Below are 288,358 nucleotides of genomic sequence, written 5' to 3'. Positions count from 1 at the left end.
TCCACTGGTGCTCTTACTAGGATATTCCTTGCTACCTATGAGGTCAGAGTCCAGGGTCAGTCCATTTATAGTCTTTAGGTAGTAGCTTAGTCCCTGGAAGCTCTGGTTGCTTGGCATTGTTGTTCATATGGGGTCTCGAGCCCCTTCAAGCTCTTCCAGTTCTTTCTCTGATTCCTTCAACGGGGGTCCTATTCTCAATTCAGTGGTTTGCTGCTGGCATTCGCCTCTGTGTTTGCTGTATTCTGGCTCTGTCTCTCAGGACAGATCTACATTCTTGGCTCCTGTCGGCCTGCACTTCTTTGCTTCATCCATCTTGTCTAATTGGATGGCTGTATATGTATGGGCCACATGTGGGGCAGGCTCTGAATGGATGTTCCTTCTGTCTCTGTTTTAATCTTTGCCTCTCTATTCCCTGTCAAGGGTATTCTTGTTCCCCCTTTAAAGAAGGAGTGAACATTCACATTTTGATCATCCGTCTTGAGTTTCATTTGTTCTAGGCATCTAGGGTAATTCAAGCATTTGGGCTAATAGCCACTTATCAATGAGTGCATACCATGTGTGTTTTTCTGTGATTGGGGTACCTCACTCAGGATGATATTTTCCAGTTCCAACCATTTGCCTACGAATTTCATAAAGGCATTGTTTTTGATAGCTGAGTAATATTCCATTGTGTAGATGTACCACGTTTTCTGTATCCATTCCTCTGTTGAAGGGCATCTGGGTTCTTTCCAGCTTCTGGCTATTATAAATAAGGCTGCTATGAACATAATGGAGCACGTGTCTTTTTTATATGTTGGGGCATCTTGTGGGTATATGCCCAAGAGAGGTATAGCTGGATCCTCAGGTAGTTCAATGTCCAATTTTCTGAGGAACCTCCAGACTGATTTCCAGAATGGTTGTACCAGTCTGCAACCCCACCAACAATGGAGGAGTGTTCCTCTTTCTCCACATCCTCGCCAGCATTTGCTGTCATCTGAGTTTTTGATCTTAGCCATTCTCACTGGTGTGAGGTGAAATCTCAGGGTTGTTTTGATTTTCATTTCCCTTATGACTAAAGATGTTGAACATTTCTTTAGGTGTTTCTCAGCCATTCGGCATTCCTCAGCTGTGAATTCTTTGTTTAGCTCTGAACCCCATTTTTAATAGGGTTATTTGTCTCCCTGCGGTCTAACTTCTTGAGTTCTTTGAATATTTTGGATATAAGGCCTCTATTTGTTGTAGGATTGGTAAAGATCTTTTCCCAATCTGTTGGTTGCCGTTTTGTCCTAACCACAGTGTCCTTTGCCTTACAGAAGCTTTGCAGTTTTATGAGATCCCATTTGTCGATTCTTGATCTTAGAGCATAAGCCATTGGTGTTTTGTTCAGGAAATTTTTTCCAGTACCCATGTGTTCGAGATGCTGCCCTAGTTGAGTGTCTCTGGTTTGATGTGGAGGTCCTTAATCCACTTGGACTTAAGCTTTGTACAGGGTGATAAGCATGGATCGATCTGCATTCTTCTACATGTTGACCTCCAGTTGAACCAGCACCATTTGCTGAAAATGCTATCTTTTTTCCATTTGATGGTTTTTGGCTCCTTTGTCAAAAATCAGGTGCCCATAGGTGTGTGGGTTCATTTCTGGGTCTTCAATTCTGTTCCATTGGTCTATCTGTCTCTGTCTGTACCAATACCATGCAGTTTTTATCGCTATTGCTCTGTAGTACTGCTTGAGTTCAGGGATAGTGATTCCCCCTGAAGTCCTTTTATTGTTGAGGATAGTTTTAGCTATCCTGCGTTTTTTGTTATTCCAGATGAATTTGCAAATTGTTCTGTCTAACTCTTTGAAGAATTGGATTGGTATTTTGATGGGGATTGCATTGAATCTGTAGATTGCTTTTGTTAAAATGGCCATTTTTACTATATTAATCCTGCCAATCCATGAGCATGGGAGATCTTTCCATCTTCTGAGGTCTTCTTCAATTTCTTTCTTCAGTGTCTTGAAGTTCTTATTGTACAGATCTTTTACTTGCTTGGTTAAAGTCACACCAAGGTACTTCATATTATTTGGGTCTATTATGAAGGGTGTCGTTTCCCTAATTTCTTTCTCGGTTTGTTTTTCTTTTGTGTAGAGGAAGGCTACTGATTCATTTGAGTTAATTTTATACCCAGCCACTTTGCTGAAGGTGTTTATCAGCTTTAGTAGTTCTCTGGTGGAACTTTTGGGATCACTTAAATATAATATCATATCATCTGCAAATAGTGATATTTTGACTTCTTCTTTTCCAATCTGTATCCCCTTGATCTCCTTTTGTTGTCTGATTGCTCTGGCTAGAACTTCAAGAACTATAGTTCTTGAATAAGTAGGGAGAGAGTGGGCAGCCTTGTGTAGTCCCTGATTTTAGTAGGATTGCTTCAAGTTTCTCTCCATTTAGTTTAATGTTACCAACTGGTTTGCTGTATATGGATTTTACTATGGTTAGGTATGGGCCTTGAATTCCTATTCTTTCCAGGACTTTTATCATGAAGGGGTGTTGAATTTTAGCAAATGCTTTCTCAGCATCTAATGAAATGATCATGTGGTTCTGTTCTTTCAGTTTGTTTATATAATGGATCATGTTGATGGTTTTCCGTATATTAAACCATCCCTGCATGCCTGGGATGAAGCCTACTTGATCATGGTGGATGATTGTTTTGATGTGCTCTTGGATTCGGTATTCCAGAATTTTATTGAGTATTTTTGCGTTGATATTCATAAGGGAAATTGGTCTGAAGTTCTCTTTCTTTGTTGGGTCTTTGTGTGGTTTAGTTATAAGAGTAATTGTGGCTTCATAGAAGGAATTCGGTAGTGCTCCATCTGTTTCAATTTTGTGGAATAGTTTGGATAATATTGCTATGAGGTCTTCTATGAAGGTCTGATAGAATTCTGCACTAAACCCGTCTGGACCTGGGCTCTTTTTGGTTGGGAGACCTTTAATGACTCCTTCTATTTCCTTAGGAGTTATGGCGTTGTTTAAGTGGTTTATCTGTTCCTGATTTAACTTCGGTACCTGGTATCTGTCTAGGAAATTGTCCATTTCCTGCAGATTTTCAAGTTTTGTTGAATATAGGCTTTTATAGTAAGATCTGATGATTTTTTGAATTTCCTCTGAATCTGTACTTATGTCTCCCTTTTCATTTCTGATTTTGTTAATTTGGACACACTCTCTGTGTCCTCTCGTTAGTCTGGCTAAGGGTTTATCTATCTTGTTGATTTTCTCAAAGAACCAACTTTTGGTTCTGTTGATTCTTTCTATGGTCCTTTTTGTTTCTACTTGGCTGATTTCAGCTCTGAGTTTGATGATTTCCTCCCTTCTCCTCCTCCTGGGTGTATTCGCTTCTTTTTCTTCTAGAGTTTTTAGGTGTGCTGTTAAGCTGCTGACATATGCTCTCTCCTGTTTCTTTCTGCAGGCACTCAGAGCTATGAGTTTTCCTCTTAGCACAGCTTTCATTGTGTCCCATAAGTTTGGATATGTTGTGCCTTCATTTTCATTAAATTCTAAGAAGTCTTTAATTTCTTTCTTTATTTCTTCCTTGACCAGGTTATCGTTGAGTAGAGTATTGTTCAACTTCCACGTATATGTGCACGTTCTTCCTTTATTGTTATTGAAGACCAGCTTTAGGCCGTGGTGGTCTGATAGCATGCACGGGATTATTTCTATCTTTCTGTACCTGTTGAGGCCCGTTTTTTGACCAATTATATGGTCAATTTTGGAGAAAGTACCATGAGGAGCTGAGAAGAAGGTATATCCTTTTGCTTTAGGATAGAATGTTCTATAAATATCTGTTAAGTCCATTTGGCTCATGACTTCTCTTAGTCTGTCTACATCTCTGTTTAATTTCTGTTTCCATGATCTGTCCATTGATGAGAGTGGGGTGCTGAAATCTCCTACTATTATTGTGTGAGGTGCAATGTGTGTTTTGAGCTTTAGTAAGGTTTCTTTTACGTATGTAGGTGCCCTTGTATTTGGGGCATAGATATTTATGATTGAGAGTTCATCTTGGTGGATTTTTCCTTTGATGAATATGAAGTGTCCTTCCTTATCTTTTTTGATGACTTTTAGTTGAAAATTGATTTTATTTGATATTAGAATGGCTACTCCAGCTTGCTTCTTCCGACCATTTGCTTGGAAAGTTGATTTCCAGCCTTTCAGTCTGAGGTAGTGTCTGTCTTTGTCTGAGAGGTGTGTTTCCTGTACGCAGCAGAATGCAGGGTCCTCATTGCGTATCCAGTTTGTTTATCTATGTCTTTTTATTGGGGAGATGAGACCATTGATGTTGAGAGATATTAAGGAATAGTGATTATTGTTTCCCTTTATATTCATATTTGGATGTGAGATTATGTTTGTGTGCTTTTCTTCTCTTTGTTTTGTTGCCAAGACGATTAGTTTCTTGCTTCTTCTAGGGTATAGCTTGCCTCCTTATGTTGGGCTTTACCATTTATTATCCTTTGTAGTGCTGGATTTGTAGAAAGATATTGTGTAAATTTGGTTTTGTCATGGAATATCTTGGTTTCTCCATCTATGTTAATTGAGAGTTTTCCTGTATACAGTAACCTGGGCTGGCATTTGTGTTCTCTTAGGGTATATATGACATCTGTCCAGGATCTTCTGGCTTTCATAGTCTCTGGCAAAAAGTCTGGTGTGATTCTGATAGGTCTGCCTTCATATGTTACTTTACCTTTTTCCCTTACTGCTTTTAATATTCTTAAAATTTGTTTTGTGCATTTGGTGTTTTGACTATTATGTGACGGGAGGAATTTCCTTTCTGGTTCAATCTATTTGGAGTTCTGTAGGCTTCTTGTATGCTTATGGGTATCTCTTTCTTTAGATTAGGGAAGTTTTCTTCTATGATTTTGTTGAAGATATTTACTGGTCCTTTGAGCTGGGAGTCTTCACTCTCTTCTATACCTATTATCCTTAGGTTTGATCTTCTCATTGAGTCCTGGATTTCCTGTATGTTTTGGACCAGTAGCTTTTTCTGCTTTACATTATCTTTGACAGTTGAGTCGATGATTTCTATGGAATCTTCTGCTCCTGAGATTCTCTCTTCTATCTCTTGTATTCTGTTGGTGATGCTTGTATCCATGGCTCCTTGTCTCTTCCTTTGGTTTTCTATATCCTGGTTTGTTTCCATGTGTTCTTTCTTGATTGCTTCTATTTCCATTTTTAATTCCTTCAGTTATTTGATTGTGTTTTCCTGGAATTCTTTCAGGGATTTTGCTGATTCCTCTGTATAGGCTTCTACTTGTTTATTAATGTTTTCCTGTGTTTCTCTAAGGGAGTTCTTCATGTCGTTCTTGAAGTCCTCCAGCATCATTATCAAATATGATTTTGAAACTAGATCTTGCTTTTCTGCTGTGTTTGGATATTCTGTGTTTGCTTTGGTGGGAGAATTGGGCTCCAATGATGCCATGTAGTCTTGGTTTCTGTTGCTTGGGTTCCTGTGCTTGCCTCTTGCCATCAGATTATCTCTAGTGTTACTTTGTTCTGCTATTTCTGACAGTGGCTAGACTGTCGTATAAGCCTGTGTATCAGGAGTGCTTAGACCTGTTTTCCTGTTTTCTTTCAGCCAGTGATGGGGACAGAGTGTTCTGCTTTTGGGCATGTAGTTTTTCCTATCTACAGGTCTTCAGCTGTTCCTGTGGGCCTGTGTCTTGAGTTCACCAGGCAGGTTGCTTGCAGCAGAAAAGTTGGTCTTACCTGTGGTCCCGAGGCTCAAGTTTGCTTGTGGGGTGTTACTTATGAGCTTACTCCCACAAGCTTTGTGCCTCCTTAGCATCTTTTACAGGCAGAACAAATTATAGAACAAAGGTGTTGTGGTTGGTTGGATATTTACGTTTTTCTTTGATACACTGCAAAGAACCTTTTCATGTCAAAGGCACTAGAACATGGGCTTAAGGTTTTCTCTGTGTGTATCAACTCCATGGTCTTTCATTTTAAACTAGTATTATTTGGTTCTACACTAGTCTGTGGGCTATCTAGACTGGTTCTTGGACACCCAAACAGTGTCAGGTATGGGTTGATCCATCTCATCTCACTTTGTAGAGAGCTACTTGCAATCTTGGTGATAGCCTGGATTGTTTGAGGATTTTCATGGACACTTTTGGCCAACAACTCAATTGGATGAAAATCAGTCTTAACACTGGAAATTTCATTTAATGACAAGAGATGGCCAGTTCTGTTTCTGTTTCCCACATTATTTGGAGACTTCATTAGAATCACCTTCATATATTTTAGGAAGTTTCTACTCCACTAGATTTCAATAGTACCCCTTAAATGACCTATCTCATCCCCTCATTCCCTTCTTCAATCCATCTGGACTCCCCCTTCTACCTGATACTACTTTCCTCATACTTTCCCAGTAAATTCTATTCTTGAGGCTCCTTTCTCTCTGATGACTCTATCTTCAATCAAGTTGACACAAAATCAGCCAATACACAGTATCTTAATCTTGCAATACTAGACTACAGAAAGGGAAATTAATTTCTGCTTTTCAAGGTCTTCTGGTCTATGATATTTATGAGAGTAAGAGCTGATTTTTCAAAAAGAATAGGTGACTCCTAATTATATTCTGCTATACACATAGATTGGCACCTTATTCAGCCATTATCAGAGAGGCTTTCACCTGCAGCAGATGGGAACAAATACAGAAACCCACATTCATACATTATGCAGAGAGGAAGAGAGAGACCTTGGAGTACACAGCTATAAACAGGGCATCTTCATCTAATGACACCCTTCAGAGCTCAGGGAAGCCCACAGAAGAGGAGAAAAGCAGGAAGTTAGAGGGTACAGGGGATACCAGGAGAACAAGGCCCTCTAAAGCAACTGAGCAAATCTTGTACAAATTCAGAGACCGAAGCAACGATCACGAAGTCTACATGGATCTGTACCAGGTTCTCTGTATTTATGTTACAGCTTTCAGTTAGTACTTTTAGGAGACTCCTGAATATGTGGACAAGTTTGTCTTTGATTCTTGTGCCTTCTTTTGGGGGTCTTTTATTTTTCTATTGGCTTGTCTTGTCCAACTTTGATATTATGGTTTTTATTTTATCTCATATTTTATTTTGTTATGTAAAAAATAAATTTATCTGCTTTCTTACAAGTTTTCATACTATAATTGTCTATATTACCTCATGAATGCTGCACCACTAGGCTAGCTATTTTAGCTGATATAGTTAGGGAGTGGCACTAGGAAGAGGTGTGGCCTTGTAGTAGGTGTGGCCTTGTTGGAGGAAGTATGTCACTAGGGGGTGGACTTTTAGGTTTCAAAACCTCAAGCCAGGGCCAGGAGTTGTGGTAAATTTTTAAAAAATGATAACCTTTAATCCTGCATTAGTGCCAGCACCCATGGGGCCATATGGTACTGCAGGGTAGCTTTATCTCAGCGACTCCATGCTGCCCCCAAGTACTCTCTGACCCGTCGGTCTGTGGTCCCTGTCATGTTGGTCCCTAGAGTCAGTTCTGGCACTGGAGGGCCATATGAAACTGACCATAATTTATCTCTGGTTAGTATCTCTCCCGATGGCTCTCTGCTAGCCACAAACTGTCTGGTTCCAGCTACCTGGTAAAATCAGAGCACTAGAAGTCCAGCAGCTTGACAGCACACCTAAAAACTCTAGAACAAAAGGAAGCAAACACACCCAGGAGGAGGAGAAGGGAGGAAATCATCAAACTCAGAGCTGAAATCACCCAAGTAGAAACAAAAAGGACCATAGAAAGAATCAACAGAACCAAAAGTTGGTTCTTTGAGAAAATCAACAAGATAGATAAACCCTTAGCCAGACTAATGAGAGGACACAGAGAGTGTGTCCAAATTAACAAAATCAGAAATGAAAAGGGAGACATAAGTACAGATTCAGAGGAAATTCAAAAAATCATCAGATCTTACTATAAAAGCCTATATTCAACAAAATTGAAAATCTGCAGGAAATGGACAATTTCCTAGACAGATACCAGGTACCGAAGTTAAATCAGGAACAGAAAAACCACATAAACAACCCCATAACTCCTAAGGAAATAGAAGGAGTCATTAAAGGTCTCCCAACCAAAAAGAGCCCAGGTCCAGACGGGTTTAGTACAGAATTCTATCAGACCTTCATAGAAGACCTCATAGCAATATTATCCAAACTATTCCACAAAATTGAAACAGATGGAGCACTACCGAATTCCTTCTATGAAGCCACAATTACTCTTATAACTAAACCACACAAAGACCCAACAAAGACAGAGAACTTCAGACCAATTTCCCTTATGAATATCGACGCAAAAATACTCAATAAAATTCTGGAATACCGAATCCAAGAGCACATCAAAACAATCATCCACCATGATCAAGTAGGCTTCATCCCAGGCATGCAGGGATGGTTTAATATACGGAAAACCATCAACATGATCCATTATATAAACAAACTGAAAGAACAAAACCACATGATCAATTCATTAGATGCTGAGAAAGCATTTGCTAAAATTCAACACCCCTTCATAATAAAAGTCCTGGAAAGAATAGGAATTCAAGGCCCATACCTAAACATAGTAAAATCCATATACAGCAAACCAGTTGGTAACATTAAACTAAATGGAGAGAAACTTGAAGCAATCCTACTAAAATCAGGGACTACACAAGGCTGCCCACTCTCTCCCTACTTATTCAAGAACTATAGTTCTTGAAGTTCTAGCCAGAGCAATCAGACAACAAAAGGAGATCAAGGGGATACAGATTGGAAAAGAAGAAGTCAAAATATCACTATTTGCAGATGATATGATATTATATTTAAGTGATCCCAAAAGTTCCACCAGAAAACTACTAAAGCTGATAAACACCTTCAGCAAAGTGGCTGGGTATAAAATTAACTCAAATGAATCAGTAGCCCTCCTCTACACAAAAGAAAAACAAGCCAAGAAAGAAATTAGGGAAACGACACCCTTCATAATAGACCCAAAAAATATGAAGTACCTCGGTGTGACTTTAACCAAGCAAGTAAAAGATCTGTACAATAAGAACTTCAAGACACTGAAGAAAGAAATTGAAGAAGACCTCAGAAGATGGAAAGATCTCCCATGCTCATGGATTGGCAGGATTAATATAGTAAAAATGGCCATTTTACCAAAAGCGATCTACAGATTCAATGCAATCCCCATCAAAATACCAATCCAATTCTTCAAAGAGTTAGACAGAACAATTTGCAAATTCATCTGGAATAACAAAAAACGCAGGATAGCTAAAACTATCCTCAACAATAAAACACTTCAGGGGGAATCACTATCTCTGAACTCAAGCAGTATTACAGAGCAATAGTGATAAAAACTGCATGGTATTGGTACAGACAGAGACAGATAGACCAATGGAACAGAATTGAAGACCCAGAAATGAACCCACACACCTATGGGCACCTGATTTTTGACAAAGGAGCCAAAAACCATCAAATGGAAAAAAGAGCATTTTCAGCAAATGGTGCTGGTTCAACCTGAGGTCAACATATAGAAGAATGCAGATCGATCCATGCTTATCACCCTGTACAAAGCTTAAGTCCAAGTGGATCAAGGACCTCCACATCAAACCAGAGACACTCAACTAGGGCAGCATCTCGAACACATGGGCACTGGAAAAAATTTCCTGAACAAAACACCAATGGCTTATGCTCTAAGATCAAGAGTCGACAAATGGGATCTCATAAAACTGCAAAGCTTCTGTAAGGCAAAGGACACTGTGGTTAGGACAAAACGGCAACCAACAGATTGGGAAAAGATCTTTACCAATCCTACAACAGATAGAGGCCTTATATCCAAAACATTCAAAGAACTCAAGAAGTTAGACCGCAGGGAAACAAATAACCCTATTAAAAATGGGGTTCAGAGCTAAACAAAGAATTCACAGCTGAGGAATGCCGAATGGCTGAGAAACACCTAAAGAAATGTTCAACATCTTTAGTCATAAGGGAAATGAAAATCAAAACAACCCTGAGATTTCACCTCACACCAGTGAGAATGGCTAAGATCAAAAACTCAGGTGACAGCAAATGCTGGCAAGGATGTGGAGAAAGAGGAACACTCCTCCATTGTTGGTGGGATTGCAGACTGGTACAAGCATTCTGGAAATCAGTCTGGAGGTTCCTCAGAAAATTGGACATTGAACTACCTGAGGATCCAGCTATACCTCTCTTGGGCATATACCCACAAGATGCCCCAACATATAAAAAAGACACGTGCTCCACTATGTTCATAGCAGCCTTATTTATAATAGCCAGAAGCTGGAAAGAACCCAGATGCCCTTCAACAGAGGAATGGATACAGAAAATGTGGTACATCTACACAATGGAATATTACTCAGCTATCAAAAACAATGCCTTTATGAAATTCATAGTCAAATGGTTGGAACTGGAAAATATCATCCTGAGTGAGGTAACCCAATCACAGAAAAACACACATGGTATGCACTCATTGATAAGTGGCTATTAGCCCAAATGCTTGAATTACTCTAGATGCATAGAACACATGAAACTAAAGACAGATGATCAAAATGTGAATGCTTCACTCCTTCTTTAAAAGGGGGAACAAGAATACCCTTGGCAGGGAATAGAGAGGCAAAGATTAAAACAGAGACAGAAGGAACATCCATTCAGAGCCTGCCCCACATGTGGCCCATACATATACAGTCACCCAATTAGTCAAGATGGATGAAGCAAAGAAGTGCAGGCAGACAGGAGCCGGATGTAGATCTCTCCTGAGAGGCACAGCCAGAATACAGCAAATACAGAGGCGTATGCCAGCAGCAAACCACTGAACTGAGAATAGGACCCCCGTTGAAGGAATCAGAGAAAGGACTGAAAGAGCTTGAAGGGGCTCGAGACCCCTTATGAACAACAATGCAAAGCAACTAGAGTTTCCAGGGACTAAGCCACTACCTAAAGACTATACATGGACTGACCCTGGACTCTGACCTCATAGGTAGCAAGGAATATCCTAGTAAGATCACCAGTGGAAGGGGAAGCCCTGGGTCCTGCTAAGACTGGACCCCAGTGAACGTGATTGTTGGGGGGAGAGCGGCAATGGGGGGAGGGAGGAGAGGGGAACACCCATAAAGAAGGGGAGGGGGAGGGATTAGGGGGATGTTGGCCTGGAAACCGGGAAAGGGAATAACATTCGAAATGTAAATAAGAAATATTCAAGTTAATAAAAAAAATAAAAAAAAGTAAAAAAAAAAGAAATACCCAATTTAATAAAGATGGAGGAAAAGAAAAAAATGAAAGTGCAATTTACAAAAGAAGAGAAAGAAAAGACCCCTGTTGTTTGATTGTGTCCTCCAAATAGAAGCACACAGTGGAAACCTAATCCTGGGATGGTGGTGGCGTTGCTAAAGAGAGGCTGCTAGCCCTGAGATTGCTGCTACTTTTCAGGGAACAGAATAAAATGGATATCTCTCTCTCTCTCTCTCTCTCTCTCTCTCTCTCTCTCTCTCTCTCTCTTTCTCTCTCTCTCTCTTTCTCTCTCTCTCTTTCTCTCTCTCTCTTTCTCTCTCTCCCTCCCTCCCTCCTTTCCTCCCTTCCTCCCTCCCTCCCCCTCTCCCTCTCTCCCTGTCTTCCTTCTTCCCCCTTCCTCCTTTTCTCCCTCCCTCTTCCTCTCTCTCTCCCTCTCTCTCTCCCTCCCCCTCCCTTCTTCCCCTTCCTCCTTTTCTCCCTCCCTCTCTCCTCTTGAATTCACTTCCTCTTTTCTCACTTTGCCCTTCTACCAAGACTTGAACCATGTAAGAAAGACTCTCGCCATGCATGATCCCTCAAACTGTTGGATGGCTTAGCCTCTAAAAACAATGAACTAAAGAATTTCTGTTCTTTTAAATTTTCCAGTCCCAGGTACTCTATTAAAGCAGCATAAATTGAGCTAAGACAAAGTAGTAATATCACGGTGCTAATATATTCATTTGAAGGAAAATTCATACAGATGCAATAAGAAACTAGAATAGTTATTAATTGGGAAGTTTTACAGCTAAAATCTATCAGCTGTAAAAATGAGCATCAGAGTTACATCTAAAATGAAAATTTAAATCCACTTAAAATTTAGAAATCAATAAACAGTATTTTACTTAATGTTACAAAGTAACTACCAGGGAGAATTAAGCATAGCATGAGTAAGGCTAGAAGCTGGGGTTGGGGGAGAAAAGAAACAATGCTGTTCATATCAAAGCTATTCTCTACCATATTCAACTGCTATCCTGATGGATAATAACTTCTTAATCTGAGAGAACAGTATTCTTAGAAGAAAGCCTAAGAAATCAAGGCAAAGCAACCTCTTCTCCACACACATTACTTTAAAAAAAATGTATCAATAAGTGTTTTCATCAGTTTGTCTAAGACAGGGTCTCACTATGTAGGCCATGCTGGCCTTAAACTGACATAAACCAACATGCCTCTACCTCCCAATGCCACGATGTTTACCACAGACGATTAGTCTGACACAGTTTTAAGCAATAGAAAGTCTTTGTTAGCCCAACAGCAACTTTGCTGGGTGTTCAGGATCCCATTGTAGCTGGAACCTTTCTCAGGGTGAGCTTGTAAACAACAAATCACATAGCCTGGGTTGACCCTCTTCAGTTAGCAAGAAGCAAAACTACAAAAGCCAAAAACCAAACGCAGTACACTTAGAGATTTTCCCAGAACCTTGGACTTTGATGGATTAGGTCTTTGGTTAATTTGGTTTTGTTTTTTGGTTGTTTGGTTGTTTGTTTGTTTGTTCGGTTGGTTGGTTGGTTGGTTGGTTGGTTGGTTGGTTGGTTGGTTGGTTGGTTTGGGAGCAGATTATGTTACCTACCTGCTCAATTTTATGGCCTGGATAATACTTCCATCCAGGAGTCAGCTGTGCTAAGGTATGGGGGCCTATTATACCAACTTCTGGAATTACAGAACTGTGTCAGCATGTCAGGGCTCTGCTCATAATTTTGCACTAAAGCTCATAATATATGAACTGTATTTCATAGAATCTCTTGCCTGAGCTGAATTTTGATGTCAGTCCCTGTCCTGTTTCTGAGGGTAGGCATTGCAGGGGGTGGGTCTGGTACTGCTATGTATTCAAATGCTAAATACTGTACCCAAGACCTGGCTACCTAATGGTGAGTGTATTCTCAGGCACACCAGCTTTTCTTGTATTAACCTTGCCCCTAAATTAACCTTGATTAGCTTAATAAAGAAGTCTACAGCCTGGACTGAGCAAGGATTCCTGGGCTTGGGGTCTCAGCCAGGGGACCAGAGAAGAGCAAGGAGGAAGAAGAAGGAAGTTGCCATAGGATAGCTAGATTGTAAGCACATGGCCAAGGGAGTTGGCGTGGTGGAGTAGGAGTGGCCCAGGGAGAACATGACAAGTGATATCTCAGGGATAAGTAGACAAAATAGCATAGTGGATTTATATCTGCCCAGCTCTTGTGCTTTTAAGTTTACTATAAATCTAAAGGTCTCTATGTCTTTTATTCAGGAACTAAATGGTCTGAAGTGGGGTAGAAATCCCAAATAGATATTTAACAATGAGGAGCAATGAAGAGGTATAACAACCCCCAAAATAATAATAAGCACAGCAAAGCATGATCTTCAGAAGCAAAAGAGGACGTTTATTATTTCACAGTCCAAAATTGGTCATCAATACTAATTGGACATCTGGTGGTAGCATTCTGGTGGATGTCACTTCTGAAGCACAAATAAGAGAGGCAGGCAGTCTGACACAGTGGGGTTCCTATTAATGGTTTACTATGTAGAGAGTGATCTCTTTAAGCTCAATAAGACCAATGTTAACGATTGCTTCTTAAAGCAGTACTCCTAAAACCTAATTACTTCCCACTAAACCCACCTCTTACAGGTGCCATCACTTTGTATATCACCACACCGGGACCAAGATTCCAAGAAGAGATCTTTGTCCAAAGCACCACTGTCAGGTGTCTTCACTGCTCCTGTCTCCTCTGGAGAACCTGCAGAGAGCATGCTCAAGATGTCTACTGTGTTCCTAGCTCTTGAGGTCAGCAGGCTCCATTCTACATGAGGGGATGCTTACCACTTCCTCTCCTTAGTCCCTTTTCCCTAGTTTACTTCAGGATCTGGACTTTTACCTTGTTTTATCTAATGGCCTTCTATAGTCTGCTTCTAACTTTCACCTTCTGTAAACCGCCTCTAAACTTTCCACTTTGTTAGAAAGAGAGAGTGGTGGAAGAGGCAGAGGATGGGGAGGGAGAAACCCTGCATAAGCTAAATATGGCTTCCTGCAGGTTTTAGCTGGGTCAGGAACTTATTTGTAGAGAGATTATACATATAATCTTATGCCAATACAGGATGACTTTTCTGCTTCTAAAAACCCATCCACTTACATCTACCAATAATAATAATAGCAGTAATAATAATAATAATAATAATAATAATAATAATAATAATATCACAGTTGGAAAATAAAGTCTAGAGAGAGGAAACAGAAATTAGTACTGTATGACCTGAGTATGGCATCCAGAAACTGAAAATATCAGTAAAGAGAGAGGTGGGAGGCAGGGAATTCTGAAGAAAGAATTCACCACGTTTCCTAAAATTTCAAAAGTGTTATAAAATAGGCCAACGTTCTCTTAAAAAGTTCAAGTCTACCCATATGTCGTTATTCAGTTTAAAAGTTGATAATTTCTTCATTCACTTCCAAGAACTTATCTCTAGCCAAAGGCTAAGACTTGCAGCTTAAGTCAAAGGGTAATTCTAAGCATCTAAAGGTTCTTTAATATTTTTTTCAAATTGTAAGCTTGGCATTTATTTCTATTAGAACAACTCTCATGAAGACATATTTCTAATTATCAATAAATATACTTATTTCTATGAAAAATAGTCACATTAACATTCAACCCAACATTCCTGTTTAGTGTCATGTGATTTTACACTTACGATAAGAACCAACTTATTTTTTAATTAAAAAAAAAAGAGATCTGAACTTTATCTCGAAGATTGTTTTTTATACAGGTGTTCCCTGATGGTTGCAATGGATCAGAAGACACAAAATATGTTGTCCTGTGCCCAGAGTTGTTGATTCCCAGTATAACCATTCTCAGTCACTTTCTTCCCGTGTATCTACTTTTCTCACACACATGCTGTAGACAGTAATAATAATAAGTACCCATCTCATCAGTCCTCTTGCTTTGATGGCAAACGTTCTCCAGTGAGAAAACTACAGTAGTTTGGAACCTCTAAACAACCTACAGATCCTTACCCCCTTATTACGAAAGTGCTAGCATTTCCTGAAGTAATTTTAAATGTCCTCTTTTGGAAAGATAAACTCTATTTTTACCTAAGAACAGTAATTAATAACAATACTTCATTTTTCACCTAACTCTGCATTACTTAATCTATTTTATGAACCACACTTCCCCTGTCTCTGAAAAATCAATTTTCCTCTCAAGGATGGAGGACTTTGTCATCCCACCAGCACAAACAGGTTCTATTTCAGTGATGGAAACACCACAGTTTTATTTACAGTCTTTAAACAGGTGTTTAATTCTCCAATGTAATGAATTTGGAGGAGGGAACTCCTATGTGGATGTATATCTAGTTTGCCCTTTGTTTTTACATTTATTCTTTGCTGCTTGTGTTAATTTATCAGCTATCTAATATATTTTATAATATTCTTATTATGGTTTATTTTGTTTCAACATGGTCATAGAGGGGCTCCAATAGTAAAGTGCCAGAGAGTGAGTGTTTATTACATCTAAATTCATTTCTCACCATTCGGGGGTATGGGGGCGGAGGGGACTCAAGATCAAAGTACCAGGGGAATAATGTAGTTAGGTATTCCTCACCTCCTCATGAGTCACAGAGGGTGGCTTCTTGCTGTCCTCTTACCTGATATTGGGGGCTGAGTGGTCTCTCAAGCCTTTCATATGACAGTGCAAATTATTTCTTAAGGGCTTTGTCCTTAAGACCTAGATACCTCCCAACATTGTCACTGTGAGGGCTGGAGGTTAAACAACTGAATTTGGAGAGACCATAAATTTTCAGACCACAGTGAAGTATTTAAGTTCTACTTTACAATTTTAATACAGTAACAAAATGAAAGATATGGCAGAATATTTACATACAAAGATGCAGTGGAAATGGCACAGACACCAAACTGTATTCTTCGAAATGGTTAACATGAAACACTTTTTGGTATGGGCTTTGCTACCATTATATAGATGATAGATAGATAGATAGATAGATAGATAGATAGATAGATAGATGCATACATACATACATACATACATACATACAGATAGGTATGTAGATGCATAGAGATAGAAAGATAATAGATGGATAGAAGAGAGATAGATAATAAGTAGATAGATGGATAGAAAGATAGATGATAGATGAATGAGAGATATAGATGATAAATAGAAAAAAATAAATAATAGATATATAGATGATAGGTAGGTGATGATAGATGACAGGTAGGTGATGGACTATAGATAGGTAGATGATAGATACATGATAGATATAGATGAAAACTGGAAAATAGATAAATAATAGGTATATAGATGATAGAAAGATAGATGATAGATAGATGACAGATAAATAAATAGATGATAGATAGATAGATAGATAGATAGATAGATAGATAGATAGATAGATAGATAGATAGATTCTACATCCATACCCAAAGGCATAGAGAGATCATGAGTGAGTGAAAATCTCAATCTGAGGTCACCGAGTTCTTCCTTTAACAGTTTGTCACTAAGTACTATGAAACCTAGAAAGGAACTACTGATGTCCCTGAAAGTCACAATGTCCCTGTTGTCGAATGCGACTTAATTTGAGCAAAACTACAACCCCAAATCTCTCATCCACTTCACTCTGGATTAAAACTAAAAACATCCACACTACAAATATAAAATTCATCTTTTAGGCTCTCCTTAGCAGAGGCATGAGGTCCTTTCTCTTACACGTGACGTTTGAGCAACGGTCTCCATTGTGAAGCTGAGCGCTACTCTGCTTCACTCTGTTGCCAACATCGTATTGCTTTGCTTTGCTGTCCTGTCCAGCTCGCAGGCTTCACGAGAGACGAGAGACGAAACCGATGCAGATGCTGCAGACGGATGTGTCATTATAGCTTTGTGCCACCAGAAGGAGCTCTTAACCACACTACAGGGAATGATTAGCCCTGCTGGCAGAGTGGGGAAAGGATATATTGCCTACAGATGGAGAGTTTAAACCACATTAAAACTTAATAAAGAATTGCAGAGTGGCTGAGGGAGTTCTAGCACTAAAAAATCTTCCAAAGACAAAACACAACACGAATGCCTAAGGCATTCAGTGAGGGCCGTGTTTTTGTTTTGTTTTGTTTTGTTTTTGTTTTGTTTTGTTTTAAGAGAAAAAGTACACAAGAAATACTGATTGAATCAGTGAAGCTAAACAAGCCACGGGATTTTAAATAGAATGAATTTACACGGAGTTTCTCAACCCTTCCATCTGCCAAAAACTTCTTCCAGAGGCATAGTCTTTCCTGTGTGAGCACCAGAGTCTCCTCTGATCAAGTTCTGATGCCTCGAACTCTTACGACTTGCACTTCACATTAAAAACTTTAATTTTCTCCTAAGATTCTCAACGCTGGTAATTAATGCTCCATTTCTACCCCATTGTAATGTCTTATTATCAGCGAGATTGAGCTTAAAGTGGCATAACCCTTTAATATACATCATTGTCTACTAGGAAGGCTACGTGGTGAGGATTAAAATGATAATAGTTCCCAACTATGGGCAGGAGGCCTGGTGTATGGAGTGCAGTTTAAAGTCAACAGAATATTGCACTGAGGACCCTGCCAGCACCATGGGCACGTATGATAGGATGATACGAATAACAAAATAACAGCCAGAACTATAAAAATAATAGTAAACTCCACCTTCGGCTGTTTCCACTGCCACAACTAAGCAGCACACACTCAGAACAACAGAACCCTATTTTCACCGAATATCAGAGCTACAGTCTGAGATCTAGCTTCAGCAGGCTATTTCTTCTGAGAGCTGACCTTGGATTCTAAATGGCTGCCGTCTTCCTGCGTCTTTCCTTTGCTGTGTTCTTATCTTAGCCCCATCTTAGAAGAACACAGGTTGTATGGGTTTAGGGTGTAACTAAATGACCTCATCCTATCAATCAATTCCCTATAGGGAATACGGTCACATTTTGGGATGCTGTGAGTTGCAGCTTCAAATTACGCATTATCAGGGGACACAATTCAGTCCCTTACACTCCCCTCTGTCCCAGCGCTATTCTGCAGTGCCAAAAAATGTCTAGGAGGCAGCTGGTAGAGTCTGGGAAGTAGAGTATCACAGTCTGGCTGCTCACCAAATAGGGAAGAAGTTTAAGTAAAGACGGAAGAAAAAAAAAGCAAGTGACTATAAATACTAAAATTAAGAACAAAATGAGAGACGTTTTCCGATAATGAAAGAGACTAAAAGTAAAATAAATTTAAGAAGCGAAATAAAAGTAAGTATACTTAAAAAAAAAACAACCAATATGCTAACGAGTCGAATACTGTCAAATGTAGAGGAAGGAAAAGGGACACAAGGGAAACTTAAAAACAGAAAGAAATATTGGAAAAGCAAAAATATTGCACAATAATGGAAAATGTATACGCAAAGTCAGATGATTGCCTGAAGAATAACTATTTAAATGTAAGAGGTAAAAATACTGTTGAAAGTGTAGAAAGGGGAAGAGATCCCAACGAAAAACAAAATGACGGTTTATTTCTGGTTCCTGAAAGCTGAAAACTACCAGCTATGTGCCCAGAACTTGGGGAGAGGGAGTTGACCCTGGGAATGTCTTTCCCATTGTCTGAGCTGTTGTGTCTATGTGGGACAAATCGGCCAGAGCTGCCTTCACCTTGGTATGTGCATAGCGACATCTTCTGGTCACGCTTTTCATTGCAGTCTGTGGGCAGAGTAGGCTCTGTCACTCTTCCCAGACTCCTGGGAGAGCTGGTGTTTCCTGGGGTGCTTTGTGGTTGTGAGGAGCAGCTACAGCGCCGAGATCTGTACTTTGAAAACCTCGGGGGTGCTAATCATCCTGCTAGATGGACGCTGCCCCGAAAGGTCCGGAGTTGTCATACGGTAGCGGGCAATGCGCGTGGCTGCAGCAATTAAGTGTCACATCTGCTGATCTCAAACTCTGAACTGGTGTTGGGGACACAGAGGTCCCTGTACTCACAGAAAAACGTTAAGGAAAATCAGAAATACTAAACAAACAGGAGCCTTTTCTCAATAGTGGAGATAAAATACCCGATTTCCTGTCCAGAAATCTGGGTATGGATTTTATTAATGTCCTGGTGGCTTTTTTTTTTTTAACTACCTGTGGCAATAGACGCAAACCTCATCCAAATTCCCCAAAATGATCATCCCAGTCTCTTCCCTCCAGAGGTCATTGCTCGTCTTTAGAGTGATGTCACAAGTACTTTATGACCACCGACCTCTATGGTATGGATCAGAGACTGCACTAAATTCTAGGGGTTTTAGCTGTAGTACCCACGCTCATGGTCACGTGTACTTTGCAAAGGAGTTTCTATGTAGTCACACCTTAAGCTTTATTGTGCACTTGGAATTGGACTGATTGTTGCCTGAAAAGCCTTTCCTCAAATCATACTGTTTTAACTATGCTGATAATGAACTTCCGGCATTAGACTCCCAGGAGGTTGATCCAGTCTGACGAAGTCACTGCACCCCATGTTTTTATTCCTATCTCTTCCTGGGGCTCGCTTCCCTGCCTGTATACATGCCGGGACCCCCTCAAGCTGCCACACTGCACCTCTGCGGGTGAGAAGAGCAGGGCCAACCTGACCTTCCTAACTGGAGCCAGCCTTTGCCACCTACACCATTTACCTTCGTAGTGCCTACCCTCCCCCTCCACAACTCCCTGGCTGGGCCTTCCCTCTCAGTAGGGGCTCCAGCTGACCACACTGGGGCTACTCATCCCTAGCATGTTCCCTGATGTCAGTCCTCTGGAGTAGCTCGTCTTTTAGCAGGAGTCGCTGTAAAGATGGTGTTCATCATGGAATGAGGTAACTCATCCTACAGCAATGTCATTCTCTCAGGGCTGATTGTTTGCCTCCGGCTCCCTTACCTGCCCGTGAAAGTTGTCTAAAGAAGCGGAATACGCACGCAGCTTTCACCCTGCCTACCTTCCCAGAGTGCTCTCTGCCCTCCCAGGTGCCTGCAGTTCTGCTTCCGCCTCTGTTTGGTTTTGAGAGACCAAATCTTTTGGGTTCAGACTCCATCTTAGGGAACCTGAGCTAAGGTTGGACTCAAGCTAACTAACAGACTGGGCTAACCCCAAACAAAGCCCAACAAATCTGCACACCCCCATTTTTCAAGCCCACCCCTGACGCTTCACTTCCTAACAACCACCGATCAGGAGGAAAGTAGAAGTTAAGTTTACGGTTTGATTCCCAGCACCAGCCAATTATGTTAAAGGCTATAATGGCCCCACAATCAGATGTGTACCAGGGTAGATACTCATTTCTTGCCTCTATAAATGTTTGCCTAAAACCAGGCTCAAGGCTTCATCTTCTTGCTGTGTCAGAACTGGTGGGGAGCCCAAACTCGAGCTTGAATAAAGAAACCCTAACGTGACTGCATCAGAATCAGCTCCTTGGTCATCTTTAGGGTCCATGAATGTTTTGTCACAACAGTCTCTACTTCGTTCATGATCCTCTCACTTTAGACATGATTTCAAGGGCTCTTCCCCCTTTTCAATGTGGAATACAGCATTCTCCTTTTTTGTCTTTCCGCCTCACAGAGGAAGCCTTGAGACCACCATCTTTTTAAAAGGAATACAATTTATTCAGGAAACAATACATTTTACAATTATAACATCCATTTTTTAAAAAAAGCAGGTTTCCTAGTGTTTCCAAAAACTCTTGGCGTGTAACTCTTCCAAATATATCCTGTAGGAACATCCAGCGGAAAACATGAGGGAAAATTCCAGCCTCAGAAAGCATAGAGCACCTTGTGGATTCACATGTGTACTGCCCACTTAAGGAGTTACTTTGCATTGAAAATATGTATTCAAAATATATATTGATGCATAGTATATATGTGAATTCACTAGCACTCATTGATAAGTGGCTATAAGCCCAAATGCTTGAATTACCCTAGATGCCTAGAACAAATGAAACTCAAGACGGATGATCAAAATGTGAATGCTTCGCTCCTTCTTTAAAAGGGGAACAAGAATACCCTTGGCAGGGAAGAGAGAGGCAAAGATTAAAACAGGGACTGAAGGAACACCCATTCAGAGCCTGCCCCACAGGTGGCCCATACATATACAGCCACCCAATTAGACAAGATGGATGAAGCAAAGAAGTGCAGACCGACAGGAGCCGGATGTAGATCTCTCCTGAGAGACACAGCCAGAATACAGCAAATACAGAGGCGAATACCAGCAGCAAACCACTGAACTGAGAATAGGACCCCTGTTGAAGGAATCAGAGAAAGAACTGGAAGAGCTTGAAGGGGCTCGAGACCCCATATGTACAACAATGCCAAGCAACCAGAGCTTCCAGGGACTAAGCCACTACCTAAAGACTATACATGGACTGACCCTGGACTCTGACATCATAGGTAGCAATGAATATCCTAGTAAGAGCACCAGTGGAAGGGGAAGCCCTGGGTCCTGCTAAGACTGAACCCTCAGTGAACTAGATTGTTGGGGGGAGGGTGGCAATGTGGGGAGGATGGGGAGGGGAACACCGATAAGGAAGGGGAGGGGGGAGTAGGATGTTTGCCCGGAAACCGGGAAAGGGAATAACACTTGAAATGTATATAAGAAATACTCAAGTTAATAAAAAAAAAAAAAAGAAAAGAAAAAAAAAGAAAAGAAAGCATAGTGTCTTGGTTAGGGTTTTATTGGTATGAAAAGACATCACGATCAAGGCAACTCTTATATAAGAAAACATTTAACTGAGGCTGGCTTACATTTTAGAGGTTCAGGCCATTATCTTCATGGCAGGAAGCATGGCAGCATGCAGGCAGACACGGTGCTGGAGGAGCCAGGAATTCTACCTGTTGATGAGAAGGCAGCAAGGAGCAGACTCTTCTGTACTGGGAGGAGCTTGAGCATAGGACCTCAAAGCCCACCTCCACGGTGATGCACCTCCAACAACTCGGCCACACCTCCTAATAGCAGCACTTCCCATGGGACAAGCCACCACGCGTAGTCATGGAACAGCCATGCTGTAACTGTCCCAATATTATGCATAGCTGTTAACTGCGTAGTATACTTGTTATAAATTAAACTTTGTCTTAGGTATAGTTGTAAAGGACAAGCTACATTTATAGTGTTCAGTACTGTCCATGGTATTTTCCCAGTGTCCGTGGAGCACCTTGGAATGCATGCTTGGAGTTGGCAAAGAACTCAGCAAGTACTCAGCACAAAGGAGATTTATCGCCCCAGGGACAATCAGGGAGGAGCTGTGTCAGATCAGAGGAAGACAGACAGTGGTGATTTTGCAGGAGTAGGTTTTTATAGGAGGAAAAAAAGGAGAGCTCTGTGCTGGTATCAGGTAAGTCCTAAATGGACAGGCTAATCAGTATAGCCAAATAATGAATTTTGATTGAATAATTTTTGGTGCTTTGATAGCAGAACCTTAGAGTGGCCGAATAAGAGGATAGGCATTGGTGGTTAGCCTTAGAAATGTCATCTATCAGATAGGGAGAGAGGGAAGAGAGATGGACAAGACCTGAAGTCACCATACTTGCCTTGCTTGTGGCTGTTAGAGAACCCTTCATAATACACAGACCCTCAGAAGGTACAGCCCAGCGGAGGGGACTTAGCTCAGCTCCTTCCTCGCCGTTTCTGCTTCTTAGCCGCAGTGAGGTCAATAGCTTCGTTCTATTACCGACCCCCATTGCAATGCACTGTGCTGCCAAAAGCCTGGAGCTCTGAGGAGCAAGAGAGCATGGACAGAAGTTTCTGACACTTCTCAAACACACACAGTTTCTGCTCAGTAAAGTTGCTTACTTTTGATATTTTTTTTCACAGCAATGGAAACAACACATATCTGTCAGTTGATGTGAAAAAAGAAACCATTTTCCTGGTACGGCACTCTCAGTTTCATTCCCACAGTGGTAAGCTTGAACAAGAAGGATACAAAGTCATTTATTTCCTTTTCATGAGGAAAAAAAAATCTCTTTACAAAGTAAGAGTATCAAAACTGATGGTGACATTTGCCACCAAACAGTTTTACTCCATTCCAGTTTTAGCAAGCACCACAGAAGTACCATATAAGCTATGGACAGGACGTGTATTCCAGATGACCATGACTCTCTGAAACCTAGAAGCCCACCCAGATGAACTAGGAACTCAGCAGGATTGAAGTAACTACATGCCCATATTCTGCCTCAGCCACTGAGTGACTATTAAAATCCGTCTTAGAAGCAAAACGAAGTCAATTACACAATTACATCATTCTCAATGGCTCAAGCTTAGCACTACATAAATGTAAAATTAAGAAGCTAACAAAAAGGAGAGGGAAAAGGAAGAAAAGAGAAAAGAACATAAAAATGCCTACTGGCGATGGCTCATGCCTTTAATCACAGTACTTGGGAGGCAGAGGCAGGTGGATCTCTAAGTTCAAGGCCAGCCTGATCTACATAGTGAGTTCTACACAGAGAAATCTTGTTTCAACAAAACAAACAAACAACCTGAGAAACCACCATCCTTGAGGAAAATAGACAGCTTGGTTTTCGAGGCTCTGTGAGTTACAGTTCTCTGCAGCTATCCTACGGAAAGACAAAAAAAGGGGGGGGGGGCGTTTGAGACCTGGGAAATACAATACATCCATTCAATGGTTTCTGCTGTATGCCTGTTCTATACTCAGTCTATATACCTTAGGTTCAGTAATAACAATATCCCCGGGGTTGGGGATTTAGCTCAGTGGTAGAGTGTTTGCCTAGCAAGCGCAAGGCCCTGGGTTCAGTCCTCAGCTCCGAAAAAAAGAAAAGAAAAAAAAATATCCCCCACTGCTGCAAGCCTTCAGATGGATAAGCAGATCCCAAACCTATCACAAGCCCAGTTGTCGTTCTCTCTATGCCTCTCTCTCTCCCCCCCCCCCTCTCTTTCCGCTAGCTGCCTCTCTCCTTCCTCTCCCCTGCTTCCACTCAGGTAGCTCCAAGGTGTCTGTAGCTAGTACCACTTGTGTGTTGCAATTAGATTTGCTGTCTTCTTTCACCAGATTTACACGTCATCCAGCCAATGCTTGTTGTCTTGTTCAGTGCCATCACCACCTCAAGAGGCCAAAATGGGACATTCTGTGTCTCATCCCTGTCATGTCCTTGCTGCTATGAAGTGTCTTGTGTGTGTATGTGTGTTTATATATGTGTATACACACATGCATATATGTATACACAGATATATGTATATAGATATTTAAAAATTATATATAATCACTTATACACATGACTTCAAATTTAACACTGTCCAAATTTATGTTAATTTAGAAATGACAGAGTAGGGAAGTCCCACACCTGCGGATCCCGGCCCGCAGCAGCTCTCTGCTCCCAAACCCCGTGGGAGAGAGACCTCACCGCCTGGTCAGGTGGGCACTCCTGAGGCTGCAGAGCGGAGGAGACAACCAACACTGCCCACCCCTGCCCACATCCCTGGACCCAAGAGGAAACTGTATAAGGCCTCTGGGTTCCCGTAGGGGAGGGCCCAGGAGCAGCAGGACCCCTGCGCCAGAGACACCGCCGGAACCTGAAGGAAACAGACCGGATAAACAGTTCTCTGCAACCAAATCCCGTGGGAGGGAGAGCTAAACCTTCAGAGAGGCAGACACGCCTGGGAAAACAGAAGAGACTGGACTCTGTGCACATCCAGACGCCAGAGGAAAACACCAAATGCCATCTGGAACCCTGGTGCACGGAGACTCCCGGAAAGAGCAGCGCAGATCTTCCCGGTTACTGCCGCCACGGAGAGGACTTAGGCAGTACCCCACGAGCAACCTTAAGCCTCCGGACAACAGTTAGGACCAACTTTTCTGCTGCAAGTGACCTGCCTAGTGAACTCCAGACACATGCCCACAGGAACAGCTGAAGACCTGTAGATAGGAAAAACTACATGCCCGAAAGCAGAACACTCTGTCCCCATAACTGGCTGAAAGAAAACAGGAAAACAGGTCTACAGCACTTCTGACACATAGGCTTATAGGACAGTCTAGCCACTGTCAGAAATAGCAGAACAAAGTAACACTAGAGATAATCTGATGGCGAGAGGCAAGCCCAGGAACCCAAGCAACAGAAACCAAGACTACATGGCATCATCGGAGCCCAATTCTCCCACCAAAATAAACATGGAATATCCAAACACACCAGAAAAGCAAGATCTAGTTTCAAAATCATATTTGATCATGATGCTGGAGGACTTCAAGAAAGACATGAAGAACTCCCTTAGAGAACAAGTAGAAGCCAACAGAGAGGAATCACAAAAATCCCTGAAAGAATTCCAGGAAAACATAAATAAACAAGTAGAAGCCCATAGAGAGGAGTCACAAAAATCCCTGAAAGAATTCCAGGAAAACACAATCAAACAGTTGAAGGAATTAAAAATGGAAATAGAAGCAATCAAGAAAGAACACATGGAAACAACCCTGGATATAGAAAACCAAAAGAAGAGACAAGGAGCTGTAGATACAAGCTTCACCAACAGAATACAAGAGATGGAAGAGAGAATCTCAGGAGCAGAAGATTCCATAGAAATCATTGACTCAACTGTCAAAGATAATGTAAAGCAGAAAAAGCTACTGGTCCAAAACATACAAGAAATCCAGGACTCAATGAGAAGATCAAACCTAAGGACAATAGGTATAGAAGAGAGTGAAGACTCCCAGCTCAAAGGACCAGTAAATATCTTCAACAAAATCATAGAAGAAAACTTCCTTAACCTAAAAAAAGAGATACCCATAGGCATACAAGAAGCCTACAGAACTCCAAATAGATTGGACCAGAAAAGAAACACCTCCCGTCACATAATAGTCAAAACACCAAACGCACAAAATAAAGAAAGAATATTAAAAGCAGTAAGGCAAAAAGGTCAAGTAACATATAAAGGCAGACCTGTCAGAATCACACCAGACTTTTCGCCAGAAACTATGAAGGCCAGAAGATCCTGGACAGATGTCATACAGACCCTAAGAGAACACAAATGCCAGCCCAGGTTACTGTATCCTGCAAAACTCTCAATTAACATAGATGGAGAAACCAAGATATTCCATGACAAAACCAAATTTACACAATATCTTTCTAAAAATCCAGCACTACAAAGGATAATAAAGGGTAAAGCCCAACATAAGGAGGCAAGCTATACCCTAGAAGAAGCAAGAAACTAATCGTCTTGGCAACAAAACAAAGAGAAGAAAAGCACACAAACATAACCTCACATCCAAATATGAATATAACAGGAGGCAATAATCACTATTCCTTAATATCTCTCAACATCAATGGCCTCAACTCCCCAATAAAAAGACATAGATTAACAAACTGGATACACAACGAGGACCCTGCATTCTGCTGCCTACAGGAAACACACCTCAGAGACAAAACAGACACTACCTCAGAGTGAAAGGCTGGAAAACAACTTTCCAAGCAAATGGTCAGAAGAATCAAGCTGGAGTAGCCATTCTAATATCAAATAAAATCAATTTTCAATTAAAAGTCATCAAAAAAGATAAGGAAGGACACTTCATATTCATCAAAGGAAAAATCCACCAAGATGAACTCTCAATCCTAAATATCTATGCCCCAAATACAGGGGCACCTACATACGTAAAAGAAACCTTACTAAAGCTCAAAACACACATTGCACCTCACACAATAATAGTGGGAGATTTCAATACTCCACTCTCATCAATGGACAGATCATGGAAACAGAAATCAAACAGAGACGTAGACAGACTAAGAGAAGTCATGAGCCAAACGGACTTAACAGATATTTATAGAACATTCTATCCTAAAGCAAAAGGATATACCTTTTTCTCAGCTCCTCATGGTACTTTCTCCAAAATTGACCATATAATTGGTCAAAAAACGGGCCTCAACAGGTACAGAAAGATAGAAATAATCCCATGGGTGCTATCAGACCACCACGGACTAAAACTGGTCTTCAATAACAATAAGGGAAGAATGCCCACATCTACGTGGAAATTGAACAATGCTCTACTCAATGATAACCTAGTCAAAGAAGAAATAAAGAAAGAAATTAAAAACTTTTTAGAATTTAATGAAACTGAAGGTACAACATACCCAAACTTATGGGACACAATGAAAGCTGTGCTAAGAGGAAAACTCATAGTGCTGTGTGCCTGCAGAAAGAAACAGGAAAGAGCATATGTCAGCAGCTTGACAGCACACCTAAAAGCTCTAGAACAAAAAGAAGCAAATACACCCAGGAGGAGTAGAAGGCAGGAAATAATCGAACTCAGAGCTGAAATCAACCAAGTAGAAACAAAAAGGACCATAGAAAGAATCAACAGAACCAAAAGTTGGTTCTTTGAGAAAATCAACAAGATACATGAACCCTTAGCCAGACTAATGAGAGGACACAGAGAGTGTGTCCAAATTAACAAAATCAGAAATGAAAAGGGAGACATAACTACAGATTCAGAGGAAATTCAAAAAATCATCAGATCTTACTATAAAAGCCTATAGTCAACAAAACTTGAAAATCTACAGGAAATGGACAATTTCCTAGACAAATACCAGGTACCGAAGTTAAATCAGGAACAGATAAACCAGTTAAACAACCCCATAACTCCTAAGGAAATAGAAGCAGTCATTAAAGGTCTCCCAACCAAAAAGAGCCCAGGTCCAGACAGGTTTAGTGCAGAATTCTATCAAACCTTCATAGAAGACCTCATACCAATATTATCCAAACTATTCCACAAAATTGAAACAGATGAAGCCCTAGAGAATTCCTTCTATGAAGCCACAATTACTCTTATACCTAAACCACACAAAGACCCAACAAAGAAAGAGAACTTCAGACCAATTTCCCTTATGAATATCGACGCAAAAATACTCAATAAAATTCTGGCAAACCGAATCCGAGAGCACATCAAAACAATCATCCACCATGATCAAGTAGGCTTCATCCCAGGCATGCAGGGATGGTTTAATATACGGAAAACCATCAACGTGATCCATTATATAAACAAACTGAAAGAACAAAACCATATGGTCATTGCATTAGATGCTGAGAAAGCATTTGACAAAATTCAACACCCCTTCATGATAAAAGTCCAGGAAAGAATAGGAATTCAAGGCCAATACCTAAACATAGTAAAAGCCATATACAGCAAACCAGTTGCTAACATTAAACTAAATGGAGAGAAACTTGAAGCAATCCCACTAAAATCAGGGACTACACAAGGCTGCCCACTCTCTCCCTACTTATTCAATATAGTTCTTGAAGTTCTAGCCAGAGCAATCAGACAACAAAAGGAGGTCAAGGGGATACAGATCAGAAAAGAAGAAGTCAAAATATCACTATTTGCAGATGATATGATAGTATATTTAAGTGATTCCAAAAGTTCCACCAGAGAACTACTAACGCTGATAAACAACTTCAGCAAAGTGGCTGGGTATAAAATTAACTCAAATAAATCAGTAGCCTTCCTCTACACAAAAGAGAAACAAGCCGAGAAAGAAATTAGGGAAACGACACCCTTCATAATAGACCCAAATAATATAAAGTACCTCGGTGTGACTTTAACCAAGCAAGTAAAAGATCTGTACAATAAGAACTTCAAGACACTGAAGAAAGAAATTGAAGAAGACCTCAGAAGATGGAAAGATCTCCCATGCTCATGGATTGGCAGGATTAATATAGTAAAAATGGCCATTTTACCAAAAGCAATCTACAGATTCAATGCAATCCCCATCAAAATACCAATCCAATTCTTCAAAGAGTTAGACAGAACAATTTGCAAATTCATCTGGAATAACAAAAAACCCAGGAGAGCTAAAACTATCCTCAACAATAAAAGGACTTCAGGGGGAATCACTATCCCTGAACTCAAGCAGTATTACAGAGCAATAGTGATAAAAACTGCATGGTATTGGTACAGAGACAGACAGATAGACCAATGGAATAGGATTGAAGACCCAGAAATGAACCCACATACCTATGGTCACTTGATTTTTGAGAAAGGAGCCAAAACCATCCAATGGAAAAAAGATAGCATTTTCAGCAAATGGTGCTGGTTCAACTGGAGGTCAACATGTAGAAGAATGCAGATTGATCCACTTATCACCCTGTACAAAGCTTAAGTCCAAGTGGATCAAGGACCTCCACATCAAACCAGACACACTCAAACTAATAGAAGAAAAACTAGGGAAGCATCTGGAACACATGGGCACTGGAAAAAATTTCCTGAACAAAACACCAATGGCTTATGCTCTAAGATCAAGAATCGACAAATGGGATCTCATAAAACTGCAAAGCTTCTGTAAGGCAAAGGACACTGTGGTTAGGACAAAACGGCAACCAACAGATTGGGAAAAGATCTTTACCAATCCTACAACAGATAGAGGCCTTATATCCAAAATATACAAAGAACTCAAGAAGTTAGACCGCAGGGAGACAAATAACCCTATTAAAAAATGGGGCTCAGAGCTAAACAAAGAATTCACAGCTGAGGAATGCCGAATGGCTGAGAAACACCTAAAGAAATGTTCAACATCTTTAGTCATAAGGGAAATGCAAATCAAAACAACCCTGAGATTTCACCTCACACCAGTGAGAATGGCTAAGATCAAAAACTCAGGTGACAGCAGATGCTGGCGAGGATGTGGAGAAAGGGGAACACTCCTCCATTGTTGGTGGGATTGCAGACTGGTACAACCATTCTGGAAATCAGTCTGGAGGTTCCTCAGAAAATTGGACATTGAACTGCCTGAGGATCCAGCTATACCTCTCTTGGGCATATACCCAAAAGATGCCCCAACATATAAAAAAGACACGTGCTCCACTATGTTCATCGCAGCCTTATTTATAATAGCCAGAAGCTGGAAAGAACCCAGATGCCCTTCAACAGAGGAATGGATACAGAAAATGTGGTACATCTACACAATGGAATATTACTCAGCTATCAAAAACAACGAGTTTATGAAATTCGCAGGCAAATGGTTGGTTGGAACTGGAAAATATCATCCTAAGTGAGCTAACCCAATCACAGAAAGACATACATGGTATGCACTCACTGATAAGTGGCTATTAGCCCAAATGCTTGAATTACCCTAGATGCCTAGAACAAATGAAACTCAAGACAGATGATCAAAATGTGAATGCTTTACTCCTTCTCTAAAAGTGGAACAAGAATACCCTTGGCAGGGAAGAGAGAGGCAAAGATTAAAACAGAGACTGAAGGAACTCCCATTCAGAGCCTGCCCCACATGTGGCCCATACATATACAGCCACCCAATTAGACAAGATGGATGAAGCAAAGAAGTGCAGACCGACAGGAGCCGGATGTAGATTGCTCCTGAGAGACACAGCCAGAATGCAGCAAATACAGAGGGGAATGCCAGCAGCAAACCACTGAACTGAGAATAGGACCCCCGTTGAAGGAATCAGAGAAAGAACTGGAAGAGCTTGAAGGGGCTCAAGACCCCATATGTACAACAATGCCAAGCAACCAGAGCTTCCAGGGACTAAGCCACTACCTAAAGACTATACATGGACTGACCCTGGACTCTGACCTCATAGGTAGCAATGAATATCCTAGTAAGAGCACCAGTGGAATGGGAAGCCCTGCGTCCTGCTAAGACTGAACCCCCAGTGAACTAGACTGGTGGGGGGAGGGCGGCAATGGGGGGAGGGTTGGGAGGGGAACACCCATAGAGAAGGGGAGGGGGTAGGGGGATGTTTGCCCGGAAACCAAAGAATTATTTTTAAGTATTAAATAATTTTAAAAAAATTTAAATAAAAAATTTAAATTGTCAATAAATAAAACAAAGAATTTAATAAAAGATTTTAAAAATGTCAAAAAAAAAAGAAATGACAGAGTACCTGCCCAGAGAACCAATGCCATTAAAAAATTTCTTTGTAGAATTTATTTATTACAATTTTTGAGAGAAGGGGACATACCCTGACATACAGGCGAGGTTCCAGTTTTGGTAGAGGAACACGTAAGAGCTGAGGCATAAGCCTCCACTAGGACATCTTCAGCAAGGCACCATACCCAGGCCAAGGCTGATAAGTTTGGATAATTCTAATGAACTAGGGTTCAAGGGCTATCCTTTGTTGCCTGGTAGCTGTCCTTGATTGACTCTGGGCATGTTGAATACTGCTGTGACATATGTGAGTTAGATAAGAAGGCCAATGGGGCCTGGCTGCGGCTCAGCCTGTTTATATACTAGTAGCAGGCTCACATATAATGGTAGGCTCCGAGCAAGCAGCCCTCCACCCAAAGAATTAATCAGCTAGGGGAAAGGGGCAGTCTCTCCCCAAATTTCTAAAGCCCGTGAGAGATGTCAAAACATTTAGGACCCAGAAAATGTAAAATTCATAACACATATAATATCCTCTCCCATGATCACCATGCACCAAAAATCAGAGCTGCCTCCTTCATACCACTGGCTGCCATAATCTGCATTAAACTAGTGAGAATTCTCCCCCCTCCCTCCACAGGCCAGCATTTCACATTTCTTTAATCTCCCTAGGTTTCCTCTGCTGGAAATACCTTTTCCTTCCTTCCTAGCTGAAGAAATTCAGATACTTTTAAAAGCCTAAGTAGAAGTACTTTTCAAATAGAAATCATAATTTGTCTGGGCCTCCATCACCCTTTGCTCGTCTGTATTGTACCGCCTGTGTCGGCTGTATTTGTGTGGGTGTACGTGCTATTTTCTCTATAAACTCTTTAATGACGGCAGCCATTTTATCATCCCATCCTTCCAACGTCTAGCAGGGATCTAGCATAGTTTGCTGTGCAGAAGTATAGTTTGTACAGCATGAGGCAGAAGTGACTCATACAGACTGAAAGTTGCCAGCTTGACTCCTGTGCCCAGCCATCAGCCAGCTTGGCTAGCAAACAGTCCCACTGGGTTAATAGAATGAGGGATAAACACTCTTCAAAAGCATAATAGCATTACCCAAGAAAGACGCATGTCAGAAACCACCAGCATCACCGACATTCCTGGCCTAACATCCAGTTTAATTCGAGACTATGGTAAGACTATGGTAATTCGAGACTATGAATCCTGTTATTTCAGTCTGTAGTCTCTGCCTCAGAGAAACCAAACCAAACGCCCCTTTGGCCTCCTCAGTTACTAACGTATAAGTAGTAGGTATCTTACAAGACCAATGAATGGGTGTTCAAGCCAGGGGCCAAGGGCTAGCTGCATCCCTAGGTTCAAGTTATTACCATCAAACCATCAAACCATCTCTGTGGCAGGCCAGGGGGACAGTAACTGAAAACGGTAACAGCCCTTTGTGCTCAGTTACAAGTCCCTGAGTGTGGAGGGAGGAAATGGCCCAACTGACCAATACTTAAATGCTATACCTCAGAACATCATCAAGGAATGTGGTCGTTTATTCTAGAAATGTATGAGATATTTTCCATGCTTGGTAGACAAGAGAGAACTAATAATATAAAAGAAATCCAGTTCTTTCCATAGGATGTGTCTACATGATGGTTGTCAGTTTAAGAGGTGTTGCCTGTCACCATGGCTGTGAAATGCAGTGGTCTGGAGCCGTCAGTTGGAAACTTAGATGGCTAAAATTTTCTAGTTATTTGAATTGTATAAAAACTACAGTAAGAAAATATTTTTCCTAAGCTTAAGAGCTTATCTATACTTTTTTTCTTTTATTTGGATATTTTTTTATTTACATTTCAAATGTTATTCCCTTTCCCAGTTTCCAGGACATAAGCCCCCTATCCCATCCTGTTCCCATTTTTTTATAAGGATGTTCTGATCCCCGTCCACCCTCGCCTTCCTATGCCCCCCAACCAACATTCCCCTACACTGGGGGTCCAACCTTGGCAGGACAAAGAGTTGCTCCTTCCATTGGTGCACAACAAGGCCATCCTTTGCTACATATGTAGCTGGAGCCATGAGTCAAGCCACGTATATAGTCTTTGGGTAGTGGTTTAGTCCCTGGGAGCTCTGGTTAGTGGGCATTGTTGTTCTTATGGGGTTGCAAACCCCATCAGCTCTTTCAATCCTTTCTCTACTTCCTCCATCAGAGATCCTGTTCTCAGTTCAATGGTTTGCTGCTAGCTTTTGCGTCTGTATTTGACATTTTCTGGCTGTGTCTCTCAGGAGCGATCTATATCCAGTTCCTGTCAGCCTGCACTTCTTTTTTTTTTTTTTTTTTTTTTTGGTTCTTTTTTTCGGAGCTGGGGACCGAACCCAGGGCCTTGCGCTTCCTAGGTAAGCGCTCTACCACTGAGCTAAATCCCCAGCCCCCAGCCTGCACTTCTTAGCTTCATCAATCTTATCTAGTTTTGGTGACCGTATGTGTGTGTGTGTGTGTGTGTGTGTGTGTATGTACATATATATATATATATATATATATATATATATATATATATATATATATATGCCACATGTGGGGCAGGTTCTGAATGGCCGGTCCTTCAGTCTCTGCTCCAAACTTTGGGTCCATATGCCCTTCTATAATATTTTTGTTTCCCTTTTAAGAAGGAGTGAAGTGGAGTTGGGGATTTAGCTCAGTGGTAGAGCGCTTGCCTAGCAAGAACAAGGCCCTGGGTTCGGTCCCCAGCTCCGAAAAGAAAAGAAAAAAAAAAAAAAAAAAGGAGTGAAGCATCCCCACTTTGGTCATCCTTCTTCTTGAGCCTCATGTGGTCTGTGGATTATATCTTGGTAATTCGAGCTTTTAGGCTAATATCCACTTATCAATGAGTTCATACCATGTGTGTTTGTATGTGCATGTATGTGTCTGTACAAATGTGCATATGTGTGTGTGTTCAGAGTTTGCTACCTCTGAATTTTAATTCTAAATTTAATTCTAATTTAATTTTAATTCTAAAGAAGAATTTCCTACTGACTATTGCGTGTGTTGGTTCCTACTATGGCTAACCATTGAACAAGTTCTTTTTTCAGATAAATCATTCTTCTTTGTTCTATTCCTCTTTTTATGCAAAATAGTTGGCTATTATAAAACTCTTATATACGGACTAAGGAGACAGCTCAGGGGTTAAGAGTACTGACTGCTCATCCTGAGTTCTCAGATTCAGTGCCCAAAACCCACATGGAGTCTCACAACCATCTGTAACTCCAGTTACAGGGGATCCAATGCCCTCTTCTGGCTTCCACAGGAAGCATGTTCAGTTCCCAGCAGCCACATGGTAAACAGGCAGAACATTCAAATGCATAAAATTTTAACAAAATAAAACAAAACAAAACAAAAAAAACCCCTGATATGTGTTCACTGTATAAAAGTCCGGAAATAATGAATAAGCCATAATTCTAACAGAAGTTACACCTTGTCTGCTTTCTTTCTATTTTGTTTTAAATAGCCTAAGAAGAGAATAGGCCAGGATAATGCTCAAAATTATTTTACATCTCTCATCCTAATTAAAACCCTCAGCCAAGTGTTCAATCTTTTCTTAGAAACAGTTTCATTACCTCTTTCATGCCAGCCTATTGTTGGTTCCTATGGCTCAAGTACCAATTGCACACATTTAAAGTATTAAAGTGGGCTGGAGAGATGGCTCAGTGGTTAAGAGCACTGACTGTTCTTCCAGAGGTCCTGAGTTCAAATCCCAGCAACTACATGGTAATTCACAACCATCTGTCCTGAGATCTGATGCCCTCTTCTAGTGTGTCTGAAGAAAGCTACAGTGTACTTATATATAATAAATAAATTTTTTTAAAAAGTTATTAAAGTATTATACTTCTGGACTGGGGATATGGCTCAGCGGTTAAGTGCTTGTTGTGCAAACATGAAGACTGGAGTTTGATCTCCAGAGACCACTGAGATTTGGGGTGTGCATGGTGGCTTTAACAGTAATTTCAGCCTCAGAAAGCAAAGTGAGCAGCCTACAGAGACTAGCCACATTTGTGAGCACTGGTGTCAGCTGAGAAACTCAGCCTCGTTAGATACAGCTGAAGATGATTTCCAACATTAACTTCAGTTCTCCACATGCACAAACACCTACATGTGCAGGCCCATGCTCATGCAAGCATGTACACACATACACACACCACACACAGACAAAAGAAAATCAAAACAGAGAGAGAGAGAGAGAGAGAGAGAGAGAGAGAGAGAGAGAGAGAGAGAGAGAGAGAGAGAGAGGAGAAACCTCTGTCTAGGGTCTTGCTGGGCAGGGTGCCAACAGAGCTGTTTTCCTTTCTGCAGTCTCCCTGGCACTCTTCTTGAGTCAATACTGGAATTCGGCTATGGTAATTTCTTAAAGAATAGTTGCAGTTTGAAACTGTATCAGGAGAGTTTCCTTCCTCCTTATATTAAATTAAAACTTCTTGGTTTTCTCTTCCAGTCTAAAGAAGATGTTTACATCTCTTGGCTCTCTCCTTCCTTCTCTACCATTGGAGCACATCACAACACTACCATCTCAGGGTTTTCTCTGCACAATCCTGCACCACTCTGACCATTGCCAGGAGAGGACTCAACGGATGAGCTCGTGGAGACGTGTGTGGTTTGAATACGAAGTGCTCCCCACCAGCTCTTGAACACTTATTCCTCAGCTTGTGCTGTTTGAGATGTTCTAATAACTTTAAGAGGTAAAGTGATTATTCTGCATTCCACCTCTTCCCTCCCTCCTACCTCCTCCTCCTCTTCCTCCTCCTCCCCCTCTCTCCCTCCCTCCCACCCTCCTCCTCCTCCTCCTTCTTCTTCTTCCTCTCTCTCTCTCTCTCTCTCTCTCTCTCTCTCTCTCTCTCTCTCTCTCTCCTCTCTCCATCTCTCAGCTGTGCATTTTCCTTCTTGTCTGCTGCACATCAAATCACGTGTGCCACATGTTCCTGTGGCCGTGATGTTCTTCCTGACCACAGACAAAGGATATGGTGCCAAATAATCATGGACAAAAATGTTCTGAAACTGTTGAGTAAAAGTAATCCTTTCCTCTTTAAGTTGTTCTCAGAAGTATTTAGTTCTCAGCTACAAAAAAAAGTAACTGACTCAGAAATATCTCAGGATGATTTTCATATATTAAATTCCTCAATTTAAACACATCTAAATTTTACCTGTCCATGTAAAGCAAATATTCACGGGATACGACAGTTCAGGCACTGACATTTGAGCAGCTATTATTCTTCCTTCTACAATTACTGGCAGAAGACTGAGACAGCTTAACTATTCTTAAAAGCAATTCAAAACGTCATATACTATATTGGATAGTCTCCATTGGCACTTACTTATTCATGAACCAGTGATAATTAGATTTATAGGTCCATTTCTGCCCTGAAAATGAATTAGGCCTTTGTTCTAAATTATAGGCCCTGGATGTATCCAAAAACTGGTAGTATGTAATTTATCTTCATGTTGTACCTACTATTGGCCAGTTGCTTTTAAATAAATACATGGAATGTGTATCTTCATTTATCAAAAACGTCTAGTTTAATTGCAATGAAAGTGTCCAAAACATTAGGTAAAGTATTGTCACTCATCCATACAACAAGAAGAAAAGTTGTTTCAAGATAACTCTGAATTAATCTCAAAACCTGTGTAAAGATCAAGGAAAAAAAATAGTGGTGTGGCATTTTTTTGCCTTGCTTATCTAAATGTGGTCAAGCACATAATAAATCATTTCTTTTTTTTTTCTCTTTTTTTTCTCTTTTTTTTTTACATTTTATTTATTTTTTTTTATTAACTTGAGTATTTCTTATATACATTTCGAGTGTTATTCCCTTTCCCAGTATCCGGGCAAACAAACCCCTCCCCCCTCCCCTTCCTTATGGGTGTTCCCCTCCCAACTCTCCCCCCATTGCCGCCCTCCCCCCACCAGTCTAGTTCACTGGGGGTTCAGTCTTAGCAGGACCCAGGGCTTCCCCTTCCCCTGGTGCTCTTACTAGGATATTCATTGCTACCTATGAGGTCAGAGTCCAGGGTCAGTCCATGTATAGTCTTTAGGTAGTGGCTTAGTCCCTGGAAGCTCTGGTTGGTTGGCATTGTTGTTCATTTGGGGTCTCAAGCCCCTTCTAGCTCTTCCAGTCCTTTCTCTGATTCCTTCAACGGGGGTCCCGTTCTCAGTTCAGTGGTTTGCTGCTGGCATTCGCCTCTGTATTTGCTGTATTCTGGCTGTGTCTCTCAGGAGAGATCTACATCCGGCGGCCTGCACTTCTTTGCTTCATCCATCTTGTCTAATTGGGTGGCTGTATATGTATGGGCCACATGTGGGGCAGGCTCTGAATGGGTGTTCCTTCAGTCTCTGTTTTAATCTTTGCCTCTCTCTTCCCTGCCAAGGGTATTCTTGTTCCCCTTTTAAAGAAGGAGTGAAGCATTCACATTTTGATCATCCGTCTTGAGTTTCATTTGTTCTAGGCATCTAGGGTAATTCAAGCATTTGGGCTAATAGCCACTTATCAATGAGTGCATACCATGTATGTCTTTCTGCGATTGGGTTAGCTCACTCAGGATGATATTTTCCAGTTCCAACCATTTGCCTACGAATTTCATAAAGTCATTGTTTTTGATAGCTGAGTAATATTCCATTGTGTAGATGTACCACATTTTCTGTATCCATTCCTCTGTTGAAGGGCATCTGGGTTTTTTCCAGCTTCTGGCTATTATAAATAAGGCTGCTATGAACATAGTGGAGCACGTGTCTTTTTTATATGTTGGGGCATCTTTTGGGTATATGCCCAAGAGAGGTATAGCTGGATCCTCAGGCAGTTCAATGTCCAATTTTCTGAGGATCCTCCAGACTGATTTCCAGAATGGTTGTACCAGTATGCAATCCCACCAACAATGGAGGAGTGTTCCTCTTTCTCCACATCCTCGCCAGCATCTGTTGTCCCCTGAGTTTTTGATCTTAGCCATTCTCACTGGTGTGAGGTGAAATCTCAGGGTTGTTTTGATTTGCATTTCCCTTATGACTAAAGATGTTGAACATTTCTTTAGGTGTTTCTCAGCCATTCGGCATTCCTCAGCTGTGAATTCTTTGTTTAGCTCTGAACCCCATTTTTTAATAGGGTTATTTGTCTCCCTGCGGTCTAACTTCTTGAGTTCTTTGTATATTTTGGATATAAGGCCTCTATCTGTTGTAGGATTGGTAAAGATCTTTTCCCAATCTGTTGGTTGCCGTTTTGTCCTAACCACAGTGTCCTTTGCCTTACAGAAGCTTTGCAGTTTTATGAGATCCCATTTGTCGATCAAGAATAAATCATTTCAAGTATATTGTTCATCAACTAACATCCCATAGTGTAACAATCACTGCCATCATCCATCGCTAGACAGCCATTCACCTAATGAATTGGAAACTCCATGCCCACTAAACAGTTACTTAGTCCCCATCGCTCCTTCCTCTGGTGTTCGTAGTTTGCAGTTCGACTTCCGACCTTATCCTTTCAATTGTTTTACAAAGTGTAAGCAGAATCGTACACTGTATGTATGTCTGTATACTTCTTCTCACTCTGTATAACGCCCATCGTACTTTGAAAGGTACGATGGGATTCCATGTAATGGGGTTGCGATGCATGAATTATAATCACGATTATCATCACAGTTGTTACCATATAGCTCTAGTATAATTAATAGTATCCAAGAAACTAATAATCTCCTGGAGGTGACATGAAAGGAAAGACAACAAAAGATACATAAATTGGACTTTGTGGAAATTAGAAATCTTCTGCGTCAAAAAGGCAACAGAATAAAAAGGAATCCCACAGAGTGCAAGAGAATGCCTTGTATGGAAAAGGGTACCAAGAATGACCAGACAGAGGGAGGAAGGCAGCACTGATGGAATAAAGCACAAAAGGTGGACAATTCAATGAGTCAGAGTACATACAGACTGGAAAGACATACCACATGTGGTATGTGTGTTTGGGGCCAGCTGTGGTTCTGTGTCCTCTATTTTCTCCTTCAGGGTTCCCAGGTCCCGCCGCACACCAGCCTCGAAGGATGAAGTCTGGAATAGTCTGCAGGTAGGGAGTGAGTGCTGGCGACTCAGACGACCTTCAGTGAAACAGCTCTCTTAGATGATCTTAGCTTGTGTGAATGTTTTTATTCAGGATGAGCTTAAACACATAAACTCTATTCCGAGTGTACCAGGGCTGTATATGGACCTTGGACAGTAGGAAGGTGTTTGCGGGGTAAATGAAAATCATTGTCTAGAGTTAAGAGTACTGTGAATGCTTCATTTGTATGGAGAAGCATTCCAGGAATCCCAGGTCCTTGCTGGGCTGGGGGAAAGAGGAAGTTGAACTTGTAGGTCTGCCAAGGACTAACGCGCCCTCCCAGGTGCAAGGTGTGGATTGTTGGGCTCTCCAAACAAAGTCAGAGAAGGGGAAGTCCTAGTGGTAATGGGAGTCCTTCATTTTGCACTGAGCTAAGAGGAGCTATCCAGTCACAGTAGACTGTGACCTTAACTAGTAGGGTTTCCCCCACCACTATACATTCACGCACATATACATATAAGTCACCATATGGAGTTAAGTGGGCTTATGGGTCAAGCTTGAAAAATAAGTTTATAGAGTACTCTGAAACTTGAACAAAATAAATAAAGTAAATAAAAGTAATAGACTAGTGAAATTGGAGGTCTATTTCAAGTCACATTCACTAATGAGATAGGTATGGAGTAGTTACAAAATTGCTTGGAAGCAAAGGTAAAGTATTTCTATCCTTAAATGTCTCCTCTTAGAATAAGATAAACAAGGAGATAAGCAAATAATTACGTTATTTTATGTTCCAAACTTAGGATGACAATAGGAAACTTGACTATTGGAGATTGAGAATCTACTTTGGTCAATTTAGGGTGTGACTATAAAAAAAAAATGGTGGGTTGGTGAATTTTGGCTTGAACTGAGAATGACAAATTATAGGAAAGAGGAATCACTTAATCCACAACAACTTTGCAAAGTCCTGAGCATATAAATGACTTCAGAGCATTTGGTAAAGCTCACACCTCCAGCAAAGCTTCCCCTTCAGCCTTGTGAACCTCGTGAGAGATGCAGGAATAAGGAATATCCGGAAGCCACAGAGCCATACGATCAATCCGAAATACTATACTCTTCTTCTCTCAACTCCTCACATTCCCATCGATTTATCTCCACCATCGTTAGAGCCCAAGCCCCTGGGGTCATCATCCACACTGGGATCCCATCCTCATAGCTTCTTTCCCTTTCAAATCTCTAGTCCTATGTTCCTCATAGTTCTGAGTTCTCAGCCCCCAAGCATGTGAAGAATAAGAGACAGCTGTCTTCCTGGCTTCACTTTACTGCACTTAAGCCACTGTTCTTGCTTCCCCCACCCAACCAGACACCCAAATACCTTAAAAGGTGATGGCATCGGGCAAACTGCACAAGAACTGTAATCACTTACTGACAGCTTAAGAATTCCAACTGGTATAGAGAAAGGAAGGCATTGGCTCTGCCTCACTGAACTTCTCTTTTCTTTATCTGGTCTCCATTCTTCATGGTATCTGTACCCCTGTAGCTGATCTGTAAGACCTCCCCCTCCAACCCTCGGTCAATGGTACTTACTTCGAGACACCCCCCAAGTGAGACACTGAGAGGCATATGGATACAAAAGCAAGAGGTTTATTTTCCAGCCTGTCGAAAATTGACCCTCAAGGCGAGTGACAAGAATGGGTGATCCTGAATGGATATTACAAGCAGTTTTTATACTTTTTAGGGGCACAGGTTACATCAGCAAGGTTACAGTTCAAACTTACTGGCTAAGCATATTGATCTATTATATTAAATCTATTGGCTAGCAAGCATGGGCAGACCATGGCACACATTTGAACTCTATCTGGGACTTCCCAGAGGGTCAGGTGACTATCAACCAGTACATTCTGAGAACTGTGGGTGGAGAATGGAACTTGGCCTAGCCTTGACCTGAGGGGAGTGGGTGTAAGGCTGATAAAAGACCCTAGGGTCCTTCAGTCCATCCATCATCCTATCCTATGAGTTCTCTGATGTCTAAGTCAAATGAGAGTGCACCTACCTGCCCAGGGGCACTGGACAGGTGTTAAGCACTGTTAAAACATATGAAAACCTGTTAAAAAATCACTATTCATGGTTGTAAGTTTTTTAAACCTTTTAAAAAGGTTATGAGTTGTGGATGATGACCCTTAAACTTTCAGCTTGAAATAGGATTTCATATATTTTGGCACCAAACTCTGTGTAGCCAAGGGTGACTGCCCTGGCTGGGTTTTATGTCAACTTGACACAACTAGGGTCATCTAAGAGTAGGAAACTTCAGTTGAGAGAATGCTTCCATAATATCAGACCATAGGCAAACCTGTAAGGTATTTTTATATTAGTAATTAATGTGGGGGGGGGGTCCAGATCTTTAAGGGTTGTGCCATTTCCGGGCTGGTGATCCAGGGTGCTATAAAACCTAAGCTTGCAAGCCATGATGAGCAAGCCAGTAAGCAGCATCCTTCCATGGCCTCTGTATCAGCTCCTATCTTGAAATCCCTGCCCTGATTGCTTTTGACGATGAACTTTTATATTGAAATGTGAGTAAAATAAAGCCTCTCCTTTTCTGTTTGCTTTTGGTCACAGTGTTTCATCACAACAAAAGAAGCTTAAAAACTTCATTCTGGCCTCCCACACCTGAGTGCACTATCTGATTTATACAGTGTAGGGCACTGGGCACAGAGCTTAAAGTAAGCTAGTCAAGGATGCTTGACCACTGAGTTACATCCCAAGCCCTGGTGCTTTAGGTTCTCACAGAAATCACTCCTTTAGATGTGTATTGTCTTATAAACAAGCAAATATGGCTTCCCTCTCAGCCAGCACCACCAAGACCAGGACCCTAATGCTCTTCTGGTCTCTCCTGAAGGTGAGAGATTTCCTTTATGACCCCACTGATGAGTGCTGTACAAAGTTCTCACTGTTCCTGAAAGTGCTCCTCTCTACAGCAGTGTTGAAGTTTGCAGCAGGAAAATGTACAGTTCCAATAGCAACACCAGTAATTATTACCAATGATGGGGTATGAATAAATCCTGCAGAGACTGGTGGCAATGTTTTCAGTAGCATGTCTCAGCTTCCCATCCCATCAAAGGAGAGCTTCCACACCACAGGGTAAACCATGGAGGGCCAAGTGTGGAGTTGGTGACTTTTCTGTGAGGTAATAGAACTTGATTCACTGGGGCTGGCAGCACCTGTGAGCTGTGTGAAACTCTCTGAACTCTTTAAACTCTTTCTGGACAAGACAGGAAGGAAAAGACAATAAAGGAAAAAAAATCACAGAGAGAGAGAGAGAGAGAGAGAGAGAGAGAGAGAGAGAGAGAGAAAGAGAATAAAGCAAGATAAGCACCAACTACTTCAAACACACACAGACAGACATATCGGTGGATATAGCAAAACTCAATTAACTTCATTTTTTCCCTTAGCCCCTTTTATACCACCTAAAACAAATTTTCTTTCTTTTTTTTATTGGATATTTTTAATTTACATTTCAAATGTTACTCCCTTTCCCAGTTTCCTGTCCTTAAGCCCCCTATCCAATCCTCCTCCACTTCTTCTATAAGGGTGTTCCTCCTCCCCATCTACCCACCCTTCCTGCCTCCCTGCCCTGACATTCCCCTACACTGGGGGGGGGGGTCCAGCCATGGCAGGACAAGGCCTTCTCCTCCTATTGGTGCCCAACAAGGCCATCCTCTGCTACACATGCATCTGGAGCCATGGGTCTCTCCATGTGTAGTCTTTGGGTAGTGGTTTACTCCCTGGGAGCTCTGGTTGGTTGGTATTGTTGTTCTTATGGTGTTGCAAGCCCCTTCAGCTTTTTCAATCCCTTCTCTAACTCCTCCAACAGGGACCCCATTCTCAGTTCAATGATTTGCTGCTAGCATCGACCTCTGTATTGGACATGCTCTGGATGTGTGTCTCAAGAGAGATCTATATCCATTCCCATTCAGCATGCATTTTTTAGCTTCATCATTCTTATCTAGTTTTGGTGGCTGTACATATATGGGCCACAGGTGGGGCAGGTTCTGAATGGCCGTTCCTTCAATCGCTGCTTTCAAACTTTGCCTCCATATGCCCTCCTATGGATATTTCCCCCCTTTTAAGAAGGAGTGGAAGCATCCGCATTTTGTCATCCTTCTTCTTGAGCTTCCTGTGGTCTGTGGATTGCATCTCAGGTAGTTCCAGTTTGTGGACCAATACCCACTTATCAGTGAGTGCATGCCATGTGTGTTTTTCTGTGATTGGGTTACCTCACACAGGATGATATTTTCTAGTTCAATCCATTTGCCTATGAATTTCATGAATCATTGTTTTTCATACCTGAGTAATACTCCATTCTGCAGGTGTACCACATTTTTTTTAATCCATTCCTCTGTTGAAGGGCATCTGGGTTCCTTCCAGCTTCTGGCTATTATAAATAAGGCTGCTATGAACATAGTGGAACATGTGTCTTTGTTATATGTTGGAGCATCTTTTGGGTATATACCCAGGAGAGGTATTGCTGGGTCCTCAGGTAATGGAATGTCAAATTTTCTGAGGAACTTCCAGACTGATTTCCAGAATGGTTGTACCAATTTGCAATCCCACCAACAATGGAGGAGTGTTCCTCTTTCTCCACATCCTGGCCAGCATCTGCTGTCACCTGAGTTTTTTATCTTAGCCATTCTGACTAATATGTGATGTGGAATCTCAGGATTGTTTTGATTTGCATTTCCTTGATGACTAAGGATGGTGAACATTTCTTTAGGTGCTTTTTGGCCATTCAATAATCTTCAGCTGAGAATGTTTTGTTTAGCTCTGTACGCTTTTTTTTTTTTTTTTGAGTTTAACTACACATGTCTTTAATTAACAGAATATACCAAAGTAAAAATATACAATAAACAACAGGGACCAAAGGGTTCTCAGCAGTAACCTCATGGAAAGTAGAATTGGGCAAATTCAGGGAAAACAAATTTGATAGCAGTATAGATGGGAATGTCAAATCTTTAGAGGCCATGATACAAGAACTAGTCCTGGAATACAATATTGTGTCTACATGGATCTTCAAAGCTGTAGCATTTGAGGGAGCTTGAGCTGCTGCTGGCTCCATGAAGTTAGCAGAGTACTAGAGCTTTGTCTAGGGCTGAGACTTATCTCTGGAGCTGAGTCTGATGTGTCTTCAACTGCTACAGAGTGAACTGGGTCCATGGCTTTTGTTTGTGCCCTATTTTTTAATAGGGTTATTTGTCTCCCTGCGGTCTAACTTCTTGAGTTCATTGTATATTTTGGATATTAGACCTCTATCAGTTGTAGGATTGGTAAAGATATTTTACCAATCTGTTGGTTGCCGTTTTGTCCTAACAACAGTGTCCTTTGCCTTACAGAAGCTTTGCAGTTTTATGAGATCCCATTTGTCGATTCTTGATCTTAGAGCATAAGCCATTGGTGTCTTGTTCAGGAATTTTCCCCAGTGCCCATGTGTTGGAGACTCTTCCGCACTTTTTCTTCTATTAGTTTGAGTGTATCTGGTTTGATGTGGAGGTCCTTGATCCACTTGGACTTAAGCTTTGTACAGCGTGATAAGAATGGATAAATTTGCATTCTTCTATATGCTGACCTCCAATTGAACCAGCACCATTTGTTGAAAATGCTATCTTTCTTCCATTGGATGGTTTTAGCTCCTTTGTCAAAGATCAAGTGACCATAGGTGTGTGGGTTCATTTCTGGGCCTTCAATTCTGTACCACTGATCTATCTGCCTGTCTATGTACCAATACCATACCGTTTTTATGACTATTGCTCTGGAATACTGCTTGAAGTCAGGGATGGTGATTCCCCTGGAAGTCCTTTTATTGTTGAGGATAGTTTTCGCTATCATGGGTTTTTTTTTTATTCCAAATGAATTTACAAATTGCTCTTTTGATCTCTATAAAGAATTGAGTAGGAATTTTGATGGGAATTGCATTGAATCTGTAGATGGCTTTTGGCAAAATGGCCATCTTTAATGTATTAATCCTGCCAATCCATTAGCATGGGAGATCTTTCCATCTTCGGAGATCTTCCTCAATTTCTTCAGAGACTTGAAGTTCTTGTCATATAGATCTTTCACTTGCTGGTTAAAGTCACACCAAGATATTTTATATTATTTGGGACTATTGTGAAGGGTGTCGTTTCCCTAATTTCTTTCTCAGCTTGTTTATCCTTTGAGCTACAGATTTATTTGAGTTAATTTTATACCCCGACACTTTGCTGAAGTTGTTTATCAGGTTAAGTAGTTCTCTGGTGGAACTTTTGGGGTCACTTAAGTAGACTATCACATCATCTGCAAATAGTGATATTTTGATTTCTTCCCTTCCAATTTGTATCCCTTTGACCTCCGTTAGCTGTCTGATTGCTCTGGCTAGGACTTTGAGTACTATATTGAATAAGTAGGGAGAGAGTGGGCAGCATTGTCTAGTTCCTGATTTAGTGGGATTGCTTCAAGTTTCTCTCCATTCAGTTTGATGTTAGCTACTGGTTTCCTGTATATGGCTTTTACTATATTTAGATATGGGCCTTGAATTCCTGATCTTTCCAGGACTTTTATCATGAAGATGTGTTGAATTTTGTCAAATGCTTTCTCAGCATCTAATGAAATGATCATGTGGTTCTTATCTTTGAGTTTATTTACATAGTGGATTACATTGATGGATATTCCTATATTAAACCATACCTGAATCCCTGGGATGAAGCCTCCTTGATCATGATGGATGATTGTTTTGATGTACTCTTGGATTCGGTTTGCAAGAATTTTATTGAGTATTTTTGCACCAATATTCACAAGAGAAATTGGTCTGAAGTTCTCTTTCTTTGTTGAGTCTTTGAGTGGTTTCAATATAAGAGTAATTGTGGCTTTATAGAAGGAATTTGATAGTGCTCCACCTGTTTCTATTATGTGGAATAGGTTGGACAGTATTGGCATGAGGTCTTCTATGAAGGTCTGATAGCATTCTGCATTAAACCCATCTGATCCTGGGCTCTTTTTGGTTGGGAGACTTTTAATAACTACTTCTATTTCTTTAGGAGTTATGGGGTTGTTTAGATGGTTTATTTGTTCCTGATTTAACATTGGTACCTGGTATCTGTCTAGAAAGTTGCCTGTTTCCTCCAGATTTTCCAGTTTTGTTGAATATAGGCTTTTGTACTAGGATCTGATGATTTTTTTAAAATTTCTTCAGATTCTGTTGTTATGTCTCCCTTTTCATTTCTGATTTTATTAATTTGGATACACTCTCTGGTTTGTCTGGCTAAGGGTTTAATCTATCTTGTTGATTTTCTCAAAGAACCAGCTCCTGGTTTTGTTGATTATTTGTATAGTCCTTTTCATTTCTACTTGGTTTGTCTGGCTAAGGGTTTAATCTATCTTGTTGATTTTCTCAAAGAACCAGCTCCTGGTTTTGTTGATTATTTGTATAGACCTTTTCATTTCTACTTGGTTGATTTCAGCCCTGGGTTTGATTATTTCCTGGCTTCTACTCCTCTTGGGTTTATTTATTTCTTTTTGTTCTAGAGCTTTAAGGTGTGCTGTCAAGCTGCTGACTTATGCTCTCCCCTGTTTCTTTTTGGAGGCATTCAGAGTTTTCCTTTTATCACCACTTTCATTGTGTCCCATAAGTTTGGAAGTGTTGTATCTTCATTTTCATTAAATTCTAAGAAGTCTTTAATTTCTTTCTTTATTTCTTCCTTGACCAAGTTGTCATTGAGTAGAGCATTGTTCAACTTCCATGTATATGTGGACTTTCTGTCATTATTGTTGTTATTGAAGACCAGTCTTAGTGCGTGGTGATCTGATAGGATGCATGGGATTATTTCTATCTTCCTGTATCTGTTCAGGCCTGTTTTGTGACTAATTATATGGTCAATTCTGGAGAAGGTACCATGAGGTCCTGAGAAGAAGGTCGATCCTTTTCACTTAGGATGGAATGTTCTAAAAGTATCTGTTAAATCCATTTCGTTCATAACTTCTGTTAGTTTCTCTATGTCTCTGTTTAATTTCTGTTTCCATGATCTGTCCATTGATAAGAGTGGGGTGTTGAAATCTCCTACTATTATCATGTGAGGTACAATGTGTGCTTTGAGCTTTAGTAAGGTTTCTTTTATGAATGTAGTTGCCCTTGCATTTGGAGCATAGACATTTAGGATTGAGAGTTCGTATTGGTGGATTTTTCCTTTGATGAATATGAAATGTCCTTTCTTATCTTTTTAATGACTTTTGGTTGAAAGTCAATTTTATTTGATATTAGAATGGCAACTCCAGCTTGTTTCTTCAGACCGTTTGCTTGGAAAGTTGTTTTCCAGCCTTTTACTCTGAGGTAGTGTCTGTCTTTGTCTCTGAGGTGTGTTTCCTGCATGCAGCAAAATGTTGGGTCCTCTTTTAGTATCCAGTCTGTTAGTCTATTTCTTTCTATTGGGGAATTGAGTTCGTTGATGCTGAGAGATATTAAGGAATAGTGATTGTTGCTTCCTGTTATTTTCCTTGTTAGAGGTGGAATTATGTTTGTCTCTCTTTTTGTTCCATTGCAAGGAAATTATATTCTTGCCTTCTGTACAGTGTAGTTTCTCTCCTTGTGTTGCAGTTTTCCATCTGTTATACGTGTTAGGACTGGAGTTTTAGAAAGATATTGTGTAAATTTGGTTTTGTCATGGAATATCTTCTATTCTTATTATCCTTAGGTTTGATCTTCTCATTGTATCCTGGATTTCCCGTATGTTTTGGGCTAGGAGCTTTTTGTCTTTTACATTATCTTTAATAGTTGTGTCGATGTTTTCTATGGTATCTTCTCCCCCTGAGAGTCTCTCTTCTATCTCTTGCATTCTGTTGATGATGCTTGTATCTACAGCTCCTTGTCTCTTCCTTAGGTTTTCTTTATCCAGGGCTGTCTCCCTTTGTGCTTTTTTTATTGTTTCCATTTTCATTTTTTTTTTTTTGGTTCTTTTTTCCGGAGCTGGGGACCGAACCCAGGGCCTTGCGCTTCCTAGGTAAGCGCTCTACCACTGAGCTAAATCCCCAGCCCTCCATTTTCATTTTTAATTCCTTCACCTGTTTGGCTGTGTTTTCCTGTAATTCTTTCAGGGATTTTTGTGTTTCCTCTCTAAGGGTTACCTGTTTACTTGTGTTTCCCTGCATTTTTTAAAGGGAGTTCTTTATGTCTTCATAAAGTCCTCCATCATTATCAAAAAATGTGATTTAAATCTAAATCTTGCTTTTCTAGTGTATTTGGATATCCAATATTTTCTTTGGAGGGAGAACTGGGCTCTGATGATGCAAAGTAGAGGATTAATTGCTAGAGCCTTTTCCCTTTTGTCCCTATGCCTCTTGCTTGTCAGGCTAGGGGGAAATTTGGCGCAATAAACATTTATTGAACCAAGAGAAGTGAATAGTGCTTGCAGAAGGAAAAGCTTTTACATAGCCAAATATGCATAAGCATATATAATCATACACAGATTCATAAATGCACATGTATACATTTCTACTCTATCAGTTGGGCCGATCTTACATACATTATCACAATTATATTCTTACACACACACATGCATACATTCTCACAATTACATACTTACGCAGACATCCATTCTTACTTATGCATATGGAGCAAAAGACCAAGCATCAGTGCAGAAAGAACTCACTCATTCTGGATGAATGGTAAGCTCCAATCTTTGTTACATAGAGAAAGAAATAACTTCGACCCTTTTAATGCTAAGTGAATTAAACCCAAATTTGTAAAAGAAAAGGCTTTTTCCTTTTGATAAGACTAAGCCTGCCTTGCTATTAAGAAATGACCTGCTCTGTCCCATGGTAAGGATAAACCTGCCTGCTCCTTCTGCTCTCTCCAGCTTCTTTTTTCCTCTTTTCCTCTGCATTCTGCACATTGCTCTCTTACGTTACCTATAGTCTCTAAATTATTCCTCTCTGCATTTCTTCTAAGTCAAGATCTTTTTAGCTCAGTTCTCCTTAGCTCAAACCTGACTCTTCCGCTCAGTCCCTTCTCCAGCTCAGTCCTTCTCACCTCTGTCCCCTCCAGCTCAGTCCTTCTGTCTATCTTCTCTTTGTCCTCAACACTTAAACATCTTTCAGAATACATGATCATGTGTTACAAAGTTTTTCACAAGTTCATATGAAAGATCAAAGCATAAATTGAAATAGAAGTTTACAATACATAATGTTTACATGCATATCCATCAGGAGTAATTATCTGGCTAACTATCCATCACCTGTCTCAGCTCCACAGGTTCACTTAAGGTTTAAAACCATAACTAAGTTAGAACTGAAGTTTTATATAGATAATCCCAGTCAATATCTTATCCTCTGTCCTTGCACCTGTAACAAATTGTTTGTTCTCTTTTTATGACCTTTGATAATTGTTTTACAACCTCTTGGAATGTGCTCTGAGTAGGAGAAAGTCTAGTTACTATCTAAGTGCAATAAACTGGTGACACCTGAGAGACTGGCAGAATTCTCACTGCAGTTTTAATCATCAGAGAAAGACTTAATAGTGGTCCCACTATAAAAGAGCTTAATAATCACGTTATAATTTTAGGAATTCTTATAGGATCATACTAAGAATTAAGAAGTCATCTATTCGTCTATATAGCATCACTATAAGAGAGTACATTTTTGTAGATTTGCATAGATCTGCCCCAAAGGGGTGTGCTATTACTTAATGATTGTTACATATATTTTATAATAACAGGAAAAACCTTTTAATAGCAGGAATCTTTCCTAAAATGAATCCCTTCCAGCCTTGCTAAATAAGGGTGAATCAGTCGCAGATTATATAATAATCCAAGGCTGGCCATCTCAGGATGATCCCCTTCTAGTTATTAGCTTGTCCTGTTATAGCTTCCGACAAGACTGGAAAAAAAATGCCCAACAAATGCTCCCAAGAAACAAGCTGGAGTATCCATTCTAATATGGAATAAAGTTGACTTTCAACCAAAAGTTATCAAAAAGGGCACATCATATTCATCAAAGGAAAAATCCACCAAGATGAACTCTCAACTCTGAATGCTCGAAATGCAAGGGCATCTGCATTCATAAAAGAAACCTTTCTAAAGCTCAAAGCATATTGCACCTCACACAATAATAGTGGGAGACTTCAACACGCCACTCTCATCAATGGACAGATCATGGAACAGAAACTGAACAGAAACACAGTGAAACCAACAGAAACACATATGCATAGGACATTTCACCCTAAAACAAAAGAATATACCTTCTTCTCAGCATCTTAAATTGACCATATAATCAATCACAAAACAGGTCTTAACAGATACAAGAAGATTAAAATAATCCCATGCATGCTATGAGATTGCCATGGACTACTGCTGGTGTTCAATACAACAAAAATGACAGAAAGCCCACACACCCATAGAAGCTGAACAATGCTCTACTCAATAATAACTTGATCAAAAAAGAAACAAAGAAAGAAATTAAAGACATTTTAGAATTTAATGAAAATGAAGGTACAACATACCCAAACTTATGGAACACAATGAAAGCAGTGCTGAGAGGAAAACTGATACCTCTGAGTGCTTCCAAAAGGAAACTTGACATGTATGGGTATGTTGTACCTTCATTTTCATTAAATTCTAAAATGTCTTTAATGTATGATAGCACACTTGAAAGCACTAGCTAGAACAACAAAAAAAGCAAATACACCCAAGAGGAGTAAACTACAGGAAATAAGCAAACTCAGGGCTGAAAACAACAAAGTAGAAAGAAAAAGAACTGTACAAAGAATCAACAAAACTAGGAGCTGGTTCTTTGAAAAAAGTCAATAAGATACATAGTCCCTTACCTAGACTACCCAGAGGACACAGAGACAGTCTCCAAATTAACAAAATTAGAAATGAAAAGGGAGACATAACAGAAACTGAGGAAATTTAAAAAATCATCAGATCATACTACAAAAGTCTATACTCAACAAAACTGGAAAATCTGGAGGAAATGGACAGTTTTCTAGAAACATACCAGTAGCAAAGTTAAATCAGGATCAGATAAACCATCTAAACAACCCCTAAAGAAATAGAAGCAGTCATTAAAAGTCTCCCAACCAAAAAAAGCCCAGGACCAGATGGGTTTAGTGCAGAATTCTATCAGACCTTCAAAGAAGACCTCATACCAATACTGTCCAAACTATCCCACAAAATAGAAACAGAGGGAACACTACCCAATTCCTTCTATAAAGCCACAATTACACTTATACCTAAACAACACAAAGACCCAACAAAGAAAGAGAACTTCAGACCAATTTCCCTTATGAATATTGATGTGAAAATACTGAATACAATTCTTACAAACCAAATCCAAGAACACATCAAAACAATCATCCATCATGATCAAGTAGGCTTCATCCCAGGGATGCAGGGATGGCTCAATATATGGAAATTCATCAAGAGAATCCACTATATAAACAAACTCAAAGAAAAAAAGCACATGATCATCTCATTAAATGCTGAGAAATCATTTGACAAAATTCAACACATCTTCATGATAAAAGTCTTGGAAAGATCAGGAATTTAAGGCCCATACCTAAACATAGTAAAACCAATATACAGCAAACCAGTAGCTAACATCAAACTAAATGGAGAGAAACTTGAAAAACTCCCACGAAAATCAGGGACTAGACAAGACTGCCCACTCTCTCACTACCCATTCAATATAGTCCTTGAAGTCCTAGCCAGAGCAATTAGACAACAAAAGAGGTCAAAGAAATACAAATTGGAAAGGAAGAAGTGAAAATATCACTATTTTCAGATGATATGATAGTATACTTAAGTGACTCCAAAAGTTCTACCTGAGAACTACTAAACCTGATAAACAACTTCAGCAAAGTGGCTGAATATAAAATTAACTCAAACAAATCAGTAGCCTTCCTCTACTCAAAGAATAAAGAGGCTGTGAAAGAAATTAGGGAAATGATGCCCTTTACAATAGTCACAAACAGTATAAAATAACTTGGTGTGACTCTAACCAAGCAAGTGAAAGATCTGTATGACAAGAACTTCAAGTTTCTGAAGAAATAAATTGAAGAGGATCTCAGAAGGTGGAAAGATCTCCAATTCTTGTGGATTGGCAGGATTAATATAGTAAAAATGGCCATCTTGCCAAAAGCAATCTACAGATTCAGTGCAATCCCCATCAAAATTCCTACTCAATTCTTCATAGAGTTGGAAAGAGCAATTTGCAAATTCATTTGGAATAACAAAAAACCCAGGATAGTGGAAACTCTTCTCAAAAATAAAAGAACTTCTGGGGGAATCACTATCCCTAACCTCCAGCTATATTACAAAGCAATAGTTATAAAAACTGTATGGTATTGGTACAGAGACAGGAGGTAGATCAATAAAATAAAATTCAAGACTCAGAAATAAACCCTCAGACCTATGGTCACTTATCTTTGACGAAGATATAACCATCCAATGGAAAAAAAATGAGTCATTTAAACAAATGATGGTGGTTCAACTGGAGGTCAGCATATAGAAGAATGCACATCAATCCATTCTTCTATCCTTGTACAAAGCTCAAGTCAAAGTGGATCAAGGACCTCCACATAAAACCCAATACACTGAAACTAATAGAAGAGAAATTGGGGAAGATCCTTGAACGCATAGGCACAGGGGAATATTTCCTGAACAGAATACCAATAACTTATGCTCTGACATCAAGAAGCAAGAAATGGGACCTCATAAAATTGCAAAGCTTCTGTAAAGCAAAGGACACTGTCATTAGGACAAAACAGCAACCAACAGATTGAGGAAAGATCATTACCAATCCTACATCTGATAGAGGGCTAATATCCAATATATACAAAGAACTCAAGAAGAATCCAGAGAACCAAACAACTCTATTAAAAATGGAGTACAAAGCTAAACAAAGAATTCCCAACTGAGGAATATCAAATGGCGGAGAAGCATCTAAAGAAATGTTCAACATCCTTAGTCATCAGGAAAATACATATCAAAACAACCTGAGATTCTACCTCACAACAATCAGGATGGCTAAGAAAAATAACTCAGGTGGCAACAGATGCTGACCAGGATGTGGAGAAAGAGGAACACTCCTCCATTGTTGGTAGGATTGCAAACTGGTACAACCACTCTGGAAATCAGTCTGGCAGTTCCTCAGAAATTTGGACATAGTACTACCTGAGGACCCAGCTATACCAATCATCATATATCCAAAAGACACTCCAACATATAACAAAGATACATGTTCCACTTTGTTCATAGCAGCCTTATTTATAATAGCCAGAACCTGGAAAGAACCCAGATGTCCTTCAACAGCACAATGGATACAGAAAATGTGGTACATTTACACAATAGAGTACTATTCAGCTATTCAAAACAATGACTTCATGAAATTCTTAAGTAAATAGATGGAACTCGAAATATCATCCTGAGTGAGGTGACCCATTCACACACACAAACACACACACACACACACACACACACACACACACACACACAAAACCACACACATGGTATGCACTCACTGATAACTGAATATTAGCCCAAAAGCTTGGAATACCCAAGATACAATCCATAGACTACATTAAGCTCTAGAAGTTGGAAGACCAAAGAGTGAATGCTTCGGTCCTTCTTAGAAGGGAGAACAAAATATTCTCAAGAGGAAATACAGAGAAAAAGTGTGGATCGAAGACTGGGGTAAAAGTCATCCAGAGATGACCTCACCCAGGAATCTATCCCATATACTGTCACCAAACCAAGATGATATTTTGGACACCAAGAAGTGCATGCTGACAGGAGCCTGATATAGCTGTCTCCTGAGAGGCTTTGCCAGAGCCCGAGAAATACAGAGTCAGATGCTCTCAACCAACAATTGTACTAAAAATGGAGTCCCCAATGGAGGAGTTAGGAAAAGGACTGAAGAACCTGAAGGGGTTTTCAACCTTATTGGAAGAACAACAATATCAACCAACCAGACCTCCCAGATCTCCCAGAGACTAGACCGCCAACCAAAGAGTACATATGGAGGGACCCATGGTTCCAGTCACATATGTAGCAGAGTATGGCCTTATCCAGCATCACTGAGAGGAGAGGCCCTTGGTCTTGTGAAGGCTCAATGTTCCCGTGTAGGGGAATGCAAGGATTGGGGGAAGGGAGAAAGTCAGTGGATGGGTGGGTGGGGGAACACTCTCATAGGTGCAGAGAGACATGAGGAGGGATAGGGGGATTCCATAGGGGAAATCTGGAAAGGGGATAGCATATGAAATGTAAGTAAAGAAAATATCCATTTTTTAAAAAAAGGACAGTCAGTTTTCTCCTGGCTGCAGAACTCTCAGCTCCTTCTGCCTGCCTGGATGCCACCATGTTCCCACCATGATGATGATGGACTGAACCTCCTAACCTGTAAGCCAGCCTCAAGTAGTCCTTTACAAGAGCTGCCTTGGTCATGAGCCTCTTCACAGCAATGGAAACCATACCTAAGACAGCTGGTATTTGTTGTTGCTATATGCTGGAAATCAGTATTTATGATACAGTCAATTAAACAAAAATATCAATTAAACAAGGATAGCTGACTCTTGTCCCTTCTTGTTCATTCTTTTCATATGAAGAGGGAATGCTTTTGAGAGTAGAGTACCACACAGTGGGCCACACACTAGAGAGCTGCTACATTGTTAGAGGTAGAAGGATTCCCTGTAACAAATGAACTTTGCGAAATTTAACAAAGAAACAAAAGACTAGAGGATGCAGGTCTGATAATTCTTTCCAAATGTTTGGAAAGTTAAATTTTCTGGATTCAGATGTACTTTCAGAGTTTAAAATGATCATAAAAGCAGTTGGCTTGAAGCATCTGAGCTGTGAGCCCTCAGTCATATTTTAAATTACACTTTGTGATGAAGTTAATTGACGTTTTCAGTGACTACTTAAATTTTGCAAAAAAAAAAAAAAAAAAACCTGGAAATTGAATTGTAGGATCTGACCATTATGTGTATAAGCTGATATTTTACACCAAGTAGCTTCTATCATGATGGGAATTGACAACACCCTTAGCCTCAGCTAAGTTATACACTGCTTTATATATGTCTTACTTCAGCTTCTAAGACATAAATTCTTGGGCTGGAGAGATGGCTCAGCAGTTAAGAGCAGTGACTGCTCTTCCAAAGGTCCTAAGTTCAATTCCCTGCAACCCCATGGTGGCTCACAACTATTTGTAATGAAATCTGATGCCCTCTTCTGAAGTGTCTGAAGACAGCAACCATGTACTGTATACGGTATACAGAAGATAAATAAATAATTTTTTATTTAAAAAAGACATAAATCCTTATGAAATCATTTTGTAAGTATAGTATTTTTGAGTAGCATTGTTGCAGAGATCTGAAGCATGGAACAAAACTCAAAGAAATACTGAAGAAACAAAGAAAATCTGAAGCTAATGTCATTCCCTTAATGAAAATGGAACCCCAGGAAAGTGTTGACAATGGTCGAGGTGCATAAGAAGCCAGGAAAGCTCCACTTCTCTTGCTAGCTCTTTGGGTAGTTGGCTCTGCATGCACCTCATCAGCTGCAGCACTCAGGAGAGTGAGAGGGAGAACAAACCACCCCTTCAGCAGCATAGTAGAGCTGGCCTTGGTGGTGTGAGCACAGACGAGCTATCAGGCTGATCAACTCAGTCTCCACCCAGGACAAGATCCAGGGCTCTTGCTGGGGACAGCACACCATGACATAGATGGAGCCTGGGACCCTGAGAAGCAGGAGACACATCCCTCCAGGATTCTGTCCTCAGAAATAAAGAACCAACCACAGCAGGCCTAGATGGAGACGTCTCAGAAGCCCATGAGCAACTCTTTGTAAAAAAGTTGTTCCCATTTCTCCTAACCTTAGCCATGGACAAGAGCTGTATAGATTTCATTTGTGTGACTGCTTTTCAGTTGGCCTTGGTATACATAATTATTCTATTATATCTGACTCTCCTATTCCCTTTTCCTTCTGCTCTGGTAAATTCTATAAAACTAGATATTCCTTGATTTAATGATTCTTAAACAATCAAAAATTGAGGCATAGGGGCACAGGACAGGACAATCCTAATGACCCAGGTGCATGCCATGTGCTCTCATCTTGGAAACAATGCAGTAACTGCACAATGGTAGTTCCAGATGAATGTTTTACTTGCAAAGAAAGTTTGAAGAGATTATGTTTAGAAATAAATTAAGAAAATGAAGCAGAACCAATATTGGAACCCTGAGAAAGGAAAAAGCTATTGAAGTTATGAAATGAGTTTGACACATTTGAGAGTGGTTCCTAGATAAGAAAATATAGAATACATAAAATTATGTATTAGTAAACCTAAGGCAAACCACTGGGACTCTTAGGACAGTCATTGTGTGCAATGTGCAGAAGCAGAAAGCTAGCAGAACTGCTGAGTTAAGGGTTAACTTGACTTTCTGGCCACTGCCTGGCAGCTTTGCACATGTCATTTATCATTAGAGCTTCACAGGAAAATGCAAGTAGCTGACCTCAGAGCTCTGAGCTCCGAAGTATAATAAGTCAAAAGTTAAACTTTAAATAATGATAAGTTTCCAGTTGTTATTTTGGCCACAGGCCTGGGAGGAGAGGGAAGCTTGAAACTTTGGGGAACAATTGTAATTCTTAATTCTTTGTGAGATGTGGTCATTCTTTTGAATTTGATCTAGTAATGATTATACGTTGTCTTTTTTTCTACCTGCTTTTGGAGTAACAGTAAAAGACTGGGGCAAGTTAAAGACAAGGAGAAAGTGTGAGGAGAGAAGTGTAGACTGTGCATATGTGAGTTAAAGGAGAGTGTGTGGGGGTGTATGTGTAAGATGTGTGTGAGGTATGTGTGTATGTGTGTGTGTGTGTGTGTGTGTGTGTGTGTTTCTTACACACCTTTCCAGATATCCATGCTTCTGATTGAAAACCCAGATCAACCCTGGCATGCTCTGAGTTAGCCAACCCCAATATCTACCCCGATCATGAACTGCTATAGCGTGTGAAGGGGCTGGTCCTGAGAGTCCAAAGTTGTAGGATCTCCATGACACAAGGCAACGACAGGATATCCCAGGGGCGTCCGAGTGAGGATCCAGTATTGATATGATAGCCAACGGCTACACTTCTTTGCTTGCAAGTGTTCATTGCAGCAGATTGTTGGTTTGTCCTCCATGTGGGCTGTTTGAGGCTTAGGCCAGGTCAGCTTTTCCAAAGCAGAGTGCAGAGAAGTGCTAAGGTCAAAGTACACAGAACATGCTCGGGAATCTTGAACAGCCACCGCTTGATTCTGGAAGAGCATGACAAAGTGCAGAGATGACAACATTACTTGGTACTAGAAAGCCAGCTTTTTATTTCCAATCGGTGGGCACATAGATGCTTTTTTCTTTGCTTTTCTTATTATTTGAAAGAGAAGTCACTTGAGGAGAAACTCCCAAGCCCAGATGTCAGATGCTCCAGCAGCCACTTGGGTTGGTGGGTGGCTCAGTAGGTAAAGCTCTTTGCTTACAAGTCTGACAGCCGGTTCCATCCCTGGAACCCACAACGTAGAAGGAGAGAACTGCCCATACTCAATCTGTACCATAAAATAAATCTAGAAAATAATGTTTTAAAGTCTGTTAGCTTACTGTGAAGGCCTGTAAGAGTTTAATGGATAACTTAATCATTAATGCTAAAATGATTTCCATTTAGGAGAAGAGGAGGAGGATTAGTGAGACCTCACTGGACATTTAAGCCAGGTTTTACCATTGAGACTCCTTATCACTCTGGAGAACTACTTTTCCAGTATCCATTCTCTGCAAAATACTATTTTTTAAAATAAATTCTTTTTCATTTAATTTTTATTTTAAATATTTAAAAATAGGTTTTGATCATATTTTCTCCTTCTCAACTCTTCCCAGGTCTATCTATTCCTACTTCTCTACCCACCTAGCTCATGTTCTCTGTCTGTCTCTGTCTCTGTCTCTGTCTCTGTCTCTCTCTCTCTCCCCAAAAATAAAAACAGCAAAAACAATAAAAGAATAAAAATTATAACAGGCACACACACAAAGAAAGAAAACGAAAATGAATGAGGCAAAACCCACCAAGCAAACATAAAACACAGTAAGGGGTGTACAAGGCAAGCAAAGGGTTTTATGTAGGCCACTAACCCTGGCCACAGGGCCTGTCCTGGAGTGTGGTTGATATAACTAATGACACTCCAGTTAAGAAAATTGTTTTCCCTTTCCCAGAAGGCACTGTTTGCAAATAGCTTCTTGGTTAGTGCCCACTTTTCCTTTTCAGTGCTGAGATTTTGTCTGGCTTGAACCTGTGCAGGTCTTGTGTGTGCTGTCACCGTGTCTGTGAGCTCACATGTCTACCAGTCCCATGGTGTCGAGGCAACACTGTTTCCTTGGGCAGAAATGGAAGAGCCACAGGAACAGGAGTCAAGGAGGAGCAGTGGCAGTGGAGAAGAAGAGACAGTGATGGCAGCAGAAATAATGACAACAACAGAAGACATCGTAATGGCTGTTATTAAGGCTAAGGGTCCTAAGCCAAGAAGCTGAAAATCAAAACAAAACCAAACAAAACAAAAACTTCTGCCATGAGCTGTAGAATCCAGGCCCTAGGTCTGGAAGTTCTGCTAAGCATTATCAATTTCTTGAGACTGCGCGAAGAGCCTTGGCCCTTGTAGAGCGAAGGATCCTAGACCTGAGGACTATATAAGAGCTATGACACATTGCTGGGATAAGGGTCTTCCCCCTCGAGGCCTCCTGCTTGAGAGTCAGGACAGGTACCACCTGTGGTTGCCCCTGCCTGTCTGCTGCTTCTTGCTACCAAAGATGAGTGCTGGATGTGCTTCCCCCAACCACACCCCACCCCCTCCTCTCCCACTTAGAATGTCCTCCCATGTGGAATAACAGGATCATCACAGAATTACTAATGAGCCTCGGGCTGTAGTTCAGACTGGCTTTGAATTCACTGTTGTAACCTCAGAGGGCTCCAAAATAATAATAATCCTAACACAGCCTCTCAAGATCTGGAATTGTAGATCGTGGGAAATTCTTATATCATATGCCATACTACAGAGTTGGAATGTTTTCTGCAAACATAGGATATCCTCCAAGCAGTGGTTCCTAATAGGTGGAAAATATACATCCTGACCGAGATCTACATCAATGTTAGAAGCAGCTTTATTCATAATACCTAAGAACAACAGACTAGGCCTGGAGCCATCAACGGTTGAAAAGAGAAACTTGGTTTAGCTGCTCTTGTGATGGCTAAGGAGACCCCACTTTGTACCAGGTACCCTTTTAGAAGATGTTGGCCTCTAAACTAAATTCCTGAATGATGAGAGCTGGCAACCTGTCCCCTCTCCGAAATAGATTCACTGTTGTGAAGTGATTACCTGCTTGTTCTGGCTTCTGTATACTCGCTTATCACTGTATGCAGGGGGAGTGGTGCACTTCCTCAAGTAGCTGCAAGTTCTGCAAAATCAAAGTAAGAGCTGTCTTCACCTTTAAAAGCCCTATCCCCACCTGCTTCTGCGGGACATGTTTTACTTGGCTTAGAGACTGCAGCCCTGCTAGCAGTTTTAATAAATTTGTCCAATTATAATCTGTATTGAGTCTGGTAGTCTTTTCCCAGTAGTCTTAAAATCTATCACACTCCGAGTGTCATTTCTAGAATAAACACACTTGTGTCCCATATACCAATTGTGTGAAAATCTGGAAAAAATATACCTATAGTGACTGAAAGCCGATGGGGATGGTTTCTGAAGAGAGGAGTGACAAGGATTCTTTGTTGTAAGGCACAAAGGAATATGTTTTGTATCACAATTATGGTAGTTATAAGAATGCACACATCTGTCAAAACCCATCCAATTCTCTCCAAAGAGAACCAGAGTCCAGTTCCCAGCAACCACATGGCAACTCACAACTTTCTATAACTCCTATCCCAGGGGATCCACTGCTCTCTTCTGGTATTGTGGGTACCAGACACACCCAGAATGCACAGACATATGTGCAGACAAAGCCCCCAAGCACAAATACAATTTAAAAATGGATTTGCAAATGCAAAGTTATTCTAAACAGCTACTATGAGAAGCTCAAGAAAAAGGAAATGCTAAGATTGATATCACAAACTAGTGACTGTGCTGTGACTTCAATGTTTCTTTTGGGTTCACCATTTCCAAGATGTTTAAGATTGTGGAGAAGGCTTAGACTCTTACCCAAAGGTTATTGAAACTTCCCTCAAATGCACAGACAAAGATCTGACATGACACCCCCACCCTCAGATTCCCCACATGCACAGACAAAAGTAGAACATGACTCCTCACCCCCACCCCCAGATCCCACACATACACAGACAAAGGTAGAACACCCTCCCCTAGGGGGCACCAGAGTGATTTACTACAAGGAATATATTCTGATTATCATCAAGTTCTTTTTAACCTCAGAACTGCACTGCGAACAGTAAGAAAATAGACTGTGGGTCAGGCTGTCAGGGATCAAATAACATCACCGCCACTCACTAAGTGAGTCAAACTGTGCCTGTTATTAAATTCACAAAGCCCGAGTGGGTGTCTTCTAATGACTGGAAATAACGGGACGCTCTCACAAAGTGACCTAAAGGATGTGCCAACAAGCCAGGCTGCTGCCGCAGAGCAGCACGTGACAGATGTTTGGTTGGTCAGCGAGACTGTGGGCTTAAATGAGTTTACGTAGTACCTGGCTGCTGGCAGACCAGGCACCAAGAACTTTCCCATGAAGTCAGTTTCCCTTACCCCTCAGTGTATTCGTTTCCTATGACAAAATGCCCAAGAAAAGGAAGTGGGGGATTTATTTTGTAGCATGGATCATCACGCCGTGAAAGGCATGGCTATGGGGGCTGGAAGCAGCCGGCCTCACTGTTTCTTCACTGGGAAGTAGAGAGAGGAATCCGGGTGCTTAGTTTCTTTCTCCTATTCAGTGTAAGCCCCCAGCCCGCAGGACAGTGCCACCCACATTAGGGTCTACTCATATCAATCACTCTGATCTAGAAACGTCTTACAGACATGTTCAGAAAGTTGTTCCCGCAGTGATTCTAAATGTCATCTATTTGACAACCAAGGTTAACCAGACACTCAGGTATTGTGGGGTAAAACAGAACCCAGGTGCATCCTATACACTTGTTCTTGTCCTGCCTGAGAAATGCCAAGGTTAAGAAGCCATGGCCTACAGAGAGGCTGCTGTCAAACTGACCCTGTAACCTTAGGGAAGAAGTACTGTGTGTGTTACTTGGGATGCTAGCCAACGTTCTCTGGAGGGTGAAAATTTCATCTTCACTATTCTAAAATACAAGGAGGGAGAGGAAGAATGCTGATGGGAGAGAAGGAGGGAGAGAAAGGAGGAGAGAGTGTGCCGGGCATTAGGGGTAGGGTTGGGACCAGAGAAAGAGCGAGGGTGGGAGTGGAAGAGCAGAAGGAAGACACAGACTTACCTGAAATATTAATGACTCTGCACAAACCATTGATGTTTAGTCATGGAGAACCAGGGAATGTTCTCCCACCAGGATCAAAGGAGAAAAAATGAATGAATGCAAACCATTGTTATCAGTGTTTGCCAAAAAGTAATTCCAGAGTAAATTCTGGTATCGCCGATGTTGGTAATTATGAAGCAGCTGCCAATACAAGCATAGATTTTTAAACCTTGGACCAACACTCGTTTATAGACTGTCTTACTCTGATGATGTTGTTGTAGCAGAATGCTGATGACTAGGTAAATAATAGCAGCCTCTGGGGCTCAAAGTGTACAGTACATCCCAGGTTTGGCTAATGACTGTTAGCATCACTAGCAGCATGGGCTAGCATCTACTAGGGGCTATATTGGGTGATTTGTCAGCATTAACTCATTTCTAGTTATAACCATTCTGTGATAGGGGCACTGTTACCCTATCTTATAAATAAGAAAACTGGACAGTATCATATATTTGATGAGGAAAGGATTTCAATTGGAACCAGTTGTACCTAGATCCAGAACCCAATCACTAGCCTGTATTATGACCCCCAACCCCAAAACAGCACAGAGATGAATTGAGTGGACAACACCCTTTCTTCTTCAGCCTCACAGAGTAAGAAATGCAATGTCCTTCTGCACTCTACCTTTGATCCTATCAGTGCACCTAGTGGACATTTTTATTCTTTATAGCCCTTGTTTACCATATAGAGATACCGGCTGTGAAAACTAGAACAGCTAGATCTGGTAACTCAAGTGGAAAATTTTAGTCCTTTCTTATGGTCTTAGGATAGACTCTCCTGTAGCTCACACTACCCTCAAACTTACCAAATAGCAAAGGCTGACCTTGAACGAACGCTGAGCTCGTCTTCCTTCTTCAAACAATAGGATTGCAGATGTGCAGATGCACACGGACCTGCCCAGCTAAGAGCTGCAGACCTATGAAGTGCCCAGGCAACTCTGATGCAAGTCTTGAGACCACATTATAAAGAATACTGCCTTGGAGCTAGGGCTAAAACTCTGTGGGCCAGTGTTTGCCTAGCGTCCACGAGGCCCTGGATTTGAACTGCAGCTCTGCACATGAAAATAAGACTCTCTTGCTGGGTCCCTGCTGCTTGCTGTTGAAATGGGCAAGTTCATGAAACCTGGGAAAGTGATGCTGGTCTTGGCTGAACACTACTCAGGACACAGAGCTGTTGTCATGAAGAACAGAGGTTATGGTGCCTCATACTGTAGTCCAGAGGCTGGAATTGACCACTATCCACCAAAAGTGACAGGAACATGAGCAGGAAGCAAATGGTCAAGAGATCCAAAATTGCCAAGGACCAGCCTCAGCATGGGGAGGAGTTCTGAGAGAACTGGGAGCTGCAAAAAGAATGACTTAAGGTCAATTCGTGGGTCTAAGCTGAGTTGATTTTCCAGACTGCTGTGCCTGGTGTGTGTGTGTGTGTGTGTGTGTGTGTGTGTGTGTGTGTGTGCGCACACACGCTTTTTCTTGCTTTCTGGATAGCTCATACCTTTTCTGACAAAGTCAGAAAAGCTGCTATAAAAAATTATTGGCTCTTATGACCCTGTCAGAAATCCTGCTAGGAAAAATTCTTGGGCTGGAGAGATGGCTCAGCAGTTGAGAGCACTGACTGTCCTTCCAGAGGTCCTGAGTTCATTTCTCAGCAACCACATGGTGGCTCACAACCATCTGTAATGGGATGTTGCCCTCTTTGGGTGTGTCTGAAGACAGCTACAGTGTACTCATATACATAAAACAGCTCTCCCTAGAGAAAATTCTAAAGAAGAACTGCCATTACTCTCTTGTTAGCTCCTCTCATGCAGACCAAAAGCACAGTTTTTCCTTTACATATCAATCCAGTTATTTATTCCAGGTTCCCTTTTAATTATCCTATGAATTAGAATCACATGATCCAAGCCCCTTAATTCTTAGGAGACAGCAAGCACACATTTTCTTTTAACATTGCAAAAGAGTTCAGATATCAGTCTCCCTATAGTAAGCAAGACACTAAACTAGTGGAGTGGGACCCCGCCCTGAGATTACCATTTCTACCATGCCTGAGCCTCATTTTGCTGTGTCCCAGGCTGACTTGGAACTCAGAAATCTGCCGGCCTCTTTATCTTTCTGACAAGCTGGCTCATTAATGCAGCTGCCTGTGTTCCTTTAGAAACCCCTCATATAATTCACATTGCATCCTTATTTGCAACATATTTGCATAGTTAAGAAATTACATAGTTTTGAACTCATGTATTTAGAACTGTTTCCCACAGCCTTAAGGGCTGTCCCGAGGGTCCCAGCATTTACCATTTTGCTGAGACATTAGCCACACCTTCACCTCCTGGACTCATGTTGTCTGATTGTCATGGAGTCACTAACATTAACAGGGAGGACATTCTTCAGAAGGAATGTGAAATATGTACATTAACACAAAAACAAGCTGTACACCCACAGCAGCCATTGATACTTGTGGAGGCTGACACCTGGTGCCTTGTCCCAGGGGCAGGAACCATGTCACTCTGTCCCCACCAAGGCCATCCTGGGCTCAGCAAAAGATCAAGTCCTTCGTGAAAGTGTATGACTGCAGTCACTCTTGGTATTCTGTCTAAGCTCCACCCCCACAGTTACCTGGCAACAGACAGCTGTGTCTGACACTATGTAAGGGGTTGCTTATCCCCTCCTAGATCTCTCCCCATCTCTCCTCCCCCTTCCCTCCATGTGCTCATGGCCTGCCTTTATTCCTTTCCTCTTCTACTCTTCTTCTCTCATTAAACCTTTCCACGTGGAACCATGTTGGCTTGCTGTGCTTTGTTCAGACGCAAGGCCAGATTTAAACCCCAACAGTCGCCTCATGCCTACAGATACTCTGAGATATCCCCTTGTGCAAAACTGTTGCCAACAAGGATGTTCTTCAGAGACCTAACTCTAAAAGCCTTGGTTTTAAGCGTATTTCGTTGTTGTTAATAATAATAATAATAGTCTATACACATGCAAGAATGAACTGAACATAGCAGAAAAATACTAGGATCCTAGCTCACAGGAGGCTAAGATAGGAGAATTATGAGTTCCAGGCCAGTTTTGGCTACAAGTCCCTATTAAGAATCAATAACAGGGGCTGGGGATTTAGCTCAGTGGTAGAGCGCTTACCTAGGAAGCGCAAGGCCCTGGGTTCGGTCCCCAGCTCCGAAAAAAAGAACCAAAAAAAAAAAAAAAAAGAATCAATAACAATAAAGCAAACCCCACTCAGTTTAGAACAACAACATCTTTTCCAAGCCTTGAAGAGAACAGCTCCTCTTCTCTTTAGTGTTGGCATCAACCCAAGAGAGCTCACATTATACTGCAAGTGCAAGTGTACTCACAGTATACTTCAAGCAACATTTTCAGTTGGCCTCCTACTGTGATATTAGTGATCCCACCAAACCTTCTGTTGGAATCTTAGCGTCCATTGCAGCCACATTAGGAGTGGTAGTCAGTTAGCATGAATGGATTATACAGGGATCGATCAGTTTGTACCAGTTGGTAACTGGTAAAAAGAATGGGTTTGGCACACTTCTCATTATATTGTCAGATGCTGGTGCTATGTCCTCGAATGTCTCAAGTCCCAGTCCTTGACAGAAAAAGATATCATGAACCAATGCATTTTGAAAAATATGTAAAGAGAAGAACCTGGCCAAGCTTGGAGAAACAACTGTAAGGGGTATGCTGTGTTCTGGTAGTCACAAGACTACACAAGCCAAGCTGAATTCTCAAGACCGTAGAGGGAGAAGCAGAGACACGAGCAGCTTAGAAAAATGGTCCTGAGCCAATAGTAACTCATGTGTGAGGAATCATCTGGAATCACATTCAATGTCTGGTAATCAACTAGAGAGAAGTAGGGAAAGCACATTGGATATAACCACCAAATTATTATTTTTCTGAATAACAGAATTCCCAGTACAGAAAAATATAATGGCCTTTGAAACCATGTAGTAGGATGAAGATAACACAAAACCCTAATTTTTCTTCTATTTTTAAAATTGGTGGTACTGTATAAAGTAAGTGATTTCATGATTTTTTCACAAATATATTGCCATCATTTGCTTAGGCAATTAAATCTTCATTAGAAATAGACTTTTAAGTGGACATATAACAAATATCCTACTGAATAGATCATCAATACTTAACCATTGGTCTTTTGTTAATACTAGATCACTGTTAATTTCTCACACATTGAAAATAAAATGATAATGAATACTTTATTTCATAAACCTTGATGATAAACATATGTTTTTAAGAATATATTTCTAGATATTTAACTTTGGTGGCATAATATTTTACATTGATTATCACCTTGACAAGATCTAAAGTCATCTAAGAGATAAATCTGTGAGAATTTCTGGGAGGTTGTTTCTAGACTGTATTAATTTAAGGTGGGAGGCTTTCACAATTTCCACAGTGGAGTCCAAGAACCTAAGTTGGATCTTCAGGTCTACATGGCAAGGGTTAAGTGAGGTCACTGAGGCTAAATGTCTGTATTCGGAAAGAGCACCATAGGACCTTTAAAACATAAACACATTTATTTAAATGTTATTTTATAGAAGTTTTGCCTGCACATAAATCTGTGCATACCTGGTACCCATGGAGGCCAGAAGAAGTATTAGATCCATGGAACTGGAGTTACAGAAAATCATGACCTGCTACACAGGTACTGGGAATCAAACTCAGGACTTCTACAAGAGCAGTAATTGCTCTTACCCACTGAATCATCTTTCCACCCCCTTACTGTTTCACTTATAGTTTCCTTCTTATTTTTAATCTAACTTGTGCTGGGCAATACTCTATTTAAAAATACTCTGGATTTGTAAAGTACAAAAGTGAAGATCGGAAGTGAAGTATGAATCTAGAACATGCACTGATGTTTACTCCTGTGGGGAGGACAAGCTGTATAGACGACAGACAATAGGTACCTCTGACGACCACGCAGAACTCAAGGAGAGAGCCATGCAAGACAGGTTTATAGCAGTGGTTCTCCACCTTCCTAATGCTGTGACCCTTTAACACAGCTCCTCACGCTGTGGTGACCCCAACCAGAAAGTAACTTACGTTTCTACTTCACATCTGTAAATTTGCTACTGCTATACAAATACCTGTGTTTTCTGAAGGTCTTAGGTGACCCCTGTAAGGCGTTGAGACCAACAGGTTGAAAACTGCTGGCTTATAGAATACCTAGTTTTATTTCCAGCAATTGCACATTTAAAATCAGGAATGGATGTCGGCAGTTGACAGGCTGTAGGGATCACTTGAGCTCATGAGTTTGAGGTTAGCCTGGGCAACACAGCAGAACATCTCCTCACAATCTCAAGAGAGAGACCAAGGAAAGGGGAGATGGTAGGGGCAATGAGAATTTCAGAACCAATGTTTGCTGCAAGTGCAAGTTTTTAAACTTACATTATTTTAAAAAAAAGAAATTAAAAAATAAAATCACATGCTGAAGTTAACTAAACTATACATCTCAATGAACTTCTATAGTTAAAAGAACTATTCTAAAGCTGTGACAATTCAGGTTAGATTCAATTCTTTTACTACGAAATATATCTTATATACTTATCCAGCAACAAAAATGGAAATCCACGTGGTAGTTTGAATAGATTTGGTCCCCATGGACTCACGTGTTTGAATGCTTGGAGGAGGTATGTCACTGTGGAGGGAGGTTTTGAAGTCTCCTATGCTCAAGTTCTGCCCAGTGTGGTACACAGTCTCCTTCTGCTGCCTGTGGGTCAAGATATAGGACTCTCAGCTCTGTCTCCAGCACCATGTTGGCCTGCGTGCTGCTATACTTTTTGCCATGATGATAATGGCCTAAACTTCTGAACCTGTAAGCCAGCCCCAGTGAAATGTTTTCCTTTATAAGAGTTCCCATGGTCATGTTGTCTCTTCACAGCAATAAAATCCTAAGACAATTCATGAGAGATTTAGAATTAGAAAATAGTTTTATAACTCCTGTCCGTTGCTGCATTCAATCCTTTCCCATCTCCTATTTAGCCCATTTTGTTCTCTCTTCTACAGGTCATACTATACCCACATATATTTAGGTTTTTATATACATATATTATTGGCAGAGTTTTGAGTTTGAGGGAGAATATATGGACTTTTTATTTGGGGGAGGGGGAAATGTGTGATCACACTTAGTATTATACATTCTGAGTCCATCCATTTTCCTGCACACTTTGTAATGGCATTTTTCTTTAGAGGTGAATAGCATTCATAGATGTTTTATTTTTCATTATCCTCCCTTCTCTTGACGGGCATCTAGGTTAATTCCAGATTTTTGCTTTAGTGAATACAGCTGCAGTAATCATGGAAGGCAAATATCTCTATGGTGGCTTATGGGTATACGCCAGGAGTGAAATAGTTGCAACATATTATATTTCTATGTTTATGTTTTTGAGAAATCTCCAAACTTATTTGTACAATTTCTGTATTAATTTGTACCCCCTACCAACTGCAAATAAGGGTTCCCTCATTAAGTTTTGAAATTAGGTTGTCAAAACTGATAATATGCATGGAGTTTGAAAAAAGACCTGGAATTTGGCCTATGGGTTGAAAATAATACATTACTAAGAACTCCAGATGTACTCTGCAACTGTGAAACTTCCCAGAATGAACAGGAACACAGCCTTTAATTTTAGCAAAGATAAGGAGTGAGTCCTCTCCAGAGCTTACCACAGGAATGCAACAGTAAACATCTGTGGTAGTAGGACCTCAACGTGTAGTTGTCTATCATTAAAAACAAGACTGTTAAACCTTTGCTTAGCCTTACTGAAAGTCCAATGGTGATAAGGAATCTTCAGTCCCTCAAAGAAGATACATTTAAAGGACACCTCTCAGTCAGACTCTACTCAATGCTCATATTTGGCTGTTAGTACTGACATTTCTCCTCATGTCTGACTTGATAGTTAGGTACTCATAACAAAATTTTCAACTGTACTGCTCAGTTTATTTCAGACAGTTAGCCAGCTTGCTGCTGTTGTGACAAAATACCCAAGAGAAGATCGAACTAAAGGAAGACAGAGCTCCTTTGTCTTAGGGTTTCAGTCCTGTTGCTTTGGGGCCTGTGCGAAGGCCCCCATCACTAGAGGAAGGGGCCAGAGTTTCAGTATCCCTTCAAAGGCATCCCACCGTTTAGGGCCAACCTTCTACTGGTTCCACCACCTCCCAATAGTGCCATCAACTGGAGACTAAACCTTTAGAGATATTTAATTTCTTAAACAACATTCACAAGTGTACCTATACAGACACCCTAATTCTCAAATAGATTTACCCAAATTAGTGAGATGTTTACCCTAGGACAGAATAAACAATTTAAGATTAGAAGAAGTTTCTGTCTTCAACGCCTGTTCAATTCCTCCCTTACAGAACTGGTTAAGTCACCAGAGGATCAGCATTATGAAATCCAGTGTGGGGGTGGGGATGGGGGCAGACAAAGGGACCTAGGAGCAGGGAGTAAGGTAGGAGAGAAGCAAGGAAACTATGGGAGCTTGGAAGCAATGGGGTGAAATGCTACAGACAGAAGCAATGGTCAATGTTGTTTTAGTATGCTGAATGTGAACAATGAATGTGGATATTTGGCAGGGAGGCATTTGTAGAGGAGGTGTGGTAATGGAAGTCCAAGCAAAACGAACTGAACAGATTGCAAAGAGAAAAAAAAATGGAGACAGCTTGTGCAGATAAATATGTCAAGGAGTCCTGTCAGGAACGAGATGCTGGAAGGAAGTACATGATAAGGGAAAGCTTATTTCAATCTTAAAAATATGTTACTCTTCCCTTGGAGCTCAGGGAACCTCGCTGAAGAGGGTACCGGAAGAATGTAAGGAACAGAGGGGTTGGAGGAGACCAGGAGAACAAGGCCTTCTTGTAAAAACATTAATCTGTTTTTCCTCCTGGCCCCTGGAATGGTGACCCAGGAATGGTGAGTCTAAAACTATTATTAAATGACTAGGCCATGAACTTTGGCTCATTTCCTGACTAGCTCATGACTTATTTAACCCATTCAAACTATTCTGTGTCGTTCACATGGCTAGTTTCCTCCCCTACAGTCCCAGCTTGCTTCTTCCTTCCAGTCTCCTGAGCCTCTCCCTCGAAAATCTCTTGAATCTCTCCCTGTATCTTTTTATTCTCTCATTATTTCCCAGAATTCTCTCTTCCCACCAGTGTCCCACCTCCTATTTCCTGCCTCAGTTCATTGACCATAAGGTTTTTTGTTGATAGGCATTGTTTATAAGAGATTCTGAATCAAGGCCCATATCAGCTCACAGAGACTGAAGCACCAAGCACATGGCCTTCATGGGTTTGCAATCAGTCCTTTGTAGATAATAGCTTGGTATTTTTATAGGCCTCTTGACTAGGAGAACAAGTGTGCTTTGACTCTTGTGCCTGCTCTTGGGACTCATTTCTTCCTGCTGTGTCTAACCTTGATATAATTTTTGCTTCATATTATTATATTTTATTTTGTCCCGTTTGGTTGTTATCTCTTGGCAGCTTGTTCTTTTCTAGTGAGAGACAGAAAGGGAGTGGATTGGGAGGGGAAGGGAGATGGAGAGGAACCCGGAGGAGTAGAGGGAGGGAAAACTTTAATCAGAATATATTGTATGAAAATATAATCTATTTTCAGTAAAATGAAAAAAATACATCACTATTCAGATGGGAAAGATTCGATAGTGAGAGAAGACAGACTTACTACAAGAATGACAGAAGAAAGCATAATTTTAGGTTCATGGCTGCTGGGAAGAAAAAGTTAGCCTTTGATAGGAATACACACACACACACACACACACACACACACACACACACACACAAACGACTCGAAGTGAGTCTTAACTATCGAGAGACCCCCAAAGTGAGACAGGAGAATGGAGGTCGAAGCAAAGGCAGGAGGTTTATTTTTCTGGTGAGTGACGAGAAGGCACCCCCGACTGGTTATTACAAGCAGTTTTTATTCTTTTTAGGGGCACAGGTTACATCAGCAAGGTTACAGTTCAAACTTATTGGTTAAGCATATTGACCTTTAAATGTATTGGCCGTAGCAAGCATGACACAAATTTGAACTCTACCTGGGACTTTTCAGAGGGTCCTGTGACTATCAGTCAGTACTTTCTGAATTTTTTTACTCAAGAATGTTCCTGTGGGTGGAGAATGGAACTTGGCCTAGCCTTGTCCCCAGGCAGGAGGGGGAAGCTGCAAGGAGGGTGTGGGACTGGAAAAGCCCTTAGGGTCCCCCATATATAAACAAAGACAGAACACAGGAGAAGAGAAACCAGTGAGTGTCAGGAAAGGGAGGGACTGCTAGTTCAAAGTCCTCTTAAATTCCCTTCCCTAACACATTATTATAGCAGAAATCTCTCTCTTTGGGGCTAATGAAATAAGACCTTTTGAAAAATATTTCTCCCTTCTCTTTGTTCAAGAAAAGCCTAAAGTAGGAAGGACCACTTATAATCGGAAATGCGCTGTTACCATAGGTGTGGGAACTGAATTGAACTTTGATTTGTGGAAAAGTGGAGTAAATACTCTGAAGGGACAGCGTAGAACTCAGGAAGAGCTCAGTGGCTCAAGAGAGTCGGGGGAGAAAGTTAATATAAACACAGTTAGGCAGCTGGGTAGGTTAACAGGCAATTATGAAGGTTAGAATTCTGTCTTCCCACACCCATTTCAAAAGAGTGGCTCTCAGGACCTTGAAAAGGATACTTCTGCGGGCTGGAGATACAAACACACCCCAAAGGGACAAAGGATTAACAAATGTAAGCAGTTCCAAGCGGGGGTAGGTAGGGAAGTAGGGTAGATAGGGAAGTGTATTCAAGGCCCGTGTGCCCCTGGGCGCTGTGCACTTGGGAGACCAGAGGCCAATGTCTGTCTGGGGCCTCGTCTATTGGAATTACATTTTAATTTTTGTTTTCTTGGGAAAGGGCTTCTCACCGAACCCAACGTTCACTAGACATGCTAGCCAGTAAGTCAGGGTCAGACTCCCCGGTGTGCTGGGGTTACGGGCTGGTTCTGCCGGGCTTGACTTTTTTATTTTTATTTTTCCTCACATGGGTGCCTGGATACACACTCACCAGGTGCATACTCAGATCTCTACCTACGTGTGGCGGACACTTCGCTAGCAGTTATCTCCCCAGCTCCATAAGTCATTTTCAGGAAGCCTATATAGGACAGTAGATTCGAACAACAGTGAGATCTCTTGGCAGCTTGGAACAGGTACTGATAGGGGCTTAGGGTCATCCAGAGGAACCATTAGAAATGATGCCAGAATAAGGAGAGGGTACAAGATGGAAGTCTACAGTTTTTGTAAGCTAAGATCGAGGCCTACTTAAGAGGACTCAGGACCTAGATAGAATTTGGCCAAGGAGAGACTGTCTCTCTCAACCTACCAGGACCACATCTTTCCTCAATGCTTAATGGAAAGAAAACTTATATTCTGGTCTATTTTTTCCTTATTTTATTCCAGCCAAATTAACATCTCTCCTCTGGCTTCATAGCATCTATTATACTCTTTCTCATACAGAAATTTTTCAAGTGGTACCGGAGGCATTCTCATAATCTTATTTCATTGTGCACATAGGCACACAGACACTTTCCCAAGGACCATTAAATCAGTTCAGCATCTGTGCAGCCCTGGGAGACAAGGGAGAGATTCACTGACACAGGGTACTGAGATCTCTTCAGTCACGACCTGACATTGATGAAAGACAGCTAAGAAGCACTGATACTTCTGCGGCCATTGTTTTGGTTTTTTTTTTTTTTTTAACCCTGCAGAACCTGATTCTTAAGTCAACGCTAGGAGTGTTTCAACACACACAACTTGGAGGCTTGTTATCTGAGAGCCCCTTAGAGGTAAGCAATATCCAGCTTATTCTCAGGGTATGGAGAAGTCATAACCCCTATGAAATGCAAGTCATAGTTGGTAGGTAGGAGAGACATAATCCAAAAGATATTAAGTATTGTTGAAGGTCAGAACCTTTCTTTGTTGCTAGTGGGAGTTAAATGGCTCAGATACTTTGAAAGCACAGTGGCAGTCTTTCAAAGTTCACGGTTGGGATTAAGACAGTCTAGCAACTCCACTCTTTGATTTCAGTTTCACTCAACAGAAATGAAAGCATGCACACACAAAAACGGGCACACGAATGCTTATAGCTGCATTATTCTTAATAGCCAAGAGGTGGAAACACTGATATGCCTGGCAACTGTTGAATATATTAATGGAAATGCGGTATGCAATACAATGGAATACACTTCAGTGATAAAAAGGAATAAAATGTTGACTTGTGCTGTACCTCAGACCAATCTTGGAAGCCTAGTGCTACACGAAAGAAATTAGACACCAAGACCAAATATTGTATGGTCCAGGCTAGGCAAATTCACAGAGACAGAGAGTTAAGTAGTGTTTCCTAGGGCAAAGGTTTGTGGAGATGCAGCTAGGAGTAGTGATTGCTAAAACGTAAAAGTCTCTTTTTGAGATGGTAAAAATATCCCAACACTGTGGTAATAGTTACAACCTGTGAATATTACTAAGAACCATTGACTGCTTACACCATACATGGGCGAAAACAAAACAAAACAAAACCATCAATTATTTATAAGACTGAAATTTGGCACTAAACATCGAAAACCTTGTTATTTCAAATCCCCGCCACCAACGTACTGGGGGGCTCCCCAGCAGGTCTGGGCTTTCACGTGTGAGGTGTCCTCGCCGCAGCAGCGCTGCAGAGGTTAGTCGGGGCAGTGTGGGACGCGGCTCCCGCGGCCTCAGGTCACGGCGCGCCCCTCCTCCGGGCCTGAGTCACGGCGTCGCCGGAGTCCCCACGCGAGGATGCTGCGGTGAGCGAGGTCCGGACGCCGCGGGCCCTGGGGCGCAGCGTGGGGCTCTCGGCCGCCCGCCCAGCGCCGCCGCTCGGGACTGCTCGGGACAGTCGGCGGCCTGCGCGCCCCGGGCCTCCATGGCGTTCACCCGGAAGAGGCAGCGCGAGCAGCAGCTGCAGCTCTACTCCAAGGAGAGGTGCGCGGGGCGGGAGGTCGGGCCGGGCGGCAGCCAGGGGCTCCTCTGGAGGCCGCAGAGCCGTGGGTGGGCCCGGCTGGCGGGGAACCTCCGGACGCGGAGGCAGGGCCGGGCCCGGGCCCGGGCCCGTCCGCCTGCCATCCCCAGCCAGCGTCTCCCCACCGACCCTCCGCGCCCCGCAGCCGGCCTGTGTGGGAGGCTGTTGGAGAAGCGCGCGCGGCCGGACGGTCGTGGTCAGCCGCGGCCCAGCGAGGACGAGGGTAGAGCTCCGGCCTCCTTTAGATCCTGTCCCCACACAGGAAAGCGCACTTCCGCCCGGTGTGTCCTTCCCAGGACGATTTTTTTTGTGACCCACGCACCTGCGGGTGATCCAGCTATGGTTCCAAAGAGAATGCGGGATACATTGGGGTTTTGTTTTTTGTTTTTTGGAGATATGGGGTTTGTTTGTGGGAGCTGGGATGGACGGTCACGTTGTTGCTTAGTGGATCCAGCAAAGTAGGTTATGCCAGGAAATGCAGGTGCAGCTTTTATTCTGGGTGGCTCTCCGGAGTCTTCACTTGTAGCTATTACTCGACCCGCCCTCTTTCCCCATCCGTGCACCTCTCTTTAATCTGTAGTGGGCTAGCAAGGTGGTCCGTTCTGAAATTACCATTTCCCTCCGGATTTTAAGTGGAATTTCTTTGTCTGGCTCTGACGACTTGTTGAGACTTGTTAGTGCTCTATATTACATCGATGAGCATTCACATTAACATTTGAAATGCTTTAAACGCTTGGCCTGTCCTGTTCTAGGACTTAGTCATTTGTAACAATGTTGTGACCCCAGTGATAAACAGCGAAATCGGGAAAGGGGTGTTTCGTCTTATATTCTGACTTATTTTAATCGTTTTCCACTGTTCTGTAATGTTGGGGGAACCCGCTGCCCTTGTTATTTCCAGCTGTTTTGTTTACATATTGGACTCAGTACTCCAAGGTAAGAGTTCTCCCAAGTCAAGCATTTATCAACTGCCAGCATCAACTGTTCCCTACAATCAGCAACAGCCATTGAATTCACACTTCCTGATCACCCCCAACTCTGCTTAATAGCTTTGCAATCTTAGGGTACTGTTCAAAGGTTTCTATTTGCATTAGTGGAAAGTTTCTGACTGAGATTTGAACTTAAACCAAGCAGATTTCTTTAGAGATCATAGAACTATTTCTAAAAAGAGGAACTTTTAAAAGTTAACTTTGGAAAACCGACCCAAATTTAACATTTCTTCTGCTCACGTGTTTCTTATCTATAATTTGCCGACATCGGCCACAAATGGGCAAGATGATAAAAGTGACTGGTTTCAGCTATCTCACAGCTCTGTTCTTTCTCGGAGCTTGAAGCCTCAGAGATAACCAGAGGCCTCTGCTTAGTGTACTCGCTGGCTCTTCTCATACTGAGTTAGGGATTTTAGATTTCTTCTACACCTACCAAACAATGACCCCAGAGAAAGAGAAACTGAAGTTAGCTTGTGTTTCTCTGATTGCTGATTCTGCTGCCGTTAGCATAAGTTAACATTTTCCACAGAAGTAGAAGCTCCTGGCTGGGAGATTCTGCCACAAGGATGACAGAAGAAAGAATGGAGAAAAGTCGATATGTTTTAGATGTTTAATGAGATGTATTGTGAGCAGCGCTGATATTGCATTTAAGAGGGCTGTAGAAAGAAACTCGGCTGGGATTCTTAGTTACAATACGAGACTCTCACTTAAATATTAATTTCAGATAATGTTTTAGCATATGTCCCATGTAGATTTGGGGACATACTTATACTAAAACCACAGTACAGTCTAAATATACTGTTTATCTAAAATTCAACCTCCATCTAGATCCTGTACTGTTATTTGCCAAATCACACAGCCTTGCACACAGACATAGGTTTCAAATAACCATACCCTGGCACTGTTTGCTGAAGTTTATGAAAAAAAAAAAAGCTTTAGTAATTTTCAGAACTAGAAAGCAAACAGTTCAATTAAACACTCTTGTACAACTATGTCAGGAGTCATATCAGCTTTTACTGGTTATTTCAAAAGGCCACGGTTAGATGCCAATGAAGGCAGATGAAAAAATTCAGGACACAGTTCCGGTTTATTCTCCGAGATAGCTGGGCCTGGCGGAAATGCTCAGTGGGTAAGCAAATGAGGATGTTCTGCAAACTGCCACCGAAGACATTTCCACTTATGAATATTTCTGTTTAAGTTTTGTTTTCACAACCATTCTCATCTTAGGTGAAGGAGATGTTTAGGTAGCTGACATACCAGGAGCTGAGAGAGAGAGACTGAGAGAGAGAGAGAGAGAGAGAGAGAGAGAGAGAGAGAGAGAGAGCGCTGTGTTCTGTTCCTATCCTGTACTAGAATGAACAGCTTTGCGGTTTGTGAGCTGCCGACTCAGGCTCAAGCCTTACCGATTCTTAACTTTCTGTTGTGTGCCTGTGTGTCACAGGCATTCCGGAGACTTCCACCTTGTTCCGAGTAGCCCGTGGGTGTGCAGTTCCTTGGTTCTGCTGATATCAAATTTCTTTTACTCAGCACATTTCGCTTATCAACTGAGTTTGCACTTATTTGCAATACGCTTTTAGAATACTGAGTGATGTGTTATTCTCCTGTGTAACCTTCCATTTCTAATGTGAAGCGTTCCAGTTCTTCATTCTCCTTTGTAGGTTATGCTAGGTATTAGAATCAGAGATAAACTGCAGAGTCAGCACTCGGGCAATCAGGAATGCTGTGGTCGCATAAATTTCTACTTTAAAGTAATTGGCTCATTTTTTTTTTCCCACATATAAATCGAGTAAGAAAATAAATGCTGCAAATAAAGGCTTTTTTGTTGTTTTTTGAGACAATGTTTTTTTGTTGTTGTTTTGTTTTTTTAAAGTTTTATTTATTTGATATATATGAGTACATTGTAGCTATCTTCAGACACACCAGAAGGGGGCATCCGATACCATTTCAGATGGTTGTGAGCCACCATGTGATTGCTGGGATTTGAACTCAGGACCTCTGGAAGAGCAGTCAGTGCTCTTAACCACTGAGCCATCTCTCCAGGCTGAACCTGAGGCTTTTTTGCTGTATGATTCACATTAACTATATCTTTTTTTTTCTTTTTTCTTTTTTTTTTCTTTCTTTCTTTTTTTTTTTTTTTTTTTTTTTTTTTTTCTGGAGCTGGGGACCGAACCCAGGGCCTTGCGCTTGCTAGACAAGCGCTCTACCACTGAGCTAAATCCCCAACCCCTTAACTATGTCTTTTAAGTGAAGTATAAATAGTAGTAGGCATTAAGGATTCAGTGCTCAATTATAGTTTCTTTCCCTCCATGTACCCTCCCGCCCTGCCCCTGCTCCATTCTTCCTTTCTTTCTTTTATGAGATAGGGTCCCGTGTAGTCCATGCCAGATGTGGATTATTGACCTCCTGCCAACACTTCCCAAGAGCTGTAATTACAAGCCTATATCATACCCGGTATTTTATTAACCAGGGTACAATATTTTTGTTTTGCTGTAGTTGATACACTGGGGATACTCAGGGTCTCCTAAGGGTAGATAAAGACTTTACCTCTGAGATAGACCTTGGCCTGGTTTCTTCTAAATACCACTGTGGCCTCAATTTTTATCACCACATTTTTAGAAGTTGTCCTCACATTTTAACTCAAAAGATTTTGAAAATTGGTGTTTTGTTTTGTTTCTTTTCCCCCCTACTGCTGGGGATTGAACACGGTGACTTTCAGATGGTAGGCAACTGTTCTAGCCAGCCCTGTGACTTACTATTAATTTGTATTTTATGAGGAACTTTGAATTGTTATGTTTTTCTCAAGTGAATCTTTTAGGAACATATAATAACTTCACTGTTTCTAGTAATGTTTTTGGTCTGATATTAATATCAATACTGGGGGTTTTAGGTGATTTTCATTATACGAAATTTTGCACTCTTAATAATTTCTGTAGCCTTGTTTTGTATATGTTTCTTGTGAATAATGTATTATTTAAATTTTAAAGTTAAAACCATTACATCTTATTCACTCATTTCGTGCATGCATTTTGTGCATGCATGTACATATGTACATATGTGTGTGTGCACGTGTGAGTGGAGGTCAGCCGTAGGAGTCAGTTTTCTGCTTCTACCGTGTGAGCCCAAGAGACCAAACTGAGGGTGTCAGGCGTAACAGCTAATACAGAGCTGTTTGCCAGCCCTTGTTGTTGGGCTTGTTAGCAGTTCATTTTGAGTCTTTGTCTTAAGCAACGTTCATTTGTTATGAGTATGACAGATTTATTTCTTCTCCAGTCTTTGACTGTATCCCCTTCCTCAGCCCCTTCTTCTTTGGATTAAGTGAAAGTTCTGATGTGTTCCTTGTATTTTCCTGCAGAGTATGGGGTTCTGCATTCTAATGTTACCTTTGTTTTGGTACTTCTCCTTGACATTTTAGTATGTTCTTTTATATCAGAAGCTCATCATTCTCCCTGCCTTCCTCTCAATCAATGCAGAGGCCCTGGAATAACTACCCTTGTTGTCCCATGCTAAATTATAGTCCACTGTTGATCGGTTAAATCTACACATTAGGACTGCCTGATGGATAATTACATAGTTTTATGTGCATACTTGCTGCAGTCTTTGATGGGCTTTCCTTCTTGCATGTCATGTCTCCCGTATGGACATTTTCTTTCTTAGTAATACCTGTAAACGTTCCTCTGAGCAGGGTCTGATGATAGGAAGCAGCCATGGTTCCTGCGTGTCTAAACATAGTCTCATTTTGCCCTTGCTTTGAGAACAGCCTTGCTGCTATATGTGTCATTTCTTGAGCATCTCTAAACAAAGGCAGATGGCCATTGGATAGCCCAGGACTTGCTGGAGGAGCAATATAGGTCATGATACCACTAGCAGAGAAATGGTTGGACACTGCTGTGTCCTGCTCTCTCTCAACAGAGCTACTCAACCTTGCCATTTAAGTTAGGGAGAAACTTGAACCCTGCAGAATGACCAGGAGGCTTTGCGTTGTCCTTACCCCCACTGGCCTGATGGGAGATAGGCTAAATCTGCAAGATCTGGCAGGGTTTGAGGTATCCCTGTCTATAGTTGGGGGAATCACGAGCGCATTCCCTGGTGTTGGGGGGAGGGGCTGGTAAGGTTCAAGCCTGTGGACAACCAGAACTGATGATCTTGTTTGTTTTTTGTTTTTTGGTTTTTTTTTTTTTGTTTTGTTTTGTTTTTTTCTTTTTTTCGGAGCTGGGGACCGAACCCAGGGCCTTGCACTTGCTAGGCAAGCGCTCTACCGCTGAGCTAAATCCCCAACCCCAGAACTGATGATCTTAAACACAAAGACGAAGCTGGATGCTGGGGAGCTTCGCAGAACGCCGCTTTCTCATCTGTAACAGACTAGCGCGGCTCCTATCGAACTGTTTACAAGTAAACTGACTTCTCTGGAAGCTTTGGAGGCCTCCTCTCCGTGGTGTTTGCTGCCTTTTATCCAGCCCTGGTGATTTCCTTAGACTCAGATTTATTTGGTCTGTTTTGTAAATAAGCTCATCTGTTAATATCTCCACTATGTTTCGGAGTCGAGTTTAAGTAATTGGGGAAATGTTTGACAAGGCCACATAGCTTAGCTGTGTGTACTGGTTAGTTGTGTCACCTGGATTGCATTGGAAAGCACATGTGAACACACCTCTGTCTCTGAGGCCATTTCCAGAGAAGGTTGACAGAGAACAAGACATGCCCAGAGTGTGAATATCCATTAGGGGTTGATCGAGGAAGGAAGGAAATGTGCTGAGACATTTGATGTTAACTGCTGGCCACGCCCCCCTGCCAGGATACACCTATGAAATTCTGAGCCACAAAAATAAAACTAACGCAGCTAGCACTAGCACCTAGGTCCTGGGCCCAAGTTCAGCCTTTGTCCCACTGTGACTTACTGATTCTGTTTTAAACACAAGACATGCGAACTGCCGGACAGTACTCACTGTTGTGGTCTCTGAAGTTTAAAACGCGTCTGGGGTGAAGGGAACCTAGTTTATATGGTGTTGGACTCAGTCTCCCTGTGCGTGATAGGCTGGCAGGATGAGCATTCCTGGAGCTCACAGACCAGGTCCACATCAGAATCCAGCGTTGATGTGATTTCAAGACGAATGTGAGCACCTGAGTGGGAGAAGCTACTGGTCCTGTCAGCCAGGCGCCCAGGCTGTCTGTTCTGTCTGCTTGTTCTTCCCAACCACTTCTTAAGTCTGTCAGGCCCCGAGGCTCCTGGGCGATGGCTCTGTGTGTGTACTGCAGATTGTATCCAGGGTCCTGAAGGTGCTGGGTAAGCACTCCACGGCATAGCTTTATCACCCAGCACACAGCTACAAGCCTGGGTGAGTTAGGAAGCTGAAAGGCTTTTGAGAGCATGGGCAATGTTTTAACCTTATTGGTTGTGGAGACTTGAGATTAGAAGCACCAGGCTTTGTGGGTAGTGTTAGTGGGCTCAGAGTTGGGCTAAGTAATGGAGCGGTAGATGTGCTGTGGAGGGGAAAGAAGGCAAAAGCCAGCCCAAGTAGTGAAATCGTTTTTCTAGGGACCCACAGCTTCAGAGGAAGAGGAACCAGAAATTTACATGGGCCAATGAGTACCTGAACTAGAAACACCCTTTAATCACTCAGATATTTCTATGCAAATTTGTAGCCTATGGATAATGTGACACTCATTAGAGACCCCTGGGGAGAGGGAGCCTCAGCTGAGAAACTGCCTCCCTCAAATGGTCCTGGGAGCTGTCTAGGGGGGCATGTTCTTGATTGCTAATTGATGGGGAGAGCGCCGAGCTCACTGCGGGCAATGGCACCCTGCACAGAAGGTTCTGGCTGTACCCGAAAGGTAGTTTACATGAACTTGGACACAGGCTAGGAAGCGCTATTTCCTTGGGAGCTATCTTGAGTTCCTGCCTTCTGGTTTCTTCAGATCAGTAGTTCTCAGCCTTCCTAATGCTGTTACCTTTTTTTTTTTTTTTTATTAATTTGAGTATTTCTTATATACATTTTGAGTGTTATTCCCTTTCCCGGTTTCCGGGCAAACATCCCCCTCCCCCCTCCCCTTTCTTATCGGTGTTCCCCTCCCCATCCTCCCCCCATTGCCGCCCTCCCCCCAACAACACTGTTCACTGGGGGTTCAGTCTTAGCAGGACCCAGGCTTCCCCTTCCACTGGTGCTCTTACTAGGATATTCATTGCTACCTATGAGGTCAGAGTCCAGGGTCAGTCCATGTATAGTCTTTAGGTAGTGGCTTAGTCCCTGGAAGCTCTGGTTGCTTGGCATTGTTCTTCATAAGGGGTCTCGAGCCCCTTCAAGCTCTTCCAGTTCTTTCTCTGATTCCTTCAACGGGGGTCCTATTCTCAGTTCAGTGGTTTGCTGCTGGCATTCGCCTCTGTGTTTGCTGTATTCTGGCTGTGTCTCTCAGGAGCAATCTACATCCGGCTCCTGTCGGCCTGCACTTCTTTGCTTCATCTTGTCCAATTGGGTGGCTGTATATGTATGGGCCACATGTGGGGCAGGCTCTGAATGGGTGTTCCTTCTGTGTCTGTTTTAATCTTTGCCTCTCTCTTCCCTGCCAAGGGTATTCTTGTTTCCCTTTTAAAGAAGGAGTGAAGCATTCACATTTTGATCATCCGTCTTGAGTTTCATTTGTTCTAGGCATCTAGGGTAATTCAAGCATTTGGGCTAATAGCCACTGATCAATGAGTGCATACCATGTGTGTTTTTCTGTGATTGGGTTACCTCACTCAGGATGATATTTTCCAGTTCCAACCATTTGCCTACGAATTTCATAAAGTCATTGTTTTTGATAGCTGAGTAATATTCCATTGTGTAGATGTACCACATTTTCTGTATCCATTCCTCTGTTGAAGGGCATCTGGGTTCTTTCCAATGCTGTTACACAGATCTTAAACCGTTACTTTATAGCTTCATTTTTTTCTTTTTTCTTTTTTTTTTTTTTTTTTTTTTTTTTTTGCTACTGCTATGAATCACAGTGTAAATATCTGTCTTCTGATGGCCTTAGGTGACCTTTGTGGAAAGGGCATTTGTGATCCATAGGTTGAGAACCACTTCTCTAAACGAGACGTGTAACCTGAAAGTGTAAATAGTCTTTTCCTCCTAAGTTGTGTTTATCATGGTGTTTATCACAGCAACAGAAAGCAGAGTAGAATGTGGGATACTGTGCGCTTAGGTGTCACTGATGCTTGCGGAGATGGGAATCGAAGTTAAAATCCAGGGCTGAAAAGCTGCAGACGTGTGGGAAAGTACCACCTTGCTAGGGGAGGCAGTGGGTCCTTAACATGGAGGAGAAGCAACATCCTGTGTCTGGAACCCAGCACTAGGCTGGGTGGGGCCGCATAGGGAGGACCTTTTGGAAAGTGAGCAGAGATAAAACACACTAGTATTCATTCATTGCAGGCCATGCCAGTGGGCCGGAAAAAGTGACAGATGTGTACCTGGGGTAGACCAGAAAACAGGAAGTGGCAATAGTGACAAGTGCTGAGAGGCTTAGTGGAGCTAATGACAGCTCCTCACTTCCCTTCTGACACTTTTAATTTATCCTGATGTAGAGAATTTGGGAAGTTTACTGAATTCTGAACATTAAAGAGTGAGTAGTGAAGCAGAGAGCAGTGAAAATCTTCAGAAAAAGCAGTGATCCATGGTAACACATTTGAGTCAAGAGATAGAGGCCTTACCTGAAACCCAGATTTTTAAGAAAACAGAATTGAAAGTTTCAAGTAAGAAAAAGCCCCCACAACCCCCTCCATCATACACACATACACACACACACACACACACACACACACACAGACATAGACACACAGACACACACACAGACATAGACACACACACACACAGACACACAGAGGCACGCACACACACACACGCGCATGCGTGCACACACACAAATCATACATTATTACTAGAAACTTCTAAAAAAACTTTTTCACTGAAGAACTATGGACATCATCAAAAATATAATTCAGAATTTCTAGTTCAAGTTCTCTTTCCTGAAGAGCTGCAGAGAGTAAGGCAAGCAGACATCATACAGAATGGCTATGTGATAGTGTCCCTCCAAGCTGTTTTCCAGATCTGAGTCCAGAAGTCATAACAGGCTTCCAAGAAAGTTGGAGCCTCCCCTGACTGGAGGCTTTGAAAATGCTGTAGGTTAAAAAAAAACAAGAAGTTGTGTTTGAAATTGAGGATGTATGTAGCTACTTAGCAGGACGGTGTGGACCTAAGACAGAGAAAGTGACTCTTCCTTTGTACCCTTCTCATAGCAGTGAGTCTCCTCTAAAGGAGAATTTCATTTAGTAAGGTACAGAGGAAGCAAGTGTCTGCTGAGATAAAAACCCGAGTACAGTTGGTTGTCTAGTGATGTAGGAACCTTGAGAGTCACTGCAAAAGCATGTGTGCACTAGCTGCTGGCAGTTCCAGACAGACAGATGGTTCACGGACCGTGGAAAAGGAAGGGGGAAGTTGTCACCCTTTACCCCTGTGAATTACCAGTGAAGTCCCACCCTGCTTCACTAACTCTGTTGGTGGAGTTCTGACTGGTAGGTAAAACTGTCAGTCATTTTCACTTGGGCAGGGGATGAAGCGTTTTTTTGTTTGTTTGTTTGTTTGTTTGTTTGTTTTTAATTTGTGTGCACAAAATTAAGATGAGGAGAATGGTGTTAGATAGTTAGATGGAATCTAATCCCACTGTTGAGAATCTGAAAGGAATACTGCAGAGTGTGCTCTCAGCATGCTAAGTACTTTGAACTGAAGAGTTGAGAAGGCTTCGGAAAGTCTGACCTCCTGCCTCCACGATCTTCTAAAGTGAGTCATGAATTCAGAACTCCCCTTCTGTGTCATAGAACTTACAGCCCTTCTCCTTTAACCAACCACAGAAACTAGAAAAGTCAATTTCTGTTCCTCTCTTGAAGGCCTTCACTTTGAGGGGTCCTGACCACACTCTGGAGGCCAAGAGGACTCTGAACAGAGCTGTTGTTGGGTCCCCTCCCCATGTAGCACCCTTCTGTCCTTCATGGTTCTGCACAGCTGTCTACTTAAGCCTAAGTCTCAGGGACTTAAGTGTAAAAAGAAGGCAGTTTCCCCTGGGTCTTTGGAAGGCTCTCCTGTCATGCAAAACTTTGATTAAATAAATTTGGTGAGCTTTTCCCTTGTGAGCCCACCTTTGTTATAGGAGAGTGGGTGTGGCTATTATGATGGACAAGGAGAGGTTTAGCTCTTCTGCCTCTAGTCCTCTCTTCAGACTTTGCTGTTTGGAGGTGGGTGGTTTTCCAGCACTGGTCACCAACTGTAATCTTGCTTCTTGTAATCCAAGAAGGGTTTTCCTGTTTTGTTTTTTAAATTTTAAACAGCCAGTTTGTTTAACCACCTCTCTAATAGGAGCAGAACAGCCTGGCTTAATCTGAGGGTAAGTTTGTGTATCAGGGTGTGTGTGGGTAACAAACCCTGGACAGTGTAGCTTTCCTGTGGCCTGGGCAGTGCCATCCAGGTGTCAAAGCTTTCCCCATTGAACCTGTGCTGGTTTACACCCAGAACCTAGGCACAGGCCTGATGGTCAGCACGATTGGGAAGAACTGAGTCGCTGAGCATGCAGGGCTATCCTCTGGCTGTCTGCAGTGCAGCAGTTGGTCAGGCGTTAAGCACATCAGTATGCTCTTAAGTTTCAGGTGGAGGCGTGAAGGTAGAACAAGGCGTTTAGTGTAATGACTCTCTAAAGTGGAAAATATCCAGGAAATGACAGTGCTCTATAAAGGTGGGTTACACAAGTCTTCTAAAGAAGTAGTTCATGGTTTGCTGTAACACTAGCATGTGAGCGCACAAAATTATGAAACTGCATGACAGTGACTTTAAGATTTTTCAAGCATGAGTTTTTTCTTAACTCCATAGAATATTGTTTAGAAGTTATTGTTGAAAGTTAATTGAAATATTTTTTTACATAGAAAATATTTAAAGCAGATTACCAGTAAACCCTTGAGTGAACTAAACAGCTTCTTAAGCTGTCAATGTTATGTATTAAGATTTGGCCAGAGCCCTTCTCTGTAGGCTTGCATTTCTTGTCAAACTTAGGTATTGATGAACCAAAGAAACTGCTATTAGTTGATGATAGATTTGGTGCTTAAAAAGTAGACATACGCGTATCTTAATTACCAGGTGAAGAACAGTTGTTGTGGAAGGGGCTCTGTGTTTGCTAGCGTATGATCATTCATGTATCTTGTTGAAGAACACTTGGTTTCTTTTCCCCTTTCTGTGGACACTGTGGGGACAGCAGGGAACAGAAGGAAGGAGTGCACAGCCGCCAGAATTAAGAGTGGGCGGTCAGTAGTGAGTAAGTTCCTGCCTGGACACATCAGAGGAATGCCCTCACACTCCTGAATCTGGTGACTACTGAATCCAGAAGGATGGAGAAACATTTCAGGCCACGCTCTGGCAAGTTTAGCTTATGACTAATTTATTAAAAATAAATGGAGACTAAATCGAATTTATGACTAATTCTTGTTCAGAAACCTTAAACCGATCAATAAAACTTAGATGGTAAAACTGGTTCCTGGACTCACTCATTTTAGTCTTGTGAGCCAGCCCTTTGGGTCAGGTTGCTTTGTGAGTGAACTCAGGACATTATTAGGATGTTATGACATTCGGCTGATTTGGTTGTCACTCTGTCACTTAGTCTTTGACCTTTCCTTCTGACCCCGAGTCATCTCTGGTCCTTGGGTTTGTAAGCCTATGCTTGTTTGAGCCCTGTGCCTTCGCATTAGGAGCCAGCTATCTGGGAGTGACTTCTGCACGGTGATGCCTGCCGCTTCCTGGTTTGGGGAAGTCCTGCTCTCCCATTAGTTTTCTGATGAGTGGGTTCATGTCAGGAAGTATCCACAATGATTCTCCCGTCTGCTTTCTGCCTCCCACAGATCGACTCACATCTCTTCCTGGCTTTTGATCTCCCTCTAGTTTGCTGTCTTCTTTGGGCTTTGTCATTTTAAAAAATCATATTCACATCTCTAAATATTATTCTGCGTAGGTCACATTTAATCTAGATATCTCCCTCCAGGACAGCAGAGCATCTAGATCCGTCTGAGGTCTGACCCTGCCTGAAAGCTTTCTTGGTGACTTGAGATGCTGTCAGTGTTCCTTGCACACACTCTGCAGCCAGGGACATGCTTCTTTTCATGCTTTGCCCTTATATTTATTTCTGTGGCAGTAATTATTACTTTTTTCATTGTGTATGCATGTACCCGGACCATGGTGCAAGTGTGGAGGTCAGGGGCAGGTCATCTGGCTTGAGCTGGAATTGCCTCCCCACTTTACATTTCTCTCCTGTCTACCTTTTAAACTTCAAAGCACTTAAAACTCAAGGAACTATTCAACTCAGCCCATTGGTTTTGTTTATTAAACATGAGCGGTGCCTAAAACATCAGGTTGGTTATAACCACCTTCACAGCCATCTCTCAGAGCTCAGTGTTTTGTGGGAGTCACAAGAACTGAAGTCAGTATGGGACAAGGTGTCAGGGTATGGCAGGGAGCCTTGGCTTGTGGTGTCAGGGGACACTGATGTGAAAATTTCATGGGGCGTGGGGAGAGAGTTCGGACTTCATAAACAATTTCACACAGTTGGGGACTTGTTTAAGGAGGGTGCTGTTACCGTGAGAAGGACTCCATCTGGGGCATGGGAGAGAGGAGTGTGGGCTTCGAGTGCTGGCTGGGGAGTTGGGAGCAGGCATTTTATGTGTGAAGCCTTCAGCACTTTATGTAAACCAGATGAGCACACGGCTCCCTTCCTCTTCCATGCTCAGGTTCTCCTTACTGCTGCTCAACTTGGAGGAGTACTACTTCGAGCAGCATACGGCTTTCCATGTCCAGCACCAGGGCAGCCCCGAGGAAAGGTGAGTGACCGGATAGCTCTGGGCACAAGTGGGCTCTGAGGTCTGACTTCTAAACACAGGGCCAGCTGCATGGGGCGGGCCCTCTTCTCTCCTCGTGGATAGGCAGTGACATCGGGGCAAACTTACAATGGTTCCGGCTCCCATGAAGCTGCTGATCAGGCCCCTGGTCTAGCACGGCTCCTGCATCTCCCTTATCACCACACGGTGCATCCTGCTCTCTGTCACTGGGTTGCAGTTAAGTAATGCTCATAAACCGTGGAGCAGTGAGAAATGTCACCCTCTTCAAATTGAAGTAAGAAATAGTATACAGTGTGAACTGGAGGAAAATCTGCTTTCTCCACAGCTTGCAATTGCTCCTGTAAAAACAGATCCAGTTGTTTTGTATCAGTTTTTGAAAGCTGTCAATCAAAGCATGTTTTTGTCTTTGAGTTTTTGTTTTCCTTGTACAAATTGTACTTCAGATTCACTAAATTGCTGATTAATATGCACTTATTCTCAGCTGGAAAATTCCAGCTAGTGAAGATAATGGAGTGATAGAATTTTTTTAAATCATACAATAGGCTCTGTTTTTTATTTCATTTTATTTTTTAAGATTCATTTATTTTATGTAGCTGACTTCAGACACACCAGAGGAGGGCATCAGATCCCATTGCAGATGGTTTTGAGCCACCATGTGGTAGCTGGGAATTGAACTCAGGACCTCTGGAAGAGCAGTCAGTGCTCTTAACTATTGAGCCATCTCTCCGGCCCTAGAATTTAAATCCCTGATGAAGCAATGGAACTGTAGGAGGGGCCAGCAGGCCACATAGAGCCTTTGGACAGAATACGACTGGGTGTTTTAGAGCGGTCACTGCCATTCGTGTGGCCCATGTGTGCTCACCCTGTGACTCCATAAGCTATAAAGATACCTCTCTCTGGCCCTTCATAAAGACTATACCATAGTTATAGTGTATGATAATCTTCAAGGGCTGCTATAACCATTTGGTGAGAGGTTAACTGAGAGCTTTGGTAATGGGCACACCAAGATTAATCTCACTTGTAGACACTGTGTTCCTCCTGAGGTTCTGTTGGATTCTGTTGGATTAGGGAACAGAATCTGATCTGTCTCATGGATGATGTAAAGAAGGATATGGCAGAGGAGTATCACACATGTAGTAAGCAACACTTATGGGCTGGGAGGTGAGGTTGCTGCTGCACTGGGAGGGCCCTTGTCTAGAACTTTTGAGAGAATATGTGTTCTATCCTGGTACTGCAAAAGGGACAACAAAAATGATGACATAAGGAAATTGATTTAGATTATTAGCAAATGTGAAGAGTAGGCAGAGGCAGGCAGACCTCTGTGAGTTTGAGGCCAGCCTGGTCTACAGAGTTAGTTCCAGAATAGACAGGGTTGTTACACAGAGAAACCCTGTCTCAAAAAACTGAAGGGAGGAAAAGGAGTAACAGCCCAGACAGAAAGCCATTGAATAACTGAAGAGAACTCTTAAAACTGTGATAGGGATTCGGAGGGGTAGCTCTCCACAGTTGGTGGCTGGGAGGGAAGGACTCCATTTTCTCTACTGTCTGGCCACCAAGTCTGGCCATTCTCCAGTGAGCATATGGGCAACAGAAATTGGACTTGTTTGGTTTTTTTTTTTTCTCCTTATTTTTGGGGAGAGGAGGTCATTGTACAGTGGGATGGGCAGACCTGGGAGGACTGGAAAACAATTGTGTTTGGGGTTCATGATGTGGTGTTACCAAAGAATCAATGTTAAATAATATGTTAAAGGAAAAAAAGAAAAAGAGAAAGAAGGAGTGCTTCCTTAAAGACTTACGTGGAAATGTCTCTGGTAACAGGTCTGCATGTAGACCAGCAGGGCTAAGGAGGGGTTCATACAAGAAGCAAAAATAACCACATATTGACAGATGCTAAAATAAAATGATTAGTGTATGGGCATTTTCTATTCTATTTGCTTATACTTAGAAATTTTATACTGTTGAAAAGTTTTACTGTTGGGTACGTTTGCATATTAAAAGTAGATGGACATAAGAACATGAAAAATGTAAATTTTCAAAACTCTTTGAGAAAGCAGAGTTGTTCCGATGGCCCTGTTCATCCATTCAGTGGAACACTGGGGATAACCAGGAAGCTTCAGCAAGCGTCCTTCCACAGGAGGAGAGACCGTTGCTGTGAAGCTGGGAGAACACCCTCAGACTAAGCGACTGTATTTCTTAGTGTGGCTTTTGTTGTTGTCATTGTTGTTTTTTGTTTTGTTTTTGACACTTTATGTACAGATAGAGACTTACAGATTTTTCTCCTCAGATTCCTCCGAATCCACAAGTCCTTGAATGCTCAGGTCCCTTATATAAAGTGGTCTAGTATTTGCATGTAACTTTCAAGCATCTTCCTGTTTACCTAACACATCTATGATTATGTACAGCACTAAACATGAAGCCTGCATAGCAGCACTTCCTCCCCACAGCAAATGCTGGTTTTGTGCTATCTAAAATTTAAAAAACAATCTGATTTGGGTGAATTTATGGAGATAGAAGCTTGGGTATTCAGGGCCATCTGCAGTTGCTTCAGTTAAAACAGGGTGACCCAAGAGCCCTGGATGGACAAAGTGAGAGAATTGACCCAAGGGCTAGAGAAGTATCCACAGGGCACTGAAATGATTGCAGAGGAAACAAGGGCTGGGAAGGTGGCTAAGTGGTTAAAACACTCTTCATGCACTCATGGGGGACTGAGTTCAGACCCACAGAACTATGTAACGTACTGGCTGGGAATGGCTGCCTGCCTGCAGTCCCAGCCTTGGAAGACATAAGAGGGCTTCCCTGGAGCACGCCACCCAATGAGACTCGCTGCCCAGTGAGGTTCGCTGCACAGTGAGGCTAGCCATGTTATGAGCTCTGGGTGCTGCTTGGAGATCCTGTCTCAAACAGCAATGTGCATGAGCAATGGGGGATGATTCCCACATCACCCACAGCCCTCCACATGCATGTGCACACACGTAAACATGAGCGCGCACACACATGCACATACATGTGAAAAATGGAGGAAAAAGAATGTGATCATAAGCATTGCACTTGTATAAAAGTGTACATTTAGGAATTATCTTTGTATAACTTTTTATAGATGCATTCAATATCCCTCACCTGTGTCTGACTCCATAGAAAGCTGTTGTCTTGGTTTAATCAATGATATGAATCAATTGCTAAAAGAAGGTTAAGGTAGTACATATTGGCCCAAATTAACAACAGCCTCTAAGACACTTGCATATTTTTTCCATAAAACATAGTAAAGCCATATGAATGTCTAGGAAACTAAGGAAGTGGTCAGCCCCACACCCGACTCTGATAGCATATCCACAGTCTTTACAATTACTTATCGCCATGATATAGACTTTCCCTGAATACCTCAGAAGCACTGTTTATGCTCTCTTGTATGTAAAATTCAAACAATTCTTCTGTGACAAAAAATGCTTTTAGTCAGTTACCTGTACTTGTTTAGTGTTGCCTTCTGGGTAGTTTTTCTAGGTTCAGAGAATGAAATCATCACAGATCTAGCATGTATTACTGCTTCTGAGCCTTTGTTTCTGTGGAGAGCAGTTGGAACAGTCAATAATGATGATGCTAGTAATTAATAATAATTACTGGGGCCGCGGGGTTGCAGTCAACCAGAGAAGCTGTAACTTCAGCCTGTGTGTGTCTCCATTCTCTTGAGAGTAGAGATAAAGGTAGCTTGTCACCATCCTGCTACACCCTTTCTCTCGTTGCCAAGCGTTTGTTAGCTGACACCTGAGCAGTCCACATTTTAGTCACAATAAATAACTTTGAGGCTGTATTGGTGTTCATCAGATAATCTGTCTCTTCTCTGGCTCCAGGAAAATCAGAGGCTCCTTAAAGATATGTTCAAAATCAGTGATTTTTGAACCAGATGCAATATCGCAGCCCATTCTTAAGGTAAAGGTGTTTGAAATGTGAGCAGAAACATTACTCTGTGTGTGTGTGTGTGTGTGTGTGTGTGTGTGTGTGTCTGTGTGTCTGTGTGTGTGTGTATGTGTCTGTGTGTGTGTGTATGTGTGTGTGGTGTGTGTGTGTGTGTGTGTCTGTGTGTGTGTGTGGTGAATGTGTGTGTGTGTATGTATGTGTGTGTGTATGTGAGTGTGTGTGTGTGTTTTCATCTTTATAATAATCTCTCTTAATTTTATCCAGATTCCTTTGAGAGACTGTTTAAAAATAGGAAAACATGGAGAAAATGGAGCCAATAAACACTTTGCAAAGTATGTCATTTTTTACTTTTAACTTTATTTCAACAACAAAAAATGTTACATGTCTCATGATTTTTATCTTCATTTCAGGGCAAAATCTTTGGGTATTTCACTCATTTTCAGTCAGGTAAGAAGCATTTAGTAAAAATACTAAGATGTTAGTATATATTTGCCCAAACTTGTGTGAAGATTTTTGTGAATGAATGTGTATAATTGTTTTGCATGATAAGATAAATCACTTATGTACAAATCACAACTAATGTTTAATTTAAATGCCTTGAGAATTTAATCCTTGATAAATAAACTTTTTAAAAAATAATATTTTCCCACAGGACCCTCTGTATTTACTAAGTATAAGAACTGCAGTTTGTCCTCAGGAGCTCAGGGGAGGAAGCTTGGAGTGAAAGCACAGCAGTTCCTTCTGTGGCCTCCCAGTGTTAAAGAGGTGGGAGGCCTGGGCCAGGCCGCCCAAGTGAGCTCAGGCTTATGTGTGACAGCCCAGCGTGCCTCAGAAGGGTGCTCTCCTCTCAGGAATGACCCGAGCTATTGTCTTTAGTTCATTGCAGATACATGCTGCATTCACTCAAGTCAGCATGGGCGTCTCATGGCAAATTAAAGTGTCTCTGTTAGCATGTCATCAGTAGATTGTAGATTGACAAAACTAAGTAAAGAAAAAGCAGAGGTCTTTCTTCGTTCCTTAGTCTGCAACTTCACATCCTTTACCAAAGGATGTGTTCCCTGGGTTGCATTCTGTGCGCTTCTGATGCGTCCAGAGAAACATCATTCTGTGATCACGTGAGTGCAGGAGACCTGTGGGGAACATGACTGCACTTGAGCACTTGGTCCAGAGGTTTGCACAGGACAGTGCCTGGAGCATTTTGGGGAGCAAAGCGGTAGGTATCAAGAGCGACCCCAGCTGTCAGAATCACGGAACCCTGTTAAACATGTGTTGACGTTCACCTTACAAAACCTGTTAGATTTTGGGTTAAGTAACTTTCTGTTAGTAGCTTCTGGAATTCCAATTTTATACCAAGAAGAAACTCACGAACTATCTTCAACTTCGTATTTAATGCCCCCGGTGCAAACAGGTCCGGCCATCTAGTGCTCTGTGGAGGGAGCGCTGTGAGTACCCCAGCTCCGAGTGCACAGTTCGTATTCATTACCTCTGGAGCAAATTGCAGCTCTTCATACATTGGAAGGAAAAGGCACTTTGTTTTTCTAGTTAAAAGTAACATTTCCTGAAGAGAACTATCCATCTTAATAAAGTTGTAATAGCTTGGTTTTTAGAAATAGAGCTCAAAATCCTCCCTCTTTTAATAGTTTTGGGAAGAAATCTCAGATCACACGAATTAAAAATCAGGGGTACCTAGATGCAAGCTACTCCCTCAAGGATTGTTTTAAGTATGATATGTCAAGACTTTTACCAGGTCTCAGAAATAGGTTTTAGTACAGAGTTGCACTGTCAGGTTTTTTGTTATAATTGCTGGTGGACTAACATGTTTGTGTGTGTATTAGGTGTGCTTGTTTAAATATTAGCTTTAAGCCACATGTTCAATAGGGGAGATAGATGGTAAGAAAAGAAATCTCTCCTCCAGTGTTAGTGATAAATGTTATGAAGGAAATGAAAACAGTACAGAAGTGGGGAACACTCCTGTGCTATTTTAGACAGAGTGGCTAGGAAAGAGTCACTGAGAAAGAACCACTTGACCAGTGCCAGCAAGGGGAGCCCCTGATGATCGTGAGACACAGGTGCTGATCAAAGTCAGAAGATCCAGAGCAGAGCAAGTACTACAGGAAGGCTGGAGTAGGGCCAGGGACTCTGAACCATCGGGAGGCTTTAGAGTCAGAGCAAATAAGCAAACCACTGGGAGCTAGAAGAAAGACTCTGACCTGATTTGTATGTGTTTGCAATCTTTCTGGTGAGGGTCCAGAGTGGAGCCAGGAGATCTGAGGGCATTCAGAAACCCGGGTGCTTCACTTGCATGAGGATGATGAGAGCTCGTCTGTCTGGATGTCCGTCTGGATATATTTTGCAGGAAAGCCTGGTAATGAGCTGATGACTTAGTTGCAGTGCATGAAAGAGGACACCCAGAGAGACTTCCAGCCAGCTGGATGAGGCCACCCTTCTGAAATAAAAGGGCCGGGGGGAGATAAAGAGGAACAGCTCCTTGGGGATTTGAGGAATGGGCTGCCTATAAGCCTTCCAGACTTGGAGCAGACGCTAGGGTGTTCTTGTCTAGGTTTCATGGGGCTGAAACTAGAAAGATAATGGAGACTTGGAGTTTCCAATGAACTTTTAAGCCCTGGGCCTGGGTAGAGCTTTCCAGGGCAGCCAAAAAGGCTTGAGAATTGACTGTGATGTTTGGTGACCTGCAGATCTTGAAGGAGTCGCTTCAGTAGTTTAGTGGGATATAAGGTGGTTAAGGGCTCAAAGAAATCACAAATAGCTCTGGCAAAGAGTCTTACTACACAAAGGTCAGACAAATGGCCAGAGGATGGTGTGATACCAACAGAATAGGTACCTGTGGCTTGTGTGAAGTGGAAGAGGTGTACCATGTATTGTTCTTGGAGCAGTTAGTGAGCTCTCACAGGAACGGAGCAGGCTCTGTATTCTGAACCCTGTTAGGACAACTGCCCTTGAGAAGCTGGGGCAGCTTCGAGGTGTTGCATTGTGAGAGAAAAGGCAGGAAATAACTGTCCAGGCCGTCGATGCACTCTGGAGATGGTGGTGTTGACTCTGTACTCTTTAAGATGCAGGTGGAGTGGTAGCCTCATGCAAATACCATGAGCCAAGTCTCCTTGAGGGAGGAGATCTCTTAATGTCCTTGAATGTGTTGTACATCCATGCCTTTGCTTTCCCCATTTGTTAGGAAACTGTCTCCTGGACTGACAAATTCTGGTCTTATGTGATTGGCTACTTGGTACAAATGATAGCATTTATAAGACATGTTGTATCCACTTGTTGATTCACTTTTTCATATAACATTTGTTATTTCAGAGTCAGTTCTTTAAAACAATACCAATAGGAATATGGGTGCCCTTGCAAATAGAGGTTGTATAACAATGTAAATATAGTGTCTTTATAGGAGTTCTTTTAGTGAGAAGTTTTGATTATTATTTCAGTGTTGACTTGCCTTTCTCAGGTATATTTCATTAAGGAGCACAACATCGTGGCACCGTATAAGATAGAACGGGTAGGTAAAGTTTCTCATGTATTATTGAAATTTATGCAACGAGTTTGATCAATAAGATTTTTATGATTCTGTTAACATCTTTAATCAAATATGGTAATACTGACCACTTCAGAGTTTATTCAGCCATTACAAAATTACCCCTGCAAGCAATATTTTTTGAAGCGTGTGAAACACAAACCACTCCTGCAGTTTTATAGACAAGAAAACGTGTAAGTGGCTCTCGCTCCCACTATCCCTCCGTACTTACGTGCGTCTCACCTGTGACTGTTCTCTTCTTGTGGCACTGTCTCCACACTTTGACACAACCCCCATGGGCAGTAGACTACTCTTTTTTTGAAGTCGAAAGCATTCCCGCCTATCCTTCCTCAGGCAGCTCCTCCGAGACCATCCGAAGTACAGAGCTGCATTTCCCTGCCAGCCACATAGCTATCAGTTCTTGGAAAGGTTCTCTGAGAACACAGATTATCAGGCTATTGCATTTATGGGTGTGTGTGTGTGTGTGTGTGTGTGTACACATGGGTATGTGCGTGCACACGTGTGCTTGTACATATCTATGTATACAAAGTGCATGGGGGAAATTGAGACCGAGTGTGTTATAAGGAATTTATCACAAGGAATTAGCACGTGAGATGAGGAGGAGCCATCCAGCCTCTGGAGAGCCGGCAGTGTAAGATCATTGTTTCTGAAGGGCAGGCAAGCTGGTGCCCCAGCATGGAGAGTCACAAAGGTGGAGATTTTAGTCTTTAGATCTCCTTCACAGACGAGACTCACTTACATAGAAGAGCTCAGTCTGTTCACCCAGCTTAGTGATTCATGTGTGGATTCCACACAGATACCCCCACAGACAAACACAAGCAATGAAATACGTTTGCATTTTTGTGACTGACATTGCATGTCAATGTGGCTGGGCCACAAAAAATTCGGAGATTGGCAGTTGCTGTGCAGATGCTCTTAACGCGTCAGGTTGACATGCTGCTGCTTTTGTCCTCATCAGGGAAAAATGGAGTATGTCTTCCAACTGGAAGTTTCTGGGAAGGTGGAAGATGTTGTGGAGACATTGCTACAGGTAGGCCAGCCTTCCACACTAGCACCCACAGAACACAGAGCAGACTGGGCTGGAAACCCTTGCTTTAGTTTTCACTTTTGGTTTTTGAGGCAGGAGAGCTCATCCCACGCTTGCACCGGGATTAAAGGCATGCTCGAGAAACCGGTTTTTTAAACCTCGTATCTCATATTACACAAATCGCCACTTTTCAGCACATGCTGCAGATTTACTTGAACATGTTGAATTTGAAAACTGTAGGAAAGGCTAGACATGTCAGAATCTTCACTGTTACTCAGTGACAAAGTATTCAGTATTTTCCCATTGCTTCTAAACAAATACTTGCGATTATCTTCAAGGAAAACTAATTGTGTATATTTGTAACATTGTAGCTGCACAGAGCATCCTGCCTTGATAAACTTGGTGACCAAATGGCCATGGTGAGTGTCCTGGACAATTGTTACATGTGGTTGGGTGTTAGCTTTGGTTTATGTCACTTAGACTTACATCCATATTTTTAAATGGTTTTCTCCTAGATAACAGCTATCTTGCAGTCACGTTTGGCTAGGACATCATTTGACAAAAACAGGTAAGATTTCGAGGTTTTGTTTTCTGATTAGAAATCAGTGAACAGGCAGGGCTGTGAGACAGCACTTGCCTCAAACAAGTGAGGCTTTGAGTGCTGATCCTAGCCACACAAATAGAACTGATGCCTTTATCATCTTCCTCCGACCTGCTCCTCTTAGGGAATGGCCCAGCCTATGAACGAGAGATCTCAGAGCGTCCTCTGCCCTTTATCTTCCTGACCTCTCCACGATAAAGCCCGTGCATCCCCATGGCCATCTCTCTAGCCCGTCTATTTGTCTTCTCCACTGTGATTGCCCCAGTGCACCATAGCAGCCCTTAGTCCATCTTCTCAGTGCTCAGCTTCCCCTCAGTTCCTCGTCACCCCTGAACCCAACGGCATGCTACATTTTGTCCTGTATGAAGAACACATTTATCACTTGACTGTCGGAACTAACAATGTCCAAGATGACCTGCTGGCACTGGTCTCAGCCCCTTGCATGGTAGTGCTTGGTCACTGCTCACAGCTCCAGGTGGATGTCTGCTCTTGTGAGTTTCTGGGCTTCGGCTGCTTACGAAGGGAGCAGATCCTGCTGGTCACGTCCTCTCGTTCCCTTGTTCCCTCATATTCTCTTTCCTCTGCCCCTTCATATTAGCCCCTTGGTTCTCGTGCTTAGAATGTGTACCTGCCTCTTGCTCCTGGCTAACTGGGCTTAGCTTAGCTGTCCGCTCTGCAGGAGAGTCTTTCTTTGGCTCTTCAAACTGCACTGAATACTGTCCCGTCATTCTCCACAGGACCAGGAAAGTACACTCATTGTTCTAATGGCTTTCCCATTGATTTTCTTGGCTTTATAAGCATGCAATACATTTTCTAAAAATAATGGTGCTTTTTTTATTATCATAGTCTCTTGTTTATTTCTTGCCTTATATTAATTAGATGTGGGCTACTTGCCTATATTTTTATGTCCTGTTCTTCTGTATTACTTTATCTTTACAATAACTATTGATTCCTGGTGGTACAAACTGTCTACAGCTCCATTTCTGGGGGATCTGACCTCCTAGAGTACCAGGTACATGTATAGTACACAGACACACATGTGGGCAAGACTCATGAACACAGCATGAAATAGATAAATCTTAAGGAGATTAAAAGTGGTTCTCTTTGAAAGTTTTCATTTCCTTGTCCAAGACCCAGAATGTCACACTGATGGATTTAGATGGGCATCTTTGCAGTATAAAATGAAATATTCTGTTTCTGTGCGCACTTTCTAAACAAGTGAAAGTAAACTTGCAAACAAAAGCTTTCATCATGCTTTTGAAGAAATGCCTCTTATCAAAGGAATAGAGCTATATTTCCCCTACTTTTAACATTGTCAAATTCTGACAACCTTGAGGGAAAGTCTAGTGAACGCAGACACCCTGTGATGTATGAGGCATGTGTTTGTGAGTGTATATCTGGCTTCCTTTGGGTCTTGCCGTGCTCTCTGGCACATTCATGTCACTGCTCTGCTGTGTGTGCATGCTTTGTTCAAGCACTTTTCTTGTCGTATCCCCTCGGTATGCAACAGGCAGCTCCTGTGAGGCACGTGGATGGCGTTAGCTGGTCCCAGTCATCGACTTCTACCAGTTCAGTGGGCAAAGGAGGTGGCTATGGTTCATGCAGATACTGTGTCCTGGCAGATAAGGAGCTTAGGGACCACAGGGGTGCGTGTGTGTGTGTGTGTGTGTGTGTGTGTGTGTGTGTGTGTGCGCGCGTATCCCTGTACATTCCTACATATTTCCTTGATAACCTTTCCTTTCCAAACATTTGTTACATGACATAGAAATGTAACAAATTCTTTTTTTTTAATGTTGGTCTTATACCCTGCCATTTCTAAATTCATGCATGAATGAATCCTAGATGTTTTTTTGTTTATTCATTTTTCTTGGTTTGGTTGGTTTTTTTTTTTTTTTCTATTGTTTCTTTTATCGTTTCTGGACAAGGACAGTTTCACAGACATTTGTGTTTATTTTCTGCTTGCTGTCTCACTGCACCATTTTGTTAATGGATGTGTTGGAAGCAGACATCCTTCCTTATTCTAGATCTTGTGGGGAAAAGGGTCTAATCCTAGTCACTGAGGAGCAGTGATGGCAGTAGGTTTTTGTAGGCACTCACTGTCACAGTGAGGAAGCTCATTTTGTTTGTTGGAACTTTTTTCAATAAAGGATGCAGAATTTTGTATATTTCCTGTACTTATGGAGATCATTTCTTTTCACTTATTCTGTTAATACTATAACTTTATTGAGTTTTTAGTTTTAAATGAACTATGTATTCATGTGAAAATACTCTTTAAGATGATGGTGTGTAAACCCTCTCTGTTGCTTGGTTGGCGTTTTGTCAGGTGTTTTTGCATGTATCTACTTGGGGACTTTGCTCTGTCCTTATTTAGCATTTGTTTTGGCGCAAGGTTCTATTGACCTCACAGGGTAGATTCGCATGTTTGCTGTGATCCTGTGTTTACAAGAAGAGACTTTTTCTTACAGTTTTTAAACATAATCTGTAGATAAAACTATATAAATACACTGCATTCTTAGAGGTTGTACTTAACGTTGTTTGTTTGTTTTTCCTGTCATTTCGAGAGAGGTTCCTGTTACACGGCTCAAACTGGCCTGAAGCCCACAATTCTTTTCCTTCCGTCTCCTCAGCATGTGGTGTCAGTCAGACCAACACACCAGCTTATGTTTGTTGTTGTTGCTGTTGTTGTTGTTGTTGTTGCTGTTTTAAATATGTATGGATGTTTTGCCTGCATGTGTGTCTTTCGACCATGTGCATTTCAGGTACCATGGAGCGCCCAGGAAAGAGTTTTGTTTTCCCTAAAACCGGAGCTACAAATGGATATGAGCTGCTGTGAGGGCGCTGGGAATGCAACCCAGGTCCTGTGCAAGAGCAGTCAGTGTCTTAGCTGCTCAGCCATCTCTCCAGCCTGCTCTTATGATTTAAATTAGATGTAGGACTATTTAATTTACACGTTGATTCTTATATCCGGTTTGGTAAGTTGTGTATTTCAATAATGTGTCTGACTTATGAGACATGTGTTTCTTAGATCCCTTTAACATTTGTAAAATTAAAAAAACACTATGTAGTTGGGGGGTGGGCTGCAGGTGCATGCCTGCCATGACACCCATGTGGAAGTCAGAGGACAAGTCTCACAAGTCAGTTCTCTCCTACCACCATGCAGGAGAGAAGTTAGACTATCTCACGGTAGAGCCATCTCATGGTATCGTGTCCTTTTAGTGCTAGCAGACTGCATTCGTGCCTATTTGTGCCTTCCTTATGGTGATACGTTTTGTTCCCACAGTGTTGCAAAGGGATTACAAATTTTATTGACCTCAAGTAACCTTTGCCTTAGTTTCCTAGTCTTCCATTTTATTTAAAGTTGATGTCTGTAACTAGGAGCAGGGCTGCGGGAGAGAGCATCAGACTTTCTCTTGTTACAGTAGCCCTTCATCTTAGAAGGTCCCCCCTAAAGAACTGCTTCTGGACTCGTTTCAGTCATCCATTTTGTAATTAACGCTGCCAGTTCTTCTTTTGCCCACAGGTGATTAGAAGTATTAGTTTTCACACAGCTGAGGATTTCGTAGTTATCTTTCTGTTACTGGTTTATTAATATTATTTGATCAGAAAATATGTTTTGCGTTTCACTCCTCTGGTGTTTGAATTTGTCTCATAGTCTAGTACATGGCTGCTCTTGGTGAATATTTCCTGGTTCCTGGTAGGAAGTGTATGCAGCAGTGGTTCCCTTTCAGCTGGCTGGGGGCCTTCCCAGGGTGTAGACATTATGGTGCTTGGTTGACTGGTTTGTCATTTGCTGGAGAGGTACACTAAAACTGACAGTGACGATTGTAGAGTTACTGGAGCCATCCAAGTCTGCAGACTAACCCCTGTGAAGCTGCCCTCCTCCTGCCTCTGACCTGTAGGCCTGCTTCTTCCCTCTTGCAGTCAAGGCCATTTAAATGTTTGAGCTCTCTGCTTCTGATTGGTTCTAAGGACTCATGAGGACTCCAGAGTTCTCTTCGAGTTTTCACACTTTCAGTTAGAGAAAAGTTTGTGCCAGCGTCGTGTCCTGAGATTTCTGTCTACTTCCCTCGGTGCCAGGATTGAACCAGGGCTCCTGCATAAGTGCCCTCTAGCACCAAGCCGAATCCTAGGCCCCTGTGATTTACTTTTAATCCGATTATTTAACTAAGTAATCACCCTACAATATGAATAATTTAGTTGTTTTCACACTACTTTTTTAACTCACAAATCAGAAATGGAGCTTTTTTTAAAAGCATTTTAGGAGTAGAAAAGGCATCATTGAGTGGTTTTTATATGGAGAAATGAAACTGACCTAAAAGCAACTGTAATTATGTGTTACAACCCTGATAAGGTAAATGTGCTAAGAGTAGTGTCTTTCTCTGTAGCCCAAGTGCTGGGGTAAGAGGTGCACAGCACCACTCTCAGCTCTAAAAGTAGGTCTTAACCGTGTGAAAGTAGGAAGTCGCATGAATGCAGGACAAGCCTCAGGGCTGATCATTTGGGAGAGACTTGTTTCTGTGACATGTAAGGTCTGCAATGAATAAAAAAGCCAGGCCTCCACTACGCCATTTGAAAGTGTGTCAACTTTATTTAAGCAGCCGCCTCATCTGTGTAGTGTTTAGACAGATAAGCAAGCAAACTCATACTGTGCTTAAGCCTCAACAGCAGGTCAGTTCCTAACTCTTCTTACTTGTGCTGCAAACCATCTTTGCAGGTTCCAAAGCGTTTCAGAAAAGCTGCACATGGAGTGCAAAGCAGAGATGGTGACGCCTCTGGTGACGAACCCTGGGCATGTGTGCATTACTGACACCAACCTGTATTTCCAGCCTCTCAACGGGTACCCGGTGCGTAGATCACGGGGCCATACAGTGCTTGCTTTGGTCTTCCAGCTAGATTTTCCAGGAAGCTGACATTATTACTGTGCCCTCACATCTTGGGGAAGGTCAAAGTCATTTGGCAACCCTGTGTAGAAGTGACTTCCTAGTGCCCTACGTAGTCAGAGTCTGGTGCACACTCCCCTGAATTTCAGCCATTCTGAAGGACCTTGTACCTAGTGGTGTGTAAAGAGTGTCCACCCCTCCTGATTATGGATGAGTCGAGGGAGACTTATCCTTCTGCTAGGAGCACAGGGAAGGACACCAAGGAAGTGCTGTGATGAATGGGAAATGGATCCTCGTGTGCAGTTGCCTGTGTATAAGCATGGGGGTGTGGGCTGCTTGTTTCTCACCATTGCAGACTGTGGCTCTCTGACTTCTCTGAGTGGTAGTGTAGGGTTCTCACAGCCAGTGTGGAGTCGTGTAAGATACCACAGTCAGGAGCTGTAGGACCCATCCCACCATCTAGGAAACCATCTTCTCTTTGAAAAGAATGCTAGACCTAAAACTCTGCCAGGAAGTGACCATAACCTAGGATCTACACCCACACTAGTAAAGACTTGCTGCTTATCCAGAGAAGGTCCTTTTCCGAGTGGGCCATGATAGCAGGACAAGTCCCATCCCTCTGGCCACACAGCTCTGCACCATTTGGCAGAGCACCTGTTCCCCAGGGGCCGTTTTCTGTGGAAGAAGAGAATGCTGTGGAAACTGTTGAGGGAGGTAGTCATTGACTCTAAATAGCTCAGACATGGTGTCATAACACTTCTGTCCACTAGGTGGTGGCACATACTGGGCAAAGTTTCCAGTGACACATGTGGCACATGGCTGGCTGGCCTGGTGTTCTGATACTGGCTAATACAGTTACTATTTTTGGTCAGAAACTTGCAGAAAATGTATGGCACCACAGCCTCAGGGGACATAGTGTACATGTGTGTATACCCAACCTGCTGACCAGGCTTCCCTAGCCTGGCTTCCCTGTTACCTGGGAGCAGGGATGTTGAAGCTTTGCCTTATCTAAGCATACAATAATTTCTAACTTTGATTCTTTCTTATAACTGTTTTCAAGTATCAAAGAATCAAAATGTTTTTTTCCTTTAAAAAAGAAAGTTTTAAAGTCTTGCCTTATGTTTTAATTTATCAGCTTTAACACTGTAATATTAAGGAAATGAAAAACATAATTCTTTAAAATAGAAGATGTTAGAACAAAGCAAACCATAGAGAACCTCGGGGCTGGAGCAGTGGCTCAGTAGTAAGAGCCTGTCCTGCCCAGTCGTCACAACGCTGGCACCCTCAGAATACATGGCGTCCCATGCATACCAGTAACCTCAGCGTAGAGCCAGGTGCAGACAGGTTAAGGGAGAGACCCTGCCCCAAAGGATAGGTGGAGAGAGAGAGACAGACAGAGACAGAGACAGAGACAGAGAGAGAGAGAGAGAGAGAGAGAGAGAGAGAGAGAAAGAGAGAGAGCGAGCGCTCAGAGGGCACTCGATGAACCCTTCTGGCCTTCACATATGAGTGAAGATACATGTAGTCCTGTATACGCAGGCGATTGCATATACTCCAAGGTACACAGACAATCAGACAGACAGACCGACAATGTTTTAAAAGAGTAAATTTTTTGAATAGCCATTTTTACTCATTGCTGAATGCTACAAACCATGCAGTAATCCTCGTGATACCTGAAAGATGAAAATAGCATTATCATCTGAGATTGCTGACGAGGGTCAGGAAGGTGTCCGAGCAGAATGCGAAGCCAGGTATGATTTGTCCAAGATCCCTCCTAGGTGTTTACTTGCAGCGCACCGGGAAGGCAAGGATTGTATGTCTTTCCCTCACTGCTGTAAGAAACAAACGAACAATTTTTAATTGAGCTACAATGGTGACACTATCTTTGTACTTTTTAAAGAAACCTGTGGTCCAGATAACGCTCCAAGATGTCCGGCGCATTTACAAAAGGAGGCACGGCCTCATGCCTTTGGTGAGTTCGGGCGCTGTACAGTTACCTGTGGGGGATTGTCTCGCCTGCAGTGTAGCAGCGAATTCACTTACAGGGCCCCGCACAGGCCTGGAAGCTCCAGTGTGCTGTATGTGAGCACGTGGAGGCTAGAAATTGATACAAGAATAACTTTTCTGGAAATAAGAGGTTTTGGGGCAGAAAATACTTTTGCTCAAAGAGCAAAAGACTAGAGGGTCCTTAAGCATCTCACTCCTGAAATTTCCGAACTTCTGGCCTTAGGCTAGAACCTAAGTCCAGGGTTCCTCCCACCTCATACCCACTACAGCCGGGTCTCAGAGTAAGACTGGGAAGACCCTCAAAGTCCTTTAGTACAGTGAGAGAGTACAGGCAGACAGTCACAGTGTTTAATGTAGTCTCTGAGCTCAATGAAAGAGAAATAGGGGACCTGAGAGATGGCTCAGCGGTTAAGAGCACTGAGTGCTCTTCCAGAGGTCCTGAGTTCAAATCCCAGCAATTACATGGTGCTTCACAACCATCTGTAATGAGATCTGATGCCCTCTTCTGGTGTGTCTGAAGACTGCTAGAGTGTACGTATATATGATAAATAAAAAAATCTTAAAAAAAAAAAGAGAAATAGGGAAGGCAAACATTAAAGCATTCAGCTGCTTCTACCCACCACTTCCCTCACTACACACACACACACACACACACACACACACACACACACACACATCACTTACATTTGTCTCACATATGCACCTTACAATCACCACTGATAGATGATTCCAAGGTGTTTGGAATTGACAGCAATATGAATTCATTTTCTCTTGCAGATTATAACTAGCTTGTTTTTGTACTTTTAAAGATTGATTGATTGATTGATTGATTGATTTTTATGTGAGTACACTGTCATTTCCTTCAGACACACCAGAAGAGGGCATCAGATCCCAGTACAGATGGTTGTAAGCCACCATATGGTTGCTGGGAATTGAACTCAGGACCTCTGGAAGAGCAGTGAGTGCTGTTAACCACTGAGCCATCTCTCCAGCCTGTTTTTGTATTTTTAATTTGTGAAATTCAAGTACCTATTTTCCGTTCATTTCTAATGTTGGTAGAAAGTGAAGGGAAAGAGATCCTATTAGAAATCTGGTGCTCGCTCGTATATAGAAGAACAGTCAGTAAGGCGACAGAATTCATTGGTTCCTCTCCTTGTTTCCACCACAGCTGCTGTACATACAAAGAAAGCAGCCCTGAATCCAGGATTAACTTCTAACTTCTCTGGGCTCTCCCTGCTGTCTTTTCCCATCTCACCTTGCCAGCATGATGAAGCCTACAAAGCTTGTAGTTGTCTTTTCTCGTGAGAGTTGGCCTTACTTTACAGACCTGAGGGCCCTGAGGTTATGATCTCCTGCATCAGCCTCCCAAGTGCTGGGAAAACATTCAGCTCATAGGTTTTTTTAAGTAACCATAATTGAATGGCCTATTTGACTTATTAATTTCTTATGTTTCATGGTTACTTAATATGTACAAGAAAGCTAAACATTTATATCCAAGGAAGAAACGAGGGTTGACTGGTAATCTAATTTTAAATTTCAGAATAGTAAATTAATAAAAGCAATAGTCAGTAACAGGATTTGGTACCAAAGAGAATTACATTGTTTGCGTAAGGTGGTATATCTTGTTTTCAAGAAGTTTTAAGACAACACATATGACTATAGGGATACATATCCTTGAATCAAATTATAGATGTAGACAAGGTTAAAAACTTAAGCGTATAAATGCTTACCTGACTTTTGAGATGATGTACACATGTGATTTCAGGATGAACGTGGTGCTATTGGTTTTATTCTTTTTTATTCCTTAGGGCTTGGAAGTGTTTTGCACAGAAGATGACCTGTGTTCTGACATATACCTAAAGTTCTATGAGCCTCAAGACAGAGATGACCTCTATTTTTATATTGCCACGTACCTAGGTTTGCTGGTTTCCTTATATCTGTTTATTGAAGGTAGTTAAGGACCTAAGAAGCCGGGACAGCACATAAGAGAAGAGACATCACTTCACCATAGTTAGATGTGTTTGTTCTGTGATACAGTATCTTAAAAACAAGAGAAATGTGAATTTATTTTGGTGAATTCATTTGTGTGTTTTTAAAGCTCTTGGTGACTATGTTTAAATACATCCCTGTTTTAATGACCTCCAGCTTGAGTGAGTTACAAAGAGACTACTCAAGCGTTTTCATGTCCAGTCACATGATGACTTAGTCGTGAATACCAACCCAGAGGGTGTTGAGGTGGGAGAGGATGTTTGTATGTAGGTGGATGCTGAGGTTGTTGCCAAAGCTGCTCCCTTCCTCCCTCCCCTGGCTTCCCAGCCACCACTCACTCTATGTGAGCTCACTTCTAAGTTTGTTCAAGCTTTCCCCAAAGGGCCCAAGAGCTAAAATAAATGTTTCATTTCTTAAAGCCTTTCTCTGGTAATTAACTAGAAACTTGGTAAAAAGTCAATATGAGTGCATAAAGAGCAGAACAGCAAATGAGCTGTTGTTTGATATATCCAGGAAAGAGCTTAGACTCAAAAAAGCAGTTTTCTAAACAAAATGGCAAGTCCACTCATTTGTGGGTAAGTTGAGTCATCCCCCAGTCTTTCTAAATCCAGAGTTCTCACTAAGAGGTCATTTTTCCAGGGACGTCGGCCTTCCTAGATGCTCTGGTTTGACACTTAGCCCTGCTGCAAAATTCCCCTTTTTCTTTGGAGTTTTTTTTTTTTTTTCTTGAGATCATAGAGAACATGAAGCTGATAAACTGACAGTGGCCCACTTCTTCAGAGTCTAAAAACAGTTAATGAAGCCATATGGTTCTGTTCTAGTTTCATAAACATGTGGGGGCAGTGTACACAGTGGCCATGGTCCTTAAGACTGTCAAAACCCAGCATGTCCGATGGAGCTTTGTTACTCTGTGAAATTGCCATCTGTTTCCACACACCACTTGTGTGTTCATTTCATAGTCTCAGTATGGGCTCAAGTTATGTAATATCTGGGAGGAGTGGCTTGGTAGCTCAGGATACTTAACTCCTTTTCCTGGATCTTTGTGAGAACAAATCAACAATTCAGAAGTTCGTGGAAGGGCCACACCCAGGAGGCTTGTTCTGACACGTTATGTCAAAGCTAGCCAGTGTCCTGCGAAGGGCAGTAACCGCCAAAGCCCCTCTCCCCTCAGAACACCACGTGGCAGAACACACTGCGGAGAGCTACATGCTGCAGTGGCAGCGAGGGCACCTGTCCAACTACCAGTACCTGCTCCACCTCAACAACCTGGCCGACCGCAGCTGCAATGACCTGTCCCAGTACCCTGTGTTTCCATGGGTAATAAGTGACTACTCCAGCCCAGAGCTAGGTGAGCACTGTTATGCAGGCTTCCAAAGGGAAGGATGCCGTCTGAGTCAGGGTTTCACTGCTGCACATGGTCACCATGACCAAGGCAGCTCTTAGAGGGACAACATTTGATTGGGGCTGGCTTATGGGTTTAGAGGTTCAGTCCATTATTATGAAGGCAGGAGCATGGCAGCATCCAGGCAGGCATGGTGCAGACAGAGCTGAGTTCTGTATCTTCATCTGAAGGCTGCTAGCAGAATACTGACTTCTAGGCAGCTAGGATGAGGGTTGTAAAGTCTACACCCACGGTGGCACACCTATTCCAACAGGGCCACAACTTCTAATAGTGCCACTCCCTGGGCCATATACAAATCACCTCAGATGTGATTCCTTCTATATCAGACCTCATTACAGGACAAATTTGGACTCTTTTCAGTTTTCTCACCAAAGATTACCAATTTCCACTTCAAAATATTGGACAAATGTTGTATAGTGTTTTTTGTGTATTTACCCATTCTCAAAGGTCATACATAGAAAATATGTACAAAATTTTAATTCAGTCTTCCTGCTATTATGTGTAAGTGTCAAGTTTTAAAATAAGTTTCTCACTGAAAATTTCAAGTTAGTTCATTATTTTAAATTTACATTGAGATTTTAAATACCAAAAAAGAAAAAAAAATCAGCATCTACTGTGGATCACAGGAGGAAATGGAAGACACCCACAGTCGTATTTGAGAGGTGACTATGCTCAGGCCTTGTGTTACTGTGATGAAACGCCTGAGAAAACCAAGTTATAAGATTGATTTCAGCCCACAGTTTCAAAGGGCTCCATGCACCATAGCAAAGGGCCATGGCAGCCAGGAAGCAGAGAAAGAGAGTAGGGCAGAGGCCTAGGAAAGATACAGCCTGAAGACATGTCCCCAGTGACCCTCTCCAAAGGTTCTGCCTCTGACTTCTCACTGCTTCGTTAATAATGGCATCTTATTATGAATGAACTAAAGGATCCGTCCATTCATTAGGAATACAACCTCCTCATCCCCATCTGATTGTCTCGGGAAATGCCAGTGAGGACACAGGCTCTCAGGCCACCCGAGCTGGCACTCAGACTATCACAAGTAACACTCATGTTTTTGTGACATTAACACTTCTTTCTTGGTCCCTTAAATAATGTTCCTAAATAATGTGTTAATATTGTTATTTTATATCATAGCATTTAAAAATTATGTATGACAAACAACAGCTCGCTTAACAATTTAGTGAGTTGAAGTTTGACATAGAAAGTGCTAACAAATTGTTTAAGAATATAAGATCATATTTCTTAGTTAATTTTCAAATATTTTGATTTTCAAATGTTACTGACAACACAAGATAATAGTCACTGCAATTCAGACATAGAACATAAACCTTAGTAGGAGAATATGGGTTTAAAATTTGTTTTTGAGTTTTATTTGGAATTGGGTTTCCTTTGTTTTTGATTAGAAAGTAATTTAAGATGACACTTGTTCCTTCCTCCCCCCCCTCTTTCTCTCTCTCTTTCTCTCTCTCTTTCTCTCTCTCTTTCTCTCTCTCCCCCTCCCTCCCTCTCCCTTCCTTCCTTCCTCCCTCCCTTCCTCCTTCCCTCCCTCCCTTCCTCCTTCCCTCCCTCCCTTCCTCCTTCCCTCCCTCCCTCCCTTCCTTCCTTCCTTCCTTCCTTCCTTCCTTGCATTTGGAAGTTGGTGTGGGTGGGAACATCTGCCGTGGAGAGCCTATGTGGTGACCTGAGGACAGCTCTGTGGGAGTCAGTCCACTTCTTCTTTGATGTGGGTCCTAGGGATTGAACTCCAGTTGTCAGGCTCCGTGGGAGATGTCTTTACCCACAGATCCATCTGGTCTGTTGCAAAAAATATCTATATTCCAGGTATCTCATACTACAGATGTTACTGTTAAGTAAATGTAATTTTGTTTCAGGATTTTTTTTCTTTGTTTTTTTTTTATTATTATTTTTTGTTTGCTTGTTTTTGCAGCTCTATAAATATATAGGTACTTACTATTTGTGGATTTATTTCAGTTTTTGGAACTACTTTGTAGAAGCAGGCGTGAACTTGGCTCATTTCAGGAGAGTAATGGTATACTGCTACTGTGTTTGTATTCACAGATTTGTCAAATCCTGCAACCTTCCGAGATCTTAGTAAGCCAGTGGGAGCCCTAAATCCAGAGAGGCTGGAGAGACTGCTGGTACTGTGTGGGCTCTTTGTTTCTAAGCAGCATTGCGGGGCATGGCCTGTGCTTGCTTAGTAAGGGAATCTCAGTCCCTAGGCTTAGGTGCGCTGTTGACACACGTCCTCACCCTTCTGTGACCACCTTTTCTGTGTGCTTTGCTTTAATTTGGGAAGTGGGAGAATGAGCTGCTTGAATTATTTTCATGCAGATATTGTTTGATAAATTGCAAAAGAGTTGCACAAGTGCAGCGCGTGTTTTTAAGCTTTACCCACCTTTAGCTTCCGGAAGTGACCAGCCCCCTCCCTGCTTCCCCTGAATCCTCAGATAAAAGACACACACACAGGGTTTCCTTTAACCTTGCCTTCTTAGCACAATTGCAGGGCACTGCTGTCTCAGTCTCTTCCACCTGCCTTAAACTTCAGTTGCTAAGCTCCCCTGACTACTCCCCTGTAGGACCGGCCTGTGTGGCTGCTCTGTTTTGAGGTCTCACATGGTTGCTCAGTTCTCCTCTCTCCAAAGCAAGGTGAACTATATCTCCTTCCTTGCGTCCCGCTCCTGCCTACAGGGATCCAGAAATTCTACCTGTCCCTTCTGCCCAGCAATTGGCCCACGACTTTCTTTACTGGCAGATCAAGAACCAATTGGGGAATAGGACCTTAGCATCAGAACCTCTCCCTATACACTAAATTATTTGTGTTTTGTTGGGTGTCAGCACCCATCAACACCCTGCCCCCAGAAAATGAGAGTCTGCAACAGGAGTGCTGCTAGCCATAGCTGTGCTTTCTCACTGGCCCTCTGCTGTTCCTAAGACAGGGATTGGGAAAGTAGTGTGTCCAGTTCTCTGCTAAGGGTTGACTCCTCAGGCCGTTACTGTCTCACAGTCAACACAGACCCATGGCTGTTTGTTCTTATTTGTAGACTCGATACCAGGAAATGCCTGAGCCGAAGTTCATGTATGGGAGCCACTACTCTTCCCCAGGCTATGTGCTCTTTTACCTCGTTAGGATCGGTAAGGCCGGCCTCAGTGGCATTTAAACCCTGAGCCATCTCTGAAGCCCTAGTGTACTGTTTCATGTAGATTTCCAGATAACTCTACAGTCTGACTTAACCCTGATTTGTTTCCCTCTAGCACCAGAATATATGCTGTGTCTACAAAATGGAAGATTTGATAATGCAGATAGGATGTTCAACAGGTTTGGAAACAACACTTCACCATTTTTAAAGCTTTCTGATTATACATGTATAGTGTGTTTGTTTTAAAATTCTAGATGTATACAAAAGTGGTAAGAAATATAAAACCTGAAAGGTCTGGATTCATATGCCTTTAACCCCCAAGAGACAGAGGCAAGGGTTGGGGATTTAGCTCAGTGGTAGAGCGTTTCCTAGGTTCGGTCCCCAGCTCCAGAAGAAAAAAAAAAAGAGAGAGACAGAGGCAGGCAGATCTTTGTGAGTTCTAGGCCAACCTGGTCATGCAGAGTTCTACTGAAAGATCCCACGCAGAGAGACCCTTACTCAAGTCTTGGGAAATCGCGGACCCCAGATACAGAGAGTCCATTTTGGATGTAATAAGCAAAGGCGAGGTTTATTACGGAGACCTATTACAGAGATCTCCGGGCGGACACGTTTCTCATGCAGGAGAAAGAGGTGTCGACCGGAGAGGCTGGGAGAAAGAGTATTTAAAGGCAGAGGCTGTGAGCCCAGGGGATGGGGGATGTCAAAGGGGAAGGCACCACAAGTTACAGGATTGTTTTATGGCTCCAGGAGATAAGGGGACACCAGAAGGTTTATGGCCCCCTGGTTCCTGGAACAGAGCTACTAAATCAGGAGAACGGTTGGGTCTTCAGGTCCTCATTATTTTTAAAAGTTTGTCAGAATTGATGAAGCATCTGTATTTGAAACACCTCTGGTTAGGCTTGGGCTGCGGGTTTCCTGGAGTGCTCTCTGTAGGACACAATGGCTGGAAGGCACAGTGGGGGCTTAAATAAACATCACAGGGGCAGAACAAAGAACAGTTACTCACGCAGGGTGATAAGCAAAGTAGTTCTCTTGCATTTTTAACAATCTGTCTTCCAGAGACAGGTCCTGTTGTTGAGTTTTGGGCTAATTTAAAACTCTATCTCTCACTATGACAGCCGGGACTACCTAGTAAGACCCTGTCTTAGAAACAAGTGATTTCTTTCAGGCTTTTTCATAATGCGTGTGTATAGGAAAATATATGTTTTTAATTATTCTAACTGTATTTCATGCATCTGAGTGTTTACCTGCATCTATAAATGTACACCATGTGTATGCTATGCCCATGGAGCCAGGAGATTTTTCTGGAGCTGGACTTAGAGACAGTTGTGATCTACCATGTGGTTGATAGGAATCCAATCTACATCTTCTAGAGGAGTAACTGGTCCTCATAGCCACTGGACCATCTCTAAAGTCCTAGGAACTGATTTTTGTTTGCCTTGTTTTGTTTCAAGACAAAGGTTCTCTGTGGTGTAGCCTTGACTGTTTTGGAACTCACTCCATAGACCAGGCTGGCCTCCAATCCTGAGATCTACCTGCTTCTGCCACCTGATTGCTGGGATGTGCCACCACACTAGGTTAAGGAACAAATTTTCAAATGTAGTTTTTCTCCTGTCCTGTGCAGGCTGAGCAGTTTTCCCCATACTATTTTGAAAGAATGCTTTTAAAAACGATTGTGTCGGGCTGGAGAGATGGCTCAGCGGTTAAGAGCGCCCGACTGCTCTTCCAGAGGTCATGAGTTCAATTCCCAGCAACCACATGGTGGCTCACAACCATCTGTAAAGAGATCTGATGCCCTCTTCTGGTGTATCTGAAGACAGCTACAGTGTACTTATATATAATAAATTTAAAAAAAAAAAAAAAAAAAAAAAAAACCAAAAAAACGATTGTGTCCTGTTTTAGAATATACCATAATTACTCAAACTATTATTCTCTATTGGGCAATCACACTTCTCTCCAAAGAGAGAAATTATTCTTTTTACTAATTATGCTATGGTGAAAGCATTAAAATTGGCTTACACATTTATATGATAAACATTTCCCTACCAGAATACAAAAAAGGAACAACACCCTTTGTGTCTGATCTTTTCTGGAGCCACAAAGCAGTTGCAATAGGATCCTAGGGTGTGCACCTAGGGCAGGAAGCGTGTGGTGCCGTGGGGTGTGGTTTACTCTCCTGTGGGCTAGTGAATTCCACCAACGCCCTGAGTCAAGGAGCCTCACATGGATGTTACAACCTGTGTCAGTGAGAAAGCTAGATCACCAGAGCCTGGAACAGTAGGGGTCAGTGGAAGGACGTAGAGCAGCCTGCTGCTGCTGTCTCCATAGCTCGGGTTAATCAGCACAGCACTCTTTTCATGTCTAGCATTGCAGAAACCTGGAAAAACTGTTTGGATGGTGCGACGGACTTCAAAGAGGTAAGTAGCCCAGGAAGCTGGTGAGCCACGGGGCTCTGGTTCCTGAATGCTTGAGAGCATCTGTTGTGTACCCCCACCTCCAACCTGCAGTTGATCCCAGAATTCTATGATGAAGACGCCAGCTTCTTGATCAATAGTCTGAAGTTGGATCTGGGGAAGAGACAAGGAGGGCAGATGGTTGACGACGTGGAGCTTCCTGCATGGGCCTCAAGTGAGTGTCTGTACTTGCCTTCCCAGGAGTGCAGTGGCAGTGTTATTTGTTGTATTGTGTCACTTGTGAGTTTGTGTATCCCAGCCAGAAGTGTGCGTAGTCTACATTGTAAGGAGATCTATTTATGTTGGCCAGATCTAAACATTGTAAAAATGGTTCCTGACACTTTTTTCGGGGAAAAAATTATATAAGATGAAATCTTAATTAGAAATACGTAAAAAGGAAAAAACATAAAAGCATCTCCTCCGAGAAGTTTTATGCACAAATGGATAGGTACAAGAAATGAAAGAAAATACAGTAGAGATGGCTTAAAGTTCTGATGAAATCTGCTCTGATAGGTCCCCAAGACTTTCTCCAGAAGAACAAGGACGCCTTGGAAAGCAGTTATGTGTCTGAGCACCTTCATGAGTGGATTGATCTGATATTTGGCTATAAGCAAAAAGGGAGTGAGGCCATAGGGGCCCATAACGGTATGTAATATTGGCTGGCATTTCACCTAGTGTCCTGTGAGGAGGCTGCAGAAGGGAGAGCAGGAGTTCAAGACCAGTCTGGGCTCTGTGTCCAGACTGCAAATCAAATAGAAATCTCTGATAGGACAGTGACGTCAGTGCCCGTGAAGGCCAGAGATGGCTTTCAGTTAAGCAGGAAGAAGATAGCAGCAGTCAGCCTCATCAGCCTCTGCTCGTCAGTAACAAATTACCTGAGCTGAAATCCAGAAGTGACTCAAGGGAAGCCCAGTCACTCCAGTACTGTGTCTAAGGCTTCCTTCCCTAAAGTGAAAGCAATGCTAACCAAGAAGATACAAGATAGCAGCCATAACAGAATACCACAAGTTAGCATTTACTCAGCTTGAACATTGGTCTGTTTTACAAATGAATAAGAGTTTCTATGCATACAGTTAAGTTGCGTTGCGTACATTCTGTGCAGAGTATATATGACTAAATGTACATATTTTCAATAGTATTTACCTCTCTCCTTCAGTGTTTCACCCCCTGACCTATGAAGGCGGTGTAGACCTGAACAGGTATGCACGTTTCACTACACAACAGTTCTGTTTGATTATTAATGCATGTATTGAGAGGTTAAATTATGAAATTATTTATATCTTGCTTTCAAGTTGCTAAAACACAGGGGATAGGGGCCGGTCAGCCAGCTCAGCTACTGACAGCACTTACCACTGTTTGAAAGGATCTGAGTTTGATTCCTAGCGCCCTGTTTGGAAGCTCAGAGCTCTCTGGAACTGCAGCTCTGAGGAACCTGGTGCTCCTTTCTAGCCTATTCAGGCACTGTACGTGTGTGGTATTACCTCACACACAAACACAAATAAATAAAAATAATCGGAATCAATCATTGGAGAAAGGACATATTATGGAAAGGTGTATGAACAAGTTTAGTCTGTGCTCGTAGTATCTTTGGGGGTTTTTGTCTCCAGCAGATCTGCAGTTTGAACGTGAACCTGGTGCTTTATGCCATCTTTTATATTTCTTCCTAAAGCATTGAGGATCCCGATGACAAAGTAGCCATGCTGACCCAAATTTTGGAATTTGGGCAGACACCAAAACAGCTGTTTGTGACACCACATCCTCGAAGGATCACCCCCAAGTTTAAAAGTTTGTCCCAAGCGTCCAGCTACAATGCTTCTATGACAGACTCCCCAGGTAAGTCTTGTAAGAGTGAATGTAGAGTGGCCCCTTTGTCTGTCTTTTGTGAGGAATGTGTTTCTGAAGAGTCTGAAACAGATGAAACATGAACTCCTGAGTTGCTCAAAGATGTTTGCCTCTGTAGGGGGCTTTGGGCTGTTCCAGTGGCAAAGCCCTGCCTTTGTCTTCCGTGCCAGGCCTTGGGCTCAGCCCCAAGCACCACAAAGCAAACAAGCATATTCGTTCCACTCCTGTTTCTGTTCTAGGTTGTTTGTTGGAAGAAATTAAGTCACATTTTCTGGCCATCCATTATGACTGTGATTTCCCTAGCTGCTTCCTTTTCTGTGGTTTTAAAGCTCCTGCTCCACGCTTAGCAATACTGTCCGACGTATACTCCCACACACGCATGCTTTTCTAGAGAAGACTTGCCAAACTTACATGAAGGTTGACTTCAGCTCAAACTGCTGTGCTTTTTAACCTGTTTACCTTTTCTTGATTTGCTTCCATTCTTCCATCCATCCTTCCTTCCTTCCTTTTAATAATTTTCTATTAACATGTGGCAAATGTATATAGAGTATCTCCTCCATCCCGGCCACAATGGCGTCTAAGATAAACTTTAAGAAAGGAAGAGTCATACGTCTCCATCCATATAACCACAGTTCTTATGCCATAGCCTCCCAGGAGGAGCCATGTGATGACGGCCGAGCCTCTCATCAGCAAAGGATTTCCCTTTCTTCCGGTTTTGTCTCATGACACCCAGGCATGCTGAGCCTGTCAGGCTTGCTGCTACAAGAGTAGCTAACCCTCCTCTCCAGCCTCTTACTGTGAGGGCTTGATAAGGGCAGCCTGAAGGACCTTGTGACTACATAAAGGGGAGAGTCAGGTTACTGTCTTCTTCCCTTGGTCACCAACCCTAAGCACCATCATGTGGCTACTTTAAGCAGGGCAAATCCTCTAGCTTCTCTTCATGAAGAAGTAAGAGTATTACTTCTTCTCCTGAGAAACAAGAAGCCTTATTTGAGTTCTTGGGGTTTTTTTTTTTTTTTCTCCTCAAAACCAAAATAAAGCATCAGTGTTCCTAGGCAACTGTTGCGTTTTCCAAAAGAAAGGGCTGAGACAGAAATGGCCACTCAGACTTTTATTCCCTGTGATGCCCAAGCAACTGGTCAAGTCAGGACTTTGCAAACACTAAGAAGCCTGGAGCTTTCAATGCAATGGTCTATGTATAATTTTATTCTTAGCTAATGTTGGGCTGTATGATTTGTACCTTTGAAAGCATATTTTGGTGGTGGCTTGTTTTCTTGTTCTTTAACACTGATAGAATCCTTCAGACCCTGTGATCTGAAACAGCTGACTTTCTGTACTTTACTGACTCACTCAGTATCAGTTTCATGTAGTTTCTCCAGGGGAGGAGTCATTTGAAGACCTGACTGAAGAGAGCAAAACTCTGGCCTGGAATAACATCACCAAGTTGCAGCTACATGAGCAGTACAAAATCCACAAAGAGTAAGAGTACCTCACATGCCTCTTTTCCAGCACTTCTCAACCTGTGGGTCACAACTCCTTTGGCCATTGCATATCAGAGATTTACATTACAGTTCATAATGGGACCAAAAGTACAGTTATAAAATAGCAATAAAATAATAAAAAATAAAATAATGTTATGGTGGGTGTCACCGCAACCTGATGAACTATATATTAAAGGGTCACAGCATTAGGAAAATTGAGAACCCCTAGTCTGTGTAAAAGCTGGGAGTTTGGCATGGGAATGAACTACAGAAGACAAGTCACGTGTGAAAATGACCATCCAATGTTTTCTTCACTGCTTTCTAGCCTACAAAATGTCTGTGGGGATTTGCCATGTGAAGTCAGTGTAGCAAAGGAAAATTAGTCTGGGCCACCATGCTCTCCCGTATATCTTCCTGTGACATGTTGCTCTAGGCTGAGATTAGGATGCAGGCAACCTGTAGTTTGTACCTATAAGCTGTACATACCACCCCTCAAAATTTAAAATGTGGGAAAGTGTGGAACAAGCATGTTTGTTATCAAGCTTTGAATTTACAGATAGTGTAGGAAAAAGCACACCTTAAACCATTATAATAATAATAAGGCCATGCAAGTGTCAGGGTGGGAATTTAGGTCCCTAGAAGCCATGTAAAAGCCAGGCAGGTAGGGTAGCCATCTATAATCTCAGAACTCAACAAACAGACGAAGGGTCCCTCGGTAAGCTGGCTAGCTGGAGACCCTGCCTCAGTAAAGTGAGTGGAGAGCCATCTGTCATCAACTGTGAGCCTCCACATGGACACACCCCCACACACAGATACATGCTAGCCTTTCTTCCCTTAACTGTGCCCCCCAAAGGCATCGAGGAAGTGATCATGCAGTCCAAGACAGTCCAGTGAAGGTGTGAATAAACCTCTAGTACTTATACACGTAACGATTAGTGATTGACCTTGGACGTTCTGTGAAAGGGGCTACTAGACCCACATACGTACACCATTGGCAGACCTTAGGGACAGAGTATTCTGAATGGAATGAGAATGGTGACATCTCATTGGGGATGGCCAGGTAAGGCGGGATTGTAGGAGAAGAAGTTTCCTCTTGCCAGAAACATGTTCAGCATGGTCTGCTGCAGCTTGGAGAGCAGAGAGGGAGAATGTGTTCTATCAGCAGGGTATTGTCCGAGCAGAGGTGGGCATTGCTGAGGATTGGCTTGGAGTGGCAGGGACATGCAGAGAACAGTTCAAGTGAAGAAGCTTCGCAGACAAAATGAAGGAAGCCTAGTGAGAGTGAAGCAGAACAGTGTCCTCACTCACAGCTAACGGTAATCAGTAAAACTTTGCTTCTCAACAGGGCGGTTACAGGGATAGCAGTGTCTTGCAATGGGTCTTCAGTCTTTACCACCTCACAAGGTATGTCTTCCTGCCTGAAAAGCACTTTAGCTGCAAGCACAGAGTCTGAGCTAAGCTTTGCTGGTATGAGCTGTGTTCACGGAAAATAGACTTTAGAAAAATTTTGTCATAGTTTGCCAAAAAAGGAAAAGCTTCCTGAAGCTGGCCTGGCCCGCTGGATGAAGTCACAGGGCAGGAACAAGGCCATGACCTTGCTCACTCCAGGCTATCTTACCATAAGGGGCTGTTGCGTGGCCTGCGGAACTTAGAAGGGTGTGAGTGGGAGTCAGGGCTGAGGCAGGCCTGGGCTGTTGTGCTGCATGTTCACCTGTGGAGTGCAGATTTGCTGCTAGTTTTACCTTGACATTCAGCATATAGCTTTAATTTTTTTTGTAGGATATGACATTGAATTCATATATTGATTATTTACCTTTGCCTTATTGATAAGACTTAAACTGTATCTTAAGGATACACTAGACTTTGGATATCCTGATCTAGAAAAGCACTACCAATATCCATCTCTTACAGCGCGTGTGTTCTCCTGGAGGTGTGTGTACATTGCTGGTTGAAGTGTGTCCCAGTAAGGGCACATCACTGTTCAGCTTTAGAGTCAGGACAGCCAGTTCTGACAGAGCTACTGACTGTTTTCCATGAGGCTCCTCGTCTCAGTCCCAGATTACCACAGGAAACTATTTTCCACATGTGGTGTTTAGAAATGATACTGAGAGCTAACCACATCCAGGTAGATGAATGCCCACTCCCACATTCTGTGATTGTGGTGCGTTATCTGGGCGTCACATTCTTTTCTCTTCCCACACCACCTAGGATCCTGTAAAGTAGAGCTTCGTACACAGTGTACAAAATGATTGTGTAGGGCGCCACACTGACTGAACACATCAGGGTACCGACAGTGCTGCTGGAAGGAGGAAGACGTCTGTGCTTTGAAGGGTTTCCAACTGCTGTGCTGATCAGGAAGCAGCCAGCAGACACTGTGGTGTCCTTTAACAAAGGCGCAAGTGAAGTAGTTCTCAACCTTTGGGTTGCAAAACCCTGGGATCAAATGATCTTTCCACAGGGGTCATACGTCGGATATCCTGCATATAAGATATTTATATTACGAGTCACAACAGTAGCAAAATGATAGGTATGAAGTAGCAAAGAAAATAATTTGGTGGTTGGGGGTCACCACAGCATGAGGAACTGTATTAAAGGGTCACAGCATTAGGACGGTTGAGAACTAGTGGTTAGCAGGGTTTCTCTGAGATGGTTTGAGCTTGTTAACCATGGGCTTTATGTTTCTGACCAACCATCAAGGCTTCAGATCTTCCCCCAGCTTGTTAAGAATTGTACCACTGGAATAGAATTGAAGACCCGGAAATGAACCCACACACCTATGGGCACTTGATTTTTGACAAAGGAGCCAAAACTATCCAATGGAAAAAAGATAGCATTTTCAGCAAATGGTGCTGGTTCAACTGGAGGTCAGCATGTAGAAGAATGCAGATTGATCCATGCTTATCAACCTGTACAAAGCTTAAGTCCAAGTGGATCAAGGACCTCCACATCAAACCAGATACACTCAAACTAATAGAAGAAAAAGTGGGGAAGCATCTCAAACACATGGGCACTGGAGAAAATTTCCTGAACAAAACACCAATAGCTTATGCTCTAAGATCAAGAATCGACAAATGGGATCCCATAAAACTGCAAAGCTTCTGTAAGGCAAAGGATACTGTTGTTAGGACAAAACAGCAACTAACAGATTGGGAAAAGATCTTGACCAATCCTACAACAGATAGAGGGCTTATATCCAAAATATGCAAAGAACTTAAGAAATTAGACCACAGGGAGACAAATAACCCTATTAAAAATGGGGTTCACTGATAAGAAAGGGGAGGGGGGAGGGGGATGTTTGCCTGGAAACCGGGAAAGGGAATAATACTCGAAATGTATATAAGAAATACTCAAGTTAATAAAAAAAATGGGGTTCAGAGCTAAACAAAGAATTCACAGCTGAGGAATGCCGAATGGCTGAGAAGCATCTAAAGAAATGTTCAACATCTTTAGTCATAAGGGAAATGAAAATCAAAACAACCCTGAGGTTCCACCTCACACCAGTGAGAATGGCTCAAAAACTCAGGTGACAGCAGATGCTGGAGAGGATGTGGAGAAAGAGGAACACTCCTCCATTATTGGTGGGATTGCAGATTGGTACAACCATTCTGGAAATCAGTCTGCAGGTTCCTCAGAAAACTGGACATTGAACTACCTGAGGACCCAGCTATACCTCTCTTGGGCATATACCCAAAAGATGCCCCAACATATAACAAAGACACGTGCTCCACTATGTTCATAGCAGCCTTATTTATAATAGCCAGAAGCTGGAAAGAACCCAGATGCCCTTCAACAGAGGAATGGATACAGAAAATGTGGTACATCTACACAATGGAATACTACTCAGCTATCAAAAACAATGACTTCATGAAATTCATAGGCAAATGGATGGAACTGGAAAATATCATTCTGAGTGAGGTAACCCAATCACTGAAAAACACACATGGTATGCACTCATTGATAAGTGGCTATTATCCCAAATGCTTGAATTACCCTAGATGCACAGAACACATGAAACTCAAGACGGATGACCAAAATGCGAATGCTTCACTCCTTTAAAAGGAGAACAAGAATACCCTTGGCAAGGAATAGGGATGCAAAGTTCAGAACATAGGCAGAAGGAACACCCATTCAGAGCCTGCCCCACATGTGGCCCATACATATACAACCACCAAACCAGATAAGATGGATGAAGCAAAGAAGTGCAGGCTGACAGGAGCCAGATGTAGATCTCTCCTGAGAGACACAGCCAGAACACAGCAAATACAGAGGTGAAGGCCAGCAGCAAACCACTGAACTGAGATCGGGACCCCTGTTGAAGGAATCAGAGAAAGGATTGGAAGAGCTTGAAGGGGCTTGAGACCCCATATGAACAACAATGCCAGAGCAACAAGCAACCAGAGCTTCCAGGGACTAAGCCACTACCCAAAGACTATACATGGACTGACCCTGGGCTCCGACCTCATAGGTAGCAATGAATAGCCTAGTAAGAGCACCAGTGGAAGGGGAAGCCCTTGGTCCTGCCAAGACTGAACCCCCAGTGAACGTGATTTTGGGGGGCGGGCGGTAGTGGGGGGAGGATGGGGAGGGGAACACCCATAGAGAAGGGGAAAGAGAGGGGTTGGGGGATGTTGGCCCGGAAACTGGGAAGAGGAATAACCATCGAAATGTAAATAAGAAATACTCAAGTTAATAAAGATGGGGGAAAAAAAAGAATTGCACCATTGCTTTTAGAATTTGCTAAGTAAAAGGCTGCATTTTTGTTACAGTCAAACAATTGTATTTTTGTTTCAACTTCTGAAGTTTTGACTTTCAGGATTTATATTACGAAATTATACACTTACTGATATTTGCCTCAAGGCTAACCTTTCTTCCCTCAGGTGCACAGTCTGCTTAGGTTTTGTGAACATGCATGGGACACGCCTTTAAGCTGGCAACTTCTAAGCCGGAGAACATCTTTGGTTTTGAGAAAAGTGTCTAGCTGCTTTTCGGTTCTGTAAAATGGTCACATTGTCCTCAGTAGACTTTGTGGGGAGCACTCAGACATGCCTAAGAGTCAAAAGCAAATTGGGAGGGTGTCCCAATAGTAACACCACCCCTCAAGAAAAGGTCACATGAGGCTCCAGGTTTTTATACATTTCCTTAAATTCAGTTGCAAAAATAAGGTTGAAATGTGAAGTTTTATTGTTGGAGAAGAAATTTATTTAAAGTTCATTCTGACAGTGTACCATGTTGGATATCTAGGAAGTACGTTATGCATGGCGGAATATGAGGCTTGGGTTTGTTTGAAGTACTGAAGGTTGTCCTGAGACTTTGCTCCATGGTAGGCAACTGCTCTGCTCATTTATAAAATAGGCATGTGTTGGGCTAAGCTCAGGATTTTCAGTGCCTGCCTTAGGCACTATTCCTTATACAACAAAACTTTTTTTTTACTCAGAAGAAAGGAAATAAAAATAAAGATAAAAGTGCTTCTCATCTATAAGTAGTTCAGAACAAGAATGTCACTGTATAATTAGGCCATTCAGTTTTTAAAAAATTACCTCTATTGCCAAAATTTTTGTTTGCTTAAAATAAAAATTGGGCCTGCAGAGATAGCTCAGTGGTTTAAAATACTTGCTACTCTTTATAGAACATAGGTTTGGTTCCTAGCACACACTTGCTAGTCCATAACCATCTAGAACTCCAGTTCTAGGGAAATCAACACTTTTTGGCCTTCACAGCAGCAGGTACACATGACACATGTAGTCTACACATGCATGCATGCAAAACCAAAACACACGCGCACACACACACACACACACACACACACACACACATACACACACGAGAGGCCCGTAAATCTTTCTTAAATTTGTTTTGATATCGAGATCTCTGGCTCCCTCCTCTGTAACTCTTGTGTGTGGGGCTTCAGTGTGTGTGAAGAAGGCCTTTGGAAGTGTCATGGTATACCATGTCTGTGCTGCGATTGTGGGTTTTCAGCTAATCGTGAAGTTATAGCTCATAGAGTCTTAATGTTGGCACAGTCTCAGACCATTCAGTCGGTGTATACTTAGTTCTCTATGAAACGACACTGATGTTACCCTCCAACAGTTAGTGAGCAAGGGCAGCTGTCCTCTGGCATCTTGGGAAGCCTTTCATTGTCTGTGTTCTAACTCTTAGATTCCACTTTGAAGATGTTTTCTAAGGAATCCAAAATGTTACAAAGAAGTATATCATTTTCAAATATGGTAAGTTCATCTATCAGTGTTATGGTAAAGTCCATTGGGGATTTGAGCATTTGCCGAGCGTGTGCAAAGCCCTGCCTGTGTCTTGGATGCAGAGGGAGGAATGGTAGGAGAGAGGGAAGGAAGGGAGGCAGGAAGGAGGGAGGGCTAGTTTCTGCTTGCTTCTTTCTAGTACTAGTATGATTTCATTTTAACCAAAAATCTTAAATACCCAGTAGAATTCTCCTTAATAAGTCTATCCTTTCTTTTAGCTATCAGAAAAGAAATATTTCTATACTACTTAGATAATTTAGTTGCTTCTGATTGATCAGTACTATAAAACAAGTTATTAAAGAATGTGCCTTATCTTTAATGTCAGTCCTCCAGGAGATTTTGAAATTTTGTTACGAATCTTGTATAATTCGCATAGCCACATGTCTGCCAAACAGAGAGGGGCATTTCATTCTTAAGAATTATCTTTCCACTGTGATGTATTCCAGATTAGCCACAATCCTCCAGTCCTATGGAAGCACAAGAGGCATCATGATGGGCCATGTTATTCCTGGCAAATTTAAGCATTTGGGAGAAAGCCCTCCATCTAGACTTAGCCAGCTCTGAGCCCTGGGTAGTTATGAGGAAAACCGTGGATAGAAAGACTCTGACATCAGTCTTACCATACCAATGAAGGACCTACTTTACTGCAAATGACTGATATCAAATCTTTTCTATTTCAGGCTTTATCGTCTTGTTTACTTTTGCCAGGAGACACCACTGTCATAAGTTCTTCTTGGGATAACAACGTGTATGTATCCACGCCTGCTTCTTTGAAATTAGTTCTGCATGCTTAGTGGCTGTCTTACGTGTGCATATGAGGGATACACACTGGAGATGAGAGGACAGTATTGCTGGATTCAAATACCATTATTTTACTGTAAGAATTTCTCCAGTAAAATCTATTTTTCTAACTATTAAACTCAGGTGAAATGTAGCTAAAACAATTAGGAAATAATCTAATTTCAAATTCAAAGTTTTATATTTTTCACTTAATACAAGATCAAGAAATTTGTAATTTCAGGAAGCCTCAGTAGTTTAGAATTTTAAAAAATCCAATATTTGTTTCTTAAATGCATGTTTGAGAATCTTAAAATTAAGCTTGGATATTATTTTAATAGTTGTTGTTATCTTTTAGCTATTTTTATTCCATAGCATTTGGAAGACGCCAAGACACACTGATGGGACATGACGATGCTGTCAGTAAGATCTGTTGGCATAATGACAGGCTGTACTCTGCATCTTGGGACTCTACTGTGAAGGTTTATATACACTTTTTAAATGAAAATGTTTGATCATAAAATATTGTGAGCCATTCAGCTTCCTGTCAATATATTCAATCACTTCACTTTTTCAGAAATTATATAAATTATATAAATAATATATAAATATATGTTATTAACTGCCTTTTCTTGAATATCTTTTTTATTTTTTTGACAGTCTTATAAATGCATAAAGTATATCTTGGTCATATCCAACACAAATCTCCTCTCCTTTTGACCCTGGACTCTCCCAGTGCCCCCCCCTCCCAACTTCACCTGCTCCTGCTCTTCCTTTAAACCCAGACTCTAGTTAGTGTTGCCTGCATGGAGAATGGATGTACAGCTTGAGTAACTCATCAGAGGCAACACCACTGAAGGAAAATGGCACCCCACCCAACAAGTTGCCAGTAGTTTCTTAGGTAGGGATAGATAGAGCCTCATGGGGCCCCTCCTATCATGACAGAATATTTTGGAAGTGTCATGTAGGTAACCACAGCTGTTGTGAGTTCATGAGAGCTATAGCCATGTTGGATCCAGAAGACAACATTTCGTAACACTCCTGCCCATCCCACAGACTGTTAGGAGCTTCTTGTACTTCAGGAAGCAGCTTCTCTGACCGAGGTTGAGGGCAGCACCTGTCTATGGGTCTGATACTAGGAAGGCACACTGGCCACTTGGCCCTTCAGCAATAGTAGGCTTCACCTAAGGCCTTGGCTTCCCCAGCTGTGGGCTTTTGACCAGGTTTATAGGGCAAGACATGAGCTCCTCCCTCTGGAATAGGCCTCAGATCCAGTTGGAAAGCCATTGTTGTACAAAGTAGGCACACTTTGACTGGCAGGTCAGTCTAGTAGCAAACAGGGTCCACTGCTGAATAAATCTGTTACCTCCAGTGACTGACACTGAAAGCTAGCCAGCAGGGAAGAAAATTTCTAGGTCATTTCCAACTTGATTTCTTACATCCTTCAATACAAGTGTATTGTGTCTTCAAATAGGGTTTCACTATGCATTTCTGTGCAGTGTGATGGCCTCGGTGTTGACAGGCTCGTTGTTCAGAATCAGAATCAGAGCTCTTCTTGCTTGATGACTGGAACTACGAGTTGATCAGTTAATCCTAACAGTGCAAGTTATGCTGAGGAATCGTTGAAAGATCAGTGTGTTTACATGTGAAGCAGGCATCCGTGTACTCGTTCACTGTTTCTGTGCTGCAGGATGCCACAAGCCTCTTCAGACTTTTAGGTGTTTTTCCCGTAAAAGCCACTCCATTGCTTCTTACCTTAGGTTTCCATTTGATTCTGTGTACAAGAAAAAAAAAAGAAAAAAAAAGAAAAAAAAAAAAACCTATTATGATCTTTGCAGCGTTTGTCAGAATTTTTTCTCTAATCTTATAGAGAGGTTTCCTTTACATAATTTTAGTTCTTTGGATGTTCAGGTTACTTATTTCTTAAAACATTACTAGACACTATGCACTTTCACATTCCCATCCCCTCGATTCACACAGTGCTTTGACTGCGCTGACTAACACATTCGGGGGTGGACGTGGACAGAGGCAGGGGTGTCCTAGTGAGGAAGAGGCCCCTGGGGAAAAGCTGGACCTGTCCCAGCATCTATTGAGAGGCAGGCCGGATGGGAGGTTTTTTCAAATGTGTTGAGAATTTTGTATTAAGGTTTAAAAATACCTTCTGCAATGTGCTCTGTCCTAGGTGTGGTCCGGCGTTCCTGCAGAAATGCCAGGCACAAAAAGACACCAGTTTGACTTACTGGCTGAGCTTGAGCATGATGTCAGTGTGAGTCCAACAGCAGAGCCTTAGGTCCAGAGGGTGGGTGGGGAGTAAGTACTTGAATTTGTGTATGGTTTTTCCCTCCTCCTTTTCTTGTACATATTAGGGAGTATAGGCAAGTTCTTTGGGTAACCCTGCTAAGTATTTGATTCTGCCCTCCTTTCCCCCTCTAATTTGTTCCTTTGTACATTTCCCTGAGAATTAACTTCTGTTCCCAATTAATTTCCAAAATGTCAGTTCTAAGGTGGGACCCAGTATCTTACTGCCTTCTGGCCTAGAAGGTGAAGGGACCATCAGTCTGTTCAGGAGATACCTATCCCAAAGCTGAGATCAGTGACAAGCTGTCTGGATGGCCAAGAATGCACAGCCTGTAGCAGAGCCAAGTAAAGCTTTTCCTGTGTTGTTGTTGCTGCTGTTGTTGTTTTCATTCTGCTGTGACGTAGGCTGTAGTGGGCAGCACTGCTTTTGTTCAGCGGCTGTGAACTGATGCTAGGTCTTCAGTCTCACCTGAGGTTAAAGATACTCAGTATTCAGTTCAAGATGGTGTTCAAATGGAGAGATCCTTCATTCCAAAGAGCCTTCAAACAACCACGGATCAGCCTGCTTCAAGCAGTTTGGCACCTCCATAGGATTTACTAGTCAGCTAACTTTTAAAAATGCTTTTAATTGAAACAGAATCACATCATTTTCTACCCTCCTTTCCCTCCCTTTAATCCCTCTGACCTAACCTCCCTTAGGTCTCTACCAGGACTTACCCACTTTCAAGTTAATATTGTTGTTATATACACATATGTATATGTGTATGTACAAAAATATATAAATGCAACCTGCCGAGTCTGTGTCTGTTGGCCGTGTGGAGATGTTTCAAGGCTGACTATGCATTGAACAACCGACAACCGACAACCTAGGAAAGGTTAATTCTCCCTCTCCCCGCAGTCATCAGTTGCCTGCAGTTTTGTCTATTGTGAGACCCTCTATCATTTTCCCCTTCCCACATTAACATGTCCATTGCTATGCCATGGTTCCAGCCTTGTTTAGCCATTTCCAAGAGAGACGATTTCACACACGACTGACTTCCTGGTACTTTTGGCTCTAACATTCTCTCTGTCCCCTCTTCCTTGATGTTCCTTGAGCCATAAATGCAGGAGCTATAATACAAATGTATCCACTGGGGCTGGGTTACTTTCAATTTGTTTTCTGTGATGGTCTCCATGTGCTGTTAAGAGAGGCTTCTTTAGTGAGGGGTGGTAATTATCCTTATCTGTGCGTATTAGGATAAGTTTAGCATGAAGTAACAATTACTACCAAAGTAGTAGTAGTGGATTCTTTTCTAAAGTCATGACCTCACTGGTCCCCTAGCTTAGGAATGTCCCAGGAATGCTCTCCCTCTTGTTAAGGGGACCTTAAGTCGGACAAGATAGCTGTTGGTTGCCACTGATATCTGAGTGTAACTTACTGTGTTCTCATGAATCTCTTAACATGCCAGCAATTGTCTCGATTCCTAGGTATTGCAGCTGGGTAGGACTATTCAATGGCTTCCCTCCCTTGGCAGCTTGTATAGTAATTCTGTAACTGTGGAAGCAAGACCACAGGAAAGAAGCTTTCAGATCAGATCCAGCTCAAGTCATTTGAATTCTGTGTCTCAGCTAAGGTGTGGTGTTTTCAGAAATAAGGGTCCACCGTCAACCCCTGAGAGGCAACCAAGAGCTCTATCAATAATCTGTATTGTTTGGAGAGTCACTTGGACTACTGTGACCACTCAAAGGGCAATCTCTTGTGCCTGGTACTGGAGTATTGGTTAGTCTATGATTCTTGTGGGGAGAACTGTCAGTCCAAGTGGCTTAATTTTGTGTGTGTGTGTGTGCGTGTGTGTGCGTGTGTGTGTGTGTGTGTGTGTGTGTGTGTACACTTTCATACTGTGTATACCATTGTGTATAATTTTATGTCAATATAAAGTAATATGATTCCTTGAGGCTTTATCAGACAACCCTGGTATTTGTCCCTCATCTCTCCTTTTTGACCTCCCCGAGCTGGATCCCCTTCTTCATTATTCTGTTTCCCATTCCTTCCACACACCTATAGGTCTTCTCTACTTCTCTGGTGCCTGTGTTACTCACTCACATGTGAAGATATGGAGCTAGGAACTGCAGATGAGAAAGAACACGCAGCATCTGTCTTTCTGGGTCTTGGTTTCCTCCCTCAATATAATCTTTTCTAGGTTCATTGGTTTACCTGCAAATTTCATTTTTCTTTACAGCCAAATAGAATTCCATTACATACACACCACATAAGTGCCACATTTTCTTTATCCAGTTATCTGTTGATGGACATTTAGGCTGTTTATGTTTCCTAGCCATTGTGAATAGGGCACTAATGGACATGGCTGAGCTATATCTGCTGCACAGATGCGAGAGTCCTTTGGGCCTACCTAAGAGCCTGGTCGTATAGTCCATTAAGCTTCAGTCTCTTCAGGATTCTCCACACTGATTTCCAGAGTGGCTGCACCAATCTGCGTTCCCACAACTGTGCATGAAGCTTCCTTTATCAGTTTGCTGTCTTAGCCATTCAGATCATGGCGAGATGAAAGCTCGAGGTTGTTTTAATTTTAATTTTCCTAAGCTAAGGATGATATATACTTTTTGAAGTACTTTTAGCCATTTTTATTTCTTCTTTCTCTGTTTAGATCCTTAGCCCATTGTTCAATTGAGTCATTTGTTTCCTTTACTCAGCTTTTTTAGTTCCTTTTATATTCTGAATGTTAATCAAAATATTAATCTCAATATTAATTTACCTCATTGACTGTTTCCTTGGCTATAAGGAAGCTTTTTAATTTTATGTAGTCCTTCTTTTCGACTGCTGGCCTTAATCCCTTGGCTAGTGGAGTCATGTTGAAAAAGTTCTGACGCCTGTATCTTCTAGGGTACTTGCCTATGTTTTCTAGAAGTTTTATTATTTCATATTTAAAATTGATATCTTTGATCCACTTGAATCTAATTTTTGTGCAAAAGATTAGATATCAGTGTAATTCATGGGTAGACATCCAGTTTTGCCAGCAATATTTATAGAAGATGCTGTCTTTCTGCAGGGTATGTTTTTTGACTTTTGTTAAATAATCAAATGGCAGTAGTTATGAATACAATATATTTGTGTCTTCTCTTTTATTCCTTTGGTCTGCATGTCTGTTTTTGTGTGAGTACCAAGCTTTAATACAAGTCTAGAACAAGAGTCTCTCTCTTACTCTTCTTTTTGTTCAGGATTGTTTTGGTTATCTGTGGTCTTTTCTGGTTCCTCTTGAATTTTAGGTTTTTATTTTGCTTTGTTTTCTTTTGTTTTTCTGTGAAGGATGTTGCGAATATTTTGATTGGGATTAAATTGATTAATTGCTTTGGTGAGATGGCCACTTTCAGAATACCGATCATGAACGTGGGATGTCTTTCCATTTTCTAATGTCTTTCTCAAATTTTCCTCAGAGATTTAAAGTTTTCATTGTAGACGTCTTTTACCTCCTTGGTTGAGTTTCTTCAAAGCTATTTTATTGTGTTTGATGCTACTGTAAGTAGAAGTACCTATGATCTCTCTCAGTGTTTGTTGATCCATAGAAAGGCTACTGATTTTTGTAAGTTGATTGTGTACCTTGCCACTTTGCTGACATTGTTTTCTCCAAGTTTTATGGTAGAAATTTTGAGATCTCTTATGTACAGTATCAAACCGTCTGCGAGTAGGGATGGTTTAACATCTTTTCCTGTTTGTGTCCTTTACATTTTCTTCTCTTATTGCTTCAGTTAGTACTTCTATATTGTATTGGAAAGGACTGTGGGGAGCGGATAGCCCTATCCTGTTCCCTATTAGGAGACTGCTTTAAATTTTTCTCCATTTAGAATAATGTTGGCTGTACACTGGTCATATACAATCTTTATTATGTTGATGTATGTTCCTCCAGTCCTACTATGCTAGGACTTTTATCCTGAAAGCGTGCTGGATTTTGACAAAGGATTTTTCTGCGGCCATTGAGATGTTTTTTCTCTTGGATATGTGCTTGTATTCAGTTTACCAGTATGCTATTGGGGATTTTTTATTTTATATTCAAAAGGGATATTGGTATGTAGTTTTGTTTTTTGTTGTGCCTGGTTTGGGAGTTTAGTAATATTGGTTTCACAGAAGAGAGTTTGGGAGAGATCCTTTTATTTTTATGAAGAATTTAGGAAGGATTGGTTGTGGTTCTTTGAAAATCCAGTAGGTCTGCTGTGAATAAAAGTCATCATTCTGCCTAAAAATGTCCAGTCTGTCTGAGCCTATAAATATAAACGTCCCTCATAGGACTGCTTTCAGTGTCCCACAGGTTATGTTTTCATTCTCACTTCTTCTCAAGAATATTTTTTATAATTTCTTCTTTGACCCATATATCTTTGAATCATGAGTTGCTAAATCTCCATGAGTTTATGCACTTATTAGAGTTTTGTTTGCTGTTGATTTTATTACATAGTGGTTGCATAGGATACATTGGATTAGTTCAAAGGTTTGCTTTGTGTGCCAGCATGCTGTCTGTGTTAGAGATGCTCCTATGTGCTGATGAGATAATGTACATTAACTGGCATTTTGGTAGAAGATTCTCTAAATTTGTTAGGACCATGTGAGGTAGGTAAGAAAACATTTCTCTGTTTTTGTCTTTGTCTTTGTCTTGTTTGTCCAGATGACTTATCTATTAGAGAAGGTGGGTGGGTTGTTTAATTATCTACTGTGATTGTGACTGTGCTAATCTCTCTTTAATTCCACCTATATGTTTGTAACTAAATTGGGTACACCAGAATGTGGTGTATATATGTCTAGTATTGTGATATTTTTCTGACTAATTGATGCCTTGATTAGAATGAAGTACCCTTCATAATTTTGTTGATTAGTTTGTTTGAAATATTTTTTCTTCTATTAGAAGGGCAAGCCTGTTTGCTTCTTTATTCCATTTGCTTGGAATACTTTTTCCATTCTTTCAAGGTGGTACCTATTGTTAAAGCTCAGATTTTTTTTTTTGTAGACAGCATATAATGGATTTCTTAAGTCCATTAATATTTAGAATTACTATTGAAAGATATGTGTAAACTACAGTCAGTTGGGTTTTGTTTTTCTGCCTTGTGCTCAGTTGCTTGGTTTTTATTAAATTAGGCTTCATTCTTTTCTTTCTAGAGTGACTTGGCTGAGCTTGGTCCTCTCCTCTCTTCAGGTATTCTGTTTAGTGGTTTTGTTTTATTTAGTTTAACTTGGATTTTTTTTTTTTTGAATTCCAAGCTGTTTAAACCATGGAAACTTTTTCTTTCTCCTTCAACTGTGGCAGACACTTTTGCTGAATACAAAACTTTGACAAAGTTGGCAGTTAGCCTTCTAGAAGGTAGGCTGCATTGTTCCAAGTTCTTCAAGCTTTCAGAGGTTCCATTGAAGAATTAGGAATTATTCTGATTTGCTTTCCTTTACTTGTGACATTTTCCTCTTGCAGTTTTATTTTCTCTGTACATTTAATGTTTTGACTGTGATACACTGTGAGGTGTTTCCTTTTTGAGTCCTGCCTAGTTGAGGTTCTGTGTGCTTCTTGTGCCCATATCTTCTTGTATGGGTGTCTTTCCTTAGTTTGAGGAAGTTTTCTTTTATGCTAAGCTCTTGGGATTCTCCTCCTTCATTTATGCCTATAATTTGAAGACTTGGTCTTTTGATGGTATTCCATATTTCCTGTAAATTCCTTTGAGTATATTTAAAAAATGTTTTCTTTCCTTATTTAATCTCTGTCTTCAAGTCTTGATATTCTGTCTTCTGCTTGGAGGATTTTCCCCTGAATTTTCTCATTTGGTTATTGAGTGTTTCAATTCATCTTGGCTTGTGATTTTCTTCACTGTTTCCATGCTTTTATTAAATTCAGTTTTGAAATCTTAAATTATCTTTATTGAAGTCTTGTATGTCTTTCAGGTGTTTGTTATGCTCATGGACTTAAATGAAGTATTTGTGTCTTCATTACATTTTTAAATGAATTACTTGGTAAAAATTTATGCTTGTTCTTTTAAATTGTATCTTAAGGTTCATCTAGGGAGTTGAGTAGAGAACACGCCTATAGGACTAGTGAGTGACGAGACATGCTGCTGTGGTCTTTCCCTGTTTAGTTCTGTGATTTGACCTGGGCATGTGCACTTCTTTGGTTGTTTGGTTGGTGTTATTGTGGCCTTCCTTAGATGGGGCCAATACAGGAGATGCGCCAGCTGAGCTGGGTCATGTGAAGCTGAATGAGCTCTTTAATTGGACCAAGAAAAGGCGGCTTCCCAACCTAGATGTAGGCCAGGAAAAGGGATTCACAGTTGAATTCATCGCTGCCAAGTCTACAGTTAGGATGGTGAGTTTGCAGACAGTAGGTTGGAGGGAAGTCCATTTTATTTAAAGATTCTGTGTGCATGTGCTTGTACGTGTGCATGTGCGTGGGCACCTGAGTGCAAGTATTCCTGGAAGACAATAGGGCATTAGATCTGCTGGTGACAGTGCTACAGCCTGTTGTGAACCACTTGATTTGGGCACTCATAACCTCGCTCTGGTTCTCCTACAAGAGCAGTGCATGTTATTAACCACTGAGCCATCTCTACAATCCTACAAACTTTTTTTTTTTTTAGACTATTTTAGACCATTTGAGAACAGCAGTAAATTCCCTGAATTATTTCACATACTTGGATTTTTCTCTGGCATCCTTAGAAGTTTACTTCATTTTAAAACAAGTGGCCATTTGATAAGATGCCACTAAAATATAATACAATCACGTTAGCTATACCAGCACATCGCACGGTAGTTTCATTTTGGACACACATAGTTAATGAGTATTCTGAATCAGTTCTTTATCACTGTTTCTTCTTAGGTCAATACGATCAATTTAAATGCTGTGAGTACACTGCTAGTTTCTGGCACCAAGGAAGGCCTGGTGAATATTTGGGACCTCACTACAGCCACTCTATTACACCAGATTTCATGCCACTCAGGGACAGTATGTGATGCTGCTTTTAGCCCAGGTAAGTGTTTTCCTTTTCAATACAAATGACAATTCATTTGAACTCTGAAATTAAAAGTTCAACAGAACAGCACTCCTTCTTGACATGAGAGGTTTCGCCTCTAGGCTGGTTCATGTCTGGATACATATACTCCGGCACTGGTAATTTATAAACTGGACCCTGCTTTTAATTCTTCACCAGGAGAAGGGTCAACTCATTATAGGGTCTAAGAAACAAAACAAACCATTTCAAGAATACAAGGAGGTCCAGGAAGAAGCAGGGAGTGGACTCGGAAATAAAGCCGCTTTGTGAATAGCTCCATGTTTTTCTGGCAGACAGTCGCCACGTCCTCAGCACAGGAGTAGACGGCTGCCTGAACGTGATTGATGTGCAGACGGGCATGCTCATTTCCTCCATGGCCTCAGAGGAGCCGCAGAGGTACAGCTACCTGGGGGAGGGCCATAACGTGATTTGTGATCTTTTCCTTTGGTCATGCTTGAGCAGGTCACACCCTTCCTTTATGATGGACTGTCTCCTGATCATGCTTGCAGGTGCTTTGTCTGGGATGGAAACTCTGTCTTATCTGGAAGTCGGACTGGTGAGCTGCTTGTCTGGGACCTCCTTGGAGCAAAAGTCAGTGAGCGGATACAGGGCCACACAGGTGAGTGGAGTGTGGCTGTCTTAATCTGCTGATGAGCCCTTTTCTTAGACAGACACAACCCTATGTGCTCTATGCATTAACATTTCCCTTGAACATCCTGATTGGCCAGTGGGTGTCTTTTAGTTTCCTTAAGGTTATATTTGTTTTAGCCTCTGAAAGAAGTCTTAACTTCCACAAAAAGAATTAAAAACTATGGCAAAGCTGAGTGACTGATTTTTAAAAATAATGTAGTCACCAAAAGACCATGCAAAAATAAAGTACCATGGTAACTAAGGTTCCCTGCCTACTGCTGTCAGGCTGCAACTCCTGCATCCCAGGCTTGAGGGGTTTGGCAGTGAATCCCGTATAGATCTTACTGAAAGCAGTGTGGCTAGAACTGCACATGCACAGTATCAGGTAAAGCTCTTCTGCTCCCTTTCCCTTCTCCTTTGCACACTCCTGGAGATCGAGTGTAGTGTGCTTACACTGCATGCTGTCCTGGTCATCTGGAGGACTGTTTCAACTGTAAGTTGTAACTGCCTACTGTAACTCTCTCTCCTTATACAGTTCTCATATGATTTATTTCTTCTTAAACCTGTATCTTAAAATTATGTAGCTATGTTGTCCCTTTCAAGTTTAGGTTTTTTTATAGCTACAATTTGAACCTTTCTATGGAAAAGGCATAAAATCACAAGGCTGGCTACAGGCTGCCCCTTCCCTTTCTGTAAATTTCTCCATGTTTCTTGTTGTAGCATTCGCCAAGGTGTGTGTTTCCATCAATCATTTTGCTTTTAGATTCATAGTGAAATGGTTCACTCCTTGTAAGTTCTTTGTAGAAGCAAGTGTTTTTAGATAGTTTATATAGGAATGAAAGGTTATTCCCTCTGTGTCAGGGCTCAGAAGTCAGCGTGGCACGCACTGTCTGCCTTTGGTTGCACTCCTCTCTAACTGAAATGTCTCTCAGGTGCCGTGACGTGCATATGGATGAATGAACAGTGTAGCAGCATCATCACCGGAGGGGAAGACAGACAAGTTATGTTCTGGAAACTGCAGTATTAAGTGCCTTTTCCTCTCTATCAAGTTCAATTCTATTTAATGTATTTTTAAACCAAACTTTTAACTGGTGAATGTGCAATGATAGTACTTAGAAGTTTGACCACATGAAGAATTTGTGGTTCCAACTTCCTAAATCATGGTGACTTCATTCAGAGCCATTTGTTGCCATCCATTAAGCAGATAAAACACAGCCGTGCTAGGGGAAAGGAAATTCTAAGACAGAGGAAGGACTGTCACACATGACAACACTTAGAAGAGTACGGGGTGGTTCAGGACAAGAAAGATACCCAGTTGGACTGAGGAACATTGGACAACACTGGCCAGCTCAGTCCCCAAGAGGCGAAGCAGCCTCTGACCTAAGCTGCCCAGGTCTGATGATAACACCGTTCTTCGTGTGTTTCATGGACTCGTTCCTTTCTGTGGTGCTGTGTGCCCAGCTTCTGAGAATCTGGGGGAGGAGTAGCTGTTCTTATAACAGGAAGTCTATTACTGTGTATAGCAATGGTTTATATTTCATTATGCTACGAAATGTTCATCTTTTCTACATTAAAAATATTTTTCTGTAATGAAAGCACTTTCTCCCTTGTCTTATTTAAATAATCACAAGTACTAATCCTTCTACAAAACCATACTTAATGACACAAATACAATTTCATTTCTTTTGGACCTACATTCAGAACAAGTCCATAGAGCAAGGTAGATAATCAAACTGGGAATTATAAATTTCCAACAAGGTAGCCTATATAGAGCCTGCAAAGATTTTTTTTTTTTCCGTTCAGTCTCTGAACAGCAGCTACAAATTTTCTGTGCTATTGGAAGCATGGTTACAGTGAAAAGGACAAATTCTTGAGCCAGACTAAAGTAGTAGAACCCCGAGTTAGTTTTAAGTGTCACTAATACATGTGGATGGTCTCTGGCTTTACTAGGGACCCAGCAGCCTTTCCAGGTTCCTTTGACGCCCGGTATGCAGGGAGAAGGTGGCCACAGGCTGGGCATCTAGGCCTCCCAGCAAGTGTGGTCCCATGACATCAAGTGTGCAGGGTGAAGAGGGCCACGGCCTGGCCAATAAAGACTCCCAGCTAGTGTACTGCCAGACAGTCTGAGCTCTAGGACTGTCTTAAGAGACCCTGGGTGTCAGGCAACCTCACAGTAAGGACTGATGCAATCACAGACAGACTGACATTTAATATTTTTATACATTTAATAGGATAATATCACATAAAATAATAAGATAGGCACAAACTAAGAAGGAAAGAGTCAGGATAAAGTGTCATTGCCATTTTTGTTTGCAGGATAGAGTCAGAAAATGGAACAAACTGAGATGACTAGGGAAACATTCTAAACCCACCCCAACCTAGCTAAAGTTACATAATGTTAGGACTCAAGTGCCAAATTAGATATTACCCACTTAATCTACGAGTGAAAAAGAGACTCCAAAATTTATCCTATTTAGTATAACAACTTTTACATGAAATATATAGCAATTTGTATCTCAGAAAGCAATACGGCAACTCTTAGGCGTTTCCTTTATGCAGTGACTAGAAAATCTTGGTACAGCTAGGCAGCTCTGCGACACCAGTAAGCTGCTCAGGGCTAGCATAGAACAGCTTGATAGAGAGCTAACCTCTCAGGTTTCAGAAGGCAGCAATAATTCTATTTTGGCTTTTATTCTAAATGCTTACTGTAGTTAAGGCGACAACTGAAGCACATTAAGTGAAGGTAGTTAGAATTTAGTGACAATCATTAGTCTCTTGCCACCTACACAGAACTGTATAATGCTTTTGTGGAATGGAAGTGTTGATTAACTGGAATTTTACACACTCACACACAAACTTAAAAAGTAGCGATCAAAGGCAATCATCCTACAGGTACTATGCTGATGTACTACAATCCACATATGCCACAGAACTGAAGCACGTGCCTAGCACTGTGCACTTCTCGGAGAAAGCAGACCAGTTCTCGGACACAGCTAAGCCTACACCAGTCATCCTAATCACAATGGCTTATAGAAAAACATCAGGTTCCCAGTAAAGAACCAAGTCTAGAAAGTCAGGGAATCTTTTGAGAGTTTCACATCTGTAAAACCAGGATAAGGCTACACCTATCTTAAAATCTGAAGACGCTCTCAGATAGAGTGAGGTTCCCAGCCATGGTGGAAGATAGACAGGTCTCCATGCAGCACAGTCTCCCTGGATCCGGGAAAGCTTCATGTGCGGTGAAATAGAGAAGTTGCCGAAGAGGAAGACTGGAAGCGTTCGGCGGTGATGCACTGTACAAGGTTTAAACTTCAGGAATGGTGTGATCCATCAGGCTTTTCATAATGCTGGGAGCCATCCTACAAGAGAGCCACTCATGTAACTGGCGTCTTATTTTCAAAAATACCATGTTCACCTAAGACAACCCCAGTTCCAGTTTAGCACCTGTTGTGCTGATGAATTTGATGAAGAAGGAAAGGTCTTTAAATGAGCACAGATCTAAGGAACTAATATCTGAGTTGTCACAAACTGTCCAGGAAGAATAGATATTTACGTCAGGGATAGACATGCGAGAAGGTGCGAGGCCTTTACACTAAGACTGGTTGTTTAACTGAAATGGACGACTGTGATGACTCAGAAGAAAAGGAGGGAGGATAAGGAACCTACCATAGTTAAAAAAGACTGTACAACAATCAACTCTTTTTCCTGCTCTGAGGGTAGCTAGCTTCATTCTACCCAAAACCCAAACATATAAACAAAAATCCATTACAAAGGTTACGTTTATGTATATTCCAAATCTCACTTTCATGTGCTATATCAGGGCTCTGGAAGAAGTGTGTCCAAGACAGCATGGCAACAGCTATGAAGGAACAAAGGATCTGAAAACTCTGGATAGAACCACCTTGCTGGCCTATGACTGTACCCTCTTCGGTTCCCAAGGACAGATAGTGAGCACCATGCAGCTCTCTACTTTCTAAAACACAGGAGAGAACAGCAACAGCCACTCTCAATACCTCGCAGGCAAGCCACCCATTAGGAACCACCGTGACCAGATTTCTAATCTAATATGCAGAAGACCTGCAAGCCGAAGGCAGTGTTTACATGTGTGTCAGGTGCTGGCAAGCATAAGTGGAAGAGCTCCCAATCTACTTACCGTTTAATAATATGTTCGAAGATAAAGGCAGGCATGATTGTGATGGTGACCACAGTCCCAGCTGTTGACAGTATATCTGCAATCTGAGCATCCTGATGAAACAATAGAATGAAGTTTCACTAAGGTGTTCTCTATTGTTAGGTAAAAAAGGCACTATATTTTGATGTTGTCCTGCTGATATCGCTGGAGTCCCAGTCCCGGTATGTCAGAATTTTGATTTTAATCTGACATATAATTTTCTTAAGCTAGTAGCAAAGTTAAGGTACGGAACAAAACTCTTTTTTCTTGCTTGAGAACTACCTGCGCCACAGTTAACTGTGTTCTAGAATTTATGGACTTAGTCAAAATCTACAAAAATACAAAGGATTACTAAGTACCAAGACTTACTCCTTTTCTGTATTTCTGGAATGAAAAAATTGGCCATGCATCCATTCAGAATGTCTGAATATTTCCCTGCCCATGTCTCAACAGAATTCTAGCTTAAGGAATGCCCGTAATCACAGTTTAGCCACCTTGGCATAGGAAAGGTAATTCAAATAACCCAAAGTTACTTCTGGATGGCCTAAGCTAGAGCCAGAGCCCCAGCTCCTGCACTTACCTCCCACCAAGTGTGACTGGGGGGTCATCACAAAAGCCCTGCCACCTAAATGATGTTTTCTACAAAAAAATGACACCGAAACCAGGATCCTTACCTTCAAGGTAAGGTGAGTTCCTTACCTTCAAGCCAATGACGTTCTGTCCGTTGATCTCACAGATGTGGTGATCAGTGAGAAGGCCGTTTCTGGCAGCAGAACTGTCTTTCACTATGGATGTGATTTTTCCACTTTTAAAGATAAAGCCAACATGTCCACTGCTGTCCTTATGCATGGTAACTGTCCGTTCAAAGGGTCTGAAGCATAAGGGCTGTGTTAGACGGAAACTTCCACTTCCTATTTCAATACACACGCATGCCTACAAACTCTGCCACATGGGGTATGTTGCTACAGTAAGCGCTAGGTGTTTCTAATAATCTATTATGGTTAACATGTCACACGGGTTGACTGACTCACTACTGAGATACCCTGTTAGTGTGAGGAGAGAGCATAGTGCTCCATGGAGTTATCACTGCGCTTTCCCTCCACAGCCCACATACCTTGCGTTAACAGTGAGCCAGATGCCCTTCCACTAAACCACTAAGTCCTTCCAGCACCTCTGGAACCAGCTGGTCTCAGACATTTAAGCCTTAAACTTCCCTGCACTTTCCACATCTCAGTTTTGACATTTTCACGGATTCGTTCCTTTCACTTACTTACTAGGTGTGCTATGCATAAAGTGTAAGTTGCAGGATGAGCTCTCCCCACCACGTGCGCCAGGACCCCACCTAGGTGGCCGGGATTACAGGCAAAACTTGGCTCTAATGTGAAAGACCCACCAGAGAAGCAGTGAGTGGGGGTTCATGAGGCCTGACTGGACGGGAAGGCACAAGCTACAGTTAAAAAGGCCTCGAGCTCTGCCTGCAGAAGCTGTCATGCCACTAATGCTCGCTGACTGACTTTCTGAACGTGCTCTGTTTACAGCAGGAAAGTCTGCAGCTCTACCTTCCTATTAGTCCAACTCCATTCAAAGTAACTTTTTAAATCATTTAAGAATATATCTAGCCAAAGATGTGAAAGCCCTTTCTGTAAGTGACAGATTCTCCCAATGCAAAAGATACTGAAAAAGGAAACCACAGAAGTTAATTGATGATGGCAAGTCCAAGCAACTGGATTGGCCGAATTATTATAAAAATACCTTTACTACAACACAATTAATTTGCAGATTTAATGCAATACCTATCAAAATTCTAATATTGGACTTTACAGGTTTAGAAAAAAAAGCAAACCAAGAATTCCCTTGGGCCCTTAGAAGAGTGCAGCGGGCCAAAGGGATGCTGAGGAGCGAGGACGCTGCTGGGGCTGCCATACTCAGGAGCAGAGCACCCACCGCTACAGCCTGAAGAACTCTTGGGGCTGGTGTAAACACAAGACCACCGCAACGGAGTGAGTGCACGAAAAGATTTGGCAACAAAAGCAAAATCATATAATGGGGAAAAAACAATTCAAGAAACAACACTGGCAAAACAGATTCTACCTGTGGATGAGTGAAATTAGATTCACTTTGTACTAAAATAAAATAAAAATGGACCAGAATCCTAAATCCTAAATGGCTCCAACTTCTAGAAGAAACCACAGGGACACCCTTCAAGCACTTGAGGTTGACAACAACTCTGCGTAGAGCAGCAACAGTAAAGGGATGAAGCCCAAGATTCAAGATGGGACCACATGGAAACAAAATATTTCTGTACACCAGAGGAAACAATCAGCACAGCAAAAGGCCACAGCATGGGCAGCCTTTACCAAACTTCAGACAAGCTGCTAACACCCAGAATTTATAAATAGTTGCAGAAATTACATACTAAGGAAATAAAGTCACCAATCAACAGACGGTCAAATGAACTAATAAAATATTTTTTCAAAATAACTTAAAAGGTCCAGTAACTATGTTAAAAAGTTCAGCGGGGAGGTGGCACATGCCTTTAATTCCACCCTTTAACCTCAGCCCTCGGGAGGCAGAGGCAGGCAGATCTCTAAAGTTCAGGGACAGAACAGTCTACAAAGTGAGTTCCAGAACAGCCAGGGCCACACAGAGAAACTGTCTCAACCTCTCAGCGCACAAAAACTGCTCAGTCATCAAGAAAATGCAAATTAAAACTACTTCAAGATACTACCCCTCCACTCATCAAAATGACTATTATCAAAAAACAAGGGTACAAATTAATATAGCCACTAATAAGTTTAGAAGCTTCTCAAAAAAAATAAAACACAAAAAAAAACAAAACAAAACATTAAATTAGCACATGGCCTTACTACTTCACCCCTAGGCACACACTACATGCAGAGAACCCCACAGCCTGCTGCTGACACACTTGTGCCCCTACACTTAGTCCTGCTTTATTCACTACAGCAATGAGCTGGAGTTAACCGAGATGCACTTTCCTCCCAGTCGGAACCTAGCCAATAGTGTATGCACATAAACAAAGGTGCACACGATACAACATGGAAAGCAATACGGTAAAGGTTAGGGCAAAGGAAAGGACTGAATGCAGCTGGTCCACACTGAGTTATAAAAGAAGTTAAAGTGATTTCTTTTCTTTCATGAATTTGCTTATAGTTGTGAGTAACTCAAAAAATACATTCTAGGGTGGAAATGTAAAATCCACCATGAAGCTCCCTCCACAGCTTCTGTTCCGGATAGCTGTACATCAGTACAGAGGTTCCCTGAGATTCCGGATAGATGAACATCTGTACAGAGGTTCCCTGAGGTTTATAATGTTTGAGTCTGGTGAATTCCAACATGTGATGTCTTTGTATTTGCAATGTTACTGCTTTTTTTTAAAAAAAAAGGCACAGGTGGGCCTGTGCATGTGAGTGCAGGTGCCTATGAAGAAAGGAACAGATATTACAGGCGGCTGTGACCCACCCTATTGGGTATGGGAACCAAACTGGCCAGACCTGGTCCAATTTTTATGAAATTCTGCTTTACACATTAAAACAATTTTATGGACTTTTCCATTTTTATTACATTTAGGAATTTAATAAACATTTTTTGATCAATGTCACTTTTACTCTCTCAGAGTGGTGATACTGGTCTTAATACTTGTGGGAGCTGGGAAGAAAAGAGGCAAATCATTTTTGTACAGTTTCCAGGTTAAAAGTAGACCACCGACCATGCAGAATGACTCATCCTCTTTTACTTAACTGCACAACCACCCCAGACCAGATTTGGTTTCAAAACTGAGTCCTTAGGAACTCTCTGACATTTAGTCCTCATGACAAGGGGCCCTGGCACTGGACGCTTAGGCAGTGTGCTACAGAGTGAGGCCACAGCCCTTCCTACATCAGTTACTCCTGATGCATATATAACCTTTCCAGAGAGAGAGACAGGAAAGCTTGCTTAGAGGACAGATTCCCAGACAGGGTGGTAAAATGTATATGCAAATGTAGACTTCTATGAAAAGAATCTAACTACGTAAGAAAAACACCTAACAGCAAGATGTAATAAATCAATATTTGCCTTAAAAAATAAAAAGTAGACAACTCTATTTAAATATGGGCTTGCACTTCAGTGTCACTGGTGGGGAGCAGCTCACCTATCACGAATGGTCATGGTAATCTTCTCTCCAAAGGCCTGCTTGAGCACCTTGTGTGCCTTATCGGAGCTCCAGCCGGCACAGTTTTCACCATTGATCTGGAGCACCTGGTCCCCAAATCGCAGCCCAACCAAGGAGGCTGGGGAATTAGCCTGGACTAGTTGAACAAATATACCCTAGAGAACAAGAAAATAATTTATCACTGCTACATGTAACTCCAGTTTCTGGGGACCTGGCATTATTTTCTGACCTGTAAGGATACCAGGCATGTATATGGTGCACAAATATGCCGGCCAACACTCAACACAAACAATTATAAAAACAATTAAATGATAGTTTGGGGTAACAATTCCGTATTTTTTTAGCTCAAAGGCCACTTTATTCATCTCTTAAAATAATCAATAAAACTGGGGATAAACAATAGCAACAACAAAGTACTTCTAACAATAAACTCCCAGGACACACACACTTATCTTGAACTTCTGTTGGTTCAATCAGACTTTGAACCGAGCACAAGCCTACAGTCTGTGGTGGACCAGACATGAGATCTGCCATGAAGCAGTAGCAACAGGCAGCATCCCACTGACTGACCTGTGCCAAGCAGTAAACTAGAACGGTGCTAAGGCACCTCTGCTGAACTATACCACACTTGAGCTTCAGTGAGGCCAGGGCTTTACGAGCACAATGACGGATCTGAAGCATGGACAGAGGGCTACACACAATCATGCCCTCAGCCTTTTGAGTGGAAAGGTAGTGTTCGTCTTTCCTGCCTACATCAGCCTCATTCAGTTGAATACTGTGATACGCTTATTTTCTATGTGGAAAGATGGACTCACTGAAGCTAAGGAACAGTTAGACTGCAACAGAATCCAGGAGGATAATGGTTCAAATTTTATGAACAGAAATAACAAACTTGCAGAACCACCTCATAAGTAATTATCACTTAGTTTAAAAATGTGCACCCAATTCTCACTGGTCCACTCTTCCTTTACTCTCACATATGCTGCCCTATGTGAAGCCCAGAATTCTATCACACGCATGCTTTCATATGATTATATAAACCCAGTGACAGCACTCGTCTCAGTAAAGAAATTCAGAAGAAAACTGTGGGATCTGCTTGCAAGTGCCAGCACGGCTTCTTTAAGCGGGTGTCCCACGTAAAAACTCTAGATACATAATATTCCCATTGTAGATGGGTGGTTATGACTAGCCAAACTGTTTTCATTTCAATGTTTGACATTAATATTCTGAGACCTATTTAGATAAATTCAAAAATATAAATACTTACATTATCTACTGACTTCAGTCTGAGCCCAATTTTTCCATCTTGATCCTTACACAAAATGACTTCCCGAATCCCTTGCTTAATCTCTGCTCTCCTAATCCCCGCATCGTTACCTGTCACAGGTGCTACCATGTAGTTCACACTGGATGGCCTTGCTACCAACTGCTAAGAAAATACAAAATTTGACAGTATTTAGAAACACAGCAACTAACTGAAACACATTCAGTTATAGTTCTTACAACTATCGCTCATTAATAACTTCCCTCAGGAGTTCTTACAAATATCGCTCATTAATAACTTTCCTCAGGTCGAGTCTGCTCCCACAATAATGACAGTGCTTTTATCTCCTCATTCTTTTGGTAATTTACTCCCCCATAACCTTGGGAAGATAAGACTCAGTGACTTGTCAGCTGGCACCCCTGCGTTCGGGGTCAGCATATACTTCGGAAGTGCCTCTGCCAGAGACCACATAAGTGACAACAGCTGTCTCAAACGTCTGCATTGCCCAACGAGGTCATGCGGCCTCAGCCTGGGTAAGTGTACTTAGATGAAGCTGGTGCGCCCCTGAGAGCAATGCATGAGTCATTTCTCAGAAGACACTCTGTGGCTGACAGCAGCACTGGGGATTGCCTTTATTTCAAACATATTTTCCTAGAACTTAAACGTCACACTAGACTTTTGCAACATTAATTTTCCAAGATTTTCTGTGGTGTAATCATAAAATTACCAATTTATAAATAAGTTCAATGTGAACAAGGCCTTAAGCCAGGAATGATATAAGGAGACAACATAAAAACATGTTAAACTACTCTTGACAAAATCTCCATCTGTACACAAACAGGATTAGGAAAACCAAGGCGCCAAGAGCAGGGCAGTGGACTGTGGCTGATCTTATATGGAAGGTACGTCAGCTTCAGAGGGACTGCAAAGCCACAGCTAAGATCTGCGGAACACAAACAACTAGGAGAAAACGCAAGCTCGATCTCCGACACGGATCTTAGCAGTGCCTTTTTTAATCTTCACACTAGAGGCATAAGCAGAAGTGCAGAAGCGGAGCTACAGCAAAACCAGAGTCTTCACAGCTGGAGTGGGGCAGGACGGTGCACACCCAGAGGTAGGTGGATCAGGTTTGAGGCCAGCCTCAAGACCTATCTCAAAACAAACAAAAAAGCTCTTCACAACCAGCCCTTCACAACCAAAGAAGCATTCACCAAACTGAGAGCCCACAGAATGGGAGAAGTGACTGGAAAATCATCATGCAGTAAGGGGCAAATATCCCAAGGAATAATTAACTCAAAACTCAACAGCGGAAAAAGCAAACTCAAGAATGGGCAAAATGCCTACATACAACCTTTTCCCAAAGATAACAAACGGGTGTGACAGATCATTTATCGTTAAAAAAGTCAAAGCCAGAACAATGACATCACCACCTCATGTGTCAGTGACATCACCACCTCATGTGTCAGTGACATCACCACCTCATGTGTCAGTGACATCACCACCTCATGTGTCAGTGACATCACCACCTCATGTGTCAGTGACATCACCACCTCATGTGTCAGTGACATCACCACCTCATGTGACAGTGACATCACCACCTCATGTGTCAGTGACATCACCACCTCATGTGACAGTGACATCACCACCTCATGTGTCAGTGACATCACCACCTCATGTGTCAGTGACATCACCACCTCATGTGACAGTGACATCACCACCTCATGTGTCAGTGACATCACCACCTCATGTGACAGTGACATCACCACCTCATGTGTCAGTGACCTCACCACCTCATGTGTCAGTGACATCACCACCTTATGTGACAGTGACATCACCACCTCATGTGTCAGTGACATCACCACCTCATGTGTCAGTGTGCTGGGAACAAGCAAAAGAACCTAACTAAGTCCCACCACTTCGTTTTCAGACTCCAGTTAATCCTAGGGAGAAACTACATTTAAGGTCCCAGCCCTAGGGGAGCTGGGGACTTTTCCTGAGCTGAGCAGCTTCTACTATAAGGAAACAGCTGAATGAGTCCAGCCATCTAAGGACAACACTCCATCTTGCTAGCAGCGTCAAACTATGTTCATGTTCCCAGACCCAGGAACTTCCTCCAATTGGTGAAAACTCCCTTGCTCAACCCCTTATGTGGAAATATAATTGGACAATAGTACAACCCACCCCACTACCCTTGCTTTATGGTTTCATCCTTTATGTCATAGAGCATCCTTTCAGGGTCATAGTTCAGCCCGTAAGTCTATTTGACGAGTAGTGGCTTGATTATAATAACTTTTGTCATCTGCATTAACCTGGTGTTTGTCACATTGGATCCATGTTGGATTCAAGCAGACCCCACAGCAAATATTACCTATCAAAAAGACAGAAGTGCTCGTAAACTCCTGTGTACTGTCAGACAGTGAACATATCTGGAATAACCATTATGAAATAGTAACAAGGAGCCTCATGTGAAAAACGCATGTGCCATACAGTCAGACAATCTCCCTTGCAGGTATATACCAAAAGGGAAATAAAATCCCTCCATGCCAATGACACCCGCCTTCCCGTGTTCACTGCAGCATTCATCACTGTGGTCAAAGCTGAGAAACACTAGTGTCTGTCAACAGAGGACTAAATAAAGAAAGTGTTGTCTGTAAATGCACAATGGCTTATTACTAAAGCCATAAAAACATTGGCATTGGAACAGTAAGATTGACCCTGGAAGACATTATACTAGAGGAAATATGTCAGAGACAAAAAGCTAGTACAGTGTGATCTTATGTAAACTCTCTCTATACAGTCTCAGCAGGAGGAAGCAGAAGGAAGGCCCTGTTGGGGGTAAGAGCTGGGCAGAGGAGGAGCTCGACAGGGCCAATAAATGAATGGAGGGAAAATGGGAAGGCAGACAAAGTATACAAACTCTCAATAATAAAAATAAGTCTGAAGGAACAGCACAGTAACCATGGCTGTTAATATTTTTACAACTGAAACTTGCTAGTGTTATAACCACATACTAAAAAAGTTGTAACTCTAGGAGGTGATAGTTAGATTGCTTCACTTGATTGTAGAAATATTTCACAATGTACACAAATTGATATGTAATATGCTGTATACTGGTGGAGACTGGTTCTAATGCTTTGATTCAATCAGGAATCTGCATGTCCAAGCACTAAAGGTCCTTGTCCTCAATTGGTTTTTAATCCATCAATAATGATGCCAGCAGCTAACAGATGGACAAAGGGAGACAGGGAAGAACCCTGAGAGTTGCTCAGGCTAGGATACACGGGAGAGAAGAGAGATCACCATGTATAGAAGGATGCGACACAGGAACTACAAGAAAGCAAGCCGAGGGCCGGAGAGATGGCTCAGCAGTTAAGAGCACTGACTGCTCTTCCAGAGGTCATGAGTTCAATTCCCAGCAACCACATGGTGGCTCACAACCATCTGTAATGAGATCTGGTGCCCTCTTCTGGCCTGCAGTCACATATGCAGGCAGAATGCTGAACATAAATAAATAAACCTTAAAAAAAAAAAAAAAAAAAAAAAAAGAAAGCTAGAATACATCCCATGGCACTTGTGTCCATATACATGCAAAATAAATTAAAATTTGAATCTTAAAAAAAAAAAAAAAAGAAAGCAAGCCGATGTGAGAATTCAGGTGAGTGGCCACTTCCCAGACTGGGCTTGGGTAGCAGGGGAAGGTTTGTAGTGCCCAGCCTTCGAGGGAGCCAAGGCATTTTAAAGTTAGCTGGCACGCATATGTGCATGTGTGTGTCTTCCATTAGCAAATCCAAAGAGTTCACTGTACAAATCATAACTAATACAAGGTTTCAATAAATACTGAAATTTCAATATATAAAAGCCAGGTTCTGTACTAAGCAGTAGCAAGAGGACAGAAGTGGATTTAGTCATGAAGCATGTAACTATAATTAGAGCAAAAGCTACATGTTACATTTAAACCTAAAATCTCAGTCTAACTACAAAAAAATGGTTTCTAATTACAAGAGGAGGAATGTTAAGATTGTGGACAAAATAATATGGCAGATATATACTTCAAATAACTAATCTGCCAGGAATGAAATACTGTCTGAAACAAGACTTGCTGTGAGGTCTGTTAAGAAATAACTGTACTAGTTAGTAGGGCTATGTCAGAATTACAAACCTCAGTGTAGTTACACAGCTAGAAAGGATAAAACTAACTTGGAAACATGTCAGGGGAAGGATAAAACGCAGAAGACAAAGGAGAGACAATGACCTAATCAACAGTGGATGACAATGGTCAGAGATGTAGAGTTTAATAATCATAGGAGAGTTCAGCCCCAAAGTTATAAATAGGTGAGTTCCCTACAAATGAGAGTTTATACCTGTATAAAGTACGTTTGATAGATTCAAGCTTATACTGTACATACCCCTTGGGTTGGCGCTCCAGAGACCACAGGCATGTTTTCACATATTTCAGCTTCACTTAAAGACAGTCCCATGTATTGAGAGAGTTCTGGATACAGTTTAGGATAGAGATCTAATATAAACAAAGACAAAGGCATTGGCAGAATATGCAAAATAACAACTTAGTATGGACTTACTGTGTCTTATTTTTCATGCATAAAATGGAAGGACATCTTCCCATCTCTGTCACAATTAGAATGAAAAAGTCCATAACCACTTTAATGCTGAAACAGTCTTAGCCTTCTAACCCAGTGAGTCATCCATTTGTGGCCATGAGGCACTTTGGAACCCACCATAGGCCACACTTGCAGGTGTTCAAGTCCCTCATTTAAGATGGCTCAAGCTAGCCGTGGTGGCAACATGGCTTTAAGCCCAGAGCGCCACTAGTGAGGCAGAAGTAGGAGGACTGCCACAAATCTGAGGCCCTCCATGGCTACATCACAACACCTTAAAGGCTGAAGGTGGTCTCGCCATCAGGAGACCTGTGCAGGTTATCCTGTCTGCTTGACCTCTGCGGGAGACTCACCATATACAATACCACCCAACACTGGCAGCTGCTGCATTTCTCTTAAGAAAAATAAGAAAAAACTGTGTATGATCACAGTACAAATATAGAATTTAGAGACAGAAATAAAAGACACAGAGGGATAACTACTCAAAAGTAAAAAATAATTTTCCAAATAACTGACCTTGCTTGACCTTCTGGGTTTGTAACATAGCCCTAATGCATTAGACGCTGAGGGATCATGGCAGGGACTCCAGTTCACAAGACCCAACATGTTTACTGTTTCAGCTGCTTAACTCTGGATGGGATGGCTCCTCTCACGTAAGAGGAGACACTGCCAGAGCTTGTGATTTACTCTGTCCTACCACTTTAAGAATGATAGGCATATTCCAATGAAATAAGACAAACAGAATTTTTAAACATTAACAATTGTTAACATTTTTTGAAGTGAGCTACTTCCAAAATCTTTTTCTATGATCTGTTTTGACTTCAGAATAGATTTATTACAAAGAATAAAGTTAAGAGAGGGCGACTGAGAAGATGAAAGGCCAGAAACTCTTAAGTTAATCCTTTACTTTGTATCTTAGTGTCTTACAGCGGCTGGGTCCTAGAGCCTTTGGATTCGGGATGGAAAGCAGACAAATTATAGTTTATGGAGTCTGAACAGCAACTCTTAGTTTTGAAAGAAAATTCCCAAAAGAACACAGTTGGAAACTCCCTGAGCTCCCTGGCAAAGTAAGGAAGAGGTAGCTCCGGATGTGTGAGAGAGCGGCAGTTGGGAAAACTGTGGTCCCATGGAGGAGTGTTTCTCACTAATGAATAGACTATGATAAGGATTACGAGGCAAACTAAGCATTTTATTATGCACCCAAACCCATCTTCATACTCATAGATCACTCTTGATTAAACAAGTTAGTCCTTTCATAAACCGAAACGTCCAGACAGAACGCTGGACTCAGTGTCAGGGAAGACTTACTTCCACCTGGAGGGAAGGCAGCAGAATCGACCACATTTAAAAAAAAGGCCTGGCTGGCAGGATTAGCAGAAGAGGCAGTTTGAGCCTGGAAAAGAAAAGAAAATTCTAGCAAATACCAAAAATGCCTACATCTTTCTTATATTATTTACATGTTAATTCTAGTACTTCCCAGAACAAACTAACAACTGAAGTTTTATTCAAAGTTTCACTTGAAACACTTCAGCAATCATTTCCCCCCCAAAGGAAACCTGTAAATTAAAATTCTTAGGAGTACTTCGAACCTGAAGGACACCATCTGCCACATCTTACGGTCAGTGCTTAACAGGGCGCCTGCAAACAAAGTAACCGCACGCTCTTTCTCTCTTGGTGTTTGAGTCAGGCCTCAAACTCATCTGTAGCTGAGTGTCACATTACCATCAACTCTTGCCGCCCTGGCCTCCCCCTCCCAAGTCCCGGGGTGAGAGGCATGTGCCCCTATGCTCAGTTTATTTAATGCTGGGGGTGGACTGAATCCAAGGCTGCATACAGACCAGACAAGCACAGGCTGCTAAGAGCCTGCAATTGAAAGAAGTTCTACAGTTATGTGGTGCTGAATGCAACAGCATAATGGCTACTGTAAAGTAATTTACAAAATATGAACTGCTGTGCTGAAAAGGGCAGACACCAAGAAGGAATGTTGTACTCTTCCGCAGCTTCTTCCCAGGGCATCTCAAGATCAAAAGCACACGCACAGAACACTACCCTGAGTGGCTGGACTTGGAATATCTTAAAATCTTACAGGAACAGAAGAGTCACCCCACTTCCTGCCCCTCCACCATTCCACCTCCTAGCAGCAAGCTCTCTGCTGTAACAGCAAACGTCCTGTGAGGGAAATCTGCTTCTCTCAGAAAGGTCAGCTGACATAAGCTGAAGCCTGGTTACTTTCTAGTCTCCCCTTGAGCTTTCCCTCCTGCTCTAAAAGCAGCAATCATCTCATTGTTCATTTTATCCTCAGAGAGGGGGCATATTTATTCTAGGACTCGTCATACCTAAAGACCTAAAAACCTAACAAAACAAAACAAAAACACAACGCTACACCTAAACGACCACTATGCAAAGGGCTGGCGTGCACATTCTACAGCTCAACTAACACACGTCTTCTGTAATTTAAACTGTACTAAGGAAATAAGCTATCTTTGAAGACTGTAAAACAAATTTAAAGAAACATTATCTGGGGCTGGAGAGATGACTTAATTAGGAGCACTGACTCTTCTTCCAGAGGACCCAGGTTCAATTCCTAGCACCCACAAGGCAGCTCACAACCGTCATAACTAATAATTAGATCCAGGAGACTACACAGACATACATGCCGGCAAACCACAATGCACACGGAAGGAAGGAAGGAAGGAAGGAAGGAAGGAAGGAAGGAAGGAAGGGAGGGAGGGAGGGAGGAAGGAAGGAAAGGAGGGAGGAAAGAAGGAAGGAAGGAAGGGAGGGAGGGAGGAAGGAAGGAAAGGAGGGAGGAAGGAAGGGAGGGAGGGAGGGAGGGAGGGAGGAAGGAAGGAAAGGAGGGAGGAAGGAAGGAAGGAAGGGAGGGAGGGAGGGAGGGAGGGAGGGAGGAAGGAAGGAAAGGAGGGAGGAAGGAAGGAAGGGAGGGAGGGAGGGAGGGAGGGAGGGAGGAAGGAAAGGAGGGAGGAAGGAAGGAAGGAAGGGAGGAAGGGAGGGAGGGAGGGAGGGAGGGAGGGAGGGAGGGAGGGAGGGAAGAAGGAAGGAAGGAAAGGAGGGAGGAAGGAAGGAAAGGAAGGAAAGGAGGGAGGAAGGAAGGAAAGGAGGGAGGAAGGAAGGGAGGGAGGGAGGGAGGGAGGGAGGGAGGAAGGAAGGAAAGGAGGGAGGAAGGAAGGAAGGGAGGGAGGGAGGGAGGGAGGGAGGAAGGAAAGGAGGGAGGAAGGAAGGAAGGAAGGGAGGGAGGGAGGGAGGGAGGGAGGGAGGGAGGGAAGAAGGAAGGAAGGAAAGGAGGGAGGAAGGAAGGAAAGGAAGGAAAGGAGGGAGGAAGGAAGGAAAGGAGGGAGGAAGGAAGGGAGGGAGGGAGGGAGGGAGGAAGGAAGGAAGGGGAAAGAAAAGAAATACTACTTGGAGGAGACTTGGCTCAGTGGTGAGGATGAAGACAGTGGAATGCTCTTGAGCAAACCCAAATTCAGTTCCCAGCACTGGAGCCTGACAGCTCACAACCACATGCAACTCCAATCCACTACAGCAGATCTAAAGCCCCCACTTAAGCCGACTTCCAAGATACTTGTATTCCACTACATGTATACACACACGTATACACACACACACACACACACACACACACACACCACATACTCTCTCTCTCTCACACACACATACACACACACGCTCTCACACACTCTCACTCACACACACAGACACACTCTCATGTACATACACACATTCTCTCACACACATACACACAAACACACACTTGTTTAGCTAAAGAAATTCTATCCCAGTGCTCATAGGTAGAGAAATGAAAATGATTTCTAGTTAATGTTTTAGTCTATAAGAGACCTAAACAGACTCAGGAATACATCAACAAAGGCATACTTCCTGTTTCATTTAACAAATGAAGACATTATGAAACACTTTTTAATTAAAAGCAAACATACCTGAATTACTTTGTCTACCTTCAAATCTTCAAGAGATGGATAGAGAGACATTTTTGCAGGTGTTTTCTAAACAAACAAACAACAAAAGCATATTTTTTAAAATGCCATAGAAATGTATCGCACAGTATGTATAGCCAGCAATGTGCATATAAACATTTAACAACTGTTTAATACAATAAACAAGCTCGGAAAAAACCCAAAAAACGAAACAACAGGACTATTTAAGGCATATCATAGTTAACAGACACTTAACAGTTGTTACCAAACTGTCTCTCTGTTCCCATAGATATTTAACTACATTCATTATGGACTTCAAACGTCAAGAAAAGCTCCCTTCATTTCACAAGTTGTGAAAATCAAAGAAGAAAGGGATGTGGCTTACCCTTAGCTAACACAGTGCCCCTCAGCTAAACCAGAGTCAGAAAATGACCTTTCACAAGATACTGTTGGGCAGGGACATTACCTTCTAACAACAAGAGCCAAGAGCAAACAGTATGCATGTAAAACAGCACTGGGAAGATAACAGTATATGAAAAAACTTAACGTACGCCATCTATTTTATAGCAATGGTTTTATCTGGAGGAACGGGATATAAGAAGGAAATTATTATCTTTCTTTTTAAAAAAAAAAACAATTATTTATTATATAAAAGTACATTGTAGCTGTCTTCAGACACACCAGGAGAGGGCATCAGATCTCATTACAGATGGTTGTGAGCCACCACGTGGTTGCTGGGATTTGAACTCAGGACCTGTTGAAAAGCAGTCAGTGCTCTTAACCGCTGAGCCATCTCTCCAGCCCAATTACTGCCTTTCATTGTTTGCATTTCTATATAGTTCAGTGTTTGTTAAGCTACCATAAATTGCGTTTTGCAAAAATTTAAAATAAAATTACCTGAAAAATTACTCAGACACGTATTTTAAATTTTGTTTAGCTATTCTGAGATAAATACCTGAGACTTTCGCTTAACCAAATAAACCAATGTATCCTAATTTCTAATAGGCTTGGCAAATTACTGAGCCAGTTCCATCAACCTCCTACTTCCAAATCTATTCTTTATTTCCTGTTCTCCAAAACCAGAGCTGAACCTTTTAAACACTGCCCTGCTGACAGGAGGAGAATGCTGAGCACTAGGCAAGGGAAGCCGGCAAGCCGAGGAGCCTGCCTCTCTGCCATGCTGGAGCTGGTACATCCCCCACCAGGCTCCTGCAGAACCTGCTTCTCCAGGAGTTTCCACCACAGGAAGAAGATTCAACAAGTTTAGCCCAGTTCTATTGAGCAGAAAAGCAGGAGAAAGCCATCAAGTTCTCTCTGTAGGAACATTTCACTCAGAAATCCTTTCATATGGATCTGTAGTAAATTCTAAAGTGGGACATGCTAAAGTAAAACCTCACTGGATGTTCGACCATGTCTACTAAGGAGCATCTCACAAGACCCAGAACAATTCTATCAGCAGCCAATTTGTCCCTTCTGTGCACGTTCTCAGTCGTAGTAGTGGTTACTTACTAAAACAAAACCCCAATAAAAGACATGAGAAGCCCTCTTTCGAGGTATTGCCCAGGGTTGTCTTAAGAGAGTCCAAAACACGCGCCCTCTAGCTACTGCCCTAGAGACGGGAGGTGAAGATGCCACCCACTTCACAAGCCTAGCTAAGCACTGAGGGATAGTGAGGCTGTGGGTACGGAAGTGTACCTACAACCACAACCTTACAAACCAGCCTGTACAGGCCCTCACCACATTCTAAGTGTCCATCCTCAGAAAGCACGGTTCCACCCCTCATCAAGGAAAACTTCTCTTTGCAACAGATAGAGACCAATATAGAAAACCAAATCAAGATAAATGGACAAAACACTCCACCAAATGCTCAGGGCACACGGCAGAAGATGGGGTAAAGAGGCTCTAAGTGTCAGAAACCAGGGGGTTGTTGAAGCTTTGCCCGTAAAAGCCTCACCTATACAACTGCCTACCAATATGACTGCCTACACACGAGCCCAGTAGGGACAACAGCATACATGACAATACAGACAGGGAACGGTCACAAGGCCTCAAGGCTACACAAAGAAATACAGACAATCAAAGAGGCTGGTGGGGAGGGGGAGATCTTCCCCAGGGAAAAACGTATTAATTGGTTATTCAATTTCAAATGGTCAGCCCTGGAAAGCAACCATACAAGTAGCATACAGACTGTGCAGATTATATTTAGAAATATAAATATATATGCATATAGGCAAATGACAAAAATAAAAAAAGATGCCATGAATTTGAAAGATGGCGTGGAGTGATATATTGGTGGGTTAGAGGGAGGAAGGGGACAGAAAAATGTTGTAATTACTTTATAATCTCAAAAATAAGAAGCAGGATGAGGTGGTGGTCCATGCCTTTAATACCAGCACTTGAGAAGCAAAGGAAAGCAGATCACGCCAGCCTGATCTACACAGCAAGTTTCAGGACTACATACATAGAAAGAACCTGTTTCGAACAAAAGTAAAAAAAAAAAAACAAAAATAACCTACCCTTTCTAGATTCTCCAGAGGACTCTTTCCTGCTCATTAACCAGTCACCATTTATTCAACCATGCTATAGGTATTAATTCTGTACATTAAACTTTATTAAAAGGCCACTAGAGTTCTATTTCTTGGATGGGCAGTAATTGACATTTTACTACCATTCACATACAGAAAAACATATCCTTTTAAGAATTTATTTTTCATATCAACATGAGCTGTACCATCATCCCACATCTAATACAGGAATACTATTATGCACTCAAATGGCACCGCCCTCCTCCCCCATGACATCCACTGCTGCTTCAGACAACTGTATGTAGACCTCTTGCCCCTGGGTTACCTACATTTTAACTAGGATTACTAATATCCTTTTGCTGGCTTCCTTTCTACCATATGTTTGTATGCTAAAGTTCATCCATGCTGTGGCCTCCACCAATCAGTAGTTCAACCTTTTAAAACTGCATACATTAGACTGCTTATACACCATTTTATGTTTATTCATTCTCATCTGTACTGTGGGGCCATAATGAATAATATTCTTGATAATCAAACATTCTTTTTTATTACTGGTAAATAATATATATGCTTTAGAAACTTTTGCATAACGATGACCTTTTATACTTTTAATATATAGCTAAGAACATAATTTCTAAATCAGTGCAGTAACCTACATTTAACTTTTTGTAAACGATCAAACTGTTTCTAAAAGGATCATACTATTTTTATACTCTCAGAATTCTAATTTCTCCATTTCCTTACTGCTACAGTCTGTGGTTCTGGTAACAGCCATGCTAGAAGTGAAATAGCATCTCAATGTGGTCAAAATTGCATTTTCCTAACCAATAATGCTTCAGGTGCTTGGCCACTGGCAGACCCTATTACACCTACATCTTCTATCTATGAAGAAACGCCTACTTAAAACCACCTCCTGGGGCTGGGGATTTAGCTCAGTGGTAGAGCGCTTGCCTAGGAAGCGCAAGGCCCTGGGTTCGGTCCCCAGCTCCGGAAAAAAAAGAACCAAAAAAAAACCACCTCCTGTTTATTTAACTGGATTGTTTTTAATGGTAACAGTTCTGCTTAAATTCTAGGCGTCAAATTCTACATTCATTCAGGTTTCAAAAAAAAAAAATCAATGGAACTGGCTAGTTTATAAATACAAATTTAATTCTCAAAGTTCTGCACACTAGAAAGTCCAAGAACAGATAGAAGTGTCATGTCCTGTGCCGCAGACAGCAACTTTTGATTGTGCCTTCACAAGGCAGAAGGGACAAGGCATTTCTGTGGTGTCTCTCCTGGAAGGATACTATCTCTAGTCCTAAACTAGAGCAGAGCCCTTCAGATCTCATTGCCCAAACTCACTTTAACCTTCATGCTGGCACAGCTTAAACAGTGAATTTTGAAGGAGGGTATATGTTCAAACATATCACAGACTCCTATCTGATAAGATTTTCAGATACTTTCCTTTCATTCTTTAGATAGCCTTTCATTTTGAGTGTTGTTTGTAGCACGAACGTTTTTGTTTGATAAAGTTAAATGTGTTTCCCCCGGTTAGTTGTACATTAAAGACAACATACAGAAACTAACTCATGGTCATTAAAACACTGCTTTGGGCTATGAATTTTACAGATTTAAATCGCTATTATATTTGGATCTTTTATCTAGTTTGAATTTATTTTAACACCGTTGAAACACTGATGTATTTAATTCTTTCTACCTACATATCAAGATGTTGTTCCTAGCACTGTTTTTTGAAAAGAATAGAATTCTACCTTGAAAAGAATGGCACTGGCAGCCTAGTTGAAAATCGGTTGATGGTTAAGTGTGTCATCACTCTTGGCCTCTAATACTCTGATTTCCTTTTTACCAGTCCTGCTGCTCATTACTGTACCTTTACATTAAGTTGAGTGTGAATTTTCCCACCCCACTCCTTTTAAAGATCCTTATGGTTATTCTACAAACATTTCAGTTTGGTGTGAATTTTACAATCTAGCTACCCTCCCTACTCCTGACCTGTTACTAAGTTTTAAGAATAGAATTGGTGGGGTTGGGGATTTAGCTCAGTGGTAGAGTGCTTGCCTAGAAAGCGCAAGGCCCTGGGTTCAGTCCCCAGCTCTGAAAAAAAGAAAAAAGAAAAAAAAAAAGAATAGAATTGGTACTTATAAGCATATTCTTAGATCTGGGGGCTAGAGAGATAGCTGAGTGGTTAAGAGCACTCACTGCTCCCGTAGAAGACCTACTAAGTTCAGTGCCCAGCACCAATGTTGGGCAGTTGACGACTGCCTATAATGGCTCCCTGAGTTTAAACACATTCTAGTTCATTTTTGTCTCTTATATTTTCTAGTTTCCCCTTCGATTTCTTCTTTTACCCTACAAGGGTGATCAAGAGTGTATTTTGCTTTCTACTTTTTTTTTTTTTTTTCCCGGAGCTGGGGACCGAACCCAGGGCCTTGCGCTTCCTAGGCAAGCGCTCTACCACTGAGCTAAATCCCCAACCCCCTTGCTTTCTACTTTTACTGTGGTCAAAATGATGCTTGATATTTCAGGGTTTTTTCATTGTTAAGTGAAATGAGCTGTACCCACAATGTCTTCTGTGAAATGGCTGGAATGCCCTGTTGATGGCTTTAGGGTCCATTTGGTCTACAGTGCTACTCAAGTCCTCCTCTGCTTGCTAATGCTCCATCATTTCCACATCCTCTCCACTGTCAGAGCTGAGAAGGAAATCCATACGCTATTATCAGTTTCTCCTCTGTCCTAATTGACTCTATGCATTTTAAAGGTCTGAGTTTATGCGTGCACATAACTGTTTATCTACCGAGTGGCTGCTTTTAGCATTACAACACCACACTTTTGTTTTGAGTGTCCTAAGCCAGTAGTTCTCAACCTTCCTAGTGCTGTGACCCTTTGATTCAGTTCCTCATGTTGTGGTGATCACCTCCCAAAACCATAAAATTATTTTTGTTGCTACTTCATAACTGTAATTTTGCTACCATTATGAATCATAAGATAAATATTTGTGTTTTTTCAATGGTCTTAGGTGACCCTTGTGAAAGGGCTGTTCAGCTCTCAAAAGGGTAACAGCCCACAGATTGAGGTCCTGTGCTTACCACAGGAAACATGCTCAACCCATCATAAAATAACAATACATTTAAACACTGGGAAGGTACTTTGCTGCAGTTTAAGTACTTCTGCCAAATTAATAGATTTAGAGGAAGAGGTCAGAAAGAAGGGCTACACATGGTTCATGCAGAGAGCAGAGAGAAGGTCAAGACTCAGAGCAGTGGTTCTCAACCTTTACGTTACAACCCCACCCATTGGGGATAGCATGACCCTTTCAGAGGGGTCCCACATCAGATATCCTGCAAATGAAATATTTACATTGTGATCTATAGACAAAAATGCCTCTAACTGTAAGTCCCACTTGCCCAAGGACAGATCACTTCCTGGAATTCGGGGGCTATTGCTCACGTAAGGTAACAAGCCACTTTTTTTTCACTTTTGTACACAAGGCTGGTTTGGTTGTCCCAACTGCACAGGATATGCTTGACCACACATGAGCAGCAGGAAGTATATGCCTGTCCCCACTGGATGACGGTGGGCAGTCCATAGCCTTGTGGATTTTGCCTTTATAAGGACCTGACCAATGTAACTTAGCCATTCTCTAGGAATCTCTGGTATAGACCTGGCCGGTGTCCATCATTCTGGCTACTATTTAATAAAGCTTGCTCAAATGTGGCTCAAAAATTGTGGAAGTCACCTTATTCTTCCCCAGTGGGATCAACAAGTTCTGTATCAGCACGTTGGCTACAAATCAAGTGCTTCAGTAATGTGACAGAGCTACTCAAATCTCAGTAAAGCACGACTTACTTCCAGTTTATTATCGAGCATACAGACATGCAGCACGCAGGAGAAAGGGACTCGGAGCAGAAGTGTCTAGCTGATCTCACAAGCAGCTATGAAAGGCTCTCCTACCCTGTGTTCTTCCCATTACAGCAAACAAGCACCTCTCCATCAGAACCAGATGCTCTCTTGCTTCGGGCCAATCACTGCCTCTAGGTAAACAATCAACTGAAGAGTTTTCTTCTCCCTGAACAAGCTTTCTCAACCTTTGCTAACACTACTCTTCCCTCAAACCTCTACACTTCCTTCTACTTCTCAGCTTGAGCCCAGGGTTAGCCCTTCTTTCTGGCCCCTTCCTTCCCTCTAAGAACTGGCTAAGTTCTCTGACTAGGATTTGAGTCTGCCATTCTCCCGCCTGCTGATCCCCCTTGCTGTTCTCACCTTGTTTCTTCTCTGCTTAAAATCCAGCCAGTTTTTTGTTTTGTTTTTTGGCCTAGATCAAATGAGATGTCCACAGATCTTATGCATAGCAATTGCTCTAGCAACTTTCCTTCGGAATAAAGTCACCTTTTAACTCCACAGTCTAGAAGAGAGCACAGGAAAGCTACTAACAGCCTTTCTTCCCTCAGCAATCCTAGTCTTCTTCACATCCACCTATGTACCCTCCCCAAGCAGCCCTAGCTTCCCAGCTCCTCATAAAATTCCTCCCATAGCTGACAATAGCAGGAATGCACACAGGCAGGAAACTCCTGGAGAAAACTGGGCCTTCAATGACCTCCTTTTGCGTGATCAAGACTGGCTCCAGCCTCTGCACTCCTTAGTTTTTTAGTTTTGCACAAATAACAGTGCTCCAAAACTCCAACAAAATCACTCAAGCTCAGTGTTTATCATTATAGAGGGATGGAATCATAGGCATTTATCTTCCATACTGGGAAAACAAAGAGATCCTTTCCAAGTTGAAGTGGATCATTTAATTTCTATTTCCACAGCAGTCAGTTATAAAACACCCTAAGCGACTTGGACTGCACCCTATCCACTGAGCTTGAATCTGGTGTTCAGATTAAGATACAAAACATTACCTTTGCCAAAGCTGTTGCCTGGCTTCCCACTGTCCCCAATCACAGAGCTGAGGAAAAGAAAGCTCCTGCACTAAGTCTCTGATCTGATTCCAAGTGTCAGAAGTATTTAGCTCTTTTTGCAGAACCATGATTACCCTTGACTGGAGCTCTTTACAGTGACCAATGTGAATTACGAGATTACATTAGTGAAGAGTTCTCATTTTAATCCTTTATGACTCCTATTAAACCACAGAATTCTGCTTCTAGGCCTTCCATTCAGGAGTGATGGCATGATACATCATCCAGTGTTCCTGAAATCAAACCAGCAGGGGAAGTCCTTGCCATCTGTGGAGGTCTGCCTGCAACCTTCCACTCTGTACTGGTTTTATTCCTTGGAAAGAACCAATCCTCTCCAGCCAGTCTCAGGGTTGGAGAGATGGCTCAGTAGTTAAGAGCACTGACTGCTCTTCCACAGGTCGTGAGTTCAATTCCCAGCAACCACATGGTGGCTCATAACCATCTGTAATGGGATCAGATGCCCTCTTCTGGTGTATCTGAGGACAGCAAAAGTGTACTTATAACATAAAATAAATAAATTAAAAAAAAAAAATCAGCCCTTCAGGCATGTGTAGCTCACCCCATACTGGTTGAAACCATTAATACTCTGTCATGTCTTATGAAGAACCCTGAATTCCTGGTTATCAGTAGGTTTTAGAAAATAACTCCCCAAAGAGTTTCTGTTAAAATTGTTTTCTCCCTAATTTTGGGTAATACTAGAGTGTCCTCAAACAAGAAGACAACAAAAGACTATAAGAAATGTTATCTGCAGACATGGTGCCTTCTAGAAAGGACAGTTACTCAGGTGGGATAAACTGAGAGTGACGCGTTATCACTGTCCACTGCTCTGCTGCTGGTCAAAGATCCTGTTATTCTGTAGACACAGTTGGGGAAAATCAGCATCCGATGAAGGAACTTCTAGATCATGAATTTTCTACCTGTCCCTCAATGCCCAGAGCAATGTATGTCACTTAGGCCTACACAATTCAAATGAGGGAAGTGAGATTTTGAAAGAACTAGGATTTAGCTGCTGCTGCGTCTAATAAGAAAGCTAGAACTCTGCTCTCTCAGCCACAGTTGCAGAAAAGAAAGCTAATGAGAAAGGTGGTGCATGTGAGACCCTCTGGTGAAGTCTAGGTTTAATGTGAATAACCTGATCATATACACTGAGAGGTTTCAGATGAAATCTTTCTCAACAAAATTCTTCAAACCTGAGAATCAGTGAGTAAACAACATATTTCTATTCATTGGAGAAACAAAATCCCTTAGTCAACAGGAAGAACTTTGTCCTGCAGTATTAAGAAAAGCCCCACCCTCCCTTGCTAAGAGGACAGTACAGTTTTAACAACTTTTATCTGTATTCCAAATTTGCTGTGCATCACTTGAAGAGGCAAACAGCAGATAAATAAGAGAGAGATGATTAGTGTGAAACTTTTCACTTTGGACAACTATACATAAATAATTTAAAAGCAAAAATAAGAAGGACTGTGTTGAACTCAAAACAGTAAGGAGCTTGGTTGTCCTGAGCGACAAAAGACATTCTTTGTAGTTCATATAATGTGTCAAAGAACATACCTGAATCAGTCCTAACAGACATCCGGTGACATGGAACACACACACACACACACACAGAGTGGCAGAGGACACACTTATTCAGGTCCTAAGAGAACGACTTGACTTTGGCTAATCTTCAGATTAAAAACTACCTCAGGCATTAAGAAAAAAAAAACTGTTCCCAGGAGGGGGGCAATGACTGGACTATATAAAAATAAAAGTAAAAAAGAAAAAAACACTTCCTTAGACTTATGGAGTCTGGGAGAGACTTGAGACCTGTCCTCTTAAACAAAAGCCAAGGGGATTCTGATGATCAGCCATTGAGAACTGCTCCCATATGTGTCACAGATTAATGAAAGGCATTATAGTGTCTACTGAAGAGAGCTAAAATGAGTTGCCCTTCATAACAGCTGTTAAGAAGAGCTGGAGTTGTTGTAAGAAGACAGGAGTCTTGAAGAGGAGAGAGCCTTCAGCTCGGAACACAAAAGGAGTTTCTGCTTATGCTCCATCAGGAGTGGGGTCCAGGAAGATTCAGACCATGTACACTAGCAGAGGGTAATGGAAAGATGACAAGGTTATTAATGTAGAGCTGTCCTGAGGCTGGGCATTGGGGGTCTAGGTCTGCTGGCAGCTCTGGGTGCTCGGCTCTTCAGATCACGTGCTGTTCAGTTCCCAGCACCCGTTCTTTGGGCAGTTGACAAAGGCGCCGAATCCAAACCTACAGGGATCTGCAGACTCTGACCTCTACACCCCCTACTCCCATTCACATGTATACACCCACACACAAACACAATGTTTTTTAAAAAGCTAGCAAAAAGGGGGAAAAACTGTCAATTTTTAATACAGTTGGTTCGAAGCCTTGTACAACTTTAAGAAAATAAAGTATAATGGGAGTAACTCAATTTAGATATCTGTTCCAATTATAACTCCACACACAAGAAGACGTTTCATGTCTTTAGTTGTTACAAACTTGCAAAGGGTGACAATCATACTTACAGCCAAAGCATCATCCAAACACAGGGGAGATGAAAAAAGTGTACGTTTTACACTTTCTCATACTTAAATTTTGAGCCATATGTTTACAAAACTAAAATTTTCAATAAGTGTTCCAACATTTGGCAATTAATAAATACAAAGAGAACTATTACTAAATGTGTATTTTAAAGTGTGTGGGTGTCTTACAGTCTCTTGATGTTTACTACCTAAGAGAAAGTGGCAAAAACGGGGGTAAAACTGGTGAGTCATGCTCATTTTAAAGAGCTGCTTAATTAAAAAGTGCATCAAAATGTTAATCGGCCCCTTCTTGTTCCTTATTTTTAAATCCTCTTCAATAGTTCCAGTACAGCTAAAATCTGATTCCAAAGTTAAGTAACTTCGGCTATAATGGAGCGATTGTTTACTGAACCTTTTAGTCATTCCACTTCCTTATTTCCTGGTGCAAATCATCTGGTTAGTAATACTTATGTACCACGTAAGACCTACAAGTTTAAGGAACTAAGTTATTAACAGGATGGAAAGGCACATTTTTAGCTTGTCCTCGTCCTTAGATCGGGAAAATGAGAGTACAAATCTATTTAACGCTATCACCTTGGCATTCAGAAAGCAAGACAACTGACCAGGGCAGCAGCTGTTTTCAAGGTTAACTTTCGTTCTTAACATTAGTTCTCAGTGTAAGGCGTGCGTGTTAAGAATTTCAAACCCTACACTTTCTAAGTAATTTACCTAATGGAAACAAAACAAGACAAAAAAGCTAAGTGTCTGAAGAAAGGACAAATAAAACAGACGATCCCCACTCACTCCATCCACTCCACCGCTCCCTAACTGCACTTCTGAAACTGGAAACTTTCCACGTCCGTGCGCCTCCCTCCGCCCGGTATTAGAAGGAAATCCTCAAAGGAGATCTGAGTCACCAGACCTCTGGGGACCGTTCCTTGTGCACACACCCCGCTGCAAGCCCTGGTCCTCCCCGCCCCCTCCAAGAGCAGCGGCTCGGCCGCTAACCGTTGTCACCTCCGGTCCGTCCGCGCCCAGCCGTCCTGACGCCGCCGAGGACGCGAGCGAGTGCGGGTGAGGACACGGCCAGACCTACCCGATCCCCGAGCAGAGCGCCCGATCAGCGTCCAAGACCTGCCGGGGTCCGGGACCCCCGCGGCTGCTCACCTGCCCCGAACACCGCGTTGTTCCTGCCGCTCGCTCCGGCTCCACACAACCGAACCTCAGGGCCCGCCCTGCGCGTCATCACCGCCCCCGCCTTCCGCCGCGCAGGCGCAGGCGCAGGCGCCGTCCCCATGACAACGCGGCGCAGCCCCAGCGACCTCCCGCCCAGTCTCCCTCTAGGAAATCCGCCCAAGACCCCACTCCAGCCCCGTTTCCCTGGCAGCCCCGCCGCCTTTTACTACCCTTTGTTCCCAGAGCTAATGCTCATTGGCTGCTGCCTGTTACTCTCGGTATTGAACACACAAAGAATAAATAGAAAGCCACATTCTAATCTTAAAAACGTAGACTATGCTTTTTCTGAGAATTGATGGTGCTGATACGAGAACTCAGATGTTTGGGGTCTACATTAATATGCGAAACTGACAAAATCTACAGCATTCCATTGCTGAGGCCATTACCTGACCGTTTCTTAGTAGCGGCGTATGACATCACTGGCGTGCAAGCAATCGTCTACCTAAATTACTCCCCATTACAATAACTCGATATCTCCGGTAACTAGTAAAACAATAAACATGGCAAGACAAGAAGAATGAAAACTTGATGCTCTGGGGAGCTTATGACAGAACTGGTGAAAAACTTGTAAAACGAGTTACAGAATTGAAAAGGAAGAAATACAGTTCTATTCACAGATGGCATGATTATCTATGTAAACAGAGACAAAATAAACACCAATAAGCAGCTACAACAAGGTTTCTGGGATACAAGGTTAATGTACATGAGTCAATTACTTCCCTATCTGCTCAAAACGAGCAATTGGAATTCAATATTAAAAATATATCGAGATAAAAATACTTTGCTACAAGCACAGTTGAATGTATATCTGTGCGGAGGAAAACTCCTGCTTAGAATTCCATACTGTGGAAATAGGCTGGAATGTTGCAAGTCCAGAGGAAGATCACCTTCTCTTGGGCTTAAATCCTGGCCCTCCAGAACAGTCACCCCCACCCCAACTCCCGTCCAAACTAACATCTTATCTTGTGACAATAGATAAAAGGTCTTTAGAATATATTGAGTTAGCAGGCAACAAGCTTTTACCAATCCAAAAGCTTAGACTGTCATCAGAAAACACTTTGTGTCTTACATACAGGTTCCCTGAACCTCACCCCCACACCCATGTACCTGCCTCTCTGATGTACACACCTCCATATTATAAACTTGCCTAGACTGACGACTTCCTCTGTGCTGTAAGACTACCAGAACTAAGTGAAACTGCTTCCACATGACAACATGGAATTTGGGGTAACCTAAATCTGTGTTCTCAAGCCGTGGTCTCTCAAAATGACTCCAAAATAAACTATCTCTTATCTCCTTTAAGACGAGAGCTTAAACAAAACAAAACCCCAAACTGTCAACCTGAAAGAAAAAGCCAGATCTTGAGACGCTGTCCTCTGACTTCACACTTGTGCTGTGTGACATAAGAACTGTGCACATACACACCGGTGCACACACGAACAGTAAGTATAAATAAAGTATAGCTTGATGGTGTTTTACTGTGGCTATGAGAACAAATTACCAAAGGCTAGGTGGTTGAAGCAACAAAAACTCCTCCCTCCCAATTGTGCAATCTGGGAATACCTGTTGTATCTTGGGTCTGGATAAAGACTGTGGATCTAACAAGGACCCACCCGTTGGTATCAGGAATTGCCTTTAGCAGTGACACTGTTTGGTCACCGTTGCCATGGCAATGGCCATACATCCCCAGAAGACCTTTCGGTTCAATTCGCACCTCCACCTAGGAACCTTTATGTCACATTCTAAATAAAAGGCAGATTCCCTGCGCCCTCCCCCTCTTCTCTCTTCTTTCTCTAGCCCCTTCCCTTGTCTCATTCCCCCATTAAAATCTCACCATGTGGAACCGTGTTGGTGTTGGTTTGGTGTGCTCTTTCCCCACGGGTGCAGTCGATATCTGATATTATTAATAACTGATATCTGATATTAATAACAACACCACCTCCTAATTTGCAGATAGCCATCTGAAGGACAGGAGAGAAAAACAAGGGGATGATGAGGAAAAAAGGTCGGAAGATGAAGGGAAGAGGGGAGAGTTCGTGAATCCTACTACAGAGTGGGCTTCCCTGTAGGAATTGGGAATTAGAGACACACTCTGTTCGTAGCAGTACTCAGTACAAAACTCCTTCGATGTTGTAGTAATTAAGACAGAGCAGATTGGACAGACAAATAGAAGCAGAGAAATAAAGTCAACAAGTACATGGAAGAGATCTCTGACAGAAAACCAAAGAGCGCCTGCTTCGAAAGCACACGGCTCTGAGTCTGACTCCCAGGATCATGAAAGAGAACATGAAGAAGCAGGAAACCTGACGGCAGTCGTCCTACTTGGCTATGGGTGACCAATGACTGTGGGAGGGGAAACAGGAAGAGGAAGAGAGAGAAAGGAGTGGACGGTGGGTATTTCCTCAATAAGTGGATGTCCTCAGGTAAAAATGAACGTAGTATATGGACGTTAGACTTTTATAATAATCACTTTCAGCCTGGCGGTGGCATACATGCCTTTAATCCCAGCACTCAGGAGGCAGAGGCAGGAGGATCTCTGTGAGTTCCAGAACAGCCTGGAACTTGGTCTACAGAGCAAGTTCCAGGATTCCCAGGGCTATAAAGAGAAAGCCTAGGGGGTTGGGGATTTGGCTCAGAGGTAGAGCGCTTGCCTAGCAACCGCAAGGCCCTGGGTTCGGTCCCCAGCTCCGAAAAAAAGAACCAAAAAAAAAAAAAAAAGAGAGAGAGAGAGAGAGAAAGCCTATCTTAAAAACCAAACCAAACCATATGAAACAAAACAAAAAAAATTTTTTGATAAATTTAAAATGCAAATCTGTAAAAGTTCTAGAAAATAATATAGGAGATCTGTGGAAAGTTTGGGGAAAGGCTTCTAGCTGTACATTCCACAGAAGAAACACTTGATAAGCTGACCTTCATTAAAAAGAAAAGTTTGCATGTCATGAAAGAGAGTTCACAGGAAACAGGGTACAGACCAAGAGGTAAAGCAACAAGAAAACACATCCGAGAAAAGATGTGCATTCCCAAGACACCAATAACACTTAAATTTCAACAATAAAAATGTCAAGTGTTAGTGCTAAGAGCCTTTAACCCCAGCACTCAGGAACAGAGGCAGGAGGATAGGTGAGTTCAAGGCCAACCTGGTTTACAAGCAAGATCCTGGACAGCCAAGGGTGGGTTACATGGAGAAAGAGAAACCCTGTCTGAAAATAAATAAAAACTGGGCGAAAGGTCTGAAAGAAGATACAGGAGGAGAGCAATTTGAAGAGAAGTTCAGAATCCTGTAAAACTAGGAGACAGCAAATTTAAAATGAGACCACAATATACATCCATCACAAAGCTAAAATCCAAAGCAGTAATAACACCGAATGCCAATTAGAATGGTGAGACACTCATGAGCCCAGCCACTGGACAGCAATCTAAACTTCCTTAGCAATTTAACTGTGATGTTGTCCTATGAATCATGCTTGAGAGCCATTAGCCATGCTTCTGGGCACTTAGCTGAAAAGTTATGTCCACAAAGCAACTGCCTGTGAATATTTTTATCAGAGTTGTTTATCATTACCAAATCCGGTCACAAGATGTTCTTCAAGAGGTAGAGAAACAAGTGCTCCATCAGCAAAGTGCTGCTTTGTAAGTACAAAGACCCGCGTCTTAGCCTCAGAACTCACATTAAAAAAAAAAAACAAAAAACAAAAAAACTAGGGTGGACAGTTGCCAGGCTGCATGCCTGGCTCACTGCTAAGGCCCCAGGAGTGCTGCCCGCAGGCTGCTCAGAGTAAGCAGATACGGTCCATAATGGAGATCCTCAGTTCCTGTTTTCCCCAAAGGGAAATAGCAGAGTCTGGGTCAATTGCTGTAGTTCCCAATCTCCTCTCTAGCCAGGCTTTGCTGGCATACTGCATGGAGTCCCTGTCCATGCTTTCCCTCGGGGAGTTCATGCAGCAGGCAGGAAGGGGAAGGCAGAGAGCCTTGTTGCGGGCTGGAAAAGAGAAGGCCTTCTCCAGGAGATTTAGTCATGGCTCCTTACTAGAAATGCAATCTTGATGGAGAGACAGATCTGATGGTGAACGTGAGTGCATACATCTTACTACGGAAGAACCAAGGATTAAATACCTTTTGCAGGAGAAATGCCGAGGAGGAATGCTCATTCTCTGAACACTCAGGGCCTATCTAGATACCTCATGAGCCTGGTTCTTAATGCTATGTGACTTTCCTCAGATAGAGGCCAATGTGGGGGACAAGATCAGGAAAGGGGGAAACCTGCCAGCAAGGGAGTCTCCCATTTTCCGCCAAACTCAGAGACTATTATGGTGGACTGCAAATTTACTTGGCGGAGTTTTCCCACGAACAGTACCTGAGGAAGGTATAATACCCATGGTTGGTCTTTGAAGGGCCTATGAATGGATGCAAATGTGCATATGCACCTATGTACACAGGTGCATGTGTGTACTCCTGTGTACATGTGCAAATGCATACACACACACACACACACACACACACACACACACACACACACACAGACCCCTAATGAGCTATAAAGCCACAAAAAGACATGAGAAAGATCACCATCACAGTAAGTAGCTTTAATGCCCCGCTAAGAATAGGAGGATAGGAAGACTATAAGTTGGAGACCAGACTTACCTACCTAGTAAGTTCTTATTTGAAAGGAAGCTATTTAAATGCATTTTAGAAACTAACCTACAATGACTACAATGTGTGATTTCAACAATATTTAATTCCAGAAACAGCAAAATTAAAGGCATTAAAAATACCAGGGATTACCAAGAGGTTGAGGAACATAGAGAAGTGGTTAAGTATGTGAATTACAGAGGTTGGTAGACATTTTATGTGATACCATAACAGTAGATACATGATATTAAGAATTTGTCAAAGAACATATGATAGAACATTATGTGTGTGCATGTATTTGCGTTATCTGTTTACTTATATGATATATATGTATGTTTATATAGGTATCTATGTGCTTTTTTATCCCCAGCTCCTATTACAAATCTTCCAAAACCCTCAGACTGTAGGTTTTTGGGTGACAAGGGTCTTTGTTAATCAAATGAAATGATCTATGGCTGGGCTGAGATGGAGGGCTCTAAAGAGTTTCAGATTAGAGGTAGTCACAAAGGCTAAGCACGTGGTTAGGGTTAAAGCTTTCAGCCAAAACCACTCACATCCAAAGAGGAGAGGTCAGAAGTCTGAGTTCGTGCCCATGACCAAACCATGAAATCTCAAATAAAACATCTCTGCGTGACGGCTCCTGGAGCCTTTGGTGGGTAGGAAGTGCTACATTCAGGCCAGTTCCACAAGGGTAAGGGCCTTTGCTAGTTCTCCAGACCTTAGCTTTTGGACTTTTTCATTTGTCCAGCTATATCCTCTATAATAAAATTACTCTCACAAGTACAGTTCTCAGGGTGACTTCAGTGAGTCATCCCAGCTAATCATTGAGCCTGGAGTGGGGGAAGGTGAGTACTTTCAAATGCCTGCCCTAGTTAGAGAGCAGTGTGAACGCATGGGAAACATAGGGCAATTTTGTTGAAGATCTTTGCCTAGTTGGGGGTCTGTTGTGAACTGGAAGCACGCTGAATCAAAATTGAATAGAATACTGGAACTCTCAGTGTCAGAGAATTGTTGACAGGATATATTGTATAACACATAGAGGGCTCTGATGAAAACTGTGGTTTTCATTTAATGTTATATCCATCTTGACTCATGATTTATACTAAATGTGTTACTGCAGAAACGTACATTTAGTATGAATGCTGTGTTCTGAGTAGAGGGAGTATGTGTGAACTCTCAGTACCATTAGGTCAACTTTCCTGTAAACACAAAAGACTGTTATTTGTTTGGTCCTTTGAAGCAGGCTTTTTCTGCATATCCCTCACTGTCCTGTAACTCACCCTATAGACCAGGCTAGCTTCAAAGAGATCAAACTGGCCTCAAACTCAGAGATCCACCTGTCTCTGCCTCCCGAGTGCTGGGATTAAAGGCATGTGCTCCTATACCCACCTCAAAGCACTGCTTTAAAGAGTAACAATAATACGGAACTAAAATAACTCTACAAAGCTCTGATAGACATTTGAAGAAGAAAACCTCAGGCACTACAAAATGACATTACAAGGGAATCGATATTAGCCTAGGAGTTCACTAATGCCTCCTTGGAGATGTAGCTTTTAGCTGGAAGGGGAGGGATTAACCAAGTGACTAATGGAAGAAAAGTGTCCTGGGCAAAGGGGAAAGAATGTGGAAAAGCTTTTCAGTTGATGAACAGAGCCTTGATGCACTCGGCAGCTGCTTAGAGCTCCAGGATAAAGGATGAATGGCTAAGATGAGGCTGGGCAGGAGGAAATGCTTCCTAAGCGCAGAGAGCAGGATCGGTTTGCATTGAGAGCATCATCAGGTCACATTGAAAGCGCTGCTCCCACTGCTGCGCGGGGGACAGATTACAGGCAAGGACAGGTCTAATTACGACTTCCATGTGGTCTGGCCTCCACAGGCTCATTGCTGATCCCCAATATGGTGGGACTAAGAAGTATATGGAACCTAAGAGATGGGGCCTAGTTAAAGGTGATGGATCGTCCGTTAGTGACATTCTCTTGGAAAGAAACTCATACCTGACTTGTGGAATTAGCTGACATAAAAAAACCAAACTATACAATCATGCTCTGGCTTCCTGTTTGTCCATGTGGCCTTCTTCTGAAGTTGGTGACTTCTTTATATTTAGGCTAAACTGTCATACAGTCAAGCAGATTCTCACCAGAGCCTAAACAGATGGGATCATCGATATCTTGGGCTTTAAGCCTCCAATGCTATGAGCTCAATAAAGTTCTAAATGCCCAGCTGTAGGTATTTTGACATAGCAACTGAAAGACGAACTCGTATAGAGACCTCTACAGCAGTATTTATGTTTCAATTACTGAGGGTAGAGATGTAGACAACTTGAAATTTAAATAACTTTAAGAAAAGGAGTTAGAAAGACTCCATGATTAGTCAGGTTTGGATTCATTATGGGGAGCTAACGAGATGATTGCCAGTGTTTTGACATAAGCATACTCTTGACAGTGACAGACTGAGGTGGAGCATACGGAAATGAACACAGAGAGGAGGCAAGACAGTTGGAAGTTTGCAGGACTGATTAGATCTGAAGACACGTGTGCATTAGCGGTTGTGCATTTACTAATGGCGTCTGAAAGATGTCTGGAATGATGGCTCAAAGGTTAAGAGCTTTACTATACATGACTCTCATGATTGAACAGTCTTTATGTAAACATAGTTAGATTAAAGTATTATTACTTTAGGTCGAAACATGATCATGGTAGAGCACCAATAAAGAACCATCAATGGAATGAATACTCCTTTGGTCAAGAGACTAGAGTCTTTGGCCTAGTCTCTGGCCTAGGCAGGGGCCACCACTTAGGAAGGTAGAACCCTTCCTTAGAAAGTAGGATTACCTTAAGCTACTCTAAAGAGACAGGCAAAATAATTCTCCTTTAATGGGCTAATATATTTTTAATTTCCACAGTTCCTGCCCCCAGCACTAACTCTTCCAGAGCATCATCAATGCTGCTTAAATCTACTGGCTTTTCTGAATTATTCAGAAAAATGTAGGTCTCCCTTTTCTTCCTTCTTTCCCTAGCACTGTTTCGAACTCACTCTTTCTCCAAAACACCGCTTCTCCATCATGGGTCTGCCTGTCCCACGTCTCTGACACCATGCCAGCTAAGAAGCATAGCAATTTCCTTCTCTCCTCTACTCTCCTCCTCTGAGTAGCTTTTGAGGTTTATAGCTTTCGTACCTAATGAACAAAAAAATGAAAAAGGAGGGAACTGACTGTCCCTGTGTATGGTGGAGGAGAAAGTTTATGACAGATATGTGGGAGAACATAGCCAGAGAGAGGCGGGGACATCCAGGAGAGTCCAGAAGAGACGTGATCCTGAACCAGGTGAGGAGAAGGGAGAGCGGAAGGAAGAGAGGGGAACCAGGTGCAACATCTACGAGTCCCAAAAGAGGAGGGGTAAGCACACTGGCTGGATTATGTAGGGGAGAGCAGCTGTGGGGGCAGAGAAGCCCAGCAGCCTCTTGTGCTGGAGAAGTTTCGGGTGGGGAATGCCAGCTAGCAGGGCCTTGTAACATGATGGACCTGAGGGATGTAAGAAGAAGCTAATGACCAGGTTTTCTCAGATGTACTAAGGAGGCAGGTTTCTGAAACTAACACCTACCCTGTGCTGTTTTCTTTTTAAATCCTAATAAAATGGTCTCAAGCTTCTGCTTGATTCCATTTTAAAATTCTTTTTATCTTTTTATGTATCCTTATCATTTCATGTTTTGCCTGCGTGCTTGTTTGCGCGAGGGTGTCAGATCTGATGGAACTGGAGTTACAAACAGTTGTGTTGTGAGCTGCTATGTGGGTGCTGGGAGTTCCAGGTTCTCTGGAAGAAGTGGTCAGTTCTCTTAACCACTGGGCCATCCCTGTAGTCTCCTAAAATTATTATTAATGGGACTAAGAGATGGCCCTGGTTTCCTTGGTATCATCTAGTGAACCCCACCCCCACCCCCAAAATCCAGTATCAACCTGTTTGGGCTACAGAGGGATTTTTCAGTAACTTGATGTAAAAATAAATCTGTAAGTGTGTATATACTCTAGCAATCATTCTGGTAGAGCATAACCAACCTGCATGACATAGCTGCTTGTAAAAGTCACCTTGGTATTTCCTGCTATGCCTACAGTACAGTGGTATTTATTCGAAGGGAGTAAAACTGCAAGTAATTATCAGAAAAAAAATCAATCTTCAGAATTTCCTCTGTTCGAGCTGCCTGGAGCTACTAAAATTAGCGTTGCTGCTCTTCAAAGGTTTCCTTTTACCAAAAATCGGAGAGGAGCTGATCCCTGATAGGTCACATGCTCTGTGAGTGATGTAACTTCCTCTTGCAAAAGTCTCAGGCACATGACAAAGCAGCTTCCCGAAAGTCCTTAGGTCGGCCTTTGTTCTAGAACAGCTCCCCCCACCCCAAAGCACTAGCAAGATTATAAGCGTTTTGTTAAACAATATATCACCTAAAACGCTCCCCTGCTGCCTTCCTCTGGAAATAAATCTCTGGCTGCTGTTCTTTTTTTAATCCTTTTATTTATTCTATGACTTCATACTTGTTTACAATATATTTTGATTATAAACCACTCCAACTCCTCTCAGATTCCTCGCACCCATCCCTCTGCTAACTTCATGTCGTCTTACTGATTTTTTTTTTTATAACCCAATGAGCCCAATTAGAGCTTCCTATAAGGATGTGGGTCCAGGGCCACCATCTGAGCAAGGGCAACATATGAGGGCCACATCCTTCAAGAACACTGACTCCCCTTCCCCTGCTAGTCATTAACTACCAATAGTTAGTAAAAAGGGGGTGGGGCCTCTCCCATTCATCCTGGAATTATGACTGACTAGATCTTGTACAGGTCTAACACAGGCAACTGCAGCTGAAGCACATCCTAGAGAATCTCATGGAGAAGAGACTATAGCTCCGAAAAGAACTACATCATACTGTCTTTTGTGTGGCACTCTAGATGTACAAGGGTGGCACCATATTTTAAAAAAGCGTTGAAGATTAGCAGTGCTGCTAGTGGTAGGGTGCTTACCTACCACGAAAGGCTGTGGGTTCAATAAACAAACAAACAAAGAGCACAGAGAACAGTGGGATAAATCATTGTGTGAAGCCTTGGTATTTATGAAGGTGAATCATTATTCCTTAATATCATTTAAAAGATGGATTTAGCAGAGCTGTGTAAGTTATAAAGTCCCCATTGCTAAACTGGATATTACAAGGCTATTTTTTTCAAGTTCTATCACAGCATGTTTTCATTGTGACACATTATCTATACTATAAAGTCACATGACCCTTATCTCTTAGAGATGGTCAAAACATTGTTAATTGATGGAAGGCATGTTAAACACAATTTGTAAAATATAAGCTAATTTGCACAACACTTGAGCCCCTGGACCCTTTAATCAAAACCCCTTAAAAAGTAATAATTGGCTTCTGTCGCCCCTTGTACCCGGACCCTTCCACCTCCTGCCAGGGACTGACTGAAAGGCCCTCAGGCATGTGAGGCAATCACTTTATCACTCAACTATACCTCTAGTCTGGCTTATGTTTTTCCAAGAAAGTAAAATAAAATTTACTTAGTTTTGAAATATCTTCCCTCTATTAAATATATTTTTAATATATTAAAAAAAGCTTAAGGCAATGTAAAAGTGACTTGTGACTTTCTCTAAAAAGAAAGTTTCAATCGTGGCATGGTGACTCAGTCACTAAGTGCGTTTCAAAAGTCTATCTTGTCTAGTTGGCTGTCATGAATGATATTTATAAGGAGAGGAAGTTTAAGATGTATTAGCCCATTGTAAACAAGAGTCCTCTAACAAGAAAATAAAAAGAAGCAATCAACAATATATAAGGATATATTATAGTGGTTTTGATACTGACATGTTAGTAAGAAGGATATAACACACCAGTGTTGAGGGCAATTTTTACAGGAATACTACCATATTGGGTGGCTACTTATACTCAGCTTAAATTTTAATAATCTCTGGACTAACTATTTAAGAACACTGAATAAAGTCATTAACAAACCTAAGGACACCTGTCCCTTGCCAGGTGTGTGCCATGGTGACATTGGTGCTATCATTTGTGGATCAGTGCCTTCCTAGGACATGGCTGAACTCCTTCAATGTGCTGACTGCTTTTGCTTCCCACTCTGGAACTTTCCCCGGGTGCCAAAGGCTTATTTCCAAGTTACTCAGAGCCGATGTTCCAGATGCTCAGACTCAGCCACACATTTATCTACCCGTCCAGGGGTGTACAGGATTTCTAATGCTATTCCTATAGGGAATCATATAGTCCTTTTATTTTTCCCAAGTGCAGATAACTGAACAGCTACACTAGTCCAACCATGAGATCTTAGCCTTCAGCTCTTGCTACAGCCTTTACACAGTTTTACATTTTAGCAGGCGTAGTCTTTTCCTCCCTGCGGTCTCTTGAGTATTAACCATCTATGAATCTAACTAGGAACTGCCTGAGAGCTGAACTGGCTTTGTTTTTTGTTATCTTTGCTCCTGGAGCAATGCCTAAGGAGTTGAAAAGGTTCCTGTGTGTAATAGCCACCCCTCCTCCCCCAGATCTATACTGTATCTTTCTACATTCTAACAGTTCAGACATTAAGGTTTCAGTGGCCACGGTGTCTGGAAAAAATATAAGTTGAGATGCTTCTGTTTCTCTTTGCCTGTTCAAGTTCAGTCATGTGCTATAGTTGCCCCAGAAGAAGACTGTCACTTCCCTTGCAACATTAGCAGTGACAACACTGAACTGATTATGTTTTTAACTTAAGTTGGGTTTCTTTGTTGCCAATAAAGATGGTTTGAAAATCATTATAGGATGAGGTAACTCAAGACCACAAATGGAAGCCAGAGAGCCCTGTGCTTCTGGCTTTCATATAAGGAGGTTGGTCCTCATTAACGATTTTGAACTCTTCTCTGATAATTGGCCTTGTGCACGTAATTGGTCCAATGCACAGAACAGCTATGTAAGAGTCCTAGAGAATCAACAAGTGGATCTTGGGAGCAAGAGCTGTGTGGGATCCCAGGTACTGGAAGAAAGAAGAGTTTGACCAGCATTTAAAGTCAGATCTCCATGAGCATCCTCAGTAAGCAATATGGATGGAACCCAAGCAGAGGTGTCACTGTGCTTTTTAGGAGAGAATACAAAGATGGGATCTCGACTATGTTTTGGGAAGGTAGATTGATCGGCTAATCTAGGTCACTGGCATAAAATTGAGATTGCATTCTGGATTTAGCATAAATAAACCTATTCTAAGCATGGGCCTGAAGTTATAGTCAAATGCTTGAAAAGCATGAAGAAATGAGCTAGTGAGGTGGAAACAGGAGAATGCCTGATGCTTGCCTATTGGCTAGCTTAGCCTAACTAGAAAACTCTAGGTCAACCAATGAAAAACCCCATCTCATAAGCAAGCAAAGAAACAAACAATAACAACAACAGAGTCACGAGGTGGCTGGTTCCTGAGAAAGAGTAACACCCAAGGCTGTCTTCTGGTCTGCACATACATGTGTGTGCAGATGGGCACATGCATACACGCACTCTGCACATACATACACAGAGCATTACTATTCTTTTTTTTTTTTTTTTTTTGGAGCTGGGGACCGAACCCAGGGCCTAGCGCTCTACCACTGAGCCAAATCCCCAACCCTCTGAGCATTACTATTCTTATTAAATCCCAAGTGGAATCCCGGGACCCATAATCCAGTCTACGTATCGAGGAGATACAAATATTTGTTTTGTTTTATTGTCTTTTTGTTTTTTGTTTTGCAAGTCGAACTGGAATTAGCTGTTCATAGCCTCACATATTATTTATCTGAGCATCTACTCAAAAGCTGGGTGTCACGCTCCTTCTACTCAAAACTATGCAGACACATTATGCCCTCCTTTATTGTGGGTTGTGGTTCCTTTGATTTCAATTATGGGCAAGAGTTATAAAAATGCTAACAGAAATTTCTAGACATAAATAAGTCACTGATTTTGAATTGTTCCTTTGGATATGAGATGAAATCTCAGACCGTCTGTTTTCTCCTGTTCTGCTCTATCTAAGACATGGTTTGCCCTTGAGCCAGTGTGTCAACACTGCGTATGCCACTTAACTACTAAGGTTTGTTGTTGCTGCTGTTGTTGTTGTTTTGTTTTGTTTTGGTTTGGTTTTTTTGCCATGTTGGTTCCCTGACTGTGAGATAAAGCAAAGCAGATGGCTCAGTCACCCTTCTACTGTAGCAACTAGATGTCACAATGCCTACAGCATTGACCTCACCTCTCATGTCATTCCAGCCTGGACAGCATGGCATTGGTGGGGGATTGATTCATGTGGTAGCTACTGCATATCCAGGGAGCCATGAGTAATCAGGAAACGGGACTGTTGTATAACTTATTATGTAACCAGCTCTGGCAAGACGCCACTTTTGTGTGATTCTCTAGAAAATGTCTCTATCAAGTGCTACTAAAAGGCGTGTGCTCAACCTGCCAAGGGCTCTGCTGGCAGCAGCATCCACAAATCGTTTTCTAATCTCCCAGCTCTTCATGACCCTCAACCCCTGACCCCCTGAACTCTGCCTCAGTGTTTGGCATAGGCAGCATTGTAGGGTAGGACCTCAGAAATAAATGAACTATCTTCCACAGTGGTTGAAGGAGGCGTGGAGGAGATGTGCTCGAATACAGCATTTGATATCCTTTGGTAGCCTTTCTTTCCTACTGGACTCCCAGCAGAAATCTGGGATGAGGTGCTCAGACTGCCTGCATCCTGGGAAAAGGCTCTGGGGGTCCTGGTAGATCCCCTGACAGGAAAAACAACAGCAGCAGCAGCAACAACAACAAAAGCAAAAGAACAAAACAAGACAATAAAACAAATAGCAGTAGGAAAGTTATGCTGCTGGTTATAAAGATGCCCTGCAGTGTGAAGCCAAGGCAGGCTAAGAGATGTGGAGAAACTAGAATCCTGGAAACGTGATTTAGAACTCTAGCTGCCTAGGACCCATCATCTAAGGTGAGGCGGGGTATGAAGCGATGCCCCACCTCCTCTTGTAAGTTCTACTGGCAAATAAGCCGGAGACAGAGCAGCCCCTGGGTCTGTGTGGTCAGGCCCAAGGCACATAACAGTCATACACACATGATCTACATTTCCTACAATCTCGCAGAGCTGCAGCAGCTTGGAAAGCAGGGCAGAGTCCAGGGGAGCCAGTCCCTGCCTGATCGCTGCACCTCTACAAGGGAAGTGCAGGCAGTGAACTGCAAAGGGGTGAAGAAATTGACTTCCATCACCACCCATTGTTGATCTTTAAGGAAATGTTTGCTTGTCTTGAGACCACAGGATCTGGGAGGACGCTTGATAATGGGCCAGATAACAGCTGGAACATCTCTGGTATGGTCTGAGGCTGACAAGTTGCCAGGGATTGTGTATACATGGACTTTGTACACTGTCTTTATCCAGATGGTAGAGATTATGTTTGATGTAAACTCCCAGGTACCTGATACAAGGCATTTTTATGACCAGAATGAGGGGTTTGATTTTTGCTACTGCTCTGAACGTACATTTGGGTCTTTGGCTGTAGTATTACACAGACCAGCGTATACAAGAGGTGACCACGGCCCTGGGCAACACGGAAAGCCAGAAAAGGGAGCAGAGCTCTATGAGCTATTCAGATGGGGGATGAGCACAGGCTAAATCACTCTCCAGCAGAAGTCAGGAGCGCAGATATGGGTAGAACTCATTCTAGCTGGGATAGATCACCAGCCAAAGAGGTACTGTTAGCATTGTGGAACCAACTGAACCCCTCCTCCTCCTGTGGTTCCAGAGCTTCCTTAAAGACATGGAAATGAAGTCTGGACCAGCAGAAAAATGAAAGCTATTTCTCCAGGCTTTTCTGGCACTACTTCAGTTGCATTACCTTGCCCTTTGAGCTAGGGGTGGGGCTGAGAGGCTACTCTAAGGGGACTCTGGAAGACCAAAGGCCTCATGTTCAATTGTCCTCCAAGGAATGAAGAGTGTTGGCCTTTATTGATACTGGGATTGACTGTACGTCAGTTCATGGGAGCCTTGCTCTGTTTCCTAGGCTGACTGCATACATAGATAGCTATGGTGGCCCCACGATCAACATCACCATGACTTCCTGGTCATACACAATATATGTGTCTCTAGTGGCTAAATATATGCTGGGAGAGGATATCTTCTGAGTGCTGGCAACCCTCCAAACGACAGCCAGTGAGTTTACAATGTAAGTCACAGCTGTGACAGTGGTATGAGGTCATCTATAGCACTATCCACAAATACTGTCGATTTCCTGAGCAGAGTTCAGGTACACAGGTATCAGTGACCTAGGGAGCATGAAGAGATTACTCAGACTATTAAGCGATTAGGAGGAGCTGATATAACAATACAGACAGCACAGTCCCTTAAACTCCCCTGTGTGGCCGCTGCAGAAGTCAATGGAATCTGGAGGATGATTGTGGGCTAAAGGGAACTGAAAGAGGAAACTCCACTCCTGTGTGCTGTGGTGCCACCATCATGGACTTGATGGATCAACGACTTGTCCTTGGGTTGATACTGAAAGGAGAATTATACAAATTTAAGGTTTAAAAATATAAAATTAAAAGAGTAAGCCCCAAAAGCCACAAACTCAGGGCCAAGCCCTGCCGCCAGGAATAGCAGGCCATAAAGATAAAGAAAAGGAATGCAAAAACCAGCTCAGGCTATGAGGACTGACCCATAAACCATCCAAAGACATCCCCCCAGCTTACTCAGAGTCATACTTTAACCAGATGTCCTCCAGACCCTGATAAGCCCCTACTTGTGCTTTCCAGCCATTGTGTCCTGCAGAGAGCACTCCAGGAAACCGGGAGGCCCAAGCCTAACCAGAGGTGTTTCAAATACAAATGCTTCATCAATTTTGACAAACTTTTAAAAATAATGAGGACCTGAAGACCCAGCCGTTCTCCTGATTTAGTAGCTCTGTTCCAGGAACCAGGGGGCCATAAAACCTTTTGGCATCCCCTTATCTCCTGGAGCCATAAAACAATCCTGTAACTTGTGGTGCATTCCCCTTTGACATCCCCCATCCCCTGGTGCTTACAGCCTCTGCCTTTAAATGCTCTTTCTCCCAGCCTCTCGGGCCGGCGGACACCTCTGTCTCCTGCGTGGGATATGTGTCGGCCCAGAGATCTCTGTAATAGGTCTCTGTAATAAACCTCGCCTTTGCTTATTACATCCAAAATGGTCTCTCTGTGTCTGGGGTCCGCGATTTCCCAAGACTTGAGTAAGGGTCTCTCTGCGTGGGATCTTTCAATACCACCATGTGGCAGATCTGGCAAAGCCTCTTCTCTCCATTGGCATGGTCCTGGAGAGCCAAGAAAATTTGCCTTCACCTGGGAGGGTGATTCATGGGCAGCTCTCAGGCTCCGCAGCTGCTGATTCCAAATCTGCCAGAGTCAGAAGTTGGCGTGGTATCGTCATTATAACTATCCAAAGTGATTGTCTGGGGATGTTTTCAGAATTCTAAGACCCAAGCTACCAAACCACAGCAAATGGTGATGCTAAGCAAATACCTCAAACAAAATGATGTTCAAGGTGGAAGACCTTGAACAGAGGATTCTGCTATATGTCTGTACTGATGACTGGGACATACAGGAAGCAAGGTCGTGGCAGAGATAAAAGCCCAATGGAAAATAGGTCTTCTGAAGGAAGGACTGTGGCATACCTTTCAGCAACGTTTTATGTGTATCCAGGCAACCCCCAAACAACAGTTGTTGGTATTAGGATCCAGCTTTCTCCTCAACCCAGAGGTGACATCATGCATAGGTGACAGGAACCAGGGCATCTGTTGTCATGGCAATGGCCATACAATCCCAGCGTCCATTTGGTTTAGATCCCATCTTTACCTGTGGGTGATTACACCATAGTTTAAATAAAAAGCAGACCCTTCCTGACCTTCGCACCTTCTTTTTCTCTCTTTCCCTCTTTTGCGTCCCCCTACCGTCCCACCCTACACCCCCAGTAAACCTCTCCTAGGTGGAACTACATTGGCTTAGTGTGGTCTGATTGGGTGCCAACATTGGTGCCAACACTCAGGAACCTCTAGAACCTCTAGTGTCAGCCGGCAGCTGCTGCGGCTGTTGCGGCCAGGGCCTGTGAGCTGCTGGCTACAGCACTGTGCCACCTCCGCTCTGCCACTCCGTTTCTTGCACAGCTGCTGTTCTGGGGCCGTGAGCCACAGCTGCCACCAACACCCCACTGAAGTGGCCACGTGGATGGATTTCTATCACCGCCACCGTGTTCAACCCCCAAATAACCCCCCCCCCCGCCCCTTGCTGGCTCTGTAGGACTCACGGACTTCCATCACCTGAGCTGCTGTCCACCATGGCTCACCATGAGGTGCTAGCTCCTGCCCTCTAGGTTACTTAGTCAGACAGGCCCACACCAACCATACAGTTTCACGTTTTCTACCAGACTGCTAAAATTCTCACATGAAGGTCAGCAGATAGGTAAGGTTTTTGTCAGTTGGTGGAGAGGACCCTAATTTCCTAAATAGGGCCTGGCCAGCCTTTATGGGCTAAGGGTTTGGCAGTTCACGGCCACAGTCCTTATGATCAGCCTCCTAGCTGACATACAAGATAAGACTTCATCCCTTGGCTGTCTACCCACTCGAAAGTGCCTCTCGCACGCTACCTCTGGGCTCTTGCGGCTATTCAGGAAATCCCAGGCCTGGGTAGAGATGTGTTCTGATGAGTCTGATCTCGCCGAATATAGCCTCTAGAGGGTCTAAGTGACGACTTAGACATCTGGCCTGGCTGAAATTTTGTTATTGAAATTATTCTCCGGACACCAGTATGAATAATTCAATACCCTCCCCCCCAAATGGGTGACTCGTTTTCTTTGAACATACCTCCAGGCTCCCCACTGTGATGTCTCCTGGAAAATTTCAAATCTCTGAAGTTAATGCCCGACATGAGGGCATCAAAACAAGTACAACTCTGCAATATGGTCTGGATTCATTACCCATTAGACCATGGCTCCAAATGTCCACTTAATGGGACACTAGATCGGACTGTCTTATGGGATCTTCATACATAGAGCCATCGGTCTGGCAAATGGAAAGAGGTTTCCTATGCCCAAGCGGTTACCTATCTTCGCTCCAATCCCTCCCTGTGTTCTTCTTGTTCCCGGACCCAACTTCTCTTAGCCATGAAACCTCCACTAGAGGACGTTACAACCCTTGATCCAGCTACCAAACGGCCTCCTCTCCGATGCAGACTGTTTCCACGCCTCCAAAAACCCAAACTGCCGCCTCAGTTTCTCCTTCTCACTAGGCTACCTCGGAGCCTCCTTGCTCGACCTCTCAAGACCTCTCCCCACCTGTGCCAGCTGCAGATCTCTCTAATCACCATGAACTGGCACCTACCTTCACCCATCCTATGATCCACTCTAAGGCCACAGCTAAACCCCCAAGTGCCTTTCCCCCAGGGACACCTGACACAGCATTGCCCTTCCTTTAGGGGAAGTTGTTGGGGTAGATGGCCTTGCCAGAGTGCATGGTCCCTTCTCAGTGAGTGAGCTTTCTCAACTGGACAGCAGACTGGGATCCTATACCTCTAACTCCTCTGCCTTTATTAAAGAGTTTCAGTACACTCCTCAGTCTTATAGCTTGACTTTCCACGACGTACACATGATCCTTACTAATAATTTACTTCCCGATGAACGTAGGCGAGTTTGGGAACAAGCGAGTTTGGGAACAAGCGAGACCACATGCAGTCAAAATTCATCAAACAGAAAATAACCAATCGGATCTGAGGCAGTACCTGACCAAAATCCTCAATGGAATTATAATTCCGCAGGTGGTATTTTAGCCAGAGATAGAATCATAACCTGCCTCCTGGCTAGTCTCCATAAGGCACCTTAAAATGAGTAAATTTTGAAAACCTCCAAGAGGTCGTTTAGGACAAACAAGAAAACCCATCTCAATTTTTGCACGGAGCCATATTGGATTTGGGCCTAGCCGTTTTTTGACTGCATGGCTCAAAGTGGCTAGGTGACTCTGGGCTGTTTGGCCACAGAGACTCACCCCTAAGATGACTGCCTTAAGTCTTAAGATTGTTGGACAAAGCCTCTCCCATGAATTTACGGCACAGGAAGATAACATTCAAGGGATGCCTCAGCTCGAGCAGATACCAGTTATTTCCTCAGTCAACACCCGGTGTCTCCACCACCTGACCTCATCGCCTGACTTCTTTGCCTCCAGCTATCACTGCCTATACCCTCATCTCCCCCTCCTTCATGTTTCACAAAGGTCACTCCCCCTACCTGAAAGCCTTAAAAACTGTAACGTTCATCCCAATAAACAAGACCTTGACAACAGAACTTTTGCTTGGTCCCCTTCTTCTCTTCACCCCCATTTTGGCCCACAGGTAGAAAGCCTCTTCGGGACCCTGAATAACTGGGTCCCCGCTGGCGGGGACAAATTTTTAGAACGCCTCCCAAAGGCTTTATCGTAATACACTAATCTGGACCCTGAAATCCCAGAATCTCTCTCTTTCCCACCTTTATCTCTGTAGCCCCTCCCTATAAACCTTTCTCCTGTGGAACTACATTGGCCTGGTGTGGTCTGTCCAGATGGGAGCCATGACTCTATCACAACAGTAGTGACAGGCAATAAAGCCTAGCTGGATCAAGGGCAAGAAGTATGCCTCAGCACATAGTGTGTCGGCTACTAAATGTCTGTAGAACCATAAACAATAAATGCAACTGGTATCTAATTAATATACCATATATACCATTAATATACCATATATATTAGTGGGTTATATAACGCATTCTGGAAAGAAGTCACTTTGGGGTGATTATGTATAAAATGCCCCTGGGAACAAGGGCGTATGATCCAGCCCTGTAGGTTGATGTCTATATGCAGGTGAGGGCTGCACAAGTTAAGCAAAGGCCTGTTTTTGGAGAATGAGAAAGTGGGGCAGGCATAAAGTTTTGGGGAAGAGAGAGGGAGAGAGAGAGAGAGACAGAGAGAGAGAGAGACAGAGAGAGAGAGAGAGAGACAGAGAGAGAGAGAGAGAGAGAGAGAGAGAGAGAGAGAGAGAGAGAGAAGGAGAAGAACCGAAATGAAGGCAGAGAAGGACGACTCAGATCCGTGTGGCCTCAAATGGCCATAGGTAGCTATGAATATTTCTTAGTGGACGGATTTCTGTAGGTCAGTTTATCTTATCTGGGTGGGTGCTTTATATCTTTATCAGTTTGTTGTGAGTTTATTGTGTGGACATATTGTGAATTGAGAATTTAACATATAAATCTGATTGCTAAATTACAGTTTGTTGAGTCATGATTTTAACAGGTTGCTGGGAGCTTATACTATAACTATCAGGGGGTAGTTACTGGGAATGTGGGCAGAGTCCACAACCGGAAGCCGTGATAGGGCCAGACACTGCTGGATCTCTAGTGTCCTGATTTTACTGGGTAGCTGGGACCAGAGAGTTCCTGGCTGGCAGAGAGACAGCCAGGAAAGGGCAGCTAGAGATGGGGGCCAAGAGACTGCCCTGGCTAGAGGTAAAATGGAATGGTGCCACACTGGAACTGGCCACTGCTGAGATGAGAATATCCTGAAGATGCCATGCGGCCCAGTGGTGCCAGCACTTGTGCAGGATAAAAGATTCTATTTTTTAATAATTACTGCAACATAGCCCTGCATAAATTATGTCAGATCTTCCAGCAGCTGGGCACATAACCTTTAATTAACTGGCTCCTTACCATCCTCCATCCTTGGTACTCAAGATGGGCTCATCGCCTACCATCACAGGAAGGTGCTAAGTAGTCGATAGACAGTTCAGGAGAGGGGAAAGGCATGCTTTCCATTACTCCAGTCGATTGTGGTTGTTCTATGCTATTATTAGCATCTTCCTTACACTCATTATGTGTAGTTTATAAAATAATTTAGGTTATAGGCCTGCATGGATAGAAAATGCATAGTCTATAAAGAGATTAGCGCTGCTCTAAATTTTAGAGCATTGCAGTGCTTTGGAATGTATCCTAGTCATAAGGGGGAACTTCTGTGCTCCTCAGTTCTTAGCTCTAGTCTCCATCTTCCTCCTGGCAGCTATCTCTTAGACCAAGGAGCAGATGGACAAGTTGCACTTGAGGAGGCCATACGGCCATCTGTCTTTGACTTTGCTGTCCAGCATCCTGAACTTCTTCCCCACGGCTCTGTTGTGTTGAGTTGGAGAGTCCCAAGCCTTTTCTCTGCTCTCTGTGTAGGAACTGCATTGTCTAGCAGCTTCTTGAGAAAGAGACTACAAAGAGACGTGCTTTGCCTTTATAAAGATTTGAGTCTAAACATTAAATAAAATGAAGCCATGGTAGGAGGCAGGGAGTGAAGCCGGCTAGAAAGCCAACTTTGGCTGAAAAATGGTGTTAAGATCTGAAAGGGGAACATTGTATTAGTTCTAGTTTCCTTGCTTTCTCATTGTAATTTCTTTATAAAACCTCATGGGTCTATCAAAATGTTTTCTACAAAAATACATACTGTAAACAACATGGCAGATGGCACACACAGGCTGAGAGATAGAACACAGTGCTCGGTATTCAAATAGGAGCAGCGAGCAAAAACAAGGCAGCTATTTAAAAGCATGCCTTAAAAAGAGGCAAGCCCCCAACCAGTCTTATTCTGAGATGGCTTTGAAGGCAGGGGCTTGTCTCTACTTTTCCAAGGTGTGTGTGTGTGTGTGTGTGTGTGTGTGTGTGTGTGTGTGTGTATTCTAGCAGACTAGCATTATAAAAATTAAAAGCTTGAGTGATGGGCTATCATCATTTTTTTTAATCAAGAGGGATTCTTTTCTTTTTCTGCTCCCCACTCCTTCTTTCTAAATTTTCTTTGTGTTCTGGAAGCTTCCTTATCTGTCATCACACCTTACTAACCACATAACCCTCAAGAGACTCCTAGGAGCTCTTGCAAACACTAACATTAAAGGAAGGCACCACTGCTAAGTCTCTCTTACGGGCTTGTGCATTGTTGAAGCTCATTCTGTAACTGTGGAGAAAGGTTGTCACTGATTACATGGGGGTGATGTGCTGGAGACATCCCATGTATAGGACTCAAACTGTGTTGATATTATTACATTGATTCATTTTCCCATTTATTAATTTTATGTGAGCCAATTCACATGACCTACACACATGGTGCTCTGGGATGGTTTCCATTTGCTATGAGGAGGAGTCTCTTTGAAGGGGATTGGTAGCTGGGAGAGGGGGATTTACCTTCTCTGAGGTGAGCCCTCTTATTGTTTGGCCAATATAAAGTTGCTAGCCATGAACCCATATATACACAAGCAACAAAACCAGACTCAGCAAGATATACTTATGTCTTTCTGCATACATATCTACGCGTACGCGTACGCATACGCGTACGCGTGCGCGTACGCGTGCGCGTACACACACACACACACACACACACACACACACACACACACACACACACGAATGTAAAGGAAAAAGAGACTATCTGTTTGGGGAGAGGCCTGGGAGGAATTGGAAGGAGAATTCTGTGGCTTTCTGTTCACTCTTGCATGTTTGTGTACATGTGTGCTCATGTGTAATCATGGGTACTTGTGAAGAGTGTGTGCATGTGTGTGAAGGCCAGAAAACAACTTTAGGTGTCAGTCCTCAGGTACTGCCTACTTTTTTCCCGAGGTTGTCACTGGCCTAGGCTGGCTGGCCAGTATGCTGTGGTTATTTGTGGGATCTGGGCTAGAACACGGGAAGTACTTTACCAACTGAGCTATTCTAGCCCCCTCCCATGAACTCATATATTACAGTGTGTGTCTGTGATGGGACGAGCCAAGTTTTCTAGATCTTTAAGTTGTTCCCCATTTAATAGATGTTATGGTATATTATATTCATACTTTTAATAACAGCACAAAACACAGAAAGCCAATTGTATTACAACCACCTATCTGGTCATCTTTCTTCCTTAATATCAGGTACCTGGGAACTCTGCTGGAAAACCAGTAATATTTTAGACCTTTTGCAGCTAGATATGACTGGTGAGATACAATCTGTTTTCAAACCTCAAGGAGGTTTTGGCCTTGTCTACCTTAGCTCCCTCTTGCTTTCTGGAGTGTGATAACTGGCAGAGCAGATGTTTTTGTAACCTGATATTTCACTTCTAGATTCCTTTTTGTATAATAACAACAAAGAAAATGTTGGGGTTGGGGATTTAGCTCAGTGGTAGAGTGCTTGCCTAGCAAGCACAAGGCCCTGGGTTCGGTCCCCAGCTCTGAAAAAAAGAAAAGGAAAAAAAAAAAGAAAGAAAATGTTGACCTTCTGCCTTAATTATGGTTTTATTGCTGTGAAAAGACACTATGACCAAGGCAACTCTTAGAAAGGAAAACATTTAATTGTGGCTGGCTTGTAGGTTCAAAGGTTTAGTCCATTATCACTCTGGAGGGAAGCATGGCAGCATCCAGGCAGACATGGTGTTGGAGAAGCAGAGAGTTTAATATATTGATCCATAGGTAACAAAAGGAGATTATGTCACTGGGTCTAGCTCTCTTCCACAATGACACACTTCCTTCAACAAGGCCACACCTCCTAATAGTACCATTCCCTATGTACCTATGGGAGCGAATTACATTCAAACTACCACAAGTTGCTTAAGGTGCTTTATCTCAGGCTTCTGTGAACATCTGAGTAAAATCCCAGCTAGATCAAACACACTTTACCTTCACTTTTCAAAAAGAAAAAGAGAGAGGAAGAATTAAAGAGCATTGGGGAAACTTTCCCCCTCATAAAATATGCTAATCCAAAATGTGTTGGGAGGATGGGTGATAAGCAAAGTATTCCAGGCAACAAAACGTCCTATGTGAGGGGATCTAGGAAGCTTCTAGAAACTAGAAAAAAGCAAAGAAACCAATTCTCCCCTACAATGTCTAAGAGAGACCAGATCTGGCAAAACCCTTGATGTAGTCCATTGACTCCATTTCAGAATTCAGATTTTCAGACCATAAACTAGTAAAGTGCAAATGGTGCCTTTCTCCGTCAACAGCGATGCTTTGGGCTCAGACCATCTCTTCCTCATGCTATGTTCAAGGACATTCCATCCAACTTTAGCTCACCAGAGTTCTTCACATAAGCCCTTGTTTCTTCACATTCTTAAGTGCAGAGGAATTTTACATTGGCATCTTTGAAAGACCTCATTCTACCTTGCTACATGATCGCAGTGCCTGCATCTACTGTACTGCTATCCATGACACTTCTCAGCTTTGGATGTGACCTGTGGACCACATGTTCTCCATAGCTGGCAGCCCCTGCTGCTCACTGAGAGCAGGAGTAGGAACAGTGAAACCAAGTCCTTCTGCTGGAGACACTCAGAAGCACACTGATGGCAGTGGTTGTGCAATGGTTTCTGTTGCAATGTCTCAGGGCAACCAAACTGAAGGGCATCATATTTAGCCCTAAGCACAGGCAGACGAATTCTAATTTGGATCATGTCTGTTTTAGAGGAACTACAACTAAAGTAGATAAAGAAGCAAAAAAAAAATTAGAGTATTTCGCAGGATTTGTCTACACATTCTCTTCTCAAAGAACTGAGGCAAATTAAGCAAGTTAATGACTATATAAAACAAAATGAATGTAAGAGTTTTAAAATAATACTTTTTAAATACTAGCAAAATCTGTGGTTGAATCTAATGACTGGCATATAATATGGAGAAAAAACCCTTAGCAATTATCTCATTATCTTTATATGGTTTCCAGGTGCTAAGGATGAGGAGATTCACAGCCTGTTCATCTTCTCTCAGGTTAAAGAATGATTTTAAAGGGCATAGGTTATGTCCGATGCTGCTAGAATGGCATAAATTAAATGCATCCGTTAATGATGTGAGTATATCAGAAAGCCAGGGGTGGTGACTCACACTTTAATTCCACCTTTCTGGAGATTGAAGCAGGAGGATTGCCAAGAGATCAATGTCAACACGAAGAACAAAGTCTATAGTATCAGGTAAGCCACGACTACACATCGAGAACCTGTTCGCCAAATCGGAATGAATGTGTGTCTAAACACCATATTAGTTTCTTGCCTGTTATGGTGAGAATGTACCATGCCCAAAGCAACTTAAAAAAAGGAATGGTTTTCTTTTGGCCTAAGGTTCCAGAAGGTAAGGAGCTTTCACGGCATTGAGGCTTATCAGCAGGCAAGGAGGCAAGTTGAAGGGAAGCTGAATGCTCACATCTTCAACTGCAAGCATGAAAGACAGAGAGAAGCCTAGAAGGAAGGCTATTTCACTCCCCAGTGACACAGTTCCCCCAGCAGGGCTCGACTTCCCACACTTCCCCACACAGCACCCTCAACTGCAGAATACATGTCCAGATGCCCAAGACTGTGGGACACGTTTTCCATTCAGACCACTATGACCCCTAGGAATAAGAATCTTATTTTAAAGATTTGTAGTGCCTACGTCACAGATAAAAAATGAGATATGAATAGGAGTTCCTCAATCCAACACAGGCAGGAAGAAGCGAAACGCAGCAGTGGTTACTGGGAAACAAACAAACAAAAAAGTCGGATGAGCAGGTGTGACAACCCAATAGGACACGAGAATAATATTTTCTTTCTTTCTTTTCTTTTTTTCTCTAGACAGAGTTTTTCCATGTAGCCTCAGCTGTCCTGGAACTAGCTCTGTAGACCAGGTTGGCCTTGAACTCACAGTGCTCTGCCTGCCTCTGCCTTCCTCGTACTGGGATTAGAGTATCTACCATCACCCAGCTGAAAAGAATGACATGTTAAAAGACAAACTCCACTGCAATGTTAAGAACAAACTGAAGCTCTTTGTCATTAAAAATTACGCTTTAAAAATTTTTACATCTAAGAAGAAAAAGAAGACATTTGAGGTAAACACAAATAAGCACAAATGTATAATAACACAAAACAAACAAATTCAGGTGTAGGCAAAAGCATTTGATTATTGATAGAAATCAATCTGGTGAGTCCACAATACCAAACGTACACCTTCAAAACAGATCCAAATATAAAGCAGTCAAAAGCTGAAAGATTTACAGAAGGAAAAATACACAAGTCTCTAAACATAGTGGAAAAGCACATTAACACTTAAATGTGAGTATCAGGGCAAGAATTCTAAAGGTGCAACAGCTTAAATACAAGCAATGTTTCCATCTCAACACAGGAGTGTAGATCTACACATCTGGTTCAGAGAAATAGATGACTTACTTTAAAATAACCACAAAACCATCCTCAAAATATAACTATGGCTCTCTCTCTCTCTCTCTCTCTCTCTATATATATATATATATATATATGTATATATATATATATATATATATATATATCTCAAAACTATTGAAAATCAAACTCAACCCAAGATCGTGCTTTCTGATGACCATGCAATAACTGGGAATTCAGAAAATGTATATAAACTCAAAACCAAATAAATCCCTTTGATTTGAAAATCTCTAATGGTTCTTTGAATGAAGATAATACATAAACAAAGCCTGACATAAACTGCCTCAAGGTATTATTTTTATATTATCCATATTATACATAAAAGCAAAACAGACCAAAAGAGGGACGTCTTCAGCATTTCGATAAGGGCGGACTTGATTTTTATCATCTACCTCTTGGATTAGATCAATCTTTTTATTTGTCTGCTTTGCTTTTATGAATTTCTATGTACACAAACTAGGAAAACAATTCAATAGTAATTTACTGAATAAGCCAGGATAAGAACTCACAGCTTTTTTAATATGACCCAGCTTAACAAGCAAAGTTGACTTTATTCAAATGTACTACTCAGGAATTAAACTACAGACCAGAACCTTGATGACAGAATGGTCTAAACTGACAGGTGAAGGATGGACATGGGGTTATTCTTTACAGTCCCGTGCTCCCCGAGCTGATACTTTAATTTTTCTTTTTCAATATGCTTACCCGACCCCCTATCCCTGACAGTATCTATGCTTCAAACTCCAAGAGAGTATTTGGAATGACATTCTCTTTTCTCTGCTGACAAGTAACAAGACTGATAAGTATCTGATAAATCCTCACATTGAGAAAAGGCTTACTGTGTATTACTCCTCCTCCACATGTTAGCCTGGATGTCACAACACACCCCAAAACTCTAAATAAAAAAGAATTGTCCAGAGTGTAGCTCAGTGATCAAGTATAGACTTAGCATAAATGGGACTGGATTCAGTTCCCAGCACACACACATACACACACACAGACCACACACACACACACACACACACACACACACACATACATACATACCACACTTTCACACAATATCTATACAGACAGACAGACAGATAGGTAGCACCAGAGGGACAATTGGGAAGTATATGAACAAAAGCTGAACTACGTAAGTACCACTCCCACTAGAGAGGTTATCAAACTTTTTGAAATTGTTTAGTGAGAATGATCTTGCTGAAACAATCGAGAGTGACAATTGGTGTCTACTTATTAGACTTTGAAGCAGTGTCTAGCTAGTTGCTGTATGGCCTGAGAAATTATTCTGAAAATATCCAATAAAGTAGAAGCATAAATTATTTTTTACCAGCGAGGAAAACCTACATTAATTATTTACTGAAAAAATTTAAATTGATGGGATCTTTATCAAAATTCTTTTCAAGTTTATAACTGTGCTATATGAGAGGAAGACCATATAGGGACATTTTATCATGGCCAGACAGTTATTACAAATTCTGTGGATAGGACTGGAGAGGTGGCTCAGTGGTTAAGAGCATTAGCTTCTCTTTCAGAGGTCTGGGGTTCAACTTGCAGTACCTACATGGTGGCTAACAACCATTTATAACTCCAGTCTCAGGGGACTTGACACCCTCTTCTGGCCATGGTGAGCACAGCAGCATGTGGTGCCCAGACAAAACATCTATGCATATAAAACAAAAACAAAGAAGGAATATTAAAAAAAAAAAAAAAGTGAACCAGTGAAACATTCAGAGACAGATAACTGGGTGTAGAAAACAATCAACTTTGACCTGTCGAGGGAATGTATGCAGGATGTGGAAAAAAATGCACAGTAGAAGGCTCTAGGCACATTGCAAGTGTGCACTGCTCCCAAGTGAATGAACGCACTGTACCCACCAGCAATCTTTAGCAGTTTTCATGGGTTCAGTTTTTCAAGCTAGCGCCCATGTCCAATCAATCGACACCACAAACCAAGCAGTGGCAAGCAATGAGATGCTGAAACACCTTCACAGAGTTGGAAAGCAGTGTTCGTAATAAGGATGGTATGTTAAATATGTATGCCGTTCAGGAAACAGGGTCAATAAATGCAGAAAAACTGTCAAGAGGCCTTAAAAGCATGCCTCAGTTCTGGTGGGTATTGTCAAGATCTGTGGTATTTAAGATATGAGATCTGCCCAGGCAGTTTCCGCCTCTGCTCAAGTATCCATTCTGTTTATCCTCCCAATTTAAAAATTTTAACCTATTCATCTGATCTTTATCCTCCCTTCCTGTGTTCATAGTTCTACAGGATCTTACAGTTCCATGTAAAAACACTAGAACTAGGTTTCTACAGTTTCTGGAAAATATATCTTTTGTTTAAGCTTAGTAGGCAGTGGCAATCATAGCTTAGTACCATGGGTTCAGAAAGTTCAAAGAGCAAGGACCATCAAGCTAATGAAACCAATGACTGTCCTTTTGCATACTGCTATGACGTCGCTACACACTAAACAATAAGGGACTGAGAGGGTGAATCTGATGTTTGGACCAAAACTAAAGACATTGAGAAATGATATCGTTGTGTCAATAGATTAAATATCAGACAAGCTATATCAGTTTAAAGTCTAAATTAAACAGTGTGATAACAGTCTATGAAAGACTAATATGCCATAATGAAGTCAGTGATGTTGAGTATACATAGTACTTGGAAATTTGAGGTCTTTCTGGGCTACATAGGGAGACTGTCTCAAAAGAAGAAGAGGAAGAGGAAGAGGAGGAGGAGAAGGAGGAGGGGGAGGGGAAGGAGGAGGAGGGGAAGGAGAAGGGGGAGGAGAGGGAGGAGAAGAAAGGAGGAGGAGGGGGAGTAGAGGGAGGAGGAGGAGGAGGGAGAGGAGGAGGAGGGGAAGGAGAAGGGGGAGGAGAGGGAGGAGAAAAAAGGAGGAGGAGGGGGAGTAGAGGGAGGAGGAGGAGGGGGAGGAGGAGGAGGAGGAGAAGCAGCAGCAGCAGCAGAAGAAGAAGAAGAAGAAGAAGAAGAAGAAGAAGAAGAAGAAGAAGAAGAAGAAGAAGAAGAAGAAGAAATAGAAGGAGGGAAATAATTATTGTTTAGAATTAATTATTAAACAAACCAAAAAATTGCCTGGAAACATTACATGTTAGGCAAACAACTCAGAACTTACCAATAGTGCTCCCTAGACAACAGGAAAAAGCCATTTGTGGGTGTTGTGGTTTGCCCTGAAGTTATCTGTATTTTGATGCTAATTCCACTGCCCCAAGGACAGCTGGCTAGTCAAGTACTCAGAAGTCAGATGACTTCACCAGAGCCACCTCCCCATTGAATTTGTAAAGTACAGAGGAGGGACAGGAACAGGATAGAAGGAAGCCTGTCATTGGAGGAGAAGGAAGGATGGGCAGAAGAGAAGTTTGAAGGAGGAAGAGGAAACTAGGAGAGAAAGGAGAGACAGGAGGGAGAGAGGCAGAGAAGCCATGGCAGGACAAGATGGCAGGTTATGTTAAGATTCTGCTCTGTGTATTTACAGGTTGCTATTAATGTTCTCAAGGGATGGATGGTACCGGGCTTTGTATGTTTAAGTGGGCAATTATATCTTATCAACTGGATCAAAGATTATTGTGTTGTGTGTTCTTTTATGTGAGGGTTTGAGTGTAGGAAAGTGCGAGGCCGGGATGTGTTTCCGCCAAGATATCTAGCAGATATTGTGGGACACCGAGGTGTAGACCCAGCGGGGTAAAAGACCAACATTACCGTTTTATTTTTATATTTTTACAACAACATGTGGGTGTTAGGCTTGTCTTTGAATGTCATTCTTGAATTAACTATATTACAGTAGGAACAGACAACATTTATCTTCTGTCACTCTGCCTTAATAATGGCCCAATTTAAGAGATGTCATGTTCTAGTTCACGACAAGTGCTGAGCCACAGAACATGGCTAGAGACACATGAAAAACCGTAAGTATAGAAATACATGGACAGTGTGCTTTGTTTTTCATGCTAAGACTTCTTACCAATTTGCCACGTTGTAAAGCTTCATTTGGGGATGGGGGTTGGGGGGGTAGATAAACCATGCCATCATCACTGTCCAGATCTCCTCCACTATGGTAATGTCTAGATACAAGCTGGCTGGGAAGTCAGAGTACAGATATCTAGATATCTGACTAGTTACATGAGCTTAAAGTGAGAACATGTGGAAGGAATTAGCCTGAAGAATGATTGCAGCTGGGCCTGCATTGTAATATTCTGAATTTCATTGCATTGTAAAAATAACTGACTTGCTTATTAGGAAAGGGATCCTTTATCTTCAAGCAAAAAATGAGTCAAAATAAGAGCTAATGAAATTCAAAAGAAATAGAACCTTAAAAGCCAATATTAGAAAGCAGAAATGCAGGAGATCTCTTAGTACCTTTACAAACTTCAGAGAGTGGGACTATGGGGGTGGGGTGGGGTTGGAGGAGGTAGTAGCCTGTGATGGTTCCAACTTGACCCTGAGTGGTTTATTCCAGGCATATTTGAGCACAGCACAAATTGGTGAACACTATTTTGGTGGTGACTGACTCAGTACGTCATGCACAGGAAAGTATGCACAAATCTCTCTGAGAAGCAGAGTGTTGAGTGCACAAATGTCCTCATACCCGGAGAACACTAAGGAACCAGGACTGTTAAACACGCAGAGGTCTGCCCTCAGTGGAGAAAATAAAATACCGGTTCTCCTTCTCAGAAGCCTGGCGGTGGATTCGTTAATGACCTGGTGACCTCTTTGCTATCTTTGGTAGCAGACCTCACTCACTATTTGCTAGCCTTCCGGGTATAGTGGGTATTGCATTCCTTCCCTTGAAGAAACAGCCGGGAGTGTTTACCATTCCAGTCTCACCTAGTGCAGGTCTGTGAACACAAAGACCTCCATGACCCCTGGGGTAAACAGATGGGACAGATTCCGTTGTGAAGAGATGGAGGGAGGGCCTGAGGGACTGACTGAGGGGACAGCTCATCTTTTTTTTTTCTTCATTTTTTCCCCCTAATGGACATTTTCTTTATCTACATTTCAAATGTTGTCCCCCTTCCAGGTTTCCCTTCCAGAAACCCCTATCCCATCTCCCCACCCATGCCTCCATGAGGGTACTCCCCCACCCACCCATCTACTCCCTCCTGCCTTTCTGCCCTGGCATCCCCCTACACTAAAGCATCGAGCATTCAACAGGACCAAGGGCCTCTCCTCCCATTGATGCCGGACAAGGCCATCCTCTGCTACAAATGCGGCTAGAGCCAAGGGTCGCTCCATGTGTACTCTGTGGTTGGTGGTTTAGTCCCTGGGAGCTCTGGGGTGTCTGATTGGTTGATATTGTTGATCTTTCTATGGGGTTGCAAGCCCCCTCAGCTACCCCAGTCCTTTCTCTAATCCTCCATTGGGTACCCTGCTCTCAGTCCAATGGTTGGCTGTGAGCATCTGCCTCTGTATTTGTCAGGCTCTGGCAGAGCCTCTCAGGAGACAGCTCTATCAGGTTCCTATCAGCATATAGCTCTTGGCATCCACAATAGTGTCTGGGTTGGATGGATCCCCAGGTGGGGCAGGCTCTGGATGGCCCTAAAACAACAGAAACGAAGCTCCTGACAGGGCTCCTGTCCTCTGCGGGATCATCTTCCGGCTCTTGCTCATTCTCTCCCCATCGCTTCTTCTCCACGCCCCCTTTACTGTCTTTCATTTATTGCTGGTTCTTTTTCCTTTTTTTTTCCCTTCCCACTCTTTTATTTATTCATCTATTATGGTTGCCAAATTAAATTTTAACTGCTATGGTTTTCTTCTACATTATTCATTTTTTCAATTTTCCTTTCTACAGCTGTTAGTGGGTGTAGTACTTGGCAGTAATTGTGTTTCTATGTCTGGCTTGCTTTGGCTGTAATGCGCTAATTTGTTTTCTCCTTTCTGAGTAACACTTGGGGCGGGACCTTCAAGAGAAGGCTGCCCAACAGCAAGTCACTGCAAATAAAACTGGAAATGTTATTCGCCCCAACAGTTGCCCAAATTGAAACTCAGGGACAAAAGAAATATGAAAGGCAAAGCAATATGGCTTATCTAAAGGTTCTCAGGTTTTCAATAATTGGAACCCAAATGTCTAAAATGTTTGAAATAGCAAGGAATTCGTAAGTCTGCCAGAAAAAAAAAAAAAAGAGGTATATGTCTTATTTAGAGTTTCCATTGCTGTGAAGAGACACCATGACCAAGGCAACTCTTTAAAAAAAAAAAAGACACATTTATTAGCTCACATAAATATTTTGAGAACAAATATATCTATTTTCCCTTTCTGATTCCTCACCATAATTTGTCATAGGTTTTAGTAACCTAAAATAAATATCTAAGAGAAAAATGAATTTTACAAACAGGACAAAGGTGAGCATTCAGATGTGACACAAACAGGGACTGTTTTTTTTTTTTTTTTAAGTTGAGCCACTGATTTGCAACTGTTACTAAAATCAACTTCACCCATAAAAAAACGAAATCTGTAATCTGATCATGATTTGTTTGGGTAACAGCTGAACTTTTCCACTAAAAACTTACTAAGCCTCAACTAAGGGACAAAATAAAACATTCAGACTTGAGCTTACACTTTAAAAATTCTACCAACATTAACAAAGAAACAACAATGTCATATTAATTTATATCAGTACCATGGTCCATTTTCCATTACACTTCTATTCTGGCTGCTGCCCGGCAGGGCTCCTAGTGGGAGTTAGCATACAGTCTGTTCTTGATGAAGACAACACTAGACAGATGCTGCCTGATGTCTGGGTAATGTTGAATGTGACAAAACCAGGAGACACATCGAGATAGTTCTCCTTTTCTTGAACTGTCAGGCCAACTATAAAGTGGTAGAGCCCATGGTACCATAGGATATCTGTCATGGTAATGTTATGTCCTCCAAGGTAGACTTTATCTTCAAGATAGGAATTAAGACCCTTGAGCAGAGCCTGGGTGTCGTGTTTACTGGAGTGACCACCTACCCAAGTGATCCTGAACTCTAACCACTGTTGAACTATTACCTTTTCTTCTGTTGTGCTCCCCCGAAAGTGCTCCTTTCTGACATGCTTGACTAGATGGGTCTCCATGGTACCCAATCCCATTAGACTTGGCCCATTGTTTGTTTGTAGGACTGGAATCTGTCCCTCATCCTGAGCACTGTGCTTACTCCCTGGCTTCAGTCCCAGACTCTTCTCTAGTAGCCTCAACTCCGAGACCACTGCCATCTTCTGGCCCCCAAGGAAACTCTTATAAAAGAAAATATTTTATTGGGGCTGGCTTACAGTTTCCGAGGTTCAGTTCATTATCATCATGGTGGGAAGCATGGCAGAATTCAGGTAGACGCAGTACTGGAGAAGTTGCTGACAGTTCTGCATCTAGAAGGAGTCTTCCACAGGCAACCAGGAGGCTCTCTTCTGCACTGGGCAGAGTTTGAGCACTAGGAGCCCTGGAAGCCCACCTACATGTGATACACTTCCTCCAGCAAGGCCCCATCTATTTCAAGAAGGCTACAACTCCACTTCCCATGGGCTAAGCATATTCAAACACAGTGTATCTAGGCAAGGACTTCCTGAAAAAAGAAAAGAAACAACAACAGCAGCAGCAGTACCAACAGCACAAGAAGTAATTCCAAGAGTTGACAGTTGGGTTTATTTGAAATTAAAAGGCTGCACAGCAAAGACACTATAACAGCCTATAAGATGAGCAATCTTTGCCAACTACGTATTAAACAGACAGGGGATTGGTATCTGAAATATATGAAGAAATGAGAATTGTAAACACCACCACCATCATGCACTCAATAAACAAGCTACTGAATGAAAGACAGTTTGGAAGAAACCGATATATATATTTCTGAAAATAACCAATATCTTTAACCAGCATGGAAACTCAAATTGAAACAGCTTTTTTAATTCCTCCTTACTCTAGTCACCGTGACTGTTGTCAAGGAAATAAATGACAAGAAACGCTGGTGAGGACCTAAAAAAAGATATTCCCTGACTAACTGCTAGGGGAAGGGAAAAGTAATACAGCCCCTATGGGAGCCCCTGTGGAGCTTCCTCAAAAAACTACACTTGCAACTACCACATGACAAAGTTACATAACTCATGGGAATGATATAGGAAGTACTTTGTTAGCACATCCCAGCAACACTTGCACATGTACGCTTAGTGCCACATTATGATTCTGTCCATAATAGCCAAGAAGAAGAACCAGTCTATGTAGTCACCAACTGACTAAAGAATAAAGAAAGTTAGTACATATGGTACAGTGAGATTTCACCAAGCTATAAAAAAAAGAACAAAATCATGGCACATGAAGAATGAAGCATTAACTGAAATGAAACAGAATCAGACTGATAACATATTTTCTCCTAAGTGCATACTCTCATGTATGCCCAAGTCTTTCAGGCATTAAGATATCAGATTCACCAGACAAGAGCTGCACAAGTTGACAAAGGTCAACAGTCATGGTAATCAGAAACTAAAACAATTAATAAGCACTAGGCAATCATTGTAGAAGATATTTGAAGGAGTTCAATGCATAGAAAAAAAAGTATACATAGAGATGTGAGAGCTTGGGAAAGAATGAATATCACAGAATAAACCAGTGAGACACAGGAAAGATCCTACATTTTAAATCACAAAGATGAATAAAGAGGAAGCTAAGGGAGAAGGCTGACATGACACTGAAAGAGAGAGAGAGAGAGAGAGAGAGAGAGACTGAAGATTATATTCAAGGAATATGGAGTCCAAAGTGAGCAAGAACAGCTCTGCTCCCATTTGATAGAGCAGATTTCAGTCAAAAATCATTCAGAAAAGGAATTCAATCAATATTAACACACTATCAAAGAGCTACGGTGATGAAATATCTTTACCAAACACTACTGCACCACTCGGACTCACAAAGCAAATGCTACTGGACACAAAGGGACAGAGAAGTACAGATACAATAACCATGGTTGACTTCAGTATCTCACTTGGATCAATAGATCACCCAGATTAAAAAAAAATTACTAAAGAAACTGAAGAATCATCTGGCACTATATGTCAATCAGACAATGTCAAAAATTCAAGGCATATGCTTCTCAACAATCCATTGAACTTTCTCCAAAATAGGTCACACTTATAGTAATAAATAATTTCTTAGCAAGTAAAAGAATCAAAATGACGGGGTTGGGGATTTAGCTCAGTGGTAGAGTGCTTGCCTAGGATGCACAAGGCCCTGGGTTCGGTCCCCAGCTCCGAAAAAAAAAAAAAAAAGAACCAAAAAAAAAAAAAAGAATCAAAATGACTTCTTGTATTTAACATATCATAGTGGAAAAAAATTAGAAAGCAGTAGCAAGTGAAACTGTAGGAACTACACAAATACATGGAGATTGCACCAATACACTTAAACATTTTGGGGTGTGTGTGTGTGTGTGTGTGTGTGTGTGTGTGTGTGTGTGTGTGTATGTTTGTGTGTGCATGCTGCTGTGAACATGTGGAGGTCAGAGTACAAACTTGGGGGAGTCAGTTCTCTCCTGCCAGGTGGGGCCCAGGGATCAAGCTATCTCTTCTCCAGTGTTTTTCTCACCAGTTACCTCACCATCTCCTTCCCAGTTCCTGATAATCTAGCCACATCATTTGTCACAGCCCTTGCTTCAGTATGTAATTGTACATCAAGACATTTTCCTTTCTAAGCAAATGCAGCCATGTATACTGTCTGAAGTTCTGAATACTGTGAAGACTTTTTCTTCACCAATGTCCTCCAGGGTTGTCTTAGAGTGGGACTGCGATGCTGCAACTGCCATCTTCTGCATGGTACCTGATAATGTTCAGAACTATTCACAAACTGGGTCCTAATCCCTTCCCCAGGCAATTGATCACACAGCACACCCATGAGGCTATAGTTACATGCTTAGAGTCAGAAAGCAAGAGTGGGAACGTATGAAACACAATTATGTCATCACAACCGGCTCAGACCTGATTTTATCATGCCTATTTGATGATGGGTTGCTACTGTACAAGCTACTTTACAGAGTGGCTGCTAGGCCTTAATGGGTCAGATAACACTGCTCATAATGAACAGTTCAGGTTTCATGATACTCAATGGCCCGTTGTTAACTGTTCAGTTCCTGCTAAGGCCCAACATCTAGCTTTCTTTCAAAGGGAGAATAGTTGTATGCAGATGACATTAGGGACTTCCTCTAAAGATCGAAGGGCCTCCACTGTAATTCATGGATAGGAGCCTGCCAAAGGCTCCAAATAGCATCCCTATCTGCCACTGCCACTTCAAGTACCATTGGGTAAGCTGGATCATATGGTCCAGATGGCAGAGCAACTGCACGAAAGCTTAAACTTGTTGAAAAGCCTTCTCTCATTCCAGACCATACTGAAAATGGGAAGGTTTCTCTGTTCTCCTTTTTTTTGTTCGTAGGCTTGAGCAACACACCCAAGTGGGGAATGTGTGGCCTCCAAAATAGGCCCGCTACACATTGTGAGTCCTTCGTGGTGGTGGGAGAAGCCACATGCACTCTCCTTATACTAGAAGTAATATTTCTTCATCTTTTACACCACTGGGCCCCCCAAATTTCAGCAAAGTAGAAGGCCCTTTGGGTTGTATTCAATTCCAGTCCTCTGATATGCATGTTTTACCAACTTGTCCAGAGTGGTTGCTATCTTATGCTCACTTGCCCCAGTTACAGTGATGTCATCAATGTCATGGTCCAGTGTGATGTCTTGTGGAACAGATAGGTGGTCAGAATCTTCATGAGCTAAATTATGACATAGGACTGGCGTGCTGAGAGACCTTTGAAGCACAACAGTAAAGTTATACTTCTGGCTTTGCCAGATGAAAGCAGACTCCTTTTGGTGGTCCTCATGGACAGGTATGAAGCAAAGAGCGTTTGCAAAATCAACAGCTGTTTACCATGTTGCAGGAGAACCCTTACTCTGCTCAAACTCAGACAGCATTCCTGGTACAGAAGCAGCAGTTAGAGTAATTATTTGACTAAGTTTGCAATGATCAGCTGCCATTGTCTGTGATTCATCTGTTTTCTCCATTGTCTATGATTCATCATCTGTTTTCTGCACAGGCTGAAGAGAAGAGGTAAAATGAGCTATTATGAGAACTACACTCTTCTAATTTTGAAGTCCTTGGTGGTGGCACTAAATTCCGTAATCCAATTACAGAATACAAAAGGGATGCAACACTGCTTTTTAATTCCATAGTTTCTTTGGTAGACACAGCTCTAATGGATTCCGGTTTTGCCTGTCCCACCTCACTCCACGGGTCAGAGAACTAAAATGAGGACTTTTGCCAACTTTTGCTTTCTGAAGCTGGGGAAATGAGGACAGCATGAGTTTGGAGGTCCACTGTACCCGCTGTGAGTTGGACTTAGGCTAAAACGCTGCCAATTACCAGCCTATACTTTGATTAAAGGACAGCAATGCTTTACGTATATCAATTTAGAACCCGCATCTAGAAGGTCACAGCAGATCTATTTCCTTTCCCCTGTGTGCAGTTGTCTTAGGAAGAGGCTATGAGTCCTTTCAGGAAAGGATGGAAGAAAGGTTGATATTGCACAAGGTTCTTCTTCAAGAGGGCATGACTTCATTGAAGGTTTCTACATGGGTAAACCAACCCAACTCTGGGATCTGACAGGCTGTGATCGCCTATTGCTATGGCTTGAGGGATTCTTTTTTAAAAATTGTTCGGTAGTTTTAAAAGCCCATATTATTATAGAATTCAAGCAAGAACCTAATAACTTAGCATTTATGGCACCCCTGGGAACACCATGATCGAGTAGCCAGAGCCAAAGCTGTGCAAGATTCAGGTCATTACAGTAGCCTATTATATACATTAGGGAAGCATCAGGTGTGTTACAGCCAAGCCTAAGGCACGTTTTTGTTAGAATTCTTTTTTTTTTTGTTTAATCATTCAAACGTTTAATCTCCCTTTACATATTATATTAACATTCATATTACAAGGCATTCCATTCACAAATATTACAGTTTGATAAAAACTTTAAACACACACACACACACACACACACACACCCCCAGAAGTCTACACCAGATTCAATCACTTTACTAAATCATTAAATAAAGTTATGAAAACATCATCATCCTCTTAAAGCAATAAGGTCTGAGGCACTCTGGGAAAGATGTCTTGAAGTATGTGTCAGTATACTGGAATAAAGTAATGAGACACCCAGAAATCAAGTATACTCTCATGACGACTTTATCATCTGATGTGTCTCCACTACAGACATTTGAATTTGAACAACCACTGAGGAGCCCAGGTTCCAGGCACCACAGTCATTTCTGATGAGACTCTCAACTATACAGAGGTGAGGTCCATTTGCATACAGGGTAGCAGCATGCATACTGAGTGCTTACAGCACTGCAATGCGTTCCTTTCTCACTGCTATCATTTACAAAATGGTAGCTCGCAGCCACCCACAACTGTGCTCCCACTGGGGACATTTGGAATTCTTTATCACAGCAATAGAAATGAAAATAAAACAGGTTCTACAGAAAGAGGAGATGGAAGAGAGTATGATGGAGAAGGCCAGTTTCATCCCCTTTCTTCACTACATAACTAATATTCTAATACGTGTGCAGACACCTGACACAAAGGTAAGTGGACCTTTTCTATGGAGGAACAGTACCAGGGGCCAGGAAGGGACTCAGGGAGCAGTGGAAGGCTGAATGCAAGTGGTGTGCATGGATGCACATGTATGAGAATGTGTTAATCAAATCTATTGTTTTGGATTCTAAACAAAGACATAGACCATCAACGAACTAACAATCCAACCAAGGAATGAGCCAATGGATTAAATAGACATTTCTGAAAAGAAATTCAAATGCTGCCTTGTCTGGCTTCAGTGGGAGAGGATGTGCTTAGTCCAATAATGACTTGAGGTTCCAGGGTGTGTTGGTACCAGGGGGAACCTCCCCTTTCTCCAAGGTGAAGGGAAGAGGGTGGAGGAGGAGCCATGGTGGGAGGCGGACTGGGAGGAGGTGGGTGCTGTGCCAGGATGTAAAGTGAATAAATAAATAAGTTAATGGGGGAAATTTTTCAAATGGCCAATAAATACAAGAAATGAAGTGCTCACCATCTAAGTCAAATATCAATCAATGGAGGTTGTGTCATACCCTTACCATAACGCATATCCTTAAGAAAATAAACAACATATGCTATTAGAACAAATGGAAAAATACACTGTTGTTGGGAATGTAAAATTGTCCAGTCATCATGAAACTCAGTGTGGGAGTTTCAGAACACCATCAAACCCATAGAACAGCAACAAAACCCTACAAACCGTACTATAATGTGGGCCAGCAGCTACATCACTCCTGGGTATCAGACAGAGTCTATGTGAGCACATAACAAACATCTGCACACCCATGGCTACTGTGGCACGAGTCACAAGTTATGCAGCCAGCCTAGCTACCCATTGACAGATGAGTGGAGAGAGGAAAGCACAGTAAGTGTGCCACGGCCACGTGAAACTGTGTCCTATGCAGGAAAATGGATGGAATTGTAGATCATCATCTTAGAGCAAAGACAAAGGCTGTACTTACTGCTACGTTATTGTGAACAGTGTTTTGCCTTCATGCTGTTAAGTTACAAAGAGGGTTCCACCTGGGCTGGGGTTTGCTACAAAGTAGACACATAAAGCATTTCTCAGAAGCTGATAAAGGCTGGATGAGCAGCCCTAAGCAGAAAGGGCAGTACCCCACTATTTGAGAGCCCCTCACTAGCCACCTGGATATTCCCCTTCCCCCCACATATCATATATCCATATAACACCTAAGAAGTGTTGCGGGAGTCACTGTCCTACACTATCCTAGGTCCAGCTGTCACTGTCCAACACTGTCTATGGGAGGAGCTGGCAGGTTTTTTTGCTTTTAGTAAACTGCTTCTCTCCCTCACTGAGTGGCTTGCTTTGGCGGCTTCTTTCTGTGCCTACTTACATGCGCCATATGCATTTGTACAGTGCCTACAGAGGCCAAAAGAAAGCTTCCAATTCCTTGGGACCGGTGTTAGAGATGGTGGTGAGCAATAGTGTAGGTGTGTGGTGGTTTGAACATGCTTGACCCAGGGAGTGGCATTATTTGGAGGTGTGGCCTTGTTGGAGGAAGTGTCTCACTGTGGGTGTGGGCTTTAGCTGCCTGGAACCCAGTCTACTTGCTGCCTTTAGACCAAGAGGTGGAATTCTAGCTCTTCCAGACATCTGCCTGGACACTGCCATGCTCCTCTTTGATGAGAATGGACTGAACCCCAATGAAATGTTGTCCCCTTTAAGAGTTGCCTTGGCCATGCTGTCTCTTCATGGCAATAAAACCCCAACTAAGACAGGGTGCTAGGTCTCAAACCCAGGCCCTATGTAACAGCAATTCTTAGCTGCTGAGCCTTCGCTCCAAGCCCTGGATTTTTTAAGAAAGATGTGAAAGTAGAAGGGGCAGCATTTGGAAAGATGAAAGGCCCAGCCAGCAGGAGTGGGGGGATGCAGATGAGGGAGAAAGCAAGTGTGGGCCCCTCAAGTCCAAATGTTACAGCGAAGTCCATTATTTTGAAGTAGTATGCACTAATCAAAAAGAGAAAATATAATAAAAGTATTAAAGATAAGTGATAAGTACAACTTAGAAGGCAAGCAGAGTAAACACTAGAAAAAAAAAGTAGGAGAAGTAACCCTTCCAAATAACCTCAGAGAAAGGGACCAATAAATATGAGAAGTTATTAGAACAGAAAAAAATAAAACCAAAGAATAAAAAGGCAGGGTCAGTGAGAGGGCTTAACAGGTGAAGGTGCTTGTGGCCAAACTTGATGTCCTGAGTTTAATAATCCCTAGGACTCACAGGGTAGAAAGATAAAACCAACTTCCACAGTCATCTGACTTCCACACATGTGCCCTGGCATACATACTGATTGGAAAAAAAATAAAAAAAGTAACAAAAGTATAGATGTGGCAGACAAAAATCAGAAGCTTGTCTGTTGGAAAGCTCTCTGAAACGGGTGAGTGTAATTTGGGCATGTTTTAAAATATTTCATTATCCGATAACGATTAAATATATGAAAGGTGAGCAGCATAAAGCTTTCAAGTTTGGCTATACTGTGCGACAGTCACCATGATGTTCAAATCGTCCCACGATATTTCAACATGAAAGATTTTCTCTGATGGTGTCCCGGGACTTGCTTTATGAGAGATTCTCTCCTTGTCTGTTACCCTGGCTGCAGTAGGCCTATCATCTGTGGAGTCAAGCGTCCTCAAGAGGCACAAGAAGGCTCCTGTGGATCCTCTGAAAACCCCTCTTTATGTCTGAGGAGAAGGGAGAGAACTTCCCTTCAAGAATATCTGGAATCAGAGCACGCTGACAATTCCTTCAGAGGCTCCACGGCTCACTTTCCTGACTGACGGACTGCCTCACCGTTGTACACAGGCCCTTTGGGTCTGCAGCAGCCTAGTCTTTCATGTTTTTCACAGCTTCTTGGCTTGCTGTGTGCAGAACATCTACTATCTGTGTTGCTCTGCTAAACACTTGAGATTCTGAGCCAGTGAGTAGAGGCCCTGCCTGCCAAGCATGGCAACGGAATTCTATTCCTAGGACCCACGCGGCAGAAGGCAAGAATAGACTCCGGCAAACGGTCCTTTGTCCTCCATGTGGTACACGCTTACAACCCCCACCTCCTCTTTCACACACGGGCAAATACATGTGATTTTAAAATCTTGAGACTGTAAAGGTGCCAGTTAAGATCTTTATAAAAAACAAATAAAATTCATTCCAGGCTTAAAAATCCAAAGAGACCAAGTAAAAAGATTTTTCCCTGGCAGAGTAACGAAATCTGACAGTCTCCATGCAAAGTTCATAATTAAAATTCAAAATTAAAATTGTCATCATTAAAATCTCTGAAGTACTGAATGCCCTGGATAATTCCTGATCTACATGTTCAGATAATGCTATTAGAAAAAAGATACTATCAGAAAAATTATAACCGTAAAATATGAAAGCCTATAAAATGTTATTAACAAACAAAATCCAATATTTTAAGCAGTGAGCGTAGAGTACTCGCTTAGCATTCATGAGACCCTGGATTCAGTCCTTATAAATAAAACCTCTGTTTTTAAGAATGGTATATCCTGGGAAGGCAGATGTGCATGGAAGTTGAAAAGTCTATTAATATAACTCAAACTATAAATTTCTTGTGAGATTGTAGGATAAGTAACTCAAAAATCTCACGTGTATTCCACTCAAATACTAGATAAAATAGAATAATGATCCTTTTAAAGCTTTACCTGGGCAAATTTTTCTGTCTTTCTCTTGAGGGCCCAAGGTTGTTTATGGACACCCAGGACTCTGGTTCCAGGCCCCGCCCCACAACCCTTATCGAAGGGCTCGCCCCAGAACCTGACTTCTTCGTTGGCAGTTACACACTGCGGTTGACTCATCAAGCATTCAGAGCCTGTCAGGCGCTAACAGTCATTCAGGCATTTGCCATATAGAGTAGCAATAACTAAACCAGACCAAAATCACTGACGTAGGAGTAAGCACGGAGAAATTCGCCTCGTTTCCAGACTATGCTGGGGAGTTTTTTTAACTTGCCACGGCTGGAGATACCTGGGGAGAGAGAGAGACATCCGTTGCGGGTTGCCAGACTGTATGTGTATTTTCCTGATTCGAGATTGATGTGGAAGGCCTAGCAGTTACGGGTGAGACCACCCCTGAGCAGATGCTCTTGGTTTATATAAGAAAACACACTGAGGGGTTGGGGATTTAGCTCAGTGGTAGAGCGCTTGCCTAGCAAGCGCAAGGCCCTGGGTTCGGTCCCCAGCTCCGAAAAAAAGAAAAAAAAAAGAAAGAAAGAAAGAAAGAAAGAAAGAAAGAAAGAAAGAAAGAAAGAAAGAAAGAAAAGAAAAGAAAGAAAAGAAAAGAAAGAAAGAAAGAAAGAAAGAAAGAAAGAAAAACACTGAGCAAGCCAAGAGAGCAGCTTGTAAGCAGTGGCCCTCCATGGCCCCTGCTGCAGTTCCTGCCCCGAGTTCCCGCAGTGACGACTGTGAAGCCTAACAGGAAACATCCTTTCTTCCCAAGCTGCTTTCGGTTGTCACTACAAAGAAAAGCAGACTACATTTATTGAAGCAAGTTGTAAAAGGTAGATATTATTTTTCAACTATTTAAATATTTTCAAATATTTGGCCATATTAAAATACTCTCACATTAAGAAGTATCCGTAGAAACCAAATGGGAAGACGCCTCAGATTAGGTGTTTGTTGCGTGATTATCAGAAACGAAGTGTACTAGTGGGCAGGTAGCCCACAAGAAAAGCAAAGGCTGAATTGGCAGTTCACTGAGGACGACCTTCTCATGATCAACAAGAACAAAAATGATTCTAAGCATTACTGGCACCAGTGACAGCCATGTGTGCCGAAGTGAGGCAGCCTCCAGCAGTCAAGAAATTTTGGAATTATGTCTGTCTGTACCAGGCAAAGCTTTAGTTCTTAGTTTGTTCTGTTGTTGTTGTTGTTGTTGTTGTTGTGGAGGGCTTTGCATGGGAAGTTTTGACCAGAGTAAAACTCTGCAGACCACAAGGACGTTCATTTGCTTGCACTCTGGAGAATAGTTTGGCTGTTCTGAAAAGCCCCAAATGGAATGCTTACAAATTAGCATTCCACTCCTGGCTGCCTACCCTGTAACTATTTTTCAAAGTGTGGGACCTGCTTGGCCCCTTAGTAATGGGGTGGAATTAATTTATTTGGTAGTAGAACCATATTTTTGTTTCTTATGAATGGGGGGTGGGATAAGATGGTGTAGTTAAGAATAAATTTGAATAGAAAAAAAAAGACCAGAATATCAATAAGTAAAATCAACTATCGTTTGAGCGAACTTTCTTTTTAATTGCTCTTTGTGTGTGCATGTGCTGGAATTTTGTGGAGCATTTGTATTGTTTTCTCTAAGTCAGGGTCTCATTATATAGGCCAGGCTTGTCTTGAACTCCTGATCTCCTCTTTGTTGTCTTAGATGCTGAGGTAACAGCTGGTAATAGCGTGTCCGGTGCTTGTCCTCTCACTGTGTTTGGAATGAAATTCTTGCAGGAGTAATGTTTGTGACACATACTGAAAACTTATTATTTCTGGGAGACTCAAATCAGGCTGTGTGTCTGGTATCGTCCACTAAATCCAATCACCCTAAATTACAAACAAACCTAAAGCAAAATACACGGCAGTGAAACAGGCAAAACGTAGTGTTGACAACGAGATCGACCATTCCCAGTAGGTGGATAGAACATTTTGTGTAGTCAGTCAGTAAACATTAAGTTGTGGTTAAAACAAACTAATACACATTGTGGACAGAGTGGAACCTCAAAGAGCCAATGCTGAAAGAAGAAGAGTAATGTATGGAGCTCCACCTGCAATGCAAAAATCTTACAGGATGTGTTAAAGGCATGAACAATATCACATATCTTATGGAGAAACACACATGCGATTAAAAATGCAAGCAATGTCAGAACAGGCAAAAATCAAACTCAGGTTAGGAGGAGGAGCAAAATGTTAGGGAAGAGGATGGAGGAAGGATACACAGGGTCTCCTGTTATGTGTGCTAACTCTTATGTAAGTAATAACTGGGTGTGTTATTTGTTTAAATACAGTAGATTCATCCAAAACTCATGTTGAAGGTGAATTGCCATTGGGAGGCACTGAGTGAATGGAAATTCACTGTGATTATGGGTTTGCAAGATATAGTCTTTCGGGAGTAGAATGATGTAAAGTCATTGGAGTGGAGCTATCAGGACCAAAAACCAGGGCTTTATAAGAAGACATGCACATGGACACAGTCACCTGCACTTTGTCTTATGATGCTCTGTACTGCCTTAGGACTCTGCAGCAAACAGCCATCACTACAGGAAGCTCCTCCACCTTGAACCATCTGAGTGAGTTAAAATGGTTCTCTTTGCTTTCGAATATACCCAGTCTAGGATCTTGGATTAGTTGCACAGAAAACACAGAGACAAGAATCATATATGTTTTTCTTTTCAATAATACTAATTTTAAGATTAAGATAGTATAGGGACAACTTAATAGATTCTGAAAAAAACACTTAATAAAAATAAAGTGAAGTATTGGTTTTAAAATTCTTAGTAATCTAGAAATAGAAACTTTCCTAATATAAGCACACAACAAAAAATAATGCACTTGATATATTTACAAATACTCAAATGCACTTTATGAGACACACAGTTTTACTGGTACTCATGGCACAACCATTACTACAATCTGTTCTAATCATTTCCTGCTGTGTACCAGCAAGAGATTTAAGCTCAGGTTTGCCTAAAATAAATTTTGTGTAATTTCATTCCTACCGTGTTGATTTTATGAAAAAAAATTCCTTGAGTTATCTACCTCATTGGGAAATTAAACACAAGTATGCAAACATTTCAAGTATACAGACAATACAAATACTATATACAAGCAATTGCTACAGGAGGAAGGAGGTTCCTGAGACTCAGGAAATAAACAACCCATAAGTCATAGAACTCAGAAATGTTAGACTCATAGGTCCCTACTCAATGTTGTAGAAGCAGTAATCACTTTCTAGGGATAGGAGGTATCTGACCAGTTCAACTGCCTGGAGGAGACTTTCCTACCTGTCAAGCTCCCTAAAAGTCATGCAGAGAGTTCTATGGATATAGCTTCTGTGATTCATCCATGCTGGGGTGGGCTTTCTGCTGTTGCAGCTGCTTTTGAGTCACCCATTCTATAAATAGCCCTTAACTATCTTCCTGTAAGTAACCCCAGTGAACTCATGGGCTCGATACATTGGACATAATCGTTATTGTAGTCTGTTGTTCATTTACTGTCTGGGGGTGTTTGCCCATTTCTCCCTATAAAAAGTTAACAAAATAGTTAGAGATTATAATAAACTCTAATAAGTAAATTAAAATCTAAACAAATTGCATTTTGAGAAGAATCTTACTCAGTGGCCACCAGCATGTGAGAATGGTCAGTTGGGAGGCTCAAAACCAGTTAAGATTTTGAAGGTATTATATTGCCAAACAAACCATAAACCTGATAATTGCTCTTAACTAAGCAATAAAGCCACTTTCAAAGCTACCTAGCTTGAAAAGTCTGTATAATTGTCACTTTAAATGTTAACGAAGAGGATCATGGGTAAGCAATACCTCGAATCAGAGGCTCACAGACTAAGTCATTATGTTCAGATAGCTCTGCAGTTGGTATATCCCATCAGTAGCATTTGCTAATTGTGATACACTGATTACTATGTTCTACGTCTTCTGAGTTCTACTGCAGTTATCTTAGTGATATTCTGTTGCAACACAGTTCAAGAATAGAGTCATGTGAGGAGAATTAAATTAATTCAGAATGCTGAAGGGTTGTGAGTAAACTTCAAAAAACAAGACAAGTCTTGTGACTCCAGTTTCTTCAGAACACAGAACGACTCTTGAAATGTGTTTTTCGTGCTCCTCCCTGGTACAGTGGATAAGAGCGAGTTTACTTCAGCTGTTGTTATTCATATATCTTTATGGAAAACATGTTTTTGCCATGTGAGGCATGCCCTTCTGATACTTTACTCAGGTGACTCTTCTTAGCCCTTAGAGTATAAATCGCCCGATGCTCTGAATAAAGTTGGCTGTTGCATGAGACTTTAGTCCACCCCATTTCTAGGTTCAGTGCCAACTAGAGTAGTGAACACTATTCAACACTGCCTATAGGACTGTAATACAGTGAGTAAATAACTTGTTTTAAATTAATATGCTAGTTGACCTGAAGAAGACACACCTGAACACAATGACAGCTAATGACCCAGTGAGGTCAGATTTTGAGTAAAAGGCAATAACTAGATGAGACTGAATTGTTTGTTCCCCTTGGTGGGGATGTGTGTGCTCTGTGGGGGAAGAAAATGTTGCAGTGGAAAGTCTTGATGAAACCATCATTTCCGCATCATCAAAACGGAGCTGATCAGTGGCAGAAGGATTGAAATCATACCCCTAAAGTGATATATTATGAGATAAAATATCTTGACAGAAAGTAACTTACAAAAGTTTTACTTAGCTTACAATTCGAAGTTATAGTCTATCATTGCAGAGATAGCAAAGGCAGGAATTGAAAGCAGCTACTCACACCCATAGTCATAGGCATATAGAGAATTAATGCATGCATACCTGCCTATTAAGGCTCAAGTCTTCTCTACACCTATACAGTTCAGTATCCTTTACCAGGGATTGATGCTTTCCACAGCAGGCTGGGTCTTACTAATCAATAAAGAATCAACTCAACCACCTATGAACACACCCGTAGGCTAGCCTGATCTAGACATTTCCTCGTAAAGACTCTCTTTCCAAGTACTTTAGGTTGTTCCAGTTTGACAATTTGAATTAATCATTAAAGTACAGATACTACACATGCCTGTAGAAAACTGGCTAACATGTATGCATATGATGTCAGAATTCTAATAAACAGAAAATGTGCATAAATTGTTATCATCTGTTCATTATTTATTTGAGGCTATTATTCCAACCATAGATTATCACTCTACACATATAACAACTATGCCTACATATGTTTTGAATATAGGAAGGTTTATATTGATAATATGGCATATTGCTTTTCTATCACTGTGGGAAAAAATACCAATGGTTAAGGCAGCTTACAGAAGGAAAAATTTATTTAGGCTCATGGTCACAGTTCATAATGGTGGAGAGAGCATAGCATCCTGTGTCAGATATGGCAGGTAAAACTGGAAGTGGAGAGCTAACAGCTCATACATCAAACCACAAACAAAAGTCAGTTAGCAAACTGAGCATGGTTTCTGACTTTTGAAACCTCTGCACCCACACACAAGGTGTTGAGAGACATGCTTCCCCCAGCAAGACCATGTCTCCTAAACTTACCCAAACAGTTTTACCAACTGGGGACAAAGTATTCAAGTATCTTAGTCAGGGTTTCTATTCCTGCACAAAACATCATAACCAATAAGCAAGTTGGGGAGGAAAGGGTTTATTCAGCTTATACTTCTACATTGCTGTTCATCACCAAAGGAAGCCTGTAGTGAGCCGTATTGGATTTGGGCCTAGCCGCTTTGTGACTGCATAGCTCAAGGTGGCTACTTGACTCTGGGCTGCATGGCCACAGAGGTTTAACCTTGAAATGACTGCCATACGGACATGAGATTGCTGAACTAAAGCCTCTCCCAGGAAGACCCTGGGAGCAATGACAGGATGTTTCAGCCTGAGCAAAACACCGGATGTCCCTGAGCAGATTCCTGAGAAGGGTTCAACCTTTTCAAAGAACATGTCCCCGGAAGACTGTTGCCTCTTTGTTATAGGAGGATATCTTGCAGTGTAGTGATTCACCTTATCCTTGGGCACTTCCCAAATTCGCCCACCCTAAGCTTCAGTTCCCGCTTCTATTCCTGCCTCAGAGCTTTAAATGCTGTACGTTTCTCCCAATAAACGAGACCTTGACAAGAGAACTTTTGCTTGGTCTCCTTCTCTTCACCCCCATTTTGGCCCACAGGTAGAAAGCCTCTTCGGGATCCTGAATAACTGGGTCCCCGCTGGCGGGGACAAGTGGCGCCCGAACAGGGACCCCAAAGCAAGGCTGACTACAGGACGACGGAGATAAGAGAGCTGCAGCGGGAATCGAGGACTCTTCAGGCCGTATCGCTCGTATCGCTCGTGCGTCGCTGAAGAAGGAGGTAAGGACCGGTCGAATAATTGTCGTCTAATTGCCATGGGGAAGGTATGGATTTAGGAGGCTTGTTTCATAGGAGAAATCAAGCGCTCACTCAGGGAGAGAGGATTAAGAGTTAAGAAAAAGGATTTAATCAAGTTCTTTTGTTTTATTGATGAAAAGTGTCCCTGGTTAATTTTAAGTGAATTTTTTTTTTTGTATTTGTGTGAGAAACTTGTCCTTGGTTTATTATTCAAGGAGCAGAAATTAATTCCTATAGTTGGAATAAGGTTGGAAAGTGTTTAAATGTCTTATTGTAAGAAAAAGGATCCTAGGTGGTTCTGATTCAGGAGGTAGTGTCTGTGTCTTTGTGTCTTTGTGTTTTGTGCCGGCTAAACTCTGGGTCTGTATTTGCTTGCGAGTTCTGGAGTTCTGGAGTTCTGGTTTTGCAGCTACTCCCATCTCAGGCTGAGAGGGAGGATCGTGTCTCAGGAGAGATGCAAATGTGAGTGGTAGATGTGCCAGGGACTCACCGATTGCACTGCCCTGGGAGACGTCCCAGGAGGTAAGAAGGGACCCCAGGGACGCCTGGGAGATTCCCGTCTGGGTGCCGGTGAGGATTCGGCGATTCTCATGGATTGGAGAAAAGACCCGCCTTTCCGGCTGTCTGTATTTCCAGAGTGGTCTTTGTCTGTGTGTCTTAGGTCTTTGTTTTGTGTTACTTGTGACTTTGACAATGGGAAGATTCTGGTTGGGAAGGAGGAGTGATGTGGAATCTGCTCCCGTTCATCTGTCTTTGCTGAGCTCATGGAAGCTCCCATCTGAATCAGCTCAGTTTTGTGGCAATCTTGCGGCGGCCGCTTGTTTTTTGTTTTGTGCGCACTTTTGTTTTTTGGTCTGTTAATCTTTTGATTGTCTTTCTATGTGACTAAATGCTTTTGCCCTCTTCAGCAGACCTCTATTTTCTGGACTCTCTTCTTGTTTTCTCACCATCCCACTTGGGATGCTTGTTAGTGGCTGTTACAGGAAATCTATAATGCTCACTTGAGTGTGCTTGAGAAACAAGAATTTCAGGTTTGCCCTGGGTTCCTTTGGGATAGGTGTGGGGATAGGCTTGATTTCTATTGAAAATGATGTGACATTGCATATGTTAGTACTCCTAACACTTCTTGGGACTGTGCCTCTGGGATCACAACCTGTTTAAGTTTAGAAGTTCTAAAAGGCAGTCATGATCTTTGTGTGTAGGTTCAGATAGTGTCCAGATTGGAATCCTGATGCTAAAGACTTAGTAAGACACAAAAGAGAGTTGAGAATTACTTGGGGCTATCTTAAGGTGGAGTCCAGCTAGGTGCTGCAAGGGCATCTGCTGTTGCCCTGCAACACAAGGCTTATGGAGAATTCAGAATTGTCATTGGCTTAGATATAGAAAGAGTAAAAAGGACTTTTTAGCTGACCTCCAAGAATCCCGAACCCCCCTCTCAGAGATAGTCCTTCAGAAAAAAAAAAAAAAAAGATTAGACCTGATATTCCTTAAAGAAGGAGGTCTGTGTGCTACACTAAAAGAAAAATGTTGCTTCTATGTAAACCATTCAGGAGTAATTAAAGACTCCATGAGTAAACTTAGAAAAAGGTTAGACAAAAGACAGAGAGACAGAGAAGCACATCAGGGATGGTTCGAGAGCTGGTTTAGTAGATTTCCTTGGATGACTACCCTGAAATCTTCCCTTATGGGACCCTTCTTAATTTTGCTTCTGTTTCTGGTTATAGGTCCATGTGTGTTAAATAAGCTAGTTACCTTCATTAGAGAAAGAGTAAGTGCTGTTAGGATTTTGATGTTATGTCAGTAATACCATGTTTTAATTTAGTTCTATGATTAGAGTTAGCCACTAGAAGAAGTGGGGGTTCAAAGGTAAAAGTTTTAAAGTTGCCCCCCTAGACGCAAAGTTTAGAGCAGAAGAAACAGGTTAGGCCCCAGAATTGTATGTTCCAGGAAGCTTCTCCTAGGACCATAGAATGGGTAATTTACATCGGCCGGTTTGACAACTCTCTCCCAGGAACTAGCTGACCATAAAGTTAGATTAAAATCTTAGAGAACAATCTTGAGAAGCAGGAAGCTTCTCCCAGGAACTAGAGGACCATAAAGTTAAACAATCTTGAGAAACAGGAAGCTCCTCCTTGAGATTTTTCACTGGTATTCTTGTCATTTTCCAATGATGTCCTTCCTACCTCCTTTTCCCTAACAGCAGTGTTTTTTTGGCAGCAATATCCTCTTTACTGGATACATTTACCTGCCTCCTTAACTAGGGTCCTTTCCACCTATCCCTTGCTGGTGGCACAAATCATATGTCTTGGAAGAGAAGAGTCCCATAAGCTCTTTGGAAGGGACCCCGTTGTTTTAATCTTATCCTGTAGCCTCTCCCAGGTCTTTTGGCTCAGTCAACAGGTAGATGAATGGACAATTAGTTGCATTGCCTTTCAGGGTAAGAGAGATAATCATTACCCCTCAGAGAAGTTGATACTGTTTTCTCACAAAATTACAGTCCTAGTGGTCTTTCCAAAAGTAACATGTGATCACCCTATGTCGGGAGTCCACCTTGTCTTTACAGACGGCTCCTCTAATGGTCAAGCCACATTTTCCATTGATGGTCAAATACAACAGTTCTCTATTCCTTTAGATTCCGCTCAGCTGGTAGAGCTTCAAGCTATCCTTGCAGTATTTTGTGCACAACCTGATGCACAGATAGCTCTTATCTTGCCTTTTCTATCCCCTGTTAGAAACAGTGCTTTATATTCGGCCTACCACCAATGCTGCTCCCCGGTTTGCCACCTTACAAAAGTATATTCAGAGGCGTTCTTGCCCCTTCTTTCTGGGACACATCCGAGTACTTACCAGATTGCCAGGCCCCTTGGTCGATGGTAATGATACCATTAATCACCTCACCTGGCTCGTGGCCTTGGCCCAGGGGGCCTTCTCTATGCCCCTTACACTTGCCCAAAAAGCACATGACTTACATCACCTTAATGCACAAACCCTTAGGATTAAATATAAGATCACCCGTGAACAGGCTCACCAAATAGTTTATAATTTCAAAGGCTGCTCGACCCCACTGCCTGACCCCTACCTAGGGGTCAACCCCAGTGGGCTGGTCCCTGGAGAGCTCTGGCAAATGGATGTCACCCATCTTCCCTCCTTTGGTAAATTAAAATTTGTACATGTTACCATTGATACCTTTAGTGGGTTCATATGTGCCTCTGCACACACAGGAGAGGCCACAAAAGATGTTATTGCTCATATGCTCTACACATTTTCTGTTATGGGACAACCCAAAATGTTAAAAACAGATAATGGGCCTGGCTATGTTAGTCACAAATTTAAACAATTTTGCTCCCAATTTCGAATAAAACAAGGACAAGGATTTGTGGAACGAGCCCATCAAACCGTTAAAAATACACTGTTAAAGCTTACTGCCCAAGCAACTCTTTATTCTCTTAAAGGCGGCGCTAAAATTTTATTATCCCATGCCCTTTTTGTTTTAAATTTCTTAACTTTGGATAATCAAGGGCGTTCAGCCGCCGATCGCTTATGGCACCCCTCAACCAAGATGGATCACGCTCACGTTCTCTGGAAGGACCCCCTAACTGGACAGTGGCAGGGTCATGACCCTGTGATAGTCTGGGAAAAAGGGTCCGCCTGTATTTATAATTCTAAAGAGGGGAGAGCCAGATGGCTCCCTGAAAGATTAATAAAGCTTTACAATAAATTTCAAACAAATTCCAAGATTGATAAAGCCTTATAACAAATTCCAGGGTGGCGCCTGAGAAAAATGCATGTTTTCTTTTTCAGAGCAATGAAGCTCTACTGGATTCTACTGAAACTTCTCTTTCCAACTGTGCTGACATCCGGAACATCAAGCCCCTATCAGATTTGGAATTACACCTGGGTAATTATAAATGAGGCTGGAGATACTGCCTTTACCACCTCCCACACTGGCCCTAACCCCACCTGGCCACAATTAAGTCCAGATTTATGTAAACTACCTGCAGGAGGAAATTCTTACTGGGGCCTCGCAGACAAATACTTACCCCTAGATAAAGCCCCTCATGGGTCTAGTTTTAATGAAAGATATGTCAGTTGTGACACTGTCCATCGACGCACCAACATTAGGGAAACTGACTTTTACATCTGCCCTGAATCCCACAGAGATCGCTCCCTAAACTATAAGTGTGGATACAGGGATCAATTCCATTGTGCCTCCTGGGGGTGTGAAACCACAGGAGATACTTACTGGAATCCCTCATCCACATGGGATTATATTACCGTGGAGGTGGATACACAAAATAAACTTCACCACTGCACCAGTTGGTGCAGCCCCTTGGTAATTAATTTCACTCCCTAAGGAAATGCGAAAGATTGGACAAAGGAGCCACGAGGCCTCTCCTGGGGCCTTTGCCTCTATCTGACTGGCTATGACCAGGGACTCTATTTTACCATAAAGTTACTCAAAACTGTCCCTAGCACATACAGGGCTTCTATTGGACCAAACCCTGTTCTTCATAATTTTGTTCCCTCTCTGCCTAAAAAAGGCTCAGAGCCCAAAAACCCAGTGGCCACACAGGCCCCACAAGATTCCCTTGTGAGTACTACTGTCTTTCAGCCAACCATTCCTCCAGGCCCTTGCCATCCTCCAGAGTCATACTTTCCATCCTTAATGCATCCGCCTCAGCTTTACTTCTCCAAGAGCAGATAAACAATTCCTCCAAATATGTGGAATGTTGGATGTGCTTTTCTGCCTCCCCTCCATTTTATGAAGGCATTGCCCTTTTGGAGAATTTATTTATTCCAATGAATCCAATGTCCTATATGGAGACTCTTTAGGATTTACCCTCACTGAGGTATCCGGGGTGGGAAGTTGTATTTTGGGAGAACATATGCTCTCTTCTCACCAGCTGTTAGAAATATGCAACCATACCTTGGTTGTTAACAAACATCATGAGTACCTGCTCGCCCCAAACCATACCTATCTGGCATGTTTATCAGGGCTGACTACCTATGTAATAATATCTGATTTCTTACAGCAGCGCGATTATTGCGTATTAGTACAATTACTCCCCAGACTCAGCATTCATGAACCACAAGATATCTTGGATTTTTGGGTTAGAAACCCTGGTGCACCCTATCGAGAGAAGAGAGAGCCTATATGGGCCATCACTCTTGCAGTCCTCTTGGGGTTAGGGACAGCAGGGACAGGAACAGGCATCGCTTCTCTTGTGACTTCCCAACTAAATCAACAACGCTATCATTTACTCAGCGCTGCAATTGACCAGGACCTAGCTGAGCTGAGAGAGGGCTTAGCCAATTTAAAAGATTCTGTTGCCTCCCTTTCAGAAGTAGTACTGCAAAATAGAAGAGAGCTTGATTTGCTCTTCCTACAACAAGGAGGACTTTGTGCAGCCTTAAAAGAGAATGCTGTGTTTATGTAGATAAGACTGGACTTGTAGAAACAGTCTAGGAAAAGTGAGAGATAGCCTGGAAAAACAAAAAAGGGAGAGAGAGCAACAGAAGTCCTGGTATAAAAACTGGTTTTCTACATCCCCATGGCTCTCTACCCTGTTGTCCTCAATTTTGGGACCTCTTGTGAGCCTACCTTTGTTGATTTCCTTTGGTCCTTGGGCCTTTCAATGACTTACAGGCTTTATTAAATCACAAATACATTCTGCTTTGCCTAGAAATTCTGTTTCAGTACATTATCATCGCTTGGAGACCGGAACAGCTGAGGAGAACCAGAGAGACAACGAACAAGATGAGGTGCCTACAACATATTGGGAGAGGCTCAACTTCCACAATCTCTTAAATTAATGACATCTGGCCCCTGCTCTTTCGCCCCTGGGCTCAAGTGAGAGGAATGAGAAGATGACCTGATGTAGCTTCTTCAGTGACGGGCAACTTCCTCTGACCCTTGACCAATCTAAGACATGGTGCCTTGCGGGCGACAAGGTGATCCTATGACGGATAAGGCTGGGGTTCGAGAGGTCGATCCTAAGACAGAAGTGGCTACACCCCGTTTAAATGTACGGGCCGGTCAAATGCTCCTCTGCCCAGTTTCTCCCCCAATAAACACACACGTATAGCCCAGAACGGTGTGTTACAGCATAAGTTCATTCCTAGCCATTGGGGTGCAGTCCTGACTGCAAGAGTGGCTCGCCATGGCCAAGCTGGGCACTCTGTGAGGCATGTCTGATCTCTCTCAGACCACTACTTCCACCTAATGGTCCTTTTTAAAAGAATAACGGGGGAGATGCAGTGAGCCGTATTGGATTTGGGCCTAGCCGCTTTGTGACTGCATAGCTCAAGGTGGCTACTTGACTCTGGGCTGCATGGCCACAGAGGTTTAACCTTGAAATGACTGCCATACGGACATGAGATTGCTGAACTAAAGCCTCTCCCAGGAAGACCCTGGGAGCAATGACAGGATGTTTCAGCCTGAGCAAAACACTGGATGTCCCTGAGCAGATTCCTGAGAAGGGTTCAACCTTTTCAAAGAACATGTCCCCGGAAGACTGTTGCCTCTTTGTTATAGGAGGATATCTTGCAGTGTAGTGATTCACCTTATCCTTGGGCACTTCCCAAACTCACCCACCCTAAGCTTCAGTTCCCGCTTCTATTCCTGCCTCAGAGCTTTAAATGCTGTACATTTCTCTCAATAAACGAGACCTTGACAACAGAACTTTTGCTTGGTCTCCTTCTTCTCTTCACCCCCATTTTGGCCCACAGGTAGAAAGCCTCTTTGGGATCCTGAATAACTGGGTCCCTGCTGGCGGGGACAGAAGCCAGGACTGGAACTCAAGCAGAGCAGGAGGCAGGAGCTGATGCAGAGGCCATGGGGGGATGCTACTTACTGGCTTGCTTCCTCTGGCTTGTTCAACTTGATTTCTTATAGAACCCAAGACTACCAGCCCAGGGACGGCACCAGTCACAATGGGCCCTTTCACTCTTGATCATTAATTGAGATAATGCCTTATAGCTGGATCTTATGAGGAATTTCCTCAAGGGAAGCTCTTTCTCTGTGATAACTCTAGCTTGTGCCAAGTTGACACACAAAACTAGCCAGTACATCAAGGCATCTGGGCTTCTGGGGGATTTCTCATTTAAAGCACCAAAGTCAACATTACAATCACCCCTCAAGATTACATGGACAGATGTTTGTAAATCTAGGAGATATAAAGTTGAGACACATTGCCAATAAGAAAATGACATGAGGGAGACCTACATAAGGACATTGGAAGAGGAAGATTCTCTTTTCTTCAACACTTGCATTTACTTGCCAGCACATCTGTTGGGGTGTACTTCTACAGAAGACAGATGAAACAACTAGCCTTGTGGGACTGAGAAACTACGAGATTCTTGGACTTCCAATTCACAGCTTACTGTTGTTGGGGAGTTAGACAACAGATTCTTTACATAAGACCCATCAAATCACTTCTGGTTTCCATTTGCACCCCAGAGATGACCCTATGCCACAGCTATCCGAACCCCAATCCTTTTCAGACAGAGCTTGTGTCCCCAGGAGTGCTGACACACCTAAGATCACAAGTGAGACCACCACTACTGCCCCAATACCTGGCCCAAGTGGGACACACTTGGAGCTCACAGGAACCGGAGCCCACAGGAACCAGGAACTGCAGAACAGCCAGGGACAGGATCTATCAGTGTCCTGGAGTTGAGGCTGTAACACAGCTATTTGCATCCCAGTCCCACATGGAGAGAGCTTGTCTCCCAAGAGAACTGACATACATAAGACCACAGACTCACAGGCTCAAAGGCTCACAGGCTCTCGGGAGGGACAAGCTCCAGTCAGAGACAGAAAGACCAGCTAATACCAGGGATAACTAGATGGTGAGGGGCAAGCACAAGAACATAAACAACAGAAATCAAGTCTACTTGGCATCATCAGAAGCCAGTTCTCCCACTACAGCAGGCCCTGTATACTCCAACACATCTGAAAAGCAAGATTCTGATTTAAAATCATGTCCCATGTTGATGATAGAGGACTTTAAGAAGGACATAACTCCCTTAAACACATGAGAACACAAGGAAATGGGTAGAAGCCCTTAAAGTGGAAACACGTAAATTCCTTAAGGAAATATAGGAAAATACAACCAAACAGGTGAAAGAATTGAACAAAACCATACAGGATATAAAAATGGAATGAGAAAAAATAAAGAAATCACAAAGGGAGACAACTCTAGAGATAGAAAACCTAGGAAAGAGATCAGGAGTCGTAGATACAAACATCACTAACAGAATACAAGAGATAGAATTCAGGTGTAGAAGATATCACAGAAAACATTGACACAACAGTCCAAGAAAATGAAAATGCAAAAAAACTTCTAACCCAAAACATCCAGGAAATCCAGGACACAATGAAAAGACCAAAGCTAAGGATAATAGGTATAGAAGAGAGTGAGGATTCCCAATTCAAAAGGTAAGAGTAAATATCTTCAACAAAATTATAGAAGAAAACTTCACTAATCTAAAGAAAAAGATGACCATAAACACTCAAGCCTACAAAACCCTAAACAGATTGGATAAGAAATTTCTCTGGTCACATAATAGTCAAAACACCAAATGCACTAAACAAAGAAAGAATATTAAAATCAGTAAGGTAAAAAGGTCAGGTAACATACAAAAGCAGACCTATCAGAATTACACTAGATTTCTCAAGAGAGTCTCCAAAAACTAGAAGATCCTGGGCAGATGTCATGCAAACCCTGTGATAGTTTGTATATGCGTGGTCCAGGGACTGGCACTATTTAGAGGTGTGGCCTTGTTGGGGTAGATGTGTCACTGTGGGCATGGGCTTAAGACCTCCCACCTTATCTGCCTAGAAGTCAATCTTCCACTAGCAGTCTTCAGATGAAGATATAGAACTCTCAGCTCCTCCTGTACCATGCATGCCTGGATGCTGCCATGTTGCTGCCTTGATGATACTGGACTGAACTTGTGAACCTGTAAGCCAGCCTCAATTTAATGTTGTAATTTATAAGTTTTGCCTTGGTCATGGTGTCTATTTACAGCAATAAACTGTAACAAAGACAGAACCTAAGAGAAGAAAAAATGCCAGCCCAGGTTACTATACCCAGCAAAACTCTCAATTTCCATAGATGGAGAAACCAAAATATTCCATGACAAAATGAAACTTAAACATCTTTCCACAAATCTAGTCCTACAAAGGATAATAGATAAAAACTCCAACACAAAGATTTTCTAGGAAATCACATCCTAGAAAAATCAAGAAAGTAATCTCTTTCAACAAACCCAAAAGAAGATAGCCACACAAACATAATTCCACCTCTAACAACAAAAATAACAGGAAACAACAATCACCTTTCCTTAATATCTTTTAATATCAATGGACTCAATTCCCCAATGAAAAGACATAGACTAACAGACTGGGTATGTAAAGAGGACCCAGCATTTTGCTGCATACAGAAAACACACCTCAGTGACAAAGACAGACACTACCTCAGAGTAAAAGACTGGAAGAAAAATCCAAGCAAATGCTCCCAAGAAAAAAGCTGGAGTAGCCACTCTAATATCAAATAAAATTGACTTTCAATTAAAAGTTATCAAAAATGATGAGGAAGGATACTTCATACTTATCAAAGGAGAAATCTACCAAGATGAATTCTCAATTCTGAACATCTATGCTCCAAATGCAAGGCAACCACATTCATAAAAGAAACTTTACTAAAGCTTAAAGCACACATTGCATATCACACAATAATAGTGTGAGACTTCAATGCCTCACTCTCATCAATGGACAGATCATGGAAACAGAAACTACACAGAGATACAGTGAAATTAACAGAAGTTATAAATCAAATGGACTTAATAGATATTTATAGAGCAATTCACCCTAAAACAAAAGAATATACCTTCTTCTCTGCACCTCATAGTACCTTCTCCAAAACTGACCATATAATGGGTTACAAAACAGGCCTCAACAGATACAAAAAATGGAAATAATTCCATGCATTGTATCAGATCACCATGGACAAAGACTGGTCTACAGTAACAATAAAAACATCAGAAACCCACATAATTATGGAAGCTGAACAATTCCTCAATGATATCTTGGTCAGGGAAGAAATAAAGAAGGAAATTAAAGACAGTTTAGAATTTAATAAAAGGAAGGCACAACACACCCAAACCTGTGAGATACCGTGAAAGCAGTGCTAAGAGGAAAACTCATAGCTCTGAGTGCCTCCACAAAGAAATTGGAGAGAGCATATAGTAGCAGTTTAACAGCACATCTGAAAGCTTGAGAACAAAAGGAAGCATATACACTCAAGAGAAGTAGATTGTAGAAAATAATCAAATGCAGGGCTGCAATCAACCAAGTAGAAAGAAGGAGAACTATACAAAGAAACAACAAAACCAGGAGCTGGTTCTTTGAGAAAATCAGCAAGATAGATAAACCCTTAGCCAGACTAACCAGTGCACACAGAGACAGTAATCAAATTGACAATATCAGAAATGAAAATGGGGACATAGCAACAGAAACTGAAGAAATTAAAAAAAAAGATCAGATCCTACTACAAAAACCTATTCTCAACAAAACTGGAAAATATGGATGAAATGGATAATTTTCTAGACAGATACTAGGTACCAAAGTTAAATCAGGATCAGATAAACAGTCCCATTACCCATAAAGAAATAGCAGTCATTAAAATTCCCCCAACCAAAAAAGCCCAGGACCAGATGGGTTTGGTGCAGAATTCTATCAGACCTTCAAAGAAGACCTAATGCCAATACTCTTCAAACTATTCCACAACATAGAAACAGAAAGAAACTAGCTAATTTGTTGTATGAAACCGCAGTTATGCTGATACCAAAATCCCACAAAGACCCTACAAAGAAAGAGAACTTCAGACCAATTTCCCTTATGAATATTGATGCAAAAATATGCAATAAATTCTAGCAAAGCTGGGGATGGGGATTTAGCTCAGTGGTAGAGAGCTTGCCTAACAAGTGCAAGGCCCTGGGTTCGGTCCTCAGCTCCAGAAAAAACAAAAAACAAAAAACTTTCAAGCTACAAAATTCTAGCAAAGCCAATCCAAGAACACATCAAAACCATCATTCACCATGATCAAGGAGGCTTCATTCCAGGGATGCAGAGATGGTTCAATATATGGAAATTCATCAACGTAATCCACTACATAAACAAACTCAAAGAAAAAACTACATTATCATCTCATTAGATGCTGAAAAAGTATTTGACAAAATTCAACACCCTTTCATGTTGATCATGAAAATATCTGGAACTTAAGGCCATACCTAAACATAGTAAAAAGCAATGTACAGCACACCAGTAGCCAAAATCAAACTAAATAGAAACTTGAAGCAATCCCACTAAAATCAAGGACTAGACGAGGATGGCCACTCTCTCCCTATCTATTCAATATAATACTCAAAGTTCTAGTCAGAGCAATTAGACAACAAAAGGAGGTCAAAAGGATACAAATTAGAAAGGAAGAAGTAAAAATATTACTATTTGCAGATGATATGATAATATACTTAGGTGACCCCCCCAAATTCCACCAACTCCTAAAACTGATAAACAACCTCAAGAAAGTGGCTAGATACACTGAATATAACAGAAGAGAAAGTGGGAAAGAGCCTAAAACACATTTGCATAGGAGATAATTTCCTGAACAGAATACCAATGGTGCAGGCTCTAAGATCAACTATAGACAAATAGAATTTTATAAAATTGAAAAGCTTTTGTAAGACAAAGAACACTCATCAGGATAAAATGGTAATCTACTGATTGGGAAAAGATCTTTACCAATCCTACATCTGATAGAGTGCTATTATCCAATACATACATACATACATACATACATACATACATACATACATACACACACACACACACACACACACACACACACACACACAAGTCAAGAAGTTAGACTTGAGAGAACCAAATAACTCTATTAAAAATGGGATACAGAGATAAACAAAGAATTCTCAACTGAGGAATATCGAATGGCCGAGAAGCACCTAAAGAAATGTTCAACACTTAGTCATCAGAGAAATGCAAATCAAAACAGCCCTGAGATTCTACCTCACACCAGTCAGAATGGCTAAGATAAAAAATGCAGGAGGCAGTAGATGCTGGCGAGGATGTGGAGGAAAGAGGAACACTCCTCCATTGTTGGTGGGATTACAAGCTGGTACAACCATTCTGGAAATCAGTCTGCAGGTTCCTCAGAAAATTGGACATAGTACTACCTAAGGACCCAGCTATACCTCTCCTGGGTATATACCCAAAAGATGCCCCAACATATAACAAGGACATATGCTCCACTATGTTAATATTGGAGTGAGCATATATAGCAGTTTAACAGCACATCTGAAAGCTCTAGAACAAAAGGAAGCAAATACACTCAAGAGAAGTGGATGGTAGGAAATAATCAAATGCAGGGCTGAAATTAACCAAGTAGAAAGAAGCAGCCTATGTTCATAGCAGCCTTATTTATAATAGCCAGAAGCTGGAAAGAACCCAGATGTCCTTCAACAGAGGAATGGATACAAAAAATGTGGTACATTTACACAATGGAGTACTACTCAGCTATTAAAAACAATGACTTCATGAAATTCATAGGCAAATGGATGGAACTAGAGAATATCATTTTGTTTGAGGTAACCCTGTAACAAAAGAACACATGTGGTATATACTGACTAATATGTGGATGTTAGGAAAAAATCCTTGGAATACACATGATACAATTCTCAGATCATATGAAGCTCAAGAAGAAGGAAGACCAAAACCTGGATGCTTCAGTCACACTTAGAAGGGTGAACAAAATACTCACAGGAGGTAGAGGGTGGGAGGGACTTGGGAGGAAGAGAAGCTGGGGAAGAAAAACGGTAGGCAGGATCACCTGTGGGTTTATACAGATATACAGAGGGTTAGGAAATTGAACTGAGGTGCGTAGCAATGGTGGATGGGGAACTGGGGGTAGCCACCAGAAAGTCCCAGATTCCAGGAAAGCAAGGGCCTCTCAGAACCCAGTGGGGATGACATTAGCTGAAATACCCAACAAAGTGGAGAGAGAGCCTATAGAGACCATATCCAGTGGTTAGCCATGGCCTCCAGTTGAGGGATGGAGGCACCATTCCATCTCAAACATATTACCCCAGAATTGCTCCTGTCTAAAGGAAATACAGGACAAAGAGTGGAGCAGAGACTGAAAGAAAGGCCATCCAGAGACTGTCCCACCTGGGGATCCATTCCATATGCAGCCACCAAATCCAGACATTGATATTGCTGATATCAAGAAGTGCATGCTGACAGGAGCCTGATATAGCTGTCTTCTGAGAAGCTCTTCCAGAGCCCTACCAGTACAGATGAGGATGCTTGCAGCTGACCATTGGACTGAGCACAGGGGTCCCAGTGGAGGAAATAGGGAAAGGACTGAAGGAGCTGGAGGGAATTGTAACCCCATGGGAATAACAGCAATATCAAACAACCAGAGACTAAACTTCAACCATCCATGGCTCCAGCTACATATGTAGCAGAGGATGGCCTTATCTGGCATCAATGGGAGGGGAGGCCTTTGGTTCTGTGAAGGCTAGATGTCCTGGTGTAGGGGAATGCTAGCGCTGTTAGGCAGGCTGGGTAGGGGTGCACCTTCATAGAAGAGGAATCGGGGAATGGGATGGTGGTTTGCAGAGGGAAAACTGGGAAGGGGATAACATTTGAAACGTAAATAAATAAAATAACCAATAAAGATTTAAAGAAAGGAAAATGACCTGAAAATGTTACTCAAGGAATATCAGACAGGGGCCTACCTGAATCATGGCACTGTGGAATCTAAGAAATACTGTGGGTAGACATGACACATGACATATTCAGGCTTTGTTACTGAAACACATGGGGAACTCAGAGTAGCACCTGATGTCTTCTGCAAACCATTGGCAAATATACAGATTCAATTTTGTTCACCAAGCAGGCAGTTAAATGCAAAGCTCGCATTTATCTGATTGACAAACCTTTCAAGAGACATGCACTGCGTCTAGCTTCATGCTCTGCTTCACATAAAAAGACAACTATGTGATTTGTCTTGCTACAGAGCTACTGAGCATCTGCTCCTAAGAATCAGAATGTACAGAGGGGAATAGGTAGGTTGTCACTCTGTTTTGTAAAACAGCATTGATCTAAGTTTCTCTGCTTTGAGTTTAAATGCTAGAGAAGAATGACCCCACATATTGTTGACACAGTAAATAACCACCATTTGCCAAAGAGATACAGATTGACAATTATTTTTACTCCAGTAAATAATGGCACCTGAAAATATCAGAAATAACAGGTCTGGGAACTTAGCAGTCATACCAGCTGGAGCTCCCTTACCTGGGACTATAAAGTAATAGTCACCCCAAGGTCAAAATACGGCAGGCATGCTGACCTCTCACCTGGTCACTCATCCCAAGCCACAGTGGAGAACTTCTGTCCTGGGGTCCACTGCATGTTTTTTGCTTGTGACATTCAGCCCACTTAAAATTGACACTCAGAATGATTGAGATCCAGATGTGCATTTGAACACCCTATGTCTGCACGAGTTGGACCTATGGTTTGCAAGGTTTCTTACTTGGTTCCTCACAGCACTTTCTTGTACTGGTATCAGTTGTTTGCCTTCAACTTCAAGATAGCCTCCCTCCGTTGTGCAGCTTTCTTTAAAACCAATATTTATTCTTCTCTCATGCAACAAATCATGACCACAGATTTCCCCTCCTCTCACTTCTTTCAGTTCCTCTCCTCCTCTGCTCTCCCTCCTCAGATCCACTGTCCCCATGTCTGTCCCCAGAAAAGAGCAGGCCTCCTGGGACTTAACTGAACACTGCACAAAAGGATTCAATAAGACCAGGCACAAACCCTCACATCAAGGCTGGGCAAGGCAACCTAGTAGGAGGAAAAGGGCTCCAAGAACAGGCAAAGGAGTCAGAGACAGCCCCGCTCCCATTGTCAGGAGTCTTTCCCAAACGTCAAGCCAAAAGTCATAGCGTATATGCAGAAGACCTAGCATAGACTCACGCAAGCTCTACAGTTGCTAATTGAGTCTCTGTGAATCCACATGAGCACTACTTAAGTGATCCAACAGCTGTGCTCTGCTTATATGTTCAACCCCTTTGGCTCCCACAGCTCCTCCTATCCCAATTCTGGGCAGTTCCCTGAGCTCCAAGGAGAGGGATCCAATGGGGACCTCCAACATAGTCTCTTCTTGCCTAATGTTTTGCTGTGGGTCAGTCATTGATCTATGACTATAGCAGAACATTACTAGGAATCATTTTATTAATTTTTTTGGCCAGTCACATTTGGTTCTACCCCAGGTCACTGGTCTATCCAGCCTCTGGTTCTGCTTGTGGTGTCGGCCTCCAATCAGTCCAGGCTTTGGTTAGCTACTTGAACAAGTTTTATGCCCTGGCACATCTTTCAGGCAGGACAGATTGTAGGTTGAAGGTTTTGTGTCTGGGTTGGTGTTTCCCAGTCCCTCCCAGGAAGCCCTTTGTGGTCACAGAACACGAACTGTTTAGGCTCCTTATCCTCCAATACCAGGAGTCACCCCCATGCATTCAAGAGACCTCCCACTGCACTAGGTTTTCACATCACTGCCCAAATGCTCTCCAGTTCTAGTCTTTCCCCAAACTCCCTCCATCTTACCCTTAACATGATCTCTCCCACTCCTAGTCCATTGCAGAATCTATTCTATTTCCCTTTACCAAGGACATCCATGTATCCTTCCTCCCCAGAACACTTCTTGTTACTTAGCTTTTCTGAGTCTGTTGACTCTAGCATGATTATCATTTACTTAAGAGCTAATATTCATTTATTATTGGGTACATACCAGGTTTACCTTTTTGGATCTGGGTTACTTCACTCAGTATATCTTTTCTAGTTTCATCTATTTTGCTGCAAATTTCACGATGTCATTTTTTTGGCTGAATTATACTCCATTGTGTAAGTGTACCACATTTTATTTATCTATTCTTGATCGAGGGACACCTAGGTTGTTTCTAGTTTCTGGGTATTATGACTAAAGCTGCAATTAATATAGCTGACAAAGTGTCCTTGTGGTAGGGTGGTAAAGCTGTGTCTAAGGAAGTGTCATATTGGTTTCCAAACTAGCTGTACAAGTTTGCACTTCCACCAGCAATGTGCCCAGATCTAAGGGGGGTTCAGCAGAGACCTGAGGAGGGGGTGAAAGAGTGGGGGACAGGGGGTGCAAAGGAGAGCAAGTCGTTTGATCAAGCTCTCAAACTTTATTTCAGGGCAGTGGCTTATAAAGTCAAGCAAGTGGGAAGGTCACACAGGGCCCAAAGGCAACCCATTACTGTCACCATGCTCTTTTGGGTCATGTAACCCTAAACCACAAATGGCAGGTGTACTTCTTTTATCGTAACTGGCTAGGTTTCCCAGAAACAGAGGGTGTGTAAGTGGGCTTGGCTCCTGGCATCTCCTCCCTTTTTATCAATTTATGTGAGGCTGGCGAGTAATATGTGATGACGATGTCACAGAGACAAGCGGGGTTTAACCCGAGGGGGGAAGTATTGACCTCATCCTCCGGTCATTATCACTGGTCATTGATAGTTTTGGGGGGTGTCTTTTTAGGGAGGGGAGTTCTTAGCCCCTGCCAACTCCGAGAATCTCTCAATGGTGTGTGGCTGAAGGGAAATCGACACGAACCTCTATGCAATCAGGTTTACTTCACAGGGTACTCAGAGACAGACAATAGGGTTCTCCCTTTGCTGTACTTAGTTCGCACCCCTTGCAGGTACCCACGCCAATACAGGCGAGCATAAATGTGAGTGTTATGCAGCTCCCAAGGGAGATATGTCATCATAGGGTTCAGCCAGACCTCTATCTGCCAAATTGAACTCATGGTAATGGACCTGTAGGGGTTTGGATGCCAAGGAGTCAATTTGTTGTTTGATAAAGACCGTGAGCCGGTTAAAGGTCCAAGGCTCAAAAGCCAGGAGCAGGAAGAAACCAACTAGGGGCCCCAAAATGGAGGGGAGGAGGGTGGTGAGCCAGGGAGAGGAGAAACACCAGCTCTTAAACCAGTCCTCTTCTTGTTCTCTCTGTTTCTTTCTTAGTTCTAAGCCTTCTCTAACCTTAGCCATACTAACTCTGATTATCCCGGTATAGTCAGTGTAGAAGCAACATTCTTCTTTAAGGGCCGCACATAGCCTCCCTTGCTGGAGGAAGAGCAAATCGAGTCCTCTTCGGTTCTGGAGAACCACTTCAGACAAGGAGAGACAAGGGAATTTTCTAGTTTGGTAATGCCAATTTCCAGTTCCCTAATGTCCTTGTCAATGGCTTGCCGAAGGTCAGAATAATGTCTGTTGGAGAGAACCAGGTTATGCCGTCCCAGCACCCGCAGCGCCAAGGCCGAGGAGGACAACAGGGTAACTGCTGTTATGACTTCCCGTTTTGTTCGAAGTAGGGCATGATCAGTAACAGGATCCTACATCTGGGCAAATTCATTGGCTATATAGTAGGTCAAGCGGGGAGTTAGTTGTACAAGTACACAAAAGGCAGTAGCATTATTTATCAAATTGGGAGTTTAAACGAAGGGTGTAAGGCCATCACTACAGGCCTACCATATATCATTCGAGGGAAGAAGATACTTGAAGAAGGAGGGAATGGGAATCATTTGCTTGTATAGCTGGGCAGGAGTGGAGGGAATTTGGTTGCCAGCACAGGATCCTTGGCCAGAGAGCGTGCTCAACGTTAGTTAGCCTCTGTTGGTGCCACCTACATAGGAAAGGATCATCTGTCCCCGAAACATTAATACTTGTTGCAATTCCTTCATAAAAAGGGTGTGGGGGGGGGGCGGTCAGAATGATAATACAGCCAGCAGGACTTAGTAAGTTCAGGAGGGGAATGATTTAACACAAAAAAGGTTTGATTAACAATATTGAAGATAAATCGATAGGTATTGGGCTCATAAATCCTATTTGGAGGTAAATGAGTAGCAGAGGGCAAAGGGGGTGGGGCTAAAATAGTGGGGAAAGGTTTAAGATTTCCCCGAAAAATATAGGGAATTCAAAGCAAGGTTTGGCCTAATCCGCATGACTGGTTTATCAGCCCCGGGTAGGTTTGTTTGTAACTTTATAGTGAAAGCCACACCACCACCATGGCATGCCTTATAAAGCCTCAGACCCCATGAAACGTTACTGGTTCACAGGCGTATTTTTTTTTCCCAGTTTTGTAAATTGAATATGTAGTTGGTGGCACCACCCCGAACACTTCTCTATGTTTGTCCAACCTGGGCTTCCAGACTTATGGTGTGTATAATTAGCAGTGACTTTAATGAAATCCCATGAGGAAGAAGGATTCCAAAGAGCATCACTCGTGGTCTCACAGCCCCAATTATAACAGAAGTATTCTGCCTTGACTCCGTACCCATGGTTTAAGGTGCGATCTCAGTAGAAGCCGGGACAAATGTAAAAGGGTAGCATTCTCAACACTCTTCTATCTTTTGTGGCACAACCACCCCATGGGTCAAGACCATGTCTCCCAGGAGGGGAGGGCAATGAGGGAGCCTTTTGAAGATTATAGTATCCCTCTAGGTCCCAGTTGGCTGGGGTGCCCATGGCCAGTTGACAAAGGTCTGGGTGAAGACTAGGCCACCAGGAGTTGGTGTTGTAACCTTAGACATGCTCCACAGAGCATCATCCTCTCCATTTATTACCAGCCTGGTAAGATTGAGGGGTCGGTGAGAATTAGCTCCATATGTAGACATCAAGAACAGCAGTAGAACAAAAAGTCTTGACAGGGAATGATCTATTTTTCTTAACCTGTGAAGAGAAAAGGAAAGAGGAATCTCAGGGAGACTTTCTTCCCTGGATTTCATCACTTTCTAATATTTCTGGGGCTGAGCTATCCTTTTGGGGGACATCCATATGTTTTACAAGTCTTTCTAGTAGCCACCTAGCAGCACCCTCCTCGGTATCAAATAGGCACATCACCCCTCTATCCCAGATAAGAACTGTGTCTGGGCCATCCCATTTATAAGCAAGAGGGTCTTTCCACATGGCCGTAGCATATGTCTTGTTTGTTTCAGGGTGCTGGAGACAGTTAGCGGCTGATCTACCATGGGTGCCTAGGTTCAGAAAATTGAGGACAAACAATGCATGATGAAGACTATTTTTGGGGATCCTTTTATGAGGTATAAACCACCCCATTTTAACTTGAGCAGAGTGTTTTTGAGAGTTGGGTGAATGTGTTCAACAATGCCCTGGCCTTGAAGATAATAAGGGATGCCAGTAACATGTTTAATCTGTAGCCTGTGGCAGAACTCTTGAAAATTTTTTCCCGTATAGCCAGGGCCACTGTCTGTCTTAATAACCTTAGGTTCACCCATAGCTGAAAGACAATTTAGGATATGGGCTATAACATTTTTTGAGGCTTCTCCAGTGTGTAGGCTGGCAAAAATAAATCCATTAAAGGTATCTATTACCACATGAAGATTTTTGAGATGTCCAAATTCAGGCACATGGGTAACACCCATCTGCCATATCTCATTTGGGATCAGGCCCCTGGGGTTGACCTCCAAATAAAGGTTAGGCAACTATGTGACACAAGCTGGGCACTGTTTAACAATCTGACATGCCTCTTCTCAGATAATTCTAAAGAGTGGTCCAAGTGTCTGAGCATTTAAGAGATGTAATGAGTGGCTCTCTGGGACTTGTACAATGGGGTCTATAGGGATGGGGAAAGCCAAACAGGTAGCAGCATCAGCACAAGCATTTCCCTCAGAGAGAGGGCCAGGGGGTTCTGAATGAGCACAGAGGTGCCCAATATAGAAAGACTGACATCTAGAGATAATCAATTTCTAACGTTGTGAAAATAAGGGACGGCATTAGTAGAGGACTTAATATAAGGGATCATCTCAAGGAGTGGGACATACTGGGCAATATAAGCACTACCTGTATATAAATTAAAAGGACAACCTATCATTATTTGAAATAATTTAATTACTGCAAAGAGTTCTACAAGTTGTGCAGAGCAAAAGGGAGACTGAATTGTGGTGGTTTGTCCATCCATGACACAAGCTGCACTTCCACCAGAGGAGCCGTCTGTAAACACCAGGCATGCCTTTTCAAGGGTCGAGGAGATGTGATCCTTGGAAAAATGAAGGGATGAATCTTTGCAAATTGAATCAGCAGGACAGTGATTATCCATGATTCCTGAAAAGGATGAACAAACCACAGACCACTCATCGGTAGTCTGCATAAGTCAATGTATCTGGTCCTTAGAGTAGGGTAAGATCAGCTTATCAGAGTCCTGGCCAAAGAACTGCCTGCTTTGTTCTTGCCCTAAGAGGATAAGTTTAGCAACCAAGGAGGTAAAAAGGATAAGGACTTTAGTGGGAGAAGCAGGAATATTTGTTCACAAAATGGGATCTTTTTGCCAAAACACTCCAGTGGGAGTGTGGGATGTGGCTCAGACAGCAAAGAGTAGGGGTTTTTTCATAAGAGATGAAGGTAACTCCCAGACTTTGAATAACCCCTTCAACAATTTGCAGGGCATTGGCCACAGGGTTCAAAGATCAATGGGAAGAGGGGTTATAGTCTCCCTTAAGGATGTCAAAAAGGAGCTTTAGTTCTCCTGTGGTGAGTTTAAATAGGGCCTAAGCCAATTAATATCTCCCAAAAGTTTTTGAAAATCATTTATGGTTTTTAAGTGGCTAGTCTTAAGCTGGACTTTTTGTATAGTAATCTTTTGATGGCGAAGTTCAAACCCCAAGTAAAAATAGGGATCTTTCAACAGAATTTTATCAGGGACAATCTGAAGGCCTTTAGTGGTCAACTTTTGTGAAAGCTGCTGGCAACAGCAAAGCAATTCAGAATCATCAGGTCCTGTCAGGAGGATGTCATCCATATAATGGATTATGTAAATGGAAGGCCTTAATGCCCTAAATGGATCAATGATCTGGGCCACAAATATTAGGCATAAGGTGAGGCTATTGGCCATTCCGAGTCAGAACCTTCCAGTGAAAGCGAGGCATGGGCCCTTTAAAATTTGTCACCAGTAGACTGAATGCAAAACGTTCTCTTTTTTTTTTTTTTTTTTTTTTTTCCGGAGCTGGGGACCGAACCCAGGGCCTTGCGCTTCCTAGGCAAGCGCTCTACCACTGAGCTAAATCCCCAACCCCTGCAAAACGTTCTCTATCTTCAGGGTGTAAAGGGATGGTAAAAAAATCTTTAAGGTCTATCACTATTTTTTAGTACCCAGCAGTAATGGCCACGGGTATAGGCAAACCTGGTTGCAAGGCTCCCATAGCAAGCATAGTTTTATTAATCTCTCTCAAATCTTGTAAAAGCCTCCACCTGCCTGGTTTTTTTCTTGATAAAAAAGATGGGAGTGTTCCAAGGAGAGGTATTAGGCTCAAGGTGGCCGGTGGCAAGCTGTTCCTGTATTAACGCCACCGCTGCGGCCAACTTTTCTGAAGTCAATGGCCATTGATCAACCCACACAGCATCCTTAGATTTCCAAGTGATTTTATCTGCTTGAGGTACAGGAGTTTCAATGGCCACTAGGGTAAATCTGGTGCACTCAAACCCAAACAATTCAACTTTTCATTCACCTGAATAGGTTCTCTTATGCCTTGTGAATGTTTTCCAAGTCCCTGTCTGGAGCGGAAGCCCTGTTTTAGCATTTGATGGGCTACAGTTTCATTTGGGCTACACATAAGGAGATGTAATTGGGCGAGAACATCCCAAAGGTTAACAGGTAAGCCAGACACAACGTAAGGTTGGACAGTGCTGGTATTACCTACCTCATCTGTCCATGTAAGGACCTTGGAACTTTACTGGGTGTTGGTGTTCTGCCCGATTCCTTTAAGGTAAGTCATAGAAGTAGTAAGGGGCCAGGAGGAGGGCCAATATTTCTCTGAAATTACTGTACTGCTCCAGTACCTATAAGTCCTTCAAAACTCCTTCCATCTAGTTTTAATTTATGGAGGGGTAGATCTTGAGTAATCTGTTGGACTCAGTAAGCATCTGAGGAGTCGAAATTGCTGGCACTCCTAGTTTTTTGTTGAGTATTTGGGTTGGGGTGAATAAGGGGGAGCAAAAGTAATTGAGTGATCCTTTGTCCCGAACCTGCGGTTAGTAGAGGAGGCTAAAATCTTTATCACTCCTGTATAATCATTGTCAATTATTCTGGGGGAAATGTTCAGACCCTGGAGGGTTAGGCTGGCATGAGAAAGAAGGAGGCTGAAGGTGTCAGGGAGTAGTGGGCCAAAAATTCCCATAGGTAGGATTTAAATTCCCATCTTAGGTGTTAATTTTGCGCTGGTGGTGGAACAGAGTCCAGTTCTGTGCTGCCTGTGGTTGTTCAATGAAGGGAGGCAACTCTTGGGTTTTTTGAACTGAGGGTTGGGTGTTTGGGGGACAAGCCCGATAGCCCCAGGGGTTTGTCTCCAGCTCAGGGCCAAGGACTGGTTCTTCTGGGAATTTCCCTGCCTTGGGGGCAAGTGGTTACCTTGGGCATCTGTTTTAGAATGGCACTCAGGAGCCCAATGTCTATCCTTTTAGCATCGAGGACACAGGGAGGAGGCAGACGTGTGTTCAGCCCTATGGGCCCTACATTCTTTGAAGAAATGGCCTGGTCGTTTGCAATTGAGGCAAATCTTTGGACGACCATCCTAGGTAAAGTCTTTAAGGGTGGCTCCAATGGCTAGGCTGGTAGTATGGCGAAAACATTTTGGGCTATACCAAACTCTGTCCTTGCCACTACGGTGGGGCGGTATGGCAGCTTGATAAGTATGGTTTTTGTTTTTGAAAGCAAGATGTTTAATGAATTCTCTTTTATTTTGTCTCAGCCGACAAGCCTTTCAGTCGCATCTGTGAGGCATCTGATGAAACTGCCAGAGGGCTCTTCGGGACCCTGTTGTATTTTGGCCAGGGAGGTAGTCACCGACCCCTTAGGGGGGAGTTTTTCCAGTCTTTCAGACCAGCGTTTTGTATCTGAGCTAAGAGGCCGGGAGGAAACTTAGCCTGCCTTTCATGGTGTCATAGGGGCTGTGACCTAAAAGTTTATCCTTGGTCCAAGTTTTGGAGGTTTTGTTTTCGGAATTGTGGATTGCTGTTTCTGTACAATTTTCAACAAATTTATTTTTCCAGAGAACATAGCACTTCCTGACAAGGTTACCTGTGCCACAAGATACCAATCATTGGGTGTAAGCCATCGGTCACTCAGGGTTTCAATTATGGATACAGTGAACGGGTCCACCGGGCCATAGAGTTTCGCCGCCATCTTTAATTCTTTTACGTGTTTAAACCAGAGGCAGCGATACTGTTGATGTCTAACCTCTTCCTTTTCCCTATTTGAATCTCCTGAAACCTCATTCTCATTATCCGAGGCTTCATCAACTGAGGGGGGTGGGTTCTCTCCCTGATCGGAAGCATTGTCTTCTCCGGCTGTTCCTGGCGGGGTGGGGTTGGGGAGGATATTTTGATCTGTGTGACTGGGAATGCTTGAAGGGTTTTAGGGAATTTTTTTCTTTGTTTCAGTTTTAGGATTTTTCTTCATCTCAATTTTAAGAGGGGTGGGCTTGGGAGCAACTGGGTTAGCTCAAGACTCAAAGCTCGGAATTCCCTCAATAGGGTAAGATGCTTTCTTTTCTTTCAGAGTAAATCTTTAAGGGATTTACCTCCCAGCAAAGATTTATTTTAGCATTTTCAGTGGTGTTGGCAATATCTGAGACAAAATAAAAAAACAGGAGCGCAAAATGGGGGAGTAGTGGTGTAAGGGGTTGGCCTAGAGTGGACAGTATGTAAGGGTGGCCAATCAGAGTTATGATATTTAGCAGCCTCTTCTAGGGATGATGGATCTTCTGGAGGAAGGACCTCCCTGACCTCATCAGGCTCGTTGTGGACTGGGGCTTTCAACTGAGTCAAGGAAGGGTAAATACTAGGAGTAGGAACTTTTGCTGATGCCTACTAGGACTCGGCAGGCGGACCAGGGGTGGGGGTGGGTGGCCCGGATCTGGAATTACAATGGAGACAGTATCGCAGACTGAAGGAGCCGGAGAATGGCGCTGTAAGACCTTTCTCCCTCACTAAGTATCTCTTGAATATCTGTCCATGTCTTATAAACCCTAAGTACTTCATTAATCAAGTTCCAGTAGGAAAAGGCTTGAACAGGGACCCTTTCTGAACCAAATGTCCTATAAAAGTCTTTCAGACAGTCTCCCACTCTGGAGAAAAAAGCTGTTTTTTCATCAATAGTTCCCTCTTGGGGAAACCAAGGACAAACATCATCAAGGAATATGAAGAATTTAGCAAGATCCTTTTTCTTAACCCAAGTTCCTCTTGCCTTGAGGGACTCCTTAAGCCCCTTTAAAAATAAGTCATGTTTGCTCAATGACTGTCCCATGATTGCATTGCGTGGTCTTACCTTATGAAGATCGGACTCACAGTCGGCGGTTACTACAGTCAGAGTGTGGATCTTCTCTCACGTCCTCAGGGAAGTGGCGATCATATGCTAGGGGTACGTTCATGGGCCAGCAATGTTCTGTCGGAGCCCCTTACTGAGGCCCTACGTTAGGCGCCAGTTGCCCCGACCTGTGTGGGGTTCAGCAGAGACCTAAGGAGCGAGTGAAAGAATGGGGGAAAGGAGGCACAAAGAAGGAGAGTAAGTTGTTGTCTGATCAAGCTCTCAAACTTTATTTCAGGGCAGTGGCTTATAAAGGTACGCAAGCAGGAAGGTCACACAGGACCCAAGGTCAGCCCATTACCATCACCAACCTCCCAATATTCTTTCGGTTCCTGGAACCCTAAACCATGGCAGGTGTACTTCTTTTATTGTAACTGGCTAGGTTTCCCAGAAACAGAGGGTGTTTAAGTGGGCTTGGCTCTGGTCAGCAATGGAGGAGTGTTCCCCTTCCTTGCTCCACATCCTTGCCTTCATGAGCTGCCAATTAAAGCCATTTTGACGGATGTAAGATGGAATCTCAAAGTAGTTTTGATTTGCATTTCCCTGATGGCTAAAGATGTTGAAAATTTCTCTAAGTGTTTCTCAGTCATTGGAGATTCCAGTATTGATAATTTTCTGTTTAGATCTCCATCCCTGAATTTCTCTGCATAACCCTGGATGTCCTAGAACTCAACTATACACCAGGCTTGCCTTGAACTTAGAGATCTGCGTGCCTCTGCCTCCTGAGTGCTGGTGCTAACGGTGTGCACCACCACCACCCAGCTCCCCAATTTTAAATTGGAATGTTTGGTTTGTTGCCTAGTTTCTTGAGGTTTTTGTACATTTTAGACTTTACCCCTCTATCAGAGGTGGATTTGGTGACAAACTTTGCCCATTCTATAGGCTGCACTTTTGTTGTATCCACAGTGTTCTTTGCCTTATGTAAACTTGTCAGTTTCATGAAGTCTCATTTATGGAATGTTGACCTTAGTGCACATGCTATTGGTGTTCTATTCTAGAAGTTGCTACCACTATATTCAAGGCTATTCCCCACTTTCTCTTCTATCAAGTTCAGCGTATCTTGTTTGTGTTGAGGTCTTTAATCGACTTGGATTTGAATTTTGTGCAGGGTGATAGATGAGGATCTATTTGCATTCTTTTATAAGCAGACATCCAGTTAGACCATCACCATTTGTTGAAGAAGCTTTCTTTTTTTTTTTTTCTTTTGTATATCTTGTTTTTTAATAAAAAAAAATCAGGTGTCCATAAGTATGTGGATTTATGTCTGGGATTTCAGTTAGCTTTCACTGATCGGTGTACCTGTTTTGTATGCCAATACCATGCAGGTTTTATTACTAAAACTCTGTAGTACAGCTTGGAATTAGTGACAGTCACAACTCTGGGAGTTCTATGATATTTCAAGATTGTTTTAGCCATCTTGCATTTTTTGTTGTCCATGTGAATTTGAATATTGCCTTTTCAAGGCCTGTACAATTGTGTTGGAATTTTGACATGGATTGCATTGAATCTGTACATTGTTTTCTGGTAATATGGCCATTTTAGTGTGTTAGTCCTATCAACCCATGAGATGGAAGCTCTTTTCATCTTCTGATATCTTCTTCAATTTCCTTCTATAAAGCCTTGACATTTGTGTCACACAGGTCTTTCACTTAGTTGGTTAGATTTATGCCAAGATATTTTATAGTATTTGTGAGAATTGTGAAGGGTGATGCTTTCCGATTTCTTTTTAAGTTTGTCATTTATATGTAAGAGGGCTACTGATTCCCTTCCTTCCTTCCCTCCTACCTTCCTTCCTTCCTTCTCTCTCTCCCTCCTTCTTCCTTTTCTCTTTTCTTTTCGTTTCTTTCCTTTTTTTGTATCCAGTCACTTCACTGATGGTGTTTATCAGCTGCAGGATTTTGGGAATTGCTTAGATATACTGTCATCTCATCTACAAATAATAAAATTTGATTTCTTTCTTTCTAATTTGAGTCCTAATCTCCTACAATTGTCATACTTCTCTAGGTAGAACTTCAGTTAATATGTTGAATAGAGAGAGAGTAGAAATGTTTGTCTTGTTCCTGATTTTAGTAGAATTGCTTTGAGTTTCTCTCCATTTAATTTGATGTTGGCTTTTGGCTTGCCATATATTGTTTTTATTATATTAGATAAGTGCCTCATATCCATAATCTCTCCAGAACTTTTAAAATGAGGGGGTGTTGGAGTTTTACCAAAGTATTTTTCAGCAACCAGTGAGATGAACATAAGTTTCTTTCCCCCTTTCAGTTTGTTTATATGGTGGATTACATTGGCAGATTTTCATATGTTGAAACATCTTTACATCTCTGGGATGAAGTCTACTTGTTCATGGTGAGTAATAATATTTTTGATGTGTTCTTGAATTTGGTTTTCAAGTATTTTACTGAATGTTTTGGTGTCTATGTTCATAGAGGAAATTGGTTGTAATTCTCTTTCTTTGAGTCTTTGTGTGGTTTGGGTATAAGGCTGATTGTCGTCCCATAAAATGAATTTGGCAATGTTCATTCTGTTTCTATTTTAGAATAATTTAAGGAGCATTAGTATTAGTTCTCTGTTGAAAGTGTGGGAGAATTCTGCACCAAAACCATCTGGCTTCGGCCTTATTTTGGTTGAGAGACCTTTCTTTTTCATTTTCTCATTGGATATTTTTAATTTACATTTCAAATGTTATTCCCTTTCTAGGTTTCCTGGACATAAGACCCCTATCCCATACCCATCCTCTTCTATAAGGGTGTTCCCCTGCCCATCCACCTGCCCTCCCCCCACACCTACACTAGGGGTCCAACCTTGGCAGGACCAAGGACTTCTCCTTCCATTGGTGCCTAACAAGGCCATCTGGTTGAGAGACTTTTAATGACCTTTATTTCCTTAGGGGTTATGGATTTAAAGTGTTTACATGATCTTGATTTAACTTTCGTAAGTAGTATCTACCAAGAAAATCATCAGTTTCTATTAGATTTTCTAAATTTTGTGCAATGCAGGTTTTTCAAGTATGACTTAATGATTCTTTGGATTTCCTTGGTGTGTGTTGTTATATGTTCCTTTTGTTTGTGATTTTGTTAAGTTGAATATTGTCTCTTTGTCTTTTAGTTTGGATAATGGTTTGTCTAGCTTGTTAATTTTCTCAAAGAACAAACTCTTTGTTTCATTGATTCTTTGCGTTGTTCTGATTTTATTTTACTAATTTCAGCCTCCAGTTTGATTAATATCTACCATCTGCTTTTCTTGGTTGAGTTTACTTTTTTTTTCTTTTGAGCTGTCAGGTGTGCTGTTAATTTGCTAATATGGGATCTTTCCGATTTTTTTTTTAAATATAGGCTCTTAGTACTATGATCTTTCCTCTTAGCACTGTTTTTATTGTTGCCATAAGTTTGGGTATGCTGTTTATTCATTTTAGAAGGTCTTTAATTTCTTTTTTATTTCTTAACTCAGTGGTCATCCGTAGAAAGTTGTTTTCCATGAGCTTGTAGGATTTCTGTTATGTCTGTTACTTTTGCAATCCAGCTTTATTTCTGTAAGGCAAAGGACACTGTGGTTAGGACAAAACGGCAACTAACAGATTGGGAAAAGATCTTTACCAATCCTACAACAGATAGAGGGCTTATATCCAAAATATACAAAGAACTCAAGAAGTTAGACCGCAGGGAGACAAATAACCCTATTAAAAATGGGGTTCAGGGGGTTGGGGATTTAGCTCAGTGGTAGAGCACTTACCTAGGAAGCACAAGGCCCTGGGTTCGGTCCCCAGCTCCGAAAAAAAGAACCAAAAAAAATGGGGTTCAGAACTAAACAAAGAATTCAAAGCTGAGGAATGCCGAATGGCTGAGAAACACCTAAAGAAATGTTCAACATCTTTAGTCATAAGGGAAATGCAAATCAAAACAACCCTGAGATTCTACCTCACGCCACTGACAATGGCTAAGATCAAAAACTCAGGTGACAACAAATGCTGGCAAGGATGTGGAGAAAGAGGAACACTCCTCCATTGTTGGTGGGATTGCAGACTGGTAAAACCATTCTGGAAATCAGTCTGGAGGTTCCTCAGAAAATTGGACATTGAACTGCCTGAAGATCCAGCTATACCTCTCTTGGGCATATACCCAAAAGATGCCCAAACATATAAAAAAGACACGTGCTCCACTATGTTCATAGCAGCCTTATTTATAATAGCCAGAAGCTGGAAAGAACCGAGATGTCCTTCAACAGAGGAATGGATACAGAAAATGTGGTACATCTACACAATGGAATATTACTCAGCTATCAAAAACAATGACTTTATGAAATTCGTAGGCAAATGGTTGGAACTGGAAAATATCATCCTGAGTGAGGTAACCCAATCACAGAAAAGCACACATGGTATGCACTCATTGATAAGTGGCTATTAGCCCAAATGCTTGAATTACCCTAGATGCATAGAACACATGAAACTCAAGACGGATGATCAAAATGTGAATGCTTCACTCCTTCTTTAAAAGGGGGAACAAGAATACCCTTGGCAGGGAATAGAGAGGCAAAGATTAAAACAGAGACAGAAGGAACACCCATTCAGAGCCTGCCCCACATGTGGCCCATACATATACAGCCACCCAATTAGACAAGATGGATGAAGCAAAGAAGTGCAGACCAACAGGAGCCGGATGTAGATCGCTCCTGAGAGACACAGCCAGAATACAGCAAATACAGAGGCGAATGCCAGCAGCAAACCACTGAACTGAGAATAGGACCCCCGTTGAAGGAATCAGAGAAAGAACTGGAAGAGGTTGAAAGGGCTCAAGACCCCTTATGAACAACAATGCCAAGCAACCAGAACTTCCAGGGACTAAGCCACTACCTAAAGACTATACATGGACTGACCCTGGACTCTGACCTCATAGGTAGCAATGAATATCCTAGTAAGAGCACCAGTGGAAGGGGAAGCCCTTGGTCCTGCTAAGACTGACCCCCAGTGAACTAGATTGTTGGGGGGAGGGCGGCAATGGGGGGAGGGTGGGGAGGGGAATGCCCAGAAAGAAGGGGAGGGGGAGGGATTAGGGGGATGTTTGCCTGGAAACCTGGAAAGGGAATAACATTCGAAATGTAAATAAGAAATACTCAAGTTAATTTAAAAAAAAAGAAAAAAAAAGAAATCCAGCTTTAATCCATGGTGGTCTGATAGGATGCAGGGGGTTATTTCAATTTTTCTTCATCTGTTGACACTTGCCTTGTGATCAAGTATGTGATCAATTTTGGAGAATGTTTCATGAAGTGCAGAGAAGATTGTATATTCTTTTGTGTTTGAGTGAAATGTTCTGTAAATATCTGCTAGATCCCTCTTGCTTATGACATCTGATATTTCTGTGTTTAGTATTTAGCTAGATGACTTGTCTATTGGTGAGAGTAAGGTATTAAAATCTTCTACTATCAATGTGTGAGGATCAATTTGTGCTTTAAGCTTTAGTAATGTTTCCTTTACAAATGTGGATACCCTTTCACTTAGTCATAGACATTAAGAATTGAAACATTGTCTTGGTGGATGATAAGTATGGTGTGTTCTTCCCTTGTCTCTTTTGATTAATTTTGGTTTGAAGTTTATTTTGTTGGATATTAAAATTGTTTGGTCAGCTTGTTTTTTAGGATCACTTTCTTTTTTCTGGAGCTGTGGACCGAACCCAGGGCCTTGTGCTTGCTAGGCAAGCACTCTACCACTGAGCTAAATCCCCAACCCCAGGATCACTTTCTTGAAAAATCTTTTTCTAGTCCTTTACTTGAAGGTAATGTCTATCTTTGTTGTTGAGGTATTTTTCTTATATATAGCAGAAGGATGGATCCTGTTTTTAAATTTATTCTGTTAGTTTGAGTCTTTTTATAGGGGAAATTGAGTCCATTGATATTGAGAGATATCAATGACCAATGACTGTTGATACCTGTTTGGTTTTGTTTTTGTGGTGGTGATGATGGTGGTATGTATTTCCTTTCTTTTGGTTTTGGTATTGTGATTTTTTTTTAATTTCCTGTATTTTCACTGGTGTAGTTAACTTCTTTGGTGACTGAGCCAGCTCGGTCATTCAACAAGTTCTCCAGGACAGGAATGAGGATTAAAAGAAAAATGACAATTAAATAATACTGTAACCAGTCTGAGACTGAGGTTGGTTTATTTTTTCCAGCCTGCTTTTATACCACTTTAAGTACATGCAAAATAATAATATCAGTTCTGGGTCAAGGAATAAGCAAGACAATAAACAAAATCTCATAAACACCTTTCTAGGGGCTAATCAGGATGACCAAGTCAAAAGGATTGCCACACCTGCCTTCTCTGAGCTTTGCATTAACTCAAATGTAAATATTCTTAATTTGAGCCTATTTCCTGAGTCCTAGCCCAAAGTCAGATTCCCACCTTGAGTTTACTTCTTTCTCCTGACCTGATGTCAAATTCCTGCCAAGGTTCTAGAAGCAGTCTAGAAAACTCTCCATATCTCTCCTTTTTATTTCATAAACAAAACTGTGCCTGTCTTAGGCATTCTGTCAAGAATGCCTTCCTTATCTATTGTGGAATATGCATTATTTAAAAAACAATGCTATTTTGTCTTAGGTTGGTAAGGCTCTGTGCAGAACCTTACCTGTCCTTAGCTGCCAGCCTGTTAAATTAATGACTCCGTATGGAGATCCATTTTTAGTTTCAAGCCATATATTTTGGCCATCAACATATTAATGTTGTTAAAGGCAAGTTTTATCACAATGGGTAGGAATAAAAGTATTCTCAGGACAAGAAGGGATAGCATGATCAAGCTATATATGCCATTCTTGAAGCTTGAACAAGATGGAAATACTGACCTCAGGCCAGAAATAATTTTATCAGCAATATCTGCAACATCAAAGCTGAGGGGAGCAGCATTCTTTAAATTCATAGTCTCAGTATGCAAGGTTAAAACATTTAGAGAGGTGTTAGAATTATGTCAAATAGCCTGCAAATGTCTTTGAACTTTTTCCCAATTATAGTGACTATCATTGTAAATTTTAGAAGTAACACAAATTGATATTTAGCATGACACTCAAGATGGCTTATTACTTTTAAACTCTGAATCTCCTCTTTAATACTTTGAAAAGTATTATAAAGATCATCAATCCATAGTTCCAAATGCCTATCTAAATCCTCTTGAATACTCACAACATTAGTAAAATTATTTGCTAAATAATAAACAAAAGTAGCTCTCTTAACTTCTTATATTAAAGCAATTGCAGAAGAAGTGGCGCTATTAATGTAATTAAAGCTGCTATACTAGCAATAATCAAGCCCACTCCTCTTGCTTCTGCTTAAAGCCTGACTCACTTCTTCCAATATTTGCAAGCCTTTTTCAGAATACCATGGTCCTGTAATACTCACAGGCAATAAAACAAAAACTAGTTCATAGATCACCATAACAGACATGTCAGATTTCAACACAGTAACTAATTTAGAAAGTGTAATCAATACAACTTAGATTAAATACCATAGAAGAAACAAAAGGAATTTAACATGACCAATTAATAAAAGACTAAGAGCCTAACACTTGTTGAAATCCATATCCTGTCCCAATTTTTTTTCACTACAAATGTAACTTTATACAAGGCAGCTGTCAATTTTTAAATGTCTCTGAAAATGTCCAGAACCAGCCTTCCAAATAAAGACTGGTCAAGTGCCAGGGCCAGGTAGTTGTAGTGCTTGGGCATCAAAATGACCTTAGAAGGCAGCCCAGATAACATGTGTGGTAACATGGGCCACAAACAGACCCTGGCTGTGATAGAGCCATGGATAAACCCAGACATTACTCCTGGCAGCACATAAGCCTAGATGTCACAATGTCTCAGCATAGGGCACTCAGATCAGTATGTTCCCTCAGTGGCAGCATGGCCCTCAGATATATATGCACATGGTTTCAGGTGGCAGCTCAGACCATGGACATCTGCATGGATTTTGATTATAACTTGGACCATGGACATAGACACAGACCCCAGCTGCAGCAGGCCCTCAATAGCAGTCAGGGTCAGGATGTCACCATGGTCTCAGGGCCAGCACAGGCTTCTCAGGTTGTTTTGACCTCTAGCATTAGAATAGACCTCAGAAATCAACATGGGCTCAGGCAACAGCTCAAACCAGTGACATTCAGGTGGCAACATGGGTCACAGATATCAGCAGAGATCCCAGCTGAAGTAGGGCCATGGACACACAGACATGGATGTTGGCAGCAATCCATTCCTGTCTATCACCATGATGTCAGGTAGTTGGTTCCACAGGCTCGTCATATCTGCCTGTTCCTCACCACTGTGGCATCTTTAGTTTCATCTCTCTCTGCAGTGCAGAAACCTGTTGACTTTGCTTTCTCTCCCACCTCTCCCCTTGTTCTACATTCTCCATTTGAACAGCACACATTCACTACTCAGGACTACACTCTGAGATTCCTCCTTTCTTCACAACATATCTGGAAGCCATTAAATAAAATACTCATTTTTATTTTGCAATCTCCATGGGATCCCATAGGGCAGAGGGTTGCTCTCCAAAAACCAACAGTGGGGTCCCATTGCCAAGGACAACATCCACATAGCTCATTGAACAGAGAGGTGGAGCTGATACCTGCATGGGGCCTTTACCCTTACATTCTAGTCTCTTTGATGTGGGAACGTACTCTGAAGGCTACAGAAAGAAACCTGGACACTAAACCAGCCACAAAATCTTACAATGTCTGTGTTATGTCAGCAAGATGTGCTGGGGCAATTGTGGCACAGAACTTGTGAGAGTAGGTGACCAATGTGTGATTTAATTTGAAGTTGTGCCACAAGAGGGAGCCCAGGCCTTACTCTGCCTTCATTGCCAGGAACTGGAGACTAGACAGCCCTGAGATTTGGCTAGAACCAAATACAACTGAAAAAACAAAAACAAAACAAACAAAAAACCGAAACAATGAAATGATTCCTAATGATATTCTGCTCTACTCAGATCTGCTTTGTGGAATTGTCAGCTTGGTGTTTTTGTGGGACTCCTGAGAGTGGGAGTGGTTGTATCTCTGACTCTGTTGCCTGATCTTGCAATTCTTTTTCTTGTTGGGTTGCTTTGACCAGCCTCAGTATCAGGTCTTTTGCCATTTCTTATTATGTCCTGTTTTGTTATGTTTGGTTGTTGCGTCTTGGAGGTCATTCTTTTCTTTTCTTTTCTTTTTTAATTTATTTAATACTTAATAATAATTCTTTGGTTTCCGGGCAAACATCCCCCTTCCCCCTCCCCTTCCTTCTGGGTGTTCCCCTCCCAACCCTCCCCCCATTGCCGCCCTCCCCCCAACAGTCTAGTTCACTGGGGGTTCAGTCTTAGCAGGACCCAGGGCTTCCCCTTCCACTGGTGCTCTTACTAGGATATTCATTGCTACCTATGAGGTCAGAGTCCAGGGTCAGTCCATGTATAGTCTTTAGGTAGTGGCTTAGTCCCTGGAAGTTCTGGTTGCTTGGCATTGTTGTACATATGGGGTCTCGAGCCTCTTCAAGCTCTTCCAGTTCTTTCTCTGATTCCTTCAACGGGGGTCGTATTCTCAGTTCAGTGGTTTGCTGCTGGCATTTGCCTCTGTATTTGCTGTATTCTGGCTGTGTCTCTCAGGAGCGATCTACATCCGGCTCCTGTCGGTCTGCACTTCTTTGCTTCATCCATCTTGTCTAATTGGGTGGCTGTATATGTATGGGCCACATGTGGGGCAGGCTCTGAATGGGTGTTCCTTCTGTGTCTGTTTTAATCTTTGCCTCTCTCTTCCCTGCCAAGGGTATTCTTATTCCCCTTTTAGAGAAGGAGTGAAGCATTCACATTTTGATCATCCGTCTTGAGTTTCATTTGTTCTAGGCATCTAGGGTAATTCAAGCATTTGGGCTAATAGCCACTTATCAGTGAGTGCATACCATGTGTGTTTTTCTGTGATTGGGTTAGCTCACTCAGGATGATATTTTCCAGTTCCAACCATTTGCCTACGAATTTCATAAAGCCGTTGTTTTTTTTTTTTTGGTTTTTTTTTTTTCTTGGAGCTGGGGACTGAACCCAGGGCCTTGTGCTTCCTAGGCAAGCGCTCTACCACTGAGCTAAATCCCCAACCCTAAGCCGTTGTTTTTGATAGCTGAGTAATATTCCATTGTGTAGATGTACCACATTTTCTGTATCCATTCCTCTGTTGAAGGGCATCTCGGTTCTTTCCAGCTTCTGGCTATTATAAATAAGGCTGCGATGAACATAGTGGAGCACGTGTCTTTTTTATATGTTGGGGCATCTTTTGGGTATATGCCCAAGAGAGGTATAGCTGGATCCTCAGGCAGTTCAATGTCCAATTTTCTGAGGAACCTCCAGACTGATTTCCAGAATGGTTGTACCAGTCTGCAATCCCACCAACAATGGAGGAGTGTTCCTCTTTCTCCGCATCCTCGCCAGCATCTGCTGTCACCTGAGTTTTTGATCTTAGCCATTCTCGCTGGTGTGAGGTGAAATCTCAGGGTTGTTTTGATTTGCATTTCCCTTATGACTAAAGATGTTGAACATTTCTTTAGGTGTTTCTCAGCCATTCGGCATTCCTCAGCTGTGAATTCTTTGTTTAGCTCTGAACCCCATTTTTTAATAGGGTTATTTGTCTCCCTGCGGTCTAACTTCTTGAGTTCTTTGTATATTTTGGATATAAGGCCTCTATCTGTTGTAGGATTGGTAAAGATCTTTTCCCAATCTGTTGGTTGCCGATTTGTCCTAACCACAGTGTCCTTTGCCTTACAGAAGCTTTGCAGTTTTATGAGATCCCATTTGTTGATTCTTGATCTTAGAGCATAAGCCATTGGTGTTTTGTTCAGGAAATTTTTTCCAGTGCCCATGTGTTCCAGATGCTTCCCTTGTTTTTCTTCTATTAGTTTGAGTATGTCTGGTTTGATGTGGAGGTCCTTGATCCACTTGGACTTAAGCTTTGTACAGGGTGATAAGCATGGATCGATCTGCATTCTTCTACATATTGACCTCCAGTTGAACCAGCACCATTTGCTGAAAATGCTCTCTTTTTTCCATTGGATGGTTTTGGCTCCTTTGTCAAAAATCAAGTGACCATAGGTGTGTGGGTTCATTTCTGGGTCTTCAATTCTATTCCATTTGTCTATCTGTCTGTCTCTGTACCAATACCATGCAGTTTTTATCACTATTGCTCTGTAATACTGCTTGAGTTCAGGGATAGTGATTCCCCCTGAAGTCCTTTTATTGTTGAGGATAGCTTTAGCTATCCTGGGTTTTTTGTTACTCCAGATGAATTTGCAAATTGTTCTGTCTAACTCTTTGAAGAATTGGATTGGTATTTTGATGGGGATTGCATTGAATCTGTAGATCGCTTTTGGTAAAATGGCCATTTTTACTATATTGATTCTGCCAATCCATGAGCATGGGAGATCTTTCCATCTTCTAAGGTCTTCTTCAATTTCTTTCTTCAGTGTCTTGAAGTTCTTATTGTACAGATCTTTTACTTGCTTGGTTAAAGTCACACCGAGGTACTTTATATTATTTGGGTCTATTATGAAGGGTGTCGTTTCCCTAATTTCTTTCTCGGCTTGTTTCTCTTTTGTGTAGAGGAAAGCTACTGATTTATTTGAGTTAATTTTATACCCAGCCACTTTGCTGAAGTTGTTTATCAGCTTTAGTAGTTCTCTGGTGGAACTTTTGGGATCACTTAAATATACTATCATGTCATCTGCAAATAGTGATATTTTGACCTCTTCTTTTCCGATCTGTATCCCCTTGAGGAGGTCATTCTTTTCTGAAGGGTAATGGAAGGGGAGTCGATTTGGGAGCAGGGGGTTCAGGGAAGCTGGAATGTATTTTATGAGATAATCTATTTTCTTTCTTTTTAAAATGACATTACCACTTCTTCCCCCTATGTTTTGATTTATTATATTTTGTGTATGAGTGCTTACCTGACATATGTCTGTGTACCACAAGTATCTCTGGTACCTGGATGCTGCGACCTGAACTCTGGTTCTCTGCAAGAATAAGTGCTGTTAACCACTGAGCCAACTCTCCAACCCTGAGAAAAATCTATTTTCAATAAAAACATTATTTTTCTCATGTAATTTGATCATATTCTTTCTCCTTCCCTTTCTCCCAGATTCTTTCTACCTCCTTATGCACCCAACTTTATGTTCTTCTTCACCCCACCCACTAAATCCTAGGGAAAACAACAACAACAAAAAAAACCAAAACAAAAATATCATCCTGAGTGAGCTAACCCAATCACAGAAAGACATACATGGTATGCACTCATTGATAAGTGGCTATTAGCCCAAATGCTTGAATTACCCTAGATCCCTAGAACAAACGAAACTCAAGACGGATGATCAAAATGTGAATGCTTCACTCCTTCTTTAAATGAGGAAAAAGAATACCCTTGGCAGGGAAGGGAGAGGCAAAGATTAAAACAGAGACTGAAGGAACACCCATTCAGAGCCTGCCCCACATGTGGCCCATACATATACAGCCACCCAATTAGACAAGATGGATGAAGCAAAGAAGTGCAGACCGACAGGAGCCGGATGTAGATCGCTCCTGAGAGACACAGCCAGAATACAGCAAATATAGAGGCGAATGCCAGCAGCAAACCACTGAACTGAGAATAGGTCCCCTATTGAAGGAATCAGAGAAAGAACTGGAAGAGCTTGAAGGGGCTCGAGACCCCAAAAGTACAACAATGCCAAGCAACCAGAGCTTCCAGGGACTAAGCCACTACCTAAAGACTATACATGGACTGACCCTGGACTCTGACCCCATAGGTAGCAATGAATATCCTAGTAAGAGCACCAGTGGAAGGGGAAGCCCTGGGTCCTGCTAAGACTGAACCCACAGTGAACTAGTCTATGGGGGGAGGGCGGCAATGGGGGGAGGGTTGGGAGGGGAACACCCATAAGGAAGGGGAGGGGGGAGGGGGATGTTTGCCCAGAAACCGGGAAAGGGAATAACACTCGAAATGTATATAAGAAATACTCAAGTTAATAAAAAAAAAAAAAACCAAAACAAAATAAAAACAGAGAAACTAAACAAAAGAAAATAAGATAAAAACCCAAGACAAAGCAAGAAAAAAAAAAAAAAAAAAAAAGGACACAAGAAACATGGAGTCTATTTTTTGCTGGCCAACTATTCCTGGATATAGAGTGTTGCCGAGAGTACGGTTGATAAGCCCAGTGACAATCTATTGGAAAAACCGATTTTCTGTTACCCAGAAGCTATCAATTGCAAATAGCTTAAGGGTGAGACCTTGGATCTACCTCCTCTTCTCAGTGCTGGGGTTTTGTCTGGTTTGAACGTGTGTAGGTCTTGTGCATGCTCTCAGTCGTGGGCGCATATGTGATCAGCCCTTTGTGTCTGGAACGCACTGTTTCCTTGGACCTATTCCCTACATTTGGCTCTTAGAATATTTCTTCCTCTTCTTTTTGCATGGATTCCTGAGACTTGAGGGGAGAGGTCTGATAAAAACATCCCATTTAGGGTTGAGTGCCCCAAGGTCTCTGACTCTTTGCACATTGTTTTGAGTGTTTCACCTACTGCAAGAAGAAGCTTCTTTGATGAGGATAGAGCGAGGTGCCGATCTATGAGTATAGCAGAATATCATTAGGAGTCTTCTTGTTGCTATGTTCCTTTAGCAGAACAGTGGTTTAATGTTTCCTACTAGGCCTATCTAGTCTCATATTCTTGGCCACTTTAGCAGTGTTGAATATGCGAAAGCCTCCACATCATAGAGTGGGCCTTAAATCCAATGATAATAATAATTAAAAAGTAGTGAGTTACTCCCATAATGCTTGTGCCACTATTGTACTAGTATATATTGCAGGCAAATCTCTGCTGTAGGTCACAGGGTTTGAAGCTAGGTGAAACTGATGACGACTTTTCTCCTCTGGTACCATGCAAAGCACCTTCTAGCAACATAAACACTAGTCAGCAGGGCGAAGTTTCTAGTTAGATATCAGTTCAATTTCTCCATGTCTGATGATATAAGAAAATTGTGTCTTCATGAATAGGGCCTTGTCCTTTTGCTGATTTTGGGGAGTAATCAATAGGCTTGGTCCTAGCTTGTGATATTTGGGAGGAAGTTCTGTGGGACCCCTTTGGCCAACTATTTAAAATGATGTAAAAACCCATTCTTGTCAATTGGACATTTTACCTGGTGACCAAGAAGTCAAATAAGGGCGTGGTCTTCCCTGATTATATGGTGACTCCATTTAGATTCCTTTCACATATGTATACAGTTAGGGAACTTTTTCAGTAGTGAGTTTCCATGTGGCTCTTTAAAAAGGCATATAGCATTAATTGTCCCTCCCCATAGTTCCTTCTTTATCCCATTTTTGGTACTATCCCCATTTAATCTTCCTAGCCTTATTTCCTCTTTATGTCTTTAAAACACTATAGTCTATTTCTCCTTTCTTGGAGGATTCTCTTCCTCCCTACTGGTTCCTCACTAGCTCCTAACCTGTGAAACACCTCCCTAGTGTCTAAAAGTTAATATCCACATATAAAGAAAGCAAAGATATGGGGTCTGGATTATATCAATCAGGATGACTTATAGCTTTATTCACTTACATACAGATTTCATTTCATTTTTCTTAACAGTTGAATAATAATCATGTGTAAATGTACTACATTTTCAATATTCATTTATCAGTTCATAGACATATAGACCATCTCCAGATTTGGGCTGTTACGATTTGAGCAGCAAAGAACATGGACAAACAATGATCTTTGGAGTCAGCTGTAGAGCTCCTTGGCCATATACCAAGAGTGATACAGCTGGCTCTTGTAGTAGATAAGATTTTCAGCATTCCGAGGAACCTTCACACCAATTTCCATAGAGACTGCCTTTCCTTGCTCTCCCAGGAGCAATGGATATATGTTTCACTTTCCTCACCAGCATGATATGCTGTCATTTGTTAATTTTTGCCATTCGGACTGGGGTACAATGTAATTTCAAGTAATTTTAATTTACATTTCCCTGATGGTTAAGGATGTTGAACATTTTCTTTGTATCTCAGATTTTTTGAGAATTCTCTGTTTAGTCTATAATATGTTTTTGAATTGGATTGCTGTTTCCTTGGTTTTTTTTTTTTTGGTTTTGTTTTAAATATAGTCTAGATCTATCAGATGTATAATTGGTAAAGACCTTTGCCCATTCTGTAAGCTGTCGCTTTCATTGAATTATAGTGTTCTTTGCCATACAGAAGTTTCTCTTCCACATGAGGTCTCATTCGTCAATTGTTAGTTTTAATTTCTGTCCTGTTCAGAAAGTCCTTTTTATTTTTGCCAACAAGTTCAAGCCTATCCTCAACTTGCTCTTTTACTATATTTAGGGTATCTGTTGTTTTGTTAATCTCCAAGATCCATTTGGAGCTGAGTTTCACTCAGGGCCAAGATATGGATCCATTTTCATTCCTCTGCATACAGCCCTCCAGTTTGTCCAGCATTGTTTGTTGAAGATGCTGTCTTTTCCCCCAGTTATCTTGGTCATAATTCACTTATCCATTGGTGTGTAGAATTATGTTCAGTCTTTAATTTGATGCCTTTGTTTAACATGTATGTTCTTATGCCAATACCGTGTTGTTTTTATTATTAGAGCTTGAACTCTAGGGTGTGATACTTCCAACAGATCTTTTTATTATGCGGGATTTTAGAAAGCTGTCCTGGGTTTTTTGAATTTCTATATATTAAGTTGAAGATTGCCTTTTCGGTTTCTGTCAAAAACTGATTGAGTCTGTACATTGCTTTTTGGTATGATGGTCATTTTTACAATATTAACACAAACCCAAGAAATCCATGAGCATGGGAGATTTTCAGAGTCTTCATTGCACACTCAGGTCATATTGCAACTGGCCTGATTTCTGGTATGATTTGGCCTTTCTTCCTGTAGCTTTTAGTATACTTTTTAAAAAAAAACTCATTTAAAGTTTTGATTATTATGTGCCTTAGGGGGTTTTTCTGGCACTGTTTGGTTGGAATTTTGCATGCTTTTTGTACCTTGGTAGACAACTTGTTCTTTAGATTGGGGACATTTTTTCCTTGATTTTGTTCAAAATACTTCCTGTGCCTTTGAACTGATTCCTTTTCCTTCCTCTCTTCTGTTGTTGTTGTTGTTTTCTTTTTTTAGATTTATTTAATGTATATGAGTACACTGTAGCTGTTTCAGACACACTAGAAGAGGGCATCAGATCCCATTACAGATGGTTGTGAGCCACCATGTGGTTGCTGGGGTTAACTCAGGACCTCTGGAAGAGCAGGCACTGCTCTTAACCTCTGAGCCATCTCTCCAGCCCTGTTGTTTTCATAGTTTCAGATTTCCTGGATGTTTAGTGCCTTTGTGGTTAATGCTTATCTCTAAGGTCTCTGTTTGACATCTGAGTTTTTCATCTCCTGTTTTATTTCAGCTTTTGTTTCTTTGTTAAATTCTTCTTTCTTGTCTTGAATTGTTTTCATTATCTCATTCTACTGTTTGTGTTCTCATAGACACCATTAAGGCATCTATTCATATCCTATTAAAGGTATTTGAACATATTCACAATTGCTATTTTAGTCATGTCTTGTACTTCATTTAAATGTCTTTTTTTGGGGTCTAACACAATAGGGTTTTTGGCATCTTGAGGAAGTATACGGTATAGGTTATTTATGATTGTGATTTTTTGCATTGGGATCTAAGTACTGGAGCTATGGTGTTTGATGTGTTTCTTAGTGTAGATATCTAGTGTTATCGTTTTTGAGTGGTTATTCTGTTCTTGCTGTTTTTCATTCTGGGGTCTAGCCACATGGGGACCCCAGGTCTCTGCCAAGTATGCTATGTTTGGGTTACCTGATGAAGAGCTGTTCTGGAGGCCAGTGTGTGTGGGGGGTTAAAAGTAAATTGTGATGGGTTAGAATCAAAGGCTGAGAGGGGAACCAGGTAAGAATTAGAGACTCTGTCTGTACCAGGAGGTCAAATTCCTAGGGGATAGAAATGATCTCAGAAGAGGGGCTCAGACAGGTGGGTTGAAGTAGGACTAAGGGTAAGTCAGGAGAGACTGGAATGGAGGACAGGAAGGAGGATAAATGTCCCCTACATAATCCCAGACTGGTGTGGTGCAATGGCTCCTTGGAAGAGAGGGATTCTGTAGGTTGATGGAGTCACAAAGAAATGGAGATTGTCTAGAAGCAAAGAATTAGGAGGGCTGCCAGGAATATCTAGGGGGGGGGGTGGGCCTCCATGCTGGAGGCTTTCCAAGGAGATCTTTGGTCCGACTAGGTTCATGGGTCCAGGAGAAAGAAAGAGAACTCGATCAGGTGTTGTTTTGCCTCTGTTTCAGGCCATGCTTAGTCAGCAGGTGATGGACTAGCCAGTGAAGGGTACAGGAGGGCTTCTGTGGTGATTTTGGGAGAGCAGATCTCTTCCCCAAGCAGCAGTGTTACAGCTCTTATGACAGAAGCTCTTAGACAATGGAGTGATTCTTGCACACATTTAATTCTGAACATGACCCTCAAATACAGTTTTTTGGATGGGTCACTGTCTCACAGGTACTTCTTATTAGTTTGGCCTGAGAGCTTGGGAAGACCTCATCTATATATTCAGGGGCATAGTCTGTGATTGATCTGTCTTGAGACTACATGACCTTTGGTCAAGTTCTCACCTTGGCGGAGGGGCTTGGGACATTGTCTTGAGCCTATGTAACCTGTGCTCATGTCTTCACCTGTGGAGGAGAGGTTTGGAGCATTGCCCTATATGACTGGTCTGTCTCAAACCTCTCTACAGGGGTCCATGGTGGGCACAGCTATGTGAGCCCCTGATATCCTAGGAGAATGGGAATGTGCCTACAATCCCTTTTAGGGTCTTCTGAGGTTTCAACCTATCTCAACCAGGAATCAGGGTACCTTTCATAGCCACCCCACAGCAGGGTCCACACCAAATGCCCACATCCCTAGGAGATTAGCAGCCATTTTTGATCTTCACAGAATACATTCTTAGAATCGGCTTAATGGAATTATAGAGATGAAAGGAAAGAGATTAACTTTTTATTGAAGGTATTGAATTTTACTCTCAAAGATCAAGAGGGGTGGAAAACATGAATTATGTATATGGATAAGTCAATGATATAAGGATAGAACAGTAGGGGTCTCTTTCAGATGGAGATTGAGAAACTTCTTAGGAAGAACCCCTAAGAGGAAAGACTCACACACTCGGTGAACAAGTAAAGTGCTATCTGAGTTCACTGTGGGCATCTTCTAAATAGGCACTGCATTATCTCATATCACCAGGAGAAGAAGGGTGAAGACAACAAAACCAGATAGCTTTAGGGACAATATATATTCATTTTCTCATCGCTGTGATATATTACCGACAGAAGCAACTCAAGGAAGAAGGGTTCATCTGGCTTCATGGTTCAGAACGTTTCAGTGCGTGGTACCAGGGAAGAAGTGATGGTAGGAGAGGCTCAGTCTTTGTCAGTGCTTCTGTGAGGTAGCTGTTTTTACACCTTGGCATAATAGGAAGCAAAGCATTTCAGGCACAGCCAGAAGCAGATGTAATCTTTAAGGCTTGCCTCCAGTGACCGATGCTATGGAGGCCATATCATCCATTGCTTTCATCAAATCCCAAGACAGCACCATCAATATGAGACCAAGTTTCAAACAAGAGCACGTGGAGTATGCTTCTCATTCAAACTATAACAGTGAGGGAGTCTAAATTTACATGATTCTGATTACATAGCATGTTACAATTTCTAATTATTATTTAGATGCTACAATGTTTCCTCATATATTAGTTAAATTTATCACAAGTATGCACGTATATGAAAAAACACAGTATGGGTATGATATTGTTGGCAGTTTCAGACATTCAGTAAGGGTCTTGAAATTTATTGTCTACCAATAAAAGGCGACTACTATAATTTAGTCAAGGTGTCCACTAGAGGGCAATATACTCATTAATCTCTTTCAATGTGATGTCTAACCAAGTTCCTTGTACAAACATGTTTATGCAGGAAGAGTAAGGAAATAAAAGATTGAATGAAACTTAAAACAATAAAAATTTTGATCTTATATTCCTGTATATACTATATATATACTGTGTATAGTTGTATACTGTGTATACTGTGTATAGCTTGTAACTATTCAACACTTGCCAGAAATGAATCATGCAAGGGAAAGGTATTCCATTATTGCCAGAGCTGTATATACTAGGGCAAAGGCAAGACAATGCCAATCACAAATTGTTATTAGAGGCAAAGAACATTTTATAATTCTCAAGAGAATAAGCAACTAAAGAAGTTAAAGCCACAATGGACATATATGCATTTCATGACAAAGTTCCAAAAATGACTGAAGCAAACTGACAGAATTGAAGGGAGAAATATGTGAAGAGCAGAGGAAACCCTGGGTGGACGAGTAAGGGGCAGATGGAGTCCTGAGAGAATGGGTATTGCTGTCAGGGACACTTACATGGCAGAGGCAAAGGGTGAGGCTCAGAGGGATAACAAAGCCTTCCTCTCCTCTAGGTGTGAACACTGACTGGGTGTACCAAAGCCATCAGCTACAGCTTCCTCCTCTGGGCTGACTGGAGCCTGAGACTTCCCCTGTAGAGGCCTCCTACTGAGACTAGCTAAACCTATCCCCCTGATCGGTTCAACAGTATAAAACTTCTTCTGATTGGTATAATAACTCCTTGATTCAGATATGTATAATAAATGAACTGAGTTTCCAGATTGTGTGTTTGGTGCCACCCACCAAAGTGAAGACAGCGCACTTGATCCCAGCATCCCTACATGTGTCTGCCCTATCTTTACTCCTCGTGTCAGTTAGTCCAGCCCTCGAAGCCATGCAGAATGCATCAGAAACACGCAGTTCAGCAACTAAACTTAGAGACTTTTGAACCTCAGGTTAATGATGTTATGAACAGCTAGAAAGGTCAGTAAGAAGGTAGAAGCTTGGGGTTGGGGATTTAACTCAGTGGTAGAGCACTTGCCTAGCAAGCATAAGGCCCTGGGTTCGGTCCCCAGCTCTGAATAAAAGAAAAGAAACAAAAAAGAAAAGAAGCTAGAAGCTTTAAGGAGCACTGTACCTAAAGTATTCATAGCAGACATATTTAGAATGCAAACTCTGTACAGCAACAGGAGAGCACAAATTCTTCTCAGGGGCATGTGTGACATTCTGTGGGACATTTATACAACAGGTCATAATATCAATCTTAATAATTAAAAATATCGAAATCATACAAAATGTATCTTCTAATAACTATGAAATAAAATTAGAATGAAATAGTACAAAAATATTTCAATCATCACGAATATGTGGAACTTTAACAATATACTCCTAAATAACCAGTGAATCAAAGAAGAAATCACAAACTGGATAAAAATGTGGCGAGTATAATGAAGTACAAGCTGGGCATGATGGTGCAGGTCTTCATCCCAACACTCCAGAGGCAGACGCAAGCAGATCTGTGAGTGTGAGGCCAGCCTGATTGCCACGGTGAGTTTCAGGAGAGCCAGGGCTACATGGTGAGTTAGTCTTGAAAAATAAACAACAACAACGACAACAAAACAAAAAAAATGCTCAAAACATAAAGTACAATAAACCAACAAAATATTATAGTAAGTGGCAGCACCGCTCAGAGGGAAGCTTTAACCAAGATGGCTGCACGAAGTACAGGAAAGAGGGTGAGCAAACCTGCCTGGCTACCTGAGTTCAGCCCATAAAGCCACACAAGAGCAAGGAGAGAAACAGCTTCACTAAATTGCCCTATGACTTCCACATGCTGTGGCGCGTGGGACACTCCCCAACACCCTATGCACACATATAATACTAATGCACATGGTAATAATACATTTATAAAAGTCCAAGAAAGGTACCAAGCAGCTCACTCTTTCGCCATGATGATCTATAAAAATGGGAGCTAGATAAATCTTAAAAATAAGAAGTGAGAATAAAGGTCAAAGCCAGAATAAATAGTGGAGAGAAATGGGAATCGATGAAACCAATAAAAAACCACGAATTAGCTTCTTATAAAGATAAAAACTGCCAAATTCATTCAGATGTAAAGTTCTATGGGTGAATATTAGTGCCTTTTCTGTTTCTGTGATAAGATTTCTAAGGTATTGTACACAAATTTAACCCCAACCCAGGGTTTCCTCCCACCTTTTACCATTTATTTCCAGATAAAACACACACATAATCTTTATATTTATAATAAGTCTTAGTCAGCACAGGAGCGTGGCAAACATGTGCCGTCTATGCTATTACATCTATTTCCCAGCCAATAACCCCACATGTGATTTGCCATGTTTCGTATGGGTTGCTGATCTTAACTTCAATTACCCACCTCACATGGCCATTCTTTTATGACTCCCCTAAACCATGGTGGCTTTCTGTTCTCTCTACCTTCTCCTCCTACTGGCAGTTATCCTCTGACCCCAAGTCCAGTGACCCTGAGCCCTGTCTATGTCTCTTCTGCTATTGACAGTTGTCATCTTTAGTCACTGATCTGAAGTAACCTGGGGGCAAGGTCCCACAGGATCACATGGGTCTATGTGCGGACTCTTTTTTCTCTGGTTCAACCAGGACTTGGGGGCCCGCCCTTAGCATTACAATACAAAGCAACAGACCAAACCTCAAAAGGAAGGAGACTTTTAACAGCATTTAATTTGACTTACTGTTCAGGAGGGCTATTGATCACCATGAAAGTGTCAGGGCAACAAGTGTCAAATGTTGCAGTTAAAGGAGGGAGCTCAGAGCTCACACCTTCAACCTGTAGCATTAACGAGAGTGTGGGAACTAGAAATGGTGTGAGTATGTAAAAAATATCAAGTCCACCCCCAATGACATATTTTCTCCAGCAGGGGAGCATTTCCCAATTCTCCGCAAAAGATACCACCAACTGAGAAGGATTGATTTCTCTGACTTAAAGCCTACATGTTTGCTTTCTGTTACATGATCCAATTCATGATGAAGAAAAACTGTGGGCAAACCCTCAAATGCCTCAACCCCTGGGTTGTAGTAATGAATGCTTACTAAATAACATGAGTAAATTTTTATTTGTTCATCAACTTCCTTAGATTGTAATTATGAGATTTGGCTATGTCTTTGTGTAAGAATATTCATGTTCATGCTGATTTCCAGGAAAATTAGACTGTTGTATCATCTTATAGCGGGACTTACATGACGTTGTCAAAAACCTTGCTTCTTTCTTAGAGTGAACTTATATTAATTTCTTGGGCATGTCTACAGTGATGTAAATATTTTAAAGTCTTTTATGTCATCTCAATGTCAGTAAATAGGAAAAAAACTTATACCAGATAAAAACCCTATCCATGTAAGTGACTTGGTAAAGAGTGTATGCATCAGAGATGTTTTCAATATCAACAAAAACATTCTGTTCTTCTCTTCTTCATCATAGCCTTGAAAGAAATAAATTATTTACCATGTTCACACATGTGTTTTGGTAGAAGTCACCAATTGTGGTTGAGGTTTGTATTTTGAAACCTTTAGAATAGATATTAAAGTTTGTTGTATGTGTGGCAAAACCAAAATAAATATATTAATTAATTAATACAAACTGAAAAAATAAAAACCCAGAACCATGAAAACAAAGCCAGGTAAAATAAGACAAAACAAATTGATTCAGGCAGAATTTAAGAAGTCTGAATATTATCTGTCCTAGAAGGAGGGTTAAAGTAGGAAAGTTTGTAAAATTTTTGAGAACCAGATGGCTTTCTAAGTGAATTGTACTGAACATCTAATATAGAGCTAGCAGCCACCTTTTGTGAACTCATCTAGAATTTGGAAGAAACTTCAAAATCATCATACTGAGGCAGTGATACCTTTGAATAAGTTTGGCCCCCATATAATCCCATGTTTCAATGCTTCCTTACTGAAGGAGTTGTGGCTTTGCTGGAGAAAGTGTGTCACTGTGTGGGTGGGCTTTGAGGTCTCAATATGATGAGGCTTTGCCCAGTGTGGAAGAATCTCCTTCTGCTGCCTTTAGATCAAGATGTAGAACTCTACTCTATCTCCGGGGCCATGTAGACCTGTATATGCTGTCATGCTTCCTGCCATGATGTTAATGGACATGCTTCTGAGGCTGTAAGCCAGCCAAATATTTTCCTTTATAAGACTTGCCTTGGTTATGATGTCTCTTCACGGCAATGAAACCCAAACTAAGACATGCCTACTACTAAAGTCAAAGATCTTCTATATGAGACCCATTCCAAACCAGTGTCCCTAGTGCCCATGGATTGAGAAATCTCCCATAAACAAAGTTAGCAATAATAACCATAATAGCCTTATACCCCTGACAAGCAGGACTTATCCCACCAATAGAAATAGCCTAGCAAGCAAAGGAAACAATGAAATACTTCCCAGCAGCATAGAGAAACACAAAGAATCTCACTGACAAAGAAAAACAACAGATCAAAAATCTCTCCCCCTTCCATGAGAAACACTCTACAAGTAAGAAATCAATATCTACAAAGAAGACTTCAAGATACCACAGCTGATACACTTAATGAAATAAGTGACTGAAATATTTTCTCCTAGACAAGGATCTCTGTCTTCACTACTTGTTCCACATTTTACTAATGGCTGTATCTGGTGCAGCTAGACCAGAGAAATAAAAGGAGAAAATAGTCTCAAAGAATAAATGAGCCTGTTTATTAAAAGACCTGAAGAATCTACACAGTAGTATTGAGAGCTACCTTCTTCAGAGTTAGGGGATGCAAGGCGAAATTTCAAAAATCCAGTCTAGCTTTATAATTTCTGAACAGTAGCGATGAACACTGTAACTGGAGTTATGAAACAACTCCGTGTGTGAAAACATAAAGTCCTTAGAAATAAGTGCAACAAACTATACAATAAAAGCGACAAAACATTATTGAAAAAAAAACTACAGAAGACCTCAGCAAACAGAAACTCATGTTCCCCAATCAAAAGGAACCTAATTCTGATGGACTGTCCTCTCCTCAAATTGATCTAGACAAGAAATTAGATGTAATCAAAGATGATCCTAAAGTTATGTGGAAATATAAGAGATGCAGAGTACTCACTAAACAATCGTCGAAAATGTCTCTAAAATTAATCCTATGAGGAGACCTATATTTACTGATTTTAAATCTTAACACAAGTCTACCCTAACTTGTACCAAGGCTGCGTACTATGAACATAAGGAGCAGCATTGATAGAATGAATCGAATAGACTTAAAATTTCAGAACACAACCATTTATAATGCTATATATACACACACACACACACACACATACACACACACACACACACACATATATATATATGTATGTATATAGTATTATGGATAAATGTACTGTCTATGTGAATTGCAGGATATGGTGTCAGATCCCTTGGAACTGGGTAGGGTTGTTGGACAACCTGCAGATGATGGGAAACAAACCCAGGTCTTATTCACAGAGCCATCTCTTTAGCCCTAAGACCCACATATATAGTCAACTAATTTACACAAATATCTAAGAAACTTTCAATGAGGGAGAGTGGTGGAGAAATGCCTCAGTGGTTGTTCTTGCAAAGGACCCAACTTTGATTTCCAGCTTCCACATGGCAGTCACAACTGTCCATAACTCCAGTTCCAAAGGATTCAACACCCTTTTCTGACCTCCCACAGCACCATACATAGATGTGGTGCCCAGACATACATGCAATCAAAACATTCAAATACATAAAATAAAATAATCTTTATAAAAGCTTTCATTAACAAAGTGTTTTTCTGCAAACAGTGTTGTGACAGCTACAGCAATGCATAAAAAGAATGAAGCTGAACTCCTATGCCGTGTCATATACAAAAAACTGTCCCAAAATTAATCAGGTCTAAATTTAAGAGCAAAACATTTAAAAGCCACGAGAGCAAAATGAAAGTATAAATCTTCATAGCCCAGAACTAAGAAATATCTTGATTGTGGCATTGAAAGACAAAGCAGTTAGGAACATTATAAATTAATATTCTGTTGATGTTAAGTCTTGTGTGCATCTAAGGAAATTATCAAGACAGTAAGAACACAATCTACTTCTGGTAGACCTGTCCGCCAGTCTGTCCATCCATCTGTTCGTCTGTGTGTCTCTGCGCCCTCACCCCGTGAGGCTCATTTCATTTGGTTCATCAGTTTGATGGCGTAGTTGAACTTTATAGACCAACCTGAGATTGGGATGAGGGTTCTAAAGAAAGCAAAGAAAGGACTTAACTTTGATCTCTGTAACTTGGGCAATATGGTTTTCCCTAGATGCTGCATAGTGGGTGCAGCAGAGATGGATGTGGACTAGGTGCCAGAGACCCACAGGATCAGGCCATCTGCATAGAGAGACAGCAGCACTCATCTCACACTGCTATCACGTGGTTAGGGAGGCAAGTACTGACAGTCTTGGCACAAAACATTAAGGCCTTGCTTTAACCTTTCCTAATAATAGAAATGTTGCCAGACGCCAAGCAGTGTCTCTCCTAACTTTTGATTGGCTGTATCCCCACGTAGGGTAGAGGCTTCATTTTGTCCATTTATCTCTTTATCTCCAGCATCTAAGAAATGTCTTTCACAAAACAGGTGATAAGTTAATGTGAACAAAATGCATGAAATAAATACTAATTAATATATAGTTAGGTGGTGGTACATTACGTTTTCCCACTGAATTAAGGCACTGTGTACTTCCCTAAAACTTAAGTAGTTTCCAATGACTTAACACATATATTTTTTATACTTGAGTTTTACTAGATACCTATAATTTTAAAACCAGGTATTTATGATTCAAAAGTACATTTTCTTTTTATCAAGACAAGTTCTTGCAACATAGTACTGGATGCTGGTACTGACTATATAATCCAGGCTGTGATTGAGTTCATGGCAGTCCTCTTGCTTCATTCAGCATCCCGAGTGCTGGGTTTCCAGGGCTGTGCTACTCTGCGTAGCTACAATTATCTTGGGGAATCAGACAATCTATTCTATTACACAAGTAGTTATTTTCTACAGCTTCATATACTTTTAACTCAAAAGTGAATAGACATGTTTCCCAAAAGCTTACTATAATTGCCCTAAGGTAATCACAGCCAGGTTCACCACCCCATCCTGACCTGCCCTTCTGTGAACTGGCTCTGGCACCTCACATGGACTTTTCATTTTGCAGACATGGAAAAGTCAAAGACTCACCTTAATTCAGTTCAGCTGAACTCAGAACAGCAGCTAGTTTGACTCAGTTGTTTGACCATGTTGACAACTATTTTTATGTAAAGCATTCGACCTGCTTTATTTACTGCACATCTGCCTCCCTCTTTCTCCCTCTCCCTCTCCCTACCCCTCTCTCTTTCCCTGTCTCTCTCTGTCTCTGTCTCTCTCTCTCCATCTGTCTCTCCCTCTCCCTGTCTCTTTCTATTTCTCTCTCTGTCTCTCTGTCTCTCTGCCACTCTCTCTGTTTCTCTGTCTGTCTCTGTGTCTCTCCGTGTCTCTCTGTGTCTCTCTCTCCCTCCCTCTCTCTCTGACCCCCCCCTCTCTCTCTTTCTCTATCTCCCCCTTCCCTCCCTCCAGTGCTGGGAGTTGAACTTTGGGACTCACATATCCCAGGCAAGTGCTCCCACCACTGAGCTCTACCCTTGCTCTGCTATTGTACTTTTTAATACACAGTTCAATCAAATGTGCCACCAGAATATGCATGCTAACAGCTGTAGTGGTTGATTTTTCTTTCTACTCTTCTGTGTGTAAGACCCCATGTTTTATCAATTATTTTTTAATGATTTCTTTCTTCATGCATATGTGTGGTTGTCAGTGTGAGTCTGTGTGTACAGCAGGTGCACAGGTATCCACAGAGGCCAGAGGTTCCCTGTAACTAGAATTACAGGCACTTGTGAACTTTCCTGTATGGGTGCTGGGAAGCAATCTGAGGTCTTCTGCAAGGGATCTTAACCACTGACTTTCTAGCCTGCTTTGCCCATTTCTATTTATGATGACTGGAAACTGGGCTTAGGCCTTATATTCTCTGAGGCCAAAATCAAGTTCTTCCAAACTGCAGGATTTATGGTCTTCTATAGTATCCCACAGAAATGGAAAAGAAAGTGACCCATTAGAGCAGTATTAGAGTCGAAATAAACTCAACTTGGTATGCCAGGACTTTGGACAATAATAACCCTGTCTTTTCAGGGCATCTATCTGTACTGCTGCAATAGAAACTCCACAGGTCAGGGTCACAGCTGTTGTGTTTTACACAGTGTCCCCAGGATTAGTTCAGTGCCCACCATGCAATAGGTGTCATGGTGTGTGTGTGTGTGTGTGTGCGTGTGTCGTGCTTGTGTGCATGTGTGTGAGACACACACACAGAGAGATACAAAGACAGAAACAGAAAATTAATAAAATTTTACCAACTAAAATAGGGAATTAAAGAAAAGGAGGAGAAAAAGTTGGGCATTCAACACCATAAAGTCCCAGTACTATGCTAAGAACACCCAGCTGTCCTCACACCCGGGCATGAAACTTCATGCACTGTTCATCAGAAAATCGTTTACACACATCCCCTTGCAGTCTACTTGTAGTTTTAACAACTTCAGAGAGCACTAGCATTTCCAGCCCCAGGTTAGAAGCTTTGGTAGATGCTGTTTGCGAGCACAGGATAGCAGCAAGAAGTGGACTTGTTAGAAGGAAAGCCAATGCCTATGTAACAACGAAAACTAAGTATGAATCTCGAATCTCCACTCTCGTGTGTCTGTGTCTCCATATACGTGCTTGGGTGCCTGACATGGCAAGGTGTTACAAGTAAGGGAGGAACAAGAAAAGGACAGGGTAGTGGACATCAGGATGAATGCCAGCCAGGGCGACTGGAGAGAGTCTACGCTGCTCTGAAGGTGGGTGAAGAAGACCTCAGGAAGCTTTCTGAGGCTCCGAGAGTGCTTTTCCCTTCCCATGTTGAAACATCCTTATTTGCAGAGAATTCCAGGTTCATGGGAATTTGTAAAGAGAATACTAAGAGGCCACCTGTGGCTTCTCCTATTTTTGTCTGCTGTCATTTATGGGACAGGGTTAGAGACCTGGCTTGCTTGGCTATGAGGCTGTTGCTTCCTCGGTTACTCTGCTGTGGTTGGATGCATTAGGGTTAGGCCCCTCAAGAGCCATGTGTCATTTTATAAAAGCAATATAAATATACTTAAGGTGCACAAAGCATTAGGAGGTCTGAGATAATAGATTCTGAGAAAATCTATCCTGCTGTGTAGCAACTGATGTTTATGATTATAGTCCCAGACCACACGATAAAGGATCTGTGGACTCTGTTTAGGGAGGTCAAAAAACTATTGCAAATGGAGTCTATAGAGAAAACTAGACAGGACTCAATGCTCACCAATCGAGAATTAGTTGATGAGCTGGGGTAGTGACTTAGTGGATAAGAACACGGTCCTTTCAGAGGTCCTGAGTTAAATCCCCAGCAAACACATGGTGGCTCATAACCATCTATATTGTGATTTGATGCCCTCTTCTGGCATGCAGGTGTACATGCAGACTCGTATACATAAAATAAATAAATCTTGAAAAAATGAATACGTTGAATAAGTGTCCCCTCGGATAACTTTCTGCAGAATTTTAAGCACATGTCAATGGTAATAACACACACACACACACACACACACACACACACACACACACATACACACACCATACAGATATGTATCTAGAGACATACACATGTACATTTTATCTCTTTTATTTTCTTCTCCCCTCTTTGACATCAAGGAATAGAATGCACTCACTGTGGCCTAGTGCCACACTCTACCTATTTCTTTGGCTTTACTTTGTGCTAGGTGACCCGAAAGGGTTTAAATATCAAAAATGCTAATGGCTCGACATTTACATCCCCAATTTCTCCTTTCTCCTTACCTCAGACTCTTACATTCAGTTGACAATTTGACATCGTCTCCTGGATTTTCAAATGTTCAGCACACTGTACTGATGTACTGCCTTCCAAGGCAACCGGCACGATCCTCTCCCCACTCCCAAGCATCCCTCCATGAGCCAGTGTTTGCTTATCTTCTTGACTCTTGTTTTAACCCAACTCCTCCCCTATTCACTCTGCTCTAATTCATTCATTCTATATTTTCGCACATCAGGCTCATCCTTTGCTCAGGAACTTCACTTTTGCTTTCCGGTCTCCTGGAAATGTGTTTTCTTGGCTATTCCATCTCAAGACCATCTTTTCAGAAAAGCTTTTCCTATCAACATATTTAAAGCCCTCTTCATCCCCCAGTAGCTCTGGACACCTCATTTTATGGATACACAACACATATTTGCCACCTGTCTCCCCATTAAAATATAATCTTCAGTAGAGAAACTCCATATCTTGTTAATACCTGAAACAAGAATATCTTCAAAGAGTTCCTGGGACATAAAAACGCTCAATTAATATTTATGTTAAACAGGGATCTGGGGTATATCACAGAGGTAGAGGGCTTACCTAGGAGGAGTTGGGCCATGGGTTCAACTTCCAGCACAGAATGAAAGATTATGTTAAATAAAGTTGGGAAGGATGTATGCCAGTCTATGAGTAGTATAGGAGGTAAATTATGAATTCATATTTACTTTTCGGACAAGAAGTGTTGTAGTCTTTATTTGAAATAAAATACATCTTAATTACCAATAACAATTGGTAAGGAGTGAATTCTCAAGCTGTGGCTTCCTGGTAGATGAGTCCTGGGAGGTTTTCTATTTCGATGATGGTAGATAGGTAACCTGTCATATACCACATGAAATACCTGTGGCTTTGTAAACACACCGAGCAGTCAAGCAGGAGAATAGTTCCATACAGTTCGCGTCCCTTAGGATTGGTTTCGGGATACTTCTGGAGGTTCATTTAAATAATTTTCCCCGAAGGGTAACATTATGGGCAGCCAGTGTTGTGATGGGAAGCTTCTGCCTGTTTTGCTTTGCGTCGTGCTCCACACCTTTGACAGATGTGCTCATCTGTTTACTTCTTTTTCTACACACAGAGCACAGCATTAGCTGCTGTCCCGGCTTTGGATGTTATGTCAGCACATGAGGGACAGACCTTCAGCTTATCGAGTATTGCAGCTCTCTGTTTGTTCTGGAGCCTCTTCTGAGACTATGGACTTAGTTCAAGGCCGGGTAATGCTATTTTTTTCTTCTTTTTTCTAGTAGGAGGACAAATAGTGTTTGCTTTGGTCACTCAAGTTCAAGTTATTGGATCATGGTCCTGTGCACATATAAAGTCTAGTCAGACCCACTGTTTCGGGACAGCCTTGCTTTGCTAGGCAAAGAGTCTCCCCTTTGGAAATTTTCCTGCTTTTGCAAAATGATGACTATTTCTTTGATTTGGGGAATTGCCGTGTTGGTGAGCTGTTGCATATGGTTTATTGTTGGAATAAGGAGAAGGTATGGAAAGATTTTTAAAAATTTATCTTTTAGCTTATTTCTAGTATTCATTGCCTTCACTATTATGTAGTGCAAAAAATACTAATGCATTAATATTTTTAAATTTAAAATTTAAAGACGTACTTCTTTGACTAAATCTAGTAAGATGTAGAGAGTCCCCCTTGGAACATTCACATATGCCACTGGTAATGCAGATCTTGTGAAATATAACTAAAGAAATCACAAGTCATCGATGTAAGTTTGTGTCTGCATGGGCGGAACAAACCTAAGCTAAGAAGAGTAGTATTTGGGAGGGATCTTTCTGTGACATGAACTGAATAGACGCACTGCCTCAGCAAACACACATTCATTTGAATTTTCCTCAGACTCAGTCTAAGCCTGGTGAGAGCACCAAGTGTGAGTCTGTCTGCCTCTAACGTTTCCTTCCAGTGGTAATCAGCTGTGTGGCTGTGAAACCTTGGCGCCTGCACATGACAGCCATTTGAATAGTTCAAAGAACATTTAGGGACAGGATATTAAGATATTTTCTGTGATGTCAACATCAAAATAGGAGAATGCCCCTGGCATTATCTTCAGAGAGGTAGACTACTGTGCGTTGTCTTACTTTAAAGAAATTTCTTTGCCCCTTTGGCTATTTTAATTCAAACCTGAAAGTTTTCAGTTTTAATTAAACTGTTGATTTTCATGCTAGGAAAGGAAATATCAATTATACTTAATTGTTCTTACAAGAAATAAAATCATTTATGTCGGGAGATAAATAAGCTCATAATTTTAATAAAACATTTAAGAGAGAGAAAAAGAGTAGTGGATTATAGTTCATTGTCTGTCAATGTTTACCTGACCCAGTTTCATTTTATAATTATCTAATTTTTCAAATGAGATTCCTGTTCTTTCCAAATATCATTGCAGAATACTAACATTCTTTTTTTCAGAGTTGAGAATCAAATGGAGGGTTTTTTCATCCTGGCACAAGCTCCGCTCTTCAGTAACACCTCCAGCCCTCAGAATGCCAATATTTTAAATTATGTAGGTTGTTAAAACTTTAGTGCTGGGGCTGGGGATTTAGCTCAGTGGTAGAGCACTTGCCTAGCAAGCGCAAGGCCCTGGGTTCGGTCCCCAGCTCTGAAAAAAAGAAAAAGAAAAAAAAAAACTTTAGTGCTGTAGCCCTTTCTGTTATTTGATGTTTCACATCTGTTAAAAAACAAAACAAAACAAAAAAAACAAGCAAATGGAACATTTTAGGCATTCTTTGGGGGAAATGATTCTTAGAGCAAGTCTAATCATTAGGTGATAGTTTCATTTTTACACCAAGAACAAGAATCTTGTTGGCTGTGTTAACACTTTAAGCCCTGTTGTAGGGAAAAAGCAATCAGACACAGGCACAGAAAAGAATTTGATGAGTACTTGATGATGTATGTATATATGGTGAATAGACTGATGGGTGGGCTGCTGGCTGGGTTGGTAAGTGGGTAGATTTTTTTTTAAAGATTTATTCATTTATTATATATAAGTACACTGTAGCTGTCTTCAGATACACCAGAAGAGGGCATCGGATCTCTTTACAGATGGTTGTGAGCCACCATGTGGTTGCTGGGAATTGAACTCATGACCTCTGGAAGAGCAGTCGGGTGCTCTTAACCGCTGAGCCATCTCTCCAGCCCAAGTGGGTAGATTTAATAATCACCTTTCACCAATATCTTAGTAGGCTCAAAAAAGCCACTGTTTTAGTAAAAGAGCAGGACCCCCATCATCAAAAGAAGTATCTACAAACCGTAGTCATGAAGCTTGAACTAAGTAATAGAAAACACTAAACATGTCATTTTCCTAACCTCTCAAGTCTCTGTCTTCCAGGAAAGCTGGTGAACCTCCTTTGGAGAACGGGTTGATTCCGTACCTGGGCTGTGCTCTGAAATTTGGATCTAATCCTCTTGAGTTCCTAAGAGCTAATCAAAGGAAGCATGGTCACGTTTTTACCTGCAAACTGATGGGGAAATATGTCCATTTCATCACAAACTCCCTGTCATACCACAAAGTCTTATGTCATGGAAAATATTTTGACTGGAAAAAATTTCATTACACTACTTCTGCGAAGGTAATTAATTCGTTATACAGATTCTGTTTGTTTCCTGGTCTGTTGATGTATTAGTGTATTTAGTTGTTCCAATTTTGTTAGGTTGCAGAATAGAGGTAACATAAAATCAGGGCGTTTCTTAGTAATAAGCATTAGACATTTAAGGCAGATGTAAACCTGTCATTGATGATTCCGGAGACAGAGGACACTGCAGGAATCAGGAAGGTACAGATTCATAGCACCACTCGTCCCTTCACAACACCCTGAGCAGGGTGTTGGCACTCTTAGCCTTCAGTCCTTGTACACACGTTTCATTCCTAAGATATAGGCTGTATATTTAAACACGATTTGGAAGCCATCAAGAATCTGTTCTAGAGAAAACAGCATTTAATGATCTTTTGCAAGAAAATATCAGTTATAGTCTCTGTCATTAAGTACATTGTAATCTGGTTAAAGAGTATCTACAAAGAAAGTAAAGGCAGATTAGAACAATACCAATGGATGATGGGCCATCCAGAGAAATCCTACGGTAAAGCTGGGATTTAAACTTGACCCCAAGGGAAGAGTATGACTTGATTCTACCTTTGGAATGTGCTGTAAAATCATATTAGGGAAGGCCAGACAGAGAAGTGGGAATGTATTTAATCTATCTTCCAGCCACTCTCTAACACTAGCTAGCTTGGGCTTAGACCCTCCCCATTTCATGGATTCTATTTTCTACCAGGCATTTGGACACAGAAGCATTGACCCAAATGATGGAAATACCACGGAAAATATAAACAACACTTTTACCAAAACCCTCCAGGGAGATGCTCTGTGTTCACTTTCTGAAGCCATGATGCAAAACCTCCAATCTGTCATGAGACCTCCTGGCCTTCCTAAATCAAAGAGCAATGCCTGGGTCACGGAAGGGATGTATGCCTTCTGTTACCGAGTGATGTTTGAAGCCGGCTATCTAACACTGTTTGGCAGAGATATTTCAAAGACAGACACACAAAAAGCACTTATTCTAAACAACCTTGACAACTTCAAACAATTTGACCAAGTCTTTCCGGCACTGGTGGCAGGCCTTCCTATTCACTTGTTCAAGACCGCACATAAAGCTCGGGAAAAGCTGGCTGAGGGATTGAAGCACAAGAACCTGTGTGTGAGGGACCAGGTCTCTGAACTGATCCGTCTACGTATGTTTCTCAATGACACGCTCTCCACCTTTGACGACATGGAGAAGGCCAAGACGCACCTCGCTATCCTCTGGGCATCTCAAGCAAACACCATTCCTGCAACCTTTTGGAGCTTATTTCAAATGATCAGGTAACTTTCCAGTGACAGAAATTGCATTTTAAACTCAAAACCCAAAAAGACTTATAGAGCTTTCTGTGCTATCAACAAAGAAAGTAATACTCAATGTCCGTGTTTAGCATGTGCGTAACAGAAGCAGCAATTTTTAGGTGCACAGTCCCATCGAAAGGGATGTCCCAGAAGCCACAGAACTCAGACAGGTTGGTGCTCCATTAGTACAGGTTCCCTGGCCTAGTCTTGCTCCTCACCCGATATGTTCCTCTTAATATCAAATTAAATCCCCGAGTGCAGTCGTCACCACCATATAAACATTTGAAATGATGACTGACTTGCAGGTGTGATAAGAGCAGTGACCATACCTTACTAATTCACTGGAATTCATAGCAAAGTAACACCATCGATTTTGTATCATATAGGAGCTGCAGCCATATTTTAAATAGCACAACTACTTGTTAGTCAAGCATTTCTGAGGCTCAGTTCACTGTAATCAGGTAAAGTAGGTTTTAAACTCAGCGTCCTACCAGTTTCCAGGCATTGAAATGGAATATCCTTTATCCCACCATTCAAAAACAGTAATATATAAATGGAAGCACAGTTTTGAAGCCATGGTATGAATTTTAAGGGTAAATTTTAACTTCTACTTGAGAATTAACCAATCCCTTGTAATTGTATGCTAGGTGACATATCCCTTCTGACTTACTATGTTCATCGTATATTTCAATCCTTAGTTTATAGAGATCTGACCAAAGCTCTGCTTTTGCATAGCAAAGCTCCTTTTAATGCCCATTCCTAAACTCAAGGACACGAATCCAGTTCAGTGCCCTTTTGCATACTCCCTGGCAGACTCCCGTTGCCATACATCCTCCCGCACATTCCCATGACCTCCTCCCCTTGCACACCCTGGTACTAGGACCTCTCCTGGCATACTTCCTACTACCATAGCCACCTCATTAAAAGGAAGGGATAATTGCTATTTACTTGCAGTTCTCTGAATGAGGACATTTTCCCCATACGGCTCTTTCCACAGGAGTCCTGAAGCAATGAAAGCAGCCTCTGAAGAAGTGAGTGGAGCTTTACAGAGTGCTGGCCAAGAGCTCAGCTCTGGAGGGAGTGCCATTTACTTGGATCAAGTGCAACTGAATGACCTGCCGGTACTAGGTGTGCCCGCTATGCTACCCCCATCCACCTTGTCATTAATAACAATGCTCAACACAAACTATGTACTATACATTATGCCAAGCATTTTGCACACCCCCAAAACATCTGATAGCTAGGGACATTTTCATTTGTGTCTACCAAGCAAGGGACTGAGACCCAGAGGGTGGGATGATGCGTGGGATTAGAAAAGGAAACAGTGGCAGCCACTCTGTGTCTTTGCCTCTGTTAGTCCATCCAAACCATTAAGGTTAGGGAAAAATGAACGATGGAGTTAATGGGAGCCAGGTACCATCAAGGAAGAATGATTGGGCTGGGTAGTGGGACTGAGGCTTTTCTTCCTGTGTTTCTACATTTGCTAGAATACAGAAGCGTCATGCGTTTATAGTAAAATAATCTCTGTAAGTTCTCTCCTGTAAGGGACAGAAGCCGACATATGGTACCAGAGCAGTGTAGTTTATTAAAAGTTGCAGGAGTCTGGCTCCAGCCCTCTGGCTTCAGCTACACTATCAATACTGGCCTCGAACCAGACCAATAACTCACTGCAGTGAACACTAGCGAGAAAGCTGTTTGGGTAGAAGTGTGTGCCAGACCGTGACTTACCACAGCTTCCATGCAAAGATAATAATAATTATTATTACCATAATATTAATAATAATTATTATTATTTTGTTTTCTTTTCTTTTGGAGGGATGTTAAAAGGGTAGGAGGCAGAGGAGGGGGGATGGGGAGATGAGTGGGACTGGGTGGTGCACGATGTAAAATTCATAAAGAATAAAAAGAAAGTTAAAGAACAATAGTGGCAGAAATCTAGGTCCAGTGCTGCCAGATGTGGGAGACTTGGTCACCTCCCCCCTCTCATTTGTAAACGAAGCACCACCTATTTATGACTGTGCACACAATCATGTCATGGACCCTGAGAAGAAGGCAGCGGAGGTTAGAGGCTGGAAGGCTAGACTGGACCTCTCTTAGACTCCAAGTAGTCTGAGGTTTACCGTGTTCCTGCATGCCTCTACTCAGAAGCAGACAGCACTTCACATCCTCAGATAATGTATGGCTGAAAGGGAGACCTCCAAAACACTGAATGGCACATCCGTGAAATCACTGGAGACATCTCTCTATCACCGTGTTTAGTCTTAGAAGTGTCAACCACAATTCACACAAAACCGATTACTAGTTTATCCAATATCATTAACTGTCTGGTGTTCTACAGAAATAATATTAATGTTCTATAAAATGAGGGGTCACTATCTAGTTCTCACTGACGGTGAAGAATATTACATCATACCAAATAGTAACTTAGATCAATGGTTCTCAGCCTTCCTAATGCTGTGGCACTTCATGTTGTGGTGGCCCCCCAACCATAAAATTATTTTAATTGCTACTCAGAACTATAATTTTTCTCCTATTGTGAATTGTAATGTAAAGTCTGTGGTTTCGGATAGTCATAAGTAACCTGTGAAAAGGTTGTTTGACCCCAGAGGGGTCATGACCCACCGGTTGGGAACCACTGACTTAGATGAGCAGATTGAAAATATATTTTAGAACACCCGAGTCGCCAAGAATAGCACAGTGGCAACAGACACGGCTTTGGGAAGCTTTCACCCATTGACTTTACATTTGCCCATTTTGTGTAGGTTGTCAGAAGTAGTTCAGGTTTTATGTTATGTAGCCTGTAAGTGCATAAACTCAGGGCTGGTGAGATGGCCGAGTAGTGGTTCAAAGCAATTGCTGCTTTTGCAGAGGACCCAGATTTAACTCCCAGCACCCATGTTGAGGCTCACAACCATCCATAAATCCAGGCCTGGATTATCTGACAACTTCTGACCTGTGCCGACATTAGGCATGTGCATGGTGCACGTGCACACATACAGGCAAAACAGCCGCAAAAATAAAAGTGAATAAATCGAGATTATTTTAATGTATACATTATTCTTTCCCATACTGCCATTTCCTTTCCTTCTTTTCCTCCCTCCCATCTGACTTCTTCTATTTTAAAATATCTAGACAGCATCATCAAGGAGGCTCTGAGGCTTTCCAGTGCATCCTTGAATATCCGCACAGCTAAGGAGGACTTCACTCTCCATCTTGAGGACGGTTCCTATAACATCCGAAAAGATGACATGATAGCTCTTTATCCACAGTTAATGCACTTGGATCCTGAAATCTACCCAGACCCTTTGGTAAGTTTCTGCTCATCAAAGTTCAGTATCGTGGTGATATCCATGCAGGTTTAGATAAGGAATGGGTTTGGATTTGTTTGTATGACAGCTTTGATTTGCTCATCGGGACCATAGTTATTTCCCCATCATTACAACAAATATTAATATGTTTGGACACTTTATTGATAGAGACAAGAGTTTTAGACCTTATATTTTTCATTTCAAAGATTCTGCTAGATTATTATGTTTTCAGTCATTGCAAAGCTACCTTTATTTTCCTTTAAAAAGTACCTTCTCCCAGATCCACACTATTGGAGGACAATTTATCTGACTTCATCCTTTTAGTTTCTCTTTAGAAACCTTCTTGCTTCTTTGCCTAACTGAGGAACCAGTCCCCAGGCAGAGCTCGGAGGCACCTAGAGTTTCTAGTTTACCAGCTCTCTGTAAGCTCTTCCCAGTGTCCCTCTGGTTCAGAGCTGGCTGCGCGCTAACTTGCTGAGGATGGAGTTATTAGTAGAAATTTACACTTTGGGTCTCCCAAGTCAAGGGTGGGACACGCTACTTTCAAAACATCTCATTGGCTTGTTGTATTCTTATTGCAGACTTTCAAATATGACCGGTACCTTGATGAAAGCGGGAAAGCAAAGACCACCTTCTACAGTAATGGAAACAAGCTGAAGTGTTTCTACATGCCCTTCGGATCAGGCGCGACAATATGTCCTGGAAGACTCTTTGCCGTCCAAGAAATCAAGCAGTTTTTGATCCTGATGCTCTCCTGCTTTGAACTGGAGTTTGTGGAGAGCCAAGTCAAGTGTCCCCCTCTAGACCAGTCCCGGGCAGGCTTGGGAATTTTGCCACCACTACATGATATTGAGTTTAAATATAAACTGAAACACTGATACGTGGTTGGAAGAAGCGAACACTGGATGATGTCACTTGGCGGCTGAGAGTCATCACTAAACAGGCCTTCGGGACCAATGCTCACTGATGCGCCCTAGCGACTGGATTAGTGGGAAGAACTTTGTTCTCGCTGCCCACATTCCTGGGTGTTCACATAGCTGGGGCCAGAGCTTCATCACTTTCAGAAAGCAATGTCTTTTGTATTTATTTTCAAAATGAAGATATTCCAATTGGCAGGATATTTTTCCTAAGGAAATTGCTTTATATTTTTATGAAAACTACCAATTAATTATGAAAGGGCTTGAAATTCACGTTTTAGTGAAATTACTGATTTTTCACTAGTAAGGTTCTTCAGGTGTGAAACTGTATTATAAAAATGTTGTAATGGGTCACACTGTGCTTTGCATAAAGGTAAAGGAAACTATGTTTCAGCCTTTTCTGTGTCTATGAGCTTCGAAAATAATCTTACTGTTCTAGAAACACTGGGGAGGTTTCGACATGCTCTCGCTATATTTTATTTTACTGTTGCTAGAAATTTTCATTCCAGTTTTCAACTACCTTATCTTTCCCCCATTTTGACATGCATGCCAATGAGAAGAGTATTTTTTAGGAATTAACAAGGCACCTCCCAGAACCCTACCCTGAGACTTTTAAGCCTTTAATCCCAGCACTCGAGAAGTAGAGCCAGGCAGATCTCTGAGTCTGAGGTTATTCTGGTCTACATCAGCTCCAGATAAGCCAGGACTACAGAATGGGATCTTGTCTAAAAAATACAGCTAATCTTTATGTCATAACTGATTATGAATCAACCTAAAAGATAAATTTTCAATCAGGACTCAGAGAAAATGAGCAATTAAAAAACTTAGCTCTGAGGTATGTGGAATTCATTAAGTACAAGTTGACATTACATGTTCTTTAAAAATAGTTTATGTTTTATCTCTAAATGCCCTGCAGATGAAGAATAATAATGAAAAGTTGAATAATACTGTTTAAACACTAAGTGCAATAATGCTTTGGTAATGTACTTTAAGAGAATCATTAGCCGTGCCAGTTTTACTAAAATATATTTATATGTAAATTATATTTATCTTTTTCTTATACCATAAATATAAAAATATTGCAACATTTAGTAATTTTAAAATTACATACCTTTCAGAAAATGATGTATGAATGTTTGTATGTTTTTTAACTTTGAACAGAACATTTAAATTATTCATCTACGGTGATTTTTATCTTATTTATTTCTTTTTGTCTCATTCATATCTTGAAGAAATCCAAAAATATCTGAAGGAATCGCTCACTCAAATGTCTCCCTATGGTTACAGAAAAATTCAATACCATGTTTTTGTCCTCGGGGACTGAAGCAGGGTGTCGTGGGTGCCGAGCAGAGGCTCCTGCTGCAGCGAGCTTTATCCACGGGACTCCTTAAACTTTTAAAATCTTATCACTATTATCATGCAGTTATTACCTAAGTAGGATATTTCCCTTTCCTTTTTCATTTCAGCAGAGTCCCTTAGCAACCCAGGCTGACTGGGACCCTCCATGTAGCTTAAGCTGTGAACTCACTGTACTTCCTGTTTTCACTTATTTTAGGAAGTAATTTTCCCTATCAGAAATTTTAATTGTTTAGATGATGTATAAGAGTAACACAATTCTGTTATATACTAATCTGTAGTAAACTAAATTTGTTCTTAGAACAAGTTTGATGACTCTCAAATTGAATGTATCCATACATCTTTCCATGGCTTCTTGAATGCCCATTTCTCATACACAGAATGATGGGTTTCACGGTGATGTCTTCCTTTCATGTCTTTATTCTTGTGCGGTGATGGTTGGCAAATGATACCCATGGAGCAAGGTTACTCTTCCTATTTCTGTGCAGCCTAAGTGTTAAGAATAATTTTTAAATACTTGGAGGGAAGGCACATTTTGTGTCATATGTGAAGTGACATGTGACACACAGACTAGCAAATCCATGAGTAAAATTTTATTGGGATACCAGACGCCTCATTCTTTTCATTATGTCTACAATTCCAGTTTTTTGATGTGTACATGTGTGTGTGGTATGCATTTTTGTGGAGGCATGTGTGAGTACTAATACATATACATATGTGTGCATATGTGTGGAGACTGGAGGTTACACTGAGTGTTTTCCTCCACTGCTCTCTCTTGAAGGTCTCTCCCTTTAGCCAGAGTCCAATGCACAGGATAGTCTAGCCAACTTGCCCTAGAATTACAGGAGGTCACCATACCCTCCTGGCATTTACACTGGTGCGGGATGTGCTTCAGTTTTCTCTTACACAGCAAGCGCTTTGTATGCTGAGCCCAGGGTCTACAGCTTCTTGCTGTGTAACTGAAAAGACAAGGCTCTGTGAGAGAGACCAGGAGGACATAGAGCTTAACATTTCAGAAATCAGTGTTGTCACAGGAAAAGAAAAAAGAAAAAAAAATTTCCAAGTATTTGCCAGGTCTTGTGTAAGAACTCCCTGCCCACCTCTAGCAGAAAGACAGGGCATCAAGTGAGGGGTGGGGTTGCCATTCCACAGTGAAAAACTCTGACCCATAATTGGTCCTGTCTGAAAGAACTGCAGGGACAAAAATGGAGAAGAGCCTGAGGAGAAGGAAGTCTAGTGACAGGCCCAAAGTGGGATCTAGCTCAGGAAGAGGCCCCAAGGCCTGACACCATTACTGAGGCTATGGGGTGCTCACAAAAAGGGACCTATCATGATTGCCCTCTGTAAGACCTAACAAGTAGCTGAAAAAGTCACATGTAGATATGTGTACTTAACCAATGGACAGAAGCTGCTGATCCCTGTGGTTGAATTAGGGAAAAGCTGGAAGAAGCTGAGGAGGAGGAAAACCCTGTAGGAGGACCAGCAGTCTCAATTACCCTGAACCCCTGAGATCTCTCAGACACTGGACTGCCAACCAGTCAGCATACACCAGCTGAGATGAAGCCCCCAACACATATACAGCAGAGGACTGCTGGATCTGGGTTCAGTCAGAGAAGATGCACCTAACCCTCAAGAGATTGGAGGCCCCTGAGAGTGGAGAGTTCTGGTGGAGAAGGGGGATGGAGGGGTGGGGACATCCTCATTGAGATGGAGGGCAGATTGGGAAGGAGAGGAGGTATGGGATGTGGAACAATCAGAGGGTGAACTGAGATGGGGATAAAATCTGGAGGTTAAAAAAACTCTACATGTTTTCTTAATTGATAATTACATTAACTTAAGATGTACCAAATTTAAAGCACATGAGGGGAATTGATTTAAAAATCTGCAATTATAGTTTTATCCAAAATATCAATTTAGGAATTAACTAAAGACTACATCATTCATCTCAGGAAAAATTTATTTGAAAAAGGCATCTACATTAAAATAACGATGTATACTGTATATGTATGTGTTAAAATATCATATTAAATTATGTTTTGCAGGCAAAGGACACTGTCATTAGGACAAAAAGATAACCAACAGATTGGGGAAAGATCTTTACCAATCCTACATCTGATAGAGGGCTAATATCCAAAATACACAAAGAACTCAAGAAGTTAGACTCCAGAGAGCCAAATAACCCTATTAAAGAATGGGATAGAGAGCTAAATAAAGATTTCTCAGCCGAGGAATATCGAATGGCTGAGAAGCACCTAAAGAAATGCTCAACATCCTTAGTCATCAGGGAAATGCAAATCAAAACAACCCTGAGATTCCACCTCACGCCACTGACAATGGCTAAGATCAAAAACTCAGGTGACAGTAGATGCTGGTGAGGATGCAGAGAAATAGAACACTCCTCCATTGTTGGTGAGATTGCAAACTGATACAACTCTGGAAATCAGTCTGGAGGTTCCTCAGAAAATTGGACATTATACTACCTGAGGACCCAGCTATACCTCTCCTGGGCATATATCCAAAAGATGCCCCAACATATAAAAAAGACACATGCTCCACTATGTTCATCGCAGCCTTATTTATAATAGCCAGAAGCTGGAAAGAACCTAGATGCCCTTCAACAGAGGAATGGATACAGAAAATGTGGTACATCTACACAATGGAATATTACTCAGCTATCAAAACAGTGACTTCGCCCTGCACCCAAATCCCGTGAGAGGGATAGCTAAACCTTCAGAGGGGCAGACAAACCTGAGAAGCCAGAAGAGACTACACTCTGCCCACATTTCTGACTCAAGAGGAAAACACCTAATGCCATCTGGGACCCCAGTGCATGGGGGCCCGAGAAAAGGAGGCGCAGGCCCTACTGGTTGCCGCCCTCACAGAGAGCTGAAGTGTAGCCCACCAGGCACAACTTGAGGCCTGAGATCAGAGGTAAGACCAACTTTTCTGCTCCAAGTGACCTGCCTGGTGGACTCAGGACACAGGCCCACAGGAACAGCTGAAGACCAGTAGACAGGAAAGACTACACTCCTGAAAGAAGAACACTCTGTTCACATAACTGGCTGAAAGAAAACACGAAAACAGGACTACAGCACTCCTGACACACAGGCCTATAAGACAGTCTAGCAACTGTCAGAAATAGCAGAACAAGGTAACACCAGAGACAACCTGATGGCTAGAGGCAAGCACAGGAACCCAAGCAACAGAAACCAAGACTACCTGGCATCATCGGAGCCCAATTCTCCCACCAAAGCAAACACTGAATATCCAAATACACTAGGAAAGCAAGATCTTGATTTTAAATCACATTTGATCATGACGATGGAGGACTTCAAGAAAGACATAAAGAACTCCCTTAGAGAAACGGAGGAAAACATAAATAAACAAGTAGAAGCCTATAGAGAGAAATCACAAAAATCCCTGAAAGAATTCCAGGAAAACACAATCAAACAGGTGAAGGGATTAAAAATGGAAAGAGAAGCAATAAAGAAAGCACAAAAGGAGACAACCCTGGATATTGAAAACTAAAAGAAGAGACAAGGAGCTGTAGATACAAGCATCACTAACAGAATACAAGAGATAGAAGAGAGAATCTCAGGAGCAGAAGATTCCATAGAAATCATCGACACAACTGTCAAAGATAATGGAAAATGGAAAAAGCTACTGGTCCAAAACATACAGGAAATCCAGGACTCAATGAGAAGATCAAACATAAGGATAATAGGTATAGAAGAGAGTGAAGACTCCCAGCTCAAAGGACCAGTAAATATCTTCAACAAAATCATAGAAAAAAACTTCCCTAACCTAAAGAAAGAGATGCCCATAAACATACAAGAAGTCTATAGAACTCCCAATAGATTGGACCAGAAAAGAAACTCCTCCCGTCACATAATAGTCAAAACATCAAATGCACAAAACAAAGAAAGAATATTAAAAGCAGTAAGGGGAAAAGGTTGTTACATATAAAAGCAGATCTATCAGAATCACACCAGACTTCTCACCAGAGACTGTGAAAGCCAGAAGATCCTGGACTGATGTCATACAGACCCTAAGAGAACACAAATGCCAGCCCAGGTTACTGTATCCAGCAAAACTCTCAATTAACATAGATGGAGAAACCAAGATATTCCATGACAAAACCAAATTTACACAATATCTTTCTACAGATCCAGGATAATAAATGGTAAAGCCCAACATAAGGAGGCAACTTACGGTTGGGGATTTAGCTCAGCGGTAGAGCGCTTGCCTAGCGAGCGCAAGGCCCTGGGTTCGGTACCCAGCTCCGAAAAAAAAAGAAAAAAAAGAAAAAGAAAAAGGAGGCAAGTTACACCCTAGAAAAAGCAAGAAACTAATTGTCTTGCAACAAAACAAAGAGAAGAAAAGCACACAAACATAACCTCACATCCAAATACGAATATAACAGAAAGCAACAATCACTATTCCTTAATATTTCTCAACATCAGTGGACTCAATTCCCCAATAAAAAGACACAGATTAACAAATTGGATACGCAAAGAGGACCCTGCATTCTGCTGCCTACAGGAAACACACATGAGAGAAAAAAAAAACAGACACTACCTCAGAGTGAAAGGCTGGAAAAAACTTTCCAAGCAAATGGTCTGAAGAAGCAAGCTGGAGTAGCCATTTTAGTATCAAATGAAATCGATTTTCAACCAAAAGTCATCAAAAAAGTTAAGGAAGGACACTTCATATTCATCAATAGAAAGGTCCACCAAGATGAACTCTCAATCCTAAATATCTATGCTCCAAATACAAGGGCACCTACATACGTAAAAGAAACCTTACCAAAGCTCAAAGCACACATTGCACCTCACACAATAATAGTAGGAGATTTCAACACCCCACTCTCATCAATGGACAGATCATGGAAACAGAAATAAAACAGAGACTTAGACAGACTAAGAGAAGTCATGAACCAAATGTACTTAACAGATATTTATAGAACATTCTATCCTAAAACAAAAGGATATACCTTCTTCTCACCACCTCATGGTACTTTCTCCAAAATTGACCATATAATTGGTCATAAAACAGGCCTCAACAGATACAGAAATATAGAAATAATTCCATGTGTTCTGTCAGACCACCACGGGCTAAAGCTGGTCTTCAATAACAGTAAGGGAAGAACGCTCACGTATACATGGAAGTTGAACAATGCTCTACTCAATGATAACCTGGTCAAGGAAGAAATAAAGAAAGAAATTAAAGACTTCTTAGAATTTAATGAAAATGAAGGTACAAAATACCCAAACTTATGGGACACAATGAAAGCTGTGCTAAGAGGAAAACTCATAGCTCTGAGTGCCTGCAGAAAGAAACAGGAGAGAGCATATATCAGCAGCTTGACAGCACACCTAAAAGCTCTAGAACAAAAAGAAGCAAACACACCCAGGATGAGTAGAAGGCAGGAAATAATCAAACTCAGAGCTGAAATCAGCCAAGTAGAAGCAAAAAGGACCATAGAAAGAATCAACAGAACCAAAAGCTGGTTCTTTGAGAAAATCAACAAAATAGATAAACCCTTAGCCAGACTAACCAGAGGACACAGAGAGTGTGTTCAAATTAAGAAATCAGAAATGAAAAGAGAAACATAACTACAGAATCAGAGGAAATTCAAAAAATGATCAGATCCTACTACAAAAGTCTATATTCAACAAAACTTGAAAACCTGGAGGAAATGGACAATTTCCTAGACAGATACCAGGTACCAAAGTTAAATCAGGAACAGATAAACTATTTAAACAACCCCATAACTCCTAAAGAAATAGAAGCAGTCATTAAAAGTCTCCCAACCAAAACGAGCCCAGCTCCAGATGGGTTCAGTGCAGAATTCTATCAGACCTTCATAGAAGATCTCATACCAATACTATCCAAACTATTCCACAAAATTGAAACAGATGGAGCACTATCGAATTCCTTCTATGAAGCCACAATTACTCTTATACCTAAACCACACAAAGACCCAACAAAGAAAGAGAACTTCAGACCAATTTCCCTTATGAATATCGATGCAAAAATACACAATGAAATTCTTGCAAACCGAATCCAAGAGCACATCAAAACAATCATCTATCATGATCAAGTAGGCTTCGTTCCTGCCATACAGGAATGGTTTAATATACAGAAAACCATCAACGCAATCCACTATATAAACAAACTAAAAGATAAAAACCACATGATCATTTCATTAGATGCTGAGAAAGCATTTGACAAAATTCAACACCCCTTCATGATAAAAGTCCTGGAAAGAATAGGAATTCAAGGTCCATACCTAAACATGGTAAAAGCCACATGGAGCAAACCAGTAGCTAATATTAAACTAAATGGAGAGAAACTTGAAGTAATCCAACTAAAATAAGGAACTTGACAAGGCTGCCCACTCTCTCCCTACTTATTCAATGTAGTTCTTGAAGTTCTAGCCGGAGCAATCAGACAACAAAAGGAGGTCAAGGGGATACAGATTGGAAAGGAAGAAGTCAAAATATCACTATTTGCAGATGATATGATAGTCTATTTAAGTGATCCCAAAAGTTCCACCAGAGAACCACTGAACCTGAACAACACCTTCAGCAAAGTGGCTGGGTATAAAATTAACTCAAATAAATCAGTAATCTGCCTCTACACAAAAGAGAAACGAGCTGAGAAAGAAATTAGGGAAATGACACCCTTCATAATAGTCCCAAATAATATAAAATACCCCAGTGTGACTCTAACCAAGCAAGTGAAAGGTCTGTATGATAAGAACTTCAAGCCTCTGAAGAAAGAAATTGAAGAAGACCTCAGAAGATGGAAAGATCTCCCATGCTCATGGATTGGCAGGATTAATATAGTAAAAATGGCCATTTTACCAAAAGCGATTTACAGATTCAATGCAATCCCCATCAAAATACCAATCCAATTCTTCAAAGAGTTAGACCGAACAATTTGCAAATTCATCTGGAATAACAAATAACCCAGGATAGCTAAAACTATCCTCAACAATAAAAGTACTTCAGGGGGAATCCCGATCCCTGAACTCAAGCAGTATTACAGAGCAATAGTGATAAAAACTGCATGGTATTGGTACAGAGACAGACAGATAGACCAGTGGAATAGAATTGAAGACCCAGAAATTAACCCACACACCTATAGTCACTTGATTTTTGACAAAGGAGCCAAAACCATCCAATGGAAAAAAGATAGCATTTTCAGCAAATGGTGCTGGTTCAACTGGAGGTCAACATGTAGAAGAATGCAGATCGATCCATTCTTATCACCCTGCACAAAGCTTAAGTCCAAGTGGATTAAGACCTCCACATCAAACCAGAGACACTCAAACTAATAGAAGAAAAACAAGGGAAGCATCTGGAACACATGGGCACTGGAAAAAATTTCCTGAACAAAACACCAATGGCTTATGCTCTAAGATCAAGAATCGACAAATGGGATCTCATAAAACTGCAAAGCTTCTGTAAGGCAAAGGACACTGTGGTTAGGAAAAAACAGCAACCAACAGATTGGGAAAAGATCTTTACCAATCCTACAACAGAGAGAGGCCTTATATCCAAAATATACAAAGAACTCAAGAAGTTAGACCGCAGGGAGACAAATAACCCTATTAAAAAATGGGGTTCAGAGCTAAACAAAGAATTCACAGCTGAGGAATGCCGAATGGCTGAGAAACACCTAAAGAAATGTTCAACATCTTTAGTCATAAGGGAAATGCAAATCAAAACAACCCTGAGATTTCACCTCACACCAGTGAGAATGGCTAAGATCAAAAACTCAGGTGACAGCAGATGCTGGCGAGGATGTGGAGAAAGAGGAACACTCCTCCATTGTTGGTGGGATTGCAGACTGGTAAAACCATTCTGGAAATCAGTCTGGAGGTTCCTCAGAAAATTGGACATTGAACTGCCTGAGGATCCAGCTATACCTCTCTTGGGCATATACCCAAAAGATGCCTCAACATATAAAAGAGACACATGCTCCACTATGTTCATTGCATAATATATTTATAATTATTTATAATAGCCAGAAAATGGAAAGAACCCAGATGCCCTTCAACAGAGGAATGGATACAGAAAATGTGGTACATCTACACAATGGAATATTACTCAGCTATCAAAAACAACGAGTTTATGAAATTCGTAGGCAAATGGTTGGAACTGGAAAATATCATCCTGAGTGAGCTAACCCAATCACAGAAAGACATACATGGTATGCACTCATTGATAAGTGGCTTTTAGCTCAAATGCTTGAATTACCCTAGATCCTTAGAACAAACGAAACTCAAGACGGATGATCAAAATGTGAATGCTTCACTCCTTCTTTAAATGAGGAAAAAGAATACCCTTGGCAGGGAAGTGAGAGGCAAAGATTAAAACAGAGACTGAAGGAACACCCATTCAGAGCCTGCCCCACATGTGGCCCATACATATACAGCCACCCAATTAGACAAGATGGATGAAGCAAAGAAGTGCAGACCGACAGGAGCCGGATGTAGATCGCTCCTGAGAGACACAGCCAGAATACAGCAAATACAGAGGCGAATGCCAGCAGCAAACCACTGAACTGAGAATAAGTCCCCCATTGAAGGAATCAGAGAAAGAACTGGAAGAGCTTGAAGGGGCTCGAGACCCCAAAAGTACAACAATGTCAAGCAACCAGAGCTTCCAGGGACTAAGCCACTACCTAAATACTATACATGGACTGACCCTGGACTCTGACCCCATAGGTAGCAATGAATATCCTAGTAAGAGCACCAGTGGAAGGGGAAGCCCTGGGTCCTGCTAAGTCTGAACCCCCAGTGAACTAGACTATGGGGGGAGGGCGGCAATGGGGGAAGGGTTGGGAGGGGAACACCCATAAGGAAGGGGAGGGGGGAGGGGGATGTTTGCCCGGAAACCGGGAAAGGGAATAACACTTGAAATGTATATAAGAAATACTCAAGTTAATAAAAAAAAAAAAGAAATGTTCAACATCTTTAGTCATAAGGCAAATGCAAATCAAAACAACCCTGAGATTTCACCTCACCTCTGAGAATTTGAACCCAGGTTGCTGTGCTCCAAAGCCAGCATCTGCAGGACTCCCAGAGGGCAGACTGTCTTAATTCTTGAAAAGATAATCCACAGTAAGCACAATTTTTGAGGCCATTACTGTCCCTAGGTCCCCATTGTTTGGGAACATCACTGGGTCAGACACTATGAGCATTTTGGCCTGGGGTCAACTGGTCAAGGAGGCCCGGGAGGAGACTGAGGGGTCTGAGAGCCAAGGCAGGCCACAATGTATTAACTGTGTTTTATCCTATCCTCACCTCAGACAGCAAGGTGCCTCGTTCACCAATGGCAGAACAGCGTGAGATGCTTCTTGTAAGTCCTGTGCTGTTCCTATGGTTGCTGTAGCATGTCTCTGAGGCAGTGAGAGCAAGGCTTTAGATTCCGTCTCAGTCACAGAATGGCATTAGCTTGGAGCTTCTGTCTGATGCTTTTTCAACCCATACTAACTGTTAGCAAGTCAGTCCCACCCTGTACCAGGATAACGCAGCAGTACCAACTCTGTAGACCTTTCTGTACCGTCTACAGTCATGAAGTTCAATCTCACTTTAGTTAGAAGCTGACATTCAGTAAACAGAAAAGTGGTTTTGTTTAAAACAATTTCACAGTACAAAAGTAGGGCATGCAGGACTCTAGAAACCCCATATTTGTTTTGCCCACTACCTGGTGTTTGCGCTGAGCTAATTGTACATTTGTCTATTACAGATCCCACTCACCAAATCACAGGCTTTATAGACTTCCAGAACTCCGCTTACATATAAAGATATCTTTGAAAAATAAAATAATCAAAACATGTGTAAAATATTTCCATTACTATAACTACATAAAGGTTTTCTCCTTTGGTGTGGGGCATCAGATACAGGGCCCCACTAATCAGAGATCAAACAAATGGCTTTAAGAGTCATGAGTACTTGTATGAATCTGACAGATGAAATTAACTTTGAGACAAGGGTTTATTTTTTCACACGCTGAGCTCCCCTTTTGACCTGGATGCCCGATTGTGTGTATCTTTCTGTTCTTTCTTTTGGTCGTGTTCACTCTTGTTCAGTTTGAAAAGTGATGACAGTGAGGTTTTCATTGATGATTTTTGTGGTTTCAAGTTTCCAACTTGTCATTTTGAATTAGGCTTCTTGGACTCTTTAGAGAGATTAGGGGATGGTGGGGAGGGGCCTCCCAAGGGAGTTGGTGGTTTTCCCCACCAGTATCAGTGTGACATCTAAACACAGTCTCTGCTCTTCTGGCAAGAAAAGTAGTGAAATCAGAAAACCTCTGAAATATCAGAATTTTTGTGTTTCTTTTTCTCCTTAAAAATGAAAGTAGGAGAATGTGCACTAGAAGTTTAAACATATATTTTAATTAATTAATTAGTTAATTACTTATTATGCTGGGGTCAAACTGAGAGCCTTGTACATGTCAGGAAGGCACCCTATCACACAGTTATGTCTCTAGGTCTGGTATTTACCTCCTTTATTTGGAAGGTGTCAGTGGGAAAATGGTTAGGGGAACTATCAAGAACACAGTGACAGCACCCTGAACACGTGCCCCTCAGGGTGACATGGTGTATGATAAGTGACATTTGCACATGTCTGAAGATAGAGGGCAAATGTTTCTACCAGTACTGAGGTCACAGAAGCATGCTCAGCACGCGGAATCCGCTATCTCTGGTTTTAAGGGCTTTTAGTTCCTCAGTCTCTTGGAGGCATTGCCAAGTATTGCGGTTTGCCAAAGAATATAACTATATTTCTTTTCCCAACCTGCCAAGGCTCCTGTTCCTACCAGACACCTGTGGGCAGTTAGATTAGTGAAGACCAGGACAGAATGAACAAATGATTTGTGTGGAGGCGTTTTGTACTGTTTTTCTTCACAGTCCAAGCTTCATCGAGTACCGCACTGTTTGGTGGCATTACTAGGAAGCCTTTTGCTTCTTTCTATTGATCTCCCATCCTAGTAAAATATTGGGAAAGAGTTACACACAGAACTGAGCATGCAGCTGGTAGGTGCCCATAATCCCTGGCACAGATGGATTTACTAAGCTGGTGACCACGCGAGGCCTCTACTCTGTAAGGAGATTGCTGAGGGCTTTTGGAGAGCGAGAGGAAGGCTGGGACAACACCGTTACTATATGAGATGTGGAGTCAATGTGAGTGGAAGTTGGACAGGGTTCTTTCTCCAAACAGCCAGCCCATTTGTTCAGAAATGCTCATCTTTCTGAACCTGTCCTGTTTTCTATTTATAATGAAGCTTTTGCTTAGGAACATCCTGATATAACCTATTCACTGTATAATTTTCAAAGGCTGGGCGGTGGCTTAGCAGTATTGTTCACCATGTAGATCTCCTTTTATTATAAATAGGCCAAGTCTGCTCCTTACAGTAAAGGTTGTTGCTGAACCCTCTTCAGCTCAACTTTTCCCATAGCCCCTCACATGTACTGAGCAGATACTTGGGAGCACAATGTTTGAGGCCAAGGACACATTGTATTAAGTAAACTTTGTTGTCAATGGGGCCTATCTTTCCACAACGACAAGCAGAAAGTCAAATTCACTCATTGCATTGAGAGTAGAAAGTGCAGCGTATCAGGTGAATGTGCTAAGGGAGAGATAACAGACCCAGACCAAAACCCAGAGAACTTTGCCCTATATGGCCTCACTTTCCGTGAGACAACTGAATAAAGGTAAAGGGCTCAGTAAGTTTCAAGCAAAATGAAAAGTAACTTTGTATTTCTTGATTTTCTCAGCTACAAAAAAATAAGTATAGTAGTGGTTTCATCTCTGTAACCTGGAGACATTGATTCTAAATTCTAGTCCCTCCAGGAGCACTGTACCCCTTTGAGCCATGAGCCCAAATAAATCTTTTCTCCCTAACATTGTACCGGCTCTTCTGGAGATGGTTTGTCTGGGAATGGAGCACATCCCTGAAGCTCTATGGCTTATGCTCTGGGCCTGTGAGCTATTCCAAATGCTCAAATCGTCCCATCACTTGCTATGTCCTACAGACGCTGAACGAATGGTACCATCTGATCCTGGTCATCCATTGTACACGTCTGTCATCTCCAAATCTTTGCAACAATCTCATGAGCAGTTGATCTCTCATTTTGTAAAAATTTATTTTTCTTTATTTTATGTACATTTGTGTTTTGTCTACATGTGTGAGGCAGTCTGATCCCCTGGAACAGGGGTTACAGATATCCCTGAGCTGACATGTGGGTGCTGGGAATTGAACTCAGGACCTGTGGAAGGGCAGTCGGTGCTCTTAACCACTGAGCCATCTCTCCAGCCACTTATCTGACTCTCTTACATCTTGGATATCAGTCCACTTCTTCATGCTATATTCCAGAAGCCTTGGAATCCAGGTCCCATTAAGCTGTGGATCAGTTGGATCTGTCCTTGTTACTAATCCACGAGTAGTCACAGGAAACATTGATATGCAACAAAGTGGAGAAACCATACTTTCCCAAATTCTTTTAGGAATATTTGACCAACTTGTCTCTGTGGGTGTAGGGACTAGGAGTGGGACTTTCAAGAAGAATATTCCAGTATTCTGAGATCTGGTCCATTGCTTTCTAAAGAAAGAAGTACGCTACCACAAGACATAGGCTGATGTGCTCAGAAATGGATAGGCATCTTCAGCAGTCGATGCTTAGCTCTGCCATAGGAATGTGTATAACAGGTTGACTTAGCCTGACCGTCATTATTACTGTGTGAAAATAGATTGTCTATGCTCACATCAGTTGGGGGGGTGTTATACTTGTTGGAACTGGAGATAAAATCACGGGCATAAGTGTAGGTCTTGTTTTGGTCAGGTTCTAGAGACATTCAAATATGTGGGAAGAAAACCTCCTACTTTTAAAGATTCATTGCTCATTGTAATTGAATTATTAAATTCTAGGTATGAACTTGATGAGTGCTCTATCATGTTCAACTCATTCATTATGTAAACTACTGAAGAAAAGCATATCTTTTAATCCCTCACGTATCCAGCGACCATGAGTAGCCAAAATGTTACTTTAGCAGAGTGTTCCAAAACCAGCAAGAATAAAATATGACTATGTTTGGTTTATTGTTGTTGGGACAGAGTGGCTGACACGAACAAGAGAGGAATGATTTATTTTGGTTCAGGGTTCCAGAGCTTTCTGTTCACAGTTCTTGGCTCCATTGTTCCTTGGTCAGTATAGAGGTAGAATGTCATGGCAGCAGGAGTGTGTATGTTAGAACATACTTGCCGCATGGCAGATAGAAAGTCAAGAAGGCAGAAGGGGTGGGGACCACAGGCCATGTGTGCATGTTCCACTGAGCTACTTATTCCAGTGAATCCCCAAGATCTAAAGTTCCTATCAGTTCCCAGCTCAGGAACAAACATCTAAAAGCAGGGACATGTGGGGACATCTTATATTCAAATTATGATACAAACATGATTAACCATACCTCAGAGAAGTCCACCAATAGTGAACCTAGTGCTTGGATGGCTGCTAGAAATAACTTCTGTAAGAAAAGTCTTGGTATAATTCCTAAACTTACCCAGATACTCAATCACACCTGCCAAGTTACCATGATAAAAGAATTGACTGAAATGAGTTTTGATGATGCAACATTTGATAATTCAACCTGAAAATCATGAGATATGGCTGAAAGAAATTGCAGTTAAAAAAATAATCCAGGTAAAAGGATTGGAAGAGTTAATGTCATTAAATTAATAATCACATTATCCAACACGGATGCAATGCAGTACCTTTCACCCACAACAATTTTTTTACAGGCATAGAAAATGAAATCTGAAATTTCACTAATCACTATTAAATACCCTGGATTCTCAATGCACTTTTACAAAAAATAGCTGTAGACATCACATTTTCTGATTTCAAACTGTATCCCAAGGCTGTCGTAACCAAAGTACAAGATATTGGACATAAAAATAGACAGTAGACCAATAAAGTAGAATAAAGAACACAGAAATAAATGGCTATATGTATGCTTAAGCCATTTTAAACAGGGCATTATGAACACACGGTGGAGAATGGAAAGTCCCTTCAATAAATTATATCATAAAAACTGAATATCCATATGGAGAAGCGAGAAAGTATGCCCTGTCCCATGTTTTTATTGGAGAAGAGCTTAACATGTATTAGAGACTTGTTGCAAGTCCTGAAACTTAGAACTCCTAGATGTAAATTAAGCAAAGCTTCTTTTTTTTTTTTATTAACTTGAGTATTTCTTATTTACATTTCGAGTGTTATTCCCTTTCCCGGTTTCCGGGGCAAACATCCCCCTAATCCCTCCCCCTCCCCTTCTTTATGGGTGTTCCCCTCCCCATCCTCCCCCCATTGCTGCCCTCCCCCCAACAATCTAGTTCACTGGGGGTTCAGTCTTAGCAGGACCCAGGGCTTCCCCTTCCACTGGTGCTCTTATTAGGATATTCATTGCTTCCTATGAGGTCAGAGTCCAGGGTCAGTCCATGTATAGTCTTTAGGTAGTGGCTTAGTCCCTGGAAGCTCTGGTTGCTTGGCATTGTTGTTCATAAGGGGTCTTGAGTCCCTTCAAGCTCTTCCAGTTCTTTCTCTGATTCCTTCAATGGGGTCCTATTCTCAGTTCAGTGGTTTGCTGCTGGCATTCGCCTCTGTATTTGCTGTATTTTGGCTGTGTCTCTCAGGAGAGATCTACATCCGGTTCCTGTCAGCCTGCCCTTCTTTGCTTCATCCATCTTGTCTAATTGGATGGCTGTATATGTATGGGCCACATGTGGGGC

At 41.9% G+C, this 288,358-nt stretch overlaps 3 protein-coding genes, 2 long non-coding RNA genes and 1 pseudogene across 25 annotated transcripts; 3 read left to right on the top strand and 3 right to left on the bottom strand.

Annotated features, from left to right (window-relative positions):
* The first annotated feature begins 70,324 nt into the window (after window positions 1-70,324).
* Window positions 70,325-133,352, top strand: Nsmaf (neutral sphingomyelinase activation associated factor). 6 transcript variants are annotated; one of them, NM_181389.3, is made up of 31 exons: window positions 73,316-73,590; window positions 86,399-86,488; window positions 90,352-90,430; window positions 90,683-90,750; window positions 90,829-90,865; window positions 93,882-93,932; window positions 94,927-94,998; window positions 95,367-95,414; window positions 95,511-95,563; window positions 100,311-100,440; window positions 102,377-102,448; window positions 104,292-104,400; window positions 105,644-105,820; window positions 107,933-108,012; window positions 108,916-109,006; window positions 109,127-109,190; window positions 111,377-111,428; window positions 111,519-111,639; window positions 111,978-112,109; window positions 112,621-112,663; window positions 113,134-113,297; window positions 114,677-114,785; window positions 116,133-116,191; window positions 120,944-121,011; window positions 121,722-121,789; window positions 122,177-122,300; window positions 124,001-124,084; window positions 130,956-131,106; window positions 131,421-131,523; window positions 131,637-131,746; window positions 132,690-133,352. In NM_181389.3, the coding sequence occupies exons 1-31, from the start codon at window positions 73,532-73,534 to the stop codon at window positions 132,782-132,784; spliced, it is 2,763 nt and encodes a 920-aa protein (NP_852054.2). In that variant the 5' UTR covers window positions 73,316-73,531; the 3' UTR covers window positions 132,785-133,352. The 6 variants fall into 6 exon arrangements, with proteins under 6 accessions (XP_038966077.1, XP_038966078.1, NP_852054.2 ...); XM_063287865.1 differs by lacking the exon at window positions 73,316-73,590 and adding an exon at window positions 73,606-73,908; XM_063287867.1 differs by lacking the exon at window positions 73,316-73,590 and adding an exon at window positions 74,427-74,560.
* Window positions 133,353-133,958: 606 nt separating this feature from the next.
* Window positions 133,959-203,392, bottom strand: Sdcbp (syndecan binding protein). Of its 15 annotated transcripts, XM_063288487.1 has the most exons (11): window positions 203,287-203,336; window positions 200,573-200,648; window positions 177,485-177,665; window positions 149,933-149,998; window positions 147,288-147,372; window positions 145,770-145,879; window positions 141,367-141,528; window positions 140,079-140,254; window positions 136,628-136,799; window positions 135,911-136,002; window positions 133,964-135,116 (listed from the first exon to the last, which is right to left on the bottom strand). In XM_063288487.1, the coding sequence occupies exons 4-11, from the start codon at window positions 149,981-149,983 to the stop codon at window positions 135,062-135,064; spliced, it is 903 nt and encodes a 300-aa protein (XP_063144557.1). In that variant the 5' UTR covers window positions 149,984-149,998; window positions 177,485-177,665; window positions 200,573-200,648; window positions 203,287-203,336; the 3' UTR covers window positions 133,964-135,061. The 15 variants fall into 15 exon arrangements, with proteins under 15 accessions (NP_114192.1, XP_063144557.1, XP_063144559.1 ...); XM_063288489.1 differs by lacking the exon at window positions 200,573-200,648 and having other exon boundaries at window positions 141,367-141,525; window positions 203,287-203,392; XM_039110857.2 differs by lacking the exon at window positions 200,573-200,648 and having other exon boundaries at window positions 203,287-203,374.
* On the bottom strand, window positions 142,010-145,763 carry LOC134478929 (uncharacterized). The gene is made up of 2 exons (XR_010051698.1): window positions 142,938-145,763; window positions 142,010-142,817 (listed from the first exon to the last, which is right to left on the bottom strand). It is a non-coding gene; the product is annotated as an uncharacterized LOC134478929 (long non-coding RNA).
* LOC134478928 (eukaryotic translation elongation factor 1 epsilon-1-like) lies at window positions 192,126-200,557 on the bottom strand (annotated as a pseudogene).
* Window positions 203,393-204,146: 754 nt separating the features above from the next.
* LOC102549899 (uncharacterized) lies at window positions 204,147-216,401 on the top strand. 2 transcript variants are annotated; one of them, XR_010051697.1, is made up of 4 exons: window positions 204,147-205,916; window positions 209,521-209,701; window positions 213,521-213,617; window positions 215,404-216,401. It is a non-coding gene; the product is annotated as an uncharacterized LOC102549899 (long non-coding RNA). The 2 variants fall into 2 exon arrangements; XR_005504590.2 differs by lacking the exon at window positions 204,147-205,916 and having other exon boundaries at window positions 205,936-209,701.
* Window positions 216,402-264,468: 48,067 nt separating this feature from the next.
* Window positions 264,469-274,166, top strand: Cyp7a1 (cytochrome P450 family 7 subfamily A member 1). Its single transcript, NM_012942.2, is given in 6 exon segments — window positions 264,469-264,582; window positions 266,434-266,674; window positions 267,378-267,964; window positions 268,980-269,110; window positions 271,115-271,290; window positions 271,872-274,166. Coding segments are annotated over 6 exon segments (1,512 nt in total). The 5' UTR covers window positions 264,469-264,502; the 3' UTR covers window positions 272,169-274,166.
* Window positions 274,167-288,358: the final 14,192 nt, after the last annotated feature.

Source organism: Rattus norvegicus, chromosome 5 (assembly GCF_036323735.1).
Source record: "Rattus norvegicus strain BN/NHsdMcwi chromosome 5, GRCr8, whole genome shotgun sequence".
Taxonomy (NCBI): domain Eukaryota; kingdom Metazoa; phylum Chordata; class Mammalia; order Rodentia; family Muridae; genus Rattus; species Rattus norvegicus.
The sequence above is the reverse complement of the archived record's forward strand: the minus strand, read 5'-3'. Positions and strand labels throughout refer to the sequence as shown.

Coding starts and splice junctions, on each gene's coding strand:
- Nsmaf (NM_181389.3), top strand. CDS start 73,532: ATGGCGTTCACCCGGAAGAGGCAGCGCGAGCAGCAGCTGCAGCTCTAC. Junction 108,013..108,915: donor AGAGGCTGGAGAGACTGCTG/GTACTGTGTGGG, acceptor TCTTATTTGTAG/ACTCGATACCAGGAAATGCC. Junction 114,786..116,132: donor CAGTACAAAATCCACAAAGA/GTAAGAGTACCT, acceptor GCTTCTCAACAG/GGCGGTTACAGGGATAGCAG.
- Sdcbp (XM_039110857.2), bottom strand. CDS start 149,983: ATGTCTCTCTATCCATCTCTTGAAGATTTGAAGGTAGACAAAGTAATT. Junction 147,373..149,932: donor AGGTAGACAAAGTAATTCAG/GTATGTTTGCTT, acceptor TTTCTTTTCCAG/GCTCAAACTGCCTCTTCTGC. Junction 140,255..141,366: donor GACTGAAGTCAGTAGATAAT/GTAAGTATTTAT, acceptor CTTGTTCTCTAG/GGTATATTTGTTCAACTAGT.